Source organism: Sciurus carolinensis, chromosome 15 (genome assembly GCF_902686445.1).
Source record: "Sciurus carolinensis chromosome 15, mSciCar1.2, whole genome shotgun sequence".
Lineage (NCBI taxonomy): Eukaryota > Metazoa > Chordata > Mammalia > Rodentia > Sciuridae > Sciurus > Sciurus carolinensis.
The window spans coordinates 36,426,749-36,701,469 of NC_062227.1; the positions used below are offsets into that span (position 1 = coordinate 36,426,749).

At 42.4% G+C, this 274,721-nt stretch overlaps 1 protein-coding gene, 1 non-coding gene and 1 pseudogene across 4 annotated transcripts; 1 reads left to right on the forward strand and 2 right to left on the reverse strand.

Moving 5' to 3' along the window:
• Nucleotides 1-53,436: 53,436 nt before the first annotated feature.
• Trnaa-ugc (transfer RNA alanine (anticodon UGC)) lies at nt 53,437-53,510 on the reverse strand. Its single transcript has one exon. It is a non-coding gene; the product is annotated as a tRNA-Ala (tRNA).
• A 6,189-nt stretch (nt 53,511-59,699) lies between these two features.
• Nucleotides 59,700-243,589, reverse strand: Kctd1 (potassium channel tetramerization domain containing 1). Of its 3 annotated transcripts, none has more exons than XM_047526459.1 (5): nt 243,497-243,589; nt 106,070-106,248; nt 79,572-79,716; nt 64,078-64,383; nt 59,700-60,288 (listed from the first exon to the last, which is right to left on the reverse strand). In XM_047526459.1, exons 1-5 carry the CDS (start codon nt 243,503-243,505, stop codon nt 60,130-60,132), a joined length of 798 nt encoding a protein of 265 aa, XP_047382415.1. In that variant the 5' UTR covers nt 243,506-243,589; the 3' UTR covers nt 59,700-60,129. The 3 variants fall into 3 exon arrangements, with proteins under 3 accessions (XP_047382415.1, XP_047382416.1, XP_047382414.1); XM_047526460.1 differs by lacking the exon at nt 243,497-243,589 and adding an exon at nt 155,039-155,464; XM_047526458.1 differs by lacking the exon at nt 243,497-243,589 and adding an exon at nt 152,869-154,830.
• On the forward strand, nt 221,256-222,153 carry LOC124965721 (ATP synthase F(0) complex subunit C2, mitochondrial-like; annotated as a pseudogene).
• Nucleotides 243,590-274,721: the final 31,132 nt, after the last annotated feature.

Here is a 274,721-nt window from a genome sequence, read left to right on the forward strand (position 1 = left end):
GGCATCAGAAAAAGCTAGACAGAGTGAGAGATCCTGAAGTGGGGATGGCTGGAAACAGTGACTTAAGGGAAAGATGGAGTATCCCAGCTGTAATTTTAAAGTTTCCCTGACAGCATCCTCCCACCACGAACTGCACATGTTATGGAAACCAACCTGAATTTAGAATCACTCAAACCTTGTTTCTATAAGATTTATATTCTTCATTAAAAATATATGAATAGATCAGAATAGGAATGAGCTCAATTTGACATGCTCAGACACAATCCCTCATGGGATTGCCTGGTGTCCAAAAGACTTATTCGGCAAACTCGTAAGAATTTTCTGCACGTGAGACACTATGGGGAACAATGATGTTTAAGATATAGTGTGCAACCTATGGTTAGAGAGATGGAAAATACACATAAGCATGCTAGTGTACATTAGCATATGCTGTGTTCCAAGCAGTGATGAAAGTAGACTGGGGCTAGGGTTTAGTGGTAGAGTGCTTACCTTGCACACGTGAGGTACTGGGTTTGATCCTTAGCACCACATAAATAAATAAAGGTATTGTGTCCATCTACAACTAAAAAAAATTTTTTAATTAAAAAAAAAAAAAGAAAGTGGATTGTCATGGGATCCTTAGAAAAAAGATATAACTCCCAAATAGAATAAAAGGTTGAATGAATGAAGAAGTAAAATTTGATCTCAGCTTTGAAAAAACTGTTATGGTTTGGATGTGAGGTGTTCCCCAAAAGGCTACATATGAGACAATGCAAGGGGTTCAGAGAAGAAATGATTGGGTTGTAAGTGTCTTAACCCAATCAGTAAATAAATCCCTGATGGGATTAGTTGAAGTGGTAGGGTGTGGCTTTGAGGTTTGTTTTGTATCTGGAGAGTGGAGATGGTCTCTCTCTGTCTCTGCTTCCTGATGATGCAAGCTGCTTCCCTCTGCCACACTCTTCTGCCATGATAATCAGCCTCACTTCGAGCCCCAAGGAATGGAGCTGGCCTTCTATGACTAAGACCTCTGAAACCGTGAGCCCTCAAATAAACCTTTCCTCCTCTATAATTGTGCTGGTCAGATCATTTAGTCACAGCAGTGAAATAGCTGACTAAAACAAAATGGATATTTTTTTAAGTCATATATTTAATCTAGGACCTTAGAAGACAGAAGATTGAGGGCTGGGGAGATAGCTCAGCTGGTAGAGTGCTTGCCTTGCAAGCACAAGGCCTTGAGTTCGATCCCCAGTACCGCAAAAAAAAAAAAGAAAAGAAAAAGAGGATTGAGAGGCCAAAAAGGATGAAGTGTACTTAAGGTAAGAAAGAAAACATTTACTATGGTTGATTATGAGAGTCATGTAGGAGACTTTTGGAAATATGAGATGGGGGCAATTAATGTTTATATGGTCCAGAATTTTAAAAGTACACAAGAACAGAGGGTAAAGTCCTCCACCTCAGTCTAGATAAATTCTTCATAATTTGTATTTCAGAGAAGTTACAGTAAAGGAATTGGAAAATTTGCCTGTAAGCTTTTTACCTCCCTCAAAGATTTGCCCTTGATTATAAAAGCAATGTATTTTCATTTTAGGAAATTTGGAAACTAAAAACATAAGGAAAATGAAAACACATGACACTGTTAATATTTTCGTGCATTTCTTTCCAGCCCTTCTTTCTTGGCTTGATGTCTTTGAATTGTTGATCCAGCATCATGTCCTGTTCTGTGTGCTATAGAAGATGCTGGAGGAAATGAGAAGAAACAACTGGGAGAATGAAGCATCACTTTCGCACTCTGTCCCTCAAAGTGACGCAGAGCCCATGTTTCTCATTTCCTCAAGTAGCATATGGTTTTGTTTAGAACTATTTCAGCTTGCTCTTAGGTGAGAAGTGACAGTACCCTGGCAAGTCTCCTCATCACCAACAGCAGTTCTCTACATGCTAAGGTAATGTTGGAAAAAATAAACCATGATTTCTCTGTATACCATTTAGCAAATTCAAAGGTGGTATAGAAGTGTACTCCTTGAGGTTAAGGCTATAGGACTCAGAACTTTTCCTGTTTGTAAATAAGATTAACGGAGCCTTTGCCTAAGATGAAGGAAAGGAAAAGACTTGCTGGTGACTTCATGACAAAATCTTGTGTCTTAAGCCTCCAGTTCCTTAAACAGAAGGCTGAGGGAGCTTCCTGTTGGTGATATGAGAATCTCATTGGGCACCTCTTAACAATGTTAATTATTGTAAAAGTAGACAATGAGCCAGGCATGGTGGCATACACCTGTAGTTCCAGTGACTGGAGAGGCTGAGGCAGGAGGATTCCAAGTTTAAAGCCAGCCTCAGCAACTTGGTGAGACCCTGTCTCAAAACAAAAAGGACTGGAGATGTCTCAAAACAAAAAGGACTGGAGATATAGCTTAGTGGTAAAGCACCCCTATGTTCAATCTCCAATAAGAAAAATTAAAAAAAAAAAAGTAGACACAATGGTTACTTCTAACACCAAGAGGAGGAAGACAGTTGATAAATGGTTCATCATATCTTTTCCATGCTTTCTGCCATTATCAAAAAGTGTTGTGTATGGTGCCAGACCAAACAAACAACAGCTAATTATAATTAATTAATATATAATTGATCAGTTACCACCCAATTAATTCCTATAATTAATTTTGTTATAATTAATATGCACATTGTTATTGAGTTGTATGAGTTTCCAAGGACTGCCATAACATTACCACAAACAGGGTGGTGACAGAAATGTACTGTGTCAGAGTTCTGGAAACCAGAAGTTCAAATTCAAGGTGTCAGCAGGACCATGCCCCACTGCAGGCTGCAGGGGAGACAGCTTCCTTGTCTCTCTCAGCCTTGGGTAGCATCTGGCAGCCTCTGTCTTCATGAGGTATTTAGTCAGCTTTTTTGTAGCTGTGATCAAAAGACCCAACAAGAACAATTAGAGGAGGAAAAGTTTCTTTTGGCTCAGTTTTCAGAGGTCTCAGTCCATAGATGGTGGACTTCATAGCTCTGAGTCCCAGATGAGACAGAACTATGCAGAAGGGCATGGCAGAGGAAAGCAGCTAGTACTTCACAACAAGGAAATCTATTTCTGCTCACCAGGGACAAAATGTAAACCCCAAAGCCCCCCAGCGACCCACCTCCTCTAGGCACACCCTGTCTGCCTACAGCTACTACCCAATTAATTCCTTTCAGTGGATTAACACACCGATTATGTTAAGACTCATAACTCAATTATTTCACCTTGGAAAATTTTTACATTGCATAACAATGAGCATATGGGGGACACTTCATATCTAAATCATAAAAGAAACAAAACATATATATATATATACACACATGTATGTAAATATGACTCATATATATATATGAGTCCTCTACATATTTCATATTGCAAATAACAACTTTGAAGTACTATTTCAAACACATCAACTATGATATCATTCTGTGCCTCTCCATTGTTCTGACCCCCGAATAAGCTTGCTGTCCATGTTTCTGCTTGCTTAGTTTTTGGTTGCCAACTGAATTAAGGGCATTTAAGTTTCCAAATTGACTTAAGTCCTTAATGTTTAAGTTCCAAAGCTTCAACTTTGTGTGCATATATGTGCATTTACATACTCTCAGACAAAACTGATATCTCTAAAGATATCAGAACCTGGAAAAATAAAATGTACAGTCAAAATGTGAAAAAAAATACCATATGGTCTTCTCTGTCTTCTCCTCCTATAAAGACAACAGTTGTTGGATTTAGGACCCTCCCTGTTTCAGATGATTTCATCTTGACCTTCATCTACTTATATCTGCAAAGACCCTATTTCCAGTAAAGTCATACTTAAGGTTTCACATGGACATGAATTTTGGGAGGACACTGTTCAACTCCACTACAGGAGCATGCTGTATATTTTATATTTCTGACAGCTCTTTTCTATCTCTGACTTCAATAATGATGAAACTCTTTTTTTAATTAATTAATTTATTTATTTATTTTTATTGTAAACAAATGGGATACATGTTGTTTCTCTGTTTGTACATGGAGTAACAGCATACTATTTGCGTAATCATACATTTACATAGGGTGTTGATGTTTGATTCATTCTGTTATTTATTTTCCCTTCCCCCCCACCCCTCCCACCCCTCTTTTCCCTCTATACATACCCTCCTTCCTCCATTCTTGCCCCCTCCCACTCCCACTATGTGTCATCATCCGCTTATCAGCGAGATCATTCGTCCTTTGGTTTTTTGAGATTGGCTTATCTCACTTAGCATGATATTCTCCAATTTCATCCATTTGCCTGCAAATGCCATAATTTTATTATTCTTTATAGCTGAGTAATATTCCATTGTGTGTGTGTGTGTGTGTGTGTGTGTGTGTATGTATGTATATATATATCTACCACAGTTTCTTTATGCATTCACCAATTGAAGAACATCTAGCTTGGTTCCACAATCTGGCTATTGTGACTTGAGCAGCTATGAACATTGATGTGGCTGTATCTCTGTAGTATGCTGATTTTAAGTCCTTTGGGTATAGGCCAAGGAGTGGGATAGCTGGGTCAAATGGTGGGTTCATTCAAGTTTTCTAAGGAATTTCCACACTGCTTTCCAGAGTGGCTGCATTAATCTGCAGCCCCACCAGCAATGTATGAGTGTACCTTCTTCCCCACATCCTTGCCGACACCTATTGTTGCTTGTATTCTTGATAATTGCCATTCTAATTGGGGTGAGATGGAATCTTAGTGTAGTTTTGATTTGCATTTCTCTTATTAGTAAAGATGGTGGACATTTTTGCATATGTTAGTTGATTGCTTATAGATCTTCTGTGAAGTGTCTGTTCATATCCTTAGCCCATTTGTTGATTGGGTTATTTGTATTCTTTGTGTAGAGTTTTTTGAGTTCTTTATATATTCTGGAAATTAGTGCTCTATCTGAAGTATGAGTGGCAAAGATATTCTCCCACTCTGTAGGCTCTCTCTTTGCATTGCTGGTAGTTTTCTTTGCTGAGAGAAAGCTATTTAGTTTGAATCTATCCCAGTTATTGATTCTTGCTTTTATTTCTTGTGCTATGGGAGTCCTGTTAAGGAAGTCTGATCCTAAGCCAACAAGTTGAGGATTTGGACCTACTTTTTCTTCTATAAGATGCAGGGTCTCTGGTCTGATCTCAAGGTCCTTGATCCATTTTGAATTGATTTTTGTGCAGGGAGAGAGATAGGGGTTTAGTTTCATTCTCTTGCATATGGATTTCCAGTTTTCCCAGCACCATTTGTTGAAGAGGCTATCTTTTCTCCATTGCATATTTTTGGACCCTTTGTCTAGTATGAGAAAATTGTATTTATTTGTGTTTGTGTCCGTGTCCTCTATTCTGTATCATTGATCTACCTGTCTATTTTGATGCCAATACCATGCTGTTTTTGTTACTATTGCTTTGTAGTATAGTTTAAGTTCTGGTATTGCGATACCCCCTGTTTCATTCTTCCTGCTAAGGATTGCTTTAGCTATTCTGGGTTTCTTATTCTTCCAGATGAATTTCGTTATTGCTTGCTCTATTTCTGTAAGGTACATCATTGGGATTTTAATTGGAATTGAATTGAATCTGTATAGCACTTTTGGTAGTATGGCCATTTTGACAATATTAATTCTTCCTATCCAAGAACATGGGAGATCTTTCCATCTTCTAAGGTCCTCCTCAATTTCTTTCTTCAATGTTTTGTAGTTTTCATTGTAGAGATCTTTTACCTCTTTGGTTATATTGATTCCCAAGTATTTTTTTTTTAAGGCTATTGCAAATGGAGTTGTTTTCCTCATTTTCCTTTCATATGTTTCATCGCTTGTGTATAATAATGCTTTAGATTTATGCATGTTGACTTTATAGCATGCTATTTTGCTTAATTCATTGATGAGGTCTAGAAGTTTTCTGGAGGAGTTTTTTGGAGCCTCTAAATAGAGAATCATGTCATCAGCAAATAGTGACAGCTTAAGTTCCTCTTTTCCTATTTGTATCCCTTTAATTTCTTTAGTCTGCCTAATTACTCTGGCTAGAGTTTTGAGGACAATGTTGAATAGGAGTGGTGAAAGAGGACATCCCTGTATTGTACCCATTTTTAAAGGGAATGGTTTCAGTTTTTCTCCATTAAGAATGATGTTGTCCATGGTCTTAGCATAAATAGCCTTTACAATGTTCAGGTATGTTCCTACTATCCCTACTTTTTCTAGTGTTTTGAGCATGAAGGGGTGTTGTATTTTGTCGAACACTTTTTCTGCATCAGTTGAAATAACCATATGATTCTTATCCTTAAGTCTATTGACATGATGGATTACGTTTATTGATTTATGGATGTTAAACCATCCTTGCATTCCAGGGATGAACTGCACTTGATCGTGGTACACAATTTTCTTAATACATTTTTGGATACGGTTTGCCCATATTTTGTTAGGGATCTTTGCATCTATATTCATTAAGGATATTGGTCTAAAATTTTCTTTCCTTGATGTGTCTTTTCCTGGTTTGGGTATGAGGGTGATATTAGCTTCATAGAATGAGTTTGGTAGGGTACCATCCTTTTCTATTTCCTGGAATACTTTGAGAAGTATTGGAATGAGTTCTTTGAAGGTCTTGTAGAACTCGGCTGAGAATCCATCTGGTCCTGGGCTTTTCTTGGATGGTAGGTTTTTAATGGCTTCTTCTATTTCATTGCTTGATATTGATCTGTTTAAATTGTGTATGTCCTCCTGGTTCAGTTTGGGAGGAGCATATGTCTCTAGAAATTTGTCAATGTGTTCGGTAGTTTCTATTTTGTTGGAATACAGATTTTTGAAGTAGCTTCTCATTATGTTATGTATCTCAGTGGTGTCTATCATGATATTTCCTTTTTCATCATGAATTTTAGTAATTTGAGTTTTCTCTCTCCTTCTCTTTGTTAGTGTGGCTAAGGGTTTGTCTATTTTGTTTACTTTTTCAAAGAACCAACTTTTTGTTTTGTCAATTTTTTGAATTGTTTCTTTTGTTTCAGTTTCAATGATTTCAGCTCTGATTTTAACTATTTCCTGTCTTCTACTACTTTTGTGTTATTCTGTTCTTCTTTTTCTAGGACTTTGAGCTGTAACGTTAGGTCATTTAGTTGTTGACTTTTCATTCTTTTCTGGAATGTGCTCCATGCAATGAATTTTCCTCTTAGTACCGCTTTCATAGTGTCCCAGAGATTTTGATATGTTGTATCGTCATTCTTATTGACTTCTAAGAATTTTTTTATCTCCTCCCTGATGTTTTTTGTTATCCATGTTTCATTCATAGCATATTATTTAGTCTCCAGGTGTTGGTTCTGTTTTTATTTTGTCATTGATTTCTACTCTCAGTCCATTATGATCTGATAGAACACAAGGCAGTATCTCTATTTTTTTGCATGTCCTAAGGGCTGCTTTGTGGCATAACATGGTATGTTTTCAAGAAGGTTCCATGTGCTGCTGAGAAGAAAGTGAATCCACTCGTTGAAGGATGGAATATTCTATATATGTCTATTAAATCTAGGTTATTGATTGTGTTATTGAGTTCTATGGTTTCTTTGGTTGATTTTTGTTTGGAAGATCTATCTAGTGGTGACAGCGGTGCATTAAAATCACCCAGAATTATTGTATTGTGGTCTATGTGATTCCTGAAATTGAGAAGGATTTGTTTGATGTACAGGGATGTACCATTGTTTGGGGGCATAAATATTTACTATTGTTATGTCTTCCTGATTTATGGTTCCCCTAAGCAGTATGAAATGTCCTTTCTCCCTTCTGACTAACTTTGGCTTGAAGTCCACTTTATCTGATATGAGGATGGAAACCCCCGCTCTTTTACTGAGTCCAAGTGTGTGGTAGGTTTTTTCCCATCCTTTCACCTTTAGTCTGTGGATGTCTTTTTCTATGAGATGAGTCTCTTGAAGGCAGCACATTGTTGGGTCTTTCTTTTTAATCCATTCTGCCAGTCTATGTCTTTTGATTGATGAGTTTAGGCCATTAACATTCAGGGTTATTATTGAGATATGATTTGTATTCCCAGTAATTTGGGCTTATTTTGTTTTTAAGTATGCTTGGTTTCTCCTTTGAGTGGTTTTTCTCTAAGGTAGTTTCTCCCTTTGCTGACCTACATTGTTGTTTTTTTATTTCCTCCTCATGGAATATTTTGTTGAGAACATTCTGTAGCGCAGGCTTTCTATTTGTAAATTCTTTTAACTTTTGTTTATCATGGAAGGATTTTATTTCATCTTGAAATCTGAAGGTTAGTTTTGCTGGGTATAGGATTCTTGGTTGGCAAACATGTTCTTTCAGAGCTTGAAATATGTTTTTCCAGGCCCTTCTAGTTTTTAGAGTCTGGGAAGTCTGAGAAGTCGGCTGCTATCTGTATTGGTTTCCCCCTATATGTAATCTGATACTTTTCTCTCGCGGTCTTCAAAATCCTATCTTTATTTTGAATGTTAGGCATTTTCATTATAATGTGCCTTGGTGTGGATCTGTTGTGATTTTGTGCATTGGTGTTCTGTAAGCCTCTTGTATTTGATTTTCCATTTCATTCTTCAGGTTTGGGAAATTTTCTGATATTATTTCATTGAATAGGTTGTTCATTCCTTTGGTTTATATCTCTGTGCCTTCCTCAATCCCAATAATTCTTAAATTTGGTCTTTTCATGATGTCCCATAGTTCTTGGAAATTCTGTTCGTGATTTCTTACCATCTTCTCTCTTTGGGCAACTTTATTTTTAAGATTAAATATTTTGTCTTCATTGTCTGAAGTTCTGTCTTCCAAGTGGTCTAGTCTTTTGGTGATGCTTTCCATTGAGTTTTTTATTTGGTTTATTGTTTCCCTCATTTCAAGGATTTCTGTTTGTTTGTTTTTTGAGAATCTCTATCTCTTTGAAATGATCTTTTGCTTCATGTACTTGCTCTTTTAGCTTATTGGTATTATCATTCATTGCCTGCATTTGCTCTCTTATCTCATCCTTTGCTTCGCAAATCATCTTAATCATGTATAATCTGAAGTCTTTTTCTGACATTTCTTCTAACATACTGTCATTGGATTCTATTAATATAGAACCTAGATTTGTTTGGCTCATTTTCTTCCCTTGTTTTTTCTTGTTGTTCATATATCTTCCCCTCTAGCAGTGCAGATCTGGGGTTTTGCAGATTCCCCCCTATAGGCTTATAGTGGCCCTGTAGGTTTCCAAAACCTTTTCTTTAAGGGGAGATCAATATTAGCAGTGCCCAATTCAGACACTATGCAATCCTAGACCAAATAGCCCCTATGAGGACAATAACAAAATTGTCATAATAAACAGAATGAGTTTAAATATTATCTTCCATATAACAAACAGATTTGCAATAAGGTTTGCAGTTTCTAATGGAGGACAAAGAGGATGCAGAGGGATGTAGAATGCGGCTGTTAATGGGATAAGAAAAGAATATACAGAAGTTCTAGATAATAGAAAGGGTGAGAGTGTAATCAAAAGAAATTGGATGTTAGCATGCAAAAAAAGGAGAAAGAGACTCTGAGGGAACAGATAAACAAGAGGAAAAGAGAGCAAAAAAAGTAAAGAAATAAAAACTTAAAATTATTCCATAAGGAGAAAATAGAAAATCTACATTATAGCAGTCATAGAGTATTCAAACCTCCCAGTCTTCAGTAGCCTGATGCAGGAGAGGTACCTGACAATGAGCTTCAAGCCTCCAGCAGGCGTCTCAGGATGGGATTTGCCCCACCTAAAGATGGGAGCTATGGCTTCCAGGATTATCCAAGATGGCCACTCTGACTTCCAAATTGTTGGCAAATGGGGAGCTGCAGCTCAGGGTGTGGACGTGGTCAGCTGGAGGTCCTGGAGGCAGGGTGCGGTTGGTCAGGCAGGGGTCCTGGAGGTCGGGTGTGTTTGGTGTGGTTTTGGGATCCTGGAGGACAGGTGCAATCAGTCGGTCTGGGGTCCCGGTGATAGGGCGCAGTCAGTTGGTCTGGGGTTCTGGTGGCAGGGAGCCGTCAGTTGATGTAAGGGCCCCAGAGGCAGGGAGTGATCGGTTGGGCTGAGGGATCCTGGAGATGGGCTCAGTCAGTTTGGCCAAGGGTCCTATGGGACCTGGCTGTTGTCTCAAAATGGCAGCAGTCACATGTAATCAAACCTGCAGGTACTATAACAGTGAACTTCCAGGCAACAGCAGGCTGTTGCTCCACTGGCAGTCGGCGATCAGTTTGCTGACTGTTGTCGTACGATTGGGAGGTGAACCTCGTGCGTTGGGTGATGGCAAGGTGTAAGGCAGGCGATGGACAGGCGAGAGGCAAGAAAGTGGCGGATGATAGGCGCCTGAAAGTGAGCAATGTGCACTCAAAAAGGGCATCGACATGCTGGCAGACTGCAGGTGATCACAGCAGACAAATGGGGTAAACACCAGGGGATCGATAAGCAGCAGAAACTGCCTCACCAAGAAACAGATATCCTCTGCTTGAAACTGGAGTTACCGAGCAACAAGGAACGCAGCCTCCCTCTAGTCCACCATCTTGGATCTCTGAAAATCTTATGGATGTTAAGATGTAAAGGGGTTCTTACACTGGAAATAGGATTTCAAGGTCTGTCAAGATGCCAGTCCTTATTTTCTTGCCCTTTCTCTTCCACTTCAGGCAAGGCCCAGAGTTCCTACTAGGTGGCTCTCCCTGGAGAAATGTCTTTGTTGTGAGCAGGACAGTGACACCCTGGGTGTTGCAGTAGTAGTATATTCAAGTGAATATTTTCAGAACCTTCTGAGATTTTGAACGCTTTTACAAGTTGACTGTTCTTAAGGAAATTCTCCACCCTAGGAGCAAATCACAAACTTATTTCATATGGAAGTACTGATTCTAAAAGATGTCAAATATTAGAACATTTTAAATAAAAGTTCTCTCAGGTCCTCTAAGAACTTCAGAAGACTCTAGTCCTCCTAAAATGAGAAAATGTCAATATGTAGAAATGTAAGTAACAATTTCTCTCTGTCTGCTTCCAAAGTGCCAGTTAAGGACTCAGTACCAAATTAAACCAATCAAAGCAATTCGCTTTGCTTTGGGAGAGATTCACCACCAAAGAGACTTACAAACTGGTAAAATATCAAGAGTAGCTTTATGGGTTCATAAAACCCTATGGGCTTTAAGGACTCAAGTACAGATAGACCACTGGGCATTGGCCTCTGGAACTGGGACTTGGTGGCAAGTTGGAAATCTAGGATCACTGTAGCAACTCCAGTTTCATGTGCATGTGTGTTGTAGTACTGGGGATTGAATCATGGTGCTCTAGCCCTGAGCTACATACCCCACCCTTTTTATTTTGAGATAGGGTCTAAGTTGCTGAGGCTGGCCTTGAACTTGAGATCTTGCTGCCTCAGCTCCTGAGTAACTGGAATTACAGGTATGTGCCACCATACCCAGCAAGTTTTTATCAGATTTCTTTTGTGTCTAGAATGTTTTTTAAATCCTAATTTTAAAACATACTGTGCATTTTGCTTATTGTAACTTTTAAAAGCCATCTTCTGTCTCCTGCTTATGCATTTATTGAATATGGGCAAACAGCTGGGAGGGGTCTGGGGAAAAGGCCCTTAGAAGTATGTATGTATAAGAATCCTACAAAAAAGGCTAAAGCAGTCTATAAAAGCCAGAAAATATCAGGCTTTCCCTAAAATGTTAACCTGGGAACAATCATCTACTAAACTTGTTTTCCTGGCACCAGTGTCTTCATTTATCTCAGGGGAGGACTCAAATCTGAGTTTTAATCCATCTTTTGGCTATCCTACTGATAAGGAAACTGGTTTGTCAAGAGATGAGGAAATTTACTAGATGTCACAGCGAGTAGTGGAGTCAGGGTTTGAACTGAGACCTACCTGACTCCAGAGCCCACACAGTTAGTTGATCCTTATACTGAGATTTCTTTTTCTTTTTCCTTTTTTAATGCTTCAGAGTTAATATCTCTTCTACCTGATAGCATTTTAAATATCTAGATAGCTATCCATTTCCTTTTCTACACTTGATCCCTTCTGTAGCAGAATGATTCCAGCTCTTTCAGTTTTCACAAGGTAGATTCTAGATTTCTCAGTATTTTGTCCTAATCTAATCTAATACTGATAAAGGCCATGTTCAAATATGGTTCTGCATGCTCAGTGCTACATAGTAATGGGGTTTGAGGAGCAAGGAGGATAGCGGGACCCACTACTGCACAGAATTCCATGCTGCTGCAGAGGGAAGTCAGCTGTGGTAATGTGAAGCTTCGGGTAAGTGATGGGCCTGGGGATCTCACTCATTATTCAGAGTGTGGCCCTGGGTCACCTGGGGACCTGTAAGAAATGCAGGATACCAAGCCCCATTCCACACCTTCTGAGTCAGATGGGACCTTTTAGCAAGGCCCCCTGGTGAGGCCTGTGATTTGAGAAACACTTCTCATCATTGCCGGTCTCAACCTATAAAGGAAGGTTTACATCTGTACCATTATCCTTCATTGTGTCAGTTTTAGCCTATTATTCTAGCTCTTCACAATCATTTAAATTTTGATTCTGTCACTTATGAGGACATTTGAGTTCAATTACTAAATCAACTTTGCAGTTCATTATCTCCGTCAGCCTTGTGTCTCTCCCAGATTTCAAATCATGCCTTCTGCATTCATTCAGCTTGTCCATAAATATGTTGAACAAGACAGCCAAGTATAAAACCAGGAGGCATGTCATTGCCCTCCAACATTAACCTATTCATTAACACTAATATTACTTCAGGGCCCACTGCAACTATCTCATTGTCAATTCTGTTGCAGAAATCACAAAGTTTTCATGAGAAACAAGTTGTTCAGTTATGTACACTACTTAACATGTGGTCAACCAGCCTAGCAGTGTCTCAAAGAATATGACAAGGGTTTGGAAGGTCCTCATCTGTTAGGGGCTGAATCGTGACATGCACTCATCCATTCTCATGTTGAAGTCCTAAGGACCCACTACCTCAGAATGCGACTGTATTGGAGAATAGGGTGTTTAAAGAGGTAAAGTTCAAATGAGGTCATCAGTGACTCAGGAGGCTGAGGCAAGAGAATTGTGAGTTCAAGGCCAGCATTGGCAACTTAGCAAGACCCTGTCTCGGAATAAAAAATAAAAAGAACTGGGAATATACTCATTGGTAAAGTGCCCCTAGGTTCAATTACCAGTACCCCTCCCACTCAAAATGAGGTCATCAGGGTGGGCCCTAATGCATTATGACTTTGTCCTCATAAGAAGAGACAAAGACATAGACCCGTATACACATGGAAGATCATGTGAAGACAAAGAGAGAAGAGATCATCAACTGGCCAAGGAGGGAGGCCTCAGAAGAGACCAGCCCTACTGACCCCTTGATCTCAGATTTCCAACCTCCAAAACTGTGAGAAAATTAACATCTGTTGTTTAAGTCACTGGTCTGTGTACTTCATGACAGTTCTAGCAGATGAATATACCATCCCCTCTGTTCATCCACTGTTGCTGTTTGGTAGAATTGGTCACCCTAACTCTGACAGGATGATCTGAGGTGATACCTTACTGTCTTTTAGAGAAACTTCAGAATAAATGTTTCTACATTTAAAATGCTTTTTAAAGTTAAATTTTTATTTTGTTTGCTGCAGTATAATCCCGGGTGAAGTAAAGGATTGCTCTTTCTTCTAGAGAAGAAGCATTCGTGGGTGTCTCAAGACAGAGGGGTGTGTAAGTGTCTTCATGCATGGGGTTTATGAGAAGGTTCTAGGAAAAATCAAAATATAGCACTCCTGAAACAGTTTCCATGTCAGACTTCTGGGGGAATGAAAAAGTCATTCACCACAGAGCACAAACTCTTGCCTCCTGCCATCTTGTCCCCTCAATATCAGATTCCCTTTCTCAAGTCTGTTGCCTCAGCCACTCTGCTCGGCTTCTCCAACATCTTAGCCACTGCCTTGTTCTCTGCTTTGGACCTTCTTCTTACCCATTTTTGTACCTGGCCACAATCCTCTGTGGGTCATCTTTAATCCTCCTAAGAGACAGGAAGTGGTCAGGTCTGTTAAATACTCTTCCTTTTACATATTTGTACCTTTTGTATAGTATTTTTGTGCCAAACTATCTCCTAGCAACCTAACTGACCTATAGATAGCTGTTTTGGAGTCAAGTGCTGTTCCCTAATGCAGACAACCTGGCCAAGGTGGCAAGTTCACAGGTATAAACTAAGGTTGATCATAGGCAAGGAAGCCCCTGGGCAGTGTTTTTTACAAGGAAGTTTTAGCATCGTAGTCACATTACTTAAAGTGACCAGAATGGGCATCACCTGGGAGCTGGTTAGGAATGCAGAACCCCAGAGTTGCTCAATTACAATCTGCATTTTAGGGGCTGGGGTGGTGGCTCAGTACTCACCTAGCATGTGTGAGGCACTGGTTCAATCCTCAGCACCACATAAAAATAAAGAAATAAAGGTATTGGGTCCATCTACAACTAAAAAAATATTTTTAAAAAAGAATCTGCATTTTAGCAAGACCTCAGGTGATTGGCATGTACATAAGTTTGAGAAGCACTAAACTACCACCCTCCCTCATTGATTTCTAGTAAATCTGGACTTCTCTGTGTATTAGGTTTGCTTTTAACTGCATATCCCCGTGGGTCAGATCAAATCTAGGCTTAAAAATTTTAAAGCTGAATTGAACCTTAGCCACAGTCAGATTTCAGAATGAGAAATTGAAGCCCAGAGAGATTAGGTCGTTTGCCTGAGGACACAGCACTAGAATACATTTTGATTTACACACAATTTCTAGGAACACTGGTAATGTAAGAAAAAATATTTCTATATGCAACCTGGCAATGCAAGTCAGATTCTAAGCCAGAAAAATGTAAGAACTTGTTCTAAACTTAAAGTCATGGATGAATTAGCTGACTATATGCAGTAACTGAACTTAATAGGGGCAGGACTGAGAAGGCTTGGGGTGATGTTAGGATTGTCTGCCAGAGAGACATACCACCACAATTCCTTTTAGAGAGGCTGTCAGTCAATCATGCACTCTAGCTGTCTTATGCCATAAGAGAGGTGATTAAAGTCTGTGTCATTTCTAAGCCATTCCTTACCCATCTTTTATATTTTTGAATTTCTAATTTGAATCACATCAGAATGTCTTTGGCCCACAAAAGGTTTTCATCCAAATCAGGTACCATGATAATAAAAGTAATTCTAGTAGTAGCAGTGATAGTAATAATAGTAACTAAAGCATTTTCATCATTCTGTGTTTGGGAATTTGTCAAATTGATATGATTCTGAAAAATTGTGCCATTATTATCTTGAAAGTTTGCTAAATATTTCATTCGACTGCATGAGTTGATCTTTCAAAAAACATTTTTCTTATGTGTTGTAATGGTCTTTGTTCAATTGTTATTCAGCCACAAAATATCTGTTTCACAGGACTTTTGAGGTGGTGGAATTATATGAATATTTAAAGAAATTTTAGAAATTCTAGTACAGGCACCTAATTTTAGTGAGGTGAAGAAAATAATGTCCATATACTTTAGCTTTTTGTTACTATAAGAAAATATCTGAGATAATTAACTTAAAAAGAGGAAAGGTTTATTTTGGCTCGCACTTTTGCAGGTGTCAGTCTGTGGTCAGTTGGCTCACTGCTTTTGGGCTTGTGGCAAAGCCACCCACCATGGTGAGAACACATGGTGGAGAAAACTGCTTGCCTCATGGCAGCCAGAAAGAAAAGAGAGAAAAAGGAAGCTCTGGGGTTCCGATATTCCCTTCAAGGGCATGTCCACAACCTCCCAGTTGCACCACAGGCTGGGGTCCAAGCCTACACCGGCCTTTGGGAGACACTTATCCAGATTGTAGCACCTTTAGTGGCTAATGGCAAAGCAGAAGCAAGTGCAAGGGAGCATCAGGTCTGAATCCTGCCCTGTGCTATTGGAGTGTTGGTTGCCTGCCTCTGGGAGCCCCGTGCAGTGGATGATCAGGGGAAGAAGGGATTCGGACACAACGTGCCAAGGGGAAAGCATGAACCACGTGCCATGGAGAATGTGTTTTTGTTTGCCTCAACTTCTATTTCTTTTACTTTCTGCCTTTTCTTTCAGTTTCCTTGTCTTCTTGAAAAAGAATAAGTGTTTATTAAGTAGCTTTAGGCCAGTAATAGCTTTTTAAATTTTATCACATATTCATTGTACCTCAGTGACTGTGATGGGTACTCAGAGATGAACCAAGTCAGGGAGACATGCCTATCACTAAATAACCACACGGAGGGCTGGGTGCAGAGCCCCATGGGTATGCAGAAGGGCCGACTCTGAAACAGAGTCTGGGTTTGGTCATTCACAGGTTGCAGGTCTAATGATAAAACACCCCATGATGGTCCCACAACCCTGCTAGGCACCACTTCAGAAGAAACAGCTAGTGGGTGGATCCCTGCCCTGAGCTTGAGTTAGAATCAATCTTCCTTCCTTCCTTCCTTCCTTCCTTCCTTCCTCCCTCCCTCCCTTCGTCCCTCCCTTCTTTCCTTCCTTCCTTCCTTCCTTCCTTCCTTCCTTCCTTCCTTCCTTCCTTCCTTCCTTCTTTCCTTCCTTCCTTCTTTCCTTCCATGGACTTAGAAGGAAAGAATAAAATTCAAGTGCTTGATGAAGGCTGAAATTTAGACCAGTTATCTTCAAAATTACCACCATTATTGAGTAAGTATATGCAGTAAAGTTTTTAACCAATTTTGAAAGAAATATCAAATATTCTTGTTGAAGTTATTCATGTTTGTGAAGGTCAGTTAAGGTCATAAATCATTTCTAAATATATAGAAACATATAAATATATATACATTAATATATATAGAGAGAAAAATAATAAATCATTTCTTGTGAAATGCCATTGGTCTCCTAGGTCATCCTCAGCTCATGATCTCTTCCCTATCTCCTCCTTTCCATTCCCTCTGCTTTTGTGGGAAGGTGGGGGTCTAGGATAGCAGCACAGTCTATTTCTGGTTCCTTGATATTAACTCTCATATACTATTAAAGAATTTTCTAATTAAGGGATAAATAAAATCACACCATTCCTTTGTTGTAATATCCTTGATTCTTTAGAATTCTTCAGCATTCAATAACCATTTTGATTTGTTCACTCTGAGTCAGTATTTGGAGGGAGGCCTTGCTAAGCCCTTGGTCTTATAGGAGACCCTGGGACTCCTCCACCCCACTCCCACCTCTCCTTCTAGGTGGGATTAATGGGGGTAGGTTAGGGTGGGGACACAGCCTCACGTGAAGGATTGCGCCACTGAATCCCCAGTTGACTCTTGTTGTTGGTAATAAGCAACAAATGCCCCTTCACTGCAACCTTTCCCAGAGGGAACCCACGTTCCTCAGAGGTTTGAGGACAGAGGGAGGGACTTGGGTTCTCACAGGATCAGAAGGCTCAGTGCCAGCAGGGCTGCCCTGGGCACTCAGGCACCTGGAACCCCCTTAGCTGCCTGCCAAGTTGCTTGAGCCTGAAGGAAGAAGTACCCACAAGCCATAATTAGGTGTTTTATCTTTTCTCTTTCTCTCTTATTTTTTTCCTCTTTGTAATGGAAATTCTGGAGGTCAGCAGGAGCCAAACAACTAGACAGTGCCTGGCAATTGTCCTCTGACTGTTGGTGACAGCATAGACCACCTTTTGAGTTATGGGTGACCCCCGCCCCCCAGTGTGGTTAGGTGGACATTGGGAGTGCATGCCCTTTTAATTTGTGAACGTCACAGCCAGAAGGTTCTCTGCACCATTTAAACCACCCATCCTGGTAAAACATTTTCAAATATGTTATGTAATAAAAATCTTTCCAGGGCTCCACCAAGGGGAGCCCTCAAAGTTGTACCTATCTGTGAGCAGTTTGGACCAGAGAGTGGCCTGCATCTCTCCCCTGCTATAACTCTTCTCCAGATTGACAGTCACATGGTCATCCAAGCCATTAACCCAGAAAGGATCAGATCTTGTCTTTCAAGCTGGAGCTCCAATGAAAGAAAATTGGCATTGCCCCTTTCTCTCTCCTGTAGTCCTGGACTAAAGCCTCAGGTGCCATAGACAGGATGGACAGATCTGTTTGACCTCCAAATTCTTCTACCTCTGACTGGACCTGCCAATCTGATACTCCAGTACCAACTAAGGAGTATTAACCCAAAGCTGGATCCCTATTCATTTTGCTAGAGTAGCTGGTATATGGTAGCCTTGTGTGTTCATGGCAGGAACGGGTTTGAGAGAAGGAATCCCTTCCAAGCATCACCACAGGTTCCTGGCTGAGCCCCATAGAGACTATGCATTAACCAGGTGTGTCTTTGTGGCCCAAAGGAGTTCAGTATCTCTCCATACCTGTGTAGCCCAGCCTGTGTGGTGGACACCGTCAAGGTTGGAGGAGAAGACCTGAGTGATGGCCAGTCAATGGGATGGTCCTCAGAGTGCAGATGCTGGACAGGCAAGTGGAGGAGCAGCTTCCTAACCTGCAGCCTCTCTTGGTGGGGCTGTTCCTCCACTGGCTCAAGGTCATGTGTCAGCTCCTCCTAGTGGCTTAGCAATGGGAACCTAGAGTTCAGGAGAATGAATACATTTGTTTTGTACTATGGTGTGGGAGCTGCCCTGGATGTACTCCCAGAAAGGTCTTCAAGGACAGGGTGCACTCAAAGGGCAGAGGGAGAGTCCCTGAGGTCCTAATGTCATTGCCTGGACTTTTTCTACTGAAACGTTGCTATGTGATGTGACTAGAGGACCCCGTAGTCCAAGAACCTGAGGATCCACACCAGGGTAGCATCCAGGTGGGCTCATGTCCAGTTCGTGGGCATATGCATTTCTCACATTTTTCTCTTCCCATGTTGAAAGGCCCTGAGGAAAAGGAGCAGAAAGATCAAGGACCGTTGGCAGGTGGCCCCCCAAGCTTTTGGGCAGCCCCTGTGAGCGGATCTGTGTGAAGGGAACGGAGCTGCCTTGTGGAGCTTGGGATGAGTCACCATGAACCGCCCTGGAGAGGCTGGGGCAGTCAGGGTACTTTGTAGACTAAAAAACTAAGTGAACGGCAACCTTCTTACCAGAAGCAACACCCTGCAGGTATTTTCTCCTTACTCAGGATAGGCTCTGCTTCAGGAATTGCAGTGTCCCATTGAAAAGAGAGGCACCTTCTTACCAGGTAGGAAGCTTGCAGTTTGGGAATCTATTCTGGGGGGCCCTGCAACAGCAAGTCTACACAGGAAAGAACCGAAGGCGGGTTAGTTACCTCCACATTGCCCCCCTGTGAGCTCACTGGTGTCCCCTGCTAAACCTCTTCAGAGTCTGAGTAAACAAGACCAAAAGCAATATATGATACGGAACCTCGGGAATTTCTTTTTCATCCTGGATTTAACAATTTTAGACTTTCATCTGATGTTTTTTCAGGGGAAGGAGGTAGGGTCTTAATAAAAAAATAAATAAAAAAATTAAAAAAAACAGACCACAGTGTCTTCCTTACAGCCAAGACCTCTGGGCCTGGGCCTGGAGCCGTTGAGCTCTGAGGATTTATTGTAAACATCAGTGTCGCCAAAACCCACAACTAGTGCTGTTACTGGGAAGTGGGTGGATGGGTTAGCTTTGTTTTTAATTCTGGAAATAACATGGCTTCTTTCTATAGCTGTACTCATCAGGGTCTCTCAACTTGCCTGGCTGGTCCCTCTCCTTCATAGGTGAGTATGTGCCCCCCTTTTCTTTCTTTCTTTTTTTTATACCCTCTTAGCCCTCTTAGCGCGCAGGCGGGAGCTTCCTGCCTGACAGTCCTCACAGATTCCTCGCTGCAGCTGAAGCGGGCGTGTAACTTTGATAGTCATATGAAATAACCTTAACTTCGCCTGAGGATATTTATAACAAAACATTTAGAATTATTGCACCATAAAGCCTGCTTCACTGATTCTTGCTGATTAAAAACTTTTTTAAAAAAAGGACTAATGTAATAAAAAAAAAAAAAAAGACCCAACAGCTGGAGCTCTGAAGACAGCCGAGCTGGAGCCGCAGTGGCTCCCGTGCCCTTTGATACACACCCTGGTCTTGGAGGAGCCAGGCAGGCTGGTGGGCCCTTCCCTGAGGTGCTTTCCGCCTCACTTCCCTTCCCACCCCAAGCTGAGGTGGAGGATGAATGGCTTGGGAGGGACCACAATGGAGGCCAATGCCAAGTTTTGCTTTGGGAAAAATAAAGGCAGAGCAATCCCTGGTATTAGTCGAGGCGACATATGTATTCCACCCTGGCCCCTGGCGGACAGGCCCAACAGGACGGAGGCATTTTTAACTGATGCTAGAACCTTGGGAGGGTAAGAAGTTGGCAGGAATCGACAGAACCCTTTATTCCTCCTTCCCACGTGTCCATTTACCAGGCACATCCTCAAGGGCACTGTGAAATTGGGCCCAGTGGGGTTTCTTCCCCTGGCTGTTGACCAGAATCAAACTGGTTTCATCCAGCCCTGTGTAGACGCAATGTGTGTTAACTGGTGCGTTGAGCGCTAATCCTCGCTCTCTTTGGGTGCTATGCTGAGCGTTCCCATAACCTCTCCTATTTTGTGCCTGGTCTTTTGGGCCCTTGCCAGCACCAGTGCCACCACCCTCATCTCTTTTCTCACTTTCCTTCCTGCTTCTTCAGCCCCTCCCCTGGCCACGCACGTTCACACATACATGATCCTTAATCCTCCAGAGTGAGAGACTTCCCTGGATCTAGCTCTGGTGGAAAACTCATCTGGAAAAAAAAAAAAGCAAAAAACCTTTTCTTATTCCTGAGAGGTGACCAAACAACATTGCAGCATGTGGCTCCTGAGGCCTGTCTGATTTGATTCTGTGGCCAGAGAAGGGAGAGCTGCCGGACAGCAGCACCTCTGACCATGCTGGTTGCCCCTTCTGGGTGACCCTCACCAACTGTGTGTAGTAACAGCAAGAGGAACAATAGAATCATGAGCAGGTACATTTTGTAACTAGCACTCACTGAAAATAAAAGGCCACACTCTTCCTTAGAGTTGGAGTCTCCGATGTGACATGGTGTCCCCGTGCCCTTTCCTTTGAGAGTAATCATCCTGACTCGTGTTTTCCCCATTCCCTTGCTTTCCTTTATATTTTATCATGCATGTTGGTATCTCTATCTAGAATATTCTGTTTGCATGTTTGGGGGCTTTACATGACAGAACAATACAGTACACATTCTTCCTCTGCTTGCTTCTTTCGGCCAGCATTAGGTCCTGAACATCACTTTGGCTGCTGCTGTGAATTGTTGAGTTTGACTCTGACCTTGAGTCCTATCGTATGGAGATACTGGTTCTGGTGGACATTCGGGTTTTACTATTGCAGACTCTGTTGTGTAGAATATGCGTACGGTAGAACACATCTAGAATGTGGAATGTAGACTATATACATGCTAGACAAATCTCCTCCTTCAAGTCTTTCCCTAGAAGTGGAATTATTGGATTACAGGATATATTCATCTTCAACTTTCCCAAGTGGCCAGGTAGGCTTACATTCTGACACCTGTTTCATATTCTTACCCACGGTTGATACTATTTTTAATGTTGACCAACATGGTAGCTTCAATTTGAACTCCCCTGTTGCCTAATGAGGACGGGTATCTTTCCGTGTGCAAATTAGCAATGGTAAAGCACCTATACAAATCTTTTTATTATCATTATTATTATTATTATTATTATTATTATTATTGTACTGGGGATTGAACCCAGGGTGCTTAGCCACTGAGCTACACCTCCAGTCCTCTTTATTTTTAGTGTTTGTATCACTTCTCCCTGTGTCACTTGGGAGAAGTTGTGGGTGAGTCTATTTCCCGATTCAACCTTACTTGGAAGATTTAACCCATTGGGGTTCTAGCTTTATTCAGGGGCTCTTCCATGAAGGCTCCCTGCCTTGATTGGATCCTGTTTTCTTCACCCCCGAGAGAACTGTGAAAATCAAAATTTGAATTCAGTCTTCCAGCAAATGTCTTGAAGGTGTAGATCAGCTTTAGACTTCTGCATCACTGGGTTTCACTCTCACATTCATTTTAGTCACTTGCTGTATTTCTTGCCAAACTCATCAATGCTTTTTATGTACACCAGCTTTGTCTGTTATTTTCTATAGGAGGACAGGCCAGGGTATCTTCTCCACTATACCTTCAAAAGTAAAGAAAGGTCCTTCCGTCAGTTACTAGTCTAGCCTGTCCCCAGCATGCTAGGTTGTATTAGCCAAATACACATTTGTCTAGAATGTAGTCTATATTCTACATTCTAGATGTGTTCTATAATACACATTCTACACAGCAGTCTGTAATAGTAAAACCTGAGGGCAACGTTGGGGGTTTCTAGCTTCAGTAAAGCCTGCCTGGCTACATTGCTCTATCTCCATTGCTTTCAGACACACCTGAATGTTCACTACCATTTAATACCTTTCCCTCTTGACCTTGACCTCTGACCTTCTGAGGATATTTTTTTTTAACAGTGCTGGAGATTGAACCCAGGGTCTTGCGCATGCAAGGCAAACACTCTACCAACTGAGCTATATCCCCAGCCCATTCTGAGGCTCCTTTCAGAGGATCTTCTGCTTGCCCACATTTCAGAGTACAAGACCATCAGGTATGAGTTCTCTGACTCCATTCTATTTCTCAATACCTCTTTGTTCTATTTATCCTTTCTGCTTATCTTTTGCTTAAGTCACATTTGAATTATTGTCCTTCCTTTCCAAGGCTACCTCCTTTATTTTTTGCTAGGAATTCCATCATTGCATCTAGAATTCCTCCTTTCCCACACCCCTCTCTGCATCTTTTGCCAATCAGATTCTTGTTAATCTTTTAAGACTGAGTATATTTCTCTCCCATGATGCCTTTGAGATGTCCCTCCCCAACTTCATCCCAAATTGCCACTTTTGAACTCCTGTAGCATTTTAGTGTTAACATGAACATTAACATAGGACTTAAACCACCACATAATACTACATTTACAAAACTGTCTTCTCTCTTGAATTAACTAATGAATCCCTTCTTGCCTTCTCTAAAAATCAATCTCTTTTGTGTTCTTTTCTGTACTGAGTCTTCGCCTTCACTAGATCCTTGCCTTCTATAGTCAGATACGCTTGAGTATTTCAGAACTTGCAGGGAAAGAAAAAATGTCTTTGCTGGATCCTGCTATTTCCTTTTTAATCTTTTTGCTTCTAAATATCTTAAACATATGGTCTATGACTCCTGTCTTCTCACCCTCAGACTTTCTTTAACCATCTGTAATCTGACCTCCATGCTCACTACCCTACTGAGACTCAACTTTTAGAAATGAAAGATGTCCTTCCATTACCACATGCCTTCTCCCCAGCTTCAGTTCACACAAGACTCTGAGCATCCCCTGCAGGGAAAGCCCTCTCTGCCCTGGGTGACCTGTGGTGCCAGGTGTCCTCCGCCCTCCCCTCCAGCCCAGCCAGTTCTCAACATGCCGCCTTCCTCTCTGTGCTGAAGGATCCACCACTTTTGTGACAATGGCTATTACGACTGTCACTGCTTTTCACATCTTGATTCTCCACATCCTTAATCTCTTCCAAACCGAAATCTTATATCCCTAAATTCTTCCCTGATATTTTCATTTGGTGTTCCTATGCTCAGATGGCTTTCTCCTGAATTTTTTGTTTATCTCTTCCATCACCTCCTGGGTCATTTAGGCTTAGAGATCTATTTTGTTCCATCTCTTCCAGTTTATTTTTTCTTTTTCATTTGTTCTTTTTAGTTAGACAGTAGAGTCTGTTTCCACACACTTATACAAACATGGAGTATATCTTATTCTAATGAGGATCCCAGTCTTGTGGTGCACACGATGTGGAGATTCACTATGGTGTATTCCTATATGTACATGGGAAAGTTATGTCAGATTCACTCCACGTCTTTCCATTCCTATCCTCCCTCTCTTCCAATTTCTTATTCCCCTCTCCCTTCCCCATTATCAGTTTGGTTCAGCCTTCATGATCTCTCTTCCCATTCCAGTTCTCTCTGGCCTGTGTTACCCTCATCCCTTGAGCCATTGCACTAGGCTCCCTGCCTGTCCTTTACCACCAGACTCTTCTCCGTCATCTTGCACATCATTGCCTAATAGTCAGACATTTCCCCCAGGATCTGATGGAGGTCTGTGAAAAAGACTATGAATTTTGGAATAAAAAAAAAAAAAGAATTGGAATCCCAACTCAACTACTTACTGGGGGCTGGTGTCAATTTCCTCTGTTTCTGTGAGCACAATGTCATATCTCACTAAAATCTGTTGATTTTGGTGATATTAAGTGAGAAGATAAAGTTACCTATATGCGTGTATTATATACATATAATAAACACATGTATGTCCATAATTTTTAGAAATGACTAAGTAGTTTCAGAGCAATTAAGTGATTTTTCCCAAGGTCACAGTCTACAAAGCAGAGCAGGATTTTTCACACATCTCACAGTGCATGGTGAATATAAGCTTTCAGTTAGTCTGTGTTAGTCAGGGGGTCCATATTCCTAGTGTCCACAAATGATTCTAGATCCACCTAGTTCTTCAGGAGCCAAGACAACACGGCTTGCTGGGGCTGGAGCAACTCCAGGTCAATGTCAGGGACTGAGCCTTGGAAGATAAGGCTGATTTCCATTAGAGTGGAGGCCAGTACATGTGGAGGCTGGAGAAGGACAGAGTGAGGAGAGAGGACAGTGCCCAACATGACCAGCAATGGAAAGTGAGAAAGCATTTGGTGCTCAGTTATGTTGTTAGGATGCTGCTGTGGGGTGGATATGATCCTTTTTATTCTCTGGGGCAGATTCACTCTCGATGTGGGTCTCAGGGATTTGGCCACTATTGAGAATGTCACTGGTCATACTAAAGGTCATTTTATGAGGTTGGTAGTTGTTACTTTCAAGCCATAAATCTCATTCCTGTAACTAATGAGAACAACTGTTTTGAAAAGTCCCAACTAAAGATGGAAAGTACCAAAACAGACCTCAAGACCCCTACTTCTGCCTCAGTTCTGGATTGACGCGGGGAGCAGGGGCAGGTGTCCAGTGACAGCTGAGGAGTTAGAGCCTCACTCGGGAGCCTCTCTGACTAATGCTGTGATGGAGCAACGAGAACAGCAGTCACAGACACTTCTAGAAAGAAGGTGGAGCAAAAGGAGGGGGGACATGGCAGCCCATGACACATGCCCTTGGCTTTGCTCCTTGGGGTTGTGTGTCCAGTGTTTTTAACCCGGCAGCAACATGGCCCCAGCCTAACAGCCAATCTGCTCCTCAGGGCTGGGCGCTGTGTCTTCTCCCTGTGCTTCAAATCCCAGGATGGATGACTCAAGGAAGGCACTCTTTCAGAATCCCCAAAAAAGTGTTTCCTGGAGAATTTTATTTGGGGAATGCTCCTTTTGGGAGGTCCACAGTGAACATCAGCAGCTGTAACTAAGACATTGACATTATTTTTTTAGCTAATGGCCACCAGAGCCAGCTCTTGGGACCCACTGTGTTAGTTCTTGGGTTTTCCTCAGGGTCCAAGTCATTCCTGTAAGAGCCGGGCTTACGTAGTGACAAAAACTCTCCTGTCTCCGGAGAGTTCCGCAGTTGGCATCGCTTTGGTGGCAGCTCACTAGCAGGCCAAGTGGCGCATACTGTGGGAAGAGAGTCTCACCTTCCAGCTTCCAGTCTCAGCTTGGGACCCGAGATGTCTGGGATGTGCACAGTTAAAAACCCATTCGACGATTGTCCTCCCCATTCATCTTCTCTGTGATGGCAGAAGGAACCCACTTTTACATGTGGACTGACAGACTGTGGCTGGTTCAGCCAGGTGTACGATGCCGAGGGAGGCGAACTTGAAGCAGTGTTCTTGTGAGCAGCTGCCGTTCTCCTGCTGCTCTGCAGAGGACACACCCCGGAAAATCAGCCAGGTCCCATCAGGGCCAAGGACAGAAAGAACATCCATGGCAATGGGTTCATGGAAACGGCTCGTGCCACTGCACAGACATCTCCGAGGGAGTCCTTTAGGGAATGAGGACAGTGATTTGGTGAAAAACAGGCCTTCCTCACAGACCATTGCTAACTCCTTGCCTTCTGTAAATCTTCTAATTACAGAATATTTATTTTAGGGAACTGGGAAGAAATCGTAAGAGTTAGCCAACATTTATTGGATCCTCTCTGTGTGCAAGACATGGGTTTCAAAAAATGCTTTATATCTATCTTCTTACTTCTTACTCATGGAATGCTGTGGCTCATGGTAAGAAGGTACTGAACCCATTTTACAGATAAACAAATGGAGGCTAAGCAAGGGGGAACAGCACCCTCTGTGAAGCTAGGCAGGATCCCAGGCCTGCATGCCTCTGAAGCTCAGGCTCCTACTCCATGCATGTTCTGCTTTGGGGCACAGTTTTGAGTCTTTTGTGGAGTCTGCCCCACATTCCAGGAAGAGATTTAAGTTGAAGAGAAATAAGACCTGCAAAAAATCACACCTACCTTTGAAAGGCTGCCATCTTGCCCACTTGGAGAGTGCTGGTTGCTTCTCAGCAGGATGAGAACAGAGCCTTCTCTCCCAGGGGTGACTGGAGCAAGGGAGTCTCTATCATTGCCTTGGCCCTTCTGTGAGACATGAGACTGACCTTGAATCATCAGAGTTGGCAGGTCCCTCAGGTTGGCTTCCAAAAGAAGGGTGCTCACATACCATTTGTAGATGACATTTCTTTCTTCTTCCTAACTCTGTTGTCTCTTAGTTATTTAGTGAGAGAATTTCTTAGGGAGTTTTGGGATGAATTTGCCTGGCTTTACCATAAAACATGCAGGAGAATTTTAATTGTGGCTTCACTCTTTCTCAAGGCAGTGCCAGCTCCTGCCCAGCAGTGAGTTCCGTACCTTCTTCACCCAGCTGCAAGGGTCTGGATCATTGGCCAGTCAAGCCAAGGACCCCACTGCCTGGAGTAGAGATTCTGCAGATCTTGTCTATGATGGGAAGCTTCTATTTGAATAATTTGTGAATTTAATGGCACCTAACATTAAAGAAATAAAAACCTTGTCAATATCCGTGATTTAAAAATATATTTTAAGACTGTACTTGAAGAAAAAGTAAAAGAGCACAAGTACAAAGAGAATATAAGTTCAAAGTCTTTCCTGGACCAGACTGGAAAATGTCATTGTTGGAGCTAGATTCATCCCCCAAGCCGCATCAAAGGGCAGCTTCCAGAGAGAGTGGCCTGTGCCCCAGGTCAGGTGTGACACTTTTCCCTTGCTGTCTTGAAATTCTGGACAAGGGGCCCGTGCTGCCATTTTTCTCGGGGCCCTCAGAATTGTGTCACGCGTTCTTCCTGCAGGATGAAATCCAGCCTCTCTCCATGCCTTTCCTCACGGCCCAGCACCCTCTGCAGGTAGACCATGCATCCTCAGCTGAGGGCAGACACATGGGGGGCATCTGTCCACTTCTGCACGATCCAAGGAGAGTATTTGGTGGAAACTCCACAAGAGGGACTTTCTTTCTGCACAGTTAGAATGGAAGCTCTTTTTTGTTTCCTCCCCAAACAGCCCCTTTCCAAACCAAATTCATCTCCTAGCTAAGACTAGTATCACGCCAGGTGCAGGGACGCAGGCCTGTGATCGAGGCCGAGGCAGGAGGAGCACAAGTTCTAAGCCAATCTCAGCAACTTGGCAAGACCCCGTCTCAAAATAAAAACAAGAAGGACCAGGATGGTAGAGCTTGCCAGGAGAAGGAAGGGAGGGAGGGAGAATAGAAGAAGGAAGGAAGGAAGGAAGGAAGGAAGGAAGGAAGGGAGGGAGGGAGGGAGGGAGGGAGGGAGGAAGGAAGGAAGGAAGGAAGGAAGGAAGGAAGGAAGGGCGGGCCAGTGTCAAACTCCAGGCCCTCACCTCCCCGCTGCCCCTGTGGGTTTACTAAAGTCACCAATAGATTTAAAACACTTTATTTCAAACCCACCTGCTTCTTTCACTTCCCTTGGTGTGGGCTTCGGTTTCTGTTAAAAGGAGTCCCACTCTAATTTATTATTTTAGCACTTGCAGAATTTTTCACAGAAGGTTTCTTTTAATCGAATAACTCAACACCCTAGGCTGAATGAGTGGCTCAGTCTGAGGAGGACGGGCTTTGGGCTCTGAGTGTCCCTGGGCTCTTTAATTGTCCTGGTCTCCAGGCCAACTTCTTCGGCTTCAGTAAGCACAGAGCCTAGGGTCTGCAAAAATGTTTTAATTTTAATTTCTTAAAAATCAGAAAAAAATGAACGTAGTTCCTGTACATGTATATGTAGCCTATAAACTCTGCCTGGCTTACATTTGTCTTCATACCAATGTAAGCACAAAGTATACGATAATTTTTTTTTTCTTTTTTTTTTTATGGTGGAAGAGGCCTCCAAAAGCAAAGATGTGGGGTTCCCAAAAGTCACTGTGCACGCCTCCACATTCCCCATCGCCTCTGTTGCTGAACCCCTCTCTGCTCCATTACTTCCAACAGTGTTTAAAAGTTTCATAAGCGCGTGTGGGAAAAGTGCTCTGTGACCCGCAACCCCCACGGCAGCCCTGTGGGAACATGGCGTTAAGGTAATGGCTTGAGGGATGGAACCTCTTCACAGGCGCCTGCCTGCAGCACCCAGCCTGGCTTTCCTTTCTGCCGCTGTCCTCTGGCTGAGGCAAGGAGCAGGGCACTCATCTCCCATGGGACTAACACCCTCTCATACTCTGGGAACCCAAGCGACTCAGGAGTCTTGCTGGAGTGCACGCCTATCATGCAAGCTCAATTGGTAGTTATTATTTTTTTCAGGAAAATTTCTTTTAGCCCTTGGATTTGTGACATAGTGTGCTGAACCGAAAAGGTTCTCTAATCCCAGCAGCTTGGGAGGCTGAGGCAGGAGGATCACAGTTTCAAAGCCAGCCTCAACAACCTAGTGAGACCCTGTCTCTAAATAAAAAATGAAAAGAACTGGGGATGTGGCTCAGTGGTTAAGCACCCTTGGGTTCAATCTCCAGTCCAGAGAGAGAGAGAGAGAGAGAGAGAGAGAGAGAGAGAGAGAGAAAGAAAGAAAGAAAGGAAGAAAGAAAGAAGAAAGAAAGAAAGAAAGAAAGAAAGAAAGAAAGAAAGAAAGAAAGAAAGAAAGAAAGAAAGAAAGAAAGAAAGAAAGAAAGAAAGAAAGAAAGAAAGAAAGAAAGAAAGAAAGAAAGAAAAGGTAAAGGTTCTCCATGCCTCATGGGTAAATTTGTTAGCTCCTTTGCAACCTGGGGCAGCAGGTGCCTTGGGACAGATGTCCCAAGGACAAGTCAGGGAACTCTTTTGAGATGAAGTGCATGAAGCCAGCAGAGCAGCACACATAGGGAGGTGTCCCTGCAGAGACCATGGATGAGTGCCTAAGCAGTGGGGTAAGGTCCAGATGCCAGCACTTCTAGCTGTGAACAGGAGGGACTCTTTCCAGCATGGTGTGCAGCTGCCTTCCATGCAAAAGACCCTACGTACACATCTCAGTTTATCTTCATCACGGTGCTCCGAGGAAGGATGAGGAAGCTGAAAATTAGAGTTTGTGGAAAGACATGCTAAACTGTTTGATGGGACCCTCAAGGTGCCTGGCAACAGGGTGTCTGGGGCAGGGTGTGCCCCTCCCCTCTGGAAACAGCCCACATCTATGCCCAGGTTTCCCTGGATCCCTGTATGATTTGTCCCTCATCCTTAATTTATCTCCTTGCATGCCCAGTTAAAAGGGAGATGGATAGGACCCCTCTCCTCAGCACTGCTGAGCAGTGGTCTAAGGAGGATGTCAGAGAGAAGGCAGGACATGCCCAGATACCAGCGGACCCTTCTCTCTGTGACGTTCAAGGATAGCCTGGGTCTCTTAGCATAACTAAGGTCAAGCAATGTTGCTGAGGTCACACAGCTAACAAGGGGCAGAGCCAGGATTTAAAGTAGGCTGAGTGATTTTAGAACCCGTGTAGACTATAAACCATTGTAAACCATTGTATTCTTGCACAATTTTGTTTCTTCATCAAAAGAGCCCTGTAACCCTTGCTCAGCTTTCTCACAAAACTTCTGGAAGGTTCAATGAGAAAATTTGAGTTAAAAGTGTTATGCCTTGCTGGGCACAGTGGCACCCGCCTGTAATCCCAGCAGCTGGGGTGGCTGACACGGGAGGATCGTGAGTTCAAATCCAGCCTGAGCAACTTAGCGAGGCCCTAAGCAATTTAGCGAGACCCTGTCTCTAAATAAAATTTAAAAAGGGCTGGGGAGGTGACTTAGTGGTTAAGCACCCTTGGGTTCAATCCCCAGTATCAAAAACAAAAAACAAAAAAAAAAAAAAGAAAGAAAGAAAAGAAAAAGTTTCTCCCAAATTGCAAGAAAAGAATGTGAATGTTCCCAACACATAAAAAGGATTAACACTGGAGGAGACGGAAGTGCTTACTCCCCTGATTTGATCATTGCACATTGTATACATGGATAAATTATCACAGTGCACCCCATAAAGATGTACAAGTATTATAACTCAATAGAATTAAAAATATGAAGCTCCTCCCACGAGGCTGAGAGAATGGCCTGAGGTGAGTGGGCAGGAGCACGGCCCACCCTGTCCATCTTTTATATGGAAATCTGAAACATTACTAGCCCCATCTTACTATTTTTTCAGTTATTATAAGGATAGACCTCTGTGTGGAGACGAGATAAGATGGAAAGATCGGGGGATGGAGGAACGCAATGGCAAGAGAAGGTCACTGTTTGTTGCCTAGAAAATCACTCTGATTTATCAAGCTGGGTCTGGGGGTCTGCTATAGGTTGGAGCTGGAATGGGGATGAGGCATCATTAAATCCAGCGCTTCCTAAAATTTCCACGAAGTGGCCCTAGGGGCAAAGGAGCATGAACTGTTGTCCTTGGAAGAGACATAGACCCAGCAGGAAGCTGCCAGACACAAGGGAAATTTCTTCGAAATAAATCTTTTATGATTTAAAAATGAATGTAATTTTCTGCATGCTTTTCATAACATAGCTGTTTGTTTTAATATAAAAATTATCCCCCCAAGATCACATATGTATGATTCCATTTATATAAAATGTCCAGCATAGGCAAATCTATAAAGACAGAAAGTAGATTCGTGGTTGCCAGGGGCTGGAAGGGCTGGAGGGAAGTGGGAGGTGGTGGCTGAGGGTACAGAGCTTCTTCCTTTCAGGAGTGATGGAAATGATCTCCAATTGACTGAGGTGATGGTGGCGCATCTCGGAGAATATACTAAAAACCATCTAATGGTAGGCTTCAAATGAGTGGATCGTATGGGATGTGAATTACATCTCATAAAGCTGTTTAAAAAAGTGAAAAATGGTTCCTCCCAACCTTCAAGTAAAATCAGCATTCTGGGAAGACGAGGAACTGCAGCGGTTCACCACCAGGTAAGCTGGGGTAAGTGTGCCCATCTGAGAAGCAAGATTCTGGCCCAATCCGAGGAGGGGAGAGGACTTGGCCGAAGTCACCCAGAGTAGGGAGGCCAGCCAGGTTTCCCAGATTCCAGTCCAGGACAAGAGAGTATGCCTCTGAGCGACCTTGGTGCTGGACGCGCACTGGCCTTGCGCTTTCCTGAATCACTGAGTCACCAAGTCAGTTCAGCCGCACCTGTTCCCTCTATGATGTTAGCCGTCTTCTCTGGGCTTTCTCTGGCTTTCCACACCCGAGATGTCCCCATATATGACCAAGCCTGCAGATCCCTCCCACCCACCTTCCAGGAAGGCTAGTGGGAGCATCAGGAGGAGGAAGGACTCCACCCTTTTCTGCCTGGGGCTCCACGGAGCCAAAGGCCAGCTTTGCCTCCGCCAAGCTGTGGGAGTGAGATCTTCTATCTGTTTAATCACTGAAGAACCGGTGGTATCTGGAAGGAATCTCAGCCAGGACAATTTCATCCTGACCTGCCTGGTATTGGGCAAGCTGTGAAACGGAACAGTTGGGATCAGACGCGAGGATGGATCATGCAGGAACCTGCCACCCACAGCTTCTCCTTCTTTAAATGACCTCATGCCCGGGAATCCATGGGTGTGTCCAGAGAATGGCCACTCCTTGCCAGGCCAGACCAGACCTTTCAGTGAGAGGCAGGCTCGCATGGTTTCTGGTAACTCTGGTGCCTCTCTTCATGGGGTTTAATATGGTCTTTAATGAATATGGAGAATAAGGAATTCCCAAAATAATGAGGTCTGAGAAAAAGAAAAGGAAATAAAAATGAAGGCCCTGCACTGACAGCTTTCATCTCCAAGACGAATGTTTTCCAGATGCTGGCTGCAGGCAGAGAGGATGTCTTACCATCCTCAAAAGAAACAGTCTCTAGGAGGCGTTCTCTCCTCCAAAGCAAAATCCTTTTTAGGCGCTGTCCACAGACCTTACCGAAAGGCCCACATTCCTGACTAAGCAAAACTGACATATGTTTGCTAGACCACCCCTCAAAATAACCCATATAAACCCAGTCCCTTTCTTTGTCCAGTGGCTCATTTTCCACCAGGAGAGTGGGTCTGTGGACACCATTTCATCCCCCTGAATAAAGAGCTGAGATGTCGCATGAGGTTTGCATCCTGCCCTGTCTTTTTGTGCTTACAGTCTTGGTATCTAGTCTTGCATGAGATCTTCATATAAGGTCCTGTGCGGTGGGCAAGATGGACACAATTTATCTTCACTTTTCAAAGTTGGAAGACAAACTTAGAGAATATGAGTGATTTGCCCAAGGCTTTCTATTCAAAAACAGAAGGTTCTAGATCTGTTCCCCACGTCTGGACCAGGCTCTTTCTATCACCCCCTGAGCTCTGCAGCCCAAGGAGAGTAGTCTAGGAGATTGTCTGTGGCCCTAAAGGACAACGTGAGCACAAATTGCCATCTATCACATTTGATGATCGCCTCCAGGTTCATGTTATTTTCAGCCCAGGCCCAGGGTTGAACTTGGATGTGAGAAGGTGGTGGTCCTCGTGTATGCACAATATTTCCTAATCACTAACCCTCTCTCCCTCCAACCTTTCTTAAAAACAAGTGGTGAGGAATGAGCAGTCATAGGCCACCACCTGTCTAGGAAATGAGCAGCTAGTCCCAGGGGTAACTCTAAGGGGAACGCCTCCTAACCGAGCCCTTGCAGGAAACCTGGCCAGGTGGGGTCTGGAATCCTGGGGCAGGGTCATCCCACGTTCCCTGGCAGGTGAGCTCATCTGCCCCATTGATCTGAGTTCAACTGTCCTACTGTCTTTTAATTAGATTCATAAGATTGAAAATGATCTAATCCTGAATTTTAATGTACTTTGAAAAATCTGCAGAATTCTTTTTTTTTTTTTTTAGAAATAAAAACCCATAAAACAGAGCAGGACAAAAGGGGGCATGTTGAAAGATGAACCACCTGGAGGCCCACCCCCTAACAGTCTTGGTAACCCTTAGAAATTCTAGAATTTCTCTGCAAACTACTGATTTAGTTTTTCATTTCCCACATGAGGAAATGAATATAGTAATAGTAATCAGGGTTATATTTTATTGAGGTCTCACGATACACTAGGTTACTGGGGATTAAGCCCAAGAGTGTTTCACCACTGAGTTACATTCCCAGCCTTTTTTTTTTTTTTAATTTTGAGACAGCATCTCATAAAGTTGCTGAGGCTGGCCTTGAACTGATGATTCTCCTTCCTCAGCCTCCAGAGTTTCTGGGGTTACAGGTGTGCACCACCATGCCTGGCTATATTCATCTTTTTATTTTTAACAAAAATCCCCCAAAATGTTATTTTCTTGAATTAGCAGAAGAGGAATGTCAGGCTCAGGGAGGTTTAGAACTTGCTTCAAATCACTTAGGGAATGAGTAGAGGGACAAGGGACTTAAACCTACGACAGTCTGACTGCAAAGCCAACACTGAGCCAAGTGCTCAAAAAACGATTCCATCCACCCCCGACCTGGACTCTGCAGGAATGACACCTTAATGGAAACTCCATATAGATTTGTTTTCTACTTCCAGGGCCACCTTTCAATGACACCAACTTTGAACAGCAGAAAGTTATTGGTTGGTGAAATTAGATGAGGTATGTGACTTTTGGTGACCTAGTGAAGATTTTGCTGTTTATCCATGACTGAGAAGAAAATCAGGCCAAATCCCCAAAGTTACCATGCAGCTGGCATAGCAGGAAGGAGAGGCCTAGACTCCTGACACAACATCGCATTGTCACTTAGAATGACGTCACCTGTCAGTTAGGATTTGGGATATAGCTCAGTTGGTAGAGTGCTTTCCTAGTATGCACACAGGCCCTGGTTTCAATCCCCAGCATCACAAAAAAAAAAATCATAATAGTGGTTTTCAAAGTTTGTTGATGATATAACTCAAGCGGGTGATGTTTTAATGAAGTCCCTTCAATGTAAGTCTGTTTATTTCTAGATTATATACATGAGTTTCTTTACCATTCTATAGTATGTATATTTAAAGCTATCCTTTACCATGCAAAATATTTAAAATATGAAAAGAAGTTCTAATTTTCCTTCTCTCTCCAATTGGACTGTGTTGTGAGTAAGTTTGGAACACCCACTTTGGCAACTCTTGAGCAGTTACCTAGCAAGCTGGAAAATTTAGGAACCCCAAGGACAGATGTTCAGTTTTAGGTCATTTTAAAATTCAGAGTTACAAGTCTTTTTTTTTTTTCTTCTATCATTCCTTCATTCAATTTTTTATTGTGGTAAAAGATACATAACATAGAATTTACTATTCTTACCATTTTTAAGTAGCAGTTCAGTGGCATTAAGTACATTCACATTTTTGTGTAACCATCCCTGCCATTGATCTCCAGAACGATTTTATTTTCCTAAACTGAAAATGTGTACCTATTAAACAATAACTCTTGTCATATCATGTGCTTGTACAAGAATATGTAGCCACAAATCCCATCATTATATACAACTATAATGCACCAATAAAAATGCACCAATAATTCCCCCTTTGCCTCCCCCTCCCCCAACTCCTGGCAACTACCCTTCCACCTTCCATCTCTATGAACTTGACTACTTTAGGGTCTGTTATTAGTTTTAGGCCCCTATGATGAGCCAGGTGGGGTTTTGGCAATTGAGATTGAGTGACGAGTAAGGCAAATGAAGTTTGTGCCTTCTGCCCTGGTGTGTTCTGCTCTAACTAGCTTTAACCAGACTAACCTAGCACTGTGTTAGACTAATACTCTCACAGAGGTGAGGTGATGGGTTCCACCTGCTTGTGGTCAAGTGTGGTGGGCAGGTGATGGCCACGGCAGGTGGGATGAGGGTTGGGGCAGCTGAGGCTGGCATTGAGTGAGGCATGACAGATGACTATGGGGGGAAGCGGAAACACCTCCCCAAGGAATTCCAAAGATTTGGGGCAAAGAGGGCACTTCTTGCTTGATGTTATTTGGGGCCATATTTATTTTAGTTGGATATTATTAGAAGCAGTGATCCCCAAAGGCTGGTGCCCATGGGAACATTAGGGTGTCATTGTCATCCATAACCTTCAAATGACTTGGACTTCAGGGCCTGGGAGGATCAGGTTTTAGGCCCAGCGGAGAGAAGACGGAGGGAGGGAGGCTGGCCTCCCAGGGTAACTCTTTGCTGCCTGGCTGAGATCTGCCCACACCGGCTGGATTTCATGCTCTACTGCCCGCTGCCTGCCTTTACCTTAGGATAAAATTATACACTTCCAATTACAGGGCTGGTTAAAAATCAATACCAAGGTGGGAGGAAACAGATCATTTTTCTTCTGGAAGTAACCATTTTCATTAATTTTTCATTAGTGCTGCCTCTGTTTCGCAATCCATCATTGGCAGGGCTGTAGACCGTGTTGCAGCGAGTTTGTGTGTTTTTTGGATTCGGGAGAAACTGGTTGATAAAGCCAGCAGTTGAATGCCCGTGACTTTACCTGTGGAACAGGTTTAGGTGACTGTTTTAAGATGACTGTGTTAGTTAAAATCTGCTTTGAAACATGATGTTTCCACTCACGAAGCTTCAGTTCTCCTTCTGTTGTGGAAATTCTGTGGAAATACAGCTTCCGCTGTATTTGTTTTTAGGAATGTACAGAAGCCAGTCTTCGTGGGTGCTTTTGGTGTTGGTTGATATTGTGGGTGCATTTGGCTGGTGCGCTGAGGGAAGCCAGATTTGTCTCTGGGAGCTGGGATCTTGGATGGGAAGTAGAGAGTGGCCAGTTTCTTATCTCTGCAAATGACTCACCTGTGCTTTTTGCCAGTTATTTTACTGTTAAACTCATCTCCTCAGTTCCCTAACTGCAGCCAGTTTGTTATGGTTTGGATCTGAAGTGTCCCTCAAAAACTCATGTGTTCAGCTGGATGCGGTGGCCCATGCCTACAATCCCAGAGACTTGGGAGGCCAAGGCAGGAGAATTGCAAGTTCAAAGCCAGCCTCAGCAATATGGTGAGGCCCTAAGCAACATAGCCAGAAACTGTCTCACAATAAAATTAAAAGGGGAAGTGGCTCAGTGGTGAAGAGCCTTTGGGTTCAATCCCTTATACCAAAACAAACAACACAAAAACAAAAAACCAACTCATGTGTTCAGGGCTTGGTTTCCTTTGTAGCAGTATTTGGAGGTGGAATCTTTGGGAGGGGATTGGATCAGGAGGACTCTGGCATCATTAATGGATCAATCCATTTATGGATTCATAACTTAATGGGCTACTGGGAGAGGGTGGGAACTTTGGGGGATAGGGCCTGGTTGGAAGAGGCAGGTCATCGGGAGTGTGCCTTTGAAGGGGATATTGCAACCTTGGCCCCTTCCTCCCTGCTTCCTGGATGCCATGAAGTGAGCTCTTTTACTCCACTGTGTGCACCCTGCCTTGATGTTCTGCTGCATCGTAGGCCCAAGCAACAAGTTCAAGTGACCATGAACTGAAACCTCTGAAAGTGTGGGACAAAATAAACCTTCCCTCCTTTAAGGTGATCTGTCTCGGGTATTTTGTATTTTGTTAATTTTAGTGATGGAAAATTAATACTCTGTCCCATTCTCTCAGAAACTTAAACACCTTCTCTATGAGCCTTCTTAAATCTTGCTGTGGTTGGGACGAATGTCCTCTAAAGGTCCATATGTGGAGCCTTGGTTCACAGATGGCAGTATTGGTAGGTGCTGTGGACCTTTAGGAGGTGGAAGGTCCTGGGTCATTGTGGGCAGACCCTCCCAAGGAATTATGAGGCCTCCATCTCCTCTCTCTTTTTCTCTCTCACCTTACTTAAGATATAAGTGATTTGCTCCACCCTGCATTCCCTCATGATGAGCCATTGTCACCAGAGTCCCAAACCAATAGGGCTGCTTGATTTCTGACTTGAACCTCCCAAACCGTACCCTAAATACACCCTCTTTCCTTAAGTAGCCTGTCTCCAGTATTTTGTGTGTGTGTGTTTACTATGGCACAGACTCAATATATTTTTATTACATGATAAAGAGATAAAAGTAACAAAGACGAAGATATATATATATATATATACATATATACATATATATGTATATATATTTATATATACACACAGACAAAAATATTTATAACAAAATGAGAAGGAAATACCCAGGACAATTACAGTCCTCATTTCTGCAACTGGTCACATGATCATAACTGGAATTTATACCTTCCTTCTTCCACAACACATTCTGAATCCCCTTTACCTTTTGTGAGTACCTTGGCTTGTCATGGTTCTTTACCTGGTGAGGAGACTGGAACCTTCTCTCCTGAAGGATCTGGGTCATTGGTAGTCCTGGATTGAATTGTGGTTGTTTTCCATTGACCTTAATCACAGGGGCAGGGAAATACTAATGGACCACAGGAAGACTTACATATGAATGCTTTCAGTGGCTGTCTTAGCCTGTGTTTTGCTGCTATAACAGAATACTACAAGACTGGGAAAATTATAAACCATTAGAATTTATTTGGTACATGATCTGGAGCTGGGAAGTTCAAGGTTGAAGAGCTGCATCTGGTGAGGGCTTTCTTGCCTATCATAATATGGGAGAACAGGTGCTATTTTGTTATAATGACATGAAACTGACTAGTACAACTCCCTGCCTATTCATGAAAGTCTCCCCTCACCAACCATGAGTTATCTGAGAATAGTACGGATGGCTTTTCTTTCTTTCTTTCTTTCTTCCTTTTTTTGGATTTCCAGTACCTTTCCAGTACCTGGCAAATGATAGGTTCTTAACTGAATGTTTATTAAATTAAAAAAACAAAATGGAAGCCTCACTAGGCTTACTTAAACTTGCTTATTGACTTAAGCAGTACCTCAAGTCAATAATGGTGGGAGGTGAGGCAGGACCATGAATTTGAGGAGGATCTGACACTACCTGACTTGCCTTATTCTATTGACATAAATAAACCTATTGCTGTCAAGAACCCATATTCACAGGTTCTGAATTCACAGGTTCCATATCCACAGATTCAACCAACTGCAGATTGAAAATATTTTTTAAAAAAATCTGCATCTGTATGGGACATTAAAGACTTTTTCCCTTGTTTTTATTCCTAAACAATGCATTCTTTCTTATAAATAGTATGTAAGCTTCCTTATAAACCTGGCATAAATAAATAATTTTACTGTAAGAATATGAGATAAGAATAGATAGGGTTATTCTCAAATATTCAAACTGAAAAAAAAAAAAAAGGTTACCCTAGCTGGGCATGGTGACGCATGCTTGTAATCCTAGCTGCTGAGGAGGCTGATGCAGGAGGATTGCGTGTTCAAAGTCAACCTCAGTAACTTAGTGAGGCCCTGAGCAACTCAAAGAGACCATGTCTCTAAATTCAAAAAATTAAGTTAAAATATATATATATATATATCTAGATAGATAGATAGATAGATAGATATGGGCTAGGGATGTGGCTCAGTGGTTAAGCAACCCCGGGTTCAAGCCCTGGTACCAAAAAAACAAGTTACCCTAATTTGCTGAGCCCATGTCTCCAAATATATTGTTGGGAATTCCTGGGTCAGAAAGAATTTCTAATAATTCTTGACCTATGGAAGGTAAGTAACTCTATCCAATGACTGTTAAGGAGTGCCATCTTAATAAGGTGAAAATTTAAAAACAAACCCCCTCTACATATTTTGCTCTGCCATGTCCTCTGACTACTCCTCTGACTCTCTTGAGTCCTTAAAAGAATAACTTACACTTGCCGTCTCCACCTCCTGGCCCCCGATGCACTTCTCAGCCTTCTGCTGTCTGGCTCCAGATCCAGCACTCACGACTACTTTTGCTAGGTTGGCCACGGCCTTGGAATTGCCACCTGATGGCCATGCTTTGGCTCCATTCGATCTGTCCTCGCGGGAGTTGGACACTCACGTCCTCTCCTTGAATTATTACCCAGCCTGTTTTACTCCAGTTTCCTCCTCCATCTTGGTCTCCAACCACCCCTAGAGCTGGTGGCCTCTGCAGGCACTGACGGTGCCCCTCCTTCCACTCCCCAGCACCTTCTTTCCAGCCACCACTCCAAATCCCCAGTGTTCAGCATCCCCTTCTGCCTGCCCTCATCCTGCTCCTGTGCCACAGCTCAGCCTAAACCAGCTGGAACCCTTCTGGCCTCCACCCGCTCTTGCTCTGAAGGTCTCCCAGGCAGCTGAGAGCCTGAGGTAGCGACTTGGGAATCATCCTCCACTCCCTTCTCCTGTCACCACCCACATCTAATTGCTCATCAAGTTCTGTTGTTTCTACCTTGGAGACGTCTTGTGAATTCACCCCTCTCCTTCCTCCCAATTGCTTCCATTTATCATGGCTCCGTGAGACAACTGGAATAATCTCCTGATTTATCTCTTCTTGGGCCTCTGTCTGCTTCAATTCCTTCTCCATTCTGCCACAAAAATAGTGTTTCTTAAAAACAAATCCAGTTGCCTCCTTGTTCTACTTTAAAATGTCAAGGACTAGGCCTTGGTTTCCACACTGGGTCCACTGGGCCTTGGGGTCAGCTGGACTGGGATTTCTGGGTCGCATCCCAGGATTCTGAGTTGGCAGGTGGGGCCTGGAAAGCTATATTCAAAACAGCTCCCTTCCTGGCTTCTCCCAGTGGGTCTCCGCCTCTCCCCGCGGCCCTCCTCCTGCCCTCAGGGGATTTGCTGTTGGTATCCCTGGCGTACCTGTGTGTGTGGCTTCTGAGCTTCACGGGTGCTGTGTGTCTACCGGGCACCTCCTTTGCTCCCCTCCCCTTTCCCTGCCTCCCTGGTGGAGTCATTTATAAACCCTGCTCCTGCCCCAGCTCTGGGAGGCCTTCCCGGTGTACCCAGGATGAGTGAATCGTTGCTGCCCTTTGTGTTCCCAGAGCAGCCCTAACAGACCCTGCCTCAGGGCCATGCTGTCGTGGGAACACGCGCCACATATGCATGTGTTGGAAACCTCATCCCCAAATTCATGTGTTAATGGTGTTTGGAGGTGAGGCCTTTGGGAAGTGATAGCGTCCTGAGGGTCCTGCTCTCAGTGTATTAATTCATTCGTGGATTAAGATGTTACAGTGCCAGGCAGGGTGGAACATGCCAGTAATCCCAGCCACTCGGGAGGCTGAGGCAGGAGGATCACTAGTGTAAGGCTAACCTGGGCAACTGAATGAGACCTTGTCTAAAAATAAACAATATAAAAGGGCCAGGAATATAACTCCGGGGTAGAGTGCCCCTTAATTCAATCCCTAGTGCTGAAACAGTAACAACAAAAAAGTTATTGAGGGAGCAGCTTGCTGTAAAAGCAAACTCTCTCAGACACTTGTTCTGTCTTTGGTTTCACCATGTGATGCCCTCCACCATGTTATAGTGCAGCAAGAAGATCCTCACCAGATGCCACGCAGATACTGGCACCATGCTCTTGGATGTCTCAGTCTCCACATCTGTGGGCAAAATAAACCTCTCCTCTTGATAATCCCCAGGTCTCAGGTACTTTGTTATAGCAACAGAAAAGAAGGCAAGACAGCCATCTATCAACTCTGCTATGGTTATGTTTCACACCTGCCTCCCTTGCTGGGAGCACCCCAATAAAGGCAGGACCCCATCTCCTACTTTCTTGTATACCAGCCCCAGTCACTCCATGCAAGGCACCAGTGTATAAACGAATGAGCACCCCCACCTCCTTCTCTTTCTTATTTGACACACTGCATGCCAGGTGGTATAATGGGCAGTGCTCATAGCAAACAAAGATCGAGTGTTGTTTTGTAAATGTTGTAGTTAGGACCTTCAGCATCTCTGAGTCAGTCCTGGTAAACTGTGTTTCACTCACTTCTTTTATTTTGGTAGAAGATTAAGAAGTGGTTGAGGAGGGACAACAGGAAAGAGAATTCAGAGGCTCTTACATGAGTCTTCTCAACTGTCTCCCTACCAGGTGCCATTTTCTTTGGGTTCAGTCTGAAGAGTTTCGGAGTTGGACAGCCCTACTGGGGTAGCTTCCCTGGTTTCTGGGGGGTGGCATTTATTTCTTTGACAGGTGCAGCATGGTGTCCTGGCCTGACTTTTGTGGCCTGGAGGCCTGGGGATGATAGACACAGAAGGGTCTCGAGTCCGGCTGAGGATAACACCTAGAAGAGAAGAGTCTCAAAGGACAAATAGAGGTTCAAGCCCCCATTTGAAGAGCATGGTGGACATTCCTGGGTGCTAATTTCCTATTAGTGGGGTAGGCCTTTGAAATTAATTGTTGATCTTAATTTCATTTTCCCATTTATAAGAAAGAGGAAGAGCCCAAGGGACAATGAGAGATGTAGAAAACGGCAAGACTAAAACTGAAGTTTACAGAACCTGTTCAATGCATGCACACTCACAAAGTGATTTCCTACTTTGTGAAAAGTAAAAGAAAGAATAATAATTAACATTTATTGAACTTGACCCTGTCTTCTATTACTTCATTTACTCAAATGCTCCCAAGAGGTAGGTAGAAATGCTATTCTTTTTTTTTTTTTTTTTGTGGTGCTGGGGATTGAACCCAGGGCCTTGTGCATGCAAGGGAAGCACTCTCCCAAGTGAGCTATATCCCCAGTTCCAGCTCTCCTTTTTTTTTAGAGAGGACTGTGAGACACAGAGAAGTTACCTAACTTTCCCAAGGTCACACAGCTAGTAAGCAGGGACCCAGGGAACTTATGTCAGTATCCATCATGCCCCAGTGCGCTCAGGACTGCTTAGAAAGGTGGCTGTATAGTGTCACTTGTGGCCAAGACAAGGCAGATCTGGCTCACTGCTGTTTCGTGTCTGCGTCCTAGTCTCATAGAATGGATTCGAACTGGAAGGAGTAGAAGCACAGTGTGGGAGGAGCTGGACTTAGGACAGTGCAGCGTGGGCTGGCGCCCGGCAGCTTTATGTGAATTGAAGTCTCCTGGTTGAGATGAGTGTGCTTCAGCTAAGGCAGGACTAGGAGGCGTGTTGACCAGTAAGAGCTCCTAGAGCGAGTGGGGCGTGGGGGGCGCAGGGCGGGGCAGTGAAAAGTCCCCAGTGCTCCTTTATCTAGAAGAAGACAGAAAAAGACCTAAAAACCGCTATTCATGGCACTTTTTTTTTTCTATTATGCATTATGGGATTTTTAAATTGCAAATGACATAAACCAATGTGAACCATTTAAAGGAAGTGGAGGTTATTATAAAGGCACAGAACAGCTGGGCACCGTGACACATGCCTGTCTTCCTAGCGGAGATGGCGGCAGGAGGATCACAAGTGGAGGGCCAGCCTGGGTGATTTAGTGAGATCCTGTCTTAAAATAAAAAACAAAAAGGGCTGGGGATGTGGCCCAGTGGTTAAGCACCCCTGGGTTCAATCCCCAGGACCACAGTACAAAAGTACACACAGGTAAGGACACGATGCTGTCTCCTGGGCTCGAGAGCAGGGATCCACCAGGCCTCAGAGGTGCACCAGAAGCAGGAAATCAATGCTGTCATCCCTGCTTCATCTGCACACCTGCCTCTGAATTTTCTCTCACCCACAAACATGTTACTGAAGTTGGTAGTTCTTTTTCCAGCCAGACTGAGACCAGAGTCCCTTGGACCTGATCACAAATTCACAGCTCAAGGGCTCTGATGGGCACAGGCATTCCCTCTGGGTGATGAGTGCCAAGAGGCTCGTGGCTAAACAGAGTGACTCTACCTATGTGGGGGCGGGGGATTGGGAACACCGAGTGTGGGTGTGGTCAGTTCACAGGAAATTGGGTAGAGGATATAGGAAACTTCTCAGGTGGGTGTCCAAGGTAACACCTAAATATCTTGCCAAATTCTGAGCTGGATGTTTATAAATATTTTATTTTAATTTTTGATAATGGGGATTGAACCCGGGGCACTCAACCATTGAGTCACATCCCCAGCTCTTTTTATTTTTTCTTTTGAGACAGGATCTCACTAAGTTTTAGGACTGCATTAAATGGATGATGCTGGCTTTGAATTTGTGATCCTCCTGCCTCAGCCTCCAGAGTTTCTGGGATTATAGGCCTGCACCATCATGCCTTGCTAATAGTTTGTTTTAAAAAGCAAATGCTGGGGCTGGGGTTGTGGTTCAGTGGTAGAGCACTTGCCTAGCATGCGTGAGGCACTAGGTCTGATTTTCAGCACTGCATATAAATAAAATAAAGGTCCATGAACAACTAAAATTTTTTAAAAAAGAATTAAGAAGAGAATCCTTTAAAAAAAAAAAAAAAAAAAAAAAGCAAATGCCCTAGGGCCCTTAGAGGAAGTAATTTCTTTCCTCTAAGGAAAGACACACACACACAAAAAAAAATGTTTTTTCTTTCCTCTAAGGAAAGACACAAAAATTTTTTAAAAAAGAATTAAGAAGAGAATCCTTTAAAAAAAAAAAAATGCCCTAGGGCCCTTAGAGGAAGTAATTTCTTTCTTGATGGACTTTCTAAATGGAGGGAGCACTTTGATGGTGTGTGTGTCAGCTCAACTATCAGGTCACCGACAGGCTAAGATGGGTGGGCCGCACTCACAGAACTCTCAGGTGACTCAAGATGTGAAGGAGCAAGAAACCTTCTGAAGCACAAATATGACTCCCAAGGCAGCCAAGAGGCAGGAATCAAAGACAAATACCAACCCTGTGAAAGTTCACCGAGAACTGTGGCAAGATCCTCATTCGCTTTAAATGGCCAGTAGCTGGAGATAAATAAGATACCTGGCTGGATCAAAGTCAAGGTCCAGGTGGTGTCCTCTTACTGGGCTGCACTAAAGTGGGTATAGTGGCCAGATCAGGGTGTTTTAATTGAAGAAGGCCGGCTACCCACTCCTGTGAAAAACGTATTAAGGGCTGATACAGTGCCTTTCTTCAACTAGGGAAGGACAGACAGGTGCCCAGCAGAAGGCGGATGGAGGGATGGAAGGTGCAACGCATGCGCTGGTGGCGAGTTTGGGTGATGGCAGCGAAGGTTTCCATGCCCGCCTTACATGCTGTGTCCCCCGCAGACTTATTTGTTGCCCACACAGCCTTTGGGTGGACTTGAGGTGGATGGTGATGTGTGCTCCTTAGTTAAAGCAAGAATATTTAAGTGACTGCCAATGTCGCTTAGCCCACAAGGGGCAGAGCTAAGACTGGAGCCCGGGCCTTCTGGTCTCCCAGGCAGTGGACTCCCAGGCTGCGGGGCCGAGGCCCGGAAGGAGAAGCTGCGCAGCATGGCCAGGATGCTGTGGGTGATCCCTTTCCTGGGAAGGAGAGGGGCCGCCTTTGCCAACCACCTGCTCCATGCGTCTGTGATTTCAAGGATGTCAGGCTCCACTGCAAGCGGTGTCCGTGACTGTGCAGAGGATGAGACATGTCGCTGTCACCCACCAGCCCTGGCGAATACCAGCATCATTTGTGAGGCGATGCTGGATGCGAGGGCTGGAAGACCGTGGTGTTCCAAGTTTGTGCTCTGCGCCATCTATTCAGGGGACGCTTTAATGAAACGGCTCCTGCCACTTTTTGGAACACTGTGTCAGATACTCAGGGATTGACTTCAAAGGTTGTTATTTCTGGGTTAAATGCAGAATCAAGCTTTCATTTATCTAAGATTTATTAATTGATGAAAGTGTCATTTCATATACACATTTAATTAAACCATTTAATATGGTTTTAAAAGTGCTCAGCAATCTGACGACTATGGCTGGGGATGTGGTTGGGGGTGGAGCGCTTGCCTAGGATGTGCAAGACTCTGGGTTCCACCCCCAGGACTGCAGAAAAATAAAATAAATCTGACAACCAAATGCCACTCAACGAGGTCTAGAATTGGCAAACAAAGCAGTTCTAAAAAAGTATTGAGACAATTGAAGAATTTTGAACATCAGCTGTGTGTGTGTGTGTGTGTGTGTGTGTGTGTGTGGTATTATCACATCAATGTTAAATGTGAGTTTTGCAGTAACATGTTTTTGCTCTTAGATATCATGCAGAAGTACTTACAGCGAGATTGTCATGATGGTTGCAATTTATTTTCAAATAGTTTAGCAAAAGCAATATATCCAGAGACAGAAAAGAGGATGCCACACCAAGTTGACAATTAATGAACCCAGTCGAAGGGCACATGGTGTTGCTCGAATGGATATTCAACTTTTTATCAGTTTCAATATTTTCAAAGGAAGGATGGGGCCAGAGAAGTAGTTAACAATGGAACGAAGACAAATTTCAGGAATGAGTTTTCCTGTACTGTGAGTCTCACAGTGAAAAGCTCCAGCGGTAAGTGGGCAAGTTGAGGCAAAACATCTTACCTCTTTTCTTCTAGAAGTGGAAAGCCAGCGAGTTACAGAAGAAAACAAAGGCTATTTTGTGTGGTAGCTGAACTCATTTATCAGCTGCGCTTCAGACTGAAGAGGCCAAGGGAGAGATCAGCCTGTTTAAGTTTCTTTCCTACAGCCCAGCCCATGGTCTGATTAACCCTATCGTTACACCCCAGTGCTGATCAGGAACAGGAGGCTGCCCCACCTAAAACGCCACTATAGCCCGGACTCAAGCACGTTGCCAGGCATAAAGCAGCTTTGAAATACAAGCCATAATAACTTCATTTTAATTTTCATTTTCTAGTACCAGGGATTGAACCCAGCGGTGCTGAACCACTGAGCCACAACCCTAGACCTTTTATTTTATTTTGAGACACTATCTTGCTAAGTTACCTAGGGCCTCACTACGTTACCAAGACTGGCTTTGAACTTTCAATCCTCCTGCCTCAGCCTCCCAAGCTGCTGGGATTACAGGTGTGCCTGGCTAAAGCTATAATTACTTTAAACCTTTTTTTTTTGGCAAATACTTTCCTTTTGGAAAGAAGTGTAACATATAAGAATCTACTGAAAAAATTAATGTTGAATCATCAGATAATTTACCAAAATAAAGTGGCATTTAAAAAATTGAATATAAAATAAAAGATGCTTTACAAATGTGTTCCTGGGAAATGTTTGGGTTGCAAACATGAAATCTGCAAGGTTATTTAACTTGTTGGAGATACTTTCATGGACTCAGGAAAACTTAATGTAAGTCAAGCCCCATCTGATGGGGGTTTGATGTGCCTTCCTGAAGCCCCAGGGGTCTGCATGGTGGGCTCCCAAGTTATCCAGGACTCCTTCATTAGGCAGTGGGACTCTTTCCTGATATAGATTGTGTCTCCTTACTTGTTTTCCCTAATCAGTCTGGACAGAGGTTTACCGATGTCCTGATTTCGTCAAAGAGCCAGCTTGGGATCATTTGTCCTCTCTGTTGTTTTCCCCTTTTCTCTTGTATGGATTTCCACATTGATCTTCTTTCAAAATAACTATTTTTATATATAGTTTTAGTTATTGACGAACCTTCATTTTATTCACTTATTTATATGTGGTGCAGAGAATCGAACCCAGTACCTCCCACATGCTAGGCCAGTGCTCTGCCACTGAGCCACGACCCCAGCCCCCATACTGACCTTTATTTAGATCTTTTGCTTCCTTTGGGTTTCCTTTCCTCTTCTGTAGTTTCTTACGGTGGAAGCTAGGGCTATTTGAAAACTTTCTTCTTTTCTAAGATATCTGTTCAGTGCTATTCATTTCCCTGTGGGTACTGCCTTAGCAGAATTCCACACATTTGATGTGTTGCATACTCATTTTCATTCAATTTAAAATACTTTCTGATTGACCTTCTGATTTTTCCTTAAGCCATGGTTTATTTAGAAGCATAATATTTAGTTTTCAAATAAGTGAAGAATTTTTTCTGTGAATTCCTGATACAGCAGGGCTGAAATCTCTGGCAATAGTTATGATTTGCCTATATATCCCTGAAATTCAATCAATTTTAGTTCCTATAATTTAATACTCTTATTGTATGTTTAAACATAGTAAGAAACCTATCCTTCTGATTCCTTCATAAATATAAAATGACATTTTGTTTCTGGGAACATTCTTTGCTCTACTTTGCTTGTTATTAATATAACAACTGTAACTTTTTTGATAAATGTTAATATAAGTATCTTTTCCTATGCTTTTACTTTTTTCTATGCTTTTGTTTGTTTGTTTTGGGTACCAGGGATTGAACTCAGGAGGATTTGACCACTGAGCCACATTCCCAACCCTATTTTGTATTTTATTTAGAGACAGGGTCTCACCGAAATGCTTAGTATCTTGCTTTTGCTGAGGCTGGCTTTGAACTCAGTCCTCTTGCCTCAGCCTCCCAAACTGCTGGGATTACAGGCATGTACCACCATGCCCAGCTATTTCCTATGCTTTAAAAAAAATATTTCGAAGTGGGAATCTTGTAGGAGAATATAATTGGGTGTTACATTTTTATCCAATTTGATAATCCTTGTCTCTTGATTGAGTTGCTACATTTACTATGATTGCCGATGTGGTGTGGTTTAATTCTATCTCGCTGTGTTTTCACTTGTCTCACTTTGTTTTGCTTTTCTTCTTTTTCCATCTTATTTTAAACAAAATTATTTTTTAATGATTCACTTTATTGTTGTTGGCTTATTAGGTATAAGTCTGTTATATTATTTTAGTGATTGTTTGAGGATTTACATTAGTATCTTTTAAGTTACCACAATCTGCTTTCAAGTGATATCACTTCACACATAAAAACTTTACAATTTGAGTTTTCCTCTCCAAACCTTTGTGCTATTGTTGACATATATTTTACTTCTACATAATAAACCTACAGTGCACTATTTTTGCTTTAAACAGTTAGTTCTTTAAGAATATTTAAACAATAAGGAATTTTCACTGCCCTCCATTCTTTGTCTAGACATACACTTCCATCTGCTACCATTTTCTTCTGCCTGAAGGACATCCTTTAACATGTTTTGTAGAAAGGTTTGCTGGTGGTGAATTCGCTTAGATTTTGAATGACTAAAAAAGTCTTTATGTTGCCATTGTTTTTGAGAACTTTATAGCTGTTGCTTTACTGTCTATGTTTGCATTGTTTCGGGGAAGAAATCTGCCATCATTCTTATCTTTCTTCCTCTGTCTATAATGTATCTTCCCCTTCCTTCGACTGCTTTTAAGATTATTTCTTTATCACTGGTTTTAAGCAATTTGATTATAATGTGGCTTGGTGTGTTTTTCTTTCTTCTTCATCCCTCTCTCCCTCCTTTCTTCCTTTTTTCTTTCTTTCCTCTCCTCCTTCCTTTTTCTTTCCTTTCCTTTTTTTTTTTTTTTTTTGGTACTGAGAATTGAACCCAGGTATACTCTACCACTGAGCTACATCCCCAGATATTTATTTTATTTTATTTTTTATTTTGAGACAGGATCTTGCTAAATTGCCCAGGCTGGCCTCAAACTTGCCATTCTCCTGCCTCAGCCTCCTAAGAAAGGATGATGGGCCAGTACCATCTGCCTGACTTGTTATGTTCCTGTCGTTCAGCGTTTATTGAACTTCTATAGATCCGTGGGTTTGTAAGTCATCATCAAATTTTGAAGATGTGCCAGGCATGCCGTAGCTGACTTTAATCCAGCAACTCGGAAAGCCGAAGCACTCACAACTTCAAGGTCATCCTCAGCAACTGAGTGAGACCCTGTCTCAAAATAAAAAATAGAAAGGACTAAGGATATAAGTCAGTGGTAGAGCACCTCTGGGTTCAACCCTCAGTACAAAAAATAAATAAAAAATAAAACTGGTAAAAGAAAATAAAAAAAGAAAGGAGGCTATTCAGCCATTTTTTCTTCAAGTATTTTTGTTCCTCCCTGCACCTCGTGAGAGAAACTCCAGTTTCATGCACTTTAGACCACTTAAAGTTGTCCCAATTCTCAGTAGTCTGTTTTAGCCTTTTAAGAAAAATATGTTCCATTTTTAGGTAATTTCTGTTGATAAAATTTCAAAGTCACTATTTTTTTCTTCTTTAATATATGATCTGCTGTTCATCCCAAGTGTATTTTTCAAACATTATGATTTTTATTCCTAGAAATTTGATTTTATTCCTTTTTATATTTTTCATGTCACCACTTAAACACATTCAATTTTTTGTTCCTTGAACATGGGGAATGTAGTTTAATAACTTTTTAATGTCCTTGTCAAGTAATTCTATCATGTCTATCATTTCCAGTTTGGTTGGCTTAGATTTATTTGTTTACTTATTTTTCTGTATTTTCCTTTGAATGCCTGCTAAGTTTTGGTTGGATGCTGGCTGTTGTGAATTCTACTTCGCTGAGTGCTGGATGTTTGTATGTTCCTATAAATACTCTTGTTTTGGAATGAAGTTGAATTACTGGGAAATAGCTTGATCCTTTTGGGATGTGCTTTCAAGCTTTGTTAGGTGAGACGGGAGCTGTGTTTAGTCTAGGTCTAAGTCTCCCCCACCTCAATGGCACTCTGAGTATTCTAGCCAGTGCCCATTAATTATGAGGTTTTCCATTCTGGCTGGTGGGAACACAAACTCTTTGCTGGTGAGTTAAGGCAATTGCTTTCTCTAATCCTGCATAGTTTTTTTTTTTTTTTTAATTTAAACATCATCTTCAGTAATTTCCTGAGACACATGCATGGGTCAGGGTTCAACTGAAGAATCCAGGGAGATCCTCTCCATTCTGTGGTCTGGTCTCCCTGGACTCCCAACTCTTTCTTCCAACTGGGCAAGTCCATTGGCCTCGGCCTGGGCAACCTTCCCTGCACTGTGGACTGGAAACTTCCTCAAGGCAATTAACTAGAGCAGGACTCATGCTGTTCTGTGTCCACCTCTCATAGGTCATCTCGTCTATTGCCAGATATCCATCCACCAATGTCTTGAAAATTCCGGACGCACAATTTGTTCAGTTTTTGAGCTGCTTCAGGTGGAAGAATAAATCTGTCGTTCCATAGTATGCAAATGTAGAAGTCCTCTCTCTGACTTTTAATTTAATCTACAGTAAGTATTTAAAGACCCAAACTGTTTGGGAGAGTTAATATTACTAATAACTGATTGCCTATTCTGTGCTAGCTACTTTACATTTCTATTTTTTGGAGGGGGGTACCAGGGATTGAACTCAGGGGCACTCGACCACTGAGCCACATCCCCAGCCCTCTTTTGTATTTTATTTAGAGACAGGGTCTCACTGAGTTGCCTAGCACCTTGCTGTGGTTGAAGCTGGCTTTGAACTTGCGGTCCTCCTGCCTCAGTCTCCCGTGTTGCTGGAATTACAGGCGTGTACTTATGAATACAAACAAGCTCTCCTAGTATTGGCATGAGGAACGTGAGACCCATACTCCATCTAGTCCCAGGAATAACATCCATTGTTTCATCTGTCGTCAACAAATATGGACTTCTACCATTGAAGATGTGAAGGTTGGTCATTAGATCCGTGGACATGTAGATAGAGATATCAACATTAGTGATAAGATTGATAATAAAATACAAATAGGGTGCTTTAGAACCATAGAGAAGTGTCCCCCAGTTAAGGAAATATGGGGAGATCACCATAGGTGAAGGTGAAGGGAATCTTGAAGGATGAGTGGAGGTGATTAAGAAAATAAGAGGAAAAACATTCCAAAGTGGGAAGACTTAAAACAGAATGGCACAAGGGGTGTTAGAAGCACCACGTAGGGGGCCACAGATGAGGCTGAAGTACAGGTAGAGTGAGATTAAGGAGACTCTTGGATGCTGCTCAGGACCTGAGATGATTCGGTAAACCACGAGGGAACCCTGCTGGGCCCTTACCAGGGGGTGACTGGGCTGCCATGCAGGGTAGAGACTGTAGGGGGCAACACCCCCATTCTCTGCAGGAAAGCTAATTAATATCAAGTGGAAATGGTTTACATAGGAGGAATTGATAATATGATATTGGCAAGTGCTAGTAGAAATGGAGAGGTAGAGGCTGGTTTGAGAAATGTTTAGGACTTTCTGTAGAAGTTGGTGACCAAGCGAATGTGGGGAGCACAGGAAGTGGCTCCGGGTGTGGACAGAAGGGAGCATCCTGAATGGGGACGGGAACCCTAAAAGGAGAAAGAGAAGGCCTAGAACCTAAGGAAGTTCAGAGTGGACAGCCAGTGGAAATGCTTGGCAGACCCTTCAATTCAGCGCTCGTGACTCAACACACTGAAATGATCAGATCATGTTTTACGTTCCTGAATGACAAGGCCGCGTCTTATCATCCTGTGTCCTTCAGGCTGGTTACTGGGCCTGGAGCTCTGGGAGAGGTGCACCCATATAGTAGGGTGGTGGGGCAGGCGTACAGGGAGAGGAGACTAGACTGAGAGGAACAGAGACACCAAGAAAAGACATTCGCACCTGGGATGGGAGTTTGGGAAATGAGAAGGCGGGTGGCCTCACATTGTCTTGCTACCTCTTCTAGGGGCCCTTCGAATGCGGCCTGGTGCAGTCCTGCTGCTCAGCCAGGGTTCGGGAAAGACATTCCCTGGGTTCATTTTCTGTATTAAAACAAAGGCTTTCAGTGATGATGGTATAGAAATCATTTTGATCTGTCACTCAACTAACTTTGCTTAGAAGAAAAGTGGGCTGCAGGTTGAGGATACCAGGTTACTATAGACTGAACAGAGGCAGAAAGCTACCAGAAGGGGGGATGTGTGTGTGTGTGTGTGTGTGTGTGTGTGTGTGTGTATGATTTTTCTCCCTCCCATCTAGGAACTATAAGAAAATGACTGTTTTTGAAATTATCATGGCGGTAGGAAACAAGATTAGATAGTTCAACATTCTATTTTACAAACACATCTACTCTGCTTAAAGTAAAAGCTGTACGCCAGACCCGGTGGCATACACCTGTAACCCCGGTGACTCAGAAGGCTGAGGCAGGAGGATCTCAGGTTCCAGGCCAGCCTTAGCACCTTAGTGAGGCCCTATCTCAAAGATAAAAAGGACTGGGAGTGTAGCTCAGTGATAGAGCACCCTGTTTAATCCCCAGTAACACACACACACACACACACACACACACACACACACACATACACAGAGCTATAACTAAATTATTTTCATGAATATGTAACCTACTTAGAATTTCAAAATTTCTGGTCTTTATATGTTTAAGAGCCCAAGCATTTATTTAGAATGATATTCTAAATAATGAAACATTTTAAATAAAGAATAATGGGTGAACATTTTAGATTTCGGGGCTCCCAATGTGTCTTCTTGCCCAGGTAATTGCCCATTACCAGTGATGATTAATAGAAAATTCAGCTGCATCAGATTGCTCAAGGAGCAGGCCTAGAGATGATCCTTGGAGTCCTCCTCAGGTTGGATTTAATCAACTGTCCTTACTGGTTTACTTCTTTTCTAACCAACATGATTCTTCTGCGACAAAGATTTGAACTTCAGTTCCCTGAACGGGTTTTCCTAGTCCGATTCTCAAGTTTGAATGGATGGCACAGCCAGTGTTCCTCTGGCTTTTTTGGTCCTGTTATCAAAAGCATAATTGAATACCTACAGTTCCTGTTGCGTCTCCTGAGCAGGATGCAGAGTGTTGAGGGCCTGTGTGCTTCACACCGAGAGTGAAGGCAGGGCGGGGAGTGGCTGGTGGGAACCGCCGAGCGACTGCGCCATGCTAGCATGCATCCAAGTGCATCCGGAGGATTCTGCGGTAAGTGGCGAGGGTTATGTGCAAATTAAAATATACAGGGACAGCCAGGCATGGGGGTGCACACCTGCCTCCCAGCACCTGGAGGCTGAGACTGTAAGCATCATGGGAATCCAGGATTTCAAGACAAGCCTGGACCACACAGTAAACCCTGGCCTCAAAAACAGATAAATGAAACCAACAAAATATACAGGGAAAGGTGGATTCCTGCACACCTGTGGTCAGTCATTGTCATGGGTAGTAGAGGCTGCTGTGATTATTTCCTGTATTGGTTTCTGTTCACACAAGCCTCTGACAGCTTTTGAAGAGGAGGTGGAAGAATGCTGTAGCCTACCAAGGCTATTCCTGTAAGATTGGGCTGTTTCTACCTAATTAGGAAAGGATGAAGGTCATTGAATTAAATCTCAGTAAGCACTTCCCTCAAATCACCCCTCTCCACCAATACCTGCTCCCCATGGCCTCACCTAACTCCATTTGGAAATACTGTATTCAATATGGCCTTCAAAAAATAAGAGACACCTTGTTAAAGACTTGGTTGCCAGTCTGTGTGCTTAGGAACTGGGGCCTGGGGCCCATTGGGAAGAAGATAGGTGCCTGGAGGCATGTCCTCGAAGGGAATTTTGGGACCCTGGTGCCTCTCTCTCTCTCTCTCTCCTTTTTTTTTTTTTTTTTTTTTTTTTGCGGTGCTGGGGATTGAACCCAGGGCCTTGTGCTTGCAAGGCAAACACTCTACCAACTGAGCTACATCCCCAATCCTCTCTCTCTCTTTTTTAAAAAATATTTTTAGTTGTAGATAATGTACTTCCTTTGTATTATTTATTTATTTTTATGTGGTACTGATGATCAAACCCAGTGCCTCACATGTGCTGGGCAAGCTCTGCCACTGAGCTACAGCCCCGGCCCTTGTCTCTCCCTCTTTGCTCCTTGACTGCTGTGAGGTGAACAGGCCTCTCTGACTCATGTTCCTACCATGATTACTGCCTTACCACAGGACCACAGGAACAGGGCCAGACAATCATGATCTGAAACCCCTGAAACTGTGACCCCAAATAAGCATTTTCTTTATTAAAATGATTATCTCAGGTACTTTGTGACAGTGATGGAAAGCTAACACACCATCTATTGTTTAATAAATATCGGTGAAGTCAGAAGAAGGCAAGTCATAAAAGTACCTCTAGAAGTTGGGTGTGGTGCTGCAAGCCTGTAATTTCAGTGACTTGGGAGGCTGAGGCAGGAGGATTGTTAGTTCAAAAGCCAGCCTCAGCAATTTAGCAAGACCCTAAGGAACTTGGCAAGACCCTATCTCTATATAAAATACAAAAAAAAGGTTTGGGAACTTAACTAAGTGATTAAGTGCCCCTGGGTTCAATCTTCAGTACCAAAAAAATAAAGTACTCCTAGAAGATCTTCATCTACTCTTCCTAGCATAAATTAAGGAGAGCACAATGCTATTACCCAGTATTTTCCACACTTGCCTGATCCCAGAATCACCTGTGCTTGCCATTGTTAAAATACAGTCTCGGGCTCTTCCCTTAGAGATTGGGATTCAGAAGTCATGGGGAGAGGGGCAGAGGGCAATGATGGGCTGGAATCTATACCTCTAACAGATGCCTTTTGTGTGTCTTATGACAGTCAAGGCCTGGCACAGTGGTGCATGCTGTAATCCCCAAAACTGGGGAGGCTGAGGCAGGAGGGTCAAAAGTTTGAGGTCAACTTCAGCAAACTGTCTCAAAAATAAAAAATAAAAAGTACTGGGAATGTATCTCAGTGGTAAAGCACCCCTGGGTTCAATCCCATCATCTAAAAAAAAAAAAAGAAAAAGAGAAAAAAGAAAAAGAAAAAGAAAAGAAAGAACAGACAAGTTTGAGGAATACCAACAAACCATAACCCATGATAGACTTCCAATGAGAGGAGCTGCTGGACAGTTTCAGAGTCAGACAAGAAGTCTCAGAGCTTTTATTCTGGATTTTAGTACTAGTTGGTCATGGATGTATTTCCTGTTCCAAAATCAGTAAGTTATGGCAGTGACCAGTAACAGAACAAAATTATTTTTTGCATGGGTTAGGAACCCAGAAAGTTTTGAGTCCTAGGTATTATTCTAACATGGTGTGCATGCACGTGTGTGTGAGTGTGTTTGTGGACTTTGGCAAAAAATGTATATATATTTTTTACTTGCCAATGTTCTCAAGTATAAAACTTGGATAAAAATACTAACTTCATGGGACTTCCATGAAGATTAAAAGAGAGACCATCTTAGCCCTTAATACAGTGCCTGGCATGTAAGCATTCAAAAGTGTGGCTTACTATTGCTATAGTCACAGGCCAGGATTTAAATCTTTATGATTATAAAATATGACTTAACGTTAGCACCCAAAAAAATTTTTTTTGGTGGGGGGATTGAACCCAGGGGCGCTTAACCACTGAGCCACATCCCCAGCCTGATTTTTATTTTGAGACAGGCCCTTGCTAAGTTGCTGAGGTTGACTTTGACCTTGCCATCCTCCTGCCTCAGCCTCCTGAGCTGCTGGGATTACAGGCATGCACCACCATGCCCTGCCAAATTTTCTTTCTTTCTTTTCTGCTTCTTTTTCTTTCTTTCTTTCTTTCTTTTTTTTTTTTTTTAATAAAGGTCGTATCCTTCGGCAAGTGAGTTCTTTTGCTATTACCATGTAATTCCACCCAAATGGAATTTGTCTAGAGTGTCTATAAAATTGTTTTATTATTTCATAACTGAATTACAAACTGCTAGTCTGCAGATGTCTTGTTTGGTCTATACATTTTTAAAAAAAGGGTTCTTATGCTTACATATCTAGATATTTCACACAAAAATCTGGATTTCTAGGATTTGAAGGAAAATGTGTTTCAGTACACAGGACCCTTGTTTTCCTATGACCACATCTTACCGGATTCGAGGGGGACACATACTGCAGTTTGCTGCCTTCTGCTAATTTACGTGACTTTCTGACCCTTGTAGGCATCTGAGCTTGTGACCCAAGGTGATGTTTTATTTTCTCCTACATCTTAACAATGGTCAGCTCTTAGCTGCTCTGTAGGTCATCAATGGATGGACAGAGGAAACAGTGGCAGAACTGCCCCTCTCACCAACACACTGTTCTCAGCTAATCAAGCCTGCAGACTACCTGGATGGATATCCGCAGAGCCCACCTCCTGTGATTCTCTCACAGTTTTTGACTGAAGTCCAACCCTCACCTGTCAGTCAAGATCGACTCCCCACCCCGCAGCCCCTGTGGATTCCCTTTCTAGCCCGCAGTTCCCTTGGCCCCAGGGAAATCCAGCAGGAACCCACAGCATGACCTGATCCTGCTGTTTCCCCAGCCCAGAGTCCCTGTCCTCCTCTATACCCTTTCTTTGCAAGTGGCATCTCCTCAAGGACGCTTTTCAAATTTCCCAACTAGATATGACCCCTTATCATTTGGCATAATCCTTGGTTTAAAGATGAAGAGACACATGTCCCAACAGGCTTTGGACTGTAGTCAGGTACATACATTCCTTAATTCTGCCTCTAGATGTGTAACCCATTGCAGAAACCATGACACGATCACAGTATCACCAAAACTCAGTTGCCCGATATATTGTAAGGGATGCTTAAAATACTTAAGCATGGGAATACATTTCTATTTCAAGGAGAAAATGCAATTAATAATCTACTTTATTCTTCTTCCTATAACAACATGAAAACTTACTTTTTCTCAAATATTATGGTTTGTTTTGGGTCTGCTTTAAAAAAATAAAAGCTTAACTGAGCATTAGCCTCTAGCACATAATTCACTTGATTTCTCAAAGTCTTAGTTACTTTAGCAGAGAAGCTTGAGTAATGTGGCCTCTGATGTGGTCATATGGATTAAATAAGTTAAAGTAGCTCAAGCGCTTAGTACAGGGTCTAACACAGCAAACGCTAAATAGATGGCTGTTGCTACACTATGTAGAAACTCATCTAATATTTAGAAACCAGTTTAAAGGTGGCTTGCTCTATTCTATTTTTCTGAAGTACTCCTTCTAAGGATGGGGTGGTGGTGTAGACTGTAATCCCAGCAATTTGGGAGACTGAGGCAGGAGGATCACATGTTCAAGGCCAGTCTGAGAAACTTAGTGAGACCCTGTCTCAAAGTAAGTCTTTTTTAGAAATTCAGTCTCAAATTTGTGGTTTGTTTGCCTTAAACAAATATATTTGGCCAAAATTTTTTTTTTCAAGAATCACTGGTTCTGGCAATAGTAGCTTTTGAAGATGTACACTTTTATAACGACTAAGGTAATAATTCAGGAAAAGGTGATCAGTGGATGGTAAAACTATTGGGTGAGAGTTTGTGGAGGGAAAGGATATTTATAGGGTTTCCTACTATCATTCCACAAATTACTCATTAACAACAAAGAGAAAAAAACTACATTTATATTGGAGAAATTTGGTGGATATCAGTTTATCCCAGAAGCCAAGATCGCCACCACCAAACTGGTCCTTGTGATATGATATCACCTCTGTAGCATTCTTGTGAAAAAAATGAAAAAAAAAAAAAAAAAAAACCAAACAAAAAACTAAGTTGTTTCTATCAAGAAGAAACAATCAAACCAATCCAAAACAATTGACCTAAATTCTTCAAATAAATTGATAAGGGAAGGCCATACTTCTCCCAAAGGCAAAATTTTTCTAAACTAAGGGAGTCTAAAGAGACATGCAGTCAATGCATGATCCTCGATCAGATGACTTGATTGGGATAACTGGTGAAGTTTGCATATAGACTGTATATTGGATTATAAAAACAGTGAAAAAAATAAGATTGTGATTCAATTATATTTTAATTGACCCACTTCTTCTGAAGTACTTTGTTTTCTGGAAATCTCTATGTTCCGAGACCTAAAAATTATAAAAATTACAAATGGAATGTTTGCTCCATTGAATTGGATCAGAGTCTATGTACAAAGAATGGACACGTGAGTTGAAGTTGTATGAATGGGCCTAAGAAGGCGGTGGATACTCATACTAATGCACACAGTTCTGTCTGTGGGGTGCACGTGTTTGGTTGGGACAATGCCAGCTGCATGGAGGGAGTGCTGGCAAATATTAACTGATCACTGTGACCAGGAGGGTCCCAAAGTGGGTCCCTGGCTTTATTGATTTTGTGATATTTTTCTCTAATGAGAATGGATTGCTAGTAAAATCATGAAGTGCCTTCTTCCAGTCGGATGTGGATGAAAGAGCAGCTGGTGGGGCAGCCCTGGCTGTTCCCACCTGAGACAGTGGTGTATTAGTCTCAAATAACAGGAAATTACAGAAGGATGTGGCAGCCTGGCTGGCAGTCATTAAAGAAATTCAGTGTTTGGGCTGCCTCTGTTTCGGGGAGTGATAGGAGCCATTAACAGCTTACTTTTAGTTTCAGAAGCCAGAGATATTTTCATTACTGGTGTCCTCAGGCAGAGACTTTTTAATTTAAAAAAAGAAAGTAAGTTCAGGATGGAAATAGCCCATCACCACAGGAGCATCTCTGCAGCAGAAACACGTTATAGTTTACCTGTCAATCTTAGCAGCATGCCAGGTTATTTTAAGTGTCTGGAATGAGGAAGAGGAAGTAAGGAGAAAGGTGGAGGGAGGGCCGAGAGAGGAGCCAGCATCACTAATACCTTGGAAAAGCCAGGGACTTAATTCCAAAGTGATATTGAAAGCTCAGGTTTCCTACCTCTCGGGTTGATAATAAAGTGATTACTCTCACCCTGAGGTTTCCTCTACTTTCTCCAAAGCCACAATGCCCTACTTTGAACATTTTTTGGGGGACAATATTATGGTAGATTCAAGTTGGCCACCAGATCTTTGTTATTGTCCCTGCAGGAGGTGGATTTTATTTTGCTTCTCCTGGAGTCTGGGCTGGCTGTGTGTCTGACTAGTCAATGGAATTCAGCACAAATGCCGTGTGCAGGCCCAGGCCCAGCCTTCAGGAGGACTGTGGCTTCTGCTCCTCTTCTTGGAACACTTTTATGCTTGGGTCACTCCTTCTTGCTGAGAAGGGCCCAAACTGCACAGAGGCCAACAGTCAGTGTGATTGACAGCCATCTGGGTGAACCACCGTGGACATCTCGGCCCAATTACACCCTCAATGATATCACATGGAGCGGAAGCGGTTCCGCCAAGGTCAGCACACAAGAATCACAGAACCACCAGAGAGGTTAAAAATGTTCTAAGTCACTCAATTTTGGTGTGGTTTGCTCTATAGCAATAGACAACCAAACCAGGTGTAGCTGAAAATTTCACTGGAGAGTGTGGCTCAGTGGCTTGCGTGAGACCCTGGGTTCAATCCCCAGCACAAAAAACAAAACAAACAAACAAACAAACAAAACAACAACAAAAAATAAAAATAAAAAGGAGGAAGTTTTACCTTGCTCATCAAGGCAGAATACCAATGAATAGGAAACAACAGTTGCTAAGTTGGAAGAGAACTGTCTAGAACAATTGTTACCATCATTACCCTTTGGTGGGTTTATTCTGCAAAGTCAACCCAAGCTGAAAGGCCTCTTTTTTGATGCTCAACACAAAGAAAAGGAAAAATTTCATTTGAATCCAGCTCACCCCAATATGTGTGTTTCACACAGACCTTATTTTTTAAACAGAGTTTATTGTATTTAATACATTATAAAATTTGAAAAATTGTAGGAAAGCAGCGGACTCAAACTGGAGCATCTCTAACAAGTAAGAATTCTGGCCCCTTTGCAAAACTGATCAGTTTAAAAACAAAGTAAAGTTCACATCTGTGAGGCGGACAAAAAGTGTCACTCCTGTACAAACTACATTTAAAATGTCATGTCTAATGTCCTTCCAAAGCAACGTGCTCATGAGAGTTCTTCTGAAATCCTGCCTGGTCCCCGCCTAGAGAGACATGAAACCTCCAAATGCAAAGAACTCCGTTCAAAGTGTTTTTTTCTTTTTTTTTTCTTAAAAAAAAAAGGAAAAAGAAAGAAAGGAAAAAGAAACAATGGATGGCTGTTGGCAATGGAGACTGTAAGGAGACTGTGTCCTCCGCTCATGGCTTGTTTATTGGTCAGAGGCCTTGGGAGACCCAGGACACTTCACGGCCATCACAGCACCGACTGAAGCTATCACCTTATTTTGTGTTTCGTTTTTGCATTTCCTACCTTTTGACATATATATATATTTATATATTTTTTACACCTTGAGGATATCACTATTCCAATTGTTCCCATATGAATACAGGTGTGATCTCTATTGGATATAAATGTGTCTTTTATTCAATTTTAGGTCCAGAACTTGGTTTGCTGTCCCAACTGCACATACTGTCCCTTCTCTGATTGCGTTATTGGTTGTGTATGTTTTCCTTTTTTTTTTTTTTGCATAAGAAATATGTCTGTTTAGTCCAGAGGCTCCTGCTTTATCCGGATGACAGAGGGTACGCGGGGCGTCCGCCTTAGTTCCCGTCGGAGGACGTATTCGCTGAACTGGGACGAGTCCACTCCTCCCCCACAGGAACCCACAATTTCAAATCCTCTTTGCTGCAACCTCTCGAGGACCTGCAAGGGCACAAGAGAAGCACCTCGTTAGGGGTGAGGTAAGTTCTTTGAAAACAATACACCAAAGGATGGTTCCAAAGTTTGAGGTCAGGTGCGGGTCTGGTCCATCTGATCCAAACCTTACATCCCTTGGAGATTCTATGCTCAAAGGAAGACCCTGGATTAATGGGCAGGAGGGAGGAACAAAAATTCTAATACCTAAAACATGCCTGCTTCCTTTTCACATACCAATTACAACAATTGGTACTAAGAGCTCCATTATTATCGATTAGGAAACTGAGGCCCATGGGTTGTAAGTAATGGAACTGGGTTTCCAAGTCCAGTATGTTTGACCTCAAATCCCATTTTTTTAAAAAAAATATGCAATGCTGCCTACTTTGTTAAAAAAAAAAAGAGTTCTCATTTCAAAATTCATTTACCACTAAAATATAGTCTATGAGGTGATAAAGAATATGGAAGGACAGTAGGATCTGAATTTACTTAGCCAGTGATTCATTTGTACTCTTGAGTTTCCCCAACACTGAATTACTATCTATATTTCAGCCTGGACCACTGATGTATTTCACTAGCAGAACAAATGGAATACGTATTTATCTATGGGTTTTCAAGTTTGTGGCATTTAAAATAGATTCATTGCTTTGCATGCATTCAAGGAGAGGGGGAAAAAAAAGGCACTGATTGTGTAGTAGAAAATACATCCACAATAAAGACATTTGAAAATTCTCAAAGAAGCCAGATGATCTAATCTTTAATTTTGAAATCAAATACCCAGTGCCAGAAGGATCCCTGCATTTGTCACTGCATGACTGATCCTCTCAATTGCGGGACACAGTGCTTGCAACTCTTAGATAGGCAAAAGTACAGGAAACTCACCTAACACATTCTTTAGATGTTCGACTTGTGAATGTTCCCTGCCAGGGTGCTGCATATAACTAAATTACTCTACACCACTCTAAAGAGGATCCCAAAATAATTTTTTAAAAATGCCTTGCTTTACTTCTTTTTGGAAGGAAGTGATGTGTTATTAAATAACACTCAAAATACACTCAATGATAAAGTGACCCCTTCCTCCTTTTCTTAAATGTTATTTTTGGTTACCTCCCTGGATATGGAATATAACTTGCTACCTTGCAAAACGGCTTACTAGATGAGACTGGAAAACAAGAGAGTGTGTTTGCTAAAAATTAAAACCTCAAATTCTGGCAAATTAAGAACACTCCCAAGTCCTTCTAAATAACTAAATAAACATTTTATGTGTAGGACTCTATTCTGGTTGGTTGGTTTGTTTGGGACCAGGGATTGAACCCAAGGGTACTAAACCATTAAGCTACATTCCCAGGTCTTTTAAAAAATTTTTATTTTGAGACAGGGTCTTGATAAATTGCTTAGGACCTCACTAAGTTGCTAGGGCTGGCTTTGGACTTGCAATCCTCCTGCCTCAGCCTCCCAAGTCTCTGGGATTACAGGTGTGGGCCACCGTGACCAGCCCGGACTCTATTCTGTAGGTGAATTCAAAATACACACAAGTGCCAGTCAGTCTAAGGGCAGCATGAAGAACATACTCCAAGTTCAACAGGGACAGGAAAATATAAAGGCATAGAAGAGTCCACTCCAAGGATAATTCTCTGGCAGAGGCAGGAGTATAGCCTGCCAGCAAGAGATGCCCCTGTTTTCTCTGGAAGGATTCTTGGTCATGATTAGGAGAGGAAAAGTAAAGGTGAAGAAGTTGTAAACAATAACACATCTAATTCCTGTGACCTGTTTTTCTTTCAGTGTTGTTATGGCCACTAAAATGCTAATATAAGGGAATCCCTAAGTATCTTTCTCCCCAGGGGTTCTGATATACATGATATAGTAACTATTCCATATGAGCCAATTTTACCTTGAATGTGGTCAAGTCCTTATTTCAATATAAGGCAAATAGCTTATGATGCTATTACTTTTTAAATACCAACTAAGCAAAGCTGCTTAGATTTAGCAGCCATTTGAGAATGTATAACTCAGTGGCATTTGGGGTATCAGACACTTTATCCCAAAGTCTCTGCATGCCTACGGGAAGACATCTATTTCTTGGTGGTTGGAGCAGGAAGCAAGAGTGGGTCATGGTCCTATTGTAGGAAGACGTTAACTCAGATGAGCATCTTCACATCTGATCTGGGAAGTGCATCAAGCACATGAACTGATGAAAAGTAGTCCCTGGTCAAGGAGTGGGGACCACAGTCTTGCTCTCCTGGTTCTGAGAGGTTCTGGCCCTCCTGGGGCTCCGATGGAGCACCTGGGCAGGGTGCGTGGGAGGGGGAAGGCTTCCTGGGCTTTACAGGCATTTTGAAGTCACAGAGGCTGTTCAGTCAGGGCAGAGCAGCCACACACCTCCAGGGGGCGCCATCCACACAGGTGAGAATGTGACTGTCACCCGCTGGAGCTGTGATGACTGTGCTTTCCACTAGCATGCTTGCGGGTCATTTTCTGCCAGTGTTTTCTTCTGTTCTGCTCTCAGACATCTGCTCATAAATTTAAAAAATTATAAATAGTTGTGGAACAACCCCCAGAGGCAGCCTGGTCTAGTGAGCATTTCTAGGCTTTGAGCTCAGGAGAAGTATCGTTGGCTAACAAAGTCATGGGCTCACTGCAATGCAAGAGCGGGTGAAAGCCAAGCCCTCACTCCACTGACCTTGAGTAGTTTCATGTCACACAGATCTGCAGTCAAGACCCAGTCGTGTCTGTTTTCTCACAGCAAGACAGGGGCGGAGGGGGGATTAGCAGGCTTACTTGTTAGGGCTGTGATAAGAAGACAAGGCACACACTGGCCATTGCCCAGGAGGGCAGAGTCGGTGCCCAGCACAAGTGAGCTATGACGATGACAGTGCCCATCAGCACCTAAGGCAGGGTGCCTCACATGGTATAAGCCAGAATTCTGAATCCCAGCCCAGGTCTCCTCCTCCATCTCAGAAAATGGCAATTGCACTCATCAGTTTCTGGGTCAAAAAGCTTGGGTATCCCTGGCTCTGCCTTCCAACCCACAGCCGGGGACAGAAACCCTTGCTAGGTCTCAACTCGAGACACAGAATCAAATACTTCTCAATGACGCCTTGGCACGCTGCTTTCTAACTGGTGTCTTTGCCTCTGCTGTCTTCCACTTGCTGCAATATTTGTTTTAAAATACAAGCTACATCAAGTTGCTCTTTTTTCAAAACTTCTCCAATGGCTTTCCATTTGACTCACACATGAGAATGAACCCAAAAGCAAAAAAAAAAAAAAAAAAAAAAAAAAAAAAATCCAAAGTGCTCACTACTCTCTTGGGGGCTGTCTGCAATGGTCCCTAGTCACCCCCGGGGCCTCAGGTCCCAGCATTCACCCACTTTCCCTGATTCACTTTCTTCACTACTGGCTTTCCTGATATTCCTCAATATGCCAAGTATGTTCCCGGTTTGTGGGGGTGGTCTTCAGAATTGCTGATCCTTCTGCCTGGGACATTCTACCTCAGATACCCCCTCACTGCTACTTGGACAATATTGATGTTGGTCAGGGTCTACCCCCGCCCTACTCCACCAACACAGAGCTGCTGTCTTGCTTGTTCTCTTCTCTATCTTTAGTGCTTCTACCAGCACTTGGCACATAGTAGGTGCTCCATAAAAATGTGTGGACTGACTGAATGAATGCTAAAGGGGGATGAATAATCACCTTCCCACTCGAGTGTCTCGGCTCATGGGAGGAAAGACGCTAGCAAGGTGAAGTTAAGCAACAGCACTAAGAGTGTCATCTGACGGCACACAGCTGGTGCTGCTGTACCTGGACTGAGTTGAGGTGACAGTAGCCATTTAGTGGAAACCTGATGACATGCGTTGAGTCGTGATTCCAGCCGGCGTTGACGGAGTTACACATCACGTCGCCAATCTCAGGGAACACTTCTTCTATCAAGGACTTGTCACCGCTGAGCGTGATCCTTTCCCCGAGGTCCGGGGCCACACGCACCACGAGGCACTCACAGGGCCGTGAAAAGCGACCCATTTCTCTGTCCTGCTTCCATCTTTCCATCTCCAACAACATTGGCTGAAGTTGAAAATATTTGGCCTCTTCATATAACAAAGTATAGTCCTGGGGTGGGGGATAAAAAGGCATTTCACAGTGCAAAATACAAACACAAAGTACTGAAAACCTCCACATTTGGGAGTTAATATTTTTTCACCTCTGTTGTTATTTCAATAATCAGATCTAGGTGTACATTTTTCATCTGTAACACATTTACAAAGAGTCAGTTTACATTCCCTTGCTCAGGGAAGACAAGAGGAGCTTCGGGTGGTAGGGCCTGGCAGGGCTCGTCAGAATGTCACACGGATTTAGGTCTGAAGTCCTCAGACTCGACCAGTGAACAGGGAACTGTCATCATTCCCACTTTGCAGATGAAACTGAAATGTGAAAGAATTCACCCCAAACTTTGCTCTTCTAGTAGAAAAATGCCTCTGGGCACTTCCAGTTTGATTCGGTGACAATCCAGTTTCCTCTCGGACAGGACATACACTAAGATTGTGCAATGTGCACGTCACCAAAGCCCACACTTCTTGCCCCCTTCAGTGGCAGCTTGGGAACCAGCCCACCGAGGGAGGGTGTGGGGCTGACGCATGGGTGGCGTGAGCCTGGAGACCCCTGTGGACGGGCGCCTGGGGGACCAGCATGTGGGGTCTGCCTACACCTGTGCTGCTCTGTGACGGTTTGGGGTGCTGCTGGAGAAGGCGAGGCTGTCACCGCCCTGCCCCCGACCCCGTCAGAGTGGCCGGGGAAAAGCCAGAGATGCAAATGTTAGACCCTGACCCCTGCAAGTTACAGGTGCCCATTTCTGAAAGCACAGTCACCCTGTCTTTTGATAAAAAAAAAAAAAAAAAAAAAGATGATTGAATTAAAATCAGAAATCCAACAGGCATTAAAATACACAAGCCCCTGAATGAGAAGAGGAGAAGACAAAACAGAAGGAGCTGGAAGAAGCCAGCAACCTAGGGACAATGTTAAAAAGCTGGTCAATATTATGTCTGAACGTAGCTATGGTCACAATCATTTCTGGGTGTTTGATAAGTGGATACTTGTCTAGACATGCTGACTGAGAATGTCTTAATCAAGTGACACAGGCACGTCTGCTTTTCTTGCACGGGCTGGAGCCGGTGGGCGGTGCCTGGGGCCGGTGTGAGAGTTGGTGCTGCAAACCTGTGGCCCGATGCCCCGGGAGCTGGCGGGGCACCCGGAGCAGAGCACGGCCACGGGGAACCATTTTCACGTTGCACTTTGCTCTTTCTCTTGCCAATCAAGTAGCTGCAGCAGCTTTATTCAGGATTCCTGAGAACACAGTGTGAACAGAGGAGGGCACCAGTGGCCTCCAGCTGGTGATCCACTTTCCAGACTGAGCGCTGGAGCCAGGTGGGGGATGCTGCTGTGGATCCTCAGCAGAATCAGCCGCATCCTTACTCTGTCCCCCTGGCAACCCCAGAGTGCAGGAGCATTGGCCCCACAGGAAGAGAAGCCACTGCTCAGTCTTCCCTGCACGTGTTCCTGCCTGCCTCGCCTCCTGACCTGTAGGATGTAAGGAGCTGAGGATTAAGTTGAGGTGTGGCCACTCTCACGCCAGGGCAGAACCAGGGCCCCCAGCTAAGCCTGCCGGGAAGAGTTGGGAGACGCCGCAGGTTCCCCCGACCTCCCTGGGATCCCCACTCCCAGGCCATATCATCTATGAATCACACCCACTGTGAGACACTGACCTAAATACTTACTTATCAAGACGACAGTGCTCAAGGAGATGGAAAGACAGTGGCGGGACTTAGACAAGCAGTAGCAATGAGAACTTCTGTGACAGCTTTTAATTTTCCTGAGAGATTTCACTACAAATTTTAGCAGGAGGAAGGATCGAGACTCCTGTGAAAAACCTGCCTTGCCTTTCTAGAGCCATCAAGTCTTCTGATCTTAAAGGTGCCAAGAGCAGTCTTCTTGACCAACCTTGACACTCTGGAGGAATCTTTCCAGCGTCCCTGGACAATGACCACTCAGCGGCGTTTCCAGGGACAGGAGGCTCACTGCCTAGCGAGGCACAACATTTATTTTGTTGTCAGCTCTGATTGCTGCAGGTCTTCCTTAGGAAGACCTGAATTTTACAGCAACACCAATTTATTTGTTCTAGAGTTATGGTGAGTCTAATTTTTCATTGACCTGTCAACTCTTAGAACATTCGGAGACGACAGTTTGGTCTTCATATTCTTCAGGTTGAATGTACTTGATCTCTTCAGCTCTGGCTCATTTGTTGGGAATCTGAGGTGCTCGACATCCAGCATGTCCCTGACTTGTCAGCACGTGCACTAATATCCTAACCAGAACAGCGCCTGCCATTTCAGCTGGGCTCCAGTGAGTGCAGCGAATAGGACCCATCTGGATAGATGCTTTAACTACTGTTATTAACAAATTTTCCTATTGCTGCTGGGAAACCACCACCAACTGAATGACTTAAAACTACACAAATCCTGCCGGGCATGGTGGCGCACTCCTGTAATCGCAGCATTTTGGGAGGCTGAGGCAGGAGGATTGCACATTCAAAGCCAGCCTCATCAACTAAATGAGGCCCTGTCTCTAAATAAAATATTAATAAAAGGGCTGGGGATGTGGCTTAGTGGTTAAGCACCCCTGGGTTCAATGCCAGGTACCAAAAACAAAAACAAAAAACAAAAAATGAAACCACACACAAAAAGTCTAAGTGTGTCACTAATGCTGTGTTTCCTCTGGAGGCGCCAGGACAGAATCCACCTCCTTGACTTCTCCAGCTTCCGGAGGCTGCCCACCGTGCCTGATCTGTGGCCTGCCTCACTCGCTCCTCTGCTTCAGTTGTCACCTGGCCTTTTCTCACTCTGACCCTCCTCCGTCCCTCTTGAGTTAGAGGCCTTGTGATTGCATTGAGAGCACCCCGGTAATCCTGGATAATCTCCCCAACTCAAGATCCTTAGCTTAATCACCTCTGAAAATTCATTACTGCCATGTAAGGTAATGCATTCGCTGCTCGCAGGAGTTAGGACGTGGCCATTCCTTGGGGGTCATTATTCTGCCCACCACACAGCATAGGGCCACGTTAGCTTCCTGGTCTCTCATGACTCTAGTTCGCGTTTTGCTTATGGTGGAATCCCTAAAGCCTTTCCACAAGGGCTCCTGTGAGCTAGCTCTTTTTCATTCAGTATTTAAGTTTTCATTTAGTTCTTTATTTTTTTTCTGGTGCTGGAGATTGAATCCAGGGGACGCTTTACCTCTGAGCCACACCCCCAGCCCTTTTTAGTTTTTGAGACAGGGTCTCACTAAGTTGTCCAGGCTACCCTTCAACTTGTGATCCTCCTGCCTTGGCCTCCTGAAGATTTTGGGATCACAAAATCTTTTGGGTGCCTGGCCTTGTGGAAGTTTTAAAATGCTTCAGTATTTGTCACTCTTTAACTTTCATATGGTAGATTTTGAATTTATTCTGACTGAGAAAACCTAAAGTCTCTCATCCAGCATCCTAAGTCTCCCTCTCACCTCTGTGTCATTTGTTCTGCTTCTATTGTCAATTATTTCTCAAAGGACTAGGAAGATGGGGCTATGTGCAGCCTTTGTTCGGGGCGACGCTCAAGCATAATACATGATGGCTCTGGATTTCGGCTTTTCAAGCAGTTATAAAACCTGTAATTCTAAGATCATCCAGCCCATAATCATGGCATTTATTGAAATGTTGTATGTCTGGGTGAACTCTGAGGGGACACTGGAGGGGCCCAAGTCTCCATACTACCCAGGGATTCTCCTTGACCATCCAAGGCTCTAGTCTCCTTTTCTGCAAAATGAGGGAAACAATTTATATTAAAGCAGATTCTGGCCCTAATTTTCTGTGAGTCTATGTCCATAACAAAGCCCTGATCTACCAACTCGTCTAAAATAACCCAAAGGTTAGGGTGTGTCTAGCATGCTGGAGGCCTGGGCTGGATTCCCAGCACCTCAAAAAAGAAAAGAAAAGGTAATGAGGCTAAGAGGACTTGGTGTTAGAAGTCCTCAGGTTGACTCTGAGTACTTACCATTTCTTTACCTCTAAATTCATAAACCACGTGTTTAACAAACTGCTCTAAAATCTGGCTCTTAGAAAATTAGAAAAAAAAAGATTCTTTTAAGACATTTGGCCCTGGTCGGTGACTTCTGAAGGACTTCTGGTTATAACAGCGAAGGCTGAGAAGGGCCCTGCACGGTCAAGCCTGGCCCTGGGACAGCATCTCATGGGCCTTGCCTGAAACTACTTCAAGCTGCCAGGAGTTCTCTGGCTCTCCTTGGCTTCTCTGGCTCCGTGGTTTTCCTTTATTGTGCTGCTCTGTCCGCTTTCCAGGCAAGAGCCACTGCCTGTGCTGGGGGTGGGGGTGACGTGGGAGAACAGCTGAGCACCCGTGGATGGCTCGCCAGGACAAGGAGCTTCTAAGGCGCAGCCAACTCCACCACTAAAACGGTCCCTCTTATTGTGCTACCACTTTTGCAGAGTCGAACTCATGCATCTTTCCATTTCTGGCTCACCAGAAAACCCCCTGCAAAGAGCAGGCCGTCTCCTGGGCTGCTTCCTTTAGAAACTTCAGCCTCCTCTCCTCCCTTAAGCAGCCTCATTTAATTTCATTATCTAAATCCCACTTTCAGAGGTTGGTATGGTTCCTTCTGGATTCTCGGGTCCTGGGCTCACCCATTTCTGGTCGCTCAATCTTTTGAAATCTTCCTTCATGTTTTGGTTCTGATCTGACAGTGTCTTTCCATTGGCTTTTATAAAACTTGAAATAACTTTAGTCTCTTCTTCCCAAGGCATTTGGAAAGAGCGTGGGGGCAGCAGCTGCTTCGGCACCAGTTATTCTCCTCAAGGAAACGAATCCAGAGCATCCACTTTTCAGCTCTTCTGGGTGAGGAGCTTTCGGCGAAGCAACCCAAGACTGTGTTGCATGTCAGTCAGTGCAGCGGGCAAGCCTCTCATGCCCCTTTTATCATCTCTGATTAAAAAAGCACCATTCATATTACTCGCTGAGGCCCCATATGCAGTTAACGGGAAACCAGTTATGCACGTATCTATTACGGTACTTAAGTGATTTTAAAACCCTAGAATACATATTTTTTAAATAGATTATTTTTTTGAGATTTGCAATGATTCCTCAAGGCAGAAAGATCAAGATCTCATTTTACAGGTGAGTTTCCCTGAAACCTTCAGACAGGTACAAGGAATAACAAGGTAAATTACGGTAGACTCCAGAATTTGAATAGGCTGTGTTTATAACTTATTTTTGGATAAAATACATAGAATTAAGAAAACATCTTTGGATGGAGGAAAATTATACACATGGTGTATTAGTTTCCTACTGTAGCTATAAGAAATTGCCATAAACTTGATGGCTTAAAGCAACACAGATGCATTCCCTTATGTTCAGGAGGTCAGAAGTCCAAAATGGATCTCACTGAGCTGAAATCAAGGGGTTGGCAGGACTGCCTGCCTTTCTCAGGCTCTAGCAGAAAAATTTCTTTTCTTTTTTTTCCAGCTTCCAGAGGCTGCTGGATTCCTTGGCTTGTGGCCAGCAATCACATCACTTCCTCCATCACGTCTCCTTTTCTGAACCTCCTGCCTCTCTCTTATGTGGGCTTCTGTGATTACACAGGACCCACCTGGATTATCCAGGATAATCTCTCCTAGTTAAGACCCTTAACTTAATCCCAACTGTAAAGTCCCTTCTGCCATGTAAGGTAACATGTCACAGGGCCTGGGGATTGGGACTTCTGGGGTCACAACTCAGCTTGCCACACACAGTTACTTGTTCCACAGAAATCATTCAAAGGCTTATTTAACTCCTAATGTACTTAAAAGTTTTTCAGAGTGATTGATGTGTCCTTAGGCTCAAAAGGCAACTCAACCACTCACTCATTCATTTAAACAATAAAAAAAAAAAAAAAAGAAAAGAAAAAATCAGAAAGAGGATCAAAGCTTCTGAAAGAGAAATAAAAGTAATTTCTGGGAAATATGAAAAAAAAAGAATTCTAGCATGAAGTATGCTGTAAGTATAAAAAAAAAATGTTTACGTAGCAGATGCCACTGAGGCACGGTGGGCACAAAGAGGGTCTTCTTACGGGGAAAAGGTCCAATAACCGTCAGGAACTCTGGAGGTCCTGCTCACAAAGCAGCATCTAAAGTACAGCCATGATAAGACAAGACAGGCTTCTGCAGGGCTTGCTTTCTTCCAGAGATCTCTCCGACGGTTAGGGTGGCCCGATTGTTGTGTCGGTATTAGGGGTTTGAGTTCTCCAGAGTTCTTCACTGCCCTGGCTCTGCAGTGCTGCCCTGGGATGACATGTTTCTTTCTTCAAAGCCTCGGTGGAACTGGCCCACTTGCTCGTGTTCACCTGTTCCCATTGCTCCTTCTTGCCAGGCGGCTCCCCCCACCCCCCCATCCAGTGGCACCAACTCCCAGATCCTGTGACTACTCTCGTTTTTCTGGGCCAAGGGTACCCAGCCTCCGATTTGTCCCAATGGCTACTAAAGGAAAGGGAAGCAGCAAAGTGTCCTTTCTATGCCCTGTCACTGTCTCCTCCCCCACCCGCTGAATCTCACAGGGACTAGAGTATGCAGGTCCTTCTGCATTTTGAGGCAACGCTCTGGTTTGGCAAGTCACGTGGACCCTACACAACTGGAACTCGGCTTGATGCCTCTGCAGAGGTGAGGCAGGGGCCGGGGCTGGCTGCTCTGCCCTCCTCTTGGGTGCTGCAGCCAGTTCTGTCTCGAGGGAATGCAATCGGGAGGAGAGACGTGGGTGTGGGCAGGAGGACCAGGCAGGAAAATCCTAGATGGCAGCAGCTGACACCAGGGGCTGGGGTAGATGTCCCGAGTGGGTACTCCATCAGGTACTGGAAAAGAAGTTTTGGGGGAGTTCACCACTCTTCCTTCTCTGCGAAAGTTCTAACCAAAAGAAGTGAGGACCAGGAAGCCATGTATATGTTGCCAGTGGCGATTGGCTAAAGGGTAGACTGGAGCCAAACTGAGCCAATCAGACCGTCTCGTTCTAGAACCAAGGAAGGGGAAAGAGACCCTGGACGACGCTGGGGCAGATCCGTGTTAATGATAGTACTCATGGAAAATCTCACAAATGAGGTCCTCAGAATGTCCTGGTGTTTCCACCCCTGAAAGAAGACTTCCACTAATTCTATGAGGGAAACTAGTAAATACCTCCCATAAATATTTCCATGAGTCTGTTTGTTCTCAACTTGTGTGCCTTTGATGCTTGAGAGCATTTTGCAATGTCTGGAGACCATCTTGGTTGTTGAAACTGGTGTGGGGGGTGCTACTGACACTTGGTGGGGAACGACCAGGAGTAAATGCTCAAAATTCTACATTGCACAGGACAGACCCATCCCAAAGAATTATTTGGTCACAAGTGTTAACAATGATGAGGTTAAAAACTCTGAGCCTGACAGAGATCATTTTTTGCTGTAGCTTAAGGAACATGTAACTCACCCTGATTGAATGGTCAATCCTAGCTTTGTCAATGGCTGGTTTGGGCAGGTTTGCTCATGTGACATGACATGAGGTATACAACATCCATGGAGATGTGTTCCCACTGGAATGTTTAACTTAAACCTATCAAACCTTTACTTGCCAGTTTACAGGAAACCAGGGGATAGATTAGTGAAATAAACTCTGCATGATGGACAACCGAACAAATCTAGATAGTGGGACATTTTGTAGGAAACTGACCCAGTCTCTCTGTATCATATAAACAGGAGTCATGCTAGAATGATAAGAGGATTATGGGCCATAACTTGATTCAATATGTGGTCATACTGTCTTGGAAAAATAACCTCTAAGAGACATTTTGGGTTCAATCAGGGAAATTTGAAAGTGATTACAGTATTAAAGGAGATAAAATTTTAGTAAAATGGAAAAGTAGAGGATTATTGTAAAACAAACAAACAAAAAAAAAACCACCATGGAAAAAGATTCAGGAGACTGCGCTTTTAAGGTTTTAACATTGGCAATCTGAAAGGTGGGAATGTATTGTTTAGACTTTTTGTTTTACTTATCTATATTTTCATTCTACAATGTACACACACTTCTGTAATATTAAAAGGTTATTAGGCTTTTGAACACAGCCAGGGACTGCCCAGCAGCATATTTGTCTGCATCTAGAAGTGGTGGGCATTCACAGAGAGAGATCACAAAAGATGTTAGCATTCTGGGGGTGTGGCACTCTCCAAAGATGATGTTAAAAATAAAAAGCTAGAGGACAGAATTTTATGGTTCTCCATATAAAACAGGACCCAAAACTCTAGACTCCTGATGAATTGGAAATTGCTATCGTGTGTGTGCGTGTGTGCGTGTGTGAATGTGCACATTATGAATCCATGTGTGTATGGTGAGAATAAAATTAAAATGAACAAAACGGTGTACTTGGGGGCAGGAGAAATGAAGGGAAAAGGATTGTTATATCCATAGCAAAATACTGCAGAGGAGTTCTGTAATCACTGATCCAGAAAAGAGTCCAATAATTTTCAATGAAAACCAGGGTACCATTTAAGTGGTGTTTTGAAATATGAGATTGTCTGGATTGTTAAACAGGTATCTAGCTCAGCAGCACATTAGTGGAGTGCGATTTTAAGGGGTGCCGAATGCTATCATTTCACACCCTTCCCTAAGCATTCAGTGGCTGGAGAGAGAAGCCGGTAATCAATGCTCTACCTGGCAAAGCCAGGAAGAGATTCTCTGCACATGCAAAAAGCCATGTCCCTTATCCAGGGTCAGAGAAAAGCTTGGGTGAGGAGGGAAGCCCCAGGGGGACTGTTCAGTAGGTGCAGACGGAGAGCTCACAGGGGCACTTGGCATCTGTGATGTGTGTAAACTGAGAGACTGCTGGTGTGCAATTCTAACGTGGGCCACATGAGCCCAGTGCCACCTCAGCGTCCACCCACCTCCTGTTGCTTCTCCCTCCCAGGTTCCAGAACACCCTGAGCTAATTCATGGCCTGTCACCCAGAGGTTCTGTGGGAAACCTTTCAAGGCTTGGGGATACATGAGTTTCTTTTGACATGCGTTCGTTATTTCCCCCCCAAGATGGGCTACAGCCCAATTCTAAGCCTATTAAAGGGCGTGGTCTGTACTGAGAACTGATGAGCAGCAGGTCTCTGAGGGCTCCGGAATCCTCAGGGAGCACTCGAGAGGTGTAGAGAAGCAACAGTCCCAGGCCTAGGCAGGTGAGTGACTGGGTGAGTCCTCAAGGGATGGTCCTTTACAGTTGGTTGTTGCTGAGCTTCATGTGGGTAACCTTTCCTTCTCAGTGTCTAATCTGAATGTTCTTGGAGGAAAAGTCATGCCTGCTATGTAGGTTTATGTGCTAAGGGTTAAACCAAAGCATGTGTTTAAAATACTTAGTTCATTTTTTGGAACATGCTGCAACTAAAAAGGAATGGCCGTTAACATTTTCTAATGGTAATTCCCAACATGTTGTTTTGTGATTCCCTGGAGTCTGTGCCCCTTTTAATAACAGTAATTATAAATTAACATATCACCCTGATAAGTTGGTTAGGATGGTGATATTATATACACATGCTTCATATTTTTGGTTTAGTTCTATGTAATTTTAATAGCTATGCAGTATCTATTTATATCCAACTTCTGGTCTCTTGTGATTTTTGACAATTTTATGCTGTTTAAGTTAATTAATATTAAGAAATTATTGTGGATATAGAGACTATCATGCTAAGTGAAATAAATTAATCCCCAAAGGCCAAAGTTCTAGAGTTGTCTCTAGTATGTGGAAGCTAACCCACAATAAGGGGCAGCAGGTGGAGAAGAAGAATAGAAGTTCAGCCAATTAGAGAAAGGGGAATGAAGGGAAGGGAGGGGGCATGGGAAAAGGAAAGAGAGTGGAATGAATCTGACATAATTTTCCTCGGTGCATACATGAATACACTACAGTGAATCTCACCTCTGTGTATATCCACAAGTCTGTATCCTAGTTAGAATAAGCTATATTCTGTGCTAGTGTAATTATATCAAAATGGATTGTTCTGTCATGTACAACTAAAAGAACCAATAAAAAAGAGAGAGAGAGAGAAAAAGAAATCATGGACCCAACACACAATGTCCTCAAGAAACACATAAAAATGTCCCTGCTGTAAGAACCTCACAATGCAGTAAGAAGTTGACGTGTGCACACCACACATCCGTAGTCAGATAGGAGAACATAAATGGCTGGGTTTCAGATGAGTTGCTATGAATCAGAGTCCGGTGTGAACATAAGACTCACTCATTCATCTATCTATCCAGCCCTGTACTTAGCTGTGCCACAGGTACCGACATGCTTACTGGCAGGTGCTGACTGAGCATGACGGACAGGGCTGGCTGGCTTTCCAAACAACTATTCACACTCGCTACCTCTTACCCATTTTTCTCATTACTGAGACTGATAAAGAGGGGGAAACTATCACTTTCTCAGCCTTCTTGGAAGCTCGAATGGGTGGCTCAGTTCTGGCCAATGAACTACCAAGGGAAGTCTTCTGGGGACCTTCTGATGAAGATAGAGTCTCGGGACTAAAGGACATTTCGCCTTTTTCCTGTCTTGAATAAAGATGTGATGCCTGAAGCTATGGCACTCACCTTATGATTCTGAGGTGGCAGTCATGAGACCAGAACATCAGCACTGAGGATAGCAAAACAAAAGGACAGAAGAGTCCTAATCCTTGATACATCACTGAACAGATACCTCTGCCAACAACCATGCACCTCTGACTTCTTATATGAGGAAAACAAATTTCCATTCCTTTAAGCCACTGTTAATTGGCTGTTCTGACCCTGGCAGCTGAAAGCTCTCCAAACCTACAACTGGGTGTACAGTGCTAATTAATAGAGACAGAAAATTACAAATGTACTGCGTGTGACCATGGAGAGTCAGGGCACAGGAAACCTAAGGTATAGCAGTCCCAGGAAGACTCCCTGGGGGTTATAAGGAATAGGATGAGCCCTGAATTCAAGCGAAAGTCAGAGAAAATGCAATGGGCAAACTAGACAAGCAGGTAGGAGGCTTGTTCCTTAGGGTTCAAGAAGATGGGGAGCTCAGACAAGTCCTGTAGGGCATACGTGCGGGCAGAGCTGGGTGGAGTGGGCAGGGGCAGGTCTGTCTGGCCTTGTGGGTTCTTGCAAGGATAGAATGCTTTGCTCCAGGAACAAAGGGGAGATCCTGCAGAATTTCTGCCAGGGGAAAGTTATGATACAATGTCTTTTCATAAGAGCTCACCTGGCCAGGAATGGGGTGGAGATGGGGGATGCAGAGAGGACGGTGGGTGTGGCATCGAAGGGCAACCAGAGGGGACCCTGTGCGGATGGGATTGTCCTGTGCCTCAACATCCTCTTGTGATGGTGTATTGTCATTTTGTAACATGTTCCTACTGGGAGAAGGGGACTGGGCAAACATGGGATCCCTCTGTATTTTTATAAGTGTGTATGAATTTATAATCATGTCAAAATAAAAAAATATCTAACTAAAATAAGTGTCTCCTGGTGTAAAGAGTTGATGAGAGAGGGGTAAAGGTGAGAGAGGGAAGACCATCATGAAGACACTTCAGTAGTCTGGAGAGTTGCTGAGCCTGGGGCGAGGGAGGTGGGATGAGAGGGTAGATAGATTTCAGAAGTATCCAGGAGGTAAGAGGGACAGATGAACTGATGGAGTGTACATAGGAGGCCATGAAAAGAGGGAAGATGCTGGCAGATTCTGGTATCTTACTGAGATAGGATATAAGGGAAGCGGGGTGGGCTCATGGTGGCAGTGGGCAATGGGAGACGGCCAGGGTGAACTCACATTTGGGCAGCTTATATTTAAGGAGTTAATGAACTACCCAGCTAGGGATGCTAAGTGAGCATTTGGAAATGCAATCACCTAAAAGTGAGGTGATTTTAGTATTGTACCAACTAAACTTATTTGTGATGAGTCCAGGATATACAGGACTTTGATAGCAAAAAACATGGAACCCTATGGCTGCTGCTTTTCCTTCCACATGTCTTCAGTCACAGTAATGTGACTACTTCTTTGGCAAATTCATTTTTAAAATGTATCATACTCTTGTTACTTATGTAATAATATGTGGATGCCTGCTCCTCATAAGTAAAATAACAAAATTCAAACAAAAGTATATAGAACTAAAAGTGAAATTTCCTCCTTCACTCCTTCCCTCTAGGAAACTGAGAATAAGAACAAAAATGTCCCTCTACTTCTCCATGTCATACTTTAGCCCTTTTCTATGCACTTACTTGTCTGTCCACAAGGGAAAGAAGCCCAGATCCAAGTGGCAAGTGCCTGACATTGGTGGCACCAGGTCTGATCAGTGTCAGGGACACTGCTGAAATTCGTGCCCCATTTCCTCTCTTCACATGGGACCAGTGCCTGTTTTCTAGGGTGAGCATGACTTTCTCCCTAGCTCTTCGTTCCACTTGGAGCTAGTGTAGGAATCAAGCTTACTTTCTTCAAGCCCAGTGGCCTCAGAACTGCTGTCTAAACCCAATTATCTTCCTCTGTGGTGGTGTCTGAGCTTGGGTGTCCCTAGCACAAGGGCCAGAGTAGGAGATATCACTTGCCTAATCCAGTTACTACCTATGGGACCTAGATAAAAATTTATTAATAAAACAGCATGCATGAAAATACAGGAAAAAGATTAAAAAGTTGGCATGTAAAGAAAAAACTGTACACGTTGCAAATTCCCGTTGACAAACTTTGTAGGAGGGTACCATATTGGAAATAGCTTCTCAATACACTTCCCTTCCTGATTTGAAAGTGATCATCACTGATGAAGTAGCTGACTTTCATTTAGGAGCCACGTTGCATAAACCAAGTCCCCACATCTTTAGATCCTGGAATCACATTCAGCATGGTGAGATGCACACCCTTGAGAGGGTCCTGGGAACTGCTACTGGCTGCGAGCAGCAGGCTTGGGAGTCTTCCTCAGGTTCATTCCAGGATAGCAGGAGACCTGCATAGGCTGGCTACAGTTATTCCTCTCTCCCTTGTTTTCTTGTCAAATGTACACAGTTGTTTTCATGTAAAATAAATGTGCACGTAATGCAACTCCTTTGTGCTGTCTTTTCCATTTCACTAAAAATCCTTGGCACATAGTCCATTGTTCAAAATTCAGGAGAAGATGGATGAGAGGCTCCTGAACCATTTGCTAATTTGGGATCTACTCTTCTAGCCCTTTCTACATGTAGATGTACATATATATATAATTTTTTTCTTTTTTTTCATAAACGTGAACATAATATCATTCTGTGACTTACAATTTTCTTTGAATAATAAAATTTTGGTGATTTCCCTCCTATACATCAGCAGATATACATGAACCACCTTCTCTGTGACTATTCCGTAGTATGGGTATTCTGTACTATTTGTAACCATCTGACTCTGTTGAACTTGGCTGTGTCCAGTTTTTGCTATTTTGCACATGACTGCAAGAAATGTTCTATGTATGCCTATGTTTACATATTTATGTGAATATTTGTATAAATGATAGGTATGAAATTACCAGATCAAAGAGTGTCTATGTTTAAATATGAATAGTTACTGCTGAATCTTTCTCCAAAAATGTCTAATAACTTTCATTCTCAGTCACACTTTGTTTCCTAACACTGCATATTATCAATCTTCTAAATTTTTGACAGTCTAATGGATAAAAAGGAGTATATCATTTTATTTTTGTTTCTTTGATACTAAAGAGATTGATTATCTTTGCAAATATTTCTTGGCAACTGACATATTTTTTCCTTTGGGAAAATTTTGTTTAGAGTTAAAAAGTTTCCCACTGGGTTTGTATGTTTCTTATATCTTTTTAGGAATTTTTTTGATGGATACTATTTTTTGTTACAAATATTTCTTCTACAGTAATGCCTTCTGGGTAGTAAGTCTTATTTAGATAAGCCCTTTCTGCCTCAAAATTATACTTTTAGAAATTCCTTTGTATTTTTTTCTAATAACTTTGGAGTTTTAGTTTTTATATTTATTTCTGGATTTTCATGGACTTATGATGATAGGGGCTCTAGCTTTATGATTTTCCCAAATGTCTCAGTGCCAGTAAGTGACCATTCCTTCCTTTTCTCACTGGTTTGGAATACCACCTTTATAATTTATCAAATGGCTATGTACACACACACATCTACTTCTACTTCTGGATCTTCTTCTTGTATATTTCAGCTCTGTCCAAATAACACTTTTAAATTATTGCCTGACAGTGTGTTGGGATGTTGGTAGGACACATCTACCATCCCCTACCATTACTCAATAGCACAACCCATAATAATTTTTTTGCTATTCTGAAGCTTGTTTTCCTTCTATATAAGCTTTATAAATGAGTCAAATTTCATTTAAAAAATCTATTACTTAAATGGGTTTGCATTGAATGTATAATGATTTAAGGACAACTGACAACTCAACAATATTGAGGCTTCGCACCCAGGAACACAGAACGTTTCTTCATCAGGCAACTCATGTTTACATGTCAAAATTCACTGTTTTCGAAATAAGACTTTGCATATTTATTGTTAGGTTTGTGCCTACGTATTACAATTTTTGTTGTGGTATGAAATTTTCCTTTATACTGTGAGATTGATGCTTGCTATTCTAAAGCAAGATATTGATTGTAGTATATTGATCCTGAATTTAGATGCTTAATGAGTTCTTTATTAGTTCTAACAGTATTTAGTTGGTTCTCTAGAGTCTCCTATTTAGAGAAACATTATCAGCAGCAAAAATCACAGTTTCATATATTTCCTTCTAATACTGGTGCTTCCTATTAGTTCTCCTGGTCCAGTTTTGTTGCCTAGAGTTACCAACACAAAGTGAGACTGTCTGGGGTGACCACTTTGAACACTTGTTACTGACTTTAAAGGGAACAGTTCTGAAATTTTACTGTTAATCTTTCCTTTTGATTTACAATAGACAAAGCTGTCTTCTTGGAGGTAAAAATTTCCCGTTATGTCTAGCTTGCCAAGACTTATTAGAAATGAACTTTTCATCTTTTCAATTTATTTAAATGAATCATAACTAAAATCTTTTTTTTTGTTAAAGCAATCCTCTTTTTGTCATGTAAACTTTAATTATAATATGCTTTATTTCATGAAGACAGTAAAACCATGTCAAAAAGACCTGTGATGTCATTAGAGTTGGTATATGTTAAAAATATAGAATTAGAAATATTTTTTGGAGCACATCAAAACAAATCACATATATATTGTTAATTTCACATGGATTCCCTCACCTTGAAATCATCAGGAATGAGGAGTTTTGATGTTCGTAGAAAATTCAAGATATATCTGAACATTTGTCCATCTCTGTCAATGAAATAGTGCTGTTTGAGACTGTCCAAAACAATGGGCTCTGTACCATCAAAAAGTCTTCCGATTCTGTGATAGAAAAGAGGGAACAGTGAAGACAATTAGATCAACTGGCCACTAAGACTAAGACTTTGACAGTTTTGTGTCACTGTCAAAGGTAGTACTTTCGCAGATGGAAGTTGGGGAAAATCATCCATTAAATAGTTATGGCTCACTCAGAAGTGCTGGTCCCTGCTTGATAAATATCTCAGGATGAGATAATTCAAAATAGTTTCAGGTTTTCTCAAGTACAGTCTTTTGTTCAGTGTCATCTGCAAAGAAAATGTTCCTGACGTCGTGATTATGGCTAAGTGCTGTCAATGTAATGGAAGCACCTGTCTTTTCCCTGATGTTACTTAAAACAACCTTCTCTGCTACTTAAAAAAAATGTAATAGCTCCAAAAGTGTCTTTAAAACTGATTCTACTAAAAAAGCAATTCTCTTTTTAAGAAACCTGTTTTCTGAGTTTTCCACATCCATAATTCCAAGCTTCTTATAATGCCTATATGCTAACATCTATTATTAAAAAAAGAATAATTTAAAATATCACTCGTCTAGGAGAATATGTTCTCCTTTAATGATATACAGTCCAGTTTCTTAGGTCTTAGAAAACAGCAACCTTAACAGCCAGGCATCATCATAAAAAATAAATATTTGATCATCCCAAACTGTGACCTAGTTTTGGAAAAAGCAACTGCACATAATTTTTTAAAAACAGGGATCTGTAATATGTTTTTCCCATTTGTATAGTGTGCTGCAGTTAGAGCATTTTGTATTCAGGGTCATTTGTCCTGTTAAGGTGGGTTGAACCCACACATTTAAGTACATATTAAGTTAACAGAAAGTGGTCATATCTGTTCTATTAACAAGCAGAGGACTAGCTAATGATGCACAAATATTTTATATCTGAAATAGAATTTACACACTAGAAATAAATTTCTTTACCAAAAGATTTATTTTACTTTTCCTTATACTGTAGACCGGCAAATGCTCCACTTTTTAATTTTAAAAAAAATTGCTGATCTCATAAGTCTATCTCTGATTTGGAATATCATTGTATTCATTTGAATATTTTTTGTTTTTGTTTTTTGTGGTGGTGGGGATGGAACCCAGGGTCTTCACATGCTGGTTAAGTGTTCTACCATAGAGCTACAAATTTTGCTCTTAAAGTTGTTTCCTTTTTCTGTTTTTGTACAGGGGCTTGAACACGGGGTTTATTTAACCACTGAGCCACATCCCCAGCATTTTGAGATAGGGTCTTAGGGTCTTGCTAAGTTGCTGAGGCTGGCTTTGAACCTGTGATCCTCCTACCTCAGCCTCATGAGCTGCTAGGATTATAGGTATATGCCACAATGCCCGATTTGAAGTTTTTTTTTTCTTAAATAATTTTCTAATCTTATGTTGAAATGGGACAGTGGCAATGTAAATCAATTTTACCCCTCTTAAAATATGACAAGCAAACAAGTAGGAAAGTTGCTTCCCCTGCCTCCCTAAAATAAAGTTGTGTGCATTTTCGTTTCAATAAAAATTTTTTAAAGATGATTTTTAAACTCATGCCTTATCTGAAGAGAGTATATGCAAAGAAGAAAGCAATGGTAGGGTTAGATTTCTAAAACTCAAACAATTTTTCTGAGCTAGTGTTTTTGTCCAACTTTCCATGAACTGAAGGTGATGATCTGGGGTGTGGATTGCAATCACCCTGGGATTCCTTCACTGCATGCTCACTGACACATTAGTCAAACAGATGGTAGGCCCAAAACTAAAAGATGATTAGTCACTTACTTGTAATGTTTCCAGGATAGTCTGATGCAGGATGGGAAAGAATGAGACAGGTTTGCCTCTTATTAAAACATTTTACTATTAATAACATGATAAATTTTCGGTTGACAGGGGAAGAACATGGAGCTATAGTAATGCTTTCTAGATGTCTTGCACTATCCTCAGCACTTTATTCAAGTAATAAATCCATTATCTCCATCTTAAAGATGAAGAAATAGGCTTGAAAAGATGAGTAACTTGACCAACTAGTTAACCAACTAGCATTGGGGGATTTATACAATGTCTGGATCCAGAAGAGCCTCCCCACGCTGATGGGAATGAAAAGAATTGTCACTACTGATGGAAAATTTTTTGGTCTAGAGTTTTTGTTTCTATCGTATTTGCTGAGCAAAAAGTTTACAATCAAATCTAAGCCCCTATACTGATTATTTTGGGGACCTGAAATAAATCAACATCAATGATCCTAAGTCATTTTAGTAAACAGATAAAGGAATGGAAATTATTTTATTCTTAGATAAATCCTATACCTTCTATCTTAAATGCTTCTTTTCACTTCTAGACTTTGATATACCCAGGCACAGAATGTGTGATTAATAAATTTTATATCAAGTGAATGAGAAAAGGAATCAGGAATAAGTGAGGACTGTGGAATGGGAATGAGGCCTTGTCAGTTACTAGCTTTAATCTGAATGAATCAACTTCTCTGTGTCTCCATTTCTTTTATAAAATTATCTCAGTTTATCTTATAAAATAAGAATGACTCAGGGTTGATGAGAAAGTCCAATGGGTCATGGTGAGCTCAAAGGCTCATGGAATAAAAGGTATTCTAAGTGAGCCAACAAAAATTTGTACAATGACAGTTCTTAGAAGACTGAAGGCACAAAGGAACAGGATTTTTTGGTCCCCACCCCCGCCTGAGGGTCCGGGGATTTGAACCGTGGTCCTTGCGCATGCTAGGTGAGCACTCTCCAAGAAGAGCTATCTCTTCAGCTTCAAAGGAACAGGGTTTAAGGAAGAAAAAGAACAACTGTGGCAGAAATACATTGTCACAGACCTTTCCAAAATAGAAAGAAGTGTCACTGAAATGGTTTTTAGGATGCAAAATTCAAAGCCAAAACAGCCTCTAGTGGATACAGGAAATTGGGCATGGATACAAAGGCATCTTCACTTCAGATTTAGGTGAAATAGAAAAAAGACGTAAAAGAAAGGGCAGGAGAGAAATCTAAGCAGAGACCCTGAGCAGAAAAGCTGGTCCCACCTGCGAACCTAAAGGTAGCTGTGACCTCTGGGCACGGTTGCGGTTGGGGAGAATGTAACCTCCAGGGGCACTCAATCAAGACTAAAAGAGACAAGAAGCAAAGGAAGAGTTGAATTCAACCAGCATTAAAGAAAACCCAGTCTGGACTACAAAGGACAATGAGAAAGAACCCAGGCAACGTCCGGATGCTCTCTTCCTCAGTGAAACTGAAAGTGGTGGCTACGTCACCTCCAACCCACTGCTGCCAGCTGGAGGTTGTGCACCCCGGAACCTTGGGCCAGGTGGAGCAGAAGTGCTCCAGTGGGAACAAGAAAAGGGAAGGGCCAGACGTGGCGGAAGTGCTCCTGTGGGAATAGCAATAGGGAAGGGCCGGGTGGGGCGGAAGTGCATCCGTGGGACCAGAGACAGGGAAGATGGAGTTCCAGGGTGGTGGAAAGTGGTTGAGGGCACTGCTTAGGGCAGTAAAGGCTGTGTGGGCCGAGGGCTGTGGAGGGAACTGTAAGGACTGGAGGGAAGGACCCTTGGGCCACAGATGCACATCCCTGACTGAGGTGAAAGTCCTCTTAGAGCAGAATGAGTTCCCAATTCGGAGCAACAAATGTTAGAAGCAATAAAAGTAATTGTTGTGCTGCTGATTTCTGCCAACTTTAAAGGGAGGAACATTTTGAGTTGTGAAAACAATACAGAAGGGGAGGGAAGGCAGTGCCAGTAATCATAAAATGGCGTCCCTTGGTGGTTTTTGACAGCGGGCTGGCTGTACTGTGGAAAAGTATTGTTTGGCAAAGCAAATAAAGGGAGAAATCAACACAGGCTGTATTTCTTGCGGACATATGAATGGAGTTACAAGTCAAACTGCAGTGATTTGTAAACTCTGGTGCCTGAAAACTATGTGGAACTGATTACAGTTTACTAACCTTGGAGAACATTCCTGTTTTCCAACTGACCAAGACCAAGCTGGCTCCAGATGATGTATGGCTAGGCTTTTCTTCTTGTTGTTTTTACACTCATTGACCCAAGTGGCAATGTGGAGAAAGATTTCCTTCCACAATTTTTTAAAAGGATAATCATTTTACCATTTTATTTTGGACAATTTCAAACTTATAACAAGGCAGAGAAAATGTTACAATGAACTCCAAAATGATCATCATCCAATTTCAGAAGCTATCAACTCTTGGCCCATCTTATTTAACATCCATCTATCTCTGTGCCCTATTCTCCTCCCCTGGTCTCTTTGAAGCAGATCTCTAACATCACATCATTTATCTGTAAATATTTTATTAATGAATAGGATTATAAAGGTTCATTAAAAATATACATTAATTGATGTTGAATTATATTCTTCTATGTTGTTTTTTCAGGAGCACATAAGTCAGGACCTAATCTTGGAGTAAATCAAGTTGCCCTTGGAGGGAAGTGAGTCTTATTTCCTGTTTCGGCTCCCTCTTTCCTTGGCATTTACAGAATGATCTTAGGGGAAAGAGAATGTAGGGCTAGTATCTCGTTACCTGGCTTAATGAGTCATTTGTTAAGAATTTTTTCTTGTGTATTCATTCACTTATAGGACCTGGTTTCTCTAATTTACTGTGACTCCATTCCTTAAGAATTTCTCTTTTCTTGTGTAATTATTCAGACCAATATTCACTGAGTCTGACAATGCTCAGATGTGAGGAGATGTGCCACAGTCTTTGCTTTTGTGGAATTTAACAGTCTGTGGGGCAGGGAGTGCAGGTCAAGTGCAGTGTGATCCAGAGAGTCAGTGTATGTATAGAGGGACTGTGAAGAGTGCCCAGGAGGTGCCTCTAACTCATCAAACTCAGTTATGGGTTAGTAGGGAAGAAAGAGAAAACTCTTTGGAGACCTGAAGGACAAGGAAGCTGGCCAAATATAGGGGTGGGAAGTAAGATTAGGTAAGACAGGAGGTAGGGGGGAGGTACAAAGGCCTGAAACTGAAAAAGCCTGCCACGTGAATCCTCTTCACTGGGGTGTAGATTCAGGCAGATTGAAAAAGGAGGCTGGAATAGCCCAAGCCAGATGGAAAAGAGCCCTATAAGCTAGGTCAAGGAGTCTGGATTTGGTCTTAGAGTGATGGGGACTGATATCAGGCCATGCCTTCAGGGATCTTAAGGGGAAAAAAAGGCATATTTAGAAGTGAGAAGATTGAGATGCCATATCTGAAATATTTCCTCACATATAGCTTCTGGCTTATCCAAATTCTCTCTCCTTTGCCTAACTTTTGACTATGTCATTTGCATAGTGCCTTGGTACCCAACCCTGACAGTACAATGGACTTACCTGGAGGGCTTTTTAAAAATACCATGCTGAGGGCCCACCCCCAGTTATTCTGACGTAGTTGGGTGGGAGCGAGGCTTAGGCATCCGTATTTTATACAACTTGCCAAGTAAGTCTCAATTAAGTTGAGAACCAGTATAAAGGAGGATGAGCCGAGTGAAGAAAGAGAAGCAAGTTAATGTCATCAGCTTGAAATGCTTTGTTAGTCATGTTCTCACTTTCCACGGTCACAGCACACTCTTAGAAGTCAACCACACTTCCAGAAATGAAAGATCCCTAGGATGACCTAGTTCAGCCTTCTGTTTAAAAATGTAGAAGCAGAGTCCCAAATATATAACCCTCAAGGATCCATGGCTGCCTAGACACAGATTTACTCTGAACCCCTCCATGTTGCCCCTGGCATGATTTGTGGAGAACTGTCACACTGAAACCCTTGGAGGACAACTGCCCTAATGCTAGTTACTACTTAGCGAATAGTATCATGTACCAAAGAGTGACCGGGCTGTCTTATGGGCTTTATATCATTTAATCTTTACAATGATCCTCTGAAGTGGCTTACTATTCTCATCTTGTAGACAAGGAAATAAGCCCAGATGGTTAAGTCACTTGGCCAAAGGGACATAGTTTTCAAATGATGAAGCCTGGGTGCCAACCCAGGTCTGAATCCAAAATTTGCTTTCTTGACCACTAAATATACTGCCTTTTCATTTGTATTAAAAACAAACGAACAAACAATAAACAAAAATATAAACAATTCCCCTTGGAAGATATTCCATTGTTATATTTTGATAGAGTTCAGTATCCCAATAGCTAACATTATTTGGTTATTATCAAATTTGTAGGTAAACCAATGCATTTGATAGCTGGGGTTCAAAAAGTTGAGGCTCTGGGACTTTGTTGAGATCTTCTCCTAAACCAAAGCAAACCAAAATGAAGCACCCCAAGACTTCTGAGGTTGCTTTGAGTACAGCTGGTGGAACCCCAAAGGAACGTCAGAACAGAGGGAGGGTGGGGACTCAGGGAAATGGAACCCGCTCCTCCAGGTACCTTCTATGCTATTTGCTGTTTCCTCACATTTAATCCGGACACACTCTCATGGAATGTGTGGCTGCAAAGGAAAGTCAACTTGGAGAGTTTTCCAACCCTACTGAGGCCACCTTCTGTCTCCAGGCTCCACACACCCACTTCTTCCCAGGCTGCCACTGCAGGGTGAGCACCTTGTCAAGCCGGCCACCACCTGTAACATGACACCAGGCTCTGCTTTACCTAGAGGCAAGCTGGATAATCCTGTCAGCCTTCCCAGCTGCTGCAGGTTAATTACAGAGGGGGCACTCCTGCAGCTGCTGTGGGATGGACTTGTCCAGGGACGGTGGAGAGGATCCTGGGAATGAAGTGCAAGCCCCACCAAGGGATAAAGAGGATGAGAAAGGGGTGGCACACAAGTTGCTGGACCTTTCTACCCATGTAGTTCTCCTTTGCCAAGAAATATCTTTTTTCCCCTCCACCTCTGGGTTTCCAAGCCACAGAAAAATATGGTTTGGACTTAAGGAAAAGATTTCATTTAGTGTCTGGTTCAGATTTATTTGGCTGGCCAAGAGATTCAGTGGCCACTTCTAAATGACCTCTTTAGCATTTGGAGATATTTTTAAATTATAAAAGTGATACCTACTCCTTGATGAAAATGGTGAAAAGCAGCAAAACAATCTGCCATGAGTTTGCCACTTAGGAGGGCATTTAAAAATCCTATTTAAAGGGTATTTTCCTATTGAATTACTTTGTCTTCATAAGCTTGCAGCTCTTTCTCCTTCCCTTTCCCCTTCCCCTTCTTCTTCGTCTTCGTCTTCTAACCTGGATTCCCAACCAAGTTGCTGTCCTCATAGTTCAAACATAAAGTAGGTGGCAAATGGAGTAGAAGTTTGGGTAGAGGTGTGTAAGCTTGTGTGTGCAGCACCATAGTGTGTGCGTGTGGGTGGGGTGGGGTGTACCTAGGCATGCATGGGAGTCTGAGGTTTGGGGAGAGCTGTGCCTGCAGGAGGAATTTGCCCTCAGGACAGCTGGAAAGGAAGGAGAGTTGATAGAAGAGACAGTGTTACAACAAAAGGATACCTTCTCTGTTCTGCTCAGATGGAGAGGAAGTAAACAAAGAGGGAGGAAAGGAAGTGAAATCCTAGATTAATATATGATACTTTTTGAAACGTGAGGTTCAAGACTGAATTCTTCCTATTTTCTTTTCTAAACCTATTTATGAATTTATTTTTAAATGTTCATAATAAAAAGCTTTCTTTTTAAAAAGGGACTACTTTGCTGGGTATTATGGTAATGTTAAAAAAAAATCATAATTTATAGTCAGAAGTCTGAGGGATCGCAGATAGCATTTAATTTGCTTGAAGTCTTAGAACTTAAAAAATTCTAGACATAGCTCTTTAGAGTTTCCAGACTTGGTAAATTTCATCTATATTTCATGATCACAGTTTAAAAAAAAGTCACTTTGGAGCTTGTTATAGAAATGGATAGAAGTAATTGAAGGGAAGGGAGAAAATAATTTTTAGGTAAAAAGCAAAACAAATCTTTACCTACTTATGGGGAAGTAATGTTTCCAGTACCTGTTCCCTGAGGCAGCATCATTTTCTTAAATGATATATAGAACCAAAGAAAGTAGGGGAGCCAGGAAATGCAAGTTTAAATTATATAGGAAAAAGTCTGAGTGTAATAACAAAGCAGGAACTTAGCATTTTTGAGTATCGATCCCGATGGCAGTATTGACAGCTCAGGGGCAGCTCAAATCCACTGAGGATATTGCATAGGACATGAATCTTAGGATTCCTTCCCATGACTCTTGGGCTAGAAAATTTTACAAAATTAAAAAAGGAGTCCTATTGACTGTTTACTACAAAAAAAAAGTATAATGATCTTGAACGTTTTTTTTAAAAATCACTAAAATTTAGAATTTATGTAAGCAGGCTTTTTGTTTTTCTACATTTATTGAATGCCTACTATGTACCCAGTGCTCTGTACCCAGTGCTCTGTGTGCCTCTTGAATGGAGCATGGTACAGAGTGGGTGCCGTGGAGGGACAGGGGTGAGGGATCCAGCAGGGGCTGACAGGAAAGCTGCCCACAGAAGGTGAGGCCTGTGTGGGGTTTTAAGGTATCACTGAGAATAAGGGGAAGGGCAAAAGAGCTTGGAGAAAAGATTTGAGACCAGGGGCTCAGCTTGAGTGCAGCCACAGAGGCAAGAAAGAACAGGATGGGTGAGGTGGAGATACAGCAAGTAAAGGACCTTTTTCTTCCTGTGTCAACCTGAGCATAAGGCCTGTGGTGCACAGTTCTCATAAGAGCTTCCGTGTGGCACGTTTGTGTCTTAGCAGCTCCTAGTAAATATGGCTCTATGACTCAGACCTGGGTTTGAAACCTGGCTTTAGCATCTTTGAGACCACATCTGTTTGAGTTTTGTTTTCTTTATCTGCGAAATGGGACAACACCCAGCTCAAAGAATTTTTATGAGCAACAAATGGATATCCAGTAAGACCCACACTGACTGTTTACTGTGTGCAAGGTATGGTACTGAGTCTGTACAACTCTGTGAGGTTGGTACTATGGTCCCCATTTTACAGGTGAGGACGCTGCAGCCACCTAATAAACAGGGATGCCAGAACTCCCATCAGGCCGTTGGATTTCGGATCCCAGCTTGGACCCGCTCCCTTACAGCCCAGGGGTCGTTCCACTCTGTTGTAAAGCGCCTGGCATGGACTCAGTAAATGCTGGCAGATGTTCCTTCTTCTTTTTAGGAGATTAAGTGTTATGCCCCCAAACAGAATTCTGACTCTCTATAAAATCCCACTGAATTGGAAGAAAACTTTTAAGATCACCTGGGCTCCCTCTGTGGTTTGTGCAAGTATCTGTTTTAAAATGATTTCTAGGGCAACTAGCTATTTTTCTAAGATCTGTCCAGGATCAGATAGTAACCTCTCCTGGAAGCCCAACTGGGTATTTTTTTTTTCCCCAGTGAGCACGCTTTCTGTTTAGGTTTTCTCTTGCTTTTTATTTGGCCAGGCAAGCATGAACATATGCATACGAGCCTGCCCCCACAGCCACCCCTCCCTCCTCCCAACAGTCTGTTCTACACTGGGAGATATTTTTGACACACTCCTTAGTCTTTTGTCTCCATTTAAAACTCTAGAATATGTTTTCCATTTTACAATAATAATTACTATTCACAGAAAAATGCTATAATAGCTAACATTTATTGAAAGTTTGTGTCAGACATGCTGCTAAAATAACTTTATGGATCATCTGCTTTAATCCGCACAATGGTTCTATCCAGCATTTTCAAGTAATAAGTTAATTATATTAATGAGAAAACTGAGGCACAGAGCCATCAAGTGACTTGCTGTGGGTGCTGAGTGACATGGTGTATTTTTCCTGAAGGGTGAGGGCCAGTCTGTCCATGATGCTGTCCCTCTCTACCACCACCACCCAGAAAACCTTAGGTGTACTAAAATTTAAGGCTGGGCATGTATCTCAGTGGTAGAGAGCTTGCCTAACATGTGTGAGGCCCAAGGTTCAAGGCCAGCACTACAAACAAACAGAAACAAAACCAAACTTGGGCATATGATGCTGTCCCTGACACAGAATGTTCATCTGTCCTAGAACTCCAATCTCCTCTGCTCTGGCACCTCCTGCCAATCTTTCTTCATCTTGCAGTTGTGCTCCAACTTTCTTGGGACAGGACAAACTCCTTTGCAAGTGTTCCCAAGGGAGGTAAGCTATACAAGAAGACTGTCCTTAGCCCTGGGCTTTTTGGTATTGGCAACTGTATATGTGGGACCAGAGCCTCCCTGTATTTTGAAACGTTCTTGATTCTTCCATCCTTGTCATCAGTATCTCTAACAGATGGAGCTGAGTCTGGCCCCCACCCCACCATTGCTGCTCTCCAGGTGACCCATGCTCTCTACTGTTCTCGGTGGTCATCCATGAGGACAGGGCAGGAATGGAGTGTGTCCCCATGCCTTTGGGTGTTCTACTATTCCAGGCTGTTGGAATATGTCATAGTCATCGCTCTGAATACAAGCATCATAGTATTTACATGAGAGGACGATGGCCAAGCCAGCTATTTCTATTTCCATGTGAAGTTTTCCCACTTGTAATCACGCCAACAAAACAGCAGCTTATGATGAAAGTATAGAAATCTTTTGCTGAGTATTTCTAAGAGAAAAACCAGTTTAATGGTATTTAATGAAAAGAACAAATATACAGTTTACCTAGAGACCAGGTAAATGTTTTTGAACACCTTACAGCTTATGGACAAAAACAACTGAATTTACCTCTGTACCTTCTTCTCACTCCTCCATATCATCTCTCTCACTCTCTGTCTCTGTCTGTCTGCCCCACTCCTCTCTCTCTCTCACACACACACACCTGCATTACTGACATCATGCAAGGGTCTTACACTGAAACAGTCTCATTTAAATATTCAAAGTACCAAAAGGTGATTGGGTGAATGAAGATGAATAAATTGTCCTGTCATTGGGTGACTTCACAGTGACGAGGACGCTTAAAAACACGTCATCCAGAAACGAGGCTGACCTTACAATGACAAAGCCAAAGGGAGCAGATTTAATCCCAAGACTGTGAATCCCTAATAGAAAAACTTCTTCAAAGAAGAGATGAAAACTGAACATGGGACGAGTGTCCTCCTTATGCAGCTTCCAAAGTATAAGAACATGTTAAAGAATATCTCGAGGACTAGGGCGGTAGCTCAGTTCGTAGAGAGCTTGCCTCGCAAGCACAAGGCTCTGGGTTCTAATTCCCAGCACCACAAACAACAACAACAAAAACTCGAGTGTCTACATCGCCCAATGATTTCTTCTTAAATGTCTAATTGCTTCTTCACCTGGCAATGGATCATGTGCCTGGTTGGCTTTCCACTCTGAGAAGCTTAAGATTTTTAATTCACATTGCAAGATTACTTAAATAGTCACCAAGTCAAAATGACATGTGAAAAAAGTAAGTTTATATCGGCTCATGATTCAAAGACAACACTGGCAGGCGTGCGTGGTTGAGAAATACCCAAGGAGGCCGCTGACAGCATTCTGCCCTCGGCGGCCCCCTGGCCAACGATGCACAGTCTGTAGGTGTGTGTCTTGAGCAACTGTCCACGCCCTGCTGGGCTGGGGCTTGGTCGATCATAGTTCAAGAATTCACCACAGGCAACAAGCTGGTCCACAAGCACACTGGACAGTCAGGGTATCTATAGATACTTCTCCCTTCCAAAATAAAAAGACGGAACCGTGCCCTAACCTGCAAATTATCTATAGAAAAAAAAAATGCTGGCTAATACAAACTTTCCATTTTTCTCTTTCTTTTAAGGTGCTCATATATAGAAATTGAAAAGTCTGAGTAGTCATCTGATAACACTGCTTCCCATAACTTGCCGTTCTACTTTCAGCCAGAAGTTTTGGATGAAAAAGAAATTCTTTTGCTGTTGTAAAATGCTACATACAAGTTTAAGATGAGCCTAGCATGCCACGTAATTGAAAATGAAAGCATGTCTCTGCTGTTCAGTTTTTCTAATCGTCACAAACACCTAGCAGGTGAAGAAAGGAACATTATTAAGGGGCTTCCTTGGTTGCTACAGCCTTTAATCTGGTCCATTTTAATGCATCCAGTAACTCCCTGTACCCCACTTCATGCCATCCTGTTCCTTCTGCAGTGTATCATCAAAATGGTGATGTTTTAATGGAGCACCTTCCTTAGGGCCCTTCGATAATAGATCAGTGAGATCTACCTCCCTCCCCTCCCTCTCTTCCCTCCCTCCCTTCTTTCCTTCCTTCCTTCCTTCCTTCCTTCCTTCCTTCCTTCTTTCTTTCCTTCCTTCCTCCCTCCCTCCCTCCCTCTCTTCCTTCCTCTTTCTTTCATATTGACTGAGCTTCTTCCAGACTAGAAGAGTCTTTATTTTCTAAGTGAGCTCTAACACCCTCAGGGCCTTCTAAGCTTTTTTAAGAGATCAATTTTTGGAGGCTGGGTGGGAGTCTTGGAACCCGTGAGGCTCCAGTCGCGGAAACAAGTTTGGACGAGCTCAGATTCACCTTTGCTGTGAAGCCCTCCCAGCCTGGCAGGGTTTGCCACTGTTTGAAAGCTCTCGTTAGCTGTCATGCATTGCAATTTATCTTCTCCATGCAGGGAACGCGATAGGAAAAGTTGCATCAGAGCAAAAATAATCATTGCCACCAAAAAAGATAAAAAGCAATGTCAATTCGAAGCAACCTGACGACACATGGCATTTAAACAGCATTGTCCAGGGACAGTGCCATCTCCATGGACACTGTGTCTCATTAGATTCAGACAGTCCGGCAAACAACTGATACAATTGTGGGACTGAAACCTCAGGGTGTTTTAAATATTTTCTTTTGTCACCTGATTGGAGCTTCTGGAGCCTTCGGAATACAAATGCATGAAAAACACGCACCTTGCAGAGGACACGTGACTTCTCATCCCCTGCTGCACCTTCTGATACCCCTCCAGGAGCATCCTGGGCACTGTCCAAAGGCCAGTACAGAGGGCACTATTGACCCACGTTAGCTGGCTACTGGGGACAAACTTGCCACTTTCTATTTACAGGCATCTTGAGAATAATCTTCAGAAGAAGCTGAACACTGATAATTCATCTAATTGAGGGCATGCATCCTGCATTTTTATTTATTTATTTTGTGGTGGCGAGCATTGAACCCAGGGCCTTGTACGTGGGAGGCAAGCACTCTACCAACTGAGCTCTATCCCCAGCCCTGCATCCTGCATTTTTAACAACAACAACAACAACAAAAATGATATTTTAACAGGTGACGTATATAATGATAATGAGTGAACTGTCTGGTAGATGAGGTGGACAGGATTCTTCCACGAACACAACTCAGGTTCCAGCAGAGAGTGCCGATGTGTTCAGAGGGCCCATGAGACATTTTTCAGTGTGACGTTATGAAACTACTCACAGGAGATTTATTTTTAAGTGCTCAATTTTTATTTGAATTAATGAATTAACTAATTTTTTAAGAGATGGAGTCTCACTGTGTTAACTAGCCTGGCCCTGAACTCCTGGGCTCAAATGATCCTTCTGCTTCAGCCTTCTGAGTGGCTGGGATTATAGGCGTGTGCCACTGTGGCTGGCTAGTTTGCTCAAATTTTAAATGAAAATCATATTGCTATGTTTGGTTTTGAATAAATGCTTCTGTTTGGAAATGCTTGTTTTCTACATTGGTTTAATTAAAAAAAAAAAAAAAAAAGATTGTGAGGCTCTGTGGTGCACAACCGTAATCCCAGACACTTGGGAGACTGAGGCAGGAGGACTGCGAGTTCAAAGCCAGCCTCAGCAAAAGCAAGGGGCTAAGCAATTCAGGGAGACCCTGTCCCTAAATAAAATACAAAATAGGGCTGGGGAGGTGGTTCAGTGGTTGAGTGCCCCTGAGTTCAATCCCTGGTAATCCACCCTCACCTAAAAAAGGAAAAGACTCACTCAACTTGAAAATAGTTTGCACATGGTTTTTTGTCCAAGCCAAGGGGACACCATCACAGGCATTGCGTGCTGGTGTAGCGTGCTTCCTCACTGCCACGGAGACCTCCTATCTGTGTGAAGTCGATGTCGAAGGACTGGGAAAATGACATCAAGCTCCACAACAGACACAAGAATAAGGCTGCAGGGTGTAATAATTCCTGCCTCCCAAGTTCCCCCTCGGCCAAAATGCAGTTTGTCTTTTGAAAGTTCATGTAAAATGTTTTAATATTGGTCACTATTTGCCATAAGAAGTTCCCAAATGAAGCACTAAATCTCAAATCACAGCTATGTGACGGACAGAGGCTACAGATTGTGTAGACCTAAAGTGAGTGAAAAGAGATGTATGAAATTCATGAGCTGCACTGGATGAAAAGACATTCAGACATTTCAGCTCCTTTAATGGAATTGTTCTTGAGAACACAATAAACTGGAACATACTTTTCACATATTAACCTTGCAAGAAATTACCTGAATCTCCTATGAAATACCTCATTAATTTTTCAAACAAATAAATAGACCATGGCGTTTTATTATTATAAAAGTTCTTTCTTATGGGGTGAGGGGGAAACATGAAAATATGATTTTTAGAAAAACAGTAAAAATGACCTTGGCATTGCTCAATGACACCATTCATCACGCCAGATCTAAAACAAGTACAGTCAGTATTACTGTCCTAGGCAACATGAATCATGCCAGAATCAATTAAAAAAAAAAAAAGTCTTGCTTTCCCAGGCTGTGTCCTGCCAAGGCACTGTAGTGCCCACAGCTCTGTCTGTTGACCTCACTGTACGTCTCCGCAGATCAGGGGATGCATGTGAATTGCTTGGATGCTTATTAAAAGTGAAGATTTCAAGTGAGCCAATAGCTCAGTGTGCAGAGCGCTTGCTTATTGTGCGCACGGACCTGGGTTCGAATCCCCAGCACCTCGGAAAACAACATGGTGGCTTCAAAAAAAAAAAAGTCAAGATTTCTCTGGCTTCCTGAGAGACACAGATCAGGTAAGCAGCAGGTGGAGCCCAGGAACCTGCATTTTCCCAAGCTCCTGAGGTGACGCTGATGTGTGTGGGATTAGGAGGCGGTATCCATTGAGGACAGCAGGGGTCACCCTTCTGTCAATCTGGTTCATCATTATTTCCCTTCAGGGTAAGGAGGCTAGAAATCCCTTTCTAGTGTGTGCCTTGAAGAGGCTGCCCAGATTGAAGGAGGCCTGTTGTTCAGTCCTAGGGTCACCCACGCACCTGATGATTCATAATATTTGACCTTTATGCTGCAGCAACTCCAGAAAGACTGAGTTGCCCCAGGTCAGAGAAACACAGAACCACACTTATTCAATGTTCAATAGCTATTTATCAAGCATTTGAGCACAGGGTGCAAGATTCTACTGGTGGGTTTTTTATTTGTTTAAAAACCAGGGCAGAACAGGGTATGGTGGCACACGCCTGTAATCCCAGTAGCTTAGGAGGCTGAGGCAGGAGGATCATGAGTTCAAAGCCAGCCTCAGCAAAACTGAGGTGCTAAGCAACTCAGTGAGACTCTGTCTCTAAATGAAGTACAAAATAGGGCTGGGGATGTGGCTCTGTGGTCGAGTGCCCCTGAGTTCAATCCTTGGTACCAAAAGAACATAAAACAAAACAAAAGAAAACAAAACCCAGGGTATGAGTTTAGAAGGTCTATTTTACAAACACATTTAAAAAATAAAAAGCTTTCTGTATTGGTGTGTGGGTGTGTGCATATATGTGCACACCTTTGTTTTGTGCAGAAACAAAATTGTTTGCTGCGTTCATAGGGCACTTGTGAGTCTACCGTTCCAAGAATGGGGTCCTGGGAAGAAAGAGGAGACTGACACAGGCTAGACCCGCCCACCCTGAGGAACTGCCCTCAATGCCCCAGTGTGATCCTTTCTCTCCAGTGGATACGCTGGACTGGGGTCAGAGCTGGTCACTGACTGTTTTCCTAACAATTTCTCTTCACGGTCATAACCAGTCAGCCACCGGACAAGTGGCAAGGTCTCTGGTCCAAGGCCAACTTTGTTCTTTGCTGTAGACAGGCTTGTACGTTGGATATGGGTGGCCTGAAGAAAAAGAACTTTCAGAAACCCACCAGCACATAAGAACAAGACCTATTTGTCCCATTGGCCAAAGGCAGCGCTTACCAAACTGTTTAAAAAGTCACAATACACAGAGAGAAATCAGCATGGAATTTATATAACACTGAGGTAGGGAGAGAAGGCTGCTCACGGTGGGAAGCAACTGGCCAGAGAACTCTGGCTACCTTGGCAGGGAAGGGGTTGGCATGTGCCTCAGTGTTGACTGAGAGGCTCTTGATGACTAGGAAATAAGGTAGAGGTCACCCTGAGAAAAAAGCAGCTTGAAATACTAGAGACAACTGGCCCTCTGTTGGAACACACTTCTGAAAGGTGGTATGATGTTCTGTGCTATGGTTTGTCCCCCTGAAGTTCCTGAGATGAATCTTGGTCTCCTAGGTAACAGTATTGACAGGCAGTAGGACCTAAAGAGGTGGGGCCTAGTGGGAGGGAGGTGATTAAAGTCATGGGGCACCAACCTTGTGAATGAATTCTTGAAGGAGTCAGGTGAGGTTCTCTCCAGCCCAGATTAGGTCTCCCAGCAGTGAGTTAGGTCTTGCAGGAATGAATTCATTCTTGTGAGAACAGTTTGTCACAAAGCCAGTCTGGCACTACTCTGATCTCTCTTGCAATGTGAACTCTTGTCTGCACATGCCTGTTTCCCTTTCCACTTTTCCGTCTTGTGCATGATGGCATATGGCCCTCATTAGCCGCTGAGCAGATGCCAGCACCATGATCTTGGACCTCAGAATTATGAGATAAATAAACCTTTTATTTATAAATTTTCCAACCTCAGGTGTTCTATTATAGCAACAGAAAACAAACTAAACCAGACTACATGGCTGAGCATGGAAAGCCTAAAAAAAAAAAAAAAAAAAAAAAAAAAAAATACATGCCCAGGTCCCTGCCCCAAACCAGTAAAATCATTATCTTTAGGAGCAGGGCCAAGCATTGCTTTTTTTTTGTTTTGGAGGGTTTTGTTTGATTTTTTTTTTTTTTTTTTTGTACTGGGAATTGAACCCAGGGGTGCTCAACCAATGAGCTACATACCAAACCCATTTAATTTTTTTTTTTTTAATTTTGAGACAGGGTCTTGCTAAATAGCTTAGGCTGGTCTTGAACTTGCAATCTTCCTGCCCCAGCCTTCTGTGTAGCCTGGATTGTAAGTGAGCCCCAATGAAATGAGTTTGGCCAGTCAGGCTTTTTTTTTTTTTTTTTTGGTGGTGATGGGAATTGAGTACTTGCATGCTGGGCAAGTACTCTACCACTGAGCTACACCCCTTGTTCCAGGCATTGCTTTTAATTTTTTTTTTTTTTTTGGGGTATTGGAGATTTAATCTAGAGGTCATCTACCACTAAGCTATATCCCCAGTCCTTTTTAATTTTTAATGTAATTTTTTTTTTTGCGGTGCTGGGGATCGAACCCAGGACTCTGTACTTGCAAGGCAAGCACTTTACCAACTGAGCTATCTCCCCAGCCCCCTTTTTAATTTTTATTTTGAGACATTTTAAGGTCTAAGTTGCTCATCGTCTTGCTAAGTTGCTGAGGCTGGCCTCGAACTTGTGATCCTCCTTCCTCAGTCTCCATTGTTTTATTCTTAAGAGTCCCAGTTGATTCTGTCATGCCCCTAAATTTGGGAACCACTGTAATTGGACAGGAGAAAGTAAAGGCCCTAGAGTCAGACTGGGGACTGGAATGTTGGCTTTTCCCCTGAAGGCTAAGTCCATTTACCCTTCTCAGAGTTTCAGTGTTCTTATCTGAAAAGCGGGGTCAATACCATCCCTACCTCTGGCCTAATAAGGTTACCATGGCACATAAACGAGGTAATAGGTGTAGTGAACCCAGCCAAACCTTCTAACTTACTTTATACTTTGAACTAAATTACTAAATCATTTGCCCTCTATTGTTTTGAGGATCTGGCCTCTGGGTACAGTGTCTCCCTAGTCTTCTTCCACACATTAAGCAAATCTGTGAATGTCCTACTCTGCAGCAGGCACAGGACTAGGTCCCAAGAATGCAAGGTGAAAAACAAGTGAGAGAGAGAGCTTTGCAAGGAGGCGGGTTTCTAGCTAAGAGAAGGGCAGGTCATTCACAAGTGAGAAGTTTATAAAAGTTGAGAATGGACCCACGGTCCTTCCTGAGTTGTTCCATTTCTAACACACAGTATTACTCCAAAGTCACTCTCTGCCATTAAGGCACCAGCAGGAGTGCATGTGTAAAGGGCCTGTAGCTGACAGGGTGGGTGGCCTTCACCTTCTTCCCTTGTCTAACCTGTAAAAGGAGGAGTGGGCTTAGGGAGAAGTCAGGGTTACGATCATTTGCCTCTGTGGGGCAAATGCATGTTTCAATGTCTTTTAACTCAGTACTTTTGTCAAAACCAAACATAACTTCAGTGATCAATAAACGCGAAATGAAAGAAAATGCTACTCAGAGAACATATCAAGGGTAATACACTAGCAAAGTAATCTCAGAGGATCTGCCCTCCGGCCACCCACACCCAGGGCTGGGAGCCCAGGAGACAGACTTCCTGTGCGGTTCCCTCCCACTGAGACGAAGGGGGAGCAGACAGGTCTGCCACCCATCAGCTCTCCATGAATAACAGGACTCGGAAGATACAATTAATCACAGGTCCCGTGTGACTTATGATACCGATGCAACAAAAAGCTGCTTCTAAATCTAAACTAAAAGGAAAAATAGACTTCTGTCCTGAGAATTTAGATGAACAAATAAAGATGTTTCTTGGGGAGAAAATAACCACGTGGACTTGATCATAGAGAAGGCAAACGACATTTATCCTGTGTGGTTCTCCCCGCTTCTTAATCTCACCTACGACTTAATGAAATACTGCTTATGGATGGTTTGTTTATTGTTGGTCCCCTCTATTATAAGCGACAAGAGACTGAGGGCTTTTATTAGCCATTGGGCTTTGACAGATGGCAGCAGATATTAAATCTACTGAGTGAATGACAACATGACAGGGAAAACTGCAGACACGGTGTCTTTTCTCTAAGTGACGCTCCAGGACAAGATGCTGTAAGTCAGATTGCTTAAAAGTGAGGCCTGTTTTGTTCCCTGGTGGCAAAGGAAGTTTGCTGAGCACCCCCCACACTACAGTGTAACTTAAGAAAAGATGATTTTTGAAGCCATTTGTTTCATTTATTCTTTGCCTATTTACCAGAGGGGCAATTTTGGAAAAGTAATATTATAAGGTGAAAAGAAGAGAGAGGAGAGGAAAATTTCCCTGTTACCCTGGAGAAGCTCTCTGTCTTCCATTGGCCAGGTGTTGTCTCCCCGCTTCTCCTTAAATCCCTCTGTAAACTAATTTGCTTTTTCAAAAGATCCACCCATCTTCAGATCAGAGCGGTTCATCATTTTATGCATTTCCTTACGAGTGTTCCCAGCGGCGGGCATATGCCCTTCCTTCGCATTTGTGTGGCGACAGTACAGCCATTTGATTTCTGCTCCTTGTAAAGTCCCCAGTAACCTATTCTCTTTAATTTAACATAGATGTTGAATTTCCAAACATGAGGATCTAAAGTGCAGGTTACGACAAAAGCTTTCTATTCCATGCCACACAGTAAATGCGCAAGAAAGTTCAGCAGACTGCTTGGCAAGGTCTATGCATCTATTCTGGGGGCATTTTTGTTGAGATCCATGAAGCACGGGGCTGCCTGACCCACGCCTAGGGAGCACGGTGTTCAATCTGGAACCAGGACATCGTAAGATGCAATAGCACAGGATCCCTGACCCTGATGCAGGATTGTAAGAAACTCCCTAGGCTGGCCTAGGACAAAGGCATGGAAATCCAAACAACAGAGTTCAGTTGTACGCACCCATCCTCTAACATTGCACTCGTCTGACTTTTCTCTCAGTAACAATCCTGTCATGGCTCACGCATCCAAGAGTGACGCACTTGCCAGAAGCCAGATCACTGCTGGCAAGGCACACACACTTGGCATCTCCACCCTAAAGCTCCAAATACACACACCCCTTGGGTGGCCACGGGTGTCGACTGCAAGGCTGCAAGTGGAGTCTCTTGGGTTTTGCAATTACCTACATATGCCAGTGTGCTTAGTAACTCTGCTGCTATTTCAGAGGGACCAATTTAGCATGATCTACTTATGTGGGAGTTAACTCATGTACCGGGTTTAAAATACACAAAAGCTTTGTCAAGCCATCAAATCAGATGGCTCAGGGACTGGAATGAGAGTTCTGTCTTTTACCCGTGGGTCAGTGATTGACGCTGAGCTCTTTTTGCCAAGCCCCTCACCTTGCTGGCACCCCACAGGTCCTGTTAATTAGTAGAATCAGCCCACTTCCTGGTTTGAAATAGTGAATACCCATTCAATGCAGCTACTACTAAGATTGGTTTTGCTAAATTGATAGTAAAGGATGAAAGAGACCTAACTTTGAACTCAGGTATGTGTCTTACTTTAAAGTACTTACTGAATGTATTTTTAGTCTGTATCTTTAATATCACACCCTGGTGTCAAGACATCTTAAAGATGAGCTGGGTGTGGTAGCGCATGCCTGTAATCCCAACAATTCAGGAGGCTGAGGCAGGAGGATCTCAAGTTCAAGGCCAGCCTCAGCAATTTGGTAAGACCCTGTTTCAAAATAAAATATAAAAAGGGCTGGGGGTGTAGCTCAGTGGTAAAGCACTCCTGGGTTCAAAATCTCTGGTTCAAAATCCTTAAAACTTGCAGGGTCCAAGACAAGAGTACAGGCGAAGGTTCACCTCCCATGTGTCTAGACCCACTAGCTATGTATCAAGCCAACAGACTGTTAAATAAAATACGTTCTGTCTTCCTCTTCTATCTCTATCCCCACCAGTACTGGGACTTGAACCCAGGGCACTCTACCACTGAGTCACATCCCCAGTCCTTTTAATTAATTTATTTATTTTTGAGACAGGGCCTCACTAAGGTGCCCAGGCTGGCCTTGAACTTGCAATCCTCCTGCCTCAGCCTCCTGAGTTGGTGGGCTCACAGGTATGCATCACCTGACATGTTCTACCTTCTTTATATATCCATTAAATTTTTTTCTTGCTAGTGATACACTTTCCTTGAGTTTTTTGAAAACTTGATGTAAAATTGCAGATCTGAACAGGGTGTTTTTCTTGAGAATTTCAATTCAAACTGGCCATCAGAATTGGAGACTCAGGATCCTCCAAAAGGGATCAGTGTTGATTGCTGAGATGGTGTAGGCCAGCCTTTGTCTTGTGCATGCCTTCAAAGAACTATTTTGCACCTTACACAAACATCACTTAAAGACTGAACGCTTTGTGGATGGATGTAATACTTCAGTTAATTTGAAAACATGAGTCTCTTCAGCGAAATCGCCTCTGATGGTGGAAGTGAATAATAATGTGAGTGATCAGTCTTGTTGGGCGACATAAAAGCCAGCTGCTTATGGATCACCACTCGGAGTTAAAAATAAAAGTGCACGTGGGCAAACGCTAACCTTGGTAAGAAAGACATTGACAATGGAAAGGTTCTACCATTTGGTGAAATGGCCATCGTGATATAGCATGGAATATTCATTGAGGAAGAGACCTGTGTTCGCTTGGAGAGATCCGACATCTTGGTGGTGTTCAAAGCCAGATGGTGAACACCAGGACCTCTTAGGAAGATTGCAGAGTTCCCTGTTTTATTGGTCTAGGGCAGAGCCTTGCATGACTTTTTAATGCTTCCCAGGTGCTTCTGATACTCATTTGTGGAGGACAGTGTATCACTCTCTGGAGATGGTGGTCTAAGGGTGGTCTTTAGCTCAGAGGGCAGGTTAAAAAGAGATAGGACAGAAAACCATCTGCACTATCTCAAAAGGGAGTAAAGGTTCCTTGTAGGACCTCGGAAATTATAGAATGGCATCATCTTACCCGCTTCTCTGCTGGTGCCGAGGATCTAATCCAGGGCCTTTGCACATGCTAGGCAAGCACTTGAATGACTGAGCTGCCCCCTACCACATCCTGGGTTATGTATATAGGGATACCTTTAAATTACAACTCTCCCCCTGAAATCTGAGGGAAAAAACAACAAAAGAGAAACAGAAACAAAAGCTTACCCTGGGCTACTCCAAGGAAGAAGCAGGTCAGAGGGCAAGCAGGGCTCTAACTGGGTGGGGCAGGAAAAGGTCCTACAGGAAAGGAAGCTAGAGGCTCCCTAGGATCTAGAGAAGCAGAAGGGGAGTTATTTGCGATTCCATGGTCACAGGAAACCTGATGCCCCAGGATTTACCCCTGAAGGGTAATACTATGCAAGAGATTTCTTCAGAAATTGGATACGCACCCGAGGTCTCCAGGAAAGCAGGAGGATCTGCTGCTTCTCTGCATCTTTGACAACTAGACTAAAATGTGGGTGTGGCCCATGAAGTGATTGCTACTTTAAAAAGAACATTTTAAAACCCATGAGACCCAAGAGGGAGCAAAGCAACACACAATGGTCCCTTCAACAACTGAGGGCAGTGTCACCTGACAGGTACAAGCCACTCAAACAGAAGTTACCTTGCAAGGCTCCTTTCAAAGAGTCGTGCCCTAAGCTGAAAGATCTCTCTTAAAGATACGGATGAGAGTAAGGTGGGGGTATTTAAGAGGAAGGACAGGAAGGTGTAGGCGAGGAGTTCCCTGAGACTAGTAGTCCAGATGTCAGGCTGTTTGCCTGCTCTAGGAAAGGAAGGAATGGGATCTATTTGGAATTTGGAAGGCAGTCTAAAAAGAAACAATTGCCAGGTTTGGCAGAAGATTATACTAGTTTGGGCACAAGGCCACAGCATGATTTTCATAATCACATTTAATCCTCCCAATAACCTTGCAAGAAGACATATATGTGCCTATTTTACAAGACAGAAGACAGGCATTCAGCAGTCAAACCTACCTGCTCCCCTAACAGCTGCAAGGCAGAGTGAAGTCTGCACCCAAACACAGAATGAACAAGTCAAATCATCTTTACTTGGGTTGGGGATGTAGCTCAGTGGTAGAGCCCATACTGAGCATGCACAAGACCTGGGGCTCAACCCCCAGCACCCCAGGTGAGAGGGGAAAGATTTTTGCTGTTGCTCCTGTGACAGGAAGCATAGGGAAGGTTTGGGAAAGGAAGATGAACAATGCTTTCCTAATTATGTTGGTGAAAAAGAACTTCAATTTTTGATGTATGCAAGTATTAGGTGGGGGGGAGGGCAGGTTTAATTAGATCCATAAATATCTATTCATGGTTTAGCACTATCCAATAGAAATTAAAACAAGACACTATAATTCTATATTTTTTAGTAGCCACATTAAAAATGTAAAAAGAAACAAGTGACATTAATTTGAATGATATACTTTATTTAACCTAATATATTATCGTTCTGACCTGAAATCAAGAGAAGAATTATTGAGATATTTTACAAAAATTTTCTTTCTGGCACTACATCTTTAAAATTCAGTGCGTATTTTTCACTTGGAGAACATTTCAGTTTGGACTGGCCACATTTTGAGTGCTCAAGAGCCACATGTGGCCACTAGCTACCATAAGACACTATAGGCATAGAGAACAATGAGGTCCACGGGATCTGAAGGGTGTGAATAATAAGGGACAAAAAACAGACTCTTAGAAATACTTGTGGCAAGTCAGACTAAGAAAGAATCAGTAATGGCTGGGCGCTGTGCATGCACCTGTAATCCCAGCAACTAGGGAGGCTAAGGCAAGTTCAAAGTCAGCTTCAGCAACTTAGCAAGGTGTTAAGTAACTTAGCAATGCCCTGTCTCAAAATAAAAAATAAAAAGGGCTGGGTACGTGGCTCAGTGATATAGTGCCCCTGTGTTCCATCCTCCAGTACTGAGAGAGAGGTGGGGGCTGGCGGGGGGAGAGAAAGAAAACAGACTCTTTGAGTAAGACACTATTTGAGGTCTTTATCTAAAACATGCAGCACTATTGTGTATATATACCATTCATATATATAATGCATTTATCCGTTTGTCTGTTGAAGGGCATCTAGGTTGGTTCCACAATCTAGCTATTGTGAATTGAGATGCTGTGAACATTGATGTAGTATGCTGATTTTAAGCTATCCCAAGGAGTGGGATAGTTGGGTCAAATGGTGGTTCTATTCCAAGTTTGCAGGTAAATGAATGGAGTTGGAGAATATCATGCTAAGTGAGATAAGCCAATCCCGAAAAACCAAAGGCCAAATGTTTTCTCTAATAAGTGGATGATAATACATAGCCAGGGAGAGCGGGGGTAAGGGAAGAATGAAGGAAGGATGGATTGTGTAGTGGGAAATGAGGGGATGGGGAGGAGGGGGAGGAAGGAAAGATAATGGAATGAGACAAATATCATTACCCTATGTGTGATTATACAGTGTGACTACTTCGTGTACACCAGAGAAATGATAGTTGTACCCCATTTGTGTATGATGAATCAAAAAATAATAAAACAATAAACAATAAGACAAACAAACATAAAAATCTATGTAACACCAAAATGATAGAAGTGGCAAATTATTTGAGAGACGGAAACTGAAGGAATAGAGCCTTTAATGCTTTATCTTCTACCACTGCCAACAGGCCAGGTAAGATCAGGGAGCTTCAGGAAGAGCCAAATCCCATGGGACATTAGTCAGTGGAAAGAGACCCAGTCACCTGCAATGAGCAGCCAGAAGAAAACCGGCTGCCTAAAGGGCAGACAAATGGCTCACTATGGAGTGAGCATCCCTAATCCCCAAATCCAAAATCTGAAAGACTCCAAAATCCAAAACCTTTTGAGTGCCAACCTGACACCACAAACGGAAAGTTCCACACTATGAAAGTTTGTCTCATGCACGAAATTATTTAAAAAATACTGTATAGAACTACCTTCACCCTACATATGTAGACATATGAAACATAAATGAAATTCATGATCACAGTCGGGTCTCATCCTCCAAAGATCTTATATGCCAATATTCCTCCCCCAGAAAATCCAAAATCCAAAGCATCCCTGGTCCCAGGCACTTCAGACAAGGTATCTGGACCTGTGTTAAACTTCCCTCCTATATCACAAGTTTGAAAGGCAAACTGAGACAAAAGGTTACAGACCAGTGAATTTTCATACCAGTGAGGATTGATTTTTTTTGACTCTTAAATACATTTTATGGCTTGCCTCTGGAATTAGCTCTCCTCTGAAGGGCCAGCAGTGATTTTCCTGTTGTTGATGCTGGTATTAGCAGAAGTCAGAGGGAATGGAAAAAGGCATTTTTTTTGAAGAACACTGTTTATATAACAATATTTAAAAAATACATCACCATGATTATAACATGAATTTGTAGTGCCTACTTAGGGAAGATGGAGACTCAATACTAATAGTTGACTAATAATAATCCCTTTACTTTAAAATAGTTTCGTGGATGATTGAATAGAAATCTATTTTTAAAAAAATCATTTCATTTTGATCAGGAAAATTAAATCTGGAAATCAAGAAAGAAAACTATTTCTTCTTCTTTACTTTTGTAAAATATTAGGTAGTCAAGGGAGATTTAAAAAATTAGAAAACATGCCATTTTCAGAATGAGGGTGAGTTTTATTCAGTACTATTTATTTAGGCTGTGAGCTACCAGGGATGGGTCACTTTGCATGACATTCTTTAAAAATGCAACAGGGGCCCTCTGGAAGCCCAGGTAGTGCATCTCCACTTCCAAGGAGCAGAAGCAAGCAGAGCAACACCCTTTCTCCTGACACTGGCCCCCAATGAGCTCATGCCTCCTCCCCTAGCTGCTGGCAGAACTGGTGAAGATAAATTCCCATGTGGGATCTGGGTAGAACCACTGGCAAGGTCAGGGGTATCCCAAGGTGTAAAGGAATTTTTTTCCTTAGAACTCCTTTAGAAAGGGGTGGATGGGGATAAACATAAGTGTATAATTCCTATCTGTAAACCATTTTCCCTCTTCATACTATTTAGATGCCTTGAGCTGTATGCACCCCCCTTTTAACAAGACTATCTTGGCTTCCTGGACTTTTGCATACTATTCTAAATACAATGCTGATAAGACGCTGAGAAGAAACTGATAAGATTGTCTCTTTTTTTCTAGTTTACAAAGTGATAGGCCAAGTGACCTCTTATAAGATTATCAGAATTTTTGTGAATATGTATTTTAGAAGAAGAGGACAGGAAAAAAGGAGATAGAGGAGGAGAAATCATCATCCCTTTTGTATGACATTGAGGATCACAAAGATCTTGGTTGAGTAAAATATCAAAGAACTCCACTCTTGAGTGACATTTGTATATGTACTCGATGAGGCTGTGGGCCAAACTGTGATCTGTAGAAGATGCACAGACCCATCCGAGAGCAGCCTCTGCAGCTTGGGTTCTACCTGGGGCCTTGGGCAGGCCACATGCTCTGCTGGTCAAAGGAAAAACAGTTAGGTCATCAAACACATGCACTTCTGAGTCTGATTTTCCCATATTCCAGATTACCTTGATTCGGGGTATTTGGTGAGGGTAGCCAGGCTGCTGGTGTACATGTGGCCGCCCACATCGATGTGGACAGGCGCATTGGATTTTGTGAGTTGTGCTGGAGTAGGAATGCCTTGGTTGTTCAGTGGAGATGCAGGGGATCTAGTGATCAGAGGTCTTGACATATTGGGCCGACTGTCCTACAGAGAGATAAGCAAGTTTAGACATTGTTTCTCTTATCAGTGGAAAGGAAATACATAGATCATAAAAAATAAGCCAGTGACTAACGTTGATATTCACTTGGTAATAAAATCTGAAAAATCAGCAAGTTCTCTCCCTTTTGTTATAATGATTATCAGAAAAACAAATTCTGTAACAAAAGAAAACTTCATGTGCTTAAAATCCAGGAGCTGAACGAATGTTCGTTTTGAGTATTTCTGAGGACGATGAGGGTTTATTATTCTAATGAATTCTCACATTTAACAATTGGTAAATGGCACGTGGAGAAATTCTATTCCTCCCAAATGAAAAGATAATCAACGTTTAAAACAATACACATCTAAATAAAATATGTGTGATTTATACTTCTCTTTGGAAACTTCCTCATTGCTATGCATATGGAATAAAAACAGATCTTTAGCACTTGTGTTCAACAAAATGTTTTCTTAAATTTCTGTTTTCTGAACCAAGAAAAAGAGGGCATAATTGTTCTTGCCATTGGCTCACAAACTTTGCAACCTTGGAAAGAGGAATGATAATTTTATTAGTCAACAGATTTTAAAAATCAGCTGAGGACTAGGGATGTTGCTTAGTGGTGAAGCACTTGCCCAGAATGTGTAGGGCCCTGAGTTCAATCCCCAGGACTGAAAAAGGACAGAAACAAAATAAACAAACGAAACCAAACAAACTGATATGCTACCTGCTTGTACCTGCTTGTTCCTTGTTTCTCTTCCAATGAGACCGTGGGTCTGGGGACACTTAGAATAAGAATATACTCTCAGGTGATACATATGTGCTTGTGAACCATGATCAAGTGGCTCTTCTCTATGCCTGACTTCTTGAAGAAACCAAGTTCCCGAAGTGGGACTGAGGCAGATGTTGCCATGGCAACAAGCAGCCACACAGGCAGAGGTGCAGGGCGAGCCACCAGGCCAGGATGGGAACAGCACGTGGTGGCAACAAGAGCCTGTTTAGAAAACAGAACTCCTGAGAAAACAGAATTTTACATCTTTTCCATGGATTCAATATAAGTGTCTCATACCCTATCCAAACATGGTTGATCGCCTTCCAATTAGAGCCCAAACCACAGACAAGTCAAGTCAGGTCTCTGACATTCAATGAGGGTCAAATATTTTGAGTATCCAGTGGAGGAACAAGTTAAAATAACATGTATGAATTCTGTAAGACTGACAATGCACACATCCTCACAGATTTATAAATTTAGCCAGAGACTGTTTTCAAACACACACACAATGTGTGCCAAAGCCAGTGATAAGGCTACTAAGGGGATTTTGAAAAATGTCTTTGATGGAGATTATGAAGGGGAAGTCATCAAGTCTTTGTGCTCAAAACGCAGCATGATAAAATATAAATTTGCAAAACATCATAGGTTTCATGATCTGGAACAGCTTGAGGAGTTACCTGGGGCACAACTGTTAGTCTACTCAGCATTAACCACATGTCCAAGCAAGGCTGCGGCTGCACGTGCTTTCTGAAACTCAACATCCACTATGAATGGAGTGGTGATTGGGCCTTTGCACAAAATGTTTACCATCTGTGTGGTGCCTCTCTGCATGCTGAATTAAACAGAGCCCAAAGATGGTCACAGAGAAAAAGAGTTTCTTTTAGTTCTTAAATTGGCTGGTGGGTTCATGGGTGTTCACTATTCTTTATTCTATTCCTGGGCATTTTTGATAGTGCAAAATAGAGATTTAAGACACAGAAGGATGTTTACAATGCACAAAGAAAAGGAGATAAAGGGGAATGGGGTAGGGGGAAAAAGTAAAAAAATCACAGATGGTAGGACATATAAAACAGTTAAGGTTCGGAAGTATTTGAAGTAGCATTTTAAATTCTGGATGAAGGAAAACACATTTTCCCCTTAAAAAAGCAATCATATAACCCCTATTTTAAAGAGATACATACTACCTGACTTCCTTTTAGAAACTGATTTCCCGGCAACACACACACACACACACACACACACACGCACACACCTCTCCCTGTTACAATTCTGCCCATCACAGCACTGCAGAGTCTGTAATAGTTTTTCAATTGGACACGTTTTCTATTCTGCCTGAGGGTGCTCAGGCGAAAATGAACAGATTTGCAGGGTTAATATTGTCGTTAGACTGTGACCTCATTCAGCACAGCTCTAACACTGCGAGGTCTATATAGAAGGAGGAAAAAAAAATTAAAGCATAACTGATTGGTTGAAGGATTCCAGATTTCTCAGAATATATGCCATTTACATTGTAAATCATAAATGGATGGATATTGCTAAATTTAAAATTAAACCAGTTTCTTTAGCTGGGGTGGGGGATTAACTCTTAGGGGCAAGGAGTAGAACTGGTCTTGCTGAGGCCTCCCAGCGCTCCTCCTAGGCTCTCTCCCCATCTTCGTGCTTTTCCTGCTCTGTACGTGTCCCCACAGACATGATCATTTCTAAGGTATTAACTGATATTAGTTAATAGTCAAGGGCTTTCATTCACTATTTTCCGTATTGGCATAGACTGAAAGAACTTTTAAAATCCATAGACTGGAGCTGGGAGAGAGTATTTGGGATGGGGAGTTCCTGGCACTAGTAATGCGGACTGGAGCTATCAATCATTCAATATCTATCCCATCTACTCCAGTTGCTTCATTTAATGCAATTGTCTCCCTTTACCATACTGGAGCAGATGTTTTTGAATCTTTACCTAGACACTGAGATCTTGGGTGGCATGCAACCTAGGAAGCTAGGACAAAGTCAATGCCCAGGGTGAAAAAGGAAGTCAATGCCCAGGGTAGCAGAGCTGAGAGTTGCAAAGAACCTGGGTCCTCACTGACACTGTGGAGACACTGAATCAACCAACTCCGAGCCTCCAAATTCCAGATTTTTTGCTATTTGGGAAAATAACCATCTTTATTTTATTTATTTATTTAGTACCAGGAATTGAACTCTGGGGCACTTAATCACTGAGACATATTTCCAGCCCTTTTTTATTTTTTATTTTTATTTCACTAAGTTGCTGAGGCTGACTTTGAACTCACAATCTGCCTGCCTCAGCCTCCAGAGCTGCTGGGATTACAGGCATGGGCCACTGTGCCCAGCCACCATCTTTATTTTCAAAGCAAGTGTGAGTTGGGATTTCTGTCTCCTGTCCTGGTAGAGTACCTTTCCTATACTTTTCCTCCTGCTGCCTCCCCGGGTGGTTGTTTGGCTTTGGGAGATGTGGCCTGTCAGGCTAACATCTGCCTGTTGATAGATGCAGCAGAATTTTCTAACGTATTATCACCCTTCTTCAACTCTACTTTCCATCTGTCTTTCCCTTTAATCATTCCCCCGTTGTCTCCTTAGTCTGCATATGTCTTTCACGATTACTTCTGAAGATAGGAAAACCATAAACTCTAAGCAGAAAGAGTACAAAGGACTTGGATATGCCTTTACTCTACTGAAGAAGCAGCTGAGAGTACTTAAGATATTCTGAAAGCTGGTCAGATGGAAAGCTGTCTCTGCTAAGCCCCTTCTGGAACCGACTCCTCACCCAGGGAGAGGAACCCCGCCCAGCATTAAGCCGTGTGGTTCTTGCTCCTTCCCAGCCCATTGTTTTTTCCTCCCACAATGTTTAACATCTCCTCAGTGCCAGGCAATGGCTAGGCAACCAGAGAACAAGACAGACTGGGCCCTGGTCTTCCACACTTGTTGACCAGTGGAAGAGAGAGACCAAGAAATGAATACAGTCAGGGCAGGTGAAGGTCAGGTTACTACAGCAGCTTAATGGAGGCGTCACTTAACTCAGGCTTGGGAACTGGGAGGGAGGATGGGAAGGGTCCCCAGAGAAAGCCTAAGCTGAGATCTTATGAAGGAGAAGTTAACAAATACTGGGATGCTGGAAAGAGGGTTCTAAGCAGTACTACCAAGGTCCCAAAGTGAGAGAAGCCATGGTACATCCTCAAAACTAAAAGTTCAATATGGTACTAAGATTCGATCACTTATTTCTTCCCCCAAGGTGGTGGGACAATGCAGGAAACAGAAACTAGTATGATGATGATCTGAGAACCACAGAAGTAAGCAATAATTTACAATTAAAACAAAACAAAAACCACCACAGCATCCTTACATCAGGAGAAGAGGAGGAGGAAGAGTAGGGAGCTAACAGACAGTGGAACTTTCTGTAGTAATGGGCGTGTTCTCTATCTGCACCATTATGGTAGCTACCTGAGCATTTGAAGTGTGATGGAGGAAATGAATTTTTCATCTTAATGCATGTTAATTAATGTAAATTTTAGCTTAGCTCCCTATGGCTAGTGCCTGTCATATTGGACAGCAAGAGTGAACAGGGCTTGAATATTTTTTATATTTAGAACATTTGATCTTAACTCTTGTGTGATGGAGAAGAGACATTTTAGAAGTGAATACAAAAGGCATAGGACCCCACCACACCTTCCTTTCCCTCACCCTTGTAATGATATTTCTCTCTTCCTTACTGACATTATGAAAAATAATAGAAATTAAAAGCCACACAATGAGGAGAAAAGAATGGAGTCCCCCGGATTGGACAGAGAGGTGCCAGACACATGAGTCTGTCCTGTGTGGTTTTGTCATGTGAAGTGACAGGCAGGCAAGACACATCTGTGGTGACAAAGACCAGAACACTGGTCAACTCAAGGGCTAGTAACTAGAAAATTCTACTTCCTGATCTGTGTGGTGACACAGGTGTGCACATGTGTTCCTCCAAAGCTGTACTCATGTTATTGTAAGTTCTACCTAAATAAAAGGAAATGAAACCAAAAATAATCTGAAAAAAATTCTTCTAATCAGAATATTTTCCTGTTTGAATACTCACTCAACTTTCTGTGAAATGCTGCCTTCTTGAAAAGCCACGAGAGGGTTTGGCTCAGTGGAACGGCTTGCCTGGCACTCGCAAGGCAACTGGTTCAATCCCCAGCACCAGTTTTAAAAAAAAGACCAAAAACTTGTGTATTATTTCCTTTTGTAGGATTCACTGAGTCTGCCTAAACTACTCTGACATGAAACAGTCCTCTGGAATTTTATTTCTACTTCCTCCCTTTCCCAAATCTTTCCTGTACAGAGTTTTCAGGCAAGTTGATCAGTTTATTTTCAAAAATTTCCATCTCCCAGCTGGCTCCAGTTTTTTGCATCCATCTCACCTACCCAGCAGAGTAGTAATGATTTTCTGGAAGTAGAATCCTTCAAGGGATTTGACTTCAGGCATCTTCCAAAAGAAGCTAATGAAAAATTTGTCTCCTAAGTCTAACCTAGCTATGTGCTGTTCAAACAGGAACCCCGGGGCACTGCCTAGAACAGACGAGCTGAAGTTTAAACTGAAAGTTTTAATGACTTTATTTGTTAAGAAAGTATGCCCCTGTCTCATGTCACATTTCACTATCAAGTTGGACTCTTATCACCTCTTTTGCTAAGGAAAGAAACGGGTCTTTTTAGCAACACCTCCAGATAAGTATGTTGACGGTAGAATACGCTATTTGATGTTTTAATTCATAACATTCAATACAGTAGTAAAAGAACAATATAGATGAAAATCTCAACCTGGATTTAAAACGTGTTAGTCCCCTCTGGACCCACCCGCATGTGCACATGGCATCTATCTTATACAACACGCCTGGAGAAGGGAGCATTCTGATTCATTCTGTTTCTGATAGTTCTGACAACTGTTTTTGTCATGCAAACTATAATCAAAGTATCTTAGGCAAGGACCCCGCTTCCTAGGATGGAAATGTGTGGTTGCCTTGGGAGTGTTATTTCAGGAATGACACAATCCTTTTGGACTCTCAATAACGGGTCTTGTTGAAAAACATCACTTGCCTAACCATAGTTACTTAATCGGATAGCAAGACCCAACCACAGTGTTGATGTATTTTGAAAGAAGCCTCATTTGTTTCTTCATTCACTCAAGCACTGTTTACTGGGCACCGCTCATAAGCTCACTAGTTTCTATGGGTTTTAACTAAATAATAGAATGACCCTGGTAGGCGGCATGAATGAATTTTCCTGATAATTTCACAAGAGTTTAAAAAGAAAACTTTGCATTGCATGGCGATAATAATTTAGACATCTGTTAATCTTAACCATTTGGAAGACAGTAAAAAATTAGGCCAAAAAGTCTTCTTAGCATTCAAATTTGACATCAAGATTTCTGTTCACTTTAGCATGGAATCCCCCTTCAAATTCATAGTCTACTTACTCTGAACTCACACATTCTAAAAAGTGTGATTACTGGCCTTCTAGCTCTAACCACAGTAGCCAATTACCAAAACCATCCCAAATTAAGCCATTTGAAAATCAAACCCCAGACTCAGATTGTAAAGTACACAATATATTGAAGAAATATTTCTGTCCAAAAATAGCAATGCAAAGCTTTTTTTTAAGTTGAAAATTTAGAAAAAAATTCATATAGCTAGAAATTACATATTCAAAATATATTGAGGTTGCAGGAGAAAGACCTGTGTTTTGAGAATCTGAGTATTAAGTTCAGCTTCATCTTTTGTGTGATGTTGGAGAAGTTACCAAACCTATGTGCCTCCAGCTTCCTCACCTCTAGAATGGAGATAAACCTTCCCACTGCTAAGCAAAGTCAAGATGGAGATGAGAGAGTGTTTGTGAATGTGTGTAACACAGAGCTTAGCTTAGAGAAGGATACAGGAAGTTTACAGTTGGGTCTACTGTGTCCATGGGTTCCACATCTGCAGATTCCACCAGCTGAGGATCAGAAGTACTTTTAAAACCAACTGCATTTGTATTGAACATGTACAGAGATTTTTTTCTTGTCATTATTCCCTTACTAACTAATATAAGAACCATCTACATAGCATTTACACTGCATTAGGTACTGTAAGAAATCTAGAGATGATTTAAAGTCTCTGGGAAGATGTGCATTAAGTTTTATGCAAATAATATGCCATTTTATTTTTTTTATTTTTTAAAATCTGAGTTAGTATTCTAAAACATACAACAAATCTGTACCAATTAAATACTATAAACTGAACAAGGAAATAAATTACAATTTTTCTTCTTTTATAAACAGATGGTCGTAAAATATACAGTCAGTTCACTTCACACAAAAATCATGAACAGCAGCTTATCAATAAAGTTTCCAATATCTTACTCATTTACTGATGCTAAGAATATAAAGGGAAAAGGCACAGCAGGTTGTATGTATGTACTCTCTTGCTTGCTATGCCATTTTGTATGAGGAACTTTGGATTTTGGTATCTGCAGAGCTGTACAGCAGATACAGAGGAACAACTATATTTTTTTTCTTTTTTATTTGTGGGACAAGCGCATTTCTGATCTGAATACATAAAAAGTAATCCAATGAACAAAATGTACAGGGGATTCTTCTGTGTTCCCAGTGAGAAGAACGAGACCTCTTTTATGTAGATGAGAAGGCAAGGTCTATGAAAAAGACTGTGATATGAGAAAGCATGATATTACAAGGTACAGATAAATAAAACGAGATAGAGCAGAGCAAGATGCTGAGCTATGTGCTTTGGAGAAAGTGCATGAAAGGAAGTAGAGAGTGAAACCATCACTGTGGGTTTACTAAATGAAATGGCACTTGAACTGCACTGGTTTTCCCCTTTCAGATAAAAATCTTACATCCACAGAATAAAAAGAAAGAAAAAAACAGGGTGCTTCAAAGTTGTTTCGAAATGACCAGTTACGGTGTTAAATTAATCTGCAATGCTTTCCTAATCTGAAGCTGTCATATGTTACTCTTCTTGCTGTGGCCGGGACAAGGGGTCACTACTGTTTATCTGTTTCAAGGCACAGTCTCCAGCGGATCTGGAGTGAGTGCTTCCACATGCCTTTTCATTTTATCTTTTTTATAATGAAATATGCATCTGAGAAGTTCCCTTATTAGATCACCAAGCCGTGAAAAGGACTATTTGCCAATATTTCTCTGCGTTTTTTTTTTTTCCAAAAGGAAAATAAACTTGAGAAAAAGGACATTTTGATGAATTTTTAATGTGTTTATTATAGCTCAAGTCATTTTTAGGTTGCTTAGATTTTTTTAAATGTGCTTAAAACACTAGAATATTTAAAAATATATACTACAGCTTCACCATGAGTATTAATTTTTAAAACTGAAAATGTAGCATTAAAACGACTGGCAGTTTCAGGGGTAACAGATTATGGGGAAAGGCTATTTTTGTAAAAATATGTGTATGTGAAATGAAAAACTCTGAAATTATTAGATGCACCAAAATATTAGTAGGGGTTGGGGCTAGGTGATGATATTACAGTCAGGTTTTTAAAAAATTCTTTTATGTTAGAAGGAGTTGAACATTTATTACTATTGAAATATAAAAAAAGTTATTAAAAAAAAAAAAAGAACACCAGCACAGTGTTGTCCCATTAAATCAATTAGTAATCCTTTTGGCACGCTGCTCTATTTTACCTTTATAATAGGTATTTCTTTTCTTTTCTTATCTTTCTTTTTTGACATTTTTAAAAGGACTGAATGAAGAAAGACAGAAATAGGAACTAAACTTAGGAATAATGCTTCCTTCCCTTTATTTTCTTGCCAGGGAGGAAATGTGTGGAACAGAAAATTAAATGGGCCTCAGGTCATGGTACGCTCATATTCAGCTGACACACAGGACCATTTAGTTTGATCCTGAAAGAAAGGGGCAGGCGCCCAGGGTTTCCACACTCTTGGGGCCCATGTGGTCACCTGCCTCCCATTCCAAGCTGCCTTCATTCCGGGCTCTGGGGCCCAGCAGGGACAGAACCATGGAGGCTGCACAGGTATACCCCTGCTCTCCCAGAGCTCAGGGTTTTGCATGCTCTCTTGCAGGGAAAATGCAAATGGCAGCAACCCTTGGCAACAAACTGGCATCTAACACTCATGGCAGGCCTTCTAGTCTGAAACCAGAAACCTCCACACGATGTTAAGTATTATCACCATTTCACAGAGAAGGAAGTTGACTCTGAGGTCAAGTGGCTTAGCCTATAATTACCTAGTAATGAATTTACTGTGATATTTTACACGCCGGCCATTGTGTACCGAGATAAGGTTGCCACTATCCTATTACATATGTGCTCTGGCTTTCCCAGAAGGGATGATTGGTCCTGTCTGTCCCATCCACATTCTTTCAACCGACCTGTCTAGGGACAAGCATAACTGGCTGGAAGGCTAGAAGGATGACCAGTGGTCACAGAGCAGGCAGGAGCCAGCTGGCCCAGAAAGTGGACCCCACCACCCCCCTGCCACAGACTTCTTATCGCCCCTCCCCAGAGAACTGGCATTTAATTTACTCCCCCAACTCCTAATTCTAGGTGCTAACTACAGGACCAGCAGCCTCTAAATAGACACTAAGCTTGACTTGACTGACTTCTTAGATTGGGTCATAAAAATTCCTTGCCTGGCAGAGTACCCAAAGCTAAGTGTGCTCCTTCCAACCTTAATTCAGTCTCTAGAACCTCCTCTTAGATTCCTAGGTGCCCACTTACCTGACTTTTTCTCCATTAGAAAATTAAAAATAGGACACACAGCTTTTATAAATGTATGGCTTATTCCACTTTATAGAATATGTTCATATAAAATTCATTTACTTATTTTTTTATTCACTTGGAAAATTATGGTTGGCTATTCTATTTGTTGCCACACTGGGACCCTATGCAAGTCAGCTCCAGGGAGTTGAGAGTTTAATGTGGGAATTAGTCATATGCACAGGGAATTACTGAAGAGACACCCATGTAAATAAAATTTAAAAAATCAAGTTATGCTTTTCATCTCTGAGAACTACTTTGGATGCTCTTAAGTGAATCATTTTGAAGGCAAATAATACTTTGGTACAGCAAAGAATGCCCCATTCTCTTATGAATCCAGACTGTACTATTCTTAAATAACACCTACCTATATTTAGTATTCTCATATCACAAGAACTATATTTCTAACTTGACCAAATTACCTATTAAATAGGGAACTAGGTGTTGACATTGATTTTCCTGAGGGTGTGGCAAAAAAGTGGCCAAGCTTTAGTCTAAGCTAAGGCACCAACGGATTATGTGCCTTGGCAAACTATAAAATCTCTCACTTCAATTTTCCCATTTATAATATATGCAGTTGGACCAGATGGTCTATAATGCTCTTTCCAGTTCTGAATTTTTACTATTGTATGATTTATTACTCTTTTTTTATTTTGGGGGGTGCTGGGGATCAAATCCAGGATCTTGTGCATGCTAGGCAAGTACTCTACCACTGAGCTACACTCCCTATAATATGATTTTTAACATACATAAACTATGGAGATGCAAATATCTTAAGAAAGCTAGCATTTTAGGAGGTCAGAACAGGAATTCTAAATTCCTTTGTAAGAATGAAGAACTGGTCATGTAATGAAAGGCATTCCAAAAGCATGAGTCCAAAGAGGCCGACCCGGGGAGATTTCTTAACAATCACACCATTTTCTTCAGCTGATTGAGAAGATTAAATTTTAATCACTACTTCTTTTTATTTGCTTTCACTAGCAGGATGAAATGACCAATAAAATATGGTGTTAATGTGCAAAATGCCTACTAAGGAAAGATTCCTTACTTAATATCACTTTATTGGAGTATTATTTATTTATATCTTGCATTGTTCTAAAATATCAAAGTAACCTTAAAGTATTTTATGTGTGAATAGAAAAACCAGGTTTAGTAATATATTGTGGTGCTTTTTAAGATTAAGGTAAGAATCTCTCATAAGACATGTTGGGTGATTATTATGGTTCTAATATGAAGTGTCTCCCCAAAGAGTCATGTGTTGAAGGCTTGGTCCCCAATGTAGCAATGTTCAGAAGTGGAGCCCTTGGGAAGTTATTGGTTCATGGAAGCTAGGACCTCCTCAGTGGGTTAATCCATTGACAGCTGAGTGCACTATTGGGAGATGGTAGAAACTTTAGATAGGTTGGGCACAGTTGGAGGAAGTAGGTCACTGGTGTGTGCCCTGGAAGGGTATTTTTTGACCCCTTCTCCCTTCTCTCTCTCTTTGCTTCCTTGCTGCCATAAGCTGAGCAGCTTTCCTTTGCTCCACCCTTCTGCCATGACTTTTTTTTAACCTCATCTCAGAGCAATGGACCCCACCAACCATAGACTGAAACCTCTGAAATTGTGAGCCCCCCAAAACTTTTCCTCCTTTAAGTTGTTTATGTCAGGTATTTTGGTCATAGTAACAAAAAGGTAACAGTGATAAAAACAAGCAAGAGAGAGAGAGACCGGAGGGAAGAAATATCAATATTTCCACACTAGATCCAATGGGCCATGTATTCTGCTGGGCAGCATGCCTGAAGTCTGTTGGTTTGCTAAAAACTCTTCTCTTAAGTGATGTCTGGTGCTCATTGGGATCTTCACCCTCAGAAGATGTAGACAGATTCTCTTCTGGTTCTTTGGGTCATCTTGGTTCTTTGTTATATTGTCCATTTGGGGCTGCTAATGGGAACTGGTTTTGAATAAACCAATGTGGAGATGAACGAATGGTGATCTCCGACTCTTCTCTTTATGGTGTGATGGAAGCAGGTCTGCCCACAGTCCAACTGAAGTCAGTGATACTAAGGAGTCCCAACAGCAGAACTACTGGCTTGGCATTAGTACAGGAGATTTGTTTCTCGGGATATTTCAGAGAGGATAGAGATTCATGGAACTTCAGACTTAGGAGCAGAGGGTTACAAGTCACATGGAAAGCAGAGATTTGAAGAAGGCATTGAAGAAACACTAGGACCTGACGAAGTCATCAGCTTTCTCAGTATATTATTGCACAGAGCTATTCTTTACAAGTTTCACACTGTAAAGGAGACATCTGTGTTCTTGGAGATGTATCTTAAAATAAATACCAACAGGATTAAAAAACAAACCAACTTTTTAAAGATCAACCTGATTGCGAAGAAAAGTTTGCTACATAGCTGGAAATGCATTAGAAAAAAAGTCAGACCTTACATTGACATGCTGTCTTATGCATATGAAGTAGTTATTTACCAGATCCCAGAACTCCAAAGTCGTTGTGAACAACCATAACTCGTAAGTCTTTTAAAAGGTCCAGAGAGAGAAGCAAGGCCAATACAGTCGTGTGCAAAGAAGGAACAGCAAGGCTATATTGAGATTAACTGCCCAAGGTCGGAAAAGTTGGTTGATTGGGAATGAGAAGCAAAACGCTCGCCCCCTCCCCACCACAGGACAGGTGCCGTCTGGTCCGCAGCAATGTGGGGTCGGCCCCATCAGGGCTTCCACCGACTCATCGCGCATGCGCTAAGGCACTCCCGCGGAAAGAAAGGGAAGCTTGCCTCGCGCTTTCTTAGGTGTTCTTTACGCACCTGGGCTTCATTTTATTACCTGGTTATTTAAGCACAAGACAATGGTGTATAACGCAAGACAACGTGGGGGCGGGACAGCGAGGTAGGTACACGCAATGTCCGAGGCTAAAAGGGGTCACGGTCGAGGAGCAGTACAGGGACAGAGAGCCCAGGAAAAGAGGACGAGAAGAAATGGGGAGAAAGGCAAGAGGAGCAAGAAGTGAGAAATAGTCAGCGGGCGAGCGGGAGGGCTGTGGGAGGGGAAAGTGATGGAAAATACAGGAGCCCCGCAGGGTGCGCGGGAAGAGCAGGGCGGGCACGGGGAGGAAGGGCCCGCTGGGCTCCTATCCAGGACTGCAGGAGGGCGGTCTCTAGAGCCCTGTGCTTGCTGTAGGTCCTCTTGTTCGTTCCACAGGGGGGACCGCTTGATCCCGTGAGTGGGCTCTTGTGATGTGCAGCCAGGAGAAGCTTGGAAAAGGCTTACAGGGGGCTCCAGGGCTTGCGATTTGTTTCGACCATGCTGCTAACAAATCCGAGTGATGTGTCTGTGAATAGAGATTGCAGGTACCTAGAACCCTGACCCCAGTAAAAAGTGCCAATGCAGAATGCCATGCAGGAGCTGAGATTTTTTTAAAAAAATATTTTTGTTTTAGTTGTAGGCGGACACAACACCTTTATTTTATTTTTATGTGGTGCTGAGGATCGAACCCAGGGCCTCACGCACGCTAGGGAAGTGCTCTACCACTAAGCCCCAGCCCCAGCCCAGCAATGAGTGGTTTTAACAGGTAGAATGGAAGACCACAGGTACCACCTGAAAGCCAACAGATAGAGTGAAACTACCAAACAATTTTCCCTAGCAACTACTTGTAGTACTTTGTGAGTACTTTCTTCTTTCTGCACAGAGTAGAAAATGAATTAACAATACTGCTAAGATAAAGAAAGTCTGTAAGGCTCTATAATTGAGTGCTCTGATCTTTTTCCAGTAAATGACCTCAGTAATGTGTCCCTCAGGGCAGTGGCCCTCAAAAGCATTTTGATTTGTTACCTACCCATCCCACCCATCAAACAAAAAGCAAAAAAAAAAATCTCGCGGCATTAATAAGCACACATGTCAATGAATGAAAACTTAAGTACTAATGAACCGATAGGGATTTTGTGAAAATAAAATAAATCTGTAATATTTTCTAAGACAGAAATATTGACGCTGTCACACTGCACAGTATAGCCTCCAGTGCCACAAGGAACCAGTCAGCCCGTGCTCTGAAGGAATCTCCAGGGTTACCGTCCACACTCAGGTTGAGTGACCAAAGAGCCCTACCCAGTTATTTGGTCGCCTTCTGGTCATTTTTTAAACTATAACAGTACCCACCTCCTAACATCCTGCTTCTCAGGGTGCAGACGGGGTAAAATAAAATGCACTCCTCAGAATCATTCTTGGAAATGAACCAGACTGTAGGCTCTGTGGGGATAGGAACTGTGATTTGTTCACTGTAAACCCTGCCCCCGACCCTGCCCAGTCTCTAGTAAGCCCAGCACTAAATAAACATTTGTTGAATAACTCAATATGGAATTACAGAAGAGAATTTAAAAGAGGGTACACTATGGTTCTCCATCTTTCACCTTCCTTCACATGGACTTTTTTCTTCTCTCCAATAACCATATAAAACAGAAACAAAGTTAGTATAGAGGACAGAAGCAGAAGCAGGAACAAAAACCTGATCAGGGCTGGAACAGGTAGAAAGCTTCAAGTAAGGTCATCTAGCAATAGAGCCACATGTTACTGGTCCACAGAGCCCATGAGAGATGTCATGAGGAATGGAGATGTACATTTACTTGTGGTACAAGTAATAACATTTTAAGATTAAGTGAAATATTTAAAGGTATAAACTTATGAATTGATAGCCACTCTTTAAAAAATTCTTTTTGGAAAAAATATTCCTAACTCAGGCGCCGTGTTACACAGGCAGGTGAGAATGACAGCTTCGGGGTCACAGGTGGGCCTCCACCTTACTTCTAGCACATGCCTGCTGTGTGACTTCACCGCTTTGCACCTCGGTTTCCTCATCTTTTGTTTTGGTTGTGGTACTGGGGATTAACCCAGTGGCACTCTGCCACTGAGCTACATGCACCATGGCTCTTTTTTTTAAATTTATTTTTATTGTACACATATGGGATACATACTGTTTCTCTGTACATGAAGTAAGGGCACACCATTTGTGTAGTCATACTTTTACAAAGGATAATAGTGTTTGATTCATTCTGTTATTTTTTCCTCCCCCCCACCTCTCCCACCCCTCTTTTCCCTCTATACAGTCCCTCCTTCCTCCATTTTTACCTCCTTCCCACCCCCCACTATATGTCATCATCCACTGATCAGGGAGATCATTCGTCCTTTGGATTTTTGAGATTGGCTTATCTCACTTAGCATGATATTCTCCAATTTCATCCATTTGCCTGCAAATGCACCCTGGCTCTTTTTAATCTTTATTTTGAGACAGGTTGTCTTGCTAAATTGCCAAGGCTGGCCTCACACTTATGATTCTCCAGACTCCCTGGGATTATTGGTGTGTGCCAGCATGCTAGGCTGTTTCCCCATCTTGAAAATGGTAATAATAATGTCTTTTAGGGGGTAGAGGCATAACTCAGTTGTAAATCACTTGCCTAGCATGTGCGAGGCCCCACATTCAATCCCCAGTACGACTTATATTAATATTAATAATGCCTTTATGATTACTGTAAAAAATCAGTAACTCATGTACAAAGTAGCAGTCATGAAAAACATTAGTGCCCAGAGCATAACTCTGCTCACACACCATCCTTCTGTCTTTCTTCCCTTTTTTCCAGGGGTTCCAAACTTGCTGTGCAATCTCACTCAGCATTCTCTTTACTGCCTTGGATGCAATGCTATACAAACACCCAGAAACTTAAACTTCACAAGTATTATCTTTGCAACTGAAGCTGAATGTGTACTAATGAACTTTGATATTAATCATCAAGAATCATAAGTAGCTGGGCATGGTGGCCCACGCCTGTAATCCCAGCAGTTCTGGAGGCTGAGGCAGGAGGCGCTAAGCAACTCAGTGAGACCCTATTTCTAAATAAAATACAAAATAGGGCTGGGGATGTGGCTCAGTGGTCAAGTGCCCCTGAGTTCAATCCCCAGTACACACCACCCCTCAAAAAAAAAAAAAAATCTAGCTGGGCATGGTGGCACAGGCCTATAATCCTAGGAACTCAGGAGGCTGAGGCAGGAGGATCACAAGTTTGAAGCCAGCCTCAACAATTTAGCGAGGCCCTAGGCAACTTAGTTGAGACCCGGTCTCAAAATAAAAAAAATAAAAAGGGCTGGGGATGTGGCTCAGTGTTCAATCCCTAGTACTAAATAAATAAATAAATAAATAAAATAATAAGTAGTGAATTCATTATTTTTCCAGCTTTCACTTTATTGTCAAAGTTTTAAAAATACAACCTTTATCTCAATTAGGACCCACGGTGAATGATTTCACAATTATGCTTAAATTTCACAAGTCCTGCTTTTTAGAGAGATGCTAACTAATGATTACCTTGGCCACTGTTTAAAGAATCCCCATGTAAGTGGAAATGCTCTCAGGAATACAGAACCTGTCTCCTGTCGGTGCTTCTACATATCACAGGCAAAGGATGAGTGATGTTAAGAGGTTAACTACTTGTTTGTATGTCAGTCCATTACTTTTATGGAAAAGTGGGACAAATTGTAGACTAGCCTAAGTCTTTAGGATATTGTGGCCTTCAGGATGTGCTGGCCTTCTAATGGACATCCTCAACTAAACAGTGATCTGATGAAATTTACAGTAGTGGCACTTCGTTTTCTGGCCTGTTTATTACCATCCAGAGAAGATGGCCCAAGTATTACTAGTCATTCAGCCACTTATATAAACCAAAACTCAAAGTAAGTTCCATCACTGGAATTATTTCATCTGCTGATAATATACTTGCTATCCTATTTTGTGTTCTTGGTACAAGGATATTAAGATGTTAAACAAATTAAGTAGTGATTACCACTTTGCTCTCTAAAGCTATATTCAGTTGCACTAATAACAATTTAGATGATAATAAAGAGAGATAGGAGGAGGTAAGAAATTAGCATACTTGAAATGTAAAAAATAATTGTGGTGAGGGACCGTGGCTGCTCTAGGTGAAAGTCTATATATTCAGAGCCAATTGCTGCCATTTGTTACTCTTAATTTAAAAATCTGTAAGAAAGCATCAAAATCAATTCAGTTCAGTCTTAATGAGACAGCTCTAGCGAGAGTCTATTCACTGTACCTGTTCTAATTAGCATGAATATGTCCTCAATGTCAAATCTGACAATACACTTAACTAAATTAATGTTAAGCCCGTAACACAGAACCACATTCTCTAAAACAGAATGCATGCTAACATTTTGGCAATAAATAGCAAGTGAATTCAGATCTGGAAAAGAGCTGGCTTAAGACTGTTTCCAGGAAAAAAAAAAAAAAAAAAAAGGAAACTGAGGCTTAGGGAGCTGGGTGATCTGCAGCTGAGAAGTAGGGTGAGTAGGGTGGTGGCTTCATTGCACACACCTGCCCGGCTATTTGCTTTCTGCCATCTCCCCAGAGAGAACTGGAGGCGGTGTAACCTTGTAAAACCAAATGGAAGTCAGATGATACCCACCTACATTATTGATGACTAACAGTATTTGCTAAGACTTTACAACAGAAGACCTCAGGTACCCCCATGGAGGTTATTAAGTATAATTCTTACTTTTTAATTGCCACTTAAGCTGAAATTACTACCTCTTCAAGATTTATACAAAGATAATTTAGAGATTTAGTTGGAGGTGGATGTCGACATGCACGCTAATTGACCTTAATTCACACGTATTTCTAAAGTGATATGAAGGATAAGAGATGAGGAAATATGACAAATTAGAACTAAAAAAAAAAAATAAAAATTAAAAATAGCTGCTAAAAAAATGGCATCAGCCAATTCCATAGTTTTCCTCTAAAATGTTTAATATGTCCCAAGCAAGAAACTAAAATTATTAACTACTACAAAGTTTTATTCCAGTTTGCCTAGCACTGGAGACTCTGAGATAGGTGAGAACCGTCCCCACTTTGAATTGATATTACATGAAATATCCCAGGGTTGGGCTGGCATCTCCCCTGTTTAAATTTCCTAAAGGCTTAGGTCGGTGGAGCTGGGTTCAAGTGCTCTTGCACTCACCTGCTGCCCAAAGCTGTGAAAGCTTGCCACACTAAAAGCAAGGAAGCAGAACTCCTTTGGTGGGGTGGCCACATTTGCTCGTTGCGGACCCTTTGCTTTGTAGGGAGAGCTTACATTTTAGGCATGGATTAACAGTAGAAACAGGCAGAGCTGCTGGGTGAATGGACCTTAAGGAGGAGACAGAACCACTCTCCTTGAAGTTGCATGGAATGGCCAGGGCCCGGAAGGATGGAGAGCTGTGGCCGAGATCATCACAGAGGGGTCTGTGGTGACAGCCTCTGAGTCCTCTAATGACAGCAATGACAGGTAAGTGTTTTGGAGATGCTACTGTGAGCCAGCACAGTTGAAAACATGCACTGTCTCATTTACTCTTTACAATGATCTTGTAACACTTCAGTGAAAATATCACTACAGGCAGACTCCAGTATTCTGAAGAGCTCATCTTGGCAAAATGCTCAGTTTCCCTCAATTATACCCATTTCCCAGGTATTAGTAATCAAAGACTTAAAAAGAAAAAAAAGATATCCTTAGAAACTACCTCTTTACTAAATGGGCAAAAGACTGGGCGAGGTAATGCATGCCTATAAACCCAACGACTTGAGAAGTTGAGGCAGGAGGATTGCAAGTTCAAAGTCAGCCTCAGCAACTTTACAAGTCCCTAAGAAACTCAGTGAGACCCTTTTTCATAAACAAAAAGGTGGGGGACTGAAGATGTGGCTCAGTGATTAAGCACCCCCGAGTTCAGTCCTTGGTACCAAAAAAAAAAAAAAAAAAAAAAAGAAAGGAATAAACACTTACTTCACAGGGCTGAGCTGAGGGTATAAAATACTTAATATAGCACCAAGGGGATAATAGGAAAGCAATTCTTTTTTTAAAAGATCAAAATTGTCCTCTACTAACTATGGAATTCTAAGGGCTGGATTATTAAACTTCACTAGATTCCTGTTGACTCACAGTTCACTTTAAAAGCAGATGCAAGGGCTGGGGTTGTAGCTCAGAGGCAGAGCGCTTGCCTCACACATATCAAGTCCTGGGTTTGATCCTCAGCACCCCATAAAACTAAGTAAATAAAATAAAGGTATTGTGTCCAGCTACAACTAAAAATATTTTTTTAAAAAGCAGACGCAAACCAAAAAGCCAGAATGAAGAATATGTACTAGATGATTTCATTTACTTGAAATTCTGCAAAAGGTGCAGGAAGTGGGTCAGAGACTGCTTGTGTGCTATGGTGCACAAGGGGGTCCATAGGTAGGAGGAAGCTTCTAAAATGATGGACATATGTTTAATTGAATCTCTTCTCCTACATTCTTTTTTGGGATTGCATACTATATTGGTGCTGTGGGTTAAACTGTGTCCCTCAAATATTCATATTTATATTCACATGTTGAAGTCCTAACCTCAGAATGTGACCTTATTTGGAAACTGTAGTTGTAATGAATTAAAATGGGGGCCTTACAAGATGGGAACTTATTAGGGTGGGCCCTAATACAATGATTTATCACAGGGGGAAATTTGGATACAGATAAGCACACAGGAAGAACGTCATATGCATGTTAAGACACAGATTGAAGTGATATGTCTATAAGGAAAGGGATGCCGAGGTAGCTAGTGGGGATGGTGGCATGCATCTGCAGTCCCAGCTACTTAGAGGCTGAAGCAGGAGGATCACTTAAGCTCAGGAGTTGAGGCCAATTTGGTCAACATAGTGGGACCCCATATCTTAGGAAAAAAATAGACACCAAAGTTTACTAGCAAACCACCAGGAGCCAGGAGAGAGGCATGGGACACATATACCCTTGTAGCCCTCAGAAGGCATCAATTCCGCCAACACCTTAATCTCAGCTTTCTGACTGCCAGAGCTATGAGACCATAGAGTTTGGCTGTTTAAGCCACTCAGTGCAGGTTCTTTATTGTGGCAGCCCTAGGAAACGAATAATCAGGTAAATTCCTTTTCTCCAGCAATATAGGATTTGACACTTTGGCCAACTCCAACTTTCTCAAGTTCAGTCAAATCTGATGCCATCTGTTTCCAGTCATGACTGTTGCTGTCCCCAAGACTGTCCCCTGGACTCTTCTGAACAGCATATCTGCTCAGAGTTCATGAACTAATGAAAGTCAGTATTTCCTAAGCACTTACTATGAAGCCAGGCACTGGGTCAAGGGCTGTGAGTTTCATCTCTACCATGACCACAGTAGGAATTCATAGAATACCATTTGCAAACAGAGAAACAGGTTTACAAAGGCTAAGTACTTCAGTCAATGCACAAAGCTGGTAAGTGGCCAAGACCCAAACAAGACTGCAAGCACCTTCCTCAGTACCTCGTGCACTGCTCCATAAAACTAGAAATGTTATTTCTAGCCTTGTGAATAACTTTGGGAGTTTCCATATTAGAACTAAAATTATTGTGAATGGTACACAGTTACAGAAATATATTTCAAGTTACTGAAAAATTACTTTTTCACAGTGATGTAGATTTGTGTTTCCCACATTGTTATGAGAAATCATGGGATTAGAGAGGACCAAGTGGGGGTAGGGAAAGGGTTAATGATTGAGTACATTTGGGAAACACTGAGTTAATCAGGTTTCTTGGCTGTGGGTGTAGCTCAGTGGCACAGCAGTTGCCTAGCATGTAGGAAGCCCTGGGTTAGATTTCCAGCACTGCAAAAATCAAAACAAACAAAACCCAGTCGTCTTTACATGAGGTTTCCAAGAGGATGGCACTGTTTCCCGAACTTACTGTATGGTGTGACCCTTTTTAAAATTTTTTTTCCTAATACCTATAGCAGAACCAGTGATTCCTCTAACTCTGGGAAACTATCCCAATGACATACTCTGTATAAAACTGCTATGGGACTTGGCTATTTTGAGACTTAATTTTTGCATTAATAAAATGTAGATAATAGTCCTTTTCTCCCCCGACCATTTCAAGGGGTTGTTTTAAGGATCAAATTAGATATATGTGAGAAGGACATTAAAAACTGAAAAAAATCATATATGTAAAGTAAGCAGAATGTGGTATCATGAAAAAAAAAAAAAACCTTACTATTTAACCTAATTTTTTTTTTTTTTTGCATCTGGAAAAATAGTGGTGGGTAGCCTCCGGTAACCTACTGCTATTTCTTCTTTTGTAAATTAAGAATTTACAAAATTTACCCCTCCCCTACTGGGGATTGAACTCAGGGATGCTCTACCATGGAGCTCTATCCCCAGCCCTTTTTATTTTTAATTTTGAGACCGGATCTTGCTAAGCTGCTGAGGCTGGCCTTAAATGTATGATCCTCCTGCCTTGGCCTCCCAAGTCGCTGGAATTATAGGTATCAAACATCATGCCTGGTCTAAGAAAAACTTCTGGCAGACTGGAGAACAAAAACCGTTTGTGAAACAACTTTTAGAGTTCAAGTGATCAAATCCTGGCTGGTGCCAGTAAGAATGACACCCTCTCCACACCCTCCACCTGCTTCTCTGGGGTCTGGGAATACTCACTGTTGGCAAGTGTGGCTCTAAGCCAAGGACAGACTTGCATCTGCAGTCCTGGAATTCCTCACCTGAGCAGGATATAATGGCTAGAGTAGTGGCACTAGAGACAATGGGGTAGGACTTATTGCTGGACCTTCTCAACTGCTACCTCGGGGCATCTAATGCAAATACCCTGAGACCACATGCTTGGGTGTCCTGTTCTCCTGGATGAGGAGGCACACCCTGGGGCCTGGCTCCAGGTGATCTCTATTGCACCTGGAGAAGCATCTGACCAGCACACACTCCTGCCTTCCCCAGGGGCCTGCCTGCCACCTGGACCACACCCACCCTCACTTACAGGCCATATTTCTCTGCTGGGGGTCACCAGCCCAGGAAGAAGTGCTCATAAGCTCCTGTCACTATCCAGCTTTGCTGAGTGAGAAGAAAAAACTCCAAATAATTCCAGATACAAGAAGAGAAAATTCAAGGTCCTACTTCAAAACATCCTGTTTCTATAGACAGAATGAGCTCAATTTAACAGTTACATATTATTTCCATTTTATCCCATAGCAATGATACTTATGTAAACATGAGTAACTCAAGTAAACATGAGTTCCTAATGCACTAATGCTCAGGCATCATTATCTCAATGACATTATTCAATTTTCTTTCTATATTGTTCTATTTTTTCCAAACCTTTAAACGGCTGCCCTTCATGCAAACATTTAAGAAAGCCCTACCTTTCAAAAACCATATGCAGTGCATACACATATATCTGAAGAATCCATAGGAAAATGTTAACAGTGGTTGTCTCTAGGGACAAAAATGAGGGACTGGCAGTCAGAACCAGGAGGCAGGCTCATTTTTCATGGTATATTTTTAAATTTTAACATGTACATGTGTTAAACTTTAAGGCTTTTTTTTTTTTAACTTTAAAAAAATCCAAAGGCACCAAACCACATATGCTCCTTGGGAGTCATTTGTTAGAACCACAACTTCTACTCCTCCTCTAGCAGAATCCTTGCCCTCCCTGGCCTGATCGATGCACTGCCTGGATGAACTGTACTCAAAAAGGGCCTCTAGAAAGAAGGCTGAATATCAAAAAAGTTCACATCCCTAGAAAAAAAAAAAATCCCTCTTTTAGAAAACCCAGCCAATTCCAGCCTGCAGTCTCTGAAGCCTTCCTTTGATGAGTGGCACAGACCAGAATGATCCAAATACCAGCTTTTAAAATCTTGCCTTATTTGTCACATGCAAGTTGGTCGTCCCCCCACGCCTCCGCCCTGCCTCCCGTGCACTTTTTTTCCTACCAGTAAACACTTCCCAGAGGCCTCCAGGGTTGAGAGGAAGAGGACACTAGCTGACCTCCACGCAGTGCTTCATCATGCCCGCCTCATGGGAACCCTCCCCTGAGGGAGGACTGCTCCGGTCTCCACAGATCTACTGCAGCTCAAAGATCCAGTAACCTGCTTCAGGCCACAGGACAAACTGCGACAATGTGCGCATGCTGGTCTGCTTTGCAGCTGGCTTTGTTTCCTCAGCGGAGTTCTGGGGTGTGAGTCCCTCCTGAAAGCCAGCATCCCCACCCAGCGGGCCTCCGGTGAGGTCAAACAGATGGTTCCACCTCATCTCCCTTCTCTGCACCCAAACTGAAGTAACATGCTATTTCCCAAAGATTTGCCAAAACTTTTGTGCAAGCTGTTCCTTGTCCGGAATGCTCTTCCTCTGATCAGCCCTGTCATGCCTCTGACCTTTCCTAAAGGCCCATCTAAGAAGTCCCACTCCCCTGACAACACCAGTCACCTCCGCTCATTTTCATATTCTGTTCAACACTTACTACCATGTATTATTTTTTTCCTGTTACCTAGTTCCCCCTTCACCCATCTCATTCCCCCTAGAATCTAAGCCCTAAGAGGGCAGGGCCCTTGTCAGCTGGTTGACAGCTGTCATTTTCACAGCTGCTGCATTAGGTGTTCACTGAAAGTAATTGAGAATGATATGCCAATTACTGACTCCAGTCCCCAGAGCTGGGGCTCTCCGTTTACAGTGGAATTCAGATCTTCTGTTCCTGGAGGCTGGACGCCAATCTTAAATAGCATTTTCCATGAAATAACGACAACAACAAAAAATCCAAGGATGCAAAAAGTTGTGACAAATGTGAGACATGTTAAATGTGAGACAAGACAGCCCAAGGTTGGTCAAAAGCCTAGGAATGGACCCAGCTGTACCACTCCTTGTGTTAAACTTTAAGACAAAGTTTGGTATTTATCCCAAAGAATCAAAGTTAGCATTCTGTAGTGATCCATGCATACCCAGGTTTATAGCAGCATAAGTCACAATAGCCAAGTTGTGGAACCTGGGGTCCATCAACAGATAAATGAGTAAAGAAAGTGTGGTATATATACACATTGGAGTTTTATTTAGACATAAAGAAGAATGAAATTACGTCGTAGGAAACCAGTAGAATAGAGGAAGGGGACCAGGCTGAGGGAGGAAGGGAAGGAAAGGGAAGGTATAGGGAATGAAGTTGATCAAATTATCTGTGTGCATGAGTGCATGTGTAACAATGAATCCATTAACATGCATAATTAAAATGCACCAATTAAAAATTTTCAAAAAGACACCAGCACAAAAGCAGCCCCTTCCTTGACACATTTCTGGGGACTCAGGAGCAATCTGAATAGGGAGACCATGTCACCCACGTGCAAGGACCCTCCCCATCCTCAACAAATTTGTGAAGTTCATGAACTCTGCAGGGTCCGGTTCAGCTCTAGGAAGCTGGGATCTTAGATGGGTGTTCCTTAAGGGGATCATGTAGCTCCGGCTGAGTTGGGTAGTCTGAGGATGACTATTTTATTGTTTCTACATAGTTATGCAGGGGTCTTAGCAGGTATTGAAAAATCTAACAGAAAGATACTAGGTATATGGAACATGGCAAAGTTGCTTTCTCCAAGCAAGAATCAAGCCACCGGGGCATGGTGAAGTCTGGGAGGGATTCCTCTTTACTCCTTTTGTGCGGTACTCAGAAGGCCGCTGGAAGCACGGAGATGCTCCGCTCTATCCAGACTTGGCGAAGGAGAACCTTCTAGGTAGACAAAGATGCTCAACTCCCGGGGCAGCTTTCCCTGGAAAAATGGTATTTTCAGTCTAATGCATTCTGCACATTTTGGGATTTTGTCCCCCCAACAACTCTCAAACCACAGGATACACAATGGCCGGTTTCTTTGGTTTTCAAGCAAAACTTTTTTTTTTTTTTTTTTGTTCAAAGCAGTAATGAAGAAGCAACAGAACAATGAACAGAAGTGCTTTAACCCCTAATCCTCACAGCACGCTACTGTCTTTCTTGTAACATTCCTGCCTGCTGTGCATGCTTTTAAAAAGTCGCAGCTTCTCCTCTTTGCCCTTTCGGGGAATACAAGTCATCTCTGCAGGACACAGGAGAGGCCCAGGTCCTCAGCCAACTGCCCTGCGGTGTTTAGGGACAGTAGGATCAAGCACGGGTTTTTTCCCTCCTTTGCCCAAAGGGGGGGAAAGCTTTTGTTGAAATGTTAACTACAGAGAGCTTTAAAAAGAGGGAGGGAGTACTGACCAGAGAAGAAGAAAGCTGGAATTAGATAGGGACAATTACACAAATTAAGTAACTTATTGCTTTAATGTCATTAATTCCAAGTCAGTGACCAAATTTTTCTCTTGGGTACTCAAATCCAAACAAAGCTATTAATAAGTCTTCCATCCAGATCTTTCAGAAAGGTAAGATGGAAACACAAATTTTTATGTTCACAAGGGAAGAGGACTACTCTAAATGAGGAAATCACCAGGGGAGGGAGAAGTGGGTAGGCGGACTTACGGGATTTATAGGGCAGGGATTCTGAATGGTAGTGTAAAGGTGCACATATGGGGTTACACATCTGTACAACACTGAGTGAGCCCTAATGTCAACTGTGGACTCTGGGCAGTACTGATGTGCCAGTTTCACTGGTTGATCAGAACACATACACCTCTTCAATGCTAAATGGTGACAGTGGGGTCAGGAGGAATATTGGAACTCTCTGTATTTTCCACTTAGTATTATTTATTTGCTGTGCTGGGGATTGAACCCAGGGCCTTGCACATGCCAGGCAAGAGCACTACCACTGGACGACATCCCAGGTTTTTTTTTTTTTTTTTTTTTTTTTTTTTTTTTTTTTTTTTTTTTTTTTTTGAGACAGCATTTCCCTAAATTGCCTGGGCTGGCCTTGAACCTAAATCCTGCTCCAGCTTCCCAAGTAGTTAGGATCATAATTGTGAGTCTCCATGCCCTACCTTTCCACTTAATCTTACTGTGAGCCTAAAACTGCTCTAACAAATTGATGTTTATTCATTAAGAAAAAATAAATGAGAGGAAAAAATTATAAATCAGTAACTTTTTTTCCAGAAAAAAAAAAAAGCTAGCAAATAGAAGCCTTTTTTCTTACGTCCATCTAGTTCAAGCAGACCCAATTCAGCCTCAAATCTAGATATTGTCTCTCTGCACACATGCACACTACTTAAAATCAGTAATGTAATGCTAAGCCTGGTTTTCTGTTTGTTTGTTTTGTTTTGTTTTTGGTATCAGGGATTGAACCCAGAGGCATTTAACCACTGAGCTAAGTCTCCAGCCCTTTTTATTTTTTAGTTTGAGACAGGGTCTCTTTAAGTTGCTTAGTGCCTCACTAAGCTGCTGAGGCTGGTTTTGAACTTGCTATCCTCCTGCCTCAGCCTCCTGAGCCACTGGATTACAGGCATGTGCCACTACACCTGGCACTAAACCTGCTTTAATTCCAAGAAACACAAGGCCCAGTGTGTTGGGCAGAAGGGAACTCATTGGTTCTCTCTGGTCTGTGCAACATTTCTATTTTATCAAGATTTTCTTTCAGGGGCTGGGTTGTGGCTCAGTGGCAGAGCACTTGCCTGGCAGGTGTAAGGCACTGGGTTCAATTCTCAGCACCGCAATAAATAAAAGGTCCATTGACAACTCAAAAATATTTAAAAAAAAAAGATTTTCTTCCAGTATAATGGGTCTTTACCTTAAACTTGATCCTCAGCTTTGTCACAGACTCAATTCAAATAAAAATGTTGCTCCAGTTCAATGGGGTTGAACAAGAGATGTACTTTATGGGAATTGGGGGTCCAGGATCCTTTAGGAACCAGGACCCCAGAAGCCCTGCACAGGAGGAGGGTCCCCTTGGGCCAGGCCAGGTGGTGAGGCCAAAGTGCTGGTCTAGCCCAAGCCAATCTTTCTGGTCCACCTTTTTAGAAAAGTACATTAAAAAGTTAATGCCACCTTCTTTCCTGCTTTCTTTAAACTCCATATTTCTCTCATCATAAAAATATAGAGAACCCCGCCCCCTACACCGCTGCTGTCCTGCTGCTACTGCTCCACTGCTCCTTCCTTGACAGAAATACTTCTAGCAGCTTCTCCTTCCTCAACTCCAATAAGGCTCTGTCCACGAACAAAGGTGCAGAGGTGATTAATGGCCTCCCCCCTGAGAAGTCAAAGGACTTAGCCAGTGGTCTCATCTTACTCGATCTCAGTTGCGGCTAATGAAATCGACCCCTTCCCTCGCTCCTGAAACTACACCCATGAGTCCCCCCCCCTTGACACCCGGTCCTTAGGATCCTGCCACACCCCAACCCAACAGCACCCTTCTGTGCCCTGCCTCCAGATGTTCCTCTTTACTGGTGTCCTCCTCTTCTCCCACTATGACTTCTAAGCAAAATAATCTACCCAAATGGCTTCAATCATCCTCTATAAAGTGATGGAATTCCAAATTTAGTCCCCCAGCCCTGACCTTTGCCAGACTTGTGTGCCTGGTTCCTCATAAAGCATTTCCACTTGGTTGTCCCATAAGCCTCTCAAATCCAATGAATCTGTCAAATTCCCCTCCTGCTCCCACGCAGGGGCCCCCGTTTCAATATGCAGCACACAGTTCACTCATTGCTACACCAGAACCTCCAAGGTCTGTGGCTTCAAGTCCCAAATGTCAACCTTTCAGCCCAGTATGCCACCCTAGTCCTATCCATTGTCACCTCTCTCCAGATCTGGTCCCTCTGCAACCCACCATCCACATCTCTAGTATCAAGGGTGGGGGAGGGAGGAAGGATGTGGGAGGGGGAAGAAGGAGAAGCAGCAGCAACCGCAAGTTGGATCCTAATCTCTACTTCAGACCCCTCCATAACTGCCCTGCCTATAAAGTGAAGTTTGAACCTTTCCCATGGCCTTGGCATTTGAAGGACAGCATCCTTGCAGAGCCCTTCAATTTTCTTTTTCATTACTTCCCTATTGTGCTTTATGCTCTAAGCTCACAGACTTTCTGTTCTGGAATATTCCAGAACATTCCACAAACTCTCCTGTATAAAGGCTTATGCATTTCCATCTACCATGTCTCAGTTCAGAATCTTTTTCTCTGCCTTTGCTCTCTCTGCACCCCCTGAAGGGAAACAAAGAGTAAATCCCAAAGGAAAATCAGGACCAGAGAAACAGACCAGTTGTAAAAAGGTGGTGGAATGAAAGAAAGAGGTAGTATTTATCATTTTATTAACTATACTCAAATCATAGTCTTTAAATTTAAATGAAAATGGTACATGAGAAGTTTGTTTTTTAAAGCTGAAGAGAGCACAAATTTCCAAAGGATAGTAAATAACTTTAGGAATATTGATTTTAATTTCCATAGTTGTGAATGATCATGAGGATGACAGGAGCCCAGCACGGTGGTGCACGTCTGTAATCCCAGCGGCTCGGGAGACTGAGGCAGGAGACTCGAGAGTTCAAAGCCAGCCTCAGCAACGGTGCGGCACTAAGCAACAGCAAGACCCTGTCTCTAAATAAAATAGGGCTGGGGATGTGGCTCAGTGGTTGAGTGCCCGAGTTCAATCCCTGCTACCAAAATAAAAAGAAGAAAAAAAAAAAAAGATGACTGGGGTCCATGGTCAAATCCTGTAAAATAGGACTAGTAGTAAGTCACTGATACTTCTCCTCTACTTAAAAACCTTTGTGTAAATCAGTCTCCCATATTAAAACCCTGATACTTCCTAATATAGTACATGGTGCATCCTGATATTAGAAGAATCAAATAGGATTGAGAAGAGGATGCTAAACAATAACTGCAACAGCAAAGCCCCAAGGGAGATGGCTACACAGACAGGATACAAGCCCTTCTCTGACCCCCTTTTCTTCTCTAGAAGGTTGCTTACATATGGACCAAATTCCATCTGGAAATTGTTGATGTTTATTCCTTTGGTATTTCAGAGCAGTATGACTAGAGTTCCTTTTACCCTCTTTCCTAAACCTAAATTATAACACTGGCCCTCAAGGTTGGAGTCCCCTCCTGAAGAAATTCTCAGTTTTGCTCTATGGACCTATACTTTGAGCAAATACTAAATATGGACGGTTTTGTGAAATAGGCGCTTTCATAAAAGGGTTTCTTCCCGGTTGCCTTTCCATGGCTGGAGGTTGAGCCCATGAAGGGTGGAGGAGACATGAGAATTACAGAGAAGTAAAAAGAAAAAGAAAGAAAGAAAGAAAAGAAAGCACAAGCAAGCTCGGGGTCCAGAGGTGACAAACATGGGTACAGACCTAAGACGCAGAAGAGGCTAAAAATTCATGTGGTGACTTGGATTCAAGTTCATCTTAGTCCTGGCCCTCCCTCATCTCCAGGGGGGCTCCACCTGCCAGCCAGACCCACCTGGGACCACCAGGACATCACAGTTGACAGAGTTGGTGACTGAATTGGAGTGTATGTGATTCCCACTGTGTGCTAAGACATCAATAGGAGATAAATTTGGAGCATGGGCAGCAGAGAACGTGACTTCCGGGGTGCCAACTTAATCGCAGACCCTTCAGACCACAGTGCAGTGCCAGGCACCCAGCAGGTGAGCAACGGATATTTATGGAGTAACGGATGCTTTCTTTCCCCCTTTTTGTGCTATTGGAAAAGCTTTTTATTTCTAACCTAAAGAATTAGTTTTTTCTTATTTTCAAATGAGGGTAAAATAGTTAGATCCTTTCTGCTTCCAGAGAGGAGGGTAAAGATGATAAATGAACCTTAAAATGTACTTCCGATCCCCTAATGTGTGCCAGGCATGGGGAATCGTGCAGTGAACAAGAGAGGGAACATTCCTGTCATCAGAGAATGGACTTTATTTTAAGGGTAGAATGAATAAAAATCATGAAGATATTAACACTCTTAAAAACCTTCAACCATTGTTTTTTTAAAGAACTATTCTGGATGTAGCAAATAAAAGTATAAAATAACCCTAAATCAATGAGAAAATTTCAACCATTGGTTGAAATACAGTCACTCAAATGCATATATTACATGAAGTCTAACATTGTAAAAAAAGACACACACACCCTGAAAGCATATAAATGCTAAGTGGAAGTAGCAACAGATACTGTTGTATCTGTAGACCAAAGTATGTTTATCATTAAATAGTCTGATCCAATATTGGAATTCACATCAAGGACAAATGAGAGTTCTAAAATGGAATTCCCTCTGTGTATTTAAACTCTGATCTAATTTATAGACATTTAATTTTCACACATTTTGCCAGTATAGAATCACAGGTTCTGAGGGTAGGAAGCGATTCTAGACCTCACCTGGCCAGGTGGTATTTCTGGATCCTCATGGTCCTATTCAGCAGGGCTTCTTCTACATGGGTTGGTGATGGTCTGCTATGTAGTGGAAAGAGCAGGATAGTTTAACTGGGTCCAGCAGCTCTGCCTGCTGATCTCTCATTCTCCAAATCTAATCCCATGATTCTAAACAATGCCTACCTACCTTAACAGTTTCTTTTGATCCCATCAGTAACAGTGTAGCTACTTTTACAGGAGTACAGGAGATGGACAAATGTTCTGACAGACCTAAAGAGTTGGGGAAAGTATGTCGCTGAGAGAAGAAAGAACTCAGTCCTGAGCAACTCGTTCAGCTTTCGGGTGGCGTGGGAGACCTACCCAGGAGGAGGCCAGATTGAGGAGGCACCATGTAATCGCATATTGTAAAGCCAAACAGAACCTAGCATGTGAAGACAGAGGGCTTTGTTAACCAGGAAAGAGAGTCTGCATCCATGAGTCAGGATCATTTCTTGGCCCTGGTCCAGATTCTGCTCTTTAACCTCCCTGGGCTTCCATTTCCTCAACTGAGCTGTCCACCCTACCTGACAACAGGTTGAGGAGGTCAGATGTGCTCCCCACTCCAGTTCTTAAAAAAAGAACTTTGCTAATACCTGTCCTGATACAGTCTGCCCATCCTCCCCCTAACTGTTTAGAGAACTCCACATCTGACATAGCTGTGCAACAGAGACCACATTTACTTGCAAGAGTGGATAAGGCCAGGCATAGCTTCATGTGCCCTAGGTTTGCATGGCATCCCCCTTATGATTGTCAGCAGAGTGATCAGAGTCTGTGATCTGCTTCTGCGTGGGTGGGACCCAAATGGTGCAAAAAGGGAATGCATGTCACCAGGAGTGTAAAGCAGCTGCTCAGTCACTTCACTGTAATTTAATGACAGTTCTGTTAGTTTCAAGGTTTGTCTTTCCATTTAAAATGGCAAATCCACAAGGAATGAGACCTTCTCTGTTGTGTTCTTCACTGGGTCCTCCATGACCAACACATACTAGGTGCTCAGTAAATAACTATTGAGCGAGTAAGAGACCTGGGATACAGACCCAGGCTTGCCATTTACTAACTATACTTCCTGGGACAGGTCATTTAACTTCTTTAGCCTACAAGATTGCTAGGGGGATTATACGTAATAACGTACACTGAGAATTTATGGTAACATGCTGTACATATAGGTCAGCTATTGAGTTGATCATGAGGATGAATTGTTCAGAAAGAGGTAAAGTCCGCAATCAAGCAATACAGAGAAAGCTGATAATCTGGTTGAGATCACACTTCATGATATACACAGTGCTGATATCAATTCCAAACCAGTGGATGTAAACTAAAGTAGGCTTAGAATGTGAATTATTTGATGATTTATGTCAACTGAGCAAGTATTTCAGACAAGTCAGAGAGAATGACATAATCTGTCTCAAATGAGCACTTTAACACAAAGAATACCACTGTTCTGTGTAGTACATTGCCAGAAAGTTTCATATTCTTTATTGTATTTGGATGAGGTTTTTCTGTTTCAGTGGCCATGAGAATATTTTAAAAACTATCTATAAAATCTATAAATATCATCTGCTCGTATGTGCTGTTTTTAATGATAAAAGCTTAAAAAAATCCTAGTTGCACATTCAAGATGAGTATTTTTACTCACTTATTGAAACAAATTCAGAATATATTTAACTAGTATCACAACATCCTAATAAAAAGTGACTGCTATAAATTCATTGCTTATAATTAGGGAAAATCAAGTTATGTATTTTTGATGAGATGGGTAATTTTTTGTGGGGATACCAGGGATTGAATTCAGGGGCACTCAACCACTGGACCATATCCCCTGCCCTATTTTGTATTTTACTTAGTGACAGTGTCTCACTGAGTTGTTTAGCACCTCACCATTGTTGAGGCTGACTTTGAACTCTTGATCCTCCTGCCTCAGCCTCCTGAGCCCCTGGGATTACAGGCATATGCCACCATGCATGGCAGAGATGGGTAAATTTTATTGAATGCTGAAATATTGGCTTTGCCAATAAGTCATTTTATTTTATTTCTGTTTAAAATCTACTTAAAGTTGCCAGGAATAGTGGTGTACACTTGTAATTCCAGCTACTCAGGAGTCTGAGGCATGAGAATTGCAAGTTCAAGGCCAACCTGGGCAATTTAGCAAGACCCTATCTCAAAATTTAAGAAAAGGGGGGTGGGTGGGAGGAGACTGTAGTTCAGTGATAAGAGCACTTGCCACAAAGAAAAATCTAATTAGTTACTATAAACATTAATCCTTTAAAATTTTATATATTGTATATTTGTTATCCTCTTCATTATATAAATGAGGGAATACAAGTTTGAGAACTTTTATTTTTATATTTTAGTGAGTCACATATTAATTCAAACTGGAATACCTATAATTTAATATCCATTCTTCCTAAACTTTCATTTTTTTCAAGTATTATTTTACTCTTACCATAGATGTGAATTTCCCAAATAATTTCTTTATAGATTTCTATTCTTCCATCTGTGTTTACAAATATTTTGATTCCTGTTGGACCCTTTATCTTATCTTCAAAATACAATATTGAGGATCAGCTGTAAAATGTACATAACCCTCTAGTTTTTCTCTAACTGTCAATAATCTCTAAACAACAGAATTTTTTTAAGCTATCATTTATTGAGCACTTACTACATTTGGTTTTGTTTGTTTCTGCAGTGCTGGGGATCGGACCCAAGCCTTGGGCATGCCAGGCAAGTGTCCTTTTGCTGAGCTACACTGCAGCTCCACTATGAACTTTTAATATAAGTGATTAGATTTCTCTTTATCCTGACTGAACTTTCAGGGGTTTCAGCTACCCCTGGTTAACTGTGGTATGAAAATACTAAATAGGAAATTCCAGAAGTAAACAGTTCACAAGTTTCAAGCTGCATGCTATTCTGAGGAGCAGGATGAGATCTTGTATCCAGCTCTGTCCCAGGGACATGGACCATCCCTTGTCCAGCACATCCGGGCCATACATGCTATGCCTTGGTGAATCACTCAGTGGCCACCTCAGTTATGGCATCTCCTGTCAGTGCATTCACAATGCTTATGTTCACGTCACCCCAAAGTGCAAGAGTAGTGAGGCCTGGTGATTCACCTGTGCCAAAGAGAAGCTGTACAGCACTCTTTAAAAGGTGAAAGTTTTTTATTTGAATGAGAAAAAAAAATCATAGGCTGAGATCTACACTAAGCATGAATTTTCTGTACAACTGTGCAAAAGCAAAAGGAAGTGTGTGCTTCTCCAACTGCAAAAGTGATGGCCACAGCATGTGGCAGGTGTAGTTATGATTGATGTGTGTGTGTGTGTGTGTGTGTGTGTAGAAAAAACCAGTGTGCTCAGGGTTCATCATAATAGGTAGTTTCTGGCACCCATGTGGGGGTCTGGGACTGTATCCCTGGAGGATAAGGGGGATCTACTGTGCCCTCATTATCCCCATTTAACAGATGAGAAGTAACTTGCCCACGGCCAACCAAATTAATTATTCACACAACTTGAACTTGGTTTATCCCACAGCGATTCTATCGGAATCAATAGGGAATGGGTTTTGTTCCAAACGGATGGTACCTTTTTCCTGTATGACTGGAGATCCCTTCCCTACCTGCCTCCCCTATACTTTTTTCCCTCCTGTGACTTTCTCTGGATTTCCTTTCTATTCCCATGTCACCAAAATGGACTCTATCCCTGGTGTTATCTGTCCTCATCAACAAAAGGTCTATACGTCTGTGGTTGTCGCTTTTCATTGATGTTCCTGCAGTAAGAAGCCGGGTTACTCGGAGAGGGCTGATCCCTGTCACTTACCTGTTCTGGCTAGGCAAGAGCTGCCTGCCAAGAGCCAGCAAGGGAAAGGCCCAGGCAGGGAGGGCCTGTGGTCCTGCGCCAGCAGGCAAACCCTCGCCCCATAAAGTGCCTTAATGTCATTAAACATTTTCTATTTGTCAGGCACTTTATAGTCATTTTTATTGGTTCTTTTTACTAGTTATAACTCTGCATCAGAACCATGTTTTTTTCTTTCTTTCTTTTAATTACGTGCTCTGAGTGATTTGGAAAAGAATGAAGGCCTTGGGGAGCAAAGTCTTCAAGTGCCAAAGAGTCAGAGCATAGATAAGGAGAGGCAGAGACCTGGGACTGGTCCCAGCAAGCATGGTCCCCCAGCAAGAAGCCAGTCAGTACTCCAGCGCTACAGAAAGGGCTCTGCAGGGAAGCTTGATTTGTATTAAGAATCTGTTCCCAAACTGACCTAAGACCACAGCTTCCAGGCACTGATATCTGGGGTGTGCACTGACATTTGGAAGAGGGGCCATTCTATTTCACCCTAATTCATAATGCTCACTGTTACCGCCTTGAATCTCCAAAAGCACAAAAAGCACATTCAAATTCTCTTAGTATGTAAAGGACACATCCATACATACACTTGTACTCAGTGTCCTTTTTGTCCTTAATGCTAACCGCACCAGGTTTATATTGTTAGCTATCAAGTACAATAGCTAACAAAAAAGTAGGCTGTATAATAGGCCTAGACCTGGAGCTGGGACTAGAACTCTAACTTAGCTTCTTCGTAGGGACGTGAAGTTGGGAAGCGGAACTCTCTGTGGGCCAGTTTTTCTCATCTGTGGAATGGGTGTGCTCAGAGTTCCTACCCTCCCCACAGATGGCTTTTCCTACATAAAGAGTTTCCAGGACTTATCACACCCTCAGGGCTTATTCTTCTGGTTATGTGTCTGCCTCCCCATGATGCACACGAGTAATCTCTCCAAGGAAGAGGATTTCGTCCCTGTCCCAAGGTCTGCCTAACCAAGTACCTGACAGAAGAGGCCTGTGAAGCTTCCTTACACTGAAGTCACCTACAGGAAAGTCCTTGGTAAAAACTGTAAAGCACTCTTGGAATGTAGCTTCTTAAATGATAATGAGTACTACTATCCCACAGACCACGAGATGTCAAAGAAATGATGCTGGGTACCAGAGGAGCCAGGCTTTTAGTGATCATAAAAGTGGTAAGTGAAACCAACTGAGACCCAGTACTGGTTCTGAATCCTTTGGGTTATTACACATAGATTCAATCTTAAATATGAGGATTAACAACAGGTGGACATGACAGTGTCTGACATGCGGTGAAATGTGGCAGTCTCCTCTGAGTTGGGACCATCAACATTCTAGGGGAGGGATTGAGCTTCCCTTATATGAAAGTCCAAAACTTTGATACGCAGCCACCATGGAAAATTCCACAACTGACCACATTGATGGGTTGCAGTCAAAACATAGGCATGCTAAAATCACTGTATAATTACCTATAGGCTATGTGTATAATGTGTATATGAAACAAATGAATTTCTTATTCAGACTTGGTACCATCCCTGAGATACCTTATCATGTAGATGCAAATATTTTAAAAAAAAATCTGAAATCAGATACGAAACACTTCTGGTCCCAAACATTTCAATAAGGGACCCTTGGTCTATACTAAGGTTTGCCCAAGAGGGTTGCAGTGTTATAGCAAAGAAAAGGCTTAAAGTTTTGACAAATATTTTATTTTTTGAATTTCCATACTCTGCTTACACAAGTTTAAATAATTAGTCTTTTAGTTTGGTCAGTTTGCCTTTGGTCCCACTTCTTAGATACCAGTACTTCCAGAGTTTACCTGTGCATGGTCACCAGATGAGAGGAGACCCTACTCTCCCATCAGCCACTGGGACTTGTGCTAGAAATCCCACGGCCGTTTCTCCAGTGTCTTCTCTTACATACATCTCAATTTTTTCCCACTTCCAAATTCCTATCCTTGCACACATTGAGTATTCAATAAAAGCTCATAGAAGCAAGACCAGTATTCAGAACTTTTCTGTATAGCATTCTCCTTCACCTTTCATCTCTTTTAGATCATAACTCATATCCCCAGAGATGGTTCTAGAAAACATACTTGAGAGTAATTATGGGTGGGATTCTATGATTCCATGAACCTCTTGTAAGTTAAAAAAACAAAACAAAACAAAACAAAACAAAACAAAACAAAACCCTGAGAAACTTTCCTGGAACTTTACCATTAGCACCCTCATATGACGAAGTGGAAGGGCAGTGAATTCACCAGCTCTATGGATACCCTGCCACTACTCTCTAACAATACATGTGAATGAAGAGTGGGTTCTGGGCAAAAGAAAATGAAGCTAGCTATAAGTTTTCTGAAGTTCTCATTATACTTTTATTTAAGCTGTGTGTTTCTACAGCAACATGTTTTTAAATTGCTATCTCAATCCATTGAAAAAAATAAATATTCTCCAAGTTTTGTTTTCTTTCTGGAGTAAAAAAATGAGACATTTGTTCAAGATGGGATACCTAAAATATCTAAAACCTATGAAGACATAGTTCTGCCAGAACTATGCCACAAGCCTGGTGCAGTGGGACATGCCTGTAATGTCAGTGACTCAGGAGGCTGAGGCAGGAGGATTGCAAGTTCAAGGCCATCCTGGGTAACTTAGGGAGGCCCTTTCACAAACTAAAACATAGCTCAATGGTAAAGCACCTTGGGTTCAATCCCCAGGACACCTTCTAAAATAAAATGCCACAAAAGAGAAACCAAAATTCTAGATGAGCTGGTTTAATTAAACAGACTGCCTAAAACCTACAAATTCACGCTACAAGGACTATGCTGGCTGAATACTGTGAATATTTGAAGGGAATAAAATAAAGCAGAGGTAACAAATCCCTGCACTGTCACATGAATCATTTCTACTTTACAAGAGCACTTCGTCACACTAAACACAAGTCACTAGAGGTTATTAATTGGTGGGTAATATTATATCGAAACTTTACCAAATACCTTGATCCTGTATTCTATTCAAAACACCTATCAGTATACCTCAACTTTAAGAGGCATTTCCATTTTTTTTTCTTTTCTTTTCAGTATTGGAGACGGAACCCAGGGGAGCTCTAAAACTGAATCACACCCCCAGCCCTTTTTATATTTTGAGACAGGGTCTTGTTAAGTTGCCCAGGCTGGCCTTGAACTTGAGATCCTCCTCAGTCTTCTGAGTAGCTGGGATTACAGTCATGCACACTGTGCACAAGTCTATTAATTATTATGCAGTATTCAAGACAGAGTTCAAGAATTAGAAAACTAGTCCATTTATACATTAGGAAAATGCAGATACCATAACGTAGGATCAAACCAGAGGCCTTACTTCTACAATACTCAAATTAGGAGATTTATGAAAGTGATTACTAAAACATAAAACAACCTTCAGGATGTTTTAAGAATCCCAGCATTGTGATCACTCCCTTAGTCCCAAATCACTTCAAATAAAATTTAATGTCTTATAAAACACTGTTAACCAGGCACAGTAGCGTACACCTGTAAACTCAGCAATTCAGGAGGTTGAGGCAGGAGGACGATCCTGGCCAATGGGGTAATGCAGCAAGACAGTGAAAATAGAAAATAGAAAGGGCTGGGGATGTAGCTCAGAGATAGAGCACCCCTTGGTTCCATCCCCAGGATGGAGGGAGGAAAGAAGGGAGGAAGGAAGAGAGAGGGAGGCAGACAGACAGACTGACTGCTGATTTCATTCTAAGTCAACTTTTGTGAGTCTCTTGGAGTTGGGGCAGCAATTACTTCCAGAAGTGGGATCCTTAATCACCTTTAACACTTGAACATTCTCAAGGCTCTGTAAGACAAATAGGAAGAGTCTACAGAACAAATCTAGAAGAAGGTGTGGAGTTAACTCTTACCTGGACCACAGCACAGGCAAATCTCAAAGGGAAGCAGAGAAGCATGAAAACAGGTTTTGGGATAAAGCCTTCCTGTGCAGGGGTCTGTGAGGGGAAGGACAGTCCAAGAGGGCCGGAGTGCAGGAGCCTGTCCTGAGATTTCATGTGTACCAGGACACCAAAAGCAGTGCTACTAGCCAGAGTCCAAGGATGCCCCAGAAGAAACAGCAGAGGCCCTGCCCAGCACCTGGACGAGCTACTTCCAAGAGAAGAGTTGAAGCCTGAGGCTGGGACTTCATCATAAAGAACTGCAGTTTTTCACATGCAACATTCTGTGCTAAGAGAACAAAAGGACAGCAAATGTTCCAACAGTACTCATGTCCTCAGCACTTTTCAAACAGTTAAGAGGGACAGATGTGTACCCCATCTGACCGAGGAGAGGAACTGACGCGCAGGGAGGTCTGGGTAGAGCTGAGATCTGGTCCAGGGTCCTGGCTCTGGAGTCTGTTTTTAACCGCTATGATTTGGTTTCTCGAGAGGATGTCCCGGTCTCCAGACCCTACAAAAGGCCAGGGACCTGCCCCCACAGGGCCACATGGGGCATGCTGCCCACGTTAAATACTCTTTCTTATTCCCTGCACACAGTGTCACTGCTGTGTAATGCTGTGTTCTCATGAGTTCCCTCCTCTTCAGCTGTCATGGGAAAACACCTCGTGTAGCGATGTGACATAATGCTCTATCATCTTCTCTACTGGATTCTTTTATTTGAAGAGTGGAGAAATGTGGAACCAATCACAATTTAAAAAGCAAAGGCTCTGGAACTAGAGTGACCTAGGTTCAGATCCCAGCCTAGTTATTTGCCAGCTGTTGGGCTTTAAATAAGTTTCTCACATCTGGGGCACATGGGATATAGCTCAGTTGGTAGAGTGCTTGCCTTGCATGCACAAGGCCCTGGGTTCAATCCCCAGCGCCACACACACACACACACACACACACAGTTCCTCACATCTATTAACCTTAGCTTCCTCCTTTGTGAAATGGAAAGAATAACCAAAACTCCCTAAAGAGCTCGGTAGGATTACATGAAAGCCCAGGCAGACCAGTGCTCGACAAGGTATCCAGTGCACACAAACCAACCACCTAGGAATCCTGCTCAAATGCAGGTGCTGATGTGGGGGGAAGGAGTGAGCACTGAGATTCTGCATTTCCCACAAGTGATGTGCATGCTGCTGAGCAGCAGAACTTCAGCATTCCTTGGTTATTATTAATGAGTGTATTTCACTTCATAGCTACATAGTTGTAAGAGTTGACATCGAAACTCTGCAATGAATGAATCACGACTGTCTCTGAAGACTGCAGCCCAATGACATGACAGTCTCATGCCCCCCAGCACTCCCTGCAGTCCCTCCTGCCTGGATCTGGTCTACTGGTTCACACACTGACCCATGACAGCCAGGAATGTAGAAATAGTTCACATTTCTAAGACATGGTCCTTCAAATGACATGTGAGAAACCATAGCAAGTTGAGGTATCAGAATTAACCCACAAGTTAAAGAAACTTGCCATAAGCACTAACTTGTCAGACTATAACAAAATGAAGAAATTTTAAAATTATCAAAATTATATTTGTGTATATACATGGGTATATATGTGTGTATACATATGTATACACACACGTGCATACAAAAATATTACCTGCGATCATTTTGTCTAAAGAGAGGATGAGATAGAGAAATCCACAAATATTAAATTAGATTTTAAATACATTTATAGTGTACTTCACTAGTTTGTTTCCTGGTGCATAGTAGAGTGGGCCCAAATGGGAACCCTTTTCCTTCTGCCCAGAGAGTAAGGCTGGGGATTGAATGCTGAGACTCTCGACTGAACTGGGTTAACCCAGTCTAGGCACATGGAATAAAGCTATAAATTGATGACTACACACTTCCCAACTAAACCTTGACATTTTAATTTGGTAACTCAACTCCTCACAAAGGAAGCCACATCTGTCTCTGTCATTCCTTAGCATTCCTTTCTCAACTTCTCTGCCTCTCTCCAGAGGCCAACCACCTAACTGTCTTAAATCTGTCAGCCTCTTCAGGTGGCACATTTTTACCCTCTTCCTCCCAGACCGGATCCAAACACCCATCTTGCAGGGTTTGCTGCCAGAAAGTCAGGAAAAAGCAGTAATTCAGGTGTGAATGAATCTGGATCCCCCCAGGAAAAAAAACTACAAAGAGGATTTTCAAATGGCAAATGGTGTTCGTAGAGACGGACTGGGAGTGGGAATAGCTGAGAGGCCCTGGCCCATGCCCCAGCCTCCCCTTCAAGATCACTCCAGGTTCCCTTGGTTCTCAGGTTACATAAGGGGCTCATCACAGGAGACCTGCACCATCACACTGTCCACACCCCCATGGGATTAAAAACAACCATCAAAGTCACGGCCTGGGTGGGAGCAGGAGCTGAAGTCAAACACCTCAGAATGTAGAGGGTCTCTGGAAAAAGCAAGATACCACTGGGGCTGAAAATGTGGAAAACCCAAAGCAAACTGCATGCACAGAGGAGTTGCCTAAAAGCACATGTGATTTACAAAACCCAAACACTCTGGCCTTACAGTATTATAACATGCTTCTTACTTCTGTTATTTAAAAAAATCCTGTTACCTAAGAGTTGGGCAAAATTTAAGATATGACATAAAAAAAAAGTATCACTAACAGAAGTTCATTATCCTATAATAAATGGATTTTTTTGAAGGGTGAAAGAAGACTCCCATCAGTCTGTTAAAGTGTGAGCTGAAAGGCAGGCAATCTGATGGTAAAGAGAGTGTTGAGAAGCTAGGTTGGGAGGCACACACCTGTAATCCCAGAGCTTTGGGAGGCTCAGACAGGAGGATCTCAAGTTCAAGGCTGGCTCAGGCAATATAGCAAGACCCTGTCTTAAAATTCTTAAAAAGTTAAGAAATAAATAAGAAAAAAAAGAGAGTGTTAGATAGAAGGTTTTAGAGAATCACCGAAAGCCTAAAACATGCCTCTCTGGGGTTCAGTCTCCTGTAGTACAGCAAGTACAGCAGTGTCCGTGATCCAATCGACAGTCATGGGCATGAGATAATACTACCTCATATTCAGCAATCACCCTACCGCAGGGAGGCATCTCAGGGGTGTAATCATTCATCTCCAGACCATGCAGAAGCTCATTCTGATATACAAAGACTCAACAACATTCTGGGCATGTCCTCTCTCAAAGGAGAAGAGCAAGCCAAGAGAAACCTTTATAAATCCAAAAACCCAAAAGAAGTTTATGGAGTCCCAAACTTCAAGAGGTCACCTGTTCCCACTCAGATATTTAGGTATCAAGCAGAGAATGTCTTCAGCTTCAGGGGATTCATCCACTCACTCGTCCGTCCTCTGTGAATCCCTACCGAGGGCGTAGTCTGAATCCTGTTCCTCTCTGCAGCACTTGGCAAGCACAGAGATGTCCCATTATCGATGCGTTTGGCATCTCAGAACACCAAAAATGTTGAAGATAAGCGTCCTTGTTCAATGTTTCAAATCCTAAGGCTATGATTTCTTTCATTTTAGTATATCAAGGTTAATCAATATCCCTTTTTGGGCCAATTAATTCACACTACTCTATTTCTTATCTAAATTCGCCAAAGATGTCTTTAAAAAGGCACCTTGACCAATTGCTATAATGCAGCGAATGACATGTGCATAGAAGTAAAACAGGTCCTAGAAATAAATGTTTTGTCATACAACAGATGCGTGGATTACCGGTTTACATATTTGGTCCTAAGACTTTTAACACATAACTACATAGGAACTCCTCTATTGATTCTGCTTTTGAAGTGGCAGTTAAGACACCAAAAAGTAACTTGATACCAGGTTTTTATTATATAACTGAAGTGGAGTTCCTTGGTGGAGGCCAAAGCAAGAGCTGTACCAAGGTAGTCTCACATAAAACAAGCATCCTCTGGAAAGAAGGGCTTCTCTTCATTAAAAATGTACTTATCAATGACAAGAGGGAGGCCCTTAGGTACCATTTGGAACACCAGATTTTTTTTTTTTTTTTATGGCAGACAAATATGCCTTACTTTTTTGTAGTACTAGGGATCAAACCCAGGGTCTCATGCATGCCAAGACAAGTAATCTACCACTGAGTTACATCCTTAGCACGGAGAGCCAGATTTTAAGATCAGGGTGATACAAAGATTTAAGTTTCAGACAAATGGTATCCATATTCTTGTTTGGCAGTGAAAATATTTTTACTCCACGTATCAGTATTAAACATAGTGAATTAGTGTTTAATGTGGGTTATATCAGTTTAAAGTAATATACCCTGCCTGGTGTAGCAGCACAGGCCTAAGTCCCAGCTACCTGAGGTCGAGGCAGGCGCATTGCTTGAGTTCAAGGTCAATCTGAGCAACAAAGCAAGACTCTATCTCAAGAACAAATAGAAAAAAAAAAAAAAAAAAGAACAAATAGAGTAATATCCAGCTATAGTGGCACATGCTTGTAATCCTCACAGCTGGAAAGGCTAAGGTGGGAGGATCACAAGTTCAAAGCCAGCTCAGCAACTTACTAAGACCCTGTATCAAAATAAAAAATAGAAAGGGGTGGGGATGTGGCTCAGTGTTAAGCGCCCCTGGGTTCAATCCCTAGTACAAATATACATATACATATATATATGCCCAAATACTGATTGCAATATTAATATGACTACATAAAAGAGAATATAAAATTATGATTTCTTTCCCCATATGACAGCTGCAAAACACTGACTGCATCAGCTTCATTTTTATTCTGATCAGTTTTTAATATATAAAAAGGTCAAAAATCTCACCAGATTACTTGCCAAGTGGAAAACTGATTAATTTATAGATTCCTGGGTCAAAAGCCAAATGGTAGGTGTTCAGTAACTATTTCCTGAATGAGTGAAGAAAGCTATGTACTTATGTACAAGACATTCAGTTCCTCCACCAACTTCAAGTTTCATGAGACAGCGAACATTTTGTTGTAGAAAAAGGAATGTAGTCCCAGGCTAATATTAAAAATAAGGAAAACACCTGTTATAAACAAGGCAGTTATCTTTGTAGCACCTTATGGCTCCAAATAACCATTGCAAAGAAGTCTCATTACAATTACTATATTCCTTTTACAAGTATAGACCTTTGATTCCATCTTGAAGCGGGGAAAAGGGTCTCTCTCCCACCTAGTCCTCAAATTCAAAATAGAACTTCAGCAATTACTTCAATAATACATAAACTGCATGCTTTTTTCTAGGAAATACATAAATCCAATATTGCTTCTTTCTTCCCACTGTAATACCTGAATGAAAACTGGATTCCCACTGCTGTCAGCCTCTGATTTCTTCCCCCAGGTAATTAAGGAACAACTGTGTGCATCTGCAGGGTTGTGCCTATGTCCAGCTTAGACACTGTAAGGAGCATATCTGGTATACAGCGAGTGAGGCCAGTCAAACATAAATAGTGGACATGCCCCACAGAATCTTAATGCTAATAGATTTCCTACTTAAAGAATTCCTTAAAAGTATTTCTGGAAACAATCTGGGTTAGGGCCAAGCAAGTACAACCAGACACCTTTGTCACAAGCTTGCAAATACCAAGTACTTTTTTTTTTTTTTTTTTGGTGGTACTGCCCAGGGCCTCATGCAAGCCAAAGCACGTGCTCTACCACTAAGCTACATCTTCAGCCCCTAAATACATTTTATAGTGAGCTTATGTGCACATTTTTGTTTGGTACTGAAGAGAGGCACAGACTCTCTCCAAAAACTTTAGTAACAACTGTGACATGTCAAAACTAAAATTCTATTAGTATTTTCCCCTATGAATGCTGCAAAATAAAATTACAGAGTCTATCACCCATCTAAGTTGAAGTACTGTTCTCTGAGGCAGGAAAAAATGCTGTTATTTTCATGCAAAGAGAAAAGATACGATGATACAGAATACAGTGTTAAAACTGTTTAAAATGGAGCATGTGAACTGGTGGCAGAGTTCAGCAGAGGACTATGTGCTTTAGCATGTGCAGGGCTCTGGGTTTAATTTCGAGCCTCCCCAAAATAAATAAAATTCAAAATAAAATATAATAAATTGGAATGGGTAATTGCCACTTGGGAGCTAGCAAGCTGTACCAATAACTGGATCATTTCAACAGCTTTGCTGGGTGGGGGTGAGAAGGGAGCTAAAACTACCCTTAACTTGTAATACAGCCATTGCACAGAATTAGAGTGAACCAGTTAAAGCAACCATTACAACCCCACCCCAAAAACAAGATACTTCACAAGAGTAGAAATCCCAAATCCAATAATCTTGTTTATCCCTGGGTGCATTCATTTTCCACCAGAACCATAAATGATACACTTGTAACCACCCTCAAGACCTTTAAAAAAAAAAGGAGTGTGGCTCTCCTCCCTTATCCATGGCTTCACTTTCCAAGGTCAGCAGTCTGAAAATGCTAAATGGAAAAATCCCAGGAATGAACAATTCATAAGTTTTAAATAACTTTTATCATTATTGCTAATCTCTTATTGTGCCTAATTTATAAATCAAACTATCATATGAATGTATGTCTAGGAAAAAAGACAGGATATATAGGGTTTGCTACTAGCTGTGATTTCAGACATCTGCTGGGGGTCTTGGAACACATTCCCAGGGATGAAGTGGGGCCACTATAAATTCATTTAAAGTAATAGGCTCTTCATTTTGGGAGGAACTTGCAACATTAGAAGAGAATCAAAGCATCAGTGTGTGACCTCTGCCTTATGAGTAAGTCTGTAATAACGCGGTCAGCAGCGGGCTCAGAGGCACCACTTGATGAGGCCTGTTGGTACTGAGGTTAGAGTGAAGAACTAATGAAGGAATAATGACTGAAACTTGAAGTACAGAGGGCATTTCCTGGGGATTAACAACCATTCGGGAGACTTGGTGGCCTCAAGAAATGCCACTGGCCAGTAACTCTGGCCCGTCATTAATTCCTGGAAAATGCCCTGGACCTCAATCATTATAGTGATTTTAATAAATACAGAAGGAAAAGTTTAATATTGGCTTTCTACTTAAACTATAAACAGCTGTTTCATACTTAGACCACTCAGATTTCCCAGCATGAGTTCTTTAGAAGTTACTAAAGAGTTCCCTTAAACACCTTAATGCTCATTTAAAAAAAATTTTACTCTAAGTGAAAAACTGAATATTAAAGAAGTGCAAAGAGGACTGAGTATGTAGCTCATTGATAAGAGAACTTGCCTAGTATGTGCAAGGCCTAGGTTCCATTCACTGTGAAAAACAGAGATAGAGAAAAAGATGCAAACAGAATAACTTTATGTAGTGTTTTAACTAAAAGAGAATTAAGGGTAAGTCTTAGCCTTTGACAAGGCTCAGATCTTGATTGAGAGCCATGTAAGCAACACACAGATCCTCAATGTGTAGCTAACTTGGGAGTTCCCTGACAACAATTCAAGAATAATAAAAGCATCAGTATATAATTTTATGGAACTGATTTATCTCACTCAGGTAAACAAGACTGTGGCAGAGGGATCACACTCTTTAGAACAAAACAAAACCAACAACAACCATGCCAACAAAAAAAGACCCTAATCTTTTGTGGATTTTAAAGTTACCAATTCTCTATGGCACCAGTGTCAAGAGACCAGCAGACAGATGCAAGTAGATAACCTGTTTCATTGTTATTCCAGGTACATACATGGTTCAATAAACTTTCTTAGACTTTTAATTACTAAGGTGCACTTTTAAGGGTTTCTACTTCATCAGAAAAAAATGTGAACATTTATTTTCACTTTCAATGATGATGCAAACCCAAACTCCTATCCTTAAAAACTCTCTAAAACAATCTCCCTGTCAGAAATGGATTACACCAGCAGTACGAAAGACACACAGCCTACAAGTCTTGTGTATTTTAGAGAACTGTGCTATTTATACTGCCATTCACAGCCCCTTTCTCTGTTGGCCTTGAGGCTTGCCAATTAGCTGGTAAACCTCTCAAAGGGTCAGTCTGTCCAGAACTGGAATTTCCACTTTGGAAAAAGCACAGAGGTAGGTACCTGACATCTGTCCCTGAAAGGCCTGCACTACACCTCCAAATTTAGGGCTGAAACTCCTATTCTGCTCAGTGGCAGGGAGGCTGAAGTGGTAAAACCTCTTATGGCTACTGCTGCGTGCACAACGGGATCCCCAGAGACCTCTTGTTGCTGGCTCCTAGAGAAGAGTGTCCAAAAAATGAGTATAATTTGAATTATACTCATAAATACATTCCTCTAGGTAAAATAATAAGGGAAGAAGCATCTAACCCTTCTAACATCAGGCCTCAATCTCAATCTAAGCTTTGGTACTGTTGAGGATTAAGTAATTTTAGGGTAGATGTAGTTCCTCATCTTTGATGAGGACACCTGTGAACTGATTTGCCCAAGCAGGTTCCGTGTCTAGGCTAGCCGGCTTACTCTGATGATGGGCCACTCTATCTTCCTCTTCCCCCAGATGTTGCTTTTGGAAGGGCTAAGGACAGACAGAAATGTTTCAGTGCCCCACAGCAAGCTGGCTGGGAACCTCCCATACACTTTTACTGTGTAGTCTGACTGGTAGCGTGGAGACCTAGTTCCCATCTGAATAATAACCTTAACAAGTGATTAATGAGTGAATTTAGTTAATGAAAACTACAAGCCAGAGATCACTTTACATTGGACTGCAAGCAATAGTATACAGGAGGCACTCGACTTCTTTTCTCTCCAGTCTCTGCCCCTTTTCTTAAAAAAAAAAAAAAAAAACAGGAAATGGAATTGGCATATTTTTAATAATTTATAACTTTCTGCCTTCATAAGTTATGGTGAATGTGTAACGGAGTAGTAGTTTAACACTTTATTCAAATGTTTTAAGTAGCTGCTCCCTCTATATATACATCCTCCCTGCACTGTGCTTTATACAATTCACATATTCAATGAAGAGGAGGTGCAAGAGCCAGTTAATCCTTTTGTTCTGCGAACTTCGAAGTTTCTAGCACACTGCGCAGCAGTGATTTGTTAGGTAGCACGTTCCCCTACCCCAATCTTTAAAGGTTAGGTGTAAACATTCCCTCTGTCCTGAAAAGCACCGAGAGAGTTAAGCTTCAAAAGGTGAAGTCAAATTCGATGCAGTATATTGGCTACTTTTAAAAACTTCCCCCCAACCCAGACCTACGTTAGCACAAAAGTTAGTCCCGAAGTGGTACCAAAGAAATATTTCATGCATAGAGGTTGGTTTGGTTACCTGGGTGGGGGAAACAATAGCAGGTGAAACTATTGTGGGTGAATTGGTGCTTCTGTGCCCATTGGCTTCTGGAAGAAGAGGCAGGGGGTCGTGTTTCACGGAAACCACCACCACCGCATCCACAGGCTCCGAGGGGCGGATACAAAGTCTTTTGGGGGAAGAAGGGCCGCAGATTTCCCCGGACCCGAACACTGACTCGTAAAGGGCGCGCTTGGGCGCAGCCTCGGACTTCACGTCGGGCCCAACCTGGCTGTCTTTGGGGAGGATATAAGTGTTCCCCAGCGAGGGCGGCTGGGGGCGGTGGTGGTGGGAGGGATGGGTGGGGGTATGGTGGGAGTGGTGGCGAGTCGCCCCGTTCAAAGCCTCGGCATAGCAGCCCTGCGGGGCTGGAGAGCCCAGTTTGGTGCCAATACCCGCGATGCTGTTGAGCGTGGCGATGGAGACAGCGCCGATGCAGTGGTTGGTGTAGGTCTTGGATAGCTTGGCCGCCTTCGAGAGCATCTGCATCCTGGTGCCCAGCAAGTTCTTGCCAATGGCTTTGTTCTCGTACCAGGTCACATCGCCCTCACTGCAGTGGTCCCGAGGCCGTTGGAAGAACGCCTTGCACAGGGGATTGCGCTTCGACAGGTACTTGACGAAGCTGGCATAGGGGCAAAACTCTGTGCCTGTCTCGTACATGCGGGGCAAGTTCTCCTCGTCGCTGCTCTCTGCGCGCTTCTTGCTCCACGACGACGAGCGCGACTTGTGGTAGGGCCCGAGGGACTTGAAGTACACGAACTTGCGACCGTCCTCGTCCATGGCCAACCCGAAAGAGTCCTCCTCCAGCTCGCGCTGGTTCTCGCGGCCGCGCGTACAAAAGTACATGCACGTCTCGAACCAGACCTTGTTGAGCAGCCCAAAGGGTGTGTTGGTGCTGAAGACGCTAGAGGTGTAGAGCTTGCGCAGGTCAGCGCGCGTGATAGCTTGCTTCTGTACCACCGGCCCCGCGCCCTGCTCCTCAAGCTTGCGGATGACAGCGGCCAGCGTCAGGTTGGCGCTGCGCAGCTCAGGGTCCTTGGTGAGGTCGAGCGTGCGGCAGTACGGGGGCTCGTTGAGGTAGCGGTTGAGGGAGCTGCGGATGCTGATGAGCGACGACTTGCTGTAGAGCTGGCCGCTCTTAGAGCGGGCCTCGGCGTAGAAGGAGCGCAGCACGCGGCACAGCGCCCCCTTGTCCATGGTCTCGAAGTCCGGGCTCTGCGCCTTCTCGCTCAGGTACTCCCGGAAGATGCGCACGGCATAGCGGGTGGCCAGCCGTGTGTTCTCGCTCAGCCGGGCCCGCTCGGGGCGCTGCAGCACGTCGGGGTCCAGCTCCGCGCCGTCCCCGGGCGGCCCGCTGCGGGCCCGGGGCGCCAGCAGTCGCGGCGGCGCCTCGGGCTCCAGCGCGGCGCTCTGGTCCATATTGATCATATGGACCGGCTCGGGCTCCAGCTCCTCCCCGGCCGAGTCCTCGGGCTCCAGGGGCTCGTCCCAGTCCAGCCCCATCTCCTCCTCTTCCTCCTCCTCCTCCTCGTCCTCCTCCAGCCCCCCACCTCCGTCCTCCTCCTCCTCGTCGTCCCCCGTTATCTGCACCTCCTGGATCTCGTCCTCCTCCTCCTCCTCTTCCTCCTCCTCCTCGCCCGCGCTGCAGTAGTGCGGGCGTCCGTGGCGGCGTCCGCGGCCCCCCGCACCGCGCTCACCCTCGCCCCGCTCCCCATTGTTCTCGGCGGCGGCGGCGGCGGCGCTGGCGCTGCCGCCCGCGCTGGTGTTACAGTCCCCGCTGCCAGGCATTCTCGCCATATTGCCGTCTCTCTGCCAGTCCTCGGGCAGGGCGCATGCGCTATATTGGACCGCAGCGCTGAGAGCTTTTGTGTTTAATGACCTTCAGCTACCGGGAGGCAAAGCCGGGCTCTTAAAGGAGCCGCGCTCCAATTGTCATCCCGAGCGCTGTTCCGGAGGGGCAGCGGCGAGCAGGGGATGCACGGGAGGGGAGGTGGGGGTAAGTTAGACAGGGAGAGGGTAAGGGACCGAGGCTTGCCGGACCTTCTTCCCCTACCCCGCTCCCCACTTCTAAGAAAACTTTGAAGGAAAAAAAAAAAAAAAAAAAGGAAGGGGAGGGAGAGCTGTCGGTGGGGGCGAAACACTCCCAACTTACCCTCTGGCGGAGAGGCGCGCGGGCCCGGGCGGGAGAGAGGGAGGGCCGGCGGGAGGGCGGGGCGGTCTCACTTCTCTAAGTAATGCCCGAGGAGCAGTGCCCCTTCCACCGCCCCCTCATTGCCCCCCGGAACCGGGGGTTCGGGGCGGCGGCTGCGCCGGGTGGGCCGCGGGTACTGCTGCGAGAAGCCCGTGTCTGGGGCCGCCCGGAGCGGAGTGGAGCAGGCAGGTTAATGAGCAGGGTGGAGGAGGCACGGCGAGGCCCCGCACCCTCTCAGCGCCCGCGGCCAGGGCGCAGCGGGCGAGGCTTGGGAGCGGGATGGGGCTGGCGGCGGCGGCTCCCCCACCTACTTGCTGGCGGCGAGGCGCGGGGGCCTGGGGCCAGCAGCGCGGCTCCCAGCTCCCTTTCCGACTCTTGCAAAGGAGTGAAACACGCCCCACGTCAGCCTCATCCCTTTTGACTTTTCCAACTGCCACTTTTAAGCTGTCATTAAAGACCTGGGGCGCTCCCCGTAGGTCTGGGGCAAGTCCGCGCTGGTCTAGCCAGCCTCGGGAAGGAACGAGAAAAAAAGGCTGGGAGGGGCGGGTGGGAGGGGAGATGCTAGAAGAGGCGCTCAGGACCCCAGGGACCCCCTTCCCACTTGTCCAGATCGCCGCCCTCCCAGCCCCAGAGCAAAGTGACAACACCCTCCGGCAAGGCGCTCCACCAGATTGGAGTTAAAGCAGTGCAGGTCCCCAAGGCAGGGCAAGCGGGCGGTCGGAAAAAGTGAACTTGGGTCTCGATTGCCCCCGCCGCGCCACAATTCCGGGCAATTCGGATCCCCAGTGCGCTCTCACTCGAAGTTGCCAACCGCCATTCGTTCGCCCTCCGGGCTCTGCTGCCTCCGGCGCGCGGGGGCGGGCACCTCGGAAACTGGAAAGGCAGCCAAAGACCTCGCCGGGTCCCGCTTTCCCATAGGAGACGCTGTCCCATTTCCAGCCAAACACCCGACCCCGGCGCGCCCAAGCTCCGGGCGCGTCCTCTCGTCACCACCTCCCGCTCTCTCGACCCAGGGGCAGCGCCCCAGTGCCGCCCGGGACCTCCGCCGTTCTCTTTGGCTATGCAGCTCCGGCCGCCTCCGGAGTTCGCACTGCATCCTAACTTTCACCTCTTTGGGCAGCCCGAGTGTCCCCTGGTGGACCGACCAGCTCGGAGGAGTCCCAGGCCCAAAGAGAACCGACGGAGTCAGTCCAGCATTGCGCCCCCGTGCTAGGCCCGCTCTCCAGGAGGTAGCCTAGCCAGCTCCTCGAGTGCATCCTAGAATTTGCTTCCAAGTTCGAATTCTGGACATTTAAGCCTTGCGAGGTCTGTCAACTGTCCTTTGCCCCTTCTCTGGCCCTCCCGTCTTGTTTTCAGGGCAGTTTATCATTTTGCGCACCAATAAAAACCCACCCATCAACTTATAATTTAAAAAGAAGGAAAGGAAGACTAGGTTTCTGGGCCGCGCGGGTATCCAAGTGGGAGCTGACTATGTCTTCTGCAGAGATCGCTGCTTGCTCTTCGCGTGCCTCGGCCCTGGACGCCTAGCAGCGTCGGGGAAACAGCGCCAGGTGCGAAACAAGTTAAAGCAAGTCCCTGCCTCGCGGGCCCCCTCCGGCTCCTCGGGGAAAACACACACACACACACACACACACACACACACACACACACCACACACTTTCTCTCTCCCAACCACACTCTCATCCGCCCTGCTTTCCGCAGAGAATCTTCCTGGGAGGCAAGGAACTCTGAGGTTGCACCTCTCGGGATTTGTTCCCGAGATGTGGCCAGAGAGATGGCCGGCTTTGTTAACAACGCACTATCCACCCCACCCGCCCCCAGAAATATGTTGAAAGCCATGTTTGATGGAACCTTGGGCGGTGGGCAGTTAAGTCAGTTGCACACTGTGGCACACATCAGTCACACACTACTTCCGGAGGGCTGACCCTTTGTCCCGGGATGCCCCAAGGTTTTCTGGCCACTAGACGCTGGAGCGGAGAATTTCAGCAGTGCTGAGAACTCAGGTGGGCGCAGGGCAAGTAACCCACCAGGGGCCACTACTCTGGCGGCCCTCACCACTAGCGCAGTGAACCGAGATCCTGCGCTGATTCCAGGGTGTGCTCCTGCTTGACCTGGAGGTCTAGGACTGTGCTTCAGCCCACTGGGGAGCCGTTCCCCACTTCTGCAGGGGTGGGGAGTACTCCCTCCCCAACATACACACACCAGATCCACTCCCCGAAGGGTGAGCTGCTTTGAATTGCTTGCAGTTTGCCGGAGGCGGTGTGCTGGGTTGGACGCTCCGGGAAACAAAGCGACCAAAACAGCTCCCAGTTGACGTCAACGTATTTCCAGAAAAGAAAATAGTTTTTTGCTCCCAGGACAAAATAACCCCCAGGGCAGGTCTCTACTGGCAAAAGCCGGGGGAAAGGGGTGGGGGAGCAGCAGAACTGAAAAACCCCAAGCGCGAATATCTTTTTAACGGACTTGGAAAAACAGCAGTTTCAGGTGCTGCCTGAACTCTTTGCAAACAACGGGCAAGACCCGCGCTTAAATTACGCACCAAAAACTCACCTTGCAAAGTATGCCTTGGTTTGATTACCGGGCGACTGTCAATGTGCTTCGTCGTACCACCTCCTGAAACGCTACCAATTTTTTTTGCCAGTGATACTCAAAATAATGGGAAAGACTAGTTCAGGTTAGTTACTACAATAGTCACCAGGTGAGATATCCTGGGGTGGGGTGGGGGGGACAAGGAAATATGTACGTACCCTCTTCCCCCTTGACCAAAAAGAAAAGTTGCTTAATTTTTAAAACGCAATAACACAAAATTACAGTTGAGTTCATAAAGGAATTCAAGTCCAGGTTTAATAAATGATCCTTTAAAAAACATCCTGTGTTTGCACACACGTAATTCCAAACTAAGAGAAAAGCTTTCTGCTTATTATTTTTGTATAGACACAGTGTTAGTTGTTCAGCCTATCAGAGCAGCTTCTCTTTCCTCTTCTTGACTCTTAGTATCGTGAAGTCCATTCAGCCCACCACTTAGTACTGACGCTGCCCATCACTCCTTTGAAAAGACGCTTTATTTCTTGCGCAAGACCTATGACTTCTTTATCATAAAACAATTCCAGTATATTATGGAACACTCGTGTAATTACTACACTGTCAGAATACTTAAAGATAGTGACACAATTATTTTGGGAGGAAAACCTCCAAGTTTTCCCCCTTTTAAATTCTATTTGTACCGTAGGTTCAAACTTTATGAAAGTTTATGCCATATAGAAACATTCATATGTTATTCTTATATTTTTATTATCAATATCAATTAGGATAGTCTTTTTGGAAAGCAATTAGACAACCTCACCAAAAGCCATGAAAGTGTTCATATTCTTTGACCCATAAACTGAGTCCAGTTTTCTGAGTATAATATATCACATACATATACAACTATATGTAGTTGCTTTTTTATCTGCTTGTTTCCTCTACTAAACAATACACTTTTATAATTTCAGGCTAGTGCTTGGAACTCCAGTCATTTGTATTGAATGAATGAATGTATAGGATCTGTGTTTAGTTAAATCCTACATTTATTGGGAAACTTTTTTTGTGTGAGAAATGTAAGTATCATAAATCCAAATTTCTATAATCCAAAATCAGGACAAAAAGTAATTACATACAACATATTGGTTGCAAATTAAAGTGAATTTAATGACTACTTTGGTTTGATATTTTCCTGTTATTAATTTTTTCTCTAGTGGAACATGCTGTACTAAGTTATTGTATAAGTAGAGTGTAGGTCTTTTTCTTTTCCCTTGTGGAATCAATGTTAACCCTTCTGAAGGCAGACCCCTGGACGAGAGGTGTTTGTGTATTAAGAGGTGGGTAGGAGAGGATTTAAATTGGTACATTCAAAGGGTTTTGTAGGCTCTTGGGCAAAGGCCAGAAAAAGCATTTAGCTAATCACTTTAAAGAAACCAATCAAAAGAGAATGCCATACTCTCTTGATTTGATCACTAAAAGATTCATAAAGTGCTTTGGAGGTTAAATATGAATTCATATTAAAGCAATTTTGATATCTTTGTTTCAGTTTCTCTATTAATTCTGTTGAATTCAACCAAAGATCATCTTGAGTAATGTTTTTTGAACTCTGATGAAAACTGAGCCCATGTAATCTAACTACAAAGTGGAAGAAAAGAAAAATAACTCCACAAGGGCAGAAACTACGCCTTATTACTGTAACTCCCATTCATTTCCAATTCAGCTACATAGCATATTTTAGCAGGGTGGTTGGCACATAGGAAACACTCAGTAAACATACAAATAGTTCTGTGAAGGGAGAGAGCTAACTTCAACCCAAGTTTGTCTAGCAAAGTGATCAGCTTCCTCCCTGAAACCAGACTGCATGGGTTTGAATCCTAGTTTGCCTTACCAGGTGCTCTTTCTATGTTTCACTTCTCCATTATTACATTTTCTGGGACATAATAATTACAGTTCCTACCTTATAAAGGATTGTTTTGAGAATTAAATAAGTTCATATGTGTAAAGCCCATAACAGTGTATGGAACATTAGTAAACATTTAATCATTAGCTCCTATTTATTAAGGTTCTAATATTTCCCAAGTTTCATTATAAATAGCAAAAAAAAAAAAAAAAAAAAAAAGGTCAAAGACACTTTAAAGGGTTAAGCTATGTGCCCAGGTCTCCCAGGCCTTGTTATGGAAGGCAAGTCTATTCCATAGCTCATGCCTGAGCTTCTTGATCACGCTCAGCCTCTAGGAACCAAAGAATGGGAAAAGAGGAAGGAAGGAAGGATGGACAGATGGAACTGACTTCAAGGGAACAATTCCCTACTGTTAAAATACCCTGGTGTGTAACTTGTTTGGGAATCTTGCAGAATAGTACTAAGCTGGGGCCTGGGACTATGAACACAGCAGAAATGGGCTGAGAGAACAGTATAATTTTGTCACTTGGTCACCTGAATACTGATATTATTTTCTTGGGCTAATGGATGTAGGGACCCATTTGTGTCTTAGAAAAAAATTGATAGTGAAGAATTTAAAGATGAAAAGGAATGCCCACAAACCCAACCAGACTAGAACAAGGAGGGTATTATCTGTCTTTTCATTTGATGCTTCATCAAAAAAACAGGTCAGAGGAAACCTATGTAGTGATTGACAGGAATAGAATATTGAGTTTCTTATTGCCACTTGCTAATTTGGAACCTTCCATTCTAATACTCACCTTCCCTTTTCTTAGGCTATTTTAAAAACAAACATACAAGTGCAGTGTAGTTTTCCATAAGTACATTGTGCATTTGTGGATCCTAACAATGTGTTATCTCCCTTTGTTATAATAATCTGATAATGAGACTTCACTTGGTTAATAAAGAATTCAAATGTAAAGGTTTTGAAAGTCAAAATTAGTAAAATTAGTTATGATAGTCATTCATTTATCTTTTAGTCATTTCTCTTTAAAGGGTATGTGGGATTGAAGTAGATATTAGTCCTATTATCAAAAAACATTTATTTCAATGTCATTGCAATTCATATTCATGTGACAAATAAGTACTTTTTAAACAATGGGGAGCTATTTACAATGGTTTCAGAATAAAAAATGTTCCTGAAACTATTTGCTATATTCAAATAAAGAAGTCTATCAAGTTAGTAAAATCAAAATAAAACAAATAACAAAACTGTTTTAAAAAACACTTTATACTCAGATCCCTGTTATTCTTCTCCTTATTATTATTTTTTTGGTCTGTATCAATTAGGATAGCCTTTCAAGAAAGAATTAGGCAACCTTTCCAAAAGCTATAAAAATGTTCATATTCTTTGACCAAGAAATCATTTCCAGAAATTCATCTTCTTAAGAAATATCTCATTTTATTTGTATTTTGGTTAGTTTGGTTTATTGTGTCTAGACCACTTAGACAAATGAGTTTTTGCAGTTTATGTCATAAAACATGCTCCAGAATGATATTTCATAATACCTTGGAGACCTACCTTTGTTGACAAAAGTCTAAAGAGTAAATATTTGTTGAATGAAGAAAGAAGAAGTTCAATGAGGGTAGAATCATGTTTTCTCAGTTTTCTATAGTGAGGTCAGGCACTGACAAATATCTCGACAATGATGGTAGAGATAAAGGATATTAACTTAAGAGCAACACAAGATAACTTTTAAAGGTCATATTTTAGTATCTTCATGACTTTGAGAAAGTTTAAGGACCAGATTTCGAAGCTAGCAAAAAATGGTATCTATGTATATATATATATGGTGGCAATTCACAGGACGTGCAGAAGAGTGGATATGTACCTGCCCTGTGGCTGTGTTTTTAAATGAACTAAAAAAGAAAAAAAAAAATCCCCTTTTAAATACCCAGAAGCACTAACCCACATTTTGAACTAATTGACTTACTTTTTCTTAGAAAAGCTTAATTTAACTGATAGGGGCACATGGGTTTATCTGAATATTTAAAGAAGCCCTGGATGGGTTTGTTCTATTTCTTTAATTTGATGCTGGAGATACAGGCTTTGCATGTGATGAAGGAGAGCTGCTTTGGAGAGGGGTGGGGAAGCAGGAAGCTGTGACCTAACTGTTCTGCCCTAGGATCCAACCCGTGGAGGAGTCCCAATTCTTCATATTTAGTCTTCCTACAGTCTGTCCTTTGATTATGAGACCCCAGGGGTCACATGTTATCATTACTCCAAATAAAAACAAACTCCCTCAACATCGATGGCATCTGTTTTACAATCTTTTCTCTCTTTATGGCTCATTCCCTTAAATTAAAAAACACAAAATAAAATTGTGGTTTACCATTCTTTTCTGACTATAAAAGCAGTCATTGGCAAAGATTTGGAAAGTACAGAAATCTGGAAGAAGATATATGCCATATTTCTCATTAACATTTAGTGAGTGCTCTCTGGGGGTCTGGTCTTTGACATGGGCACTGTCAACTTTTTTTATGAGTACATGTGAGGATGGTTTCCATTTTCTACAAGAGTAGAAACCCAGAGAGGTTAATTAACTTGCCCAGCATCACCCAGCTTGTAAATCAGACTCCAAAGCATGTGCATTTTCCCAACAATTGACCAGACCAGAACTTCTGGTTTTATTTCCACGGCTCAGAGGAAACTACTTTATATTCTGGTGAATTTCCGTGCATGCAATCCTATATGGTTTACTGTTCAAGTACTATGTATTTCAAGGTCCATAAATCTAAATATGAAACCAGTGGATGCTATGGTTTGACTGTGTCTCCCAAATTTCGTGTTGGAGTCTTAATCCCTGAAGTCATAGGTTAATTGTATCTGAGAGATGGGACTTTTGAGAGGTGATCCATTTGTGGGTTAAGGTTATTGAGGGAGTGGCTTTGTTATAAAAGCTCTCTCTGATACACTTGCTGTCTTGCATGTGATGCGTGGTATTGCCTTGGACTCTACAGAGTCCCCACCAAAAAAAAAAAAAAGGCTCTTAAAACGATCAGCCCCTTGACCTTGGACTTCCCAGCTTCTAGAACAGTAAGAAATAAATTTCTTTTCTTTATAAATTATCCAGTCTGGCCAGGCATGGTGGCTGCACACTTATAAATCCCAGAATCCCAGCCACTTGGATGCTGAGGCAGGAGGATCACAAGTTTGAGGCCAGCCTCAGGAATTTGGTGAGGCCAGCAGCAACATAGCGAGACCCTATTCCAAATTAAAAGGAACTGGGAATGTAGCTCACTGGTAAAGTACCTGTGGGTTCAATCCCTAGGATTGAAAAAAAATATCTACTCGGTCTGTTGAATTCAGCAACAGAAAATGGACTAAAACAGTGGATTTTTGGCCACTTCTGCCAAGCACAGGCTAAGAGGCAGGCAGGAAGGAGGACTCTCCCTGACTCCAGGGAGGGCTGAGCCTGAGAAGGCCCGCACGGTCCATACTTTTTCTTCGGCCTTTCTCCTGGTTTTCATATTGCAATCTGCCGTAGGAAAACTCATGAGCTTACTCTGCATCCCACTCTGGGAAGCCGAGTTGAACTGTCAGGGTTTGAAGAGGAGCCTCCTCTAGTCCCTTTTGCTGTCCATATGGTGACATATAGAATACAGCTTTTAAGTGGATGATCACTGAGAGGCCCAGGAAAGTGCTTGCTATGGCATCGTTCCCAGTTCTGTGACATTTGGGATATTGTGAAGGCTTTTTAGACCTTAGCACCATGCCTTGGTGGCTGACACGCATTCTCAATTCGTGATTAATTTAACTTTTCTAGAACTGCTGCTGGCTTTTAGATTTAGAGCCTGAGGCAGAGGTATGTTAACTTTATGGTGCATCAAATTACCTGAGTAACTTGTTTAAAATGCAGATTCCTGGGTGCCAGCTCCAGAGAAAATGATTTAGGAGGTCATGGGCGCGGCCCAGGAATGTGTGGTTTTCACACACAGTTCAGAAAGTTCTAATACTTATCTGACCACACTGTGAGAAACACTGCCTCAAAAGCTAACATAATTTATCAAGTAATAAAATAATTTCTTCTCTAGCATTTGGGGGCCAAGAATTCATTTGAAAATTAAATGAAAGTTATGAAAACTTCCTTAGAACTTGCACACACACAATTCAGTTTTGCCTACTGTTTCTGGGGTTGGGGGTTTGGGGTCAAGGCTATATTCTTATTTATTTATATTTAAACCCAGGGGGACTTTATTACTGTGCTGTATCCCCAGCCCTTGGTAGTTTTTATTTTTATTTTTGTTTTTTTGGTACCTGGGATTGAACTTGGGGGCACTTGACCACAGAACCACACCCCCAGCCCTGTTTTGTATTTTATTTAGAGACAGGGTCTCACTGAGTTGCTTAGTGCCTCGCTGCTGCTGAGGCTGGCTTTGAATTCTCTATCCTCCTACCTCAGCCTCCCCAGCTGATGGGATTACAGGTGTGTGTCACTACCCCTGGTGGTAGTTTTTACTTTGAGACAGGGCCTCATTGAGTTGCCAAGGCTGGCCTAAGACTTGTGATCTTCCTTCCTCAGCCTCCCAAATTGCTGGGATTACAGGCGAGCGCCACTGGGCCTGGCTCAGAGAGGCTGCATTCTCAAAATCTGGTCTCTGATATCACTTTAATACTCCCCCACGCCCCTTGCTGGTGAAACCATCATGAGCCAGGTGCGGTGGTGCATACCTATAATCCCAGCTATTGGGGAGAGTGAAGCAGGAGAATGGCAAATTGAAGGTTAGCCTCGGCGATTTAATGAGACCTTGTTTCAAAATGAAAAATAAAGGGGTGGAGATGTGGTTCAGGGGCGAGCCCCTGGGTTCCATCCCTAGTACCAACAGAACAAAACAAAACAACAGTAAAACAAAAAAACAAAACCATGGCTCTTTTCTTTAGTTTCAGTTCCCCATTATCCTGCTCTGGTCTAATTTCCCAGTGTCCTCAGCTGCACCTCCTGCGTCTCCCTCACAGTCCTCTGTGGGAGAGGACTCCAGAAAGAACAGTCCTGGAAAGTTCAGACACAGGGAGGACATGTGGAGGACAGTGACCACAAAGATGAGCCTGAACCTCGAGCATGCCTTCGAAGCTCCTGGCAGCTTTGCGGAAGCATGGAGTGCTGGCCCAAACCCTAGGGTGTCTGATGCAGCCAGATTTGGGTGGTGCTGAGAAGGTGTAATCACCCAGTGCTGCTGCTGGTTCCTGGACCCCACCGTGAGAATCACTGGCTTAGAAGAAGGGGATAAACCTACCCACTATGGTCTGAATGTGCTGTATCCCTGCCCAAGCACCTGGGAGGTAGGGCCTTTAAGAAGTAATGAGGTCATTTGGAGGGATTAATGCCTTTTTTCAGGGACTGGATTAGTTACCTCAAAAATGAGTTCTTACCAAGCCAGACTGCCTGGTGTGTTTTTTCTCCCTTTTGCATGTGCCTGCTTGGGCTTCCATTTTCTGTCCTAAATTGAAGCAGCACAAGGCCCTTGCTCAGCATCATGCTCTTGGACTTTCTAGCCTCCAGAACCATGAGCCAAAATAAAACTTCTTTCCTTATAAATCAGTCAGTCTCAGGTATTTTGTTATAGCAACAGAAAATAAACTAAAACAGTACAGAAAGAAGGGACTAAAGATGAGGACATGAAGCCTGATGAGACTTCCTGAGGCAGTCCAGTAGGACTGGGGAAGAAATCTTTCACATCACTCCCTTGGCTGAATCTATGGGGCAAGGAGATGATAGGAGGCCTGAATCCTGATTGGCCTGGCCCTAAAATCCCTGTTTCCTTTTCTGGAGATTTCCACAGGGATATTCCTCCTATCCCCTCTGTTGATTTATTTTTTCTTGCGTCTTCAAGACCCAACTCCAAATCCTTCTTCTCCACAAAGGTAAAGGCAGTGACCTTTATGTTTCTTCTAGGCCCTTGGGCCACCTGCAAGTTCTTTGGGAGGCTTCACAATGCACAGTGGTTCTTAATGTTGGCCATACCTTAGCATCATCAGGGGAGGTTCAAAGAAAAGCCAATGTCACCGAATAAGAGGGAAATAGCAGCCCTTCCCCCCCCCCAAAAAAAAAAAACAAAGGTAAGGGAAATATGGCAAAATACTTTTTAAAAAGTGCTTAACCTAGGTCACATGGGTATTCATGGATATTCTATTTGTGTGTGCTGAACAGTCCCACAAAAAAAAAAAAAAAAGTGCATCTTCTCCAGATCCTACCCCAGATTCAATTAAAGCTCCTGCAGCCAGGTTAGAGGCCTCTGAGAGCCTCTTATATGCTCTCTGTTATCAAACTCCTTCTTTTCCTTCTTCTTCGAGCCTCTCCTCACTACGGTAGTTCTGGCTATATGTTAGAATCCCTTGGAGAACTTGCCAAAAATACTCATGAGATCCTTTCCATAGAGTCCCTGATAGAATTGATCTGAGCAGCGCTGGGCGTGGGTGATTCCTCTGTGCAACTAGGACTGAGACCAACCACCCTGGATAGGGAGAACTGTTCACATGTGTCTATTCTGGGGTCCTTAATATAAGGCCTGGGGGTTCTCTGGGTGGTCTTCAGAAGGTCTGCAAACCCACAGAAATCGTCTGAAAAGTGTTCCATATACGTACACCTGCATATTTTCTAGAACAATGATCCATAGCTTTTGGTAGAATCTTAAAAGAATCTGTGACCCAAAATAGTTAAGCGGCATTGATACAGATGTGGAGAGATAAGCATGTGCATCCTGTGTATTGGTAGAAGTGGAAATTGGTACTTTTACAGGACATTTGGTAGTAGTATCAGTGGGTAGAATGTGTATCTCTTTCAACCCGGCAATTCATTTCTAAGAATCTGAGCTATGCACAAAGATACATGTACACAGATGCTCTTAAAGCATTGTTATAATTCAGAATCATTGGACATAACCTAATTTTAGAAGTAAATGGTGAATATATAATGCCTCATCTACTCAAGAAAACACTATCTGTAGATATAAAAAAATAGATTTGTAGGTATTGAGTGGCACATCTCCAAGGCATTTTATTAAACAAGTAAAGAACATTAATGAAAAGTATAAGTCTCTTTACTGAAAAAAAAAAATTGAAATAAAAATGATATACCTGTATTTTACAAGTGTAAATGCATGGGGGGATGCAGTCTATGAAATAATCTACAGTGGTGACCTTTGGAAGGCTGTGGTGTTGAGGGACTTGAATTTTCTGTACTCTTTAGTTTGGTAGTTTAAATTTTGCATCCTGAGTGTGTGCTCCCTTGTTAGGTCCATGTGTGACACCTCTGAACTCTGTTTCTGTGGCCTTCGCTGCTCTGCTGAGTAGCTCACGTCTCCAGGTACCTGTTGAGTATGTTCTGAGTCCACTGCTTGCAAGCCAGGCAGGTCCTCCAAACCAAACCAACCAAAAACCAAATTAATGAGCTTCTTACTGTCCCTACCCTTCACCCTAGATGCTTCTGTTGTAGTACCTGACACTCCAATTCCTGATACTCCCAGATCCTCCTAGGTAATGCTGCTATCTTGCCCACAGCCATTGGTGATGGGGCACATGACCAACAGCTGCTATAACTGACATGACCAGAGATGGGTCCCTGGTCAACCATTCCCTAGGCTAACCAGAAACTTGAATTCCAGAGCCTGTCTCTCTAGGAATGTAGTGAGTCAGTCAGTCAGTAGAGACAAGAAATGGAGGCAGAGCTGTGGAAGCACTCCAATTCCACCCTTGTGTGAGCTTCTGCTGAGGTCCCCAGGGCTGCTCTGTGTCCAGATCTACCTTCTACTCCAGTCTCCGGTGAGCCTAACCCTCCTAGAATATTCAATAAGCTTCCACTTCCATTACAGACCCACTACATCCTGTGGTTAATTGCCCTGACTTAAATTTCTCCAAGAAATACTCACTATGGCCTCACCGTCTGTTTAGGTCCAGATCTTATACCTCAGGGAAGAATGGGAAATAAAGGGAAAGGTACCTAAATTCACCTCTATCCAAGGTAAAAAATCTGGACAACACCCACACTCCAAGTTCTTTCCCCATTCCACTTCCATAGAAGCTCCTGCAGATTCTAACTCACTGTTTGTTTCAAATCCATCTGTGGTGTCTTTATCCTTACATGAATGAATTGTCCTTTCCTTTGTATTAGTTAGCATGTGCTGCCATAACAAAATGCTACAGACTGGTCAGCTTAAACAACAGAAATTTATTTTCTCACAGTTCCAGAGGCTACAAATCCAAGATTAAGGTGCCAGCAGGGTTGGTTTCCAGTGGGGCCTCTCTTCCTGGTTGTAGGTGGCTGCCTTCTTTCTGCATCCTTACGTTGTCTCTTCTCTGTGTGAGAGCGTGGAGAGAGAAAAAGAGATCTCTGGTGTCTCTCTCTCTCTTCTTATAAAGGCACCAGCCCTACCAGATGAGGGTCCCACCCTTGCGACCTCATTTTATCATCATTATCTCCTTAAACACCATGTGTCCAAATAGAGTCACACTGGGGGTTAGAGCTTCAGTGTATAAACTTAGGGGGGACACACCCTCCGAGCCTGCTTCTCCTTTATTTCCCGTTTCTCATTGCATTCAAGCTAAGAACCTGGCATCCACCTCCATGACTCCCTCATATTCATGTCAAACCTGTGCCATCTACTGCATGTTCTCCAGTTCCAGAGGCATGACCCTAATTCAGGCCACTTCCATTGTGTAGTGATGCTGGGAACAGAGTCCAGTCCAGACTGGAGGCAGCGCCACCCCGGGGAGAGTGAGGGGCCTCCCAGTGTGTCCAGGTCCTGTTCAGCTTCTTTTCCTCCGATGTCCGTGGGATGCCTTCATGTCCCTTAACTGGAGCTATCTGTGTACATTTCTTCCATGAAAACCAAGGAACCAGACCCAAATACTCCCTGCCTGTTCCTCTAGGGGACACCACTCCCCTACACCCATCCTGCCCTCCAGTTTACTAGCTGCTATTTCCTTGGCAACACTTGTCCCCCGTCCTGCACACCTTGGCTCAGACTCCCTTGGTCTGTCATCCTCCTCAGCCTCTTGCTCAACCGCTGAACTCCCCAGAGATCTTTTGGGAATGATTTCCCACTTAGAAATCTTCCCTAGCTTCAGCAGGCTTGGGAGACCCTTTCTCTACAGCAAGACTGTGCAGTGTAATGGTTGAGTGCACAAATTGAGACACGGTCACTTGGGTATTGTGTGATCTCAGGCAAAAATGCCTCACCTCTCTGTGTCCATGTCTTTGTAGAAAGGGGGTCTGACGTGAGAGTGAAATGAGGTGATGTGGGTGCAGTGCTTACAACAATGCCCTTGCATGTTAGCAACCAACACAATCCTGCCCGCACTTAGGGCTCCACCCCCTGAATTGCATCTTCCAGTCTCAGATCAAGTCCCTTGAGGTGTGTTCTCAGACAGTCTATGGAAAATCTGCCCTGTGATTCCTTGGCACTTTGGAGAGACCCTCATCTTAACAGTTGCATTATAATTGCTAATCTTCTCCGTATCCACAGTCCTTAGGACTTTATTAAAAGAGAAGGAATTATTTATTTATTTTTGTATTCACCTTACTTAGTATCATTACTGGCACATAGAAGGTTGTTCTGTTGGTGTCCGTTGCATGTATTGTAGTTGTGGATTTACTTGCTGGTATTGCCTATTAGACTGTGAGCTCCCTGTGCCCATCTTCCTCCTTGTATAAGGAGAGACAGGGAGATGTCCAGGCTGAGTCTGGACATGCAGCCAGATAGTCTCACTGAATTCAAACACTGCTACTTTCTAGCTGTGTACACTTCAGGTCACTTTTCCAGCCTCTCTCCAATTAACTTGAACTACCTCCTCAGCCAGGACTCTAGCCTCACTGCCTTGGGTCTTATATCTGAGCCATCAATGTCTGTTCATGCTCTGGACATTTCTCCAAGCAGCTCTCCTCTGCCTGGAGTTCTTCCCTCTTGCATACTTATCTGTTATGACCCAGCTTACTCATGTTAGAGACTTTCATGTAGACATCTCTGATCTTTGTTCTATGGTAATACTTCTGTATTCTTTTATTATAATAATACCTCCCCAGAGAGACTATGGTATGCATGTATGTATGAACACACATACACATTTTTTTTAAAGAACAACTTTACAGGGTCATAAGAGGTATAATATCTATTCAAAACTAGGGAAAAGGATACATCACAAAGCACCAAAAGGAAAGAGACACAACTGTATCCTAGAATATGATCATGTGAGTCAAGTCTACTTAAAAATTAGGCCAGTTTTTCTTTGAAGAGCAGCTATCTTGGAACCAATGAAAGAAACAGAGGTGACGAATCCATTAATATTGGTAAGATCCTTTGAAGATGAAGACAATCCAGTGAGGGTGCTAAGGATCGGATTACTATGTAATTAGGGATCAGTTCTGTTCCAGATCAACTCCATCTCTGGCAGAGTTCCACTTTATTTTTGCAGACAATTGAATTCTTTCATTCATAACCTTTCCCTTCATAGGGATGTGTTTCTGAAGGATCCCAGCAAAGGGCTTGGAGAATCAGCAGAATCAGGTTGTCTTCACTTGTCAAGTGATGGAGATGAAATCTATCTTCCTTACTGTTTTTAAATAAGATTTAAATCCCCTTTTTGAAAAGGAAGCAAGCCTTCCTAGAATATACCTTTAGTGTCTGAGAGATAAAGACATCCCATCCAGAATGTCCTATGGTACATGATAGAGGTTTTCTTGTCTGCCTGCAAGAAATAAATGTATACCTCTTTTTTCAGTGACTTGCATTAGTTTGATTCTTCTGAATTCCACTCTACTTTTCTGGATGAGTTGGACCCCTTCATTTGCTGCGTGGGGATGAGCATTTTTTGTTTCCAGAATTTCTTCCCTGTGGGATGATGGGATATTAGTGCAAAATTTGTTTTTCCAAAGAATGGAAAAATCAGGTTTAATACTAAGGATTAACTCAGCGGTGGTTGCTAAACTCTTTGAATTCATTACATGAAAGGCAAAATAGATCTGTACTAAGTATACATATCGTTGCTATTTTTTGTTATTATTATAGGAATTTGCCATTCCAGGAGTGTATTATTCCTGGATAATTTTCTCTTTGGATTTATGACGTTAAGTTTTATTTTAGAAAAATGTGTTCCTTTCACAAGTATTTACATTTCTTGCCCAAGATAACTCTCAGATCTTGGTGGAGTCTGAACCATGTGGGCTATTCTGGTTTTCAATTTTATACCCAGTAGCTAACACAGAACCCAAGCACATAATGGGGACCAATAACTATTTGCTGAACTGAGTTAAATCTAATGGTTTGCCATTTGGAAATGCAATCAAGTAGCTGAAATTAAATATTGCTTCCTCTCCCAACTAATTCTATGCAAGATTTTGGAATTTCTAACCATTTGCTTCTTGAACTTTTTAAGGTTTCATGGTCGGTCCAAGGATCTTAGTGTTTTATCTGTGACCTAAATAAAGAGTAGGAAGTCAGTTTCCATAAGGACGGTTTCTGTCCCGCCTCCTGCCCTGTGTTTTCCCTGGCTGTATTTCCCACCCTGCCAGCCTCACACCTGCATTGCAAAGGCACCGGACCAGTTCCACCCAGCTCCTTCTGTCCCAAAACAAACCGATAGAACCTGCCACTCCCACGGCAGTGCCAGGCTCCGAGCTGGTTAACAATTCTCGGAGAAGACAGCTCTGCCTAGGGAGGGTGAAGATGGGGATAGAGAAGAGATTTCCAACTTGTCAAATCTGTCTGGGAAGTCTGAACTTGCAGTTTGGGGAGGGAGTCTGTTCGCAGAGCATCTGCATGAACATTCTGTGGAGCAGCCTGTGTGCTGAAATCCATGAGGCTGGCACTTGGAGGTTCAACTTGACTCTACAGGCTCTGTGGTCTCATCCCAAAGTCACAGCCCACACAACTGGCATTTCCTCCGGTGGCTTGAAGAACATTAACCAATAATCCCCAAGCTCTGTTTTGGAGGCAAGTCCTTAAGGGGGATAGGAGGGGATAGTGACCCAGTCATCTGTTTGTTTTCATCCAGGAAAGTGTCCCCAAGGTTGGTTGAGGCATTAGCCTTGAGGGCAGTGCCACAAAGGCCTGCTCCCTGAGGCAAAAGAGCACGGAGGGTTCCCTTTGGTTCTCTGGGAGTTAGGGAAGAAATGAAAGGGCAGGGTCTCCTGCCAACTCTGTCTGAGCTATGATGTTCGAATACTGATCGGCCTTCCTTTGATACCACTTGCCTCATATCCTATAAATCACTTTATAAAGAGATGCCTCTCAGGGCTCAATCTTTTTAGTACATTCCCCAGAACAGGGAATTGTATGGTTTCTGCTATTCCCTGTGTTAGGATAAGAAATCCCCAGGCATTTCTGTGTTTCAAGAAATGTGTTACTAATTCAAAGGTGCTGAAATTGGAAAGTTATTTACATAAAAATTACATAACAACTGCTCTGGAATCTACTTGCAATTTCAATAGTGCTTTCTTGAGAGTCAGGGTGGAGTAATTGTGGTAGGACCCTCAGGGGCAGGTGGGAATCAGAACTGTGGGTTCAGAGATGGAGGTTTGGTATTGCTTTTAAAACATCTTCCATAGGGAAAGAGGCGAATACACACTTTAAGGATGATGATTGAGATTTCTTTTAATCTATTTTAATCTGTTTCCCTCTTTCAACAGCATTTTAAAATAAGGACCCTCTCTCATTCTCTATTGGAAGAAAAACAACACTGGAATTGTGTATTTTCAGGAAAATATTGTTGATGAAATCAAAATCAAGATGATCAAGGCCTCATTTTCTTAAACATTTGTGGGATTTTAAGTTAGCACATTTTAGTTCTTTTTTTTTTTTTCTGCTGTGGTCATTGGAAAATTCATTTCCTACCCATTTCCTCTCTACTTGATGAAGCATGATGAACAGATTCCATAAGGTAATGTTAAATGAAAATTCAAATACAGCCAAAGTAATATAAGAGGAATTATCAAGGGGGAAAGTGGAGTAGTTAACAAATATAAATGGGCCAGCTCATGCATTTTTAAATATTTTTTCCCTTTGACATTAAAAAAAAAATGAGGTAGGATATAAAGGCAGTCATTTTTACCCTCTTGCATCTAAAACTGTTATACCTTAGAAAGATACAAGTAAAAAATAATTAACATGATTCATTGGGGGCTTAATCAAGGCCAACACTGTTTGCTCCCTGCTAATTTGTAACTAATTTGCCACCACTAATAAACTTTTGGTAATTCTGTAGACTGGAATCCAAAAATTGGAAGTCTAACTGCTCTGATATTTTCTTGCGCTAAACTGACCTTTGTTGGTACTGTTAAAAATCCAAAGCTGCCTTCCAGATGCATTTTCTTTGTGAAAATAAACAGTGTTCTTTTTCTTTTTTTGGTTTGGGCATAACAATTTGATTTGAGTTGAAGGGAAGGGAGAGGAATTATTGTTTAATCTTCTTAAAAAGCACTTAGGCTCTTAATTACCCCACCTCCATTGCCCAAGCAGCATTTCGACATAAGGACTGAGCCTAAATGCTTTAAAAAATAACATAATTGAGCTTGTGAGATGTTGAGTTTAGAAAGCACTCTTCCATAGATTATCTCATTTAAACTTCAGAACAAAAATGAAAAAGTGCTATTACTATTCATTATTCAACAACTTGTCCTCAAATAACTGAGGTATTAAGATGCAGGGTTAAGAACTGAACCCAAAGCTTGGATTCCAAATCCCAAATTCCTTCACACAGCTGCCACCTAAGAACTGCAGAAGTGCTACCCGGGACTCTCAGAAATCAGCTCAGTGCTTTGGGCAGAGTTTCACTCAGTAACTGATAAAAACCCACTCAGATCTCTTCCTTCCTGACAACTCACAGCTCAAATGTCATGGGAAAGAAACACTTCCTACCTCTCTCGCCTTTCTCCCGCCCCCAATAGCACGCTTCTCTCCTATTCAGGCTGTCAGGCTATTCTTGCAAAGCATTTGGGACTCACAGCAAGGAGGAGGGGGGGCACATATTGCCTTGATTCTCTTGACAATGACAACTAAGCTGTTATATTAATTGTTGAGGGGGAGGGAGGGTGCAGATTATTCACAAAGAACAGATAATTCCCAGTTTACCTAGGGTTATGAAAGTCCTCCTCTAACTTGGTCCTTAACTCTCTCCCTGAATAAATTAGAGATCTATCGTCAATTAATTAAAAGATCATGTAGAGCTGGCACCCAGGTCAACGTAAGCCACGTGCAAATCAATGTTATAGGACAAGTGAAGGAAGGGCCCATGAGTGAGAACAGTAAATTAGTTTGCAGGGAGAGTTTAACTTCTCTGTGACCGAAGATCCCTAACTTTGACACTGAGAAAAGACAGATATTAGTAAAATTGACCAATAATACATTCATGCTGTCCCTACATGTAGGTGGTAAAGCAACTCAGTTCCATGGAGCTAAACACACTTTGGAATAACCCATGAGTGCCTCATGGGGTGGGGATGGTTAGGGCGCTGAAGAGCTCATACCTAGGACAACCGGCACACACACACTCTGTGTTCTGGCAATAGTAAGGTCATAAGGGTTGAAGGGAAATTTGGAGGAGGAAGATGCTTATGAGGACTAGAGAAGAGGAAAGGCAAAATCTGAGGGGACTTACAAAGAGAATCTTCTAGAATACATGGTTGATTAGAAGAAATTCAATGAATAAATCCTCATCAGGGCAACTGGACTTTGCTTGAGACTGTCTAATTTATTATGAAGTTTCTGACTTCAGGCCAATTGAATCTTTCTGGACTTCAGTTCCTTGGTCTGAAAACAACTAAGTTGCCTTCTTTCTTTAACATTAAAGAATTCTATGGTTCCTGTGATTCAGACTTTGGGAACAAGGAAAGCCATGCTTCCATTGATTGGAATGAGAAAATTCTCCATCGTGTCTAAGGATGATGCTTCAGTCATACTCCAAGGTCAACTCTACTCTGTCTTAGAATGTTCCAGTCTTCCTGTAATTATAACTTTACCATTTTCTGAGGATGCCTCAGTATACTCTGAGCATTACTCTATGACTCCCTAAGGATGCCCCAGTTACACACAGCTCCATTACTTTCTGAGAATGTCTCAGTCATGTGGAGTATAACTCGATTCTCTCTGAGCTTGTTCCTGGAAATTCCATGACACTAAGTATATATATTTGCCAGATAATACTTCCAAATTCTTCACTTCTCTTACTTATAATAATCATAAAATATTTTTACTGGTACATACCCATTACATCTAAAACTCCTCAGCTTTCTTTTATAGACGCATAAGGGCTTAATAGAAATTTCCAAGAAAATACTGAATATGAAAAAAAAAAATCCTTCCCTCACTCATTGAAGGTAGGGAATGAGTCTCCATTCACTGTTGCATTAACAGGAACCAGTGTTGTCCCTTGTCCCTTGCACTAGGCCAGTAAATACAATACATGTTTTTGGATGAATAAATGGGTAAGTGAGTAAATGAATAATTGAGTTCCAAACTTTGGGAAAACTGCTATAGTCTTAACAACAACAACAACAACAACAAAATCAAGATACCATACTTTTAAAAAATTCCCATATCTGGTTATTTGTAGACATTCTTGGAGCATATGGTGGTTGTACAAGTTAATTGGTACTTATAGTATAATCCATTTCAAATAGACAATTCTTTAAAAATATCAGAGCAAATATAACCTTTGATAGAATGTACCAACATACATAATGTTTCATTTACATCTTAAACAATAGCATGAAGTATTTGTGTAGCAGTCAAAAGAACAAATTAACCCACTGAGTGAATTTATTCTTTGCGAATGTGGAATAGTGATAATGCTCAATTCTGTATCCATTTTTTAACACTGACCTCATGTTAATGTAAGGATTTTATTCTTGGCTGACAACACTACAGGATGACAAGTGAAATTTCTCTCTGTGAGATTACTTCAGGTAATTCAAGGAAAGTGAAATGTCACAGGCATGGTATAAACCAGTACATGAGTCATATCATACCCAGTTCTTTTTTATTGGTTTTGAGTGGGATTTGGTTAGGGCCAGAGTTATCAGCAGGGCAAAAGGATGCAAACCTCAGGACGACTGTGGCAATAGGATGCTCCCGTTAGAACAGGTCAGGGTGTGGGGCTCTGGCAATGGGTGAGGTGCTTGGTTGCTTCCGGGACAGGAACTGTAAAAGGGAATGTGGAATTATATGGATGGCTTGGTGCTGCCAATGTCTCCAGTTTTCTTTTCTTTAATGTATCTTTCAATCAGTCAATCAATGATTTACTCAGGAATGGTACCCCATGGTGGGAAACCCTGAGATGCTAAATCACTGGGACCACAACCCAGGTGAAACACTCCCATTTTGTCAACTAGAGTAAATCAGATTTTAAGATGGTCAAACTAGTGTAGGAATGGAAAAATACTGGAAAAGATCAATCCCACAGATACCCTCCCCCAAATGGCTTAGGTTTGGAGGAGATGACTTTACTTTGAATAGTTACTACTAAGAGTTGATTTTCTGAGCTACAGACTGTGCCAATGTATTGTTAGTGGATACACAGAACCAGTGCTTCTAACCCTGTCAGACTCCATATCTTGTTTTTATGACAAATATTTATAACATCTCACTGTCCTGCCATGAAACTCATAGGTAATATAACCTAGCTATACTTATAATCTCAAAATCATTAGCGAGACCTCAGACCCAGATACCCTTTCACTGATGCTGGTCAGTTCTCATTCTTCCCTTCTTGGAGCCCATAGTTCTATTGTCTCTTATAGATCAAAATTAATAAGTAATAAAATAATTTTTAACAATGCTGTCCAGTTAGCAGAAAACCAAATAATAAAGAATTGAAAATAAACACCCTTTTTCCTCTCCTTTTATAAAAGCTGATCGATAAATGAGCTGATAAGAGATATTTGTTCTAAAAATTCACACCTGGTACGTGATGCTCTTGGGACTCTATACTAATGCCCTTCAGGTGGTATAGTATCCACTAGTCATTTAAGAAAGATTAACTCATATTCACAATGGGCCCCAATCACCACATTCTTCCGTTATGGTGTTTACACACACACACACACACACCCTTCAAAATGTTCAAAAGTGCAAGTGCTTTCAGGGCAGTCCCTCCTTGTTTTTGAACATCTCACAGTGCTTTGAGCACAAAAGTTACATAAAACATTTCCGTCGCAATGAACTGAATTCATCCACGTGTTTATCATAACTACCAAAGTTAAATTAAACAAACATCCTTGCATCAATCTCTCGAGACAGAATTTGAATGTACTATATTTCACTTTCAAGTTTGTCATTGTCTCCCAATAGATGAAGACAAAGGTGAGTTGGAGGGAAGATCAAAACTCTCCACCTAGGTTATTCCGGTGATTTCATTGGAGATAAAATGAAGTAACCTGAAATCTGCAGAGTAATTATGTTAGATAGCCTCACGTCATCATTATTCATTCCCAGGATAAAACTGTTTCTCCTGGGTTCTACAAGAAACAAGTTTGGCTAAGACAAGCAACCTCCAATTATAGCGATATCTTTGCTGTAGAAAAAAAATAAACGTGTAATTAAATTTTGCAGGTGCAACAATCCTGCCACTACCAACCATGGAGGAAATCTGTGAAATTATCCTGAGCAATTTTCTCCAGTGTAATTTGGAAATTAGCCCACCTGGAGACATAAACCCACAGTTTCCTCTGCCATTGTCTTATCGCGTTTATCTTGTCTTAAATGCTGAGACTCCTGTTGCAAAAAGAAACAGGTTTGAACACTCAAACCTCCCCAACGGAGTAGAATATTTCAGAAGTTTGAATTCCAGGCCCATTGACTTTCACGGTGGCTTTAAAGACCATAAAAACCAACCGAAAGTACTGCAGGGCATAACTAACCTGCCAGCAAAACCTTGCAGAGTCGTGGCAACTCGGATACACGTGCAGACTTGAAAATGCTGAGCTCCTTGCCAAGGCCTGCGTTCCTCCGAAACCACATGCAGCGTCTCCCAAGAACCGGGTGTGCGTGCGAACAGGGTAGGGATCGGGAAACAGAAGCTGGTTAACACCAGATACTGCCACCGACCTTCTGGACAGAACCGTTTCGAACTTTCCTCGCGTCTCTTCCGCTGCGCAGGGAGGGGAAGTAACACAGGCTCCAAGTCAGAACCCTGCACTCCGTTTGGGCAAGTCACTGTCACAGTGACCTGGGGAAATGCCTTCCTCAGCCTCCGGCTTGCCGGCTAGAAAAGGGGAGTCTTTATTTGCTCAAGTGCTTTCGGATCGTCCAGGAAAAGATGCTCAACTCTTACTCAAATATTTGTATATCTTTTAGCCTGTGCTCATTCTACTTCATTATTTTCCCCAAATTTCCCAGGGCATTTGGATTGCTCGGGAAGTTCAGAATATTATCGCCTGTTGCCCGGCATGCCTTCCCAAAGCCTCGCTGAATGCACAGCACACATCTTTTGATTACTGGAGCTTCTCAAAACAGCGAAGGATGCAGGCTCTGTCAGCCCAAACGTCGGGTGTTATCTTGCTATTATTAGCATGGCTTACTTGCTTTTACTTCCAGCAAATAACTGCATATTCCAGACACTGTGCATGTCTAAGTACAAATACTCACAGAAGTAAATGCCCCCTAGATGCCCTAGACTTACATATCTCTATTCCTTTTGGCCATAGTTATTTCTAGGAAGTCTTCCTAATGCTGCCTGGGTAGGGGCAGGTGTCTCTCCTATATCTTTCTCCAGCCTTTGGTCCCTACATCTATCAGAGAATTTATCACTATGTATCATAATTGTGTGTTTATTTTCCATTATGCCATTGACTAAGAATTCCTTAAAGACAGGGGTTGTATTGTTTATTGTTGTTTCTCCTGCCATTAGTTCATAATGCACAGCAGGAATTCAGTGTCTGTTAAACTGGTGAATGGATACCTATGTTTGTAGACATGTATTTTGGGCCAATCTCTTGATTAATTTAACTTATTAATTTTTGTAAATTGCTTTTATGCTTTCAAGACTTATAGATGTTCCCTGGTAAGCATTTTGAATAATTCAGAAGTACACATGGAGGAAAGACAGAGTCCCTTTCCATCTCTCCTCCTCAGTCCCATTCCCTCCAGAGGAAGACACTGCTAAGAGCTTTTCTTTATATTTATAAACATGTATTTAATATATCAATGAAAACATTCTTGAAATAACAGTCATTATATTTGAGGTATTATTCTGTTTTGCTATTTTGTAACTATATATACATAAAACATCTCATTCTTTTTATGTTTAAGTTCAGAGGATCTATTTGTTCGGGTATTCATTTACCTATTTGTTTACTCATCATAAAAATGGTCAGTACACTTGTTTTAAAAAAGCAAACAGTGCAGAACTCTATAAAATGAAGAATTAAATTGCCTTTGCCCACGGCTGCCCTTTGCTTGTTCCATACCTCAGAGGTAAATGCTTGTAATCATGCCTACTTTTAATACTTTTGGTGGTTAACCCTAAAACTCTGAATTATTTCTTGATTTCTCAACATTACTTAGTATTTGTCAGCTTCTTGGTAAGTTGAGGTATTTGTACTTTCATTTCACCTTGTCCTGACCTTCTTTCTGTTGTTATGTTTACTTATTTTAGTGGTTACATTAGTAACCTTATATGAAGCACTTACAATTCTGTATAGTCCCATCAACCTTAGTCAGCAGCTACTGGTACCCTGCTGTGTGCTGGATGCTTTGCAGATGTTAGAGCACCTACCTCCCAGCAGCCTTCAAATTTCTCTCAATTACACCATCCATCACTGTCAAGGTTGATGATATTTACATATGGCCTTTAGCAGTTTCCATTTTTTTCCTGTGCAATGCCTCTGCTTTGGGCTTCAAGAAATTTTTCGAGATTTTTTTTTTTTTTGTCTGCTAATAACACCTATCTTGTGAGTATTATAGACCAATTCTTTTTAGGATATCTTTGTTATTATCTTGATGGGCTTTGGGGAGCACTAGGGATAAATACATAAGCTTCTTAGACTGCCTCTGGAACTGGGTTCTCTTCTTTTGAATATGATTACTTCTTTTCCATAAATTCACGAGCATTTTTTTTTTTTTTGGTGCCAACTGACCATAAACCCAATACTGTCTGTTATTTGAATTGTGCTGGAAACAAGTTAAAAATTTGAGAAAAAGTCAATCAAGATTATCATTTCCCTGCCATCACTGTAACTCACTATAGTTTTTCCTATTTGCCCATTTTTTTCTTTCTTTCTTTTTGTACCAAGGATTGATCCCAGGGGCACTTAACCCAACCCTTTTTATATTTTATTTTGAGAAAGGACCTTGATAAATTGCTCAGGGCCTCACTAAATTGCTGAGGCTGGCTTTAAATTCGCAATCCTCCTGCCTCAGCCTCCCAAGCCACTGGGATTACAGGCATGCACTGCTGCACCTGGCCTTGCCCAATTTCATCTTGCTTCCTGTGATCACCTGCAGTCTGCCAGCATATCGTCGCCTTTTTTGAGTGCAGATTGCTCACTCTCAGGCGCCTATTATCTGCCATTTGCCTGCCTCTCACCTGTCCATCGCCTGCCTTACACCTATTCATCTTGCTTCCTAAAAAGCAATAAAAACAAAGTCTTTCTACATAAATAATGATGCATTTTTACTCTTCCATACATCACCATTACAAACTTTAGTAGTACATTGTTGTTTGTAAAAGACCCAAATGGTTTTAATAAAAATATATTTACAGTGAAATTAAAACCCTATCAAGGAATTGAAATTGCTTGTACGACAAACTATGGTCACTCTTTGTTCTTATATTCTATTCCAAAGCATTGTAAACTGCTTGACAAATTATAAAGAACTTCCAAAGCTGCATCTAGTTCATTTCTTTTTTATTTGTCCCTAGCAAAGTGCATGTCTTAAAGTTTGTGTTAGATTAAGTTTGCTGAACTCAACTGAACTGACTTCTGGGCTCTAGGCCATGGGAATACCATGGGTTTACCCGCTTCTTCCCTAGGTGACTATATGATGCAGCCCTTGAAATGTCTGAGAAACTCCCTTTTAATCATAATTTTATATGACTTCCCTTCCCTTTCTTGGTATGCCAATATTAAATGCACCAGGGAAACTGATTTCAATTACAGTGGATGCCTTCCCCTTCCAGTTCATCAAATTACACATACCCACTTCCGTGGAGGTTATCCAGTATAATTCTTAGTACTGGGAAGCATGAACAGGGTGCCAATTACTTAAGAAGTGCTCATTAGGAATTAGAAAGCAAATATAATTACCACATGCCAATTGCATAGGAAATAAGAATGCTTTTCAACAAAGCCAAATTTATTTTATGTGTCCCATATAGCTCCCACAGGATGTGTTTTTACCTGTTTTTTTGTTTCCCCACTCTACCCTACCAAATACTGAATACATATAGAAGATAAAAATTAAGAAGCAGGAAACATACTAGACTGCAAACTATCTATTTTATTTCCAGCACCTAGCGGGTCTCATAGTGATGCTCTGCACATACCTACTAGATCTTTTTAACACCTACAGTAGAAAGAAAGTTAATTTTAATTTTATGCAGCGTGGGATTTCTCTTTCTTACACACACACACACACACACACACACACACACACACGGCATTCAAAGGCTTGAATGTGCCAGGGTGGTATTTCAATTTACAAAACGTTTGAAAGGTGGAAATTACTTTAGGGATTGACTCCCCATCCCAAGTTCACAAGGGATAAAATTAAAGTTCAGTATGACGATGTGCCTATAAAGCCCCAAAGACTCTTTTGTAAGCTTAGGCCACCTGGTTGTTACAGCTCTGTTTGTGTAGGCAAAGACCACATCAAACATGCCTCTTCTATCTGTCCCCAATCTCACCCACATTCACCACCCCCTTTAGTGTCCAAAAATGTTGTGTTATACATTGATGATTAAACCATGTTTGGTGACTTTGTTTTTAAAATGTGTGACCTTAGGAACTAGTTAAAGAACTATTTTTCAGGTGACTCTAGAGAACACAAGGTAGATTTTCTTTTCAATAACTGTTATCTAGCATGTTCAACCCAATTTAGATAAAGTTAACTTAGGGTTTTCTGCCTGCTTTCCCTAAGAGGTTTAATTGCCTTCCTAGAACTTAGTTGTATTCTCTTGAAGCATAAATATTATATAGGAATATTTTTAGAAAAAAGTCAGATTTTCCATAAATTACATGAAAAAAGCAGAAGTAACATTTTCCACTTTCAAATTTTCATATCTTTCTTGTTAGCATGCAGAAACATTCAGTAACGCTGGAATAGTACAGAAATGGCTAAACCAATGCCCAAGAATAATACTTGGCACCTAAGGGGTTTGTCCTTGACTTTTAAGGTGGAAAGGGAAAACTGAAGTCATTTTTTTTTTTTTTTTTCCTGTTGGGCACCTTTTCATGGTGCTTAGGTCTCCTGCGCTTGCGAAGGAACCCAGGGTTATCTTTTGGGTTACAGCAGAACAGAGCAGTGAAGAAAATATGAGCTTGTCTTCTGTATTTACCCAGCCATTCAGAGAAGCCGGCCAACAGTGACCTGGTTCTCACGGATTCTCTCTGAAGCAGCTAACATTTTTAGTAAGGCTTTCCAGTTTAGGAGAATTCGGGCCCCACCTGCCCAATGCCGAGTGGATGACCTGGGAAGAGAGGTGACTCATTCAGTCATCCCACCGGGTGCCAAGTTCCGTTCCAAGCTCTGGAATAAGCAGCGAGTATGGCAAAGCGCCCGCCCTGATTCTAGTACCCGAAAACACTGGAATGTCAGGTGTCCTGGGTTTAATAAAGAACAGGACCCAGAGCGCTCTGTGCGGTGGGCGGAGTTTCCCACCTGGAGGGGCGGAGCCGAGGGCGCCCAGCGTCTGCAGGGGCTTAGAGTGATTCTTGGGGAACCTCGGGTCTTAATCTGAAGCACTCTGTGTTTACCAGCTCTGCTGGATAAGCAGTACCAGAGAGCAGGCCTTTGTTTTCTTTCCTCTCTTCTTTTCCTGTTTTTTTTTTTTTTTTTTTTTTTTTTTTTTTTGTTGTTGTTGTTGTTGTTGTTGTTTTTTTGTTTTTTTGGTACTGTGGATTTAACCTAGGGGCGCTTTACTCCTGAGCTACATCCCATTCCTTTTTATTTTGAGACAAGCCCTAACAAATTCGCTGAGGCTGACCTGGAACTTGCAATCCTCCTGCCTCAGCCTCCCCAGTCATTGGGATTACAAGCGTGCACCGCTGCACCCGGCCAGGCCTTTGTTTTCTTCAGCAACTGCCTAAGTGTGGAGCCCAAATATGTGATTTATTACTAATCGTTATTGCTATTATTATCACTGTCATCTTTGTTGGCAGACATTCCTGTTGTTTTTAGATCTCATTCTCAAACCACAAAAACTCACAGCTCAGAGGACATCTGGGAGGCCCTACAGCCAAACAGCTGGTGCAGGGGTCAGCACGCTATGGCCTGTAGGCCAGTCCAACCTGATAATTGCTTTTCTCATGATTGCTTTTATAGGGATACTGGGCAAAAAACGTGATGCCCCCAGTTTTTGTTTGTTTGTTTTTTGGTACTGGGGATTGAACTTGGGGGCACTGGACCACCGAGCCACAACCCCAGCACTATTTTGTATTTTATTTAGAGACAGGGTCTCACTGAGTTGCTTAGCACCTCACTTTGACTGAGGCTGGTTTTGAATTTGAGATCCTCCTACCTCAGCCTCCCAAGCCACTGGGATTACAGGAGTGCACCACTGTGCTGGCTTGTCTGCCCCCACTCCATTTTAAATGGTTAGTAAATAAATAAATGAAAGTATGTTTTGTGACATGAAATGTAAATGACATTCAAATTTCAGTGATCATCAACAAAGTTTTATTAGAATACAACCTTGCTCATTTTAAACATGTCTGTGGCTCTTTGTGCTACAACAGCAGAATTAATAGTTGTTATGAGATCTTGTGGTCCACAAATCCTAAAGTATTTATGATTTGTTCCTATAAGAAAAAGGCTGCTGACCCCTGGCTAAAGAAAGTTTGTGTTGTGCTCAGTAAGGAACTGGTTATATATAACACTTATGATATGTGCTGGAAAAAGAATACTGCACAACTATGAAAAAAACAGATCTCTATTATCTGTGTTAAGTAAAAAGAATAAAAACAATTTGAGTGCAATATGTTTGGTACCTCTAAATATCCTACCAGGATATAAACTCCCTGAGTCTAACCTGTGGTCTCTTTAGCCCTCTGAAACATCCCTAGAACCCAAAACTTGTGACCCATGTCACTCTCAATGAATGTTTATTGAATGAATGAATGAATGAATGAACATAATATCTAGGGAGCTATAAAAGAAAAGACTTATAAATTTGGCACATATGTATTTAAAAAAATAATACTTTTTTTTCACATGGCAAACTATCATGAGCAAACTCAATAGATTTTTGATACACCTCCAAAAAATTACCAAGAACCTATTTTTTAATGAACTCGCACAAATCAATAAGATCAATGACTCTGTGGAAAAGAGGGCAAAGGGTATAAATAGAAAAGTAATTGCAAACAACTCCTGTTACGGTTTGGATGTGAGGTATCTCCCAAAAACTCATGTGTGGGACAATGTGAGAAGGTTCAGAGGAGAAATGATTGGGTTGTGGGAGTCTTAACCTAATCAGTGATTTAATCCCCTGATAGGGATTCAGTGGTAACTGAAGTGGTGGGGTGTGGCTGGAGGAGGTGGCAATTGGGGCCATGGCTTTGGGGTATATTTGCTTCTTGATCATGATGTGAGCGGCTTCTCTCTGCCACTCTCTCCCACCAAGATGTTCAGCCTCTAGGAATGGAGCCGGCCTTCTATGGACTAAGACCTCTGAAACCGTGAGCTCTCAAACTTCTCTTCCTCTACAATTGTTCTGGTCAGATCTTTCAATCAAGCAGCAAAAAAGCTGACTAAAACAGCTCCTTAAACCTATGAAAAGATGGCCAATTACATAAGAGAATAACAAATTAAACTGAGATACTGTTTTTCCCATTCTCAGAGAAGGAGGACATGCTGTACTCATGGAATTAAAAGTTGGTAAAACTTTCTAGGGAGTACAATTTGGCAAACTCTAATCAAAATTTAAAATGCATATACTCTTTGACCTAGAGATTCTAATTCTAGAAAGTCATCCTGTAGAAATGGTCACATTTGAAATGACACAATTGCATGATTACTTATTAAGGCATTATCTGTAATTCCAAAATACTGGAAGCAACTTAAATGTCCCTCAATAGAAAAAAATATTAATGTGCAGTTTACTAAATATCATGTATTCCTAAGAAAGAATGAGGTAGTTTTTCATGTCTTGTTATGGAAGGATCATCAAATTATATTTTAAAAAAGTATAAAGAGCGTGTATGGAATGAAACCATTTGTTTAAAAAAAAAGAAAATAATTTATATGAAGTTCCTTGCATAGACCACCTTTAGAAAAAAACACATGAGAAACTGGTAGTGGTGATTGCATTTGAGAAGAGAAACTATTTGGGGAACAGGAAGGGAGTCTCACTTTTATTTTTGTATATTTTGGTTCTTACTATATCATATTTAACAAATGTAATTAACATTGAAATGTGAATTTTATGAGCTTAATTTGGAAGTAATATTGAATATACATAGAAAAGTCTGAAAGTATACAAATAATTAACATTATAAGGAATTTTCCTTTTTAAATTATATATTTCTGCAATGTCTAATAGTGAATAGATAGCAATAAAAAAGCATAATGTGCAGAAGTGAGCACAGGCATTTATTTAGAGAAATGGGAAATAGGACTTACTAAGGCAGCTACTTCCAAATCACCTAATGCACTAATCTTGCTTTTATTGTGACTTTATTCTGTGCAAGTGATATCTGAGATACTCCCCTTAATCTTAGAGGAATTCAGAAGCACTTGAGCATAGATAAGTGACATTAAAATGGATGAAGGATTCTTTCATCTGATCCTGTTATCATCCAAATCTTTAACACAACCACAATACAGCAAGGTCACTAGTTACTTCTGCGATCATTTTGATTACATGATCTTTCCTTAACAGTTGTTTAGGGAAATTTCAAAACATCCCTTTTGTTGAAGAAAAGTGGTTGGACTTCTTGGTCTATCAAAACACAAAACCAGCTCCTAAGAAAGGTGGAGAAAGATCAGGACCATTTCAGTAATGGTAACTATTTTCTTAATGTGCAGGACAGCCACCCAGTCTCCCTACAAATAAACACCAGGCTTACCTCGATTTTGACTTTGAGCTGTTGTTTTGCATCCTCAAGTTAACACCATCCCAAAGTGCAAGACACAAGTTTAGGCTGGGGTAATAGCTCAGCGAAAGAGCATTTACTTAGCATGTGGGAGGGGCTCTGGGTTCCATCTCCAGCAAAACACACACACACACACACACACACACACACTCTATGCAATGCCTGGCCTCTCTATATTTTCCAGAAGCCAGCTGGTTTTGGAGTCAGTCCTGAAGGTTTTGTCTACTTCAGGTCATTGGATCATTTGATCATTCCCTGTGCAGAAGGTCAGGATTCTAAGGCATGGGAGTGAAAGTTCTGATGGCCCACTAAATGTGCTACATTACCCTGGACAGAAGTTTCTTGTCCAAGAGAGGAGATGCTCACCTTGAAATGTGGCTGGCACAGACTGAGACATAGCATAAATGTGAAATATATACTGGGTTTTGAAGGTGAGGCAAAAACTAAGTTGACTATCATTATTACTAATGTCCTATGATGATTACATGTCAAAAATAATGCTGGGATACATTGGGTTAAACAAAATGTATTAATAAAATTGTTTTCATCTGTTTCTTTTTACTTTTTTATGTGACCACTAGAAAAGAACCTGTGTGACTTGCATTGTATTTCTATTAGCACCAAGTTAGAAGGTTACACTCATGAGCTTCTTCAACCATTTCATCCACTATTATTCACAAGATTATGGTGTGCCAGACACTGAGCTGGGTCCAGGGGGTACCAAGATGACTAAGGTACAGTCCTTGCCTTTTAGGAGCTTTCCTTTTAGTGCAAGAGGAAGATAAGGCAGGTGGAGACAAGTATTCACAGGATGTTCCCAGAGCACACAGAAGACTCCTGATCCAGCCTGGGTAGGGTGTGGTGATGGAGTGGAGTAGGGGAAGGTTCCCAGAGGAGGTGAAATATAAGCTGAGTGCTAAAAATTGTCAAGAGCTCACCAGATCAAAAGACAAGGGAACATACAGGGAAGGAGTTGCAGGCACGGAAAGTCACGTGTAAAGAGAGGGAGGCAGAAGGTGACAGCCTCCTCCAGGAGTGAGCGAGGGCCCAGCTGGAGTTTGAAGTGCACAGAAGGGACAGTGGAGATGGCAGGCAGGTCCAGATCATGAGAAGCCCTCCTACCAGGTGTTTCCTGCTTCTGACTTTGGCTGACACCTCCTGAATATTGTTATGCCTCTTGATACCAGGTTGGATATTGATACTTAGAGCAGAGGGGAAAGGTGAACTTAGCAGGAACCTTGACTGCTCTACCTGTGTTGCCAGCACTTACTGTCTGTTAGGAAGGTGAATTTCCTCTTCCTTTCCATCACTGGCATGCTTTTGCTATCCAAAGCTTTTCAGCAAATAAATATTTAATTATGGTAAGCTCACTACCCCTATTGATAGTTTACTTAAAGCCTTACATCACTATCCAAGTGGAATTCTTCACCTGTAAAGAATTCAATGTGTGACTGAGGCCCTGCAAGAAATACTGGAGTCAGAAGTTTTTCCTCGGCTACTTAATGAGTGACCTTAAGCAAAGTAATTAACATGCTGGGGCCTCTGTTCATTTTTTAATGAGGGGTTTCAACTCAATGATCTCTAGTTTTCTTTGAGTTTTAACTTTCACAGTGTCTGGTAAATGGTATGCACACTAATAAAGAATTCTCTAACTGGGAAAAGTCCAGGTACAATGACAAGAAAGCAAAAATGGAATCTCATTCAGTTTAATGGTCCAAGTCAGAGAAGTAATTACATATTTTGCAACTATTATTCAAAGTGTCATATTTTATTGAACTATGCTGTGTGATGCATCTGATATTTTTAAGCAAAATTGATAAAATGTGAACAATAAGCACTCCTTAGATTGCTCCTGATAATAATTTTTAAATCTGTTAAATATGAACTGTAGTTAAAACTTTAGAAGTATCATATTTCTATAATAGTGTTTTATAAAAATATGAAATAAACAAACAAGATTGGCACAGCTTTAACTCGATAGATTTTCCAGTAGCTTGGGAGCCTTTTCTAACCCAAGTCAATACTCAGCAACTATCATAGAACTCCTATTTGTGTGGAATGCTTCAGATTACTCTGTGAAATATATAGTGCACTGTGTGGGAAATTCTAAGGATCGCACAGTGTAAAGTAGCCGTTCTTAAACTGTTTGGCCTCGGGATGCCTTTACAATTTTAAAAGTTATTAAAAATCCCAGAAAGCTTTTATGCAGGTTATATCTATCAATATTTATCATCTAAGAAATTAAAGTTGAGAAAGCATAATATTTATTTAAAAGTTCATTAAAAATACTAAAACCATTACATATGAGCATATGTAGTATATTTTACTACAAATGATCTTATTTTTCAAAACAAAAGATTTAGTGAGAAATGTGGCTTTATTTTATGCTTTCTATAAATCTCTATAATGCCTGGCTTAATAGAAGTCAGCTGGATTCTCATATCTACTTCTGCATTAAATCTGTTGCAATATCACATGTCATGTGGCCTCTGGGAAATTCCATGTACCATTGAGAGAAAATGAGAGTGAAAGAGACAAATAATGAACCAATAGGCACCATGTTTAGTGTGTCAAGGAACCCTCCAGGGGTTCCTGGATCATACTTTGAGAACCGCTGGCATAATGATTAGCTCAAAAAATTTTGTATTCTCTGGAAAACAAAGAGTTTGAACATAGGTGAAGCTTATTAGTAAGTATGGAATCAGCGACAACTCCGCAGAGTTAAAGAATGGCTAAGACATTGGCCCTGGGAGCCAAGTGTGGGAAACCTGAATGTAGCATTGAAGGATGACAATTGCCTTGGTGACAGCTGACATTAGAAACAAGGTAGCATATGTGTGCAAAAACCCATTGTCAGAATTATTTTCAGGATCTGTAAGCCATGTCAAGGAAGCACAACACTGAAAAGGAGGAGCCAACTGGAAAGGGGACTTCAAGCCAGCCAATTGGAATTTTGCATAATCTAAGAGACTGTGCAGAGCCAAGAGAGGGTTTGAAGGTTCCTGAAAACCCACTGTAGAGATCACCCAGTCCATGCCTTCCACACCTTCTAAAGTAGCAGAAATCCTTTTGCAAAAGAATAAACATGAAACCCTAATTTATGATGTATAGATTAGTGTATACTTCTAGTTGAAGAAGGGAAGTGGTCCATGTGGCTTGGCTTACTTATTCTTTGTGCTCTCTCTAGTCAAAGCCGGCCGACCCTGAGACATGGCCACCATGAGGTGAGCAGCTTCCTTGGCTACCATACACTCCTGGTGCCATGATGTTCTGCCTCACCATAATTCCAAAAGCCATTGGACCAACCACGGACTGAAACCTCTGAAACTGTGAGCCAAAATAAATCTTCCTTTTTAAGTTGATTTTCTCAGGTGTTTTATCACAGCAATGGAAAACTGACTAACATATTTCTTGTTGTATTCTCATGAAACCTTCCTGAGGTTTTATTACCTTACACATATTTATAGAAACAACAAGCTGAGAGAAATGAAGTAACTGGAACAAAGGGCACAGATCTCAGTGGTAGAGCCAGGCTTTCTGAAATTCTCCATATCAAACAGTCACATAAAGTCTATTTAGACTTTAAGTAAACTTGAAAAAGTTTATTAAAGGCAGGCCAACAATGCTTTCAAAATATGTGGTCACTGTGGGAGTTAGTATAATGGCCTGCCCATTGGGGATTCCCTTTCTTGGCAACAAAATTGCAGTTTTATTCAGGTATCTGTTAACCACATGTATTAAGGGACATTGAATCCCTCCCTAGATCCTGGTTCAATCTTGACTGGTATTACCTCAGCAGGATGATTCCATCCCCTTGACAGAAATGGGCACGCAAAGTAATTTTGGTCAGTGAGTTAAGAGGAGAATTTCACTGAGAAACTTATATGTACCTGCTGATAAATTTACATGGAAAGAAATAGCACCTTTTCTGATTTTGTGTAGTCAGAACTACATGTGATAATCTGGATCTGCAGCAGACTTCCTGTAAGCATGAGGAAACTTCTCTGAGAAGGCAGAACTCAAAGGAGCCAAAGATTTTGTGGTTGAACTGCTGAATTACTAAACCCTAGAACGGTTCTATCTCTGTACTTCTTAACTGACAATACATTTTTCTTATTTATTAGAAATATATTAGGCCATTCTTAAGTCTTTTATTATATGCAGCCCCAAGTATCCTAAACAAATTGTTACTGTCCTATCTACTTAGAAAGGTAGCTGATGAAGCAATATCTCAAAATGTGCACTTACTTTGTTTTAGCAAGGCTTCTCATAGAAAACATAGATCCCATCAGGCCTTCTTTTCTGCTGCCTGTCACAATTGTACCTGCTGAAAATGAATAGTTATTTGCAGAGCAATGTTAAAAGGTTACATGATGCAGCTGCAAATATTGACTTATTTGGGCTACTCTATGTTCCATTACAGGTGAAAATGGCCTATGTGCATTTTTGGCATTTACAACTCAAGAAATGGCTCCATTGTATATATAAAGTACAGCATTTTTCATGTGCTCAATAAAATTTTGTCTAGGGTCCACTTTGTATCTCTTACAGGCCCTAATTTTCAGAGAAATCTACTTTTTTTTTATTATTAAAATGTCTCCATGTCTAATAATCCTGATGGTAAATTCCAAGTCCTTGTTGGTTTATTCAACAGACCAGGAGTTGTAATTATTTATTATCCACACTAATGGGAATATACAATCAAGGGTTTGGATTAGATAAATTATATGAAAATACTGTGAAAAACTAGTTCAACTTAATTAGAATAAGACATGCTTCATGTTTGTATAAATGTCAAAATATATCCCACTGTCATGTGGATCTAAAAAGAACAAATAAGATAAAAAAAAAAACCTAGTTCAACCTCTTTTACACATTTTCAAAGGACTATTTTTATCCTTGTGCAGAAAGGGTAATTGAAGACAAAAGATAAAGCATATTGCTCAAGGCCCCCTAACTAGTAGAAGAAGGCTGAGCTGAGATTGAAGCTCAAGCCTACCTGACTACAGAGCTCAGACATGACCCAAATTCTGTTCAATATGCTAGAATGACCCCTGCCCCACCATCGCTCATGGCCAACTTCCTACAGAAACAGTAATGAGCAGGAAGATGCTCAAAAGGTGTATGGAAGGAGTGGGTGGAAGCAAAGGAGCTTCATAGACTACACACAGGAAATCAGCCATTCGAATTCTCTAGCTGCTCTACAGTCCCTCCTAAAGCAAGCAAATAAAACATCCTGGGATAATGAACTATGTCTTAATATCAGAACATGAAATCATGCACTTATACAGTAACCGTGACTGCTACTTCATGACTTTAGTGGCAACTTCTCCTGTACATATTCATGATGGTCTTTACCATGTCTAATACAACCGAACAATATTTCAGCCCACCAGGGACTGTGTGTATAATGGGGCTCCCTGGGTTATAATGGAGCTGAAGGATTCCCATCACCTGCTGGCATTGTAACCATTGTGTAGTGCAACACAATACTCATGTTTGTGGTGATGCAAGTGTGAACAAACTGTCCACACTGCCAGTCAGATAAAAGTATAGCACACACAGTTTGTATATTACCCAATACTTAGGAGTAATCATAACTGTTACTGGCTTATTCATTTGCTATTCTATACTTTTTTCGTTATTTGAGAGTATACTTCTTTTATTTATTAAAAAACATTCACTGTAAAATAGTATGTGGTATGACACTAGTAGTGACCTCATACATCTGTGTTTATTCCACCTGTCTGTCTGTCTGTCTTTGGTACTGGGGATTGAATCCAGGGTCTTGCACATGCTAGGCAAGCACTCTATTACCGAGCTATATCTCCAGCCCTTTTAAAAATTTTATTTTAGGACAGAGTTTCATGAAGTTGCCCAGGCTGACCTTGAACTTGTGATCCTCCTGCCTCAGGCTCCAGATTATAGGTGTGTGCTAGTACCTCATCCACTGATTGCATCAAGAGGTCCCATTGAATGCTTGACCTATACGGCCTAGGTCTGTGTAAGAATGCTGTATGACGTTTGTCCAACAATGGAATTGCCTAATGTTGCATTTCTCAGGACATGTCCCCGTCATTAAGCAAAGTATGACTGTAAAGCCTCATGCAGAGCCTTTTCACTACATGGTAAGAGTGTAGATTATGAGGATTAAGTTCTCAGTTCCTCTCTCTCTCTTTTTTCTGTTCTAGGGATTGAATTATGGGCCCTCTATCACTGAGCTATATTTCAACCCTTTCTATTTTTTATTTGAAAACTGGTTCTTGCTGAGTTGCCCAGGCTGGTCTCAAGCTTGAAATCCTCCTGCCTCAGCCTCCTGAGTGGCTGGGATTTACAGGTGTGCACCACTGCACCCCACCAGTTCCCATTTCTGAAGAGTAGAATTGTCTGATTCTTGAAACCCATCCTTTAAAAAATGTCTTATAATACAAAAACTTAGAAACAACTTATTTTTTCCCTTTGTCAGAAAAACAATGAAAAGAAATGCTCAAAATGATTTAGTTCTTCTGCAGTAAAATACACGAAGATACCCATGGTCCTATCATATGATAACATATCCTTTGCAGAGGAAAACATGAAAAAGATAAAAACTTGAAATTCCACAGTTTCCTTGGGTTTGCTCATTTACAGTCATTCCATGGCGACTGTCACCCAGCTGTGAAGGCTTTGCACCATCATCTACCAATCTCTATTTCTCTCCCCAAGCTCCGTTTGTGGCTCAGTCACCTCTATTCAGAGTAGCCTCCTAGACACCACGCTGATGGTCTATTCAACATGAGCCCCTTGTGTTCTTGACCTTCTCCACTCCAAAGATCTTGACTGCCACCCACTTCAGCAACCCACCCCCATGGCTGCACCCTCAACTTTGTCTTCATTTGGAACGGCTCCAGCTCTGAAAGATCAGGCATTATAATGTTCCTTTCTCTGCAACCGCCTATTTTCTACTTTGTTTATGTCCCTGGAGATAACTGATGTAATGACAAAACAAACAAACAAACAAACAAACAACAACAACAACAAAACCCCAAAAGTACAGGCTTTAAAAGTCAAGACACCTGTCTTTAAATACTAGCTCTGCCCTTGCTAGCTGTGTGACCTCAGGCAAACACCTTTGTGATTCTGAGCCTTATTTTCCTTATCTGTGACAGAGGAAGAATAATAAATACTAACCCCTCTTTTGCAGTTTTGTAGTAAGTTACAGATGGCGAAAGCTGGCAACATCGATGACACACAGTGAAACCAGTCTCTCCCCTCCCCGTCACCCTTCCACGGACTTTGTTCTAGGATCTCAAAAAGAAAATGCTGGTCTTCACAGTCTTTCAACTCCTTCTGGGCTTCAAGTTCTGTCATTTCATTCCTACGATGCTCCACCACTTGGTTTGGGTTAACATTAGTCTTGGGAAAATGAAACATTTCCATGATTCGCTCTTGCTCCCAGGCTGCCGAAAGCATTTAGCTTGGCCAAAAATGCAACCAATATCCCCCACCCTTGCCATAATGGGCACTGAACCCCGGGGTGTTCTACCACTGAGCTTCATGCACAGTCCTTTCTTGGGGTGCTGGTAGGGGAACAGCACAGGGTCTCCCTAAAGCCCCAATCGACCTTGAACTTGTGATCTTCCTATCTCAGCCTCTTGAGTAGCTGGGATTACTGGTGTGCACTGTTGTACCTGGTGGCATTTGGGTTTGAAGCTTCTCATATAAAAGAAAAAGAGGAGGAAGAGATGGAGGAGGAGAAGGAAATGGGGAGGGGGGAGAAGAATGCCAAAGTAGGATCTCCTGTGATTTCCCTATTGTATAGGGATAGCACAGTCATTATGCTCTATATTTTTAACCTTCAAATACTTAATTCATTAAATATAAACTTTAAAATTTTAAGGGGACCCATTAAAAATCACTTATTTTCTCCACCTGAGTTGTTTATTAGCACCAATTAAGAAATGCATCTGCTCATAGATTTCAAAAATACATCTGCAGGTAAGTGAGCTTCCCCGTACAGACATAGGCGAACTTCCCCACTCTGTCTCAGGCAGAACTTGACCTAGACCTTGCCCAGCTGAAGACGGATGGAACAACCCCTTGAAGACTATGGTTTGAAGGAGCACAGGGAAATGCCTGAGGACAGGAGAGGAAGAAGAGGAGCTCTTCAGGCCCAGGTTGCTTCTTCAAACTCTGAAAAATGATGCTACTTGTTATTATAATAATGAAAACATCAGGTTATGGTCCATAAATACAAACGTAAATGTCACTTGAAACGCTTTTTCCATTTTTAAATTGGCTTATCATTTTATTGTTGAAAGAGTTCTTTATATATTTTGGATACAAATCTCTTGTCAAATTGTGGTTTATAAAAATGGTCTATTCTTTTTTACTTTCTTGATGATGTCTTTTGAAGCAAAAAAAGAAGTTTTAAATTTCAATCAAGTTCAATTTACATAATTTTTCATTAGTCACTTGTGGTTTTGGTGTCAGATCTAAGAAACCATTGTCAAATCCAGGGTCACAAAGACTTACTTGTTTTCTTCTGATAGTTTTAGTTTTTACACTTAATCGTAAATGTTCATTTTTTGATACAGTATTTTGGTATATGATATGATGTATGATGTCATTTATTTCACTTTCTTTCATATGTGGACATTCAGTTATTTCAGCACCATTTGCTGAAAAAAACTATTCCTTCCTCACGGAACTGTTTTGGCAATTGTAGAACAATTCTACTTATGTCTGTACCTCACTGTCTTCATTATTGGGTCTTATAAAAATTTTTGAAATTGAGGGAAATGTGAATCTTTCAGCATTCTTTATCAAGATTTTTTTTTATTATTCTGATGATATACAAGATCAGCTTGTCAATTTCTGCAACAAAGACAGCTGATCTGGACAGAGATTGCAATGAATTTGCAGGTTAATTTGGGCAGCAGTACCATCTTAACAAGGTCAGAACCTCCACTGGGTGCATGCCTATAATCCCTATGACTAGGGAGACTGAGGCAGGAGGATTACAATTTCAAGGCCAGTCTGGACAACTTAGTGGGACCTGGTATCAAAAGAAACAAAGGGGCTGGGGGTATAGCTTAGTGGTTGAATACTTGCCTAGTGTGAAGCCCTGAGTTCTAGTCCCAGTACTGTAAAACAAACAAACAAAACAAACTATAATATTACATCTTCCAATTCATGAACATGGCATATTTTTCAATTTATTTAGGTCTTTGTTCATTTCCTTTCATGTGTCTTGCACTTTCTTAGTGAAATTTATTCCTAAATGCTTTATTCTTTTTGATATTATCACAAATGGTAACATCAAATTAATTTCAAATTAATTTCATTTTTGGATTGGTCATTATTAAAGCATACAATTATTTTTTTTTTAATATTTCTATGTTCTTGCAACCTAGCAGAACTTGTTCATTTGTTTTGCTAGTTCTTGGTGGATTCCTTAGTATTTTGTGTATACAGAATCATGTTATCTGAAAATAAAGTTATGTTTCTTCCTCTCCAAGAAGGCCTTATTTTACTTTGTTTCTTAGTTGCTTTTGCTAGAACCTCCAGCACAATGCTGAATAGAACAGAATTGGTGAGGACAGACATTCTTGTTTTGTTACTGACTTTAGGAGGACAGCATCCAGTCTTTTATCAAATATTCTACCACTGAGCTACACCCAAATAACTTCCTCATTGCTCTTTTTAACTCCAGTCTCTTCTCTCCAGGAAAGTTTCCATTATATCCCTCTTCTAAAATATAGGTGCAATCATTTAGTTTGATGATTACTTTGCGATCGCCTCAAAAACAAAAAGCAAAATCAACCCCCTATATGTGGTTGATGAGTCCCTTCATAATATAACCCTAGCTACTCCTCCAAGTCAGGCTTCTAGCCATCTCCCTTTCGACTTGAGGTATGTGCTCAAGCTACATCTAAATCGTTCCCCCCTCTCCTACTAAATATACCAATTCTTTTATATCTTCGTAACTGTGGTAGATTGATTATCCTCTCTACAGTGCGACTTAGTTCTTTCTGTCAACTGATGAGGTCTAGTCCCCCACCCTTTGAATCCTGGCTGTCCTCATGAGTTGCTTTGGCCAGTGGAATACAGACCAAATAGCTGCATGTGGGTTTGCTGTCTCTTGGACCTCTCTCTGTCATTAGAGCAGGCCTGAGCTAGCCTGCTGGACCATGATAAATCAAGTGCTGTACGCTGAATCACCCCAGCCAAGGCCAACTCTGACCATGCAAGCCCTCAGCTGACCTGCCTGCTGACCTCAGATGTGTGAGCAAACCCATTTGAGATCAGCCCAGCCAGACTCAGATCAGCAGAAAGGCCTAGCTGACAGAGACTCAGGAGATATAATAAATGGTTGCTGTGTTAAGCCATAAGCTTGAGGAGGCTTGTTTTGCAGCACTTACTGTGGCAATAGGTCAAGTATACAGTGTTTATCATGAGCTATTTGCTTTGAAATACCTGTTTTTTCCCCCCAGTTTAGTAAATTCCTTGACTCATCTATCAAGACCCAGATCAAATATGATCTTAACTGAAAAAGCTTCTTGTCCCAACTTGGGCAGATCCAGTCACTTCCTTTGATGAGCATCGTACCTTTAACATAGTATATAACATGTAGTTACTCCTGCACACAGCAATCTCTCCTTGAGGAGGAGTTAGTTGAGGGCAAGGACCACCATTGTATGATGTGCACCAAAAATATCTGTTGTATGAATGAAAAAACAAATTCTAGATTGTTTAGCATGCATAATCATTTCTCTTTTATTTTCTATTTCTCCCAAACTATAACTAAAGTTCCTTATATACATTAATCTTCCCATTTTTAAATTTTTTTTTTATTTTTGGACTGGGAATTGAAGATGGGAGACTTCCATTTTATTTTATGTATTTTTACCTTTTTTTTTTTTTTTTTCTTTTTTTTTGGTACCAGGCATTGAACCCAGGGGCACTTAACCTCTGAGCCACATACCAAGCCTGCTTTTATTTTTTGAAACAGGGTCTTGCTAAGGTACCAAGGCTGGCCTCAAACTTGTGATCCTCCTGCCTCAGCCTCTGGAGTAGCCAGGATTATAGGCACATGTCACTGTACCTGGCATGGTCCTTCCTTCTGTGATTCAGGCCACCCCCACCCGACCCCCACCATGTCTATCACTGATCACATGACACTGATGTATTATGCTTCTTAGTTCATTCTGTGCATTGCTGTTATAACAGAATTCCACAGACTTGTAATTTGTAAAGAACAGAAATTTATTTGGCATATGGTACTGGAGGCTGAGAAGTCCAAGATCAAGGGGCTACATCTAGTGAGAACCTTCTTGCTGCATCACAACCTGGTGGAAGGCATCCCATGGTCCAGAAAGAGCAAGAGAGGCTGACCTTGCTTTTGTAACAAATACACTCTTGAGACAGGAACCCCTCCTCACAATGACGACACTAACCCATTGGTGGGCTGAGCCTTGGTGACATCTCCTAAGGTTCCCCTCTCGATGCAGTGGCATTGAGGATTGCATTCCAACACGTGGACACTGGGGACACATTCACACCCTACCACTTTCCCCACGTGTGACTTTCAAGTCTTCGCAGTGTCAGATTTTCCTTAATAGGTAATTTCCCATGTTGGGCAGTCAGGGTACTCCTTGAAATTTTAAAAGTCTTAAAAAGTTTCTCAGTTGTTCAACGAAATTTTCAATTCTATTCACTACTAACCTTGTCCATAGACTAAAAGTAGTTACCTGTTCACTTTCAATGTACTACCATCAGCTTCCTTAAAAGTGATTAAAAGTCATCTGTCAGATCTCTCCTCTTATTTACCTCACTGATTTCCTGTTTCCAAGTGAGAGTGGAGATGGCTGAGGAAATCCCAGCTAGGTGGGATTCTGTGACCTGTGGTTTCCCCCCACTCACTCAGGGCCTTATTTGTCATATGCCAGTTGGACATGGTTCAGTTGTCGGTCCCTCATACTAAGTGATAAATTTGTGACACAAAGGATCTGAAGAAAGGCACAAAAATATTCCTCTGATCACTGTAGCATTCGGGGAAGGAGTCTGGAAGAAGACAATAGCCCTCTCTTGGTTGTGGGAGGCTTGGTGGGTTGCTCTCCACCCTCTCCACTGTCACCCCCAGCCCAATGCCCCCTCTGTACCCTTCCCTGTATTTTATGTCATTCCCCAAAAGTCTGAATGTATAACTGCAGTCATCTTTTACTGTTAGTGGAAGGCTTATTCCAAGCCCCACTGTGGTACTAAAGTCCAAGGATGCTCAAATCCCATATAGGTAATGGCCAAGTAGTTTATATAACCTGTACCTGCTCCTGGATGCCTTAAATCATCTCTAGATTAGTATAATACCCAATTCAATGCAAATGCTATGTAAATAGTTGTTATGTTGTTTGGGGTGGGGGGATAATGACAAGGGATAAAAGTCCGTACTTGCTCAGTACTAACGAAAGACTTCTTGTCCAGTTTCCCATTTTCAGTTGGCTGAATCTGTGGATGTGAAACATGAGGACATGGAGGGCTGACTGTAACCATGTCCTATGTCTTACAGTGCACAGGGATGACTCACAACTTTATTTCGAACACAGTACACTTAATTATCTTGGAGAAGGGCATCTATTAGCAAGAAGTGTGTCATGTGCCCCTTGCAAGGTCTGATTTTACCAGAAAGCTTTGCTGTCACACAATAGTTGTTTCTGACGTCAAAGTTAGCAATCATTTACATAACAACACAACAACAACAACAGCATTTAATGCCATTCATCAAATGAGATTGTAAACACTAATTAGTTAGACTTCATTGTATTCTGTCAGGGCTCAGTAAGTGATGATGCTTATTTTATAGATATTGAAACAGAGACAAGAGATTAGTGGCATTTGCCCAAGGCTACAGAGGAAAATGTCAAAATTGGGGTTATAACTCTTGTGCCCTGTCCACTAGACCTCTCTGGATTTACAGGATAAAATTTTAAAATAGTTCCAACGGCACAGATAAGGCAATGAAATAGTCCTGCCACATCAGCCACTGTATTTTGTATGATACACTGAAATAAAAATCCCTAAGCATTAAATATTTAAGAAGAAAAAATTTAATGAAAAGAGTAAACATCTCAAGTGCCTGGCATTCATGCACCATGGCCTAATTCTCCTTAATGGGCTGTGATTTTAAAATGAATTCAGCTCTCGCCTCTCTGTACAGTACCCTTCCATGCTGGGCAAATGAAGCCAGCTGAGTTGAAGCAGAAGGCTTCTGGCTTAGGCACCCAGTTCAGCCCTCAGAAGGTTAATGGCGCCATGCTATCAGGCGATGGACCTCCATATCTAACAGTGGTGTCTCAATAGCAGTTCAGGGGACAGGGATGCCTCACTATAAAGTGCTCTGTTCCTTAAAATCCTGGATACAATTTACTTTTGAAATAATTTGCTGATTTTTTCCCCTCCTCATTAAGATTGTTTCTCAGAATGATATGGAAACCTTGCCTTTGAACTCTAAATGGGGCAGTTTGGATGGACTCCAATGTTCAGATTGCTAACATGCCTGCTGATCTAACTATCAACAAAATTTCCTGTTCTCTCAGTGACACTCCAGTCTTTAGATTCTAGAAAGATCTTTCAAGAGATGACTTTTAGAAGCATAAAATCAATTATGTTTCATTTGGAATAGTTCATTTAAATTCCACAGGCTCGAGTGAAAAACTTCTAAAATGGTATTACTAAATGTGGACTTAAATTTCTGCCCTAAGACACATAAAGTGTGTCAACTTGCTGATTTTGGTCTGTGATCTGCATAATAGGGTTATTTGCGATACCCACCTCGTGAGTATTTTATCCACCGAATATTTAACAATACTTTAAAAATGTTTCATTAAAAAATGTACTTTGATAAAAAGGAAATGAGTCATAATGTCATGTTTATGAAAATAAATGTGTGTAAACCTGTGGTTTCTGACTATATTTACCTTGTAAATCCATGTATAAGCAGACATAGTTTCACATTTGTGAGTGTCAGGGAAGAGAGGGTGTAGTAGATCAAAGGTGATCACGAGTTCTTTACTACTCCTCTCATGGAAAGGTCAAGTCTACTCCACCCCTCCCCCTTTGAATCTGGCCTGTGTCTGTGACTTGCTTTGACTGAAAGAATGCTGCAGAGGCTGTGTGACTTCTGAAGTTGGACCATAGAAATCTTGCTGTTTCCACTGGGTTCCTTGACTCCATTGTTCTTGGAGCTCTTTCTTAGAACTCAGTTGCCATGCTATAAGAAGCCTAAGTCATAGAAGAGACCATATGGAGTCCCTCTGGTAACCAGGCTTTGCCTAGCTCCATGCCGAGGCTTGGGAACCATCTTGACTGTCCCAGTCCAATGGAACCTCCAGTGGAGTGGCCTTCCCAGCACTTTGGCCAGCATCACATAGAGCAGATGAAGCTGAGTAAAATCATGAGTAAAAACAAATTGATATTTTAAGGCACAAAGTTTTGAGGGGTGTACTACACAGCAGTAAATAATGGAAACAAGAATAATGATTATAAATGGGCATCAAATAAAAGCACCATGAAATGCAGATCTAACTCCATCTTCTGTGAGGGCATATGTATTACATCCATAGTTGAGTCCATTAAAAGGTAATGGAAAACCATTCATTCATTCCTGCTATAGACTGCATATTTCTATCATCCTCTAAAATACATATGGGGAAGGTATTTGGAAGTGGGGCTTTGGGAGGTGATTAGGTCATGAGAGTCGAGCCTTCATGAATGGAATTAGTGTCCCTTTAAGAGACTCCAGAAACTCCCTCTGCCTTCCTGCCATGTGAAGACAGTGAAAAGAAGGCAGTCTATGAGCCTGGAAATATGGCCTGGCCAGATGCTGAATCTGTAGGTACCTTGATCTTGGACTTCCCAGGCTCCATAACTGTAAGAAATATAATCCTGTTGCTATAAGTCACCTAGTCTATGACAGTCTATTATATCAACCCAAGGACTAGGACAATTCTTCCCCCGACACCTTTGTCGGGAATCCCTCTCCACCCTTCATGCCTATCAAATCTTACCTACCTCTGCAGGTATGAGTCAAGGTCCATCTCCATAAAGGACCTTGACCTTCATTCTAGTCCTCAGCAGCTTTTCTCTTTCTGACCCATGCAAACGTTCTTCATCGAGGCCACTCTGTGATTCTTTATTTCCCCCCACAGCTTTATTGAGGCGCCATTGACATGCAATAACCTGAACACATTTAAAGTGCACAATTGGATGAGTTTTTAACCTATGGATGTACTTATGAAACCATCACCACAATCAAGATAATGAACATATCCATCACCCTGGAAAGTTCCTTTTGCCCCTTTGTAACATCATCTTTACGTACCCCCAACCCACCCCATGTAATCACGAATCTGTTTTTTGTCTGTTTTTGTTTTTTAAGATTTATATAAATGGAATAGCACAGTATGCAACTTTATTGGTTTGTTTTTTCACTCATCTTAATTATTTTGAAATTGATCCTTGTTGGTATATCATTTATGGATACATGTATAAATCTATTTTTTTCCTGAGAAGGATTACATTATATAAGAATATTGAAAGTTGTTCCTCCATTCATCTGTTGTTGGTCGTTTGGGTTATTTCCAGTTTGGAGCTTTAATAAATACATAAATCTACTGTGAGCATTCATGGACAAATCTTTGAATGGACATATGCTTTATATTCTGTTTGAGAAGTACTGGAATGGAATGGCTGGATCACACAGTTAGGTGAATGTTCAGCTTTTGAAGAAATCACCAACCACGGTGCCACTTTGCATCTTGCTGACATTAGATGAGAGCTCTAGCTTTCTGCATCCTTGCCAACTCTTGATATGGCCATTCTTTTACATTTTAACCACTGGGATAGGAATAGGGTGGTATCTGACTGTGGTTTTAATGTTCCATTCCCTAAGGATGAATGCTTATTTGCTATCAGAATATCTTTTTTCAGTTCAGATTTTTTTTTTTTTTAGCCATTTTGGGGGAATTTTTCCCTATTATTGAGTTTTGAGATTTATTAAGTTTTGAGAACTCTTAATAGATAGTAGTTCTCCTTTATCCAAGATTTACTTTCTATGGTTTTAGTTACCCATGGTCACACCTGAAATCCAGAAATATTAAATAGAAAATTCCATAAATAAATAATAGGTAAGATTTAAATGGTGTGCTACTGTAGTAATATGATGAAATCTTGTGCTATCCTGCTCCATCCTGCCTGGGACATAAGCCATCCCTTTATTCAGCATGTTCGAGCTGTACAATACCCACCCATTTGTTATTAAGTAGCTGTCTTGATTATTGGGTCACCTGTGACATATCTCATTGCTTGTGTTCAAGTAATACTCATTTTTCTTAGTAATAGCCCCAAAGCATGAGAGTAGGGATGCTGACAATTTGGATATGTCAAAGAGAAGCTATGTAGTGCCACCTTTAAGTTCCTGACTTAATAAGGACAGAAAAAAATGGTATGCTGATGTTGCTAAGATCTTCAGTAAGAACAAGTTTTCTATTTGTGTCATTGTGAAGAAAAAAGAAAGTCATGCTAGTTTTGCTGCCACACCTCAATCTGCTAAAGCTAGAGCCACAGCACAGGACAAATGCTTAGGAAAGATGGGGAAGGCATCGAATTATAGGGCTTTGTACTATCTGTAGTTTCAGGCATCCATTAGCGATCTCAAAATGTGCCCACCTGGGATAAGAGGGGACTATGGTACTCTGAATACAAGACTATCGTCAGATAGATGCTTCCTTCTGTGGGCGGTTTTAAAAAATCTCTTGTTATTTTGAGGAGCAAACTTTCTAATTTTTTTTCAAGTTTCACGTGTTAATTTGCTCTTGCGTGGATTGACCTTTGGTGTTTTAGCAAAGAAATCTTTGCCTAATCTAAGGCCACAGTGATTTCCCCATTTATTCCCAGAGGTTATATGGTTTTAGGTTTCCTATTTGCATAATTTTTTTTGCTTATTGAATGTGCATTTTTTTCAGTCCTATTGTTTGAAAAGACTGTCTTTTCTGCATCCATCGACCTTGATGATACCTCTGTCAGCAATCAGTTGCCCACACGCCTGGGTGCGCACTTCTGGAATCTGACAAGAAATCTGCCATCCTTATCTTTATTCTTTTGTATTGAGCATGTCTTTCTTTCCTGTGGCTACTTCCAAGATTTTCTCTTTATAAAGGATTATGAACAATTTGACTAGGAAGGTCCTGCTGCTGATTTCTTCATGTTTCTTGTCCTTGGGATTTGTTGAGCTTCTTGATTTGTGGGCTTATGGTTTTCATTAAGTTTGGCAAGTTTGGGGTCATTGTTTCTTCAAATACTTATTTTCTTACCCTCTGGCTCTCTTCTTTGGGGATTTGAATTACAGGTATATCAGACTGCTTGACGTTTCCTCATATCTCACTATTGTGTTTTAATTTTTTAAGTTAATTTTTCTGTCTCCATTTGGATAATTTTTCTGTCTCATTTTGGATAATTTCTGTTGCTGTGTCTTTGAGATAACTAATCTTCTTCCATAGTTAATCTGCCATTAATCCCATCTAGTATATTTTTCATTTCAAACATTGTAATTTTCACACAGAAGTTTGATTTCACTTTTTCAAAAAAAATATTTCCAGGTCTCACTTAACTTTTTGGACATGCATCATACAGTTAAAATAAGTGCTTAATGCTTTTATCTGATAATTTAACGTATGTGTTAGTTCTGGTTGGTTTTGATTGATTAACTATTTGCTACTTTCCTGCTCTTTTGCATGCCTGGTGATCTTTAATACAATGCCAGATGATGTGAATTTCTGGGCTTTGCTTTTATGGTTCTTTGGGTGGTTCTGGAGTGATGTTTAGGCCAATTATTCACCACTACTGAGCCAAGACTTCTCTGTAATAAAGAAATAAAGACTTCTACCTACTGCCCCATGAATTGAAAGCTTTTCCAGTCTGGCTGGTAGGTGCTGGCAGGATCTCCAGGTGCCGTGTGAGTACTGGGCAAGTTTCCCCTGGTCATTTTGAATGAACAGTCTTTCCCCAACCTGAGGTAGTTTCCTGTTACCCAAATAGGAAACTTCAGAATACGACATGCTGATCACACTCTGATAATACTTCAGGGGACTCCGTGTAGAGTCCAGGGGTTCTCTCGCTATGCAGCTGTCCCTTCTAGCACACTCTAGCATCCTCGGTGTCCCTGAACTCTTGGTTCTTCTCCTCGACTCAGGGAGTCCACCAGCATCTCTCTGGGGCCCCTCTCTGTTCTGAGTTGAATTGTGTTTTCCCTCCCCCCAAAAAGAGACATGCTGGAGTTATTACCCCAATCACCTCAGATTGTGATCTTAATTGGAAATAGGGTCTTTACAGAGGTAATCAAGTTAAAATCCAATATGACTATTGTGCTTAGAAGAAGAGGACATTTGAACAGAGACAGGTACAGAGGGAAGATACTGTGAAGACCCAGGGAGAAGATGGCCGTCTACAAGTCAATGAAAGCCCAAGGCTCCCAGAAGAGGGACGTGGACCAGACTCTCCTTCACAGTCCTCAGAAGGAATTTACCTGTGGACACTTGATTTTCGGACTTCTAGCCTTCAGATCTGTGACAGTAAATGTCTCTTCATCGCCCAGCTTGTAGCACCTTCTTATGACAACTTCAGAGAACTAACTAGAACATCCACCTTGCATGGTTCTCTGGACACTCTCCAGGCAGGAAGCTGGAACAACCTTGGGGTTCACCAAGTGGGATTTCCATCTCTCATTCCTTTGTCATCTGATGGCTAAGGTCTTAAAAACCAGCATCTCTTTGGTTTTCATTGTTGTCTCAGGTGATTCCTGACACTTCTTGACTAGAAGCAGAAGCTCTCACTCATTTGGTTCTCATTTGTACAGCCTCCAGCATCAATCGCTGCTGGCTATTATGGTACTGTGGCCTTGTTTTGGCTTGCAAATGGATTATGAACTTTATTTTTTTCCCACAGTTTTTATTGGTGCATTATAGTTGTACATAACGATGTTTGTTGTTACATATTCGTACATGTGTGCAATATAAACATATAATCTGGCCAATATCACTGCCCAGCACTTCCCTGGGGATTATGAACTTTAAATCAGAGGTCACGTCTCACACTCCTTTGCTCCTGGTCTGGTGCTCTGTGCACAAGCAGAGTGAGGTACACATGCAATTTTTGGTTCTTTGGACTCAGCACATTGAGGATTGACTCATGATGAAAAATCAATGGATGTGAAATTTCTTATTCTCCTCGATATTTTTAGAGTGTGAAAAATAGCCTGAAACTAAAATAATTTTGTTCCTATCTTGTTTTCAAAGACGTGACACTCTTGACTATTTCCTTTTTAAATTAACAGTCATGTACATCATAGTATGGAGCTGTGGGAGAAATTCTTGGGCCCAAACCACCCAGACTGTGAAGTAAAGCGGACAGCCTGTCAGCGTGCATCTGGATTTCCTGTCCGTTATTTTTGCTTGTTTCTCTGCAATTTTTCAAAGAAGGATGTAACTTTATTTGGTACCCAGGCTTTCCCCGATACAAAAAGGAAAGGAATCGGAGAAAAATTTTTTGGCTCCATTCTACAGATTCAAATTAACTCACTATTTAATTTTACTGCTAAAAGAAAATGCCCACGGTGAGCTGCAGGATGCACAAGAAACTCTAATCCAAGGTTTTCCAAACATAAGTTTTCTAAATTGTTTATCTATAGATTTGTGGCTTTAATACATCATTTACAAGGCAGGTATTTTTCCCCTGCTTTGAACAGAGGGAAGAGTTTCTTTCATATAATCAAATTGCTGACAGAATATGCTTAATAACAGTTTTATACATTTAACCAGTAATCATTAAGTGTGTCCCTACCTCAGGGCCTTTGCATGTACTATTTCTTCTGCCTGGATTTCTATTCTCCCAGGTATCTACAGGGCTCATGCCCTTACTGATTCAGACATAGGTTCAAAAGTCACCTACACAGGGAGGTCTTTCTTGACTACCCCATCTAAAGAAGCATTGCAGCCCTACAACTCCTACCCCTTGTGACTTTCTTTTCACTTGTCCTGATTAATTTTCTTCCTCATATCATTTGTCACTTATGACTTAACAGTCAAAAATGTACATGTATCAATATACATGTTTATGTAATGCATGCATTTGCTTATTGTCTACCTCCCACTATGGTGTCTACTTTGTAAGAAAGGAACTTTTTCTGTTATGTTCTATGTCCAGAAAGGATGAACACATATTTGCTGATTTCTATTCTGTGCCGGCAGAACTATGATGTGAATTGTTCTAGTTCCTAATTTCAAGGACTTCAACTTCTAGTAGAAGCAAGCACAAGAATTCATGCTGTGCTCCAGAGGAAAGGAATGGATTAGGGAATGTATTTTAATGCACAAAGGAAGGAGGGGTGGGGAGATCCAGAGTGTTTTTGAGATGAATCTTGCTACAGAAGAGTGATGGGCAGAGGGGGAGGAAGGAGCCATTCAGCCTAAAGGCACAGAGTGAGGAGGTATCTGAAACACCAGGAGTTGGCAGAATGCTTTGGACATGGGAGAAGACCTGCATAACCGGGTTTGTGAAGACACAGCAGAAGAGAAGCTGACATCAGAGATTTAGGGCCTGAACTTGGACCTGAGGCCAGTGTTTGGAATTTATCTTAAAGGAGTTAGGGAAGGTGGTATTTTAAAACCACTTGAGCTAGCCAGTCTTCCATCTTGGAAACCTGGATGTTTGTCAGTGCATCATTGAAAGTGAAGTCACATATGTGTGACTGGCACTTATCTTGTTCCCTTAACAAATTGTTTCTCCTAGCAAGTATGCACCATGAAAGCATTGCACCGCCGTGAGAATAATCAGCAGCTTTCACAGACACCTCGCTTGTCAATTCATTTACTTTAAAAAAAATAATAAACTTACCTTACAGAGGATCTTCATTTATATTTCTGTTTAAAACTGAACCCAGCACTGTCTTGAGGAAGCCTCTGGATCAGGTTACATGGATCAGAATTCCATATAATCAGGAGGACAGAACCGTGAAGGGGACCGGAAATCATAACGGTGTCCCTGCCTGAGCAGGGGAATAGGATGGACTTACAGAAACCTCATTAACTGAGTTGTAACAACCCACCCCATCCCACCGCATCCCTTCCCACCTCTACCCAATCCTACCAGTTTACAGAGGAGAGTCCAAGCCTTGGCCAGATTGAACAGCTGTTCAAAGGCTGCTGGGTGCTCAGCAACTAGACCAACCCTAAGAGTCAGGTGAGACTCTTTCTAGGGAGGACTCACGATGAGTAGCATGAAAAATCAGCATGAAAAACCGGCATGCTCTACCACGCCCGGCCACATCTGCCTATTTTTACATGGGAGGTCTTTTTGCTGATTGGAGACAAAAGGGAATTGCAAGGAATGAATCTGGACTTTTGGGAAAACATTCAGCACCAGCTTCCTGCAGAAACAGGAATTGGGATCATTAGTGCTTGCAATTAGCATGAGAGATAATCTTCTTTTTCCCCTCTTTGCTGGTTAGACCTCGGGTGCTGGCCGAAGTATATCATTCCTTGCTCTTCATGGTTCGATGTCACAGGTCTGTGGCTGAGGGATTGCTAGATAAATGGAGTGCTTTCTGTCCCCATTCCCTGGCCTCCCATTACTCCCCATCTGCCACAGGGGTTGCCAGATGTGTTTCCTTGTTGTTTTGTGTTCTAATCAGATGTGGATTGCTATTTTACATGTTTCTCTCTTTTTTCCAGTCAGTATTAATCCTTCCAGGCTCACCCATGATGTTATATTTGTATTTATAACCATTAATTTCCCCCCCACCCCCCGGGGTGCTGGGGATTGAACCCAGGACCTTGTGCTTGGGAGGCAAGCGCTCTACCAACTCAGCTATATCCCCAGGCCTAAGCCGTTACTTCTAATACAATCTACAGCTCCACCCATTCTGCTTACCCCTCTCTGGGTGCTGCACAGACTACCTTTGGGGAGGCTAACTCAAAGAGAATAGGAGGCTCAATCTAGTTCAATAGAGTTTTACACATAATTTTTTTCTTTGTTTTGTTAATGTGGAGACGAAGTAAAACTTGTCATTTTTATTGTTGTTGTTATTGACCAAAGACATGGAACTCTGCCCAGACTGCTGAGTGTACTCTGCCTGACCTTGACTGAGTGACGAAAGAAAGGGAAAGGGGGCCAGAGTGGGGGGCAGGTCTTGCTCTGCTCACTTAACACCTATGGGTGATGGGCTCGTATATTTTGCACAAGCTGGTCATTCCAAGATTATCTTTCAAGGTCATTTTTCCAGCCTGAGCCCATTCAAAAACACTGCTGAGAAAATAGATTATATCTGAGTTCTGTTGCATACAGGGTCAAGGGGTAGGCAATGCAGTAATCCACAGAGCGAGTCATGTCAGCCGGGAGGAATGCCTGCTGTCAACTGTGGTATAAAGACATGTGTCACCACTGAAGTTTCTCACCCTCTCTCTCCCATGAGTTTTTTTTTTTTTTTTTTTTTTTTTGGATTGACTTCTCAATAAGCAAGGTAACTAACAATTTAGCTTTTGAAATATGACATAGGAAAAAAAATCAGTACAAACAAGAGTCTTTTGGTCTGTTGGAGAGTTTTATTGAGTTAAAAATAGGAGAAACCAGAGGGTATAATGTTTTATAAATGATGAGAGTCATTTTAAGTAGCCAACAAGACCATTTTAATGCATTTAATTTTTCAAACTATGCCACAGCCTCCAATGTGGCTGAGAATGGTTTTGGCACTTAGAATGTGGTGTGTTCAAGTCTCCCATATGTTGGTTATAATTGAACTGAAAGTTGGATAAGAAAATAAAGGGACGTGGGCGGAAGAGAGAACTTAGCTTAATATATTTGTTTTTCTCCCCCAAACTGCAGCTCTGAGTTTGGCATTAAGCAATAAGAGACTGGAAGGAAAAAGGAAGGAAGGAAGGTGGGAGAAGAGAGGGAAGAAGAAGATGAAGGAAAGTTCATGTAAATACAGGTCAAGTAACAAATTATTCTTTCTTAACTGTTCTGCCTATGCCTGAATATCAAGACTGTGTTAATAAGGAAAAATTTCTGGACTTGAATGAATAAGACCTAGGTTTAAGAAAAAAAAAAAAAAAAAAAAAAAAAAAGCCTGCCACTCAAAGTCATGTGACCTTGAGCAAGTCATTTTATCTTTTTTTCTTTTGGTACTGGGAATGGAACCCAGGGGCCTTAACCACTGAGCAATGTCCCCAGCCCTTTTTTCTATTTTAGAGAAAAGGTCTCACTGAGTTGTTTAGGGCCTAAGTTACTAAGGCTGGTTTCAAACTTGTGATCCTCCTGCCTCAGCCTCCAGAGCCACTGGGATTACAGGCATGCACCACTGCACTTGGGCCATTTTATCTTCTTAAATCTTGTTTCTCTCATCTGCAAAACAGGTGTTACAACTATCTCACAGGTGGTTGTGCAGAAAGGTGCCAACATCCTGAGAACCTGTCAAGTGTTACACAGGTAAAGACTGTCATGGGAGCAAGAGAGTCAGGGAGCCCTTAGTTTTTGTCAGAGATCCTTTATAATAAATAATTGTGCCTTATGGCTTGAGAGGACTCAAGTCCATGCTCCAGGAACTGGACCTACTGATTCTACCTCTGTCTTTAGAGAATCACAAGTCAAGGATTCAGGGAAACACATTATCAAAATAGTGCTTCTGTCTCCATCTTCCCCAGGCACACAGACCCCGTGACAAGAATAAATGTGAACGGGGAAGGAAGGACCTTAAGGCAAGAAAGCATTTCAAGATTGACTCTGCCGGCCAATTCTGTTAGGTTCTGTAGAAAATTTGATGTGTTGTAAATTCAGTTATTGTTCTGTTTCATTTGTTTTCCAAATCAGGGTTCTTATTACATATTTAGAATTAAAATAGTTACATTCTATTGATGTTTGAGAAATTGTAGATGGATGAATCACATTTTGGGTTGGATGGTTCCTTTCATGGATTGTAACAATTATCTGCTTTGGAGTTTCTTTAAGAACAGGAAGATTGGGCTGGGGATATAGCTCAGTTGGTAGAATGCTTGCCTTAAGAGCACAAGGCCCTGGGTTCAATCCCCAGTACTGCAGAATAATAATAATAATAATAAAATAAATAAATTAAATTAAATAAAAACCAGGAAGATCACCTGTACCTTGTGGCATGTGTCTGTAGTAAAAGCACTTGGGAGACTGAGTCAGAAGGACCAGGGGTTTGAGACCAACCTGAGTTGCAAGACTTTGCCTCAAAAATAAAATAAAATAAAGGAAGATCAGGACTTCACAATCCTGCACGCCCATTTCTTCCTGCCATAGAGGGGGAACTCTGCAAGTCCTCTGCCCTCCTTGAATTCTTGCACAACTATTTTCTATGTGGCAGAAGTAGCACAATCGGTATTATCCTCGTCTCTAATCTCAATGTTATAAAATAAAGTTTGTATATACGTCTTTGTTATTTACAAACTCTTTTGAGCATCTTGTCTTGCTAAGTAGACATTAAATTCCTGTATGGGAACCTCCGTAGATACTACTTGTATACCTACTCTAAACTTCCTGTGAAAAGTGTTTTCCTTAACAATTATGTCCAAGTTATTATTTATTTCTTCATCTGACTCGCTAAATAGATTTTACTTCTGATTATAAAAAGAACTATGTGCTCACCTTTGGAAATAGAAAAGTGAAAAGAAGAAAATGGAAAGTTTCCATATGATGCGCACCCTCCCTGTGGCACTGGGAACATGGGGTGCTGGCCGCTGGTTTGTGTATGTGTTTGGGGGTGATGTAGATGTACTGTAGTTAGCACGGCAGGGGGTCCAGAACAGCTTCTCCCCCCATGGTCAGTGCTGTTAGGATGGGTTTTGTTCTGCTAGGTGCTTCAGGGATGCTGCTAATTGCAGGTCCTATTTTTCTGGGCCAGTCATAGCCTCCGACGGACTCAGGGGGCCTACCCCTGGGCAGTGGACTGGAGCAGAGTCTGCAGGCAGCAATGGGGGGTGGCTTTAACAGAAGAATGCCCCTTCTCTGCTGGACGTGGCTCTCTCTGTGTGTCTTCAGACTGGAGCTGAGGGCTGCCATCACACCGCAGGGTAAGAGTGCAGAAACGAGGGGCCGCTGTTCATCAGCCCCCAAATCCCGTTCTCTGGACTTCGGGGGTCTGAGCTAACTCGCTGCCTTCTCAGGTAGGTCACGTTTAGTTCTGTGTTTTCTGCGCCGAGTAGCCCAAATCATCCCGCCCTATCTTGCATTCTTTCTGCAATAGTGTGATGTGCATATTTTCCTTGTCATACAATAGTCTTCAGAAGCCAGCCCTGCAAAATGGACATTGTCTGTTTGCTTGTGTCCTGCCCTACAGGGCTCTGAGCTCCGTGTGTGCAGAGATGGGTTTTTTTTGTTTTGAGGTGTTTGCCTCCTTATGCTCAGACCCTGGCAATGTCTGGCTCCATAGGGACACTGATTTTGTGGAATGAGGGAAACTGATGAATGGGGACAATTATTGAGCTCACAATCATTCTTAGCTCTTCTCTAAGGAACCGGGTTTACCAAAGTCACACTTTGGTAATTTGAATTTGCCAAAGGTAAGTCTGAAGGGGAAAACGACCTCTATTTTAATTTGATACTGCTTTGTGACAGATACAAATTGCAAATTAGAGAGTAATTTTAAAATAAAAATGAAATTCTCAGCACCACATACAAATAAATAAATAAAGGTTCCTCAACAACTAATGAAACAATTAAAAAAAAAAAAAAAAAAAAGAATTCACTGGGAGTTGGGCGCAGTGGCTCACGCCTATAATCCCAGTGGCTCCGGAGGCTGAGGCAGGAGGATCGAGAGTTCAAAGCAGGCTCTGCAAAAGTGAGGTGTTAAGCCACTCAGTGAGACCCTGTCTCTAAATAAAATACAAAATAGGGCTGGTGATATGGCTCAGCAGTTGGGTACCCCTGAGTACAATTCCTAGCACCCCACCCAAAAGAATATTGGGGGAGATGTGGGTATTTTTTCTTTATTTTTTATTTTCATGTTTTGTCCTTCTTTAACGTAGGGATGTCACTTCTGGTTCGAACTAACAGTCACGCCAGTGATGATCTGGTCCATGTATGCTTTTCCCTCAGTCTGGAAGCTCTGAGAAGTCCAGAGTCATATCTGCCTCTGTCGCTGAACCCAGCACTTATTAGTAATTACACAAATATTTGTTGAATGGCTAAAACTTGGGAGGGGTGGGGAGATACATGTTTGAAAAAAAATGCAGGCTGTCCAGGAACAGAGTCTATAATTTGCAGGTGGAAAAAGAAGACAAGGACAAGGTGATGTGGGGTGGGGGAAGAGGAAAAGCGAAGGCAAAGGAGCAGAAGAATCCCACCTTTTTTTTTTCCCCCACCCAGTTGCCCTGAGGAGATGCATTAACTGGAATCAAGCACAAGGAGGCGCACCAGAGGGGCTGTGAGTGTTGATCTACTGAACACTTTGGTCTTTGCTAACCTTATTTTTATTAATATCATGTTGATACAGTGTGGCTTGAAAGCAAAATTTCTCTGGTTAAGACAGTCCTAGGAAACCCAGATCCTTCTTTCATAAGGTCATCATGCACTTCAGAAAACATTTGTTTTTTCTTTTTTTCTGTGTTTTTGCACTGCTAGGAATTGAACCTGGGACCTTGAAGACGCCAGGCAAGTGTTCTATCATTGAGCTACGCTCCCAGCCCCAGAAATCATTTTAATCCATGATAAATAGAAATTAAATACACAACCGAAGGTCTTCGGGTACTTTCTGTGGCCTCTCTGCAGCCGAGTTAAATTGGTTCCAGAAAGGAGCCAACGAGTTCACGGATTTCTAGCCATTCATTCCCCAGGCTTGACCTCTCCTTCTCTCCTGAGTAAGGACTAATGAAAAGGCACGTTAAACTATGAATTCTGGTCCAGGTTTTCTCTCTCATGAGCTGGGTGGCTAAAGATAACATTTTAGGCAAAGGAAACAGCCAGTGCAAAGGCCCTGCAGCAGGAAATGACTTAGTGCACCTCAGGAACAGAAAGGGGGCATTGTGGCTGAGCAAGCGGGGAGAGTGACATGAAATAATGATGCCTGTTCCTTGTTTCTGAATTTCATCTCCCTCTTTGAGGGTTTCAAGGTCTAACTTATGTCTCACCTCCTTCTTGAACTTTCTCTGACGGATCTAAGGATCCTTCATCTTTGGACTTCTCTTCAATTTACCTCTTCAATTACCTCTCTTCAATTTGATTCTTGTCTTTGAGAGCATATTTTTTGATTTATCTGTTATAAAAGCTCAACACTAGTAAGTTTTATTGCTGGGAAAATATGAAGCTTCCAGAGTCACTGTTTCCCCACCAGGGTGTACTTGAAATATTAGATGGAACCACATGGAACTGTGATTTGTTGTGGGGTTAAAAATATTAAACATCAGCAACTTCATATGATTCAACCTCTATTATAACATCATTTAAAATTTCACTATAGTTAACTCTACCACTGACTATCTTAATGCTTTGGCTATGTTTCCAGGAAAATTCTCATCTGGAACTTGAGCTCTCCAAGGAAATGTTCCCTTTTAATGGAGCAATGTATCTTTGGTCACCTGACTACCCTCTATATTAGCTGTGGGTGGCAAAATTATTAAAACAACAACAACCACCAGAGGAAAAAAACTCAACACTATGTAATTTAGCATTTGTTTAATTTAGGCATGGATGCGGCATCTGGATTTTATGTGTGTGTCTAGTTTCTAGTGATATGACTTGAGAAGAGAAATGGATTCTTACGCATGTGTGACCTAGTCCAGAAATTCCTGGCCAGTTCTGTTAGAAGTCATGACTGTACCTAGTTATCCATAAAGGAGGAAGCACCTGGTCTTCGCTCTAGGCCGGGAACTTGTTGGTGGAATTGCTTTTCTGTGCCTGACTGGAAGAGGAGAAACCGGTGCCCCCAGGGATCTTGCAGGCTGCCAGCAAGCTGCCTTGGCCCCTGCCCGCTTCCTCTCTTCTGATCTGCCAGGAGTGGTTAGAATTACAGCCTTCCCCGGGCGGGGGCCCTCCTCTGCTTCCTGAATGGTACCGTGGCCATAGAATTCACTGGTGCTTTATGGGAGTCTGTGTTCTCTATGCAAAACACACTTTTCAGCATTAATCATTTATTTTTCATTCAGTTGAAGACACTTATGCAATTCTTTGAACTTCAGTTTTCTTACCTGTGAAAGAAGGACCTGAACTAAACAGTTTGAAATCTTCATTAAAAGACCAAAGACTTTTCATTGGTGAGGTGTTTTTTGGTGTGTGTGTGTGTATGGTTTTTTTTTTTTTTTTTTTGGTACTGGGGATTGAACCAAGGGCACTTAACCACTGAGCCACATCCCCAGTCATTTTTTAAATATTTTATTTAGAGATAGGGTCTCACTGAGTTGCTTAGATAGGGCCTCACACAGTTGCTGAGGCTGGCTTTGAACTCTCGCTTCTCCAGCCTCAGCCTCCTGAGCCACTGTGATCACAGGCAGGCACCACTGTGCCCAGCTTGCTGAGGTGTTAATGCATCTGTCATACCTTTATCACGGATCTGATTTTGATCATAGTTTCCTATATTCCGTTTCTGTGCCGGTTTATTTTAAAGGGTGGAAATGTATCTTTATCTGAGCAATATACATTTTGGGAACAACTTTATTACAGCTTAACCAGACTTCTTCAAACATGCCAAAAGCACTAAGAAGGACAACTTGAACGTTCTCAAGAAGCAGTTTGAACTGGGGGAAAAATAGTAAGAAACTGTACGCTTTTTTAAGTTTAAAATCCCCCTCTTTTCCCTTTTTCTTGAGTTTTAAAAATAGCCTAAATGAAATCTTACTCGACTTTCTACAAGGAAACATACCTTGAGGCTTAGAGGCAGCATTAGAAATTTCATCCTAAAGAATTATTTTTTGGGGGGAGGGGATGGGGTGGAGTTATAAGAGCCTGAAGATAGATGCTTCTAATTAAATTGCCCTCTCAACCAGAACAGCAGAATATACACTATAATCGCCACAATTCGGTTTAAATCTGGGACGGAATGATAATTTTGTTAGTTCAGAGGTTTTTTAAACTATGGTTCATAACTGCTGGAGTTTCTGACGACTTTTCAAAGGTTCTGCAAGGCATGTGTATTTGCCGGGGGACCAGGGGACTTTTAGTAAATGAGTAAATAAGAAAGATTTCACAGTCTCAGGAAGTTTCGGCAGGTCTCAGATGATTAGGAAGTGCTGGAGTTGTCTTTCAGGCTTTGCACAATGCGACAGACCCGCAACCTATTATTAGGGAGGAAGTTGAGAATGCGTTTCCACAGCAGTGATGGATTGACTCGGCTCCACCTGCGTCCTTCCTCCCAGGTTATCTGCAGGGCAAGCTTGAGGGGTAAAAGAGGGTGATGGGAATTGTAAAGGACTAACGAGGGAAGTAGGTCCAGCCCAGGTCCTGGCCTCTGCCCTGCAAGCCAAACGAGGGAGCTCACCAGTCACAGGCAAAACACATCATGTGCACGTTCACTTATTCAATAACATTGGTTGGGTACGATAGGCTTAGTCCAGAGCTTGGGGCAGGAGATACTGAGGCAGAAGAGGTGGGTGGGGTCAGATGCTCACATTCTTGGATGAGCAGACATTACTAGATAAATATACAGGGAATATGTTAATTAAAATTGTAATAAGAGCTGTGATAGAAATTTTGAGTTTTACTGAGAGCCAGCAGCACCGAGCCTGCTGGGGGCAGTAGGCCTGTGAAATAAACATTTAAACTGGAATTTCAAGGGTGAGGAGGAAGATCTCCCTGGCAAAGAAAGTGTTGTAGGATCAGCTTTCCATCAGAGGGACTAGCATGTGCAAAGTCCCTGTGGTCAGAAAGAGTATGAGTTTGTTCCAGGAACAAATAAGGGGGCCAGTCTGTCTAGAGCAAGGTTTCCCAAAGTGTAGTCCACAGAACCCTGAGTGTCCCTTGGAACCTATTCAGGAGATTGGCAAGGTCAAAATTGCATTCCTGGAGCTAGGGATGGAGCTCAGAGGTATTGCTTAGCATGAGTGATTCCCAGTGCCACAAACAAACCAAAACTCTGTGTTTCTAATAAAACAAAGATGTACTTTGATTTTTTTTTTTAAGCTGTGTTGACATTTACAGGAATAGAATAAAAGCAATGGTGGGTAAAACTTCGGGCACCTTCAGGTAATAAGAGCTAGGGCGCTAACTGTACCAGTTACTACACTTTTCATTGCATTTTAAAAAGTGCCAGTTTCACTTCAGAATGACCTTGATGAATCAGTAAAAATGATTAATTTTATTAGGTCTTCTTAATGTTCTGAGTTCGAGTATGAGGCACTGCTGCTGGGTGCTGGCTGAGGCAGGTGTGTCAAGTGAAAGCACTCTGGTTGCACCGTGAGCTGTGTTACCCATTTTTCATGGAACACCATCTTCACTAGAAGGAACAACTGACAAACCAACTGTGGTTATTAAGACTTGGGTAACTGTCATTTTCTGAAAGTGAATGAAGGACACTTGTCACCTCAAGGAAAACAGCTGGCAGCATTTGCTGCCAATAATGAAATTCAAGCTTCTGAGTGAAAATGTCAGAATTGTGAAAAACCTGTATCTGCCATTCTGTATGGCCTTGATATCTTCCCAATATTTGCAGGACATGCTTTTCAGATAATATAATCTCTCATTTTGCCACAGAAACTTATCAAACCTCCTTTGTTGAGGGGAGGGAGAAGGGAAGAAATGGAGAATGAAATGGGAAAAATTATGTTACATCATTTACTAGTGTCACAATGAACCCTGCTACTATTAAAACTATAATGCACTAATAGAAACACTTAAAAATCCTCCTTTAGCCAGGTGTGGTGTCCCGTGCCTGTAATCCCAGAAACTTGGGAGGCTGACAGCAGGAAGATCACAAATTCAAGGCCAGCCTCAGCAACTTAGTGAGGTCCTAAGCAGCTTAAAATAAAACATAAAAAGGGCTGAAGATGTGGCTCAGTGGTTAAGTGACCCTGGGTTCAATTCCAGTACCAAAACCAAAATCTCCTACTTTGTCAAAAGCTGCATCTTATTTATAAGTTAAAACACAAAAATTCTAAATAGAATAAAATCAAATGCTGTATCCATAAACCAGGTAGGGTTTATTCTGGGGATGCAAAACTATTTTAATATCAGGAAATTAACATAATTACCTCAACAATTAAAGGAGAAAATATGATCTTACCAACAGGTATTGAAGTCAATGTAACAGCCATTCCTAATAAAACCCTAACTGAAGTATGACTAAAAGGAAATCATTTACATATAATAAAAATATTTCCGAAGCAACCCTCTATTGAATATACTCATGGCAACATTAAAAACATCATGTACATCCACAAGACACTAATTTACAAAAAATACTATAAGTAAAGAGCAGAGAGATCAGAGAAGGGAACAGGTTGGAGGGAGGGGAAGCGGAAGTACTGGGGACCGCATCAGAACAAATTGTGCTCCGTGCTTTCATAATTGTGTCACAGTATAGTCTATTGTCATGTATAACTAAAAAGGACCAATTAATTTTTAAAAAGATTGCATTTTAGCATGCATGAGGTCCTGGGTTTGATACCCACAAAACAAACAAATAACAAAACAAAACCCAAAGAAATAAAACCAAACATTTCATTTAAAAATGAGATCTACATAGATAAGTCTGCCATGACCATTCTAATTTGACTTTCTCTTGGAAGATCAAGTGAACACAATAAAAAAAAAAAAAAAAAGGAGGAAAGAAAACACAATTAGAATAAACACTTGAAGAAATAAATATTTTTATAATAGTTGTCAATGGACCTTTATTTTATTTACTTATTTGTATGTGGTGCTGAGAATTGAACCCAGTGCCCCACACATGGGCAGGCAAGCGCTCTACCACTGAGCACAAACCCAGTCCCAGAAATAAATATTTTTATCAATGATATAAAAACCTAAGATACCGTAATATTTTTTTAAAAAGGCCTTAGAATGCATAAGAAAATATAAGAACAAGAGAATATAAGGTAAATAAAAACACGGATATCATTAGCTTTTCTCGATTCTAATAACATACAGAAATTGAAAAGGGAAAAATGTTCTGTTCATAAAATAGTGAGCAAACCCATGTAGGAACACAGTTAATAATGAAGGTTCAACTAAATGAAGGAAACATAATCATAGGAAGGGTCATAAAACAGGGTCTGAGGAGACGGAAAAATATTCCCTGCTTTTGGATCACAGGAGCATCTCTCCCAAAGAAATACATAAATTGTATGAAATTACAATTAGAACTGCAATGGTTTTTGTTTGTTTGTTTGTTTGTTTTGGTGAGAAGGAAGGAGAGGTGGCTGGATAAAATGACTAAAAACTTCTTATGGAAGAATAGAGCTCAGGAAGAGCAGGAAAAAAAAAGAAAGAAGAGCAAAAGGCAAATTGCCTTACCGGACATCTGCGTGCATTATAAAGATGGTACGAGGTAAATGTGGCATTGTTATGAGAATAAGAAATGGACCAGTGGAAAAGAGAGAGAATCTAGAAATAGTCTCATACAGGAGAATTTAATAGACATTGTCTATCAAATGTTAGTAGTCCAGTTAAGTGGGAAAATAAAAGAATTATTTTATAAAACAATACTAGTATAACTGTCTATCCATCTAAAATAAAATTAAATTCCTATTTTGTGCCATATACAAAAACACATTCCCCAAGTATTCAAGTATTAACGGTAAAGAACAAAACAAACGATTACAGCAATATCTAGGAGTGCTCATGGACGATCTAGGGACAAAGGAATCTATAAGATTAGAAAACATAGAGGTGATAAAAAAGATACAGGTGATCACATTAGAAATGGTCGCATAAACACATAGGGTCATTATTTGCCAATTAAAAATAAAAAAAAATTTAAAACCTGGTGCCCACCCCCAGTGTGTGGGGTAATAGATACTATAAACAAATTTAAAGTACAAATGATAGCGTCAGGGAAAAAACTGGTAACCCAAATAGCAAAAATTAATTTATATAATATAGAAAGTGATTTTTATAAACTAGCAACCCCAAAGAAAAGTGATTAAAAAAAAGACAGTTTACTGAAGCACAAGTCCAGACAGATGACAAATATACAAAAAGATGCTTGGATTTACCATTGTCGGAAAATGCAAATTAAAGTAATAACAAGATATCACATGAAGCTCGTCAAGCCCTCCAAAATTGAGAACATCTACAACACATATTACTGGTGGACATGGAACGTTTTTGGCATTTGGGGAAAGAAATGTGGTAGTATCTATCCAATTTTTTTTAAAAACACAGAAGAATTAACAAACTGTGGTATAGGCACACAATGGAATACTACTCAGCAGTGAAAACAACTCTTCTACATGCAAGAGCATGGTTCAGTCTCAACAACCATGCTGACAAAATAATCCAGACACAAAAGAGCCCTGACTGTATGATTCCATTCATGTTGAGTTCTAGAGCAGGGAAAGCTCATCTGCAGTATTGGAACCATGTATCAGGGGGTTTAGTTATAGCAGGATCTTAAAAAGTGGGAACGAGTATAGATTGCTTCATGATGGTCCACATCAAGGTCTAGTGCACCGTCAGGGAAAAGGAAAGGAATCAAGCCACAGCAGTCGGCTGGGAGGGATTTCTACAGGGTTATTACCCATAAGCAAGGTGCAGAAAACACTCATGCTAGGATGCTATTTTGTGAAACAATGACCCCCAACCTTCCTATGCAAACGTGTATAGGTGACACACATGCATGTGGATGTCGTGTCTGCATCTCATCATGGGAACACAGAAGAGCGCATAGAAACACAAGTGTTAGGAATGTTCCTGTGGGTTCTGGGTGAGGGGATGGGAGGAAAAGAGGAGGACAGGGGCAGCAGGCTAAGAGAAAAGACTGAGCTAAAAACAACAATAGGAACGTTGTGATCGCATTTGTGCATTTATATAACTAAAATGTATATTTATAGACGACTTCTCAAAAGGATGCTGTCCATCTTGTAGATAGTTTTAAATTTGGTCCTTGGATGAAACTAGAACTTCGGAGCTCTGTATTTGGACTCTTATCATTTTGGTCCCTCTTTATTTTTACCAAGTTGAACCTCAGTCCTCTTGCTTTTACAGAGAAGGAACTAAAGCCGAAAAGTTTGATGGGTGTGCCCAACGAACACAGCCAGGAAAAACATGGATTTGAACCCAGACAGACCAAAGCCACAAGCCATGTACAGCACTCAGGGTATTAGCTAAACACTTTCTGGGACTCTCGGGGAGATAGGGAGGCAAGGTTAAAGGTGATCCCAAAAAAAACTCAGCAAGAGAAATAAATTCGGGAAAAAAAAATTAATTGTAAAAATCCATGTTAAACAAAAATATCCATATCTGCAATAAGGTCAGGAAGCTAATCTGTATGTGGCATACAGCACACACCTGACCTGGTCTCAGTTGCCTGGGAATCTGTCTTTATGAACTATTTTCACATTTTGTTCATCATGGCTTTTTTGCATTCATTTTTATTTTTAAAGATATTGCATTAAAATATTATTTTTTGGGGGGGGGCAACCCTTAAATGTTGGGCCTTATGTTTACTGTCCATCCTGCTCTATGACCTGCCTGTCTCCATAAAAAATTTGGCAGCCAAATGAAACTAAGCAAAACATGGTGGATCTCTGAGGTTCAGGTTTCCTCATCTATAAAGTGGGAATAATAATCATAAGGAATAAGGAACTAAGAAGATCTGAACATGGAATTATTTGTGTAGTACACGCATTGTTGGAACGACCCTTGCTCGTGAAGGGATAAGCAGGTTGAGTCCCCCAGTCTTGGACATGCTTCCTTGCACGTGGCCTGCCCACACCCGTTGCTGGGAATGTCCTGGAATCTAGTCTCTCTTTGGATGGAGATTTGGCCGCTATAGGAGCCTTCATCAAGCATGCTCCATCTCCTGCTCTGAATATGTGACATGAGAATGGACAGTGCTTCTCTAGTTTGAATGTGACACAGATTCACCCAAGGACCTTGTTGAAAAATCCCAGAGGCTTGGGAGGCTGAGGCAGGAAGATTTCCAAGTTCAAAGTCAGCGTCAGCAACTTAGTGAGGCCCTAACCAATTTAGTAAGACCCTGACTCAAAATAAAAAATATAAAAAGGGCTGGGATGTGGCTCTGTGGTTGAACAGCTCAGAATTCAATCCCCAGTACAAAGAAAACAAAACAAAACAACAGAACAAAACAAATACCCAGCACTGGGTGTAGCTTGGTGGTAAAGCTAAGCATGCTCAAGGCCCTGAGTTTGATCCCCAGAATCAAAACAAATAAAAACACCATGTTTGGACTCAGTGGTTTTGGGGAGAGGCCTGAGCCTTTCATTTCTAACAATTCCCGAGTGATACCAGGTTACTGGTCCACAGACCTCACTTGCTTTGAGTGATGAGGAGTTACCAGGCCAGGTACGTGGTGAGCTGGTGAGCAAGACCCTGACATGGACCCAAATAACGATAGCAGCCTACATGCAGGTGTGGCTGTGGGCACTTCCATCTCCACAAAGTCCTGTAAATCAGGGGCTGCCATGTCGACATCTGCCAGCCAAAGACCATCAAGAACACACCTCTGGTCACACACACAGGTAGGTCTATTGCTTGCTGCAGCGAGTGAGGACAGAGAGCAGGGAATTGGAGGTTTTACCATGGGATTCGGTTGGAGCTGGGAGAGTCTGAGCAGGGTTAGGAAATGAGGGGCTAGTCTGAGACGGGGTGCAGTGCAAGAACGAGGACAATTGGATGGTTGGGGGTATTGTAACCACCCGTTTGTCCACGAGGATGGAAGATCAAGGTGGGCCAGACACGCCACCAACAGAGAAGCAAGGCTATTCCCCGCCCCCTCTGTCTTCTCTGCACTGGGAGCAGCTCTCTTGCCACTGTCCCCCACCCTCTGAAAACATACGCCTGCTCCAAGTTCCTCTCCACCCGCTCTTCGGTCAGCACCTCTCAGCTGCTGAGCCGGCCGCAGACACTGACCCATGAGAGCTTCAGAAGCTTGGCAGTCCCGTGTCCCCTGACCTCACTGATCCCTAGCTGCGGCTTCCACACCAGCACCATCTCAAGGGACATCGACACAGCAGCCAAGTTCATCGGGGCTGGGGCTGCCACAGTTGGGGTGGCTCTGGGGCTGGGATTGGGACAGTGTTCGGAAGCCTTATCGTTGGTCTTGCCAGGAACCTTCCCTGACGTAGCAGCTCTTCTCCTACACCATGCTGGGCTTTGCCCTCTCAGAGGCCAGGGGGCTCTTCTGCCTGATGGTGGCCTTTCTCCTCCTCTTCGCCATGTGAAGGAGCCGTCTCCGCCTCGAATTCCTTCTCCCGTATCTTGCCTGCCCTGTATGTCCCTTTTCCTTTACCTCCCCAGGCAGTCTGGGGAGAGTGGTTGGTTCAGGGTTTGACAGAGGGAAGGCAAATAAATACTGTATTAAGAAGAAAAAAAAATAGAGAAGCAAGAGGCAAGTTGGTCAGAAGATGAGGAGTTAATGCTCGTGTTCGCTGCATGTCATTCTCCCTGTCTGTTACCCACGGTCACCAGTGGTCTCGTTGCTGGTTTGATCTCACCTAGCCATGGAGTGACCTTGTCTGATCACTGTTTTTATTCTGCGAGTGATATTTACACTCCTTTGGGAACACTGCAGCCAGTCCTGTCCTTTGACCTGGACAAGTCAGACCCCTGTGCCTCTGAGGACCCCTCACACTGAGTAGCTCCTTGGAATTTGCTAAGTCCCTCCTACAGGCAGACCGGCAGTCCATCATGCCTATGGGCCCTGAGCCCGAGTTGGAAGTCACATGGAGCCCAGATCCTGTTTCTGTCCTTTGGAGGCTGTACGAATCACTGTGATGAACATGGGGGTGCCTCATCCCTTTAGGAGGACCGGGACTCACATCCATGTGGTCAGCATGTGGCCCTGTGCTGGGATACCTGTTCCAGGAGGGCAGCCTGGCCACTGGATTGCTCTTGCTGGCCACCGATGCAGTATTTCTTTCAAAGGACAGTGTGAGACTCGGTTGCCAGGATGGTCCTGACATGCTGTTGTAGTTTGGATCTGGAATGTCTCCCACAGGCTCACGTGTTGAGGCTTGGTCCCCAGTGCAGGGGTGTTCAGAAGTGGGGAGTCTGAGAAGTGCCTGGCTCATGAGGGCTGTCATCCAATCCACCAATGGGCTCTTAACTAATGGAGGTGGTGGAAACTAGGAGGGGGGCCTAATTAGAAGAAATAGGTTCCTGGGGGTGTGCCCTGGAAAGTTTTATCTTGTCCTCGGTCCTTTCCTTGCTCTCTCCCCTTCCCAGTCACTATTCAGTGAGTGGCTTTGCTCCACCATGATGTTTGGCTTCGCCTCAGATCCAAAGTGATGGGGCCAAGAGAGCATGAACTGAAACCTCTGAAATATTTCCTCTGGTAAGTTGATTTTCTCCCGCAGTTTGTCACAGTGACGGAAAGTTGACTTGCATACATGCCAATCTGGAGTGACTCAAATTATTTATAATAGATGGTGACCCAGAAAAATATTTGTGTGAGGTCTCAAAATATTTGGGTACACCCAAGGATTGAACCCCCATTCCAACCTAGCCAGCATGTGCCAGGGCTATTTCCCACTTTCTCCATTATTATCTTGATTATCGAGAAGAGGAATCAAGTTCACAGAGATTCAGCTACATCCCCTGGTTCCATAGCAGGTCAGTGGTGAAACAGGGATTTGAACTGCGGCTCCAGCTCCTGAGCCTCTTCTTTAACCCACCACCTTCCCTTATCTGCCTTCCTACCTCCACAGACACCTCGTTAGCCTCCAGCCTCCTCTTTTGTGCTCCCTATACTGCTGACTTTCCCAGTGCTGCTCCTAGTTTTCAAATTGCTTAAAAATTATATTTTGGTGTGCTACTTGGAAATTTCCAGACATCTACACTTTGCTGGTTCCCTCCTTCCTCTGTCAACTCTCTCTCCTTTGAAGTGTTTTTGACTGAGTAGGGGGCAGCAGGGGTCTCACATGCTCCTTCCTAGTCTCCCTCCTGGATTTGTCACAGGATAATGGGAACATCCCAGAGTGTTAACTTTGGCTTTATGTGGACACCAGAGGCTGTGAACAAGGAAGAACGTTCTCTCAAATGGCAGGCGGACTATCCAGATTGCTGGGGGTGGTGCTGAGGTTAGCTGTGAGGAGGAGGTGCCGTGTGGGAGGAGATGTGAAATGTGCTGAGTCTTCTATTATGGGGTCAGCCCACCTAGTGTGCTCACCCTTCCCTCTGCAGATTTCAAGAACTGGGAACAGGAAAGTTGGACCACGAATAATTACTCGGCATCCTTTCAACAGCAAGAGGCAGGTAGCCCTGTTGGTTCGGTGGGGTGAGGCCTGTTTTCTGCTGAGAAGATTCCTGAATGCAAAAGCAGTAAGAGGGTCTCTCTGTGTAAATCTAGTGGTCAGCCCACCCTGCAGGCAATGTGGACAATGGAAACAGCGTTGGCTTTGGAGGCTACTGACCGGCGCTGGCCAGCTGTGAAAGTTATATATGCCCTTTTGGACTCAGCTTCCCCATCTGAAGAGTGGGGAGAACAATTCCTTCCTTAGACTGCTGCAGCACAGGCTGGAAAAGATGAGGTCAGTGAAGAGCTGGGTACAAAGTATATTGTGGCAATGGATTCTCTTTTTGTCTGAAAGCATGGGCTGGCCCTCCCTAATGTCACTTCAAAAAGTTAGGGAAGTCTCTTCTAAGTATATATATATATAGTTCGTTTCAAAACACTGGTTGCAAACCAAACATCCATTCATACTTCCAAAGCTTTTGTCCCCACTGTCACCCCTGCAGGTGATGAAGTTCAAAAGCTCTGTAGCCTGTTATGTAATAGAAGCTTCTTTCATGTATCCCAAACTCCTACTCTCTGCAGTTCAGTGGTGAATCAGTGCAAGTTAACTCTATTCGTAGCCTTCCTAGTACCTTTGACAGTTAAATATCTTCTTTTCCTTTTTTAACATTTTATTTATCTCTCGCCAGAGTTTTGCTGGTACCTTTAAACTCTTAATATATACCTGCAAGAAGATTCCAGGAGTGAGCGTCCCATACAATTTCTTTTTCGGTTTCAGAATTTCTGGTCCGGCCTGGGACTGGCTTGGGCTGGAGCAGCAGCCTCAGCATAGGGGCTCAGTTAATGCCTTTGCTTGTGGTCAGTTGTATCAGGGTTTGAATCATGCCTCTATTGCTTAGAACTAAGTCCCATGTGTCAGGTGGGTATGACTGTTCCAGCCACAGACAGGGGTGGGGGTCATGGGGCCCATGCAGTGCAGCCTTCAGGGACCAAGAGGCCAGGGTGAGGAGCTGCAGCAGCTCCCAGCGCTATTTCCAGTGGCCAGTCCACCTTGGGACCAAGCCTCACTCATCTTGCCACTGCCACCTCCCTCCTAATGCATTTCCAGCCACATTTTCCATGTTTATTGTAGTCAGTCCTCTGTACCCACAGGTTCTGCAACCTACCTTCCATGGGAAACACTTGGGAAGAAATTGCATGATTTAAACTAGATGGAGGGAGGTGTAGGTTAGGTGCTTGAGCACCTTGGACTTTGTATGTGCAAGAGTCCCAGAATCCATTTCTGGCAGTTACCCAAGGACTATATTGCCAATTGGTATTCCTGACACGTTACTTTTATTATGTTGTCCTTCTGCTTTAAATATCTTTTTCCAAACCTCCTTTTTTATTGATTAATCTTGCACGTAGAGCCCTGCATGGACCAGCTGCCTTCCTCCTCCATCTCCTTTGCCTCCACATCCCTCTAACCGTCTTCAAGCATCTGAGGAGTCTATCTGGAGATGCCAGTGAGGCTGCCACTCGGTCCACAGACTTGGAAACTCCCAGATGGCTGCGTGTGACAAGCAGGCCCCAGGTACAGGGGAGAGAGTGGCTGGAGTCTGTCTCTCCAAGTGTGCAGAGGGGTCTAGTTTGGCAGAACTGAAGTCAGAGGAGATGGGGATCCATGGCAGGAAAGGACACTATAAAAGGAGAGGTTGAGCTGGTGCAGTGGCACATGCCTATAATCCCAGTGGCTCAGGAGGCTAAGGCAGGAGGATTGTGAGTTCGAGTCCATCCTCAGCAATTGAGTGGGGCCCTAAGCCACTTAGTGAGACCCTGTCTCAAAAGTTAAAAAATATGTATATAAAGAAAGGGGAACTGGGATGTGGCTCAGTGGTTGAGCACCTCTGGGTTCCATTCCTGGAAAAAAAGAAAGAAAAGAAAAGAAATGAAGGAAGGAAGGAAGGAAGGAAGAAAGAAAAAAGAAAGAAAGAAAGAAAAAAGAAAAGAAAAGAGAAAAAGAAAAAGATGCTGGCAGAACACAGCATTTAGGGGCAAAGAGGTCTGGAGAGGCTGGAGCTGGGAATGTAAGTGGGGCAGGGGGAGGTGTCACCAGTAAATATAACCAGGTCAGGTCAGGGCATGCAGGGCTTCCCAGGCCAGGCCCAGGGCTTTGGGTCATATCCTGTAGGCCACTGGAGGTTACTGAACATTTTTAAGCAAGGACAGAACATTGAGTAATTTTCAAAGAAAAGATCAGTTTAATGGTTGTAAAAGGATTTCATGGTTATTATAGAGAATTGGGAAAACATGGAAAAGTAAAAATTTGAAAATAAAAATCCTTTGGCCCAGAGATAAACACTGATAATGTTATTGTATTGACTTATTTTTTGGTGTTGGGGATTGAACCCAGGGTCTCACACATGCTAGGCAAGTGCTCCACCATTGAGCTAACCCCCAACCTCCCTTGACTTTTTTTCTTGAGACAAAGTCTCACTAAATTGCCAGGGTTGACCTTGAATTTCAGATCTTCTGGCCTTAGCTTAACCTCCTGAGTCACTGTGATTACAGGCCAAGCCACTGTGCCAGCATGTATGGACTTCTTTTTTTTGGGGGGGGGGTGGTTTACTGGAATTGAACTCAGGGGCACTCAACTCGACCAGTGAGTCACATCCCCAGCCCTATTTTTTATTTTTATTTAGAGACAAGGTCTCACTGAGTTGCTTAGGGCTTCACTGTTGCTGAGGCTGGCTTTGAACTTGAAATCCTCTTGCCTCAGCCTCCTGAGTCACTGGGAGTACAGGCAGCATCAGGCAGGTCCTTCCACCCCCAGCTCTCGTCCCATCACAGCCACTGTGAAGGGTGCTTATCGGGTGGCACTATAAACACATCTTGGCTTTAGTCCTCACCATGACCCTGTACTGGGTGGTGCCACAAGGGGCTTCTCTGGGTCACCATTGGTAAGCGAGATGGGCTCCGGGGCAGACCTTCCGGCCACAGCATCTGTTTGAACCCTGGGCCACTCTGCTGTTTGGAGATTACACTATATCATATAAATATATATATTGATGTGCATGTACACAGGTAGAGGAAGCCTTTTGTTTAAAATGGAGTTGGAGTCCTAATTTTCTGAAGTGGGTTTTTGAAAGGAGAGCTCTGGTGAGAGCAGGCAGGAGAGGTGGGGAGTAGCTCACGGCGGAGACTTGGGATGGCGTTGCAGTGGTCCACAGGAGAGCCACAGCTCCCGAGGAATGAAATCAAGGGGCCGGCAGGAGGACAGGTGCGGGAGGCCTCTAGGAGAGAGGAAGAACGGCCCTGGATGACTCTGCGCATGCGTGTGTCACTGTGGGCGAGCACGCGTGCACCTGTGTCTGCCTTTCAGTGTGCGTGTGCCTAGGCGGGAGTCAAGGGAGGGAAGGATCAGGAACATCAGCACCTGGCTGGGTGGGATGGCCACTACAGGAGGAGAAACTCTGGGAGAAGCAGGAAGGTGGTGAGTTTGCTCGGGGCTTCAAGGGCTGTGCTGTCCCCCAAGTGGAGGCGTCCACTGGGTCACCGAGGCGCGCAAGTGCAAAACAACAGAGTCCGCTGTTGTTTGTATGGAACTGGAGGGACACATGGTCTCCTGGGAATGGTGGCAATACAATGAAGAGGAGGTTATCTGTAGAGGAAGCTCAGGGACATGGTCAGGGAGGACAGCAGCTGTGAGCTGGATGGCACTGTGGGATCCAGATCCTAATTAGAGAGCAGCTAACCGCACCTGAAATCACACAAGCAGGGTTGGGTGGGAACAGAAGAGGCGCTAGACTCTCATCTCTCCTCCCACACCTGCCTTCAAGACCCTTTCCACGTTCACCTCGGGTTCGCATTGTCATTCCCACCTGGCACGTGGGATGCATCTCTGAGGCCCATTTAGTTCTCACCTCCTCCAGTAAGCCTTCTGGACCGCCGAGCTTCTGGCACTTTCCTGATGACAGCTGCCCTCCCAACCACGGGCATTTATCTGGTTTCCCCAAGATTCCGAGCCTGGAAGGCAGGGACTTGACCTTCCTTATTGTCCTCTTGGTGCCTGATCACAAGGTGCTGAATAATCGGTTGCCTATAACCCACAGCCTACCTACTATTTTACTTGTGTAGTTTGGATTTTTAAAAATATACTTTCTCCATACACCAGAAGTTCCTCTGCCCTTTTTAGCTTAGTCACAGCTTTGTGAATTCTTCCCACGACACACTCTTCCCCATTGGGCTGGCATTTGCAAGTCAGGCAACCCGAGAGCTGCGGCTCGCTTTCTGCTCACTGTCCCCTTATCATTTCCCCACTGATCTCTACTGCAGTCATTCCCCCCCCCCCAGTCCCCTCACCCCAAGTTATGAGATGCCTCCCCCCAGAACCTCGGGTGCATTCCTTCTGGACACAGCTGGGTTTGCCCAACCTTTTAACTCTTTCTAGGTATCCATCAGTCCCCTGGGATCAGGGCAGATATATTTTGCTCCATGTTGATTCTTTATTTATTTTTTAAAAATTCTTTATATGTATATATATTAGTTGTTGATGGACCTTTATTTTATTCACTTACTTAGATGTGGTGTCGAAAATCGAACCCAGTACCTCACACCTGCCAGGCAAGTGCTCCACCACTGAGCCACAACCCCAGCCCCTCCATGTTGCCCCTTTGTGTGTGTGTGTGTGTGTGTGTGTGTGTGTGTGTCTGTGTCTGTGTGGTGCTGGGGACTGAACCCAGGGTCTTGTGCTTGAGAGGCAAGCACTTTACCAACTGAGCTATCTCAGAGCCCTCTATGTTGCTTCTTTAGGCACAAAATATGGTGGTTTTTCACCAGCCCTCTTGGCACCTATATTGGCATGATATGTCTTGATGCCAGCTTCACAACTCCATCCTGAACTCCTTCAAGACTTGTAGGTTCAATTTAGAACCAGAAAGAATCTGCCCTCACCTACATGTGTATGTGCATACATACATATGTGCATGTATATGATGAGTACCAGGGATGGTTATGCTGACAACAGCGTGGGTGATAGTTTTCATTTTCTGAGCATTTACTACCTGTCAAGCATGTAGTAGATGCTTTATAGATGCTCCTTTGTTAACCCTCCCTTCTCGGCCTGCTGCTCTCCTGTGGCCTGTGGGATCTTGAACTTGCTCTGAATTCATGGCAATGCCGGAGGGGTGATGGGGCTTCCCCTGAGGGGATGTAACAGAGGTAGACCCAGGATCTCTCCGTGATCAGCATGGGTGTTCTGCAGAAGCTCCACAGCAGTATGGAAGTGGATGTCCTACTCCTGTCTCATCTCAGAGAGAGTGACCAGAGGTTTGGATGTCACAAGTCAACTTGGGGAAGCAATGACACATGTTTCCTGCAGATATCCAAGGCCCCCAGGGCACGTGCTGTGATAATATTCCACCAAATAAGCCATGGTCGATGGGATTCTAACTAATTAAAAAGAGAAGCCAAGAGTTTAGAAATTTTCCTGAAAAAGAATAAACTGCCTTCCCAATTTTGATTTTTAAACTTTCACTCCTGCTTAGGGCTATGACCATTTCCGTTGAAAATTGGTAGAAAACAGTATTGATGTTGAAAAATATAAAATAGAGCAATAACTACTCCCTGTATCTCTGAATTGCTTGGGAAAACAACAACAACAACAACACATTCGGTTAAGGAAATAAAAAAGAGAACTTCAAGAAATACTGGACTCAGTGACAAGTGGAGATCCAATTTGGTGTTTAGGGACAGTTAGGTGGCATGCCACATTCCAAGGCTGCAGAGGTTCTGATCCCAGGAGAAGTTAAAAATAAAGCCTTTTAGAACATGTTCCACCCTATGTTTTGTAAAGCTGTCCCACTTTGAAAAGGCACAAGCACAGGCTGAAATGAAAGATGATTGGAAAGGTACAACCTGCAGGGAAGGGAGGAGGGAGGGGGAGGGAGGAGGATGCAGGAAGGAGGAGGGAAGGGGGAAGCAGGGAGGGAGGCGGGAGAGAAGGGAGAAGAGCAGAAAAGATGCTTTTCTTCTGGGTTGAAGGGTGTGCGTGTCAGTCAGTTCAGGCTGTCTGAACAAAACACCTTGAGACTGGGCCTCTTAACAGAAGTTTATTTCTCCTGGTTCTGGGCACTGCGAGGTCCAGGATCAAGGTGCTGGGTAATTCAGTCTGGTGAGGACTCTCTTCCTGGCTTGTAGACGGCCACCTTCTTGCCATGAGCTTCACAGGACCTCTTTGTCCATAGGCAGAGAGAGTTATCTGGAGAGAGTCTTTTCTTGTAAAGACACTATTCTCATCAGATTGGGGTCCTGTCTTTATGATCTCTTTACCCTTAATTATATCCTGAAAGACCCTCTCTCCAAACACAGTCACATTAGGGCTTAGGGCTTTAAAGTATGAACGTGTGCAAAAATAGATGGGTTGTTTTGCAGGGGCCAATGGAAAGAGGAAGGAGGGATGGCAAGAAAGGCAAAGAGGATTAGTAGAACAGCAGAGGGGAATTTTCATATTGGGAGTAGAGAGTGGACGTCTCAAAAAATCAGGAGCAAGTTTATCTAAGTGCGAATGGGTCTGAGATTTTGAGAAGAGTGAAAAATTCTAAAACAGCTCCATGAAGAATGAGACAAGAAGTTCCACAGAGGCTGCCAAGCAATAACAAGGGACCAGCTAACGCCAGTTACCATGATGGCCATCCCCACACGGGCTTACGTGTTACCTCTTCAGGGAAGTCTCATCTGACTGCCTGTTTTGATTGTTTTCTTAATTAAATTCTCCTCCTGCCACCCCAAGAACATAAATTCCATGAAAGCCTGGATCTTTTTTGTTCATCATTGTGTTTCTAAGGTTTGGGGTGGTGCCTGGCACAGTAAAATCCACGTAAATACTGGCTAAATGGATGAATGATTTTCCAATGGCACCAGTTAGAAGAATCATGTGGACAATCTGCTCCTGTCACTCAGACTCCCAGGAACAAGTGAGGAAGAGTGAAAGGGGTATCCAGGGCTGAGTGTTAGCGAGCCAGGGAGGACAGAGGCCAAGGATCTCAAGGAGGAGAACTAGTGAGAACCCAGCTGAAGGAGAAAGATGATGAGGGAGAAAAGCAGGGGAGGTGAGTGAAGAGGAAGCAGAAGGGACTGCAGGTTACCTAGATGTCAGAGGTCAGGTTTAGTGGGAATGAATGGGCGAATAATTTACTCTGGTCAAAAGAAGAATGCTGGCTATTCTGGAGGCTGAGGCAGGAGGATCACAAGTTCAAAGCCAGCCTGAGCAACTCAGCAAGACCTTGTCTCAAAACAAAATTTTAAAAAGGGCCTGGGAATAGTGTGGTAGTAGAACACTTGCCAAACACTTGGGAGGCCCTGGGTTTGATCCTAAGTACTGTCAAAAAGAAAAGAAAGAAAGGAAGGAAGAGAACACTGGTGTAGGTGTAGGAGACTACTGAGGAGGAGAGGTGCCAAGTGACAGAAGTGTCCCATCAGTGTTGGTGGCAGTGGGTGGTCAACATGAGGTAGGAGGCAGGAGGTCCTGAAGTGCAGCCCTGATGCAGGGCAGCCCTAACTAACATGTGTTTCAGGAAGAGCAAATCTGAGAGTCAGTTGCTACTAACAGAATAAGGAGCTCTATGGTTCAATAAGTTTAGAAAATGTAACTTAGAAAACTGATTCTCCATATTACAAGACTTCAAGGACCTTCAAAAGTTGGGTGTGGTGGCACACACCTGTAATCCCAGTTCACAAGTTTGAGGCCAGGCTCAGCAACTTAGTGAGACTCTGTCTCAAAATTAAAAAATAAGAAGGACAGGGAATGTAGCTCAGTGGTAAAGTGCCCCTGGGTTCGATACCCAGTAAAAAACAAACAAACAGACAGACAGACAGGCTTAAAAGACTTCACAAAAGCATATACTGTTTCCTAAATTTATTTTATTGATGAATCTTTTTCCTCCCTTTCCAGGAGCATCTCCAGGGTCTACTGTGCTCCTAGAACAGAGGTTCTCAAAGTGAGGTCCCTGGAAGGAGCAGTAGGAGTACGCATCAGGAACCTGTTAGAAATGCAAATTCTCAGACTTCCCTCCGGATCTACCTAATCGGAAGTCCTGGGAGTGGAGCCAGGAATCTGTTTTTTTAACAAGCTCTCCAGGCAATCCTGAGGCATGTTAAAGTTTGAGAACCACGGAGCAAGGAAATACTTCTGGGAGCCTGCTTCATGTTCATATTTGGGAAAGTCTATTCATTCAGGTGTTGGATGAGTCACCTTGATCATGCTGAAGTCATACAGTATGAATACAGAGATTGACATGGAGAAGAAAAATCTGAGTCCAATAGCAATATGCAAATTATTAGATTGTGAAATTTAATACTAGCCTAATTAATGTCACATCAAAATATTAACAAAACTAATTTTGGCTTGACTTTTTTTCAGCTTACTCATCCTGTACGTCCTTCTGTTAGCATGAATCAAGACCTGACTCTTTTCCAATATGCTTTTCAAGTTGTTGGGTGGGAGGGGAAGGAGAAAGAAAGAAAAGTGGATTTGAAATTGATTTCCTTTCTCCATCCTTTGACAGAGGTACCAGAAAGTAATTATGAGACCAAGCGGTAGAAATGAAAAAGAAGACAGATCATTCATTCGTGAGATACACAATTGGCTTTTGAAGAACCAAAAACTGGTCCTAAGTATCAGTGTTACATATTTGGCTATATAAATTCATATTTAAAAATAAAATAATTATTTGCAAACAGCCTTATACATCAGTCAGTTCAGAAGTATTTCACTGGTTTTCCTGATAAAAGGTATTGGGTTAATGCAGAAATTTATCAGAGGCATTCATTTTCAAGTGTTAAAAAATATATCCATCTGACTCCTTAGCAGAATAATTTGGAAGTGTTCTTATCAGACATTTATAGGCTGCAAAAGAGTTGTCAAAAATAACTCACCTATATTAGCACTTCAACTGTACAATTAAAAAAAGGAATTTAGGTGTATATTTTCAAAAGTAAAATCTGTAAGCCTAAAGTCTAAAACGCATTTTGACTCAGAGTTTTCTATAAGAGGGAAAAAGAAACAAAGAAGACCCTTGAATAATTATGCAGAATTAAATGGCTGAGCTTTTTAAATGATTTGAGCTTTAGCTAGAAATATTCTTAGTTTCTAGTGCATTTAGACATAAGGAGATATCAAAAGCGAAAGAATAGCATTATGCAATGATTTGCATGAACACAAAGGTTTAATTGGAAGAAAAAATGATAAGAAATGCCCCTGATTTCTAAGGTGGCTGTCTTCCATCCTGTCTCACTCAGCCCTGGCTCATCTCCCAGCAACGCACATGATTGGCAGGGTCTTCTTGACTCCATTGGTTATGAACTCCTGTGGTTATTTCTACTAAGCAGGGATTGAAATGGAGGCAGGTTCCATCAAGATCTGTTTTTCCCATAGAAAACCTGCACTTTTTATATAGATAATGTGACTTATACAACCTTCGAATGATTCATTTCTCACATACTCTGGATTTTTGAAATACCATATTCACAGCCACTGAAAAAGGCTTAGTTCTAAAATTTTGGCCCTGATTTGGAGAGTTGTCTGTTCTACCAAACCTCATTTTGGCATATTGCAGACAGTAGAGTTCAAAGTCAATTCTAAACCCTGCTTTCCACCCCAGACTTAGAAGAGCATTTTTACCAGGAAAGGGCTAAGTTAGCAAATAGTGCAAGTGAGTTTCTTCCACCATGGTGGTTTCAACAACTCACCGGCAGAAGCAACATTCTATTACCTGGCCCTCATGTACAAGAGGAAGGTGACCTTCACTTAGCTGATCACCTGGATCTATCTACCGCCTAGTGAAATGAGGAGCAACGACTCTGAGCAGAGGGAGGCAGTGATGAACAGGAGTGGAACCAACTGGAATCTTTGTGGGCTGCTTTCCATTTCTGAAAATGATGGCGAGGCTACAAAGATCTAAGGGTCCCTGATGAAAAATTTAAAAAGAGTAAGATGTTAAAAACCTTATCATATTCAACTGGAATATAAGCCCCATATACTCCCACTGTTGATTTCTCTTATCTCTAAATCACTCTGCCAGCTACCCAGGGACCTTTCACTCAGCACTTTAATATATTGTAGCCTCACCATTAATTTGTTTTCCTGTGTCCAAGTGTCAATTAGAGCAAAAGTGGGTGTACTTCTTTTGAACGACTTTATGGTGTTTCTTACAGGGTGGGGGTGGGGCACAGAGTAAATATTGTTTTCTTCCTTTCATTGAGTGGCTGAGAAGATTAGAGGAGTTAACAAGTGAGCATGCTAGCATACGGAAAGTGTTTACTAATTATTGATTATTAGTAACAATCACTATTAGTACTAATGGGTGAAGAGGAGACTCTGAAGCTTGAATGCACTATCCAAATCCTGGCTCTGCCACTTACCAGTATATGACACCAGGCAAGTAACTTCATGTCTCTGTGTTGCAATCTCCTCATCTGAAAGATGGGTTTACAAATACCACTCCTTCTTGAGTGATGGATGAGGATTCAACGGGATAATGTATTGCAAAGACCTTGAAAACCAGCCTAGCACAGGGAATCATTGTATTGCTGTTACATGTTTAATTCTTACAACAACCTCTGAGGTGGTTTTTATTACCTGCCCCAATGTACACATAGTGAAAATAAGGTACAAGGTCACACAGTTAAGTGTACTCCCAGTGACACATGCCTGTAATTCCAGCTACTCAGGAGGCCGACATAGGAGGACTCCAAGTTTGAGACCAGCCTGGTCAATTTAGCAAGACCCTATCTTAAAACATGAAAAGATCTGGGGGTGCAGCTTAAGGTTAGAGCACTTGCCTAGCATGCATGAGGCCCTGGCTTCAATCCTCAGTAGCCGGGTTGGGGGTAGAAAGTGGACTCACAGTTTTAGGCGACCATTAGACCAAGTTTTCAATTCCCCACTTGAGAGGGTTCTTGAGTAGCACCAGACACTATTCCATTACACGGTGGCGCATGACTGCTTAACCCTGTTACCATCTTTACTAGTAATCCTGATTACTAACTGGTATGCATTACTAGTTGGCACACCCACCACATAGGAAAACATAGGAAAACAGACCTCTTTCTAATCCTTTGTATCACTGGAAGACTAGCAGTAGGTGATTCTAAGAAAGGAGGACATGTTCTCCCTCCTCCCTGGCCCAGGAGGAAATGGGTAACTCTGAGGTGTTGATTCTCCCAGCTGCCCCTCCTGAGCCTCTCAGTTGTTCCTGTGAAGGAGCCAAGGTGGGTTTTAAAAGCTGCTTTGGGCAGGCACAGTGGCACTCACCTGTAATCCCAGCGGCTCAGGAGGCTGACGAAGGAGGATGGCAAGTTCAAAGCCAGCCTCAGCAAAAGCGAGGCACTAAGCAACTCAGTGAGACCCTGTCTCTAAATAAATACAAAATAGGGCTGGGGAGGTGGAGTTCAATACCTGGTACCTCCCCCCAAGAAGAATAAAAACCCCAAACAAACAAAAAGTCATAAAAAGGACGGGGGATGAGGCTTAGTAGTAAAACTCTCCTGACTTCCGCAACCAGCACACAAAAAATTATAAATAAATAATAGAAATAAATAAATAACTGGTTTGGTCTCCTTTCTACCAAGGGTGGGACAAGGCTAGAAACTAAGAGAGACCAGTCTTGGAAAGACCTGGAGTTTACTTGCGAGTGTGTCGCTGCCATCTGCTGGATGGAATGGATATCGGACCAGTTCAAAAGCTGCCTTGCTGCGTGTGTAATAAGCAAATTCACTGATTGCCTTCGTGGGCTTAGAACCTAGTGGTGTATTGGCATCACTTCGCAGCTTCGGTTCTGAGTGTCTGCAAATTTTGGAAATCCCATGACTACTGTGCCCAGGAGGACCTTCATGTGAATGTCATCAAAAGGTAAAAACCAAGGACCATCTTTGAAACATCCTATTTCCCACCAGCAGTTTCCATGTTCAAATTTGATCTGTTCCCAAATGGTTAATCTATTTCATTAGAAAAAGCCCATAACCATCAGGCAAGCAGGGCATCTGGAAGAATTTGGACCATTTTGTCAATGGGAAGTGGAAAGTACCATCTGGCTTTACTTTTAGGTTCTTTGAAACTCTGTGTTCATGTAGCCAACAATTAATTTATTGAGCACTTATACTGTATGCCAGGTGCTGTATTTGAAGACTGGGAGTGTAGTGGGTATAGCTTGATGTAGAATGTTTGCCTAGCACGGCTAAATTCTGGGTTCCAGCCCCAGCACCACACACACATACGGTGGGGGGTGGGGAGCAAAGATGAATAAACACAGTTCCTATTCTTAGTAACGTCATATTGATATTTTCTGAGCACCTACTATGTGCTGGGCACCTGCATCTCATCTTATCTCATTTAATTATCAGAACAATTCTCTTACCATCTCATTTATGGTTTAGAAAACTGATGCTTAGAAAGATGAAGTAATTCAGCCAAGATAATAGTTAGATGGAGAGGAGTTTGTTATCGCCATGGACCGATATAGCTTTTTTTCCCCCCACAGAGTCTTGGTCTTTTGTTTTATACACATTTTCTGTTCCATTAGCTACAAATTTCTAGCAAAGTGAAAGTGCTACAAAAACAGTAAGTGATGATAGTAGCAGATGCTTGGGAAAGATTTATCAGGAAGAATATTCCTTCCTCTAGCGACTGTTTGAAATCTATCTAGTTAACATTCTCTTCAGTTCATAAGTCTTCTTCTAAACAGTGGCCTTGGTGGCGGTGGCACGAGCTGAATTGCTGTCAGTTTTCATTGGAGAGAAAACAAATCTGTATTTCTGTCGGCTTGCTCACAAGAAGAGGCCAGTTCGGGTGTTATGGTTGCAACCATCTCAAACCAGTTTTAATTTTTCCTTTCTCTCTTGGTGTAAGAGTAGGGTGCTTTTGCTGGTGGGGTGGTACCAAAGGTGGCAGAGAGGGAACCGAATGGCTGGAAGCTGGTGAAAGGGCCGGAACCACTCTGGGCCTGTGAGAAGCGCCAAGATGCCATGCAGAGGGCAGACAGCGAGAGGAAGCACAGGTGGGACAGGAGAGCTGCAGGTGGGCGGGGCTGGTGCCAGCCTGCCGGGTGAAAATCCCCGCTCTGCCACCAGCCCAGTCTAGGAGCCCAGGAAAGTCCTGCTTCTCACTCCCAGTTCTTTCCCCCGTCGGGGGGTGTACAGTACTTGCCTCGCAGGGTTTCTTGGGGGAGCATTCAGAGAGGTATTGCAGACTGGCCTCAGGTATTGTTCCCCTAAATCTCAGCTGTGGGTATGACAGTGTCCAGAGACTGCAGCCCGAATGCAGAGGGACTGGCATGGATAGAGTGGCTGAGCAGGAAAGCAACAGGGACCAGAACCAGGCTTGCTCCTCCAGAGAAGCTGCCCTTTGGATGCTGGATACTACTTATTTGCATATCAGTTTGACATACATACACACTTTTATTTTCCCCCCTCAGCAAAATTTTCTTTTTCCATCCCAGGGCCCTATGACATAGTCCAAGTGAGCACTCTGCCAACTGAGTCACATCCCTGCTCTCAACAATCTTGTAAGGCAGGTTGGAGTGATATACTGTTCCTGTTCCCTGCCCCGCCCCCAAAAGAAATGGATCCCTAGGTGACGTGACTGAAATGAGCAATGTTTTTCCAACCAGTGCCTGTCCTTGGGGTGTCCATATAAGACTCATCAAGAAAAGTATCTTCTGAATATCACTTGTGTATCAGACCCCCAAGCAGAGAGTGGTATTCAGATTGCTTCCTGGACATAACTGAAACCTGAATTCCTGCAAGAAGTACATCCAGGAAGAAGAAAAGCTATTCTAAAACCCTCATGGCAGATTTCTTTTACTGAAATTTTCTTCCTATTAAGTATTTTTATTTGTTCTTTTTAGTTACACATGAGAGAATATATTCTGACATATCATACATACATGGAGTATAACTTCCAATTTTTATAACTGTATATGATATGGAGTTACACTGATCATGGATTCATATATACACTCTTCCTATTAAGTTCTGATATTGAAAGAAAAACCAAATGCCCAATTTTAGATTGCTTTTAAAATTAACCAACTGTTTATCAGCTAATGTTATTTTGGTGGTGAATTACAGATTGGACAAAACTATTTTCTAATTGTTACATATGTTTGAGAAGCCAGACATGTGGGAACAAGTTTTGGAGAAACAAGAACAAAATGGAAAAAATGGACAAGAAACAAGAAATACCCAAACCAGTATTCATGTAAGAGAAGTTCACTGAGACCAGACTAGTGAAAGAGCAGTAGAGAAAGTTAGAGATGCTTATGGAACAAATGTACAAAAACCTAATCGACAGGGAGACTGGTAGTCGAAGGACTGTTTGGATCCTTGAAAGTTTTTTCAGTGAAAGATTTGCATATGCCAGTTGTTTTCTATATAAATGGGCTTTTAAAAATCATAGTTGAACAGTTAATTGTTATAATAATTTGACACTTTTATGTTTTTAACACAATTCATTTGTATTCCAGGGCACAGACTTGATTGTGTTCCAGTAAGGAAACAGGCCTATTTCCATGATGAATTCCAGTCCAGGTGGAGTCGGGTAAATGGAGCCTCACAGCGCAGTTCATAAAGGGAAAGGATCTTGGAAAACAGGACCAGTGGGCCAGCAGGTGAGCACCTGAGCCACTGCAGGCGCTCCATCAAGACTGTTGAGCGAATAGAGCGAATAAAGAATGACCAGATGCTTTGGCCTCCTTTGTGAATTCAGTTACGCTGGATGTGAATGAGGCTTATTGCTAATCATTCTGCCCACTAGAAATGAAGCCAAAGGTACAAAATCTATCTGATCTTCAGAATTTCAGGGTCTATTGGATTAGCGTGCCCCAAACCTAGGCATCCACTTGACACTTCTTTCTTTCTCTCTCTCTTCTTGGTGACCCTTTACAAGGTTCTGTAAATTGTACCTTCTAAATGGGTTTCAAATCCTTCCATCACTGTTTCTGCTCCCACTACCCAAACCCCAGCTATACTGCTCTTGCCTAGATGACTCTAAGAGCCTTCCAAGGGCTACCTTCATCCACTCTGGGTCCCTCCAATCATCTGCCCATGTGCCACCAGAGTAGTCCTTTCAATCCACACATCTCACTATGTCACTGCTGCCCTTCTCTCTACTCTCCCCACCTACCCCTTCTTACTCCTCTGAAGGTGAAGACAGGTTCCTGTTTCATAGCCTGCTCTCCTGTCCCGACCTCTTCCCTCTCTCAATTCCAGGCAGTTAACTTTCCAGTCCCTCACTCAGCTTCTTCCAGCTTGGAAAATGCTGTTCCCTTTTCACTCTGTCTGGAACTGTCTCTCCTTTCTTTTTCTTTTGCTCCTTCCTCTCAAGCATTTGGATCTCAGTTTTTAGTACTTTCTCTGGAAGCTGACTCCAGTTTTGGCCATTTCCCTCTCTGGTTCATGCTACCAGAGCCCTATGTTTTTTTATCCTTCAAAGCACTAATCTATCAGTCGTTCAGTTATTCAAATTAATGTCTGTCTCTCTGATCAGAAGAGTCTGGGAGACTGGGATTCTGAATGCTTTTTCTCACTACTGGGTCTCCAACATCTAACACAGTGTCTCCCAAACAGCAGGCACAAATAAATATTTGTTGACTGAAATGACTGAGTTTAATGAATACAGGCTTGCTACTCTTAAAAGACAATCTATTTTACTTTTTGCACAGTATCTCAAACCAAACTCATCAACAAGCAAAACATTATTTACATCTAGTATTTTTTTTTTTTATGAAGAATAAGACATCAGGAAAGTGCCCAGGAAAACTGAGTTCTCACTTGTGCATGAGTAAACTATTAAAATAAACAAACGTGCTTGCATACAAAAAAATTCATTTTTATTCCCAAGATGGTTCATCCTAAGGTAAGGACAGAGAAAATAAATGCTCCATTTGCTTGGGAAGTTATAAATTGCAGTCCAAAAGAAGGTTTAGAGATGCTGTTTAATAAACAACTGAAAAAGCCTTGGTGAACTAATAGTTCGCAAACATCCTTTGAATGACTTAAAAGCAATACAAATGGAAAGAGATCTTAGCAGAAAACATTAATTACAAAACAATCACTCTGATTTTGGAAATGTCAAGACAAGAAAGCACTTGTGCAAACAACTGTTATTGCTAAACGCAGAGTCAAATGGAAGTTAAATTTCAGAAAGTTCTCCGATTAATACATCTTTGGCTAATTACTCTTACACTTAAAAATAAATTGCTTTGGATGAATAATTTGATGCCAGAGAGTCTACAATGCATTCTTTCATGCAAATTGAAGAATATGTTTTCATCATCTAGAAGTCTTATTGCAGCTACTTTTCCAATACTTGGGGAGTACAATCTATACAGTAATTACTGAATATCCTTGGAAGAATAAATATCTCACATCAGAGTAAGTCGACTGGTCAGTAAATCATAATTACTTAAATAAGTATGAACCAAGCCATTATTGCACATCCCTACTATGCAAGCCCTGGCAAAGAATTACAAAGAGGAAAATCATACAGCTAGAAGAGAGACCTCTAGTGTGTGTTAAAGAACTTTATATTGTGCTCTGGGCATAATTAATACAGCAAAATCACTGCAGTCATTTTGCATACTGTGGTGAACTATCATTCATTTAAAAATTTCTTCCCAGCACACGTATGGCGTTTTTGCCTAATCAGTTCTTCTTACAAACATCGGCCTAACCCAGTGAAGTTTTCCTCCTGATGCAAAGTTTTAAAGTTCCACGGTCACCTTTGCAACCTAATCAGTAAACATTTAACCCACTATTATCATAACAACTGCTAACAATTCTTTCCATTCAGGCATCAGCAGGATTCCTGAGTTGAATGTTTGCCACCAGTGTGCAGGCTCCTAAACTCCTCATAGTAAGCCAAATGCCACACAAATACAAACACGAGGAATAAATCGGCATCTTGCCCATTATCCAGGAGACAAATGAATCCACTGCTATTTTAAATTCACCAAGTAGGCTAGCTATTAGTTTCCACAGCTTCCCATATATGCAGGTGAATTCCTTGATGTAGAATCAGATTTAATGAATCATTCTATGGCATCAGCCTCAGCCTTTTAAAACCCTTTATTTTCTCTTTTTCCACATTAAAAGCACATTTGAGATACACACAGAAAATGTTTCTCTAAAACACACACATACACACAAAACAGGAGGTCTCTTAAGGAGTCTACTGCTGAGAAGGTAAAAGCATTTTGCTCATTTTTAATTTGCTAAAACAATCCAAGCATGCTTGGTACCCAGAGGGTATTCTCAAATAAACTTGTATCTCTAGCTGCCAGCTTAGTTGATTGAAAACAGAAGGCAAACGTTTCTTAAAGAATGAGTATGTTAAACTGTTATGTCTCTCCCAGTACCACCAAGGAGACACACACACACACACACACACACACACACACACAGTCAAGAATTTGCTTGAAAGCAGCTAGTTCTATGATCTAAAAGGTAAGGCAGCATTTGTACCAAGATTACTTCTGCCTACTGCGGTGCACCTCTATGTGAGGAAGCCAGTGCCAGGAGGATGCCGGACAGTTTCTGCGTGCTGCTCTCCACGTACAAAGCCGACAGCCCCACCGCAACTTTGTAAACTTAGTTGGCTCGCGCCCAGTCCGCCCCCAAAGCATAGTCAATGTGAAAACATTTTGATACCGTAAAATCATTTCCATGACATGTTAAGTGTTCGAAAGCACAAAGGCAGACACTGTCGACCCGCGATAGCTAGGAAGTTGCGGTACTCGGGGAGGCTGTGAGGAGCACAAGTCCAGGTAAGGGATTCCTGCACCACAGGTCTGGCTTCCTCTTCCTGGATGTTTTGGGGCTCCGTCTCACTTTTAACGCGAATTCACCATAACGCGCTCCCCACCCAGTTCTTTTTCCAGGAGGTGCGGACTCTTCCAGCCAGGTCCCTCTTGGGGGCAGGAGAGGAAGCACACTTCACATTTCCATAAAGAGGGGCGGCAGGATGGGGGTGGGGAGTAAAGAGGTCAGAAAGGAGCCAAACCGTCCCTTATGCCCACCTCTGCGCCCCAAGCTCTGGTTCAGACAGCGCAGACGGGAGGCTGCCAGGAAACTCTGTCCCTTTAAGGGAACCTTGGCCGCCAGAAGGGGAGGGAAGGATGCAGACTCCGGACCCAGAGCTGCAGGCACCGCGGAGAAGAGGCGAGCGCAGCAAAGCCACAGCCATTACCTGCAGCGCGCACATCCTTCCCCCACCCCAGCGCCCCCCGCCCATCCCCGCCTCCCAAGGAGACTTCTAATCCGGAGCATGTGCCGTGCCCTTTATCAGGGGAGGAGGTGGGGAGGAAGAGGAATGAGCGCTTTTTAAAAATAAATGAAACGTTTGCACTCGAGAGGGGGGGGGGGACTAGAAATGGGAGGAGATGGGAGGGGGCTTTAAAGGCGCCCGGGTGGGCGGAGGCGGCGAATCTGGAGCAGCCCGGCCGGAGACGGACGGCGGACCGCTCTGGGCACCGGCCGCGGTTCACAAAGGGGAGCGGCGTGGCACAGCCCGGGCAAAAGGGAAGGAAAAACCGCCCCGGGGCCCAATCCGTTCGGCAGCCACAATGGCGTCTTTCACCCGGCGTCCGGGGGCGCCGCCGAGGCTGCCAGCTAGGAGGGGGCGGCGGTCCCCACCCCCACCCCGGCGGGAGCCGAGCCTCGGGCGCCGCCGCTGCCCCCGCGCGCCCCGCAGAGCGCTGCGCTCGGCTCCCGGCACCCCGGCCCGCGGCGGCGGCGGGGGCCGGCGGCGCTGGGCGCTCTCGGCGGGGCTGGTGTGCAGACGCGGAGCTCTGCGCCGGGGAAAGAAAGGACGCGCGAGGTCCGGGGGAGGAGGGAGGGGACAGGGGCGGGCGGGGGAGCGAAGCGGCCGCCGGGGAGGCTGGCGCGCGGGGAGGCGGGCGGACGGGCGGGCGGGCGACGCGGGCGCGGGCTCCGGGAGCCGCTGCAGCTCCGCTCTCAGAGCCGGAACCCGGCCCGGAGATCCGGAAGCCCGGCCCCGGCGCGCCGGCACCCGCTCCCTGGCCGTCCTGGCCCAGTTCGGCAGCGCCCGTTCGCGCCCGCTCCCACTGGAGGAAGAAAGCCGAGAACCGACAGCAGCAGCCCGAAGGAGGCGGCGGCCGCTGCCCCGCCACCGGTCCGAGCGGATCCCGAGCCGCCCGCCCGCCGCGGCGGGCTGTGTGTGTGCGAGTGTGCCGCGCTCTCGCCCCATGCCTGGCACATGCGTAAAAGCGAGTTGCGCCCAAAGTCCCAGCCATACCCTCCTTAGCAAATAATAACAAACCCAAACCGTCAGATCTTACCTGAAACATTGAAGCACAAAGTCTCTCTCCAAGTCCCCTTTTCCTTTTCCTCTCCCCCCTTTTCCGATTTCTCTCCCAGCGATCTGCTCGGCTCGCCACACCAGAGAGAAATGCAATAGCTTGGCTAAGGTAGACAGAACAAAATACAGAGAAGAGTTGCTCCAGGGCTTTGAAACCCCTCAAGGCAAGGATCAGGATACAATTAGCTCATGCCTCTACCTCCAGTCTAAATCAATCTCCAAAATAAAACTTAAATCAAATTAACTGATCACAGGGCAGACAATTGATCTCCTTCAAAATAAAGCTCTACATTTACGTATGGAGAAATATACATATAGGAAATTTTTTTCCAGATTTTTTTTTTTTGTTGGAAAAACAGTCTCATTCCAGCCTCCAACTTGCTTTTTACCCTTCTCTTGCACAGAAAAGCTGATTTTAATCGTTGTGATTAGTTTTGATGTAACGTTTCCGCGGGCGATTTCTGCAAATGGATGGAGTGTTTCTTTGCCAAAAGAGGGAAAAGCAGCAGATGATGATAATTATAAGGATTGTTGGTTGTTTCTTTTTATTTGTGTTTAGGGCTCTCGCTTCACTTTCTCAAGTTGACCTGACATTGCTGTTACAGGAAGGTCGCACAACTTGTTGATGAGGATCACCGCCCTGTCTGATCAAAGGATAGGTGATAATTTGGCAATGGAGCAGCACGTTTTGGTTCTTTTTGGCGACATAACGTCCCAAATGATGTGGATAAAAATAAGCACATGCAGTCTGCTTTGCCCCAATCAAGTCTGAATCAGTGCCTGGGGGTGATACACAAACTCATTTCAAATGTTCAACCATGCAGAATTGTAAAAAGATTGAAGGAGTTACACCACATTTTTTTTAATGGCAAAATTAAAAGAAAACAAGACCTAACATTAGATGTAGCCAAGGACCTACCATTTAGGTTTATTTGATCAATCTTCTGAAACCTTGCCTCCTCCCTTCTCTTTACCTCCACCTGGTATCTTTTATAGGTAGGTTTGTGTAAGTCCATTATTTGACGGAAGTGCTCACCAGAGCCAGAGTCTCTAACATAAACACATTTCCCCAGATTGCTACTTTAGCCTGACCTCCCCCCACTCCTCATCATTCCTTCCTCTCTGGGTCTTTGTTCAAAGAAATTGTTCCTCAACCAGTGGTTATCTTAAATTCTTTTTAGTTATGGTGGGATATTTGGTGATAAACTCAAGGGTCACCTCCCATTAGGGTTATATCCTTGCAGTATACTTTTTGAAATGGTATGTTTTTGAGCACTTCACAGTTCATTAATTCAAAGGCTTTGCTGACATGTCTTATAAAACAAAACAAAACAAAACAACAACAACAACAAAAACAGGTTGTAAGGCCAAGGATACTAGAGGAAGAAAAAAAAGAAGAAAACCTAAATAGAACCAGACATGTCTTGCAGTACCTGCAACTGGCAGCATTTCACGGGAAGTAATTTTGCCTTTAAGGTAAGCAACTGTGGCAATATCAACAGAAAAGGAAAGGGCCAAGCTTTTAAAACATATGGTCAATCTGATCAATCCAATAATGACCCGAGAGATTAATGTCATCATGAGAATAAGGGGGTGTTGGCAGACTTTTTAAAGGTAGCAAATTCACGACCCGAGTATCTGCTTTGAGAATATCAGTGCCCTGTAAGAAGAAGAAAAAGAATGGCTTACAAAACAACACACACAAATTATATTGCAACATGGAGCTGCTGCCTGAATATTATTCTTTGCACATTCTCTCTCATAGATATATTCTATGAATTGCAATACAATTTTTTTAAATGTTCACAAAACTCTAAATTCAACTGAATAAAAATTGTGTTTCTGTTCCTGAATGACATTAACTTTTAAAACAAGAGGAAGTGAGAAGAGACCATGGTAGAAATATCCGGAGTCATTTGATATGATGACCTCATGCAGGTTGAATGTCTCTTATCTGAGATTCTTAGACCCAGAAGAGTTCAGATTTTTTTCCTCCAGATTTTGGAATATTGCATATACATAATGAAATATCTTGGGGATGGGACCCAAGTCTAAATACGAACTTTATTTATATCTCATATATATACACACAGCATGAGGGTAATTTTATACAATATATTTCATAATTTTGCTCATGAACTAAAGTTTCATCCTGTGGATTTTTCCACTTGTGGCATTATGTCAAAAAGTTTCAAATTTTGTAGCATTTTGAATTTTCAAATCAGGAATACTAAGCCTGTTGATTAAATGTGGCCTAAAGTGACTTTTAATCCAAAGATCATATGTTACCAGGAGATCCATGTATCATTGTCCTACAGTTCTAAAGCTGGAAAAATCTTTTAAGGGCATCTAGAGCTTAATATGGTTTTTACATATAGAAGTAAAGCAGCATCCCTAGGTAGCCATTCATGGACAGGGGACTAGGCCACGGGAGGCAGGCCTAGAAGAGAGGCAAGTGATATTCCCTGAAAGCACCTATCTTCAGAAATTGTGCACAGTATTCCAATCTGTGGCAGCTGTGACTTAGACCATATGTTTCTTTTTGGGCTTGTCCTAAAGACCTATAGCACAACTTTTTAAGATTTTTTGATAGGAATCAATCTTTGTTCATTGACAGATTAACTTTTGGGAATAGCAACAACAACAACAAAAATAGTAGCAGGTCTGAGGAACAGGTGGATATGAAGATGGCTATGACATTTAGAGTCATAGAAGAAAATAAGACTAAAACTAATAAGGTCGACTTTCTTATTAGTTCCTGCAAGCAGTCTGCATGTAAACTCTCCTTTTTGTGCTGGGGATCTTACTTTTCTTACATTTTGAAGAGATATCAATGATGAGGTTTAGGACTGGGATTCAGAGTCTAGAATGTAGTTGCTAAAAAATATGAAGTAACAGATTGAAAATGCATTTTGTCCTGTATGTATAATAAGAGATGTATAATACAGACTTCAGGAGAACCTCCAAATCAAAGTGGGGACAACTTATTTTAAATTTTAAAATGGATCGTTAATAAAACAGCATGTGAAAAGCCAGGTCTGCATCTTGCCAAGTACGAGATACAAACTTAAAGGACTTTACTTTGATCAGCCCTTGCAATGACAAAATGACTTGCAAGTACTTATGTATCACTGTGCAAGTGAACTTCTGCCTTTTGTGATTTCTAAGGAGCTTTATTTATTTATTTTGGACCAATCAGAAAGAAGTTGGGGAAAAGTATATTAAAAATCCTCTAGCTTCTTTTTTTTTTTCATAAATAATTGAAGTGAGACCAGCAGTCTAACAACTATTAGCAATACAGAAGACAATGGCAAAATTGTCAGAAAGAAAACAATGAGGAAGAAAACACAGACCTCTTTTTTCATCTTCCAGCATCTCACTATCAAAATAAGACCCAGTATGTTTAAAGGCATAAAAACAATGATTGGATATATTTTGAATTAAACCAGGAACTTGGCTGAAAAAGTTTATCCCTGTGATCATCATGGAAGAGAAAATAAGATGTTCTTTCAGGGACCAGCAGTCCCTCTTCTAATATGGATGTGGGACAGCTCATTTGATTGCTCGTAGTCACCGAACCCTCAAATCGCAAGTTCCCATAGAATATCACAAATTTGTCCCAGGGTAGCCCTGCGGTTCATTCTTGGTGGCGATTTGACAAGATGTGGACATTAGTTGCTGAGATGAAATGTGAAATTGAAGAGCCCTCCACTGAAGCAGTCAGACACCCGGATCAAATTTAAAAATTCCATTGCACTTTCCATTAGGAAGGCGAGAGAAGCCTCAGTTCCTGGGTTCAACCTGAATGTGCAGGGACAATACTCCATGCGCCCAGGCGGCTGCTCTTTCCTGTCCATGGTCACTAAGTGACAGCATTTCTATTGCTGCTCCGGTGGCATTCACCTGTGACCACCATGGGAGGTTCTGGCACACAGCAAGACAAATTAAGTTGTTTTATTTCATCCTTGAGTCAGTGTGTGTGTGTGTGTGTGTGTGTGTGTGTAGGAAATCACCTGTTTTTTATCAGCCAACCTGAAACTCCTAATGCTGGGGAATTTGCTCATTTTCCTGGAGTTGAATGGAAGCATTAATGAGCTCAAACAGAATGGGTTTGTGATTCCTGGAGTTTGGCCCCAGCTACCACCTGTTTGTAATTAGCCTCTGGACAACATCTTAGTTTTCTCTATCATTGTCAATGTTAAGATTTGGTAATATCTCACTTTCTAAGAAGGGGAATCGCCTAATAGTTGCAGATCTGCTGATGGGCATAATTTTTTTCTGCTTACCCATAATTTTGACATAGAAACCCATAGAAAGCCCTGGTATGGAGGCCCTGAAATCAATTCTGTGTTAGAGTATCTTCTCTAATTGCCCAATGTGAAGACTAGTTACAATCTCACTCTATAAGGCAGCACAGAAGATGATTGAAGAAATAAAATCTCATTGTGGTCAGATACTCTTGCCCCCACTTTTGATATTCTTATTCAACAGAGAAATAGAATCATCCATAAGGTAGTGGATTATGCCAAGAAAGTTGTGAACATTTGAGGTTATTTGAGGTTAAATGGGATAATATGCAGAAAGTATTTAGAATCATTTTTTGGTACTGGGAATTGAACCCAGGGGTGCTTAACCACTGAGCCATATTCCCAGCCTTTTTCATATTTTGTTTAGAGACAGGGTCTTGCTGAGTTGCTTAGAGCCTCACTAAGTTGCTGAGGCTGGCTTTGAACTCTGTATCTTCCTCCTTCAGCCTCCCAAGCCACTGAGATTAGAGGTATACCCCACCATACTCAGCCACATAGTAACTTCTTAATAAATCATAGCAATCATTATCATTATGGTTTATAGTACTTGTTGATTAAATACCATGGTCCTCAGTAGTGTGTTACTATGTAAGTTAAAAGCAGGAAAGGATATTTAGGCAACGGGAGACCCTAATTTACCAAAGTCTCTTTGGTTGATCTTTTTTAAAGATTATAACTGTCTCACTTTTTCATTATTTCCTCTAGAAATTACATGGGCTCCTCACTTTTTTCACTTGAAAAATAATGGGGCAAAGAGAGATTTTTCTCCAAGGTAAATCCAAGCTATAAAAAATTATGTTTGTGATGTTACTTACTAGAGAGCACACTTTCTTTCTGTTCCTTTGAGGATTCTTGATTTTGACAAGACTGCCTCACGCATATGAAACAATTAATTAAGCATTTTGTATAATTGCTTGTGTAAGAAGTGAGACTCAACTAGAATTCTGCCGTGAACCTCGTTTTCTATAATTATTTGCTTTTTGCCTTTCAGAAATCACACAAAATGAGCACCAGCAAGCCCTTTAAACACACACACACACACACACACACACACACACACACACACACAAATGCAGTTTTGAAAATAGGAAGAAATGAACTTTGGGGCTGATTGGAATCTCTAAGAAAGAGTCCCATCCATCAGTCCTCCCCCATTGCCCGCTGTGCGCATTCTCCAGTGTATGTGTATTCTTTTCCTAAGCTTCAGACCTTATCGTTTTCAGATTGTTCTATGCAATCTGTGAGGCTATCCATTTTAAAGTGACACAGTGGTTATTTTAAAGAAACATTTTTAATAAGCATTTCATTAGATGGTTCTTGCTATTTCATATTCCAGCATCTCCTCGTAAACTGGCCAGGGCTGAAAGTTACTTCTATTTGCAGTCTCATGCACAGTCCATCCTGTTCAGAACCACTTAGCTTTGCTTCACTGTTCCACCGTCTCAGCCATGGCTGTTCATGAGAAACCCCATAATACAATTGCGGCACCTCCGGGGCACCATATACATTTATGTAAGTTATCTCGTCGTGCATCCTTTGGGTGTCAGAACCTCTCAGCTTTGCTAACCATAAAAAATCTGCCTTAAGCATATTACTAACTTTAAAACCCTAATGATATGGATGTCATATTTCAATTTTTAAAAAACCTTTCCCTGCTCCACCCCTGAAAAATTCCTATAAAACTTATCCAATGGAATCATGCTGTGTTTAAAAACAATTTATTTAAAAGGAATGTCTTGAATATGCTTGAGTTTAAAGAAAAAAAAAAGAATAAAACATGGCTGGCCAAAAGATAATAATTAAATAAGAAGCAAACAGATTACTCTTCACAGTGTAATAAGAACCACTATAAGCAAATTGCGACTGGAAGCAAGAATCTGTGTACTTTCTTTAAAGTTATCAGGAGAGGAAATGTTTTCTAGGGTCTTAATGAATATAAACCTAATTAGTTCATTTGGGCACTGGGAGGGGGGAAGTAAATCTATAGGGTTACTCAACAGGGGCATTTAACATTATTTTTAATAATAACATTAATAATAGTAGTGATAAGAACAATTATGTCTGATGGCAGGGAACTTCCATTGCGTAAAGACCATCTGGTCGTGACAGTCGGATATAAAATTCTAAAATGAAATCCTCAATCTGTCCCTCTAAGGTTGCTTCGTAGATAATAGATTCCTGAATTTAAAAAAAAATGAAAAAAAAAATGTATTCTTCCAAACATACAGCAGCTCCTGCTGTGAAAACCAAGTCTCTATGTCTGTTTCTTTTCTAATTGTTGACATCTCTAAACAAAACAAAGACTCTGTGAAAAGGCTTATATGATAATGATGGTAACTTATTAGTTATTATTTATTTATTTATTTATGATTTCTGAAGATTTTGTTAGGTAAAACATTATTAAATCTGGTTACTCCTTATTTCTGCAAGGTTGGAGGGGCAAGAATTTCCCCAGCTTTCCCTCCTACAGTGAACTCTATTTAAAGAAAAATTAGTATAGGGGGCAACATCTTTGTTCTGCACCAGTTTTGAAACTTGTACGACTTGTGTAGTAAAGAGAAAGCATTTGACTCAGAACTTGAGAAATGGTCAGAATTCATAGATATGTTATTTTAGTTTTATTTATTAGAGTTTAGCTATTTCTTAGTTTTAGATTCTCTAGCTGTATCAAAATATAGTGAGGACAAAGGGACAAACATTGTGTGAACCCATGTATATGGGGACACTTAGAAGTGTCAAACCCGTAGAGACAGTAGATAGAACAGCAGGAGAGTCAGGTGCAGTGGCCCATGGCTTTAATCCCAGCAGCTCCAGGGGCTGAAGCAGGAGGATCTTGAGTTCAAAGCCAGTCTCAGCAAGTTAGCGAGGCCCTAGGCGAGACCCTTAGTGAGACCCTGTTTCAAAATACAAAATAAAAAGGGTTGGGGGTGTGACTCAGTGTTTAAGCACTCCCAGGGGTTCATTGGCTAGTACAATTTAAAAGGAATTAGCTATACAAACATTGAACTCCAAAAATAAGTAGGTGAAGGGGAAACATACCATGTGGTAAAAATACAAGGCATCCAGTTCTCTGATTCCCTTCTTAATTTGGGTCACATCATAGCACATAGCAAATGATTTGACCTGAGCGTGGCTTCTCATAAAGACCAGGGTCAGAAAACCCAATGCTCTGCCCAACTTGAGCGTGAGCCCAGATGCTTCACTATCCAGCATCCCGCTCCGCAGAACGCCCCGCTCATTGCAAAGCCCTTCCCTGGGTTAGGAAAACATGGGAATTCTGGGCAGGTGAATCCTGAAACTGCTGAATGGCATCTGGATGGTAGGAATGATGGAGGCAAAACAGGCTGGTGTTTGACAATGTGCTCCCTGTGCTTGTCTTTATGTGGGTATGACCTTGAACCTGAAAATAAGAAATTTGAAACAGCTTTCGGAGTAATAAAATAATGAGTGAAACTGGCTATTTAGAACTATGAACCAAAAACCTGTGTTTTTACTTTTTGATTTCTCTTGGGGCTTGAGTTGATTTGGACATGGCCAGTGCCTTAGTTTTCTTGCATTTCAATGGCCATCTGGAGATGCCTGGACCTATCTATTCAGCCTAAAGAGCAGCTTCCTTTGGCCTCCTTGTAACGTGTTATAATTTTATGGATGACCTTTTATTTCCTGGAAATGTGTATGTGTATACACATTAGTCTAGTATGATGATGAAAAACCTTTAGATTAAGAGTAAGAACATGTTTCCCCTGTTTCATTTATTTCCTGTTAGAGTGTCATTCTCTGGTTCTTAAATCTATTCAGCTTTTTAATACTGTCCTGTGTCTGTGGCTCGTCTTATTTCTTGTGGCACTTTGTCAGGCAGGTGGGGCTGATGGCAGAGTGGCTTATCATAATGGCATTAACTGGCATGCCTCCCCAACACACTGGTATGATCAACTCATCCTCCTGGAATTGCATCTTGACTCTCTGACATGTGCTTTAAAGAAAAAGGAAGAACCCTAAAAGGACGAAGAAGGTTTTTCCACATGGTGGATCTAGAAAGAATTAAGCCCATGGTAGAAACTTACGGGAAAAGTTTTAAATTATAATGACTAAATAAACACAAACTCACACAGCCCTCTTCCCTGCAGGTGTGTGGGGAACAGGATTGGGGTTGGGGGGTAGAAAGATATAAAGCTACTTCTCCCTTTCCTTTGTTGGGCTCTTAGAGGTCACGAGTTGTCATTGCCTGGAAAACTCAGCAGAGTAAATTAGGATGCCAGTGTCAATCTTTGCTTTTAGAAAGCATGTTTAATTTCAAAGCATCTTGACACAGATCTTGGTCTATATTTTAATCTATGATATATTTAGCTTTAACTGACTCTGACATTATTTCACCTAGTCCTGTTATTTTCCTAGCATACCTTTCTTTTTTTTTCTTAAGCTTTTTTTACTCAGACTGAGACAATGAAGAGTTACATTTCTATAATTTTTCAAACACTGTCCACTCCATGGCTTCTTTTGGTCCTCTCCCCAGGGTTCTTTCTTTTTGGTTTTAAAATTTGTCCTTTTTTAGATATACATGACAGGAAAGTGTATTTTGGCTTATTATACATATGTGGAGTATGATTTATCTAATCCCAATGGTACTGAAGGTGGGGAAGGGGAAAGAGTGTCTCCCTCCCGCCTTCCGACTCCAGACCAGCTCTTCCTACCCAATGAGCTCTTGCATTTGTGCTACTCATAACCAGTCATTTTGCTTTCAATTATCTGTTCTGTAGCTATTTTTGGCTTCCTGGGCAAAAAACAGGCTCTTAACAGGAGGCATATATAAACTGAGTCAGTGAATGAGCTTTTCAAATAATTTGTTCTATGCCACAATATTCAGCAAGTAAAACAGGAGAAATCAAGTCAATGGATTTCTTGAGAGATCAAGCTCCTTGTTTGAATGATAAAATGGGTGACATCTTCCTTTTTTCTCTATCTCTTTACTATGAAGACTTTGACTTTCATACTTGCTCTGTTATCACATCCCCTGTAAGGTCTCCTGAGAGTCTGCAATGATCTCTGTAGACACAGCTGATTCCTGGAAGGAGGTAACACGTTCCTTCTTTGGTGGTTGCGTCCGACCCATAACGAACATGCATCAGACAAGATACAGCTGTCTTTGGAAACCTCAGTAAGACTTTTGTCCTGTGAGTGAGAAGAAAAGGGGTGGCTTTGCCCAGAAGGAAGAATAACAGACTATTGAAGATGAAGTTAAAATATTCTATTGCCCATGCCCACACCCATTTTTTTATATGTGGAAGGAGGGAGGCAGATAGGTAAGAAAGTAGCAGGAAATACTTTTCCCACAATCCTGTGCTGATTAATATCCCTGCACCCTATGCTGGGTCATAATCCCTGTAACTTGGCTTAGTTCACAGGGTCCAACTCGGGATGCCTGGAGGATAAATGGACCTAGATTGGTCTTGGGAAAGCAGAACACAAGGTCTCCGTTCTTTGGATGTTCCCCCCCCCCATCCTCCATTCCCTTCTTCCCTCCCTCCCTTCCTTCTCCCTCTCTCCCCTTTTCTTCCTTTCTCTTTCACCTTGCATAACAGCTTCTCCTTGGCACCTCCCCTCATCCTCTGTTGGCGACAAAGGGAAAGGTATTTCCCAACCAAAGCAAGTTCTAGAGAAATATCTTCACAGCCTAATTAGCTGGCTCTAATTTGGGAGAACCTTGGTTGTGTATGTTTCCTAATTAGACTAGGAAAACCTAATGGGAGCGCTGGTTCCACTTCCCCCAGGCAAGTACACAAAACAGCTCCCATCCGAAGAAAACCGTGCGCACTTTCTTTGCAGTTACTCTCCTGAACTTCAACTCCTGTTGAACTTGTACCTGTTACACGATGAAGGCCTCATCGCCACCCCCAGCACCTCGTCCAGTTACACATCAGACGCGTCAGATCACAATCCTGAAGAAGTCTACGCTTAACCTTTCAAAGTCGCAAGAGTCTTCCAGTTTTCTTGGCCTGCTTGGAGTCTCTACGTACAGTTTCCTATGAATTACACACATGCAGACACATTTCCTTTTGAAGAAGCAAAAGGAAATTGTTCCTGCATATAAAAACAAATTCCATAATTTCTTAATGAATCTTAGGATTTCCCATGCGGAAGGAGACCACGGTCTGGATAGTCAGGTTCCTCACCTCTGGCAGAGGCCACTGTGTGGCTCAGGGCAAGAGGGAGGGTGCATAAAGCCCATGGTACCACTTTATACACATCAGGAAATATCTCCTAAGCCCCACCGGTGGTCTCATAACCCGAAGTGTTGGAATCGATTACCCTTAGCTTGTTTAATTCCAAATGCCCTTGGTGATCACAAAGGACTTGTCCGATGTGGAATTTTAACCCAAACTGTAGGTAAGCACCAGGTAGTGGTTGTCGGGACAAGAAGAGAGAGGTTTGTAAAGAGTGTGAGTTCAAGCCACTGAGCTCTTTTTTTTTTTTTTTTTTTTTTTTTTTTTGGACTAGGGACTGAACCCAGGGGTGCTCTACCACTGAGCAACATCCTTAGCTCCCCTCCCCAAATTTTTTTTCAAACTTTTGAGACAGGTTCTCACTAAGTTGCCCAAGCCGGCCTCCTCTGGGAGTGTAGTGCTGTGTCTCTGGTGTGTACTGCTGAACCTGACTCACCAACTCCTAATATCCCCTTCACACTCAGGAAAGATGTGCACCACAGTACAGAGAGACAAAAACTGTCCTTCTAAGCACATTGACTTCTCTTGCTGATAGACTTAGTAGGTTCTCAAGAAATAGCAAGTCTCTTCAGTGGTCTCTCCCTGCTCTGGAAGTAAAGTCCCAAATCTCTTAAGGTCCTGCCTGGTCTGGCCCAACTCTCTGCACCCTCATGAGGCTTTCCTCTTCCACTCTGGATTGCCTCTGCTATTCTGGACCTTCTTTAGCTCTTCCAATTCAGCTCACTGCCCCAGGGCCTTTGCATAGCAGGCATCACCTGAATGTAGAATGCACTTTCCCTTCACTAGCCTAGTAAATCCTGCTCATCCTGCAGTTCAAATATTTCTTCCAAACCCTTGGGACCTGATCAGAGCTCTCTGTTATAAGCACTCAGTTCACTGGACTTTTCCTTTAGAGTACAAATCGCTTTGCAGCTGTGCCTTTGTGGGATTTGATTGCCATCTGCTTCCATGAAATAGAACTTTATCCACCTTTTCACACAAGTGTATTCAGGGCCTCACATAATGCTTCTTGGCACACAGTTGGTGCCTAGTGAATATTTGAATGAATGAATGAATTCACTTATTGAATAATGGATGAATTAATTGATATAAAGCAAAGGATACATTAAAAAAGGCAACCGAAAGGGGAAAAAAGACCAAGGTTGCTGACAGTCAGGTAAGGGAGGAATGTGTATGCTTAGCATTTGGTGACTGTGGACTTGTTGTAGGTTTCCAAAGCCCCTGAGAATATATCTTAAAAGTCAAGATTCCTACTCATGAGAGTTGGACGGCAGAGACTGAATCAGGTATTCACATACCAATGTTTTAGCATCGTTATTCAAAGGAGCCAAAGGGAGGAAACAATCCAAATGTCACAGGTAGATCCATAAGATGTAGTAGATTCATCCAATGGAATATTATTCAGCCTTTAAAAAGAAGGAAGTTCTGACACATGGCACAACATAGTGAACCTTGAGAACATTATGCAAGGTGAAACCAGCCAGACAGACAAGGAAAAACATGACATAATTCCATTTATATGAGATACCTAGAATTGTCAGATTCAGAGACAGTAGAATGATTGCCAGGGGCAGGGACAGAGGGAATGAGGGATTAGTGTTTAATGGGTACTGAGTTTTGGTTGGGAAAGATGAAAGAGTTTTAGAGATGGATGGGGCCGTGGTTGCCCAACTAGGTGAATGTTCTAATGCCACAGAACAATCTGCTTAAAAATGTTTAACATGCTGTCTTATGAATATTTTACCACAATTGAAAAAAAAAGCAAGGGAATGTGAAACACACACGCTCGAATGTAAGCTCTCTGCAGGTTCAGAGTCCCCTGTTCAGATTGAGGGCTCATTGTATCTGTACGATTCTGTTTAAAACATACCTGTTTAGCATCCTTCATTTGCATTTTCTGTTGAAAAATACTACATCTCTTCCTCTGAATATAGTGTAAGGGTCAGTAGACATCCAGTGTTGTGTCAGTGTGTCTTTCTGCAGAGGTCCCCCTCCTCAGTGCCCAGATAACGCAATAGATGGCATTTCTACAACAGAAAGGCAGTCCTGAAATTGGGTCCCGTTTTAACTTCTATGTGGCTGGGCCCAGTGGCCTGCACCTGTCATCCCAGCAACTCAGGTGGCTGAGGCAGGAGGATCACAGGTTCAAAGTCAGTCTGGGCAACTTAGCAAGACAGTCTCAAAATAAAATAAAACAAAATGACTGATTGCAGCTCAATGGTAGAGTGCTTGCCTAGCATGTTATGTTAACTAGTAAGAACATGATCAGTCTGATCCCTTTCTTACTGGTGGAATCTGTTTCCTACACCCCCACCTCCCCAGGGTTTACTGAGTAACACTTCGGAATCCACTGAGGCTGAACCTATATTTTAGGAGATTATTTGAGGGTTAGGCAGCCTTAGCACATCATGTCAAAGCCTAAGTTCCCAGCCTGTGAATTGAAACAGCGCTGGCTTCTGAGTCCAGAATGTGTTTGTGTAACTTGTTGCTGTTGGGTTAGAATGTGCAGGTGTAAAGGCTGTGGAGATGGGAATGTAGGACTGGGTTACATTCAGCTGGGCGGTGTTGGCAGGCTATGGTGGCCACAGGGAGGTACTGAGAGAAGAGAAGATGACAGTCTAATGGGATCCATGGCCAAGCAAGATGGCTTCTTCTTCGACATCTGAGAGAGGGAGTGTGGCCAAGGAGGGACCTGGTAGGTACTAGCTGTGCAAACTTGTTGGCAGGACCCTTTGAGCATCTGTTTGCTTATGTTTAGAACGAGGATAATTAATACCTGCCTTGTGGTAGTATTAGAGAAACAGAGAGCATATGATATGTGTGTAAAAAGGCACATGTATATGTATGTGTGTGTATGTGTGGTACATGTGTACCTCTTGGATTTTAAGAATAAAGCCAAATGATATCCAATTCTTGTTATTATGAAGATTTGCTTTAAAAAAATAGGTAACACTCTGTAACACAAATTTCTAGTTTTTTAGAGGTTCTCTGACTTCAGGTGTGGGTATTTTCACATCTATGCTTTCCTGCTTCATTCTTGGAGAAAAACTGAAAGGGAAATTCTGCCTCTCCAACTTACCCCCCACCTCTCAGAAACAAAAAAGCAAAACATGTCAACATTTTTTGTTAACCCATTCTCTCTTAAGCATTTTATTTCCTAAGAACAAAATGGAGGGAGAAGAGTCCCAGCCAACAAAGTGGTTACTGTCTAGCTGGCAAAACAATGTTCCGTACAGCAAATAACCAGAGGGTAACCCAAGGTGGTGTGCACATCATGACTGGCCCATGGTTCCCAGGGAGAAATGATTGCTAGGGCTAGGGTTAGCTTGGCAAGGCATCATGGGAGCCGTCGAGGGTAGTATTTGGGAGTGGATTTTGGAGGCAGACAGACATGAATGAGTCCCTGCCCCACTACTGGTATTTTGGCTAGTCACTAAATCAAAACCCTTGGTTACCTCATTTGTAAAATGAGGAAACTGATATTGCTTCTCAGGATGTTGATTAAACAAGATCACACTGAGCACAGGTGTTGGCCCAGTAAATGCTTAACAAATTGGATATTTGTGTCTCTTGTTAAAAGTTAGACAATTTGTTAGACAATAACAAATATTGACAAGGATATAGAAAAACTGGAACCTCCGTGCCTGCTTGTGGACAGGGAAAATGTTGCAGCTGCTTCTGAAAACAATCTGGCAGTTCCCCACTCTATTAAACATGGAAGTACTATGTGACAGAACAAATGTACGACTGGGGTTGTAGCTCAGCAGTAGAGCACGTGCCTAGCACGTGTGAGGCACTGGGTTTGATTCTCAGCACCACATAAAAATAAATAAATAAAAGCATTCTGTCCATCTACAACTAAAAATATTAAATATATATATACACATGCACAACTTCTATGTGAATTTTATAGCAGTAGTATTCATTATAGTCAAAAAGTGGAAACAATTCAAGGGGCTACCCACTGATGAATGGATAAACAAAATGTGTCATATCCATACAGTGGAATATCATTTGGCAAGAAAAAAGGAAGAAGTATTGATCCATGCTAAAATGAGTGAACCTTGCAAACTAAGTGAAAGAGAAGCAGGTTACAGAAGACCAATAGCCTATTCTGTGATTTCACTTATGTGGAATGTCTGGAATAGACAGATCATCCTCAGAGACAAAAAAAAGTACATTACAGGCTGCCAGGGTTGTGGTGGGTCAGGGGAGATGGGATGCAGGAGGGAAGATGGAGTGGCACCGACTGGATCTAAGGCTTCTTTGGTGGGTAATGAAAATACACTGGAATTAGCAATGATGATACACTCCAGTCTGTGAGTGTATTAAATACCACTGAACTGTGCATTTAAAATGGGTGAGTTAGTGTATGAAATATAGTTCAATAAATCTGTAAAGAAAAAAAGCGGAGGAGTGGATAAGAAAAGATGCTGCATTTAGATTGGTAGAGAGAGGGGAGGAGGGCCGAGCAGGAAAAAAAGAGTGGACCGTGAACTCTAAGTCGTGGTCATGGATTCCGACCACAGAAGAGAGCAACTGTGGGGGTGGGGTGAAATGCTAGGTCGGGTCCTTTAAGAGTGAGCACCGTGGCCGTTCCGTTGACCCCAGAGGCAGCCCAAGACCTGCCAGGGTGGCAAGAAGGGTGAAGAAAGCTGAGTTTTAAAGAATGCAATGCACGCCCGCCTGTAATCCCAGCGACTGGGGAGGCTGAGGCAGGAGGATCGCGAGCTCAGCAACTTAGCGAGGTCCTACGCAACTCAGAGAGACTGTCTTTAAATAAAATTTTTTAAAAAGGCTGGGGTGAAGGGGCAGAGAAATGGAGGCAGAACTGTGGTCGTTTCTGATGGGAAATGGAGACATGGGATTGGGCAGTGACTCTGTGGCAGAGCACCTACCTGGCATGCATGGGACCCACCCTCCTGGAAAAAGAGAAAAGAAGCAGAGACATCTCTCTGGGTGTTGGGGCTCCTGCTCTGGCTGGGTCTGTGGGGAATGCTCTAGTCTGGAGCGAGGGTCCCTGAGGGTCCTCTCTGGACCACTCCAGCATTGCAGTATGGGGTCTGGGCATCAGATTCCGGCTGTGTACGGTGGTGCCGCCCCATTCGGGCAGTTCTGGGAACATGAAGAGAGACGCCAGCGTCCCTGGCAGTGCATTTGGTTCCTGTGAAAATTGTCCTTGGGGCAGGAAGATCCTCATTTTCCGTACAGAACAAACACAAATATGATATTTCATATCTTCTCTGCCATTCTCGCCCTTCCCTGTAATTGGAAACTTTCGCCCTCAGTCTCACCTGTAGGATTCTGTCTTCAAATGTAGAACTCTCTCCTCCAGCCCTCCCCGGCCATCTCTCTCTCTGTCTCTCTTTTTCTTCCTTCGAATGCTCAGGATTCTTTGTTTTTCAAGTCTTCTTAGTGATGGTGAGGGGAGGGGGCAGGCAGGCAGACTCCTCGGTTGCATTCGCTTCTGGTAAAGCCTGCAGCTTCCGAAGGCCGCTCTCAGACCCGTCCGCGTGCTGTTTCACAGCCTCTTCCTTCACACTTGGGCTTTGTGCTCAGAGACACGTGGAGACCGTGGGCACCTCCCCACGGCCTCTTAGCCAGCCTGCAGCTCCTTCCGAGGGCAAGCATCTCCTCGCCCTTCAGCTTCCTATGAACCATTTCCCTGAACCCAGTCGCCTTTCCTTCAAGTTCACTTTTACAGTTTCTCCTGGGATTTGTCCTCTGTCATAATATGAAGCCTCGCTCTCCTGGGGGTCCAGCTGCCCATCTGCCTGAGAGACCCGGACCTCCCCTGCCTACATACCTACGCTGGCAGCCACCTACATAAGCCTTATTAAGAAGAGCCCTCTACATGGTATCCTTGTCACCTCCCCTGATGGCCCCTAGTGTGCTTCCCAAGCAAAGCCCCATAGGATCTTTGTCATCCCAAACACTATTATTGTTTTAACAACTCAAGTTATTGCTCAAGATTTTCGGTTTTATCATTTTCCTCCACGAGATGCATACGACCTGGGTGCCTGTTCTTGGGAAGCGAAAGTCACAGGAGATTGCTACCTTGGGTTTATGGGAGAGTCCTATTCTGTGGGGACACTCGCTCTTTCCCTGCCTCCCTTTTCATCCAGACTGAGCGGTCCTGGGCCTTTTCTCCTCCTTTGCCTTCCCAGCGGCCCCTCCGCATCCCCTGCACCCAGACTGTCCTCACTGTTTCAGTCACCAAGGTCAGTGTCACAAACAACCTCTGCTTTGGATGCTGAACCTTTGCAAGTGTGTTTTTTCTTTCCAGGATTGAAAGAAATCCTAATTTTCAGTCCAGCACAGCTCAGTCCCAAACCAGTCTGAAGAAGCCTGAAGGTTTCTTTCCATCTTTTGGTCTATTCAGAATACACACGGAATGTTCAGTATTTCTTTGGAGTCCCAAAGGCCTCAGAACATTCTGGAGATTTTGAACTTTCGGGTCCAGTATAAGAGCTAAGGTAGCTGTGAGTGTGACCCTGCTCCTGTACCCAAAAGTCAATCAGCTGTCCCTGTTCTTATTCCCAGAACACCTGACTCTGAACTGCCTCCTCTAAACTGGCTCCTGTTCTGGAGGTCGAGAGCTCTGAGAATAATCATTCATTCATTCATTCATTCATTCACTCTTGCAATTGGTCCACAAACACCTGGAGAGAGGCACTGAGGGATATGATTGTAAGACCTGAATTATTGTCCATTCTCTGTCTGACTCTTAGGATAGGGGCTCAGGACCCCTGAGTGGGGAAGAACCCATACATTTAGGATGAACATAATTTCCTTGCCATAAAATAACAATGTTCTGTTGACGTATATCTTGTAAAGCTTAGTTCTGTATTGGCTCAGGTACAAACTTGATCAGAGATCTTAGTGTAAGGGAACCATAATGAGCCCTGGTATTTTTGTGTGATATGGACTCTAATTAAGGCAGAGTTCCCCTCTGAGGAATATACATGGAACCTTGCTCTATTAATATACCCATGGGCCTTTGTTGCTGTAAACTTTGGCCAGCCTTTCTCCCCCGTGTGTGAAAACACTTCACGAACCCACACACCTACATCTTTGGGTGAAGAGGAAGACAAGCTGCCTTCAGGCTGCCTTCACCTGACTTAGTCTTGCACCTCAAGCATCCTTCCCTGATACCTGAATGTACAGCAGGGGAAGCCTTCCCACCTGACCTCCTGCTAAAAAAAGTTTCAGGCCATGCAAAGTCTACTCTGGTCCCTATGTTGGGATCGCTTCTTGGGGTTGCAAAGGGAGACAAGAGTGTTTGACACTGAGAATAGGAACTAGTGCTTCTCCACATTGACTCTGTAATCAAGCAATACATTAGAAATCCAAGATACTATCAGTTGTAATACAGAACACCATTTTGATTTCTGTATTAGTCAGCATGCTGTGACTATGATAAAATACCTTAGGTAATCAACTTAATAAGGGAAAAAGTTTATTTTGGCTCATGATTTCAGAGATTTCAGTCCATGGTCACTTGACCCCATTGTCTCTGGGCCTATGGTGAGGCAGCACATGATGGCAGGGAACACATAGTGGAAGAAGCTGCTTACCTCATAGTGGCCAGAAAGAAAAGTGGGAGAGAGAGAGGAAAGGGCCAGAGTCCCAACATCCCCTTCAAAGGTACCCCTCCAGTGATCTAACTTTCTCCCACCAGGCCCCATCTCTTAAGGGTCCCACCTCCTCCCAGTAGCACCATGGGCTGGGAACCAAGCCTTTAACCTGTGGGTTTTTGGGAGACATTCAAAATCTATGCTCTAGCAATTTCTTAAAAAGAAAAAAGAATGCAGCCCATTGAACTATGACAACAATTGGTTATTCGGAAAAGTGCATCTTAGAATCAATGAAATATATAACACAGTGGCTCCACATGTAGGACTTTGGAATTAGGACGCTTGGGTTTGAATCTCTGTCACTTCATGTTTGACTTTGACAAACCACGTTCTTCCTCAATTTCCTCGTCTGTCAACATGATATTCATAACAGCAGTTTCTACTTGACAGAGTAGGAGTTTTAAATGACCACATGTGAAAACAAAGTACCTGGAGTATGATCAAGGTCAACACTTGCTAGTTGAAAGCTAATGAAGAACAGTTTAATAGCACTTTACAGCTACCATTATTGAACAGTGTGTTCCTGGAGTGGTCCCGAGCACTCGATATGGATTATCTTCACCTATAGTCAGGTAACCAAAGAGGAAGAAGGACAAGGTTGATAACCCAAGGAGGAAGATGTGGTGATTATTCCCATTTTCTGGATGCAAAATTGAGGCACAGGGAGCGTTCAGAGTATCTGCATCTTAAATAAATGTTGAAGACCCCTCTTATTTTTATTCATTTATTTTTTGCTTAATGTTTTATTTTAAACGATTTTTCCTCTTATTCAGGAACAGATTTACCATGAAGGTAATGAGACTCTGCTCCTCTCAAGTGCTGGGAGGCACAGGAGAGCATCTACAGTGAGCTCTGAGCAGTAGAGAGGAGGAGGGGTGACTCATCAGCACCTGGAGACATGGTCACATTTGAGATGGGCCTGGAGAGAAAGAGAGAGGACTTTGGCAGAATGAAAAGGAGGGTAAGAACCTGCGTGGTTGAAGGAACAACATGTTTCAAGTCGCCGGGGGTTGGTGGTACAGAAGAGCTTGGCTTCTGGAAGGGTCAGGGGATAATGCAGTAAATCTGGAAATAGGACTTAGGATAAAAGGGTTGGGAGACTTTAAAAAGGGTATGATAGAGTATTAACTTCGTCTGGCTGCTGTAACAAATTACTGCTTAAAGCAGTGAGAGTTTATTATCTTACTGCTCTGTAGATCAGAAATCTAGAATCAAGAGCTGGCACTGTGCTTCTTCTGGAGACTCTGCAGGAGAATGTGTTACCAAATTGCCTGGTTTTATGTCTTCTCAAGGCTACCTACATTCCTTGGCTTGTGGTCCTGCTATGGTTTGGAAGTGGTTTGTCCCTTCCAAACTTCATGTTGAAATTTGGTCCTCAATGTAACACTGTTATGAAGTATTGGGAACTTTATGAGCATTCAGGTCCTCATGAAGACATTAAGTCACTCTTGAGGGACTGGGTTAATTCTCACAGAAGGGAGGGAGTTCTTGCTCTCATGGGATTAGATTTCTTACCTCAAGAGTGGGTTGTTACAAACAGAGGCTGTCCCTTGAATTTTGTCTTTTGTGCGCATTTACCACACCTATTGCCCTTCCACCATGTTGTGATATAGCACAAGACCTTTGCCAGAAGTCCACGCTCTTGGAATTACAGCCTCTAGAACCTCAAGCCTAAACAAACCTCTTTTCCTCCATTCTTTGTAAATCATCCAGTCTCAGTTATTATGTTACAGCAACAGACAGTGGACTAATTCAGGTCCCCTCCTTGAATGACTCCAACCTGTTGCTTCCCTTGTCACATCTATTATTCACTAGGATCCTCCTGCCTCCCTTTTATTAGGGACCTTTTGCTTACATTGAGCCCACGTGGTAATCACCAATGATCTCCCCATCTCAAGATTCTAAGTCACATCTGTGAATTTCCCCCTTTTATGGTTGATAACATATTTACAGGTTCTAGAGATAGGATATAAATATCTTTAAGGGATCCTTACTCAGCCTATCTCAGACATTTGCATTAAACAATCAATGGAACAGGAGATATTGGGGTAAGGAGCTCAGTTATGGGCCTGGTTAATATTCCAGATGGAGTGTAATCTTGTCATGGACAGTGGCTTGGGGAGGGTGGGGAGGTGGCCGCAGGTAGATTCTTTCTCATGGCCCTGTTCTGAGCCTTTGCATGTCTAACAAGCCCTCAGGTGACACCCGAGTTGCTGGCTCCTCTACAGCTCATGGCATCAGAAGTTCCTGGGGACCACCAGTACTCCAGGGGTATCAGGAAGGAACCCAAGAGGCAGAGCTGACAGATCTGAGAAATCAGAATAGCCCCAAGAAAGGATGGTGTCCTGAAGTCCCCAGAGCAGGAGAGGATTTTAAGGAGGATGTCATCATCAATTGGGGAAAAGAATAGTGCTGAAAACTTCCCAGATTTGGTCACTAAGTCACTAGTGTCCTTTGTGAGAATATCTTGGTGGAGTTTGGGAGTCCCAAGTTGGTACCATCTTTCTTTCTTTTCTTTTTTCTTTTGTTGTAGATGGATATGATGCCTTTATTTATTTTTATGTGCTGCTGAGAATTGAACCCAGGGCCTCACACATGCCAGGCAAGCGCTGTACCACTGAGACCCAGCCCTAGCCCGTCGCTTTCTTTCTCTCCCTTCTCTGAATAAACTCTGTTCAGCTATCCTTATGTGACTATGTGGGGCCAGGCTAGCAGAGATGGGCAGAGGCGTAGAGGACCTTCCCTTCTTTACTCTGGCAGCAGCTGTGGTGTGTAATGGGCACTCAGAGCCATGTGGTCTCAGTTTATGGGCTTGCTCTGCTCTGGGAAGCTGCCATTTCCGTTGCATGAGCTTATTTCGGGACATACAGAATATTTATTTGTGAAGATACACAACAGCGGAGAACCTGACATAAGAGTCCTTGTGACAACAGTACAACTGCAGCAGCAGTTCCAAGAGGCCCAACCTCATTGACAGAGGAAGGGCCACTGGAGGTCAAGGCTATCCAAGGGCTAACTTAGTCCATACTTCCCTGGGTCTCCATCAGGCACAGCTGTTTCCTTTTGGAGTTTACTTTCTATTATCTCTGCGCCCCTGCCCCCAAGTGTTAAAGACAGACTGTTTTCTTTGAGGTGCACGTGACCTAAAATTATGGGATTATGATTTAGTAGTAAACACCATGCCTCTAAGAGCACATTAACTACTGTTGACTGGTCTTGATATTCTTCGACTTTTGGTCTTGATATTTTTCGACTTTGGTGTCCCATCTCTTTGGACAACCATCTGTCCTCTTAAGAGCACTGTTGCACAGTGGATAAAACTTCCCTTGGCTAACTCGTTCTTTTCTGTATTATGACTCCAATAGCCGTGACCTCACCAAGCAGAAAAGAGATCTCCACTGTACCATGTGAGTGTTCGTGCAGGAAAACCCTAGTAAAGAAAGAAAGAAAGTAGCACCAGAAGCTTATCTATTCTGTCTCTGCACTGACAAGGGAACAAGCATTTAAAAATGGATTTTCACAAAGGAAAAATAAGGGCTATTTTTTGAAAACTTTTGGTTTACATTTAAGTTGCTCATTTGTACTTTCCTTTTAAAAATTTTTATTTATTTATTTTTAGATTCAAAGGAAAAAAAAATAAACCTGCTGCTTAGACTTTTAACTTTAAAACATTTTGGCATTTTATTTGGCTCATTCTTGGATTGTTCATCTTTTAAAAAATTAAAAACAAGTCCCTTCTACCCACTTTGAGATCGATGTATTCTTTTTTATTCTCCTGGAGTAGCGTCTTAAAAATGTCATGTCAGGGCTGAGGTGTAGCTCAGTGGTAAAGTTGTTTGCCTGCCCTGTGCCAGACTCTGGGTTTGATTCCCAGTACTGCAAAAAGAAAAAAAAAAAAGTCACATTTATTCTATCATGACAACACTGGATCCAAATAATCATTTCACCTCATCTGCTGCATCGATGATCATCCAAAGACATACCCAGTCATCAAAGTTGTGTGTGTGTGTGTGTGTGTGTGTGTGTGTGTGTGTGTGTGTTTTGTCTGCCGGTGCCTAGTTGGCAAATTTAACAAAGGAAAGCATGCTGGCACAGGTAACTAAGTAGTTAGTGGTATTGTGTTGAACCCAGGTTGAAGTAGATACATGATGGGAGGGTGACAGTACTGCTCTGAACTAGGGACAGAGAAAGCTGACATGAGAGGTTTGTGAGAGGTGGGGCCCATTATTCTTCTTTTCCAGAAGCTCAGAGTAGGTAAGTAGTCTTCCAGGTCACACATATTTTGTGTCTCATTTGTGGCTCACAACTACACAACTATAGCACAGTGATTTCTTTTCCCTTTTCCCCTCCCCTCCCCTCCCCTCCCCTGCCCCTCCTCCTTCCCTCCCCCTCCCCTCCCCTCCCCACTCCTCCCTTTCCCACTCCTCCATTCCTCCCTCCTCCCCTCCCTCCCCTTCCCCTCCTCCTCCCCTCCCTCCTCCTCCCCTCCTTCTTTTTTCAGTGCTAGGGGTTGACTGTAAAAAGAAAAATATGAATAAAATATATCAGCATAGGTATTTCTAAGGCTTCACATGCATATGATTCTCATGAGTAATTTTCCAAATCGGTGTCTTTGAGTTGTGTTTGCCTGCACAAGATCATCCTCTTGTCGCCAAGAGCGTTGGGGTCATAGCATCTCCTGAGAGATGTTCCGCTCCATCTCCAGGATTCCCTTCTGAGTCATTCCATGGTTCTGTGATTGTGTACCGGCATTGATGACCGTGTACCGGCATTGATGACCATGCTCCACAGCTGCTGGCTAACAGTGACTGTAAGATGTATTTCAGAAACTTTAAAATGTGAGTAAATATGTTTCCTTAGGTTCAGAATTGAGGTCTTATTTCTCCTGGACATGAAGGGAACCTTTGTCATCTGGTCCCAGAGGTGGACGTCTCACAGGTCCTGGATCAGCACCTCCTCTCACATCACCTACACCCCCTTCCAAACCTCTGATGGAGGCAACTTGGTGAACCTCGAGGGGAAAGAAAAATCTAAAACCACATGAAGAATTTATTCTGATCATTGCTGTGGACACCTCCTTGGTGTCTTCAGCGGGAAGTCCTTTGGAGCAGGCAATTCCACACACATTTGAATTAAGTGCATTCTGTCGGAGTCACTGGGATGTAAAGGTTCTGCCATTTCATTCTGTGCATGGAAGTTAGTTAAGAAGATAGTGAGGAATCCTGATGCGGTGGATCCTGAACTTCCTTGAACTTTGGGTTTCTACTTGCAACTCTCATAACCCACTGTGTGTAGCCGGGTTGTCCATAAAAATGGCACAATCAGTTGTGGGGAAAAAGTCCCAGGTCTATAGGTGTTAGAGAGGAACCTACATCACTGTAACTTAATCTCAATACATAATCCAATCTACCGAGACAGATGCTTCTTTTGCCTATCACGTGGGACAGATCACACCAAAGGAGGACACCCAAGATGTTCACGCATTCTGCATAAAAATATGTCTGTATATATATTTTTATTTTTCCCTGTTCAGTTTTCTTTAAGCACTGGAGTTTGTTTATTTGTTTTATATTTTAGTAGCTAGGGACCAAGATATTTCTCTTTTGTTTGTTTCTCTAACTCTTTTTACAGTTTAACAAGTCAAATACAAAACTCAGGGGAGTTAATAAGCCTCGTGATGGTATTGTGCATAGTATCACATTATTGATTGGATATACTGCATTGGAATGCTGTAGAAAAGCCCCGAACCAAAAATTTCAGATGCCTGAAGCTTTGAGCTTTCCAATTAGGCTGAAAAGTTCCCCTGATAACCAGTAGTACCGAAGCTTTTAATATTGTTTAGCTCTACCTGTTATTAGCAATGCTTTCTAGTTATGAAGGGCAGTGGATCACTCGATGTCAGTGAGGTAGCGCATCTAACCCACTCGCACACTTTCTGATCGAATATTCTATCTGGGGAAAAAATATCTTCAGTTTAACATAAACTGATCATAATTGGAAGCAAATGCTTCTTTCCCTTCTTCAATGCTATCTCCTCCTGTGCAGCCTATTTTGCATCCAAAGATACATTTGAAAGTCGAAATCCCTTAGAGCGAAATATTCTAAACTGACAGAAGAATTTCTAGTGGCACACCCGCCTGGAGCCATGTTTTTATGAGGACATCACTTTCTATTTCGAAGCTCCAGCATGCACTCTTGCTTTCTTATTGCTGGAAGCCATGCCACATCAACTTGCCTCCCTCTCAGTTTTTAATGTTTTTTTAATGGAGTCCAGTTTTCCGCCTAAGTTATGGTTAGTTTTCTGACAAACCATCAGACACCTAAGTAACCATAATGGAGGTGTCCAGATGTGACATGGGAAAAGCAATGGCAAAAACTTTCATGCCTCTAAACACAGCTGTATTATAATCATTCAGTTTTTACCTGTCCTCTAGGTTTGCCATGAAGGTGAATAGGGGCTTAAGAAAACACTTTAAAAATTAATATGTGATATGAAGTCTTTCCTCGTAAGCCACAAGCTAAAGTGATCATTTCTAAATCTGACTGGCGAGGAGAGTATACTGCCTGTAGAGTGAAAGAGGAGTTCTGCCTCCTGTGTTTCTCAAGCATGGAATTGCTCACGGAGCAATGAACTTAGCTATCTAAGGAAACATGCTTTGCAGGTACCTGGTGGTTAACAAAATAATTGTAAATTAAAACGAATGGTGAATTATGGAAGATGCAAACTGGTCATGGATCCTGGATAGTTCTAGGATCAAGGAAGAACTGTACACTCTTGAAAGGCAGCAATTTATACAGTTTTATCTACTCAGTCTGGAAAATATTTGTAGAACATTTGGTAATTAAATATGCTCTCAGCTGAGCAATAATGCCTGGGGTCGTCCTACTGGTAAAGGAAAGGTGAGTGTTCTTGCTCTGCTGGGATTTGGAGATTTCTGCTTGGAATCATGTGTGTTGTCTGTGACACTGATTGTGGAGTTAACAACCTGTACCATAATTTGAGTAAACTGGTCCTGAGTAAGAAACAAGCAAAATCCATCTCCCTGGATTCTCAACCATTGGCTTTTGCTTGGACTTTAGGTTTTAGCTCAATGTCTTTGCCCCCCAATAAGGTTTTTCTATGCCCTGAACTCTGTCTTCAGTTCCTTCATGTTTATATCCCCAATCACTGTCTCAGATGATTGTCTTCATTCGTTTGCTGGTTTATTAAATACCTTCCTCTAGTGAAAAATGAACTCCTTGAGAGTGGGATGTTGCTTGTCTCCTTCACCTCTGATCCCCCAACTTCTCAAAGGAGGGTCATCATAATGCAGGCCCTTTAATAAGCACAGTAGAAATAGATAAATAAACAAATAAATAAAAAATAAATAAATCCAGCTGACTACAATATAGTTTCAGAGAGACTTATGGAACATTGGATGGCCCGTAGGCTGTGGTAGGAGATATCTAAAATGTAGCCTGATGAGGACGGGCATCTTTACACTGGAACCCATCCCCTGACATCTGTCATAGTATCCGACATTTTATCTTGAAGGTGTATTAATGGAGAGGTCTTGGAGAGGTGACCTGGTGTAATCCATGCCAGTGAGGAAGTAGGGGACAGGCCGGGCAGGGGAGGCAGATTCTCAGGGATTAAGCACACAAGAAATTTCCTGGATTGACAGGGATTTTTATCTCAAGGGTGGGCAATTCTATTAGCCCCAAACGCCTTGAACAAAGAGTTGTTTGTTTGTTTTTTTTTCTTGGACGAAGAATAGGAAAGTACTTCACCATGTGATTACTATTTTGGGTGCTTTCTGTTAATCCATGTCCTCTTTTACATTAGTTTAAAACTGTTCTTACCAAAAAAGCGGTTGGAGTCTAAGATTCATTAGAAAGATTACTAACTTAAAAAAAAAAAAGGCAACCTTCGATGAATTTGATGTATTTTGCAGGAAGGGGCCTAGTTTGATGTTACCCAGCTTAACTTTTCATCCAAATTGCCCTTGAGGAGCGTTTTTTAATCTGATTCATTTTTATCTGTACCTTCTGAAGTGGCATTTTACTCTGTTTTTTACGGGAAGGTAGAGAACACAGAAAGCAGCTTTTATTCACTCCAAGGACAACTAACTCACACACAACCAAGGGCAGAATCAGTCCCTAGGTGCATTTATTACCCTAAGGGTGTCATGGGTGCGTGTGTCTTACTTAGGAACCTCTTCAGAAATAATTACCTTGTGATTAGTATCTGATGCTAATGGTATATTTTCATTTAAGAAGTCTGAGGTCTTTATTTACCGAGACAGTGAATGAAGTTCTTTTCACCTTGTTACTGACTGTTTTTCCACCATTGCCTTAATATAGACACAGGCAGGCAGGCATGAGCGCCTGCAGAATACCCTGCAAGGGGCAGCATTGTCAATAAAACAGTTCCTCTTCATATTGTGATTCCAGTTGAATCAAGTTGAAAATATTCCTGGATTCTTTTTTTTTTTTTTTCATTTGAGACGTATATTCTTTAGATGGTGTATAAATAAGAGAAAAGGAATTAAACATGTTTCTATAGATTTTTATTTAATGCTTCTGTTTAATATGAGCAGTCCATGTGGAAAAGGGTTTACAACAAGATTAACTATGTAAAATATATATATTGTGGTGCAGGGGATCAAATCTAGGGTTTTCCACATGCTAGGCAAGCGCTGGACCACTGGGATACACTTCTGGCCTTAGAACAAGTTTAACTAAATGTGAAAATAGAGATAGAGACATTTTGGAGTGTTCTTCCCAGCCAAGGTTCATTAATAAAATTTTGGTTGTGTTAAAAGACTTCTTAACAATGAGTTTGGAGACAATCTTGTGTCCGATCTTTAATCACTAACAGTTATGTGTTTCTTTCATCACTTCAGTGATTCCAGAAGGTTAGCATGTAATGTAGAAATGATAACTGCATTGTGACCACCTATGAAAAGGCCATAACCAATTGTTTTGTTGTCATAAAATCACAGCCCACCAATCTGATGTCTGTGTGGTAGTTTAGGACTTGCCAGGTATAGTTACTTGCAAAAAAGAAAAGAAAAGAAATCAACAAAATCAGCTTCGAAGGAGGCACATGTTTGTTAATAGACTATTTGGGGGGAAAAATAATGTTAAATCCCCCATTATCAGAGTTAAGTGGTCTGTACATGTTTTCTAAAATTAAAATGTGTAAGAACAAAGGGCATTTTCTGGAAATTGATAGGGTCGATATCTGGAGTCCTTAGGCACAGCCCTCCTGAGTGTGTCATCCTAGGACTGTGTCATGTTTTTCCCCCAAAAGGGTGGGGGGGATGGAAGAAGTGTGCAAAACAGGAGTTTGGACCTACTGGAGTCTCCTCTAAACTCAGAGCAAGGAGTTCCTTTAAGACGTTTGCATGTAATATTTAGCTGGTGCAGTCACATAACATCTTGACTTAATAAAGAGACTAGCAAAAGGAAAAGAAAAGAAAAATGAGAGGAAAAAAAATCCAGCAGCAAGACAATAAAAAGTTTCCTCCTCACACCCACCGCCTTAGGGGTTTTTCCTTTGAGCCTCAGAGCTTATCCCACTGAAACTCATCAATTTTTGCTTTTATGCTGGAAATGCCTGAAAACATTTGAAGCTTCACAGCCACCCCTTGGGGTGAGAAAGTTTCACAATGGTGAGCCTCAAGGCCTGTCCCCAGGGAAGGCCAGGGGCACAGGGCAGGGAGAGAGGCGTTCTCTCTCTTCCTAGGCGGAGATCAAGTGCCCTTCTCTCTGCCAGCCTGCGAACAAAGGACAGAACCTCAAAGCTCCTGCCCCAATGCCTGACCTCAGGGCCAAAGGCAAAATATTTTATCTCTGGGTCCTAGTGACAGAAGCTCCTCAGGCCCTGCAATTGTGGCTTATGATGTGACTAGAAACCTTTGATGGAATTACTGTTGCCGTCTATTTCTCTGCCCAGTCATTTATTATTCTGTATATTTTTTGAGAGCTGTGGGAAACTTTCATAACCAGAGCCTAAGCTAGGCAAAAACTTGTTCTATTTGGAATTTGTAATGAAGGCAAACATGGCCTGGATTTTCTGAAAGGCTCCTTTGGCTGCCTGCAACAGCCCCGGGGCACAATCAGACAGGGATGGAGAAGGCCTGGGAGCAGATTTTGTTACCAAGAATAGGACAGAACAATATTTGCCTCCAAAACACTAGGTCTGCTATTTACCTTCTCAGCTGGAAGAAGTGAGAGATAAATGCATATTTCACATAAAGTGTAAATACCAATTCTTTCATTTCTAATTTTCAGCATTCCTCCCCACCCCTTTAACTCCCCCTTAACAAAAGGTTAGGGAAAAACGTTTAGCATATTTGATTTACTGACCTAAGGGGAAGAAATTCTTTATTTCAGAACTTTTGACCCTAACAGAGCTGTGACTGCCTGAAATCAAAGTATGGAGGAAATGAAATAAAAATTGTGAGACATTTGAAGGTGATTATGGGTTTTGAGAAGGCTTCCTTCCTTTGGTGTGCTGGGCCTGCTGGGAGACAGCAGATTGTAGGGGACTGCTCAGAAAAAAACAAATTTTGCTGCCTTTAGATGAAAAACTTTTCCTACTTTTCAGAAGTTCTCGCAAATTATTTACCAACTCAAACCCGCACCCTCAAAAGAGACTCAGACCCGAACAAAAGTGGCGAGATGTGGTTCCTAATTTTTATTTAAGTCAAAGGTTAATAGTAAAAGTCCTCACTGTTTCAAGTTAATGTTTATTTTTTCACCATCATTTAAAGAATTTCCTAAGGCCCTTATTTCACTGCTGAAAGCAGAGTTAGAGAACTCAGATTTCATGCCCCAGGGCTTGAATAAAGGAATAAAAACAGCACAACATTTGCATCTATTTAACTGTCTCAGTTCTAAGAGTTCTCTCGCAGAGGGGGGAGACCCGTCTCTCTAGGTTAAATGAAGCTATCCCGAGAGATATTTGCAGAAAAACACAATTTAGAGAAAGATAATCATTGTCAGAAATGACCCAGGAATTCAAGGCCTTATGATTGAAAACACAAAGCTTAGAAAGGTGCATTCTCTTGCTTCCCTGCTTGCCTGGATATCAATGAACATCAGCTAAAGGTGGCTGAAGAACCAATTTCATGCATCTACTGTACGAGGAAATGAACTGAGCCAAGGGCAAAAATAAAATTATACAAATGTTATTATAGACTAGCCTGCTTCTGTCCTAGTTTAATTCAAATTTTAGTGCTGCAGGCTTTGCTTCTGGCAGTAGCCTTCCTGAATAAATCAACATTTGCTTACATCTAAATTATTAGGGAAGCATGTGACTTTGTTTATTGTATAAATTATACGCAAGGTTAAAGCATTAACTGTTCAACTGGCTTTGTTCAGTTACCTCACCACCTCTCTCCCAGATCTTCTCTCCCACGACCAGGAAATAAAGATTTCAAACTAATTTTTTCAGACAAATCAAATAATGAAGCTGCAAAGCATTATGAGGCTAAGGTTATGGACAAGAGCACATAATGGGAGACAGTTCCAGACTCTGGAAAACAGAGAGGGACTGGGGCCCAAGAAATCGTCCACATGAGCTCTGATATGGCACCCACACCCAAGGGAATGGTGATCTGGTAACTAATCAGTTAAGTTGATTAAGGCAGCCAACCAAATGGGATAATTTAATACAAAATACAGAGAGTCTTTTGACTAGGATTTCAGCAGGCAAGGAATTTCAAACCATATTGCAATGTGGGACTCAACATTTGTATTATCTTTATCTGTTAGAAAGTTAGACATGCACTTTCTGGAAAATGCACTTAGGAATAATAGTCTTTTTCATTGTGTTTGCTTGTTTTTTAAAAAATTTGTTCTAATTAGTTCTACATGACACTAGAATGCATTTTGACACATTGTACACAAATGACACACAACTTTGCTTGTTTTTTGACTCTGTGTATTACTTGGAATAACTCCCCAAAGCTCATCCATAACTATTTGGGAGATAAGGATGAGCTTTAATGACAAGTCATTCCCAATAGTTAGACAAATCAGATATCAGGTTGTATTGTTATTAGAGCATCCAATTAAAATAAACACGGAGGATTCAATGTAGACAAATTAGAAAGTGATTATTATTATTATTATTATTATTATTACTATTATTTGCAGTGCTGGGGATTGAACCCAGGGCCTCATGCATGCTGGGTAAGCTGCTGTACCATCAAGTTACATCCCTGGCCCAGAAGTTAATCTAGAAGATAATTATTTGCTCTATAAAAGGTTCTTTGTACAAGATCATCCACAATAGGCTTCTTTTAAACTTTGACCTTTTCCACTTGAATAAATTAATTTATGACACATATTAAATTCAAATTTTCCAAGTTTTTATATACAGATATAAGTTCCCTCCCCACAAAACCCTTTGTGGGAATACTGCTGGTCAGATTTTTGAGCAGAATGATCCTTTTCAAAAAATAATTTAAGGTGGGCTCAAGAGGGGAATCCATTTCTCATTCCACCATTTCTGAATTTTTCTCTCTGCATCCTAAATTGGGCTTTGAGATCTTGGACAGTAGTTCCCTGCTTGTGGTCCTTGGACCACCTGTAAAAGTCACCCAGGAGTGAGTGGAGTCCAGAAATCTCCATAGTAACAAGCTTCCAGGATTCACAGGAACTGACATTTGAGAAATACTTTCTCAGGGTCTAATGAGGAAGTGAACAATATGGCACGTTCTTTTCCGTGTGCTTTTCCCATTATCTCTTATTCTTGTACTGGAGCCCAACCCAAAGGAAAAATGGGATCCCAACCCCAAAGTATTGCCCTGTATTGTTTGGTCAAGGGAGGGCGTCTTTGGAGGATGCTTACTAACTGACTCCACAATGATAGTGCATTAATGAAAATTCACCACTCACAACTATGGTTCTATTTGAAATAATTTATCAAATGCAAAAGTGGAGTGCTTTCCCTCCCTATCATTATTTGTAAGAAATAATTTTTCAACAGTAACATGCCAGAGTGCAAAAAGCAGAGACTTGGGAATCAGACCACCTAGTTTCAAATC

What these genes read in the sequence shown, in the direction of transcription:
- Kctd1 (XM_047526458.1), bottom strand. Translation starts at nt 154,683, where the DNA reads ATGGCGAGAATGCCTGGCAGCGGGGACTGTAACACCAGCGCGGGCGGC. An exon ending in CTATTGTTTCCCCCACCCAG is followed by an intron (nt 106,249 to 152,868) that starts GTAACCAAACCA and finishes ATCTCTCTGTAG; the next exon opens with GACAGTCGGCCCAATATGTC. An exon ending in GTCACCTCAACTCAGTCCAG is followed by an intron (nt 60,289 to 64,077) that starts GTACAGCAGCAC and finishes GTGCCCTTGCAG; the next exon opens with GTCCTCGAGAGGTTGCAGCA.